Source organism: Festucalex cinctus, chromosome 8 (genome assembly GCF_051991245.1).
Source record: "Festucalex cinctus isolate MCC-2025b chromosome 8, RoL_Fcin_1.0, whole genome shotgun sequence".
NCBI lineage: Eukaryota > Metazoa > Chordata > Actinopteri > Syngnathiformes > Syngnathidae > Festucalex > Festucalex cinctus.
In genome coordinates, this window is record NC_135418.1 from 12,458,669 (window position 1) to 12,741,230 (window position 282,562).

The following is a 282,562-nucleotide window of genomic DNA, read 5'->3' on the forward strand; positions in this document are numbered from 1 at the left end:
TTGGCCACCATTCGTCCCAGACAACTCCAAAAGAGAAACCATCTGCTGAGAGTAACAGACACACGCTACCTCCTGTCAGAAAAGGTCGCAAGAATAAACAGAAAGGCCTCTACTCAGATGTCTTCACCGCTTTAAGGTTAAAGGTAAAACTATACAGAAATTGTAATTACAGTACATGTAAAAATGTGAAATTCTTTGAATATTTATGTGCTCTGTATGTTAATTCCTGAACTTTGTTTACTGAGTTAGACTTGTGTAGAGGAAGCAGACACTCAGGATCAGCTATCTACCCTTGACTTCAGTGATGATGATGATGATGGTGATGATGATTCAGATGGTGAGAAACCTTTTAGGCTTGGAATGAGGTCTAAAATATCATAATATACAACATTATTATTAAGTCCTAAATATTTTGTCATTATTCCCGTGTCCAATGATTATCTGCGCATTCTATTATTCAGTACTCATCTAACGATATCTATTGTTGATTTTTTTTGTACACATCTGAGATGGTGATTAAACATTTTTTGAATTTAGGGTAAAAACGTTAACTATGTGGTTTAATATGGGGATAATGTTGGATAAATTCAAAGCTTGTTTTCAATATCTGTGAATTTTTTTGTGTACACTAGTAAAGCTACACAAGTTAAAAGTGGAACAAGTGAAAAATGTAGAATTAAAAAAAATCATAATAATTTAATGGATCTTATAGAAAGGCTTCAAATATTATGCTTCTCTTGGCTTTCTTTCTTTTTCTTTTTCTTTTTTTTTTCTTTAGAGGCAAGCTCAAAGTCTCCATTTGCCAAATACATGTTTGATGACAAGGATTATTATGGCCCCTTTTCAAAGCAACTACTCACTACTTACTTCAACCGTGGTGGAGATACGCCGAAGGTCCAAATGCCCTACAAAACCGTTCCTGGCAGAAGCCCTCGCGACTTAACCAAAGAGAGGTATGTCCTGTTCAAATGTGCCCAAGAATTGTCCAGTACTCTTCCTTTCTTATTAGGATAATTTTGTAGCTCAGGGACGGGCACTTCAATGCTGGCGAGGTCCACAATTTTTCAGCCGTACTACACGAGATGTATGACAATAATGCCATTTTAAATATGAATAAAGTAATGCTCTTAAAGGATTTCATTTGTCATAATACATTTCTTAATGCATGTATAAAATATCAACTATCTTAACCCAACAGTGTAATAGGGCTTTCGCATGAAAATTACCATTCAAGGATGGCACAAAACTGCTGAACAGCAAGCCAACATTAAGCGAAAAAACTCACACAAAATTTTAACATCATTGGGGTATTCTTATGGAAAACATTACATTTTTGCCAGCGTTTTTTTTTTTTTTTTTTTCCTATCGTCGTTTTAGCAACTCACAGGAAAATGCTAATAGAGCCCCATAACACCTCTTAAGTGTTTTCATTGAGGATGTAGTTGGAACCTGTTGTGAAAAGACTGTATCTTCTCCAAAGGTGTCGAAGAGAATATTTGAAGATTGATTTCGAAAGGCTCCTGACAGAAAAAAAAATTAACTCTAACCTCATGATGCCACGTTGTTCGGACAGTAATGAGGAGCAGCTAACGGTGTCGCCCTATCTTCCGCTTGAGGTGAGCCTGCTACAGCACTCCACATTATGCGGTCTTGATTTGTCAATGTTATGCACATATTTTTTTTTAATCTGTTTGTTCTTTCCAATCATTTTCCTCATAGATATTTGACAATGTGGAGTTTGATTGTCGTACTGCAGAAGACTGGCTTGTCTTAGGTAAAACTGAAGAATTGCCTTGCACCAAACCAATTCCGGCAAAAGCATTACTGCCGGCAGATGACACTGTTTTGTTTGGTAAGATATGTGCAAAACTCAAAAAAGATGCATGCAAAATAATAGTCCGGACTATTTTGACAGCTTATTTCATCTCCGTCATCAGAAAATGGCCAACCTCCCCCATCATTAGAGTATTGCTGGTATTTAGTGGGCGTTCTTGACTACAACAGGGTGAAAGGCCAGTACTTGGTAGAAAAGGTTTTCCCAAACAGCAACCTAAAAGAAGGAGAAAAGAATTGCCCTGGTAATTTCATTTGCTTTCTTAATCACAGCCTTGGATTTTGCCATAAAAATCCATTTGCGTGTTTCTCTCACTGTCGTTCAGGTGTCAATTGCCTACAAACTGGCAATAGGCACTGGATTCCTAGAATCAGGTTGTTGTTCAGTGCTGAGGACCCCCGTGTGTTTGTCCAGCGGATCCAGTTTGCCATGCGCCTGAGAGCGAATTCAGAGGCCCTCATCCTCTACAACCTGACTGTGGACTGCATGCCCATCTGGGATGAAACGCCATCTATCGATCCAAATTGTCTTCATCGCATTAAAAGGCGTGCTCTCTTAGGCTCTGGCCTCAAGCTGGACATGTATGTGATCCTTCCTGTTCTCCCTCAGCCTTTACTTTATTTATTTAGGGGTGTCAGGTGATTAACTCATTTGCTCCCAAAAACGTATAAATACGTTCTATGTTTTAAGTCTCCCAAAGACGTGTTTGTATGTTTTTTTTTTAACCCTGGGGAACCCACGGGGTCAAATTTGGCCCCTATAAATTCTGCTACTCAAATAACAAAGATCTTTTTTTTTTTTTTTTACAAATTTAACTTCAAAAGTCCAGAGTGCCACTTCTGACCCCTACATGGGGCCATCTAGTGGATGAATATTGCATTTACATAAGCCAGAGTGGTGGTGACAAGATGGCTGGCAACATGCTGTTTTGTTGAGCTGGAAATCAATCCAAACAAAACCATATTCTCAGCAAACCATCACATGGTAAAATTGTTTTTTTTGTTAATCTATTTCATATAATGTTGCAGCATGCCTAGGAGTATGTTTTATATATATATTTTGATAAATTAGCAACTCTGAGCTAGTTCAAAAAACAATGGGTCAAAAATGACACTTTGGGTGAATGGGGTAAAAAATGTCAGCCATATTGCTTCTGGTGAATTTGTCACAGAGAATGGTGACAGTCTTATATTTGGCTAAAGACTTGTAATTAGTTCATTTGTGTAATATATTCTTATTGCTCCTTGACAAAAACAATCCATTGATGAGATGATGGTGCCATACAAAGGTAAATTTGCTGGTAAGCTTTGCTGGACCGCGGTTGACGGCTTCTTTCTTTGGTGGTGGTCCTTATGCATGCCAGATCCATCGCACCAGCATCTACTGAAACTCAAACAGAATTTGCCTCTATCTCCCACAGCCCCTTGAATCAGTGGGTGCTGGTGTCTGTGGATCTCACCTTGCTTTATCTATCCTTCCCTCCTTCCTCTCTTTAGTTTTTCCTCTGGTCACTTGAGATCTCAATTTATTGGAAGTTTGAGGTTTCTGGGGTTGGCATAAGACTCTGGTTTTGTAACCACGCAGGAGGGGTTTGGTCGGTGCTGGATTTCACTTTGATTTATCTTTCTTTTCTCTTTATTTTTTCTGACCTTTTCTCTGGTCTCCTGACCATTTGAACCTCACGACTCTGGCAAGACTCTGAAGTACCTGGTTAAGGTGAAGGGTAATGGGATATTTATAAGGTTTTAGGTGAATTACTGAGTATAAATGTATACGTATTTGCAAACGCACGCACGCAAACGCACGCACACATACACACAAAAAACAAAAAAAACAAAAAAAACAAAACAAAAAAAAGGGCCAAAAAAAGAATCAGTTTGGAGTTGGTGGAGACATTGTAGTGAAGTTATGCGGATTGCTTGCTTGGGTTCTCCAGGGTTTTAATGCTAGAGCATACAGAAGGCTTTGATGCAGTCTCTCAACTGCAAAGAACGGTTGAAGAAATGGTAGTTATTACACAAACCGCCAGCAGGTGGCAGCAGAGCAAAGGCTTGGGCCATGTTGGAAAAAAAAGCTCAATTACTCACAACTCTAAATAGATTCGTGAATAATGATGAAACTTAGCTATATTCTAATGCTAATTGCTGCAAAACATATAGATAGAAATATCTATATTTTTTTCCTGATGAAAGAAGAGCCATTAATCTTTCTTTTGGTAGGTTCCATGTTTTTATAGCAATAGTACACAATATCAAAATCCAGTAAAACAGCTGGAGTGAAGGGAATTGCTTCTATGAAAATGGCCGGGAGCGAATGAGTTAAAATTTTTAATCGTATTTAATCGCTTGCCTTCAATAGTTAACTCGATATTAATCATAAATTTTATACCTGTTCCTAAGTTTTCATACCCTTGTTAACAGTAGAAAAAAAAATGTTAAACTAATAGAAATATGGCTGCATCTTTTAGTCATCGAAATTAGTGTGATATTGATTTGTGTTGAGATAGTTTTTCTGCCACTAGATGGCATAATTACATTTGTAAGACGATGGTGACAGCTCAGTGCATTTTTCTTTTCATATTAAGAGCTATCTAATCTTTAACATGAAGTAACTTATGAAATTCTGCATATTTTTAAAATTATAAGATACAACTTGACCTCAGTCTCCAAATATATATGCATTATTGTTAAATGTATTAAAGCTAAACTTTGGCATGTACGTGTCCGCTGTGTTGCGACTGGAATTCCCCGTTTCAATTCCAAGTAAGGGGCTATCATTAATTGTGTTTTAAAAAATTATTGGTGTTAAAGAAACTCTAATTTAACTCAAAATTGACACACTAATTTTGACACCCCTAATTTTTAAATGTCCGTAATCTTTAAGTTGATGACTTGATATGTAGTGTTGAAGATTGTGTCGAGGGACTGGCCAAGGAAGTAAAGCTGGATTATGACCGTACTATGAATCGCTTCATCTTGGATAAAGGCGTGATAAGCCACCCACAGGAGTTTTCACACATCATGGTGCCACAGAAGGAACACGAGCGGGTGCCACTTAAAGGTACAAGTGGAGTTTGTTGAATTCAGATTTGGGCTGATACTCATCTTCTGAGTCTTCCCACTGAACACCTGTTTTTCCTTGTGCAGGGTGTGTAACAGTTCCTGCCTTTGACTACAATAAGAACCAAGCTTCATTCTTCACCAAGTCCATGCTGACAGAACCCAAAGTGATCTGCACATTATCGGAAATAAGATCTGAGTGCAACAAACTAGCAACTATGAAACTGTTCAATGTCTCCTTAACCAAACCTCTGCGACTGGAAGAGTTTGAACATAATCAAGCCCAAATGCAAACTCAGGTACTCTAACCGACAACAATGGAGATGTTCACAGTGTAAGACAAGCTATTCTTGATTATGTTCTGTCATTCAGATAAGCTTGTTTCTCCGGGAGGCTTGGATGGTCACTGTGACTTACAGCCTCCGACACAACCTTGAAACTATTGGCAAAGGCGCGTACAACATGAACGAGACTGACTGGGGGATGCACAAAGTTTCCAAGCTAAACAAACTGTTAGCTGTGGTGCACTACAACCTGCAGGACACGCTGCGCAACCTTGTGGAGGACTCTCTATTCTGCCTCAGTAAACTGATTTTGGATGCATGCTGCAGTGTGCTAACATGCCCTGATGAACTGGTGTGGGGGAATGACTACATCAATAGCCCCTACAAGTAAGGGAGTGTGCACATTCTTGAACATTTATATTGGAAACCACATGATATTTGTAAATAATTTACTCATCATAGTGATGTGCGATGCGGTAGCTACCATTGAAACCGTTGCTACAAAAAAGTAGAGATTGTTAGCTTTGTTCCTCTGACAGCATAATTTGCTGACAGCAAATAATGGGTCGTTATTTAGATTTTAATGAAACTTTGTGTGCTTGTTGGTAGTGATGGCACAACGGCAAATCTCAAATTTGATGTCAATCGGAGCAGGGCGTTGGGAGCTATGGCCCTTTGAATTCTAATGTTTTGGCAAAAAGGGGCGTGGCCTCCTTCATTGGAACCCTTATATCTCAGGAACTACTGGGTCAGTCTTCACAAAACATATTGTTGGAAAGGAAATTTGACAATAAGTCAATATGTGCGGTCATTTTTGAAGATTGGTGCATATTTTAGTAATATGACCATTTGACCTACAATTTAATCTTGAAAATTGACCTTGTGGATTGCGTGACCTTAGAGGGGAAGTCAACCTTAAATATTTCTTGACAATAATATGTTATATGTGACCTCACTAGTCTAAACATGACATTCTGATTAATATTGCATTTGAGGAATATGAGTTATGCAGCAAAATCCAGCCGTTTTTATCCATCTCAGGGGGCGGCCATTTTGCCACTTGCTGTGAAATGAAGATGACATCACAGTTGCTCAGGGCTCAGGCAACGACCAATCACAGCTCACCTGGTTTCTGAAGCTGAGCTGTGATTGGTTGTTACCTGATACCTGAGCAACTGCAATGTCATTTTCACTCGACAGCAAGTGGCAAAATGGCCGCATTCTGATATTGACAAAAATTGCTGGATTTTGCTGCTTAACTCATATTCCACGAATGCAATATTGAGCAGAATACTCTATTTAGACTAGTGCACAGTCAATTCTGTTGAGTAAATTTGACTCCATTTAGAGTGGGACCAAATAGACTCAGTTTTAAAGTCATATTTACACTTGGAAGAGAATAAAATAATGAATTGAAAAAATATATAAAAGTCACTCAAGGGTTGAGGAACGAACTCACAACCCTCAGCTTGGGAGTCAGCCGGTCTACTCCCCGAGCCACGTAGCTTCTGCTGTGTGTTAGCATATTGCTTATGTCAGATGGAATCTTCCTAACTCGGAGTCCAAAAACATTTTTGGTCTCTTGGAGTTTTTGGTCTCCTCTTGAAGATGAGCAAACAGTAGAAGGGGTGGTACTAGTGTGGCAGTCTCCCAAACTGAAAATCCGTGAGTTCGTTCCTCAATCCTTGAGTAACTTTTTTTTTTTTCAATTCTTTATTTTACTCTCTTCCAAGTGTAAATATTAGCCTACTCTAAAACGGAGGCTATTTGGTTCCACTCTAAATAGAGTCAAATTTAGTCTACAGAATTTACTGTGTGGGGTTGTATAATTATCTCTCCCAGCCATTTTCACAGAAGCAATCCCGTTCGCTCCTGGCTGTTTTACTGGATTTTGACTGATTTTGTAAGGGCCACAGAATATCGTGTTCTATTGCTGTAAAAGCATGGAACCTATCAAAAGTAAGATTAAAGTCTCTTCTTTCATCAGGAAAAATAAGTATGTGTCTATCTTTCAGCAATTAGCATTAGAATATAGCTAAGTTTCATCAGTTTTCACAAATGTATTTAAAATTGTAAGTAATTTAGCTTTTTTTTTTCCTACATGGCCCTGGTTGATCTCTTTTGCTCTGCTGCCACCTGCTGGCCGTTTGTGTAATAACTACTATTTCTGCAACCGTTCTTCGCTGTTGAGAGGCTGCACCAAAGCCTCCTGTATGCGCTAGCATAAAAAAAAATAAAAAATAAAAAAAATAAAAAAAAAATAAAAAAAGTATAAATACGTGTTTGGGACACTTAAAAACAAACAAACAAACAAACAAACAAACAAAAAATCGTTATTGGGAGCAAATGAGTTAAGAAATATTGTCATGATTTCTTTATTTTTTTTAGGGGGGGGGGGGGGGGGGTGACTTCCCCTTTAACAATTTATTTCATGAAATGTAATCTGTTCACATGCCAATACTATCAACCATCACACCAAGTTTCATTAGAATCAAACACTGCTTGGTTAAACCCACTGGGTAATTTGGCATGGAACAACCCTAATGTTAAAGCGTTAACATGTGCAGTGGAGTTCCGTAATGTTTTGGGTCACTCGCCAGAGTTCAAAATAGGTGGAGGGTATGTAGTCAATGATCTTTCTCGCATTCATTTATACTGAATAAATCTTTATATATTTGACATGATTATGTGATTAAGTTTCCATTTGATGTTTCTTTGATTTAATGCAGGCCAAAGAACAAGCCTCTGTTTTTGGTGGATTTAGTTTTGAATGAGACAGGTGTATATTACAGCACACCTCTGGAGAATTTTGAGGCCTCCATTTTAAACCTATTCGACGAGGGCATTCTGGTCACACACAATATACCAATGCTTGATAAGGTAAAGCCAAATGTTCTTAAACTGCAAATGAAACAGTCCACCATATGTACGTAAAACCTGCTAATTTAAATAAGTTGTCTTGACATGACTCTCTCCTGTGCGTCCCAGTTTTTAATGAAGAGGCTGTTATTCGGTGACGATCCTGTGCTGGAGTCAGTACACCTTTGTGAGCCAAAAGTATCACAGTTGAGAGAGATGATCTGCACGGCTCTCAGGAAAGCGGTCATACCTCTCAAGGCTTACGCTGTAGAATATACAAAATATATTGAGCTGTACAGCTTAAACATAGAAGACCACTTCATGTAATTGTGTTTTCCAAGAGACTTTTAACAACACCCCACGGTGATATGAATCCGATTCAGAAATTGACTGTCTTTGTAGACCCAGTGGCGGCGATGATGAAAAGACATCCAAGGTCATCAAGTTAGAAGTAGAACAGCATTTCAAAGACAAGGAAGTGCTCCAAAGCTCCCTGCCATCTTCCATAATTATTGGTGCATTTATTGTACATGTTGAAGGAGTACGTCAGAATCTCATCAGCAAAAAAAAGGCTTTCGCCATTGCGACATTGGAGCATTATGCCGAGAAGTTAAGAAGGCAGATAGAAGATGTAAGTAATTTGTCTCAAATGTATGACACTTCCAAATGTTTATCATTATGGATTCTAATTAACTTCTTCAAAATAGCAGTCACGCCTCAAGCTGTTATCGCTTTGTGTGCGTTCAGGAATGTGATGAGTTCAACACCATTGGTCACACGCTCGGTGAACGTCCCAACTCCATTGAGGATCTGACGGAGAAGAGGGACTGGATGAAGCAAATCCCTGACCTGCTCAAGAGTTGCAAGGTGCTAATTAACATGATAGGTTCACTATTTATCAAATTTGTGATATGAAGTTTACTTGATCAGAATTGTCTTTTCTATTTCCTCAGGAGCGTGTTGCAAAAATTTTAACAGAGTATGAACTATTTGAAGAATTTTACTATACTTTATCAAATGAGGATTTTGCTAAAAAGTAAGTGTGTTTTTTTTTTTTTAAGAGGAAGTCACGAAAAAATCTTTACAATAATATGTTGTATGTACCCCCACTAATCTAGACACTGGGTTTCCACGGGTCATTAAAAAACATTAGAAGTCATGAAATGATTCATGCTGAAATTAAGGCCTTAAATTACATTAAAAAGCATTGAATGACATTGATTTAGAGATGTTAAATATTTAAATACAATTGATGTAAAACAATTGCTGTTCATGCTTTATTTCGCAATGTCACAACGTTGGGCAAAGGAGTCACTCTGCGAGTTGCTTCATGTTCCAAATACCAAATTGCTCTGAATTTGAAAAGAACGATGTATTGTTTTTGTCGCCGTCCGGTCCAACATGAAACACAAATGCCATCTAGTGGCAGAAAATTACAGCACTCACAAATCTGACTTAATGTTTCATACTCTTTTTAACTGTTTAGTATATATTTGTTTTAACTTAACAAATAACTATGAATTGTTTAATATAAAATTACTGTGAAGTAAAAGATACAACCACATTTGTATTTGGTAACCATCTATGTATGTATGTATGACACATTTGGGGAAAAAAAGTATTTTCTTATACATTTAAAATAGATATAATTGCAAGTTCACTATGGAAATCATGCAATTGCGATTAAAAATTGACTGAGAACCCTAATATATAAACAGTATATGCATATATATGTGTATGTATTTGTGTGTATATATGCAGTATGACGTGGGCTTTAAATTAGTTTTAAGTTGCATTAAAAACAGCATTAAAACATTAAATTATCTTTGCTGATACCTGCAGAAACAATGAAACACAGCATTCTGATTCATAACGTGTTGATGGAATTTGAGTTAAGCAGCTAAATTCAGCCGTTTTTATTCATCTCAGGGGGGCGGCCATTTTGCCACTTGCTGTCAGTGTTAATTCATATTGCGCAAATGCAATATGAATCAGAATACCACGTGGGACTGCGAAACTTGTGGCCCACCCCATATGTTGAGTGATTAATGTGGTTATTTATTTCCCAAGGTGGCGAGCCATTGAGTATCCCCAAAAGATACTCAGGCAGATCGAAGATGTGAGCCTCCATCTTGTCGAAGAAGAGGAGCGCTTCCAGAAGATCCAGATAATCGACCAGGACATTTTTGAGCAGCGCATTGAAGCTGTTGAGGTCTGCTCAGCCATCTGATTGGTTTAATTATCTGGAATAGCTGCCATTGTTTTGATTTCAACTAGTAATTGCACACTAGCCTGATGTTGGTCTCGAACGTTGCCTCACGCCGAATATATAGTTAGGTTGATGTTGCCTCTTCTGTCTTTGCAGCTGATGGTTGGAAAGTTCACAGGTTTTGCTGATGTTGATCACGCGACTGAGATGGCCAACGACGTGAGGCGTGCAAGCAAGGAACTCAAAGAGTGCCAAGGTTTGGCGCAAACCTACAATACCAGAGAACGTTTGTTTGGTACTCCCGTCACGAATGTGAGTAAAGGAACGTGCATAACGCCAAACAAACTGGTGATTTGGCATTATATGAATCAGTTTTGTCTCACTTGAATTTCTATCAGTATGATCGTCTGCACAAAATGGCGAAGAAATTCCAGCCATTTTATGATCTCTGGACCACCACCTATGATTGGACCAATCGGCATGAGAGCTGGCTCAATGATCCATTGACCTCCATTGACCCTGAGCTGCTTGAGCGCACTGTTACAGGAGCCTTGGATACCATGAATAAATGTATCAAACAGTTCAAGGACAACCCTGGTGAGTAACCTCAATCACAATTCAAAGTTGATCAAGTGTGGTTGTCACTGACTTAAATTGATTTTTACTAGACTGCAAAATGGTGGCATCTGTAATCCGCGCCAGGATTGAGGAATTCCGTCCTTACGTTCCTCTGGTTCAGGGTCTGAGGAACCCAGGGATGAGAATGCACCACTGGGACGCACTTTCACAGACCATCGAGATAAAAGTGGTGCCCTCAGCCAAACTTACCTTGTCCCGCTGCTTGGAAATTGGTCTACAGAACTACATGGATGCAATAGCAAAGGTGGCTGAGACAGCTGGGAAAGAGTACACCATTGAACAGGTAACTTTGTTATCAAAGTTTACGATTTTAAGAGAGTGGGTAAACACAGCTGCTAATTCACATTTCCAATCTGTCGCCTCATCCAGGCCCTGAATAAAATGAAAGCAGAATGGTCGGAAATTGCTTTTGACCTGATGCCATACAAGGAAACTGGCACTTACATCATGAAGAGTCCTGATGAAGCGTTACAGCTGCTCGATGACCATATTGTCATGACACAAAGCATGTCCTTCTCCCCCTATAAGAAGGCATTTGAAGCCGATATCAACAAGTGGGAGAGCAAACTTCGAACAACTCAAGTAATCAAACACGGTTAAGGTTAGGTTCAGGTGCTGGGTCAATAATTTACTGCAAATGTTGTGCTACTGCCCTCTTGTGGTGCTTGCAGGATGTTTTGGAGGAGTGGCTGTTATGTCAGGGTTCCTGGCTCTACCTGGAGCCCATTTTCAGCTCCGATGATATCAATGAACAACTGCCTCTGGAGGGAATGAGATACCAACAAATGGAGGAAATATGGAAAAGAATCATGAAAGGTGCTTTCGATAACCCAAAGGTCAGTCTGAATAGAAACAAAGGCACACTCTAGAAACAATTAGGTCAAGAATAACTCAAATTGTCAAGTCAAGTCATCTTTATTTATATATCGCTTTCAAACAGCCCTAGCTGTTACAAAGCGCTTTACAGAAACACAACTAAACTAAGATAACATAAAAGATTAACAGCAATGTGTCAAAAACGGACTGGCCCAACATTTTGGTTTATTTATTTCAACCAAAACGTTTTTTGGTTCATTTATTTCAACCAAAACGTTGGTTCAAATGAACAACCCAACAAACAACACCCCTGCTCCCAACCACCACTTCTTTTTTTTTCGTTTTTTTTTTTTGTGTGTGTGGTTTTTTTTGTTTGTTTTTTTGTTTTTTTAATACAACAACTTGTTTTTTTGGGTGGACTGACACAACTTTTTGGGTTGTGCATGAATAACAAAACAAAAAAAATAGATAAAAACAAAAACAAAAAACAAAAAAACAAAAGCTAAATTAGATCAAAAAGGGACCAAGCCAACATTTTGGTTTATTTATTTAAAGTTGGGTCAAATAAATAACCCACAAAACAACCCATTTTGGGGGGATTGACCCAATGTTTTGGGATATTTATTTTGCAAACCAAAAAGTGGGTTTAATGATAACCCAACAAACAAAGCTTTTTCCCCCTCTCTCTTTTTTTTTTTTTGTCCTGATGACCCAACTTTTTGGGCTACCAAAAAGTTGTGTCAAAAGAATAATCCAAAATCCTATTTTTTTTTCTTTTGTGGGTTATTCATTTTGAAAAGCAACAATGGAAGAAAATAATAATAATAATAACAATAATAATAATAATAATAATAATAATAATAATAAGTGGTTTTGTTTTTTGTTTGATTGTTTTATTAAAAAACAAAATTTTTGGGGTGGTTGTTTTGTGTGTTATTTATTTGACCCAACTGTTTAACCCAAGCATTTGGGTTGGTTCTTTTCTGGTTCGTTTTTTTTTTTTTTTTTTTTTTTTTTTTTTTACCCAATTTGGGTTATTTTTTTGACCCAACTGTTTTTCGAGTGCACATATGATTTGCACTAGCTTAAGTTTCAGGTATAGAGCTCATTATAAAGCTAAAAAAAATAAGAATAATTGTTGTCTGTTCTTATTGATCTCCAGATAATTGAATACTGCCCTGGTCCTCACCTGCTTGACAAACTGAAAAAGTGCAATGTACTTTTAGAACAGGTGCAAAAGGGCCTCAGCGAATACTTGGAGATAAAACGAAATGCCTTCCCCAGGTAAACCCTCTCAAAATGAAGCATGTAAAACCATAACTATGACCACCTCATTAATATTGAGCGGTCTAAGAAATGGATCAATCAAAATGAATGCTATTGTGATGAATACTCAAAGTTTCTTAAAGCTGTTTGCATATTGGCTTGTATCAAAGATGATTACTGAAAACTCAAGATAACCTTCTATAAATATTTGTTTGTAGGTTCTACTTTCTGTCCGATGATGAGCTTCTGGAGATTCTGTCTCAGACCAAAGATGCCACTGCTGTACAGCCACACTTGCGCAAATGCTTTGAGAACATTGCACGGGTTGGTTTTGTTGACCATTGTTTTGTAACTCATCTAATGACTGCAAACATGTTTGACATGGTTACTGTTGCTCCTCAGCTTAAATTCCAGGCGGATCTGCTGATCACACATATGTACTCTGGAGAAGGGGAGGAGGTGAAGATGGCCTTGACTATTATGCCCACTGGGAATGTGGAGGACTGGCTGAGGGAGGTGGAAAGATCTATGACGGCTACAGTCAGGGATAACATTGATCGTTCACTCAAAGTTTACCCAGAGGTCTGTGAGTTGAACTTTGAAAGTTCTAAAAATCTGTTCTTGCTCAGCATGTTTATTGTGCACGCGTTTCAGAAACCTCGCGAGGAGTGGGTTTTATCATGGCCGGGGCAAGTGGTGATAGCTGGCTGTCAGGTTTACTGGACTGCGGAGGTGTCAGAGGCTTTGGAGCAGGGGGACTTGGCCGACCGTCTTTTTCCTCAACTGCAGAAACAGGTGCAAAATGATATTGAAACTGTGGAATACTGCATGAGATGTGGTGCGCATACATGCCAGAGGATGTGCTTACATTTGAGTCCTTTTTGTGCAGCTAGGTAACCTGGTGGCCCTGGTGAGAGGAGGTGTGTCCAAAATGCAACGAGCGGTGCTGTCTGCCCTCATTGTCATTGAGGTGCATGCTAAAGATGTAGCAGGCAAACTAGTGGAGCTGGCAGTGTCGAGCGTCAATGATTTTGAGTGGATTAGTCAGCTCAGGTTCAACTTGATATTTACTACTTTCACTCATTACATTTTAGACCAGTGAGGTGGCAAATCCAGGTCCAGAATGTAAAACCCCTGCCACAGTTTGACTTTAGCCCCTAGCTAGCTCCCTAGTAGGTAAACGATCACGATGGGAGCTAGATAGGGAGCTATCTAGCTAGCACCAGGGGTAAAGCCAAACTCCGGCAGTGTTTTTACTTTCTGGACCTGGATTTGCCGCAAGTCCACTACCTATACTGTCATGATATTCATGTATGCATACTTTGTAGATATTACTGGGCCAGAGAAGACTTGTACATCCGAGCAGTAAATGCAGAGTTTTTATATGGTTACGAGTACCTTGGAAACTCTGGACGACTGGTCATCACCCCACTCACAGACAAGTATGCTTTTCACAGACAATTGTCTTTTCTTTTTTTTTTTTTTTTATTGTGCCAAATCCCAACAACATTTATTGCTGAGCACTTCTCCCAAAGACCATGACTATCCTCCTCAGAGATGCATGGACAATCATGACAATTTTAATCATTTCAATTCATTTATCTGCCTCTCTCAGGTGCTACCTTACCCTGACAGGTGCCCTCCACCTCAAATTTGGAGGAGCTCCTGCAGGTCCAGCAGGCACAGGAAAAACAGAAACCACTAAAGATCTGGGAAAGGCTCTTGCCATCCAGACAGTCGTTTTCAACTGCTCGGACCAGCTGGATTTTATGGCAATGGGGAAGTTCCTCAAAGGCTTAGCCAGGTAAGCGTTATGCAAATGTATACGAGGTGTGTCAGAATAGTTCCAGGAGTGGTCTAAAAAACTACGGGCTACATTTTGGTGACTGCCGTATATCTGCCGTGATGCGTGGCATGTCTTTGTGGTTTATACCCATCCAGTCTTGTTAATTTTGTGGGCGGATCTGCAAGGGAGGCTGCCTTGCTGTGGGTGTGCTCAAGCCGACCTCAATCATGACCAATGAAGCGGGTCCTTTTATTCTCTTTAAATACACTGAGCAAGTTGTACACTAAAGTCTTGAAATGGCGGCAGCACATATGTGCAATGAAGTAGACACTTGGAGACAGCTCCCGACTCTGGATAGTTGTAGAGCTGCTGGTTGATCATCTGGCCCACACTGAAGGGAGGAATTCTTGGTTTTTAGGTTGGGCTTATCTTTTATATTTTTGTGGCACCAATCCTGGAATTCTTCTGATGTAGCTCATATGTAAAAAATATCTTGGCTTTGAATATGAAAAGATTGTGTTATTTGCAGCTCCGGCGCCTGGGCATGTTTTGATGAATTTAATCGTATTGATGTGGAGGTGTTGTCTGTGGTGGCTCAACAGATCACCACAATACAAAAGGCTCAACAGCAAAGGGTGAGGTGCTGCGTGATTAGAAACCAACACTGCACTGTATTTTATTACAATATTTGTAGCGTTGTAAATACGTGTATGAAATGCTGGTATGCTTTTTTAGAGTAAATGTTCAAAGGGTTTTTGCACACATGTCGTTTTCGCATGTGAATTCTAAATCGTATGTATCATCAACAAATGTTTTTGTGTTTTTAGGCAGAGAGGTTTGTTTTTGAAGGTTCTGAGATCCCGCTTGTCCCTTCTTGTGCTGTCTTCATCACCATGAATCCGGGTTATGCTGGCCGCACAGAGTTACCCGACAATCTCAAGGTTTGAAATGTGTCTCAAACAGGGATAGACCGATTATCGGTGCCGATATTTGTCAAAATGCCGAATATCGGCACCGATAATCGGCTTTTTTTTCTTTTTTTCTTTTTTTGTCTGAAGCTGACGATACAGCTGGTATTTGCTAACGTAGCGAATTTGGGGTTTTCATCAGGAATTGTAATTTGTTTACAGTCAGTTTTAACTTGAAACACATTTGGAACATATTCAGACAATTTTTCACTGCACAGATCTTTTGAAACGTTTTACGAACCCTATATGTATGTATATATATGTATATGTATGTATATATATATATATATATATATATATATGTGTATGTATATATATATATATATATCTGTATATATATATCTGTATGTATATATATGTATGTATATATATGTATGTACAGTGATACCTCGGCTGACGAACGCTTTAGCTCACGAACTTTTCGCCTCACGAACATTAAATTCGCGAGAATTTAGTCTCTGCTGACGAACTACTTTTCGGCGGACGAACCAAACCACGCGGTCGAACAGCACCATGGTGGCGGCCACGAGAAGCTGACGCACGCTCACGGCGTCCCAGTTCATCACCCCCTTTCTTTTAGTGCGGACGCGGTTTGTGTATAATAGACATTTTGAGTGTACTTTTGCTATTATGGGACCGAAAAAGACCCCACCACAGGCTAGTGTTAAGCCTAATGCTTACCAGCGAGGGACGGCGATTCAGCGGCGCGTTTGCATTGTAGTCAATGGAGTTCGGGCCACTAAAAAAAGCGAAAGTGCCATCACGTACCTCAAAAAAGGAGAAAATCGTGCCACGGCTGTTTAGTCCCAGGAAAGAGGTGAAAGTAGTTGGCGGTGCTCACTTTTTGTTGACTCGCTAAAGTGCACCACTTCCTTGTTCACCAAGGGACACACCTCCTCCGCTCCGGTGAGCACGAAAGTGCGAATGAGCGACAACCGTTCCATAAACGCTCGCGAATGAAGTAAAAGTCTACCATTGCTACTATCCTTAAGAACTACCATCACAAAGTAAAATAAAACGACTTTATTATATAGTATAATTTATTTCTTTAATTACAATACAATAGCACATTTATTATACATAAAATAAGGTATATTTTTGTGTAGTTTTAAGGCTTATTTAGTAGAAAATTATGTTTTATAGGGACCTGGGAACGGATTATTCTCATTTTAATGGTTTCTTATGGGAAATAAATGTTCGGAAACTTACACACACTCTCTGGGAACCAAATAAGTTCGTGAGCCGAGGTATCACTGTATATATATATATATATATATATATATATATATATATATATATATATATATATATATATATATATATATATATATAAGAGCTACATTCGCATGCATTTGTCACTCAATGAGATGCAGGGAACTTTTCATTTATGGGTCTATTTAAATTTCCACTTTATAAAAAAATAGGAACTACCTACTACACTTTAGTAAAAATAAATAAATAAATAAATAAATCAAGAAATTATGTTGAAATTTTAGAAAACTTTATTTACAGTAGAAATCTTGAGGGATCTATTTACTTGCTTTTTAATTTTTATTTTTATTTTTTATTTTTAATGTAGCCATGCTAATGACCCTGGAAGCTCCCAGTAAGTTTTTTGTTAGAATTTTTTAAACAAATCGGTCAATATAGTTTAAAAAAAAAGGTTTTTTGTCTATTTTACTGTCAATGAATATTTCGAACGTACCTTGCAGCAGCCAATTTGCTCCCTCAGTTATTCCAGCTGTGACAAAGAAAATATCGGCTTGAAATATCGGTTATCGGCCTCCTTGACTGCCAATAATCTGTATTGGTATCGGCCTTGAAAAAAAACATCGGTCTATCACTAGTCTCGAATTTCAAATGATTGTTATGTCTGCAAAAAGCATTCCGTAGAACAAATGTAACGATCTGTTCTTCCAGGCCCTGTTTCGTCCGGTGGCCATGATGGTCCCGAACTTTGCCATGATAGCTGAGATCTCACTGTACTCATTTGGCTTCAGTGATGCCAAAGTCCTCTCTCAGAAAATCACCAGCACTTTCACACTCTCCTCGGAACAACTTAGCTCGCAGGTAAGGATATAGGAGTGAAGGCTCTAAACATATTTAGAGAAATTACTTTAGCTGCATAGAAGGTGAATATACTTTGCCAACTTTTAACATTCTGCTTGGCTTTATGATTGGCCACTGTCAAAGAGATACTAATCTTGCTGTTAGTTCTTGTGGTTGCAGTTTGCAACTTTAGTAGAATTGCACTGCAACATACTGAATATTTGTTTTCTCTTATGTTGCTACGAGGGGTGTCAAAATTAGTGCGACTATTGAGATAATTTAAAGTTCCTTTAATGCCACTAATTTTTTTCAACACTCGATTAACGCCCGCCCCTTGCACTGTGCTGTCATCAATGTTCAACATTAAACGCTTATGCCATCTACTGGCAGATAAATGACCTCAACACAAATCAATGTCTCACATTCTTACAGTATAGTTAATCTTTTTTACCCTTTAACTTCAAATAACTTTATGAATGACTATATCAATGAAGTAAAATATAGCATCATATTTGTACTAGATTAACATAAATCTCTACTTATTTTACATTTTATTTTATTGTATATTTAGAACAGATATAAAATGTGAGATTAATTTATGATTAATGAGATAATTATTGATGTTATGTGATTAAGATTTTAAAATGTAATCAACTGACCCTAGGAAATGGATCTCATTACATTGTGTAAAGTGTAACAGTATGTGTATTTTAATAATGAACATCTTGCTTCTATGTTCAGGATCACTATGATTTTGGAATGAGATCTGTGAAGTCTGTAATCTCAGCTGCCGGAAATCTAAAGCGAGAAAATCCCAATATGAATGAGGTTTGGTGTTTTTATTTTACTGCCTGTATAAAGAAGTTACCAACTACTGGTTAACAATCCTGCCAACTCACAGGAGTTGATCTGCCTGAGAGCCATCAAAGATGTCAACGTGCCGAAATTTCTACGAGATGACCTGAAGCTCTTCAACGGCATCGTGTCTGACCTTTTCCCAAAGACAAAACAGGAGCCGATTGACTATGGCACGCTTGAGGAATCCATGCGTAATATATGCATGAAGATGACCCTCAAAGATGTCGATGGTTAGTTATCTGTCTTATTTATATGCCGGCATCTAACCTTGAGTGTGTTGACAGTTGTCATTTGTGATGACAGAATACATTGGTAAGTGTATTCAACTGTATGAGACCACTGTGGTCAGACACGGCCTCATGTTAGTGGGACCGTCGGGATCGGGTAAAACCAAGGTGAGTCTTTATGTGTACTGTGTTTTTCAGAGTCACATAGCTGAACATTATCACTTTGTCACATTTTAGTGCTACGAAGTTCTTGGTGCAGCGATAACAGCTCTGAAGGGCGAGCCCTCTGTCAGCGGTGATTTGTATGAGGCTGTTCAGATTTACGTACTCAACCCCAAGTCCATCACGATGGGTCAGCTTTACGGGGAGTATGATTTGCTCACACATGAGTGGTAAGTGACACTGTGCTTGACATAGCCTACAAATGACGAGACAGATGAGAAATGACACCTGGCGCCGACCATTTTAGGACAGATGGCATCCTCTCTTCTTTAATCCGGATGGGTACATCCGTTTTTGACAATGACAAAAAGTGGTACATGTTCGATGGTCCAGTAGATGCTGTATGGATCGAGAACATGAACACCGTTCTGGATGACAACAAAAAGCTTTGCCTTAGCTCCGGAGAAATCATCAAGCTCACTGAGGTATGGCGGAACAGTGTTTGAGATTAGACTACCGCACTTTCCGCACTATAAGGCGCACCGCATTATAAGGCGCACCTTCAATGAATGACATATTTTAAAACTTTTTCCATATATAAGGCGCTACAGTAGAGGCTGGGGTTACGTTATGCATCCATTAGATGGTGCTGCGCTAAAGGGAATGTCAACAAAACAGTCAGATAGGTCAGTCAAACTTTATTAATAGATTAAAAACCAGCTTTCTGACAACTCTTCACTCCCAAAATGAATAAACAGCTGTTTTATTATTTTCTCTGAGGTAAAGTATTAGTATTAGCTAGCGATCCAAGATGGCGGGATCTTCTGCGCATGTGCGTCACCGATCGCGCAGGGTCACCGATAGCGTCTTGACAACGAGACCTGTTGCGGCTCAATATTGATCCATATATAAGGCGCACTGGATTATAAGGCACATGGTCAGCTTTTGAAAAAAATTGAAGGCTTTTAGGTGCGCCTTATAGTGCGGAAAATACGGTAGTTTGAGTAATATTTCTTATAATCATTATTTTTCCACATCTAACTCGTTTCTCCTTTTTTCCGTTCATTCCTTCTTATCTTTCTTCCTTTATTCCTCAATATTTTCTTTTTTTTTTGCTTTCCAAACATTGGACTGTAAGGCAGACTTTTTTTCTTCCTTTCTTCCTCATTGCTTCCAAAATGCAAAGAAGTCTGTAGTTGTCCATCCTCTAAATAACTATAAATGAACATGGAAAAAAACAACAACACATTTACACATGAACACTAAGTGGAAATAATCACAAATATTTTTTCTAATTATATGTACTGTGCAGCCTCACTAGTCTAAACACGGTATTCTGATTAATATTGCATTTGTGGAATATGAATAAAGCAGCAAAATCCACCCATTTTCATCCATCTCGTTGTTGATACGTTCTGTCAACAGGAAATGACATCACAATTGCTCAGGGTTCAGGTAACCAATCAGCTCCGCTTGCGAATGTCACATAGCCAACCTCAGTAAACAGGTGAGTCGTGGTTGGTTGTTACCTGAGCCCTGAGCAACTGTGATGTCATTTTCAGTCGACAGCAAGTAGCAGTTCAAGGCAAAATGGCTGCCCCTTGAGATGGATAAAAACAGGTGGATTTTGTTACTTCTTTGTATTCAACAAACACAATCCTTTAAGTAGAATTTATCCTTTCAGTCAAAGTAAACTGAACACCTTTGAACAGAAAACCACAATTTCCAGTCAAACTAGTCTAAAAATGCACTTTAAATGAATGACACCATCGTTTGACTGTTTTCAGTGCATGACCATGATGTTTGAGGTGCAAGACTTGGCGGTGGCCTCGCCAGCTACAGTTTCTCGCTGTGGTATGATCTACCTAGAGCCCAGTATTTTGGGCCTTGTCCCCTTTACGGAGTGTTGGCTCAGGCAAGTCCCCAAAATCATGAAGCAGTTCACAGAGCAGCTCACTTCCTTGTTTGATCGCTTCCTACAGGTGAGAGTGAAAAGAACATGACAAGATGCTCCCAGGCATGTACTTTATGTGTAGTATGTGCTGTATATCTTCTTTTTGTCTGTACAGGACTCTGTCGATTTTGTTCGCTCATCAGTAAAGGAAGTCATCACATCACTGGACAGCAATCTGACCTGTAGCCTTCTAAAACTTATGGACTGCTTCTTCAGGCCATTCAACTTTAAGGAGGTTTGGATGTGGAAATAACGCTTGATATGTTTTGATTAGCTGCCAAGTTTAGCTGAGCATGATTATCAAGAGTAGTTAGTAAATATAGTAATTAAAAGAAATGGACTGTTTTGACTTGCAGTAATGCTAAAATGTTCTTGATGTCTGGCATTTGACCTTTTAGCTCTTCAAAAATCCGAGTCCTCACAATTCCTTGGTTGCTAAATTGTCTCGTAGGATGACAAGCCCCCACCCCGAAATAAACTAGACCGCTTGAAGGAGCTGATTGAACCGTGGTTTTTTTTCTCCCTGGTATGGAGTGTCGGCGCCACAGGAGATGGAAACAGTGGCCGCCTTTTTAGTAAATGGCTCAAAGACAAGATGTCAAAAGAAAAGGTGATATCACAGACACAACTCTGCTTTTGCATCAGTGAGCCAATATTTAGCAGACTGAACATTTGGAATTCATGTGACTGTTTTCCCTTCAGATTAGTTTATGTTTCCCAGAAGAAGACCTGGTTTATGACTACAGGCTTGATGATGCAGGCATAAGTCGTTTGAATGAAGAAGAGGAAAGCAAAAAGGAAAGAAAGGTAAACAGTTGATGCTGATAGAAAAGATTGTTTGTAGCCTTTCTGTCATTTCTTGCAGTTGAACCATTCATCATTTACATCCAACAGGTGCAGTGGGTCAAATGGATAAATGATGCAAAGAATGTTGTAATCACGCCAGAAACAAGTTACTCTGACATCATAGTTCCCACTGCTGACACAGTGAGAATGACTTTCCTCATGGATATGCTTTTGTGCAATATGAAGCCTGTAAGTGAATCCATGTGATCATGAATGCTTCAAAAAGATGATGGTAAAAGGCTCCGCCTTAGAGGGGAAGTCAACCTTAAACATTTCTTGACAATAATATGTTATAATTGACCTCACTAGTTTAAACATGACATTCTGATTAATTGTACATTTGTGGAAAATGAGGTAACCCTCAAAATATGAACATGAAAATATGCATGTTTTTTAAATCACCATAACTCCCGAACTGTTTGTGCTAGCAGCGTAATTCTAGCGGCTTCTGAGAGTGGAGAAACGGAGCTTTGCATCGATACCACACACGTTATTGTAGCCAGCAGATTTTCATGTGTGGAGGAGGGGGAAGTGGTGTGTCATAAGTAATGGAGAGTGACACAGGAGATGACGCATGTTTTTCAAATCACCGTAACTCCAGAACCATTTGCACTCGCAACGTATTCTGAAAGCGGAAGAGCAGAGCTTTACGTTGAGAGAAAAACAAACAAACAATAAAAACAGGTGGACTGCTGTGGTAATAGTATTGAAAGGGGGTTAAATCAGCAAAATCCAGCCGTTTTTATCCATCTCGGGGCTGCCAATTTGCCACTTGCTGTCGACGAGATGACATCACAGTTGTTCAGGGCAAAGGCAACGACCAATCAAAGTTCACCTGTTTTCTGAAGCTGAGCCGTGATAGGTTCTTACCTGAGACCTGAGCAACAGTGATGTCATTTTCACTTGACAGCAAGTGGCAAAATAGCCGCCTTCTGATACTGACAAAAACGGCTGCATTTTGCTTCTTAACTCATATTCCACTAACGCAATATTAAAATATTAACTCATTCACTCCCAGCCATTTTCAGTGAGCAGCAATTAGAATTAGAATATAGTTTTCATCATTATTCACATTCCTGTTGAAAACACTGTCAAAAGGAGCTTGTTGCAACATGGCCCTGGCTGATCTCTTATACTCTGCTGCCATCTTCTAGCTGTTTTTTTTATTATCATTGCTTTAAGCCACCTCTTCATGTCAGAAGCTGCATCAAAGCCTTCTGTATACTCTTGCAAAAACAAACAAACAAACAAACAAACAAACAAAAATGTATAAATACGTTTTTGGGAGTGAAGCTCAAAGTATAACTAAAACGTATTTACACGTCTTTGGGTTAGAATGAGTTAACCAGAATACCGTATTTAGACTAGTGGTGCTGCATAGAACATATTACTTGTGTTGGGGGGGGGGGGGGGGGGGGGGGGGTTGACTTCTCCATTAACTGTTGACATATACAGGTCTAATGTTTTTTTTTCTCTCTCTATTCCATTTGTGAACAAGTTGCTTTGTATCGGACCCACCGGGACAGGAAAGACTCTGGCCTTGTCTGACAAGCTGCTACAGAACATGCATCCACAATATGTCACACACTTCCTCATGTTCTCAGCACGCACCTCAGCCAACCAGACTCAGGATTTTATAGACAGCAAGCTGGATAAAAGGTACACTTTAGGAATAGATCATTTATTCACATTTGATCTGCTGGACCATCCATTGGAATTCACTGTTGTGTGTTAGGCGGAAAGGCGTGTTTGCTCCTCCTAAAGGCAAGTACTTCATCTTCTTTATTGATGACCTCAACATGCCATTGTTGGAGACTTATGGTGCGCAGCCTCCTATTGAGCTGCTGCGGCAGTGGATGGACCATACTGGCTGGTATGACAGGAAGCAGATTGGTAAGCAGATGCTACCGCATTGGGTCATTATGGAATGTTGACAGTCTGCTCTTTCTCAGTAAGTTTTCAATTAGTTGGAAACCGTCTTCATCCTTGTTCCATCCTATATTTTGCCGACACCATAGGGGCTTTCAAGCAAATAGTGGATATCAATTTCGCCTGTGCAATGGGGCCACCAGGTGGAGGCCGTAACCCCCTCACGCCGCGCTTCACACGCCATTTCAGTTTACTGTCCTTCACTGAACTGGAGGATGCCAGCATGGAAAAGATTTTCTCCACCATTTTAGGCAGCTGGATGAGTGAGTCAGTGGTACTTATTTGTGCTTCTGTCCTTGTCAAGATCAACCATTTTCTAATTCAATGTATTTTCTCTTTAGATGGAAACATGAGTCAAAGGAATCCAGGCAGTAAGTCAATGACGCCGAAAGTGTTTAAAACTTTATAACAGTACTGTAGCTGTCTCCAAATTTAATTGACTTCAAAAATAAAAATGTTGATAACATTTCATGAGTATTAAAAGTTTCAATCTCACTTGAAAATGATTAGACCTTGAATTTCAACTTTTTCTATCATTTTTTTCCATTGATAGGATCAGTGCCAGAAATCGTGCCACTGAACAATTTGATCGTCAAAGCCACTATCCATGTGTACTCGACTATTTGCTCTCAGCTTCTCCCAACTCCTACAAAGTCTCACTACACGTTCAACCTCCGAGACCTGTCCAAGGTTTTCCAGGGAATCCTCATGGCTGAGACTTGCATGATTGAGGTATTACGATCAAACAATGCACAGTAGCAGTGAATACGGCTATCAAATATGTGTTTATATCGGCCCCGATACCGATACCTGGTATCATCCATCCCTAATTGTATTGTCACCGAGGGGCCGGCATTATTACACTTTTAAGAACAATAAAAAAAATGTTTTCAAAAATAGCCTTCCACTTGTTGTAATGCGTGGAGGCTGATTTTGCCATGGACGGCGCAGCGGGACAGCAAAAAAAAAAAAAAAGGGAGAGCAACTTAAGTTAACATTTATTTTAAACAAACAACAAAAAAAAGGAGCGGGGTCGACGCCACCGCGCATTACAAAAGACCGTCCAGGGAAATCCGAGCAATACAAAAAAAAAAAACATTCATCGCCAAAAAGGCAAAAGGAAAACTACTAACACCCAAAGTAAAGAAGCGCCACCTTGTGGCGCGGTGCCACACTGCCGATTGTTACACTGTATATCATATTACATGAATGACACATGTTCAAAGTGCCTTTCACAGAACCTTATCAAGACACATCACCACCTGAAAATGTTTGACTGAATGGAATGGACGCGCATCAGATGTGAAACGATCAAATTCCTTTGCTTGATCTTAGACCAAAGAGATGCTGTTACAGCTGTGGTACCACGAAAACTGCCGGGTTTTCCAGGACCGCTTGGTGTGTGCGGAAGACAGGGAGTGGTTCAACTCCGTCCTGAAGGAATTTATTCAGGACTCTAAGTGTGACTATGACACGGTCGTGCCATGCCAGCCTATTTTATACGGCGATTTCATGGTTCCTGGTGCACTGCACAAAGTCTACACCTTCATCGATGACAAGGAAAAGGTGACCAGAGCCAGAGAATTGTTGCTATATTGAATGTGTGACGTTTGTTGAGTGTCCTGCTTCACTTTTCCATTTTGTAGTTAGAAGATATTATGATGGAATACATGGAAGACTACAACCAGAACTGCACACCCAAGATGAAACTTGTGCTCTTTATGGATGCCATTGAGCACGTTTGCCGGATTGCTCGTGTCCTGCGCCAGCCACTGGGAAACGCCCTGCTGCTTGGAGTCGGAGGCAGTGGACGCCAGTCCCTCACTAAGCTTGCCTCATATATGTGAGAATCACACATTTTACACACAATTCAGGAAACATGTCCGCAGATAGTTTTCCTCATAGCAATTGTTATTTTCTAGGATTCAATCATGATTTGATAGCTCTTGGTGTGCTTGATAATAAATTTGTGTTGAAAACATGTTTTTATTAGCTAGAACAGGGGTCAGCAAACTTTACGGTCAAAAAAGCCATTTTAGGCCAAATAAATAACAGGAAAAAAAATCTGTCTGGAGCCACAAATCGTTTGAACATTGTTATGGAAAAAAAAAAAAAACAGTATGGACATATGGTAAGATTTTAGACTCTCTTCTTTGTTTTTTGGACATTTTATGGCTATTTTTTGAAGTTTTTCCTGCCTTTTTGACTATCAATTTTCTGACATTGGCAATTTTGTGGACATTTTAATGTTTGGAATTTTTTATTTTTTTTGTTTGTGGACATTCCATAGTTGCTTTTTAAACCTTTTCTTTTCTGACTTTATATATATATGTATATATATATATATATATATATATATATATATATATATATATATATATATATATATATATATGTGTATATATGTGTATATATATGTATATATATATATATATATATATATATGTATATATATATATATATATATATATATATATATGTATGTATGTATGTATATATATATATATATATATATATATGTATATATATATATATATATATATATATATATATATATGTATGTATGTATGTGTATATATATATATATATATATATATATATATGTATATATATATATATATATATATATATATATATATATATTGGCTGGCAACCATTCCAGGCTGCCCAGAGCCAGCTGAGATAGGCGCCAGCACCCCCGGCGACCCCTGTGAGGAATAAGCGGTCAAGAAAATGGATGGATGGATGGATATATATATTGGCAATTTTGTGTACATTGTATGATAATTGTTTTTTTCTTTTTTTATGACACAGTTACTTTTTGAATGTTTGACTGTTTTATGATGAATTTTGAATGAGAGAGGATTATTTATTTATTTATTGTTACATTATATGGTAATTTTCCGCTCTTTTTGGTTCGTTTTTGGACAATTTATGGTCACTTTTTTGGACATTTTTCTTTTTTTTCTACTTTTCATCTCATTTTCTGACAGTTTAGAGAGTTGGACTGACATTTTTTGAAAAATTATTATTTTTTTAATCAATAATTCATTCAAATAATATTTTATTGAAAAAAGTTAATAAATATGTAAAAACAACATTAATTTCCACCATTTTTTTTAAGAGATCCACAGGGATGCAGGTTGCAGACCCCTGAGCTAGAAATTCTACATTATTGTCTTTAAATGCTTTATAGGCAAACATTTCATACATATGTTTACATTTCAGATCCGAGTACAAGTGTTTCCAGATTGAGTTGTCAAAAAACTATGGTCAGATTGAGTGGCGGGAAGACATTAAAAGCATCATGATGAAGGCTGGCATTCATAACCAGCAGATCACCTTCCTCTTCGTTGACACTCAGGTTTTCAGTTTGCCGCTTTTCAGCTCCTCTGACTGTTTATGTGTTTAAAGTTTAAACTGTGACATTACTCATACTAATTGCAGTACTGTTCTGAAAAAGGTCTGTAATACAAATAATGTTGATTCTTTCCTCACCAGATTAAAAGCGAGTCATTCCTGGAAGACATCAACAGCATTTTGAACTCTGGCGACGTTCCCAACTTGTATGCGTCAGATGAGCAGGAGCGCATCCTGGCTTCCATGAAGCCAGTGGTCCAAGAGATGGCCCTGCAGCCAACCAAGTCAAACTTAATGGCTGCTTACCTTAAAAGAGTTCGCACTAACATTCACACTGTACTCTGCATGAGGTGAGTAGTTCAAGTAGTCCTTTTCTGTTTCATTAAATTTCATTCATGCTCCTTTTGTCATTCTTCAAAGTCCTATCGGGGAAGTGTTTCGTGCTAGGCTGAGGCAGTTTCCCTCACTGGTAACTTGTTGCACCATTGACTGGTTCAGTGCTTGGCCAGATGAGGCCCTGCAAGCTGTGGCCACTTCATTTCTGAATGACTTGCACGAGCTAGAAGCTAGCCCCGAAGTCATGGATGGACTGGTGAGGATGCTATTTGCGTTTACTTTTATCCTCGGGTGGAGCTACCAATTGATAAGTTCGTATTTTTCCAGACAGACATGTGCATGACGATCCACCAGATTGTAGCCAAGAAGTGCGTACAGTTCTTGGCTGAGCTTTCTCGACAAAATTACGTGACACCTAAGAGTTACCTGGAACTGCTCAATATCTTCTCAAATCTCATTGGACGCAAGAAGCAAGAGCTGTGTCATGCTCGTGAGCGCATGAGCACTGGTCTGGACAAGGCAAGGCAGAATGGACGCCTCACACTTTTGGATTGGAAGACTAGGTTTATTTGAATATAATTATTCTCAACTAAAAACTTTTGATACTGAATTTGTGTTCTGATTAGCTCCTAAGCACAGCAGAAGATGTGAGTAAGATGCAAGAGGAGCAGGAGGTGATGAGGCCTCTTTTGGAGGAGGCCGCAAGGGAAACCGAGGTGACAATGGAAACCATCAAAGTAAGGAAGGATGTGATGTCTTTATTGCTTAACGTGGGGTGAACCAAGCCAAACTCAAACGTTTGTTTTCCAATGACAGAAAGACTCCGTGATTGCTGAGGAGACACGGAAGTCGGTGCAAGAAGAAGAAGCCAAAGCTTCGGAGAAAGCCCGCGTCGCAGGGGAAATTGCCAGCGATGCGCAGAGGGATCTCGATGAGGCCCTGCCAGCCCTCGATGCCGCAACCAACAGCCTCAAGTCACTCAACAAGAATGACGTCACGGAGGTCAGGAACTTGCTGAACTCCCCTCATGTATTGGACTGCAACTTTACATTTTTTTCAATTTCGGAATGCCTCCAAAGGTGCGAGCTATGCAGCGCCCTCCTGCAGGAGTGAAGCTGGTCATTGAGGCTGTTTGCATTATGAAGGATGCCAAACCCAAGAAGGTGCCTGGAGAAAAACCTGGAAGCAAGGTTGATGACTACTGGGAACCTGGAAAAGTATTGCTACAGGACCCTGGCAAGTTTCTGGATAGTCTTTTCAGCTATGATAAGGTAGTGTTTATGAGTATATTCTTTACAGCTAATTGTGTTGTACTGGATAGATTTCTTAACGTTGGGCAAAATATGGCTTGCAGATCTACATATACCAGGGGTGTCCAAATCCGGTCCTCGAAGGCCGCTACCCTGCATGTTTTATTGTAGATGTTTCCCTCCTCCAACACACCTGATTCACATGATCAGCTTCATTACCAGGTTCCTGCAACGCTTGCTGATGTGCTGATCATTCGAATCAGGTGTGTTGGAGGAGGGAAACATTTCAAACATGCAGGATGATGGTGGACCTCTTTTAGACACCCCTGACATATATTCTGTTCTTTAATCCAGCCCATAGATCATTTAAATGATCAACAATCTTGGAATATTTATGGGAAAATGTATAATTCCTCTCCCCCCAAATTGCTTTAAAAATTTTGTATTTTTTCATGTTTAAAAATGTGTCTCATTGAATAATTGCTTAATAATTGATTAAAAAAAAAAAAATATATATATATATATATATATATATATATATATATATATATATATATATATATATATATATATATATATATATATATATATACAGAGAGAGAGAGAGAGAGAGAGAGCGATATATAGATTTAGATATAGCTATAATAAATAAATATTTTTTCCTCATACATAAAAATACTGTGAAAAACTGAAATAATAATTATTATTTTAATTATTATAATTATTATTACTATATTTGTTTACATGTCACATTGCCCACAGAATATTGTGTTCTATTGCTATAAAAACATGGAAGAAAGAGTAGAGTCTCTTCTTTGATCAGGGAAAAAAAAAGTATATTTGTGTCTGTTTCCGTTTTGCAGCAATTAGCATTAGAATATAGCTAAGTTTCATCATTATTCACAAATCTGCTTTGTATAAGCGAAGTGCGCATCTCGAAATCAAGGTGCATTATGGGTAAATCAAGCTGCATTATGGGTAGTTTTTAGGTAGGCGAAACTACCAAACCGTCATTGAAAATGAATTGGATCGTTTCGTTTCAACCGCTGGAAAGTTACTGTTTTTATTAACATGCATAGCATGTGGTTTACTGACATCGAGTAAGTTGCCTTCCAAGCTTTAAAGTGTACAGCTACAAAAAGATTGTCACCACTCTAATCTCTGCCATTCAAATTGATAGGGTAGTTGGTAGCCTCGGTTTTTTTCCTTCGCGCATGCGCAAACTTAATGCGCACTTCGCTTATTGTGGGGAAACAGGTTGTTGTTGTCCTGGTTGATCTATTTATACTCTACTCCCACCTGCTGGCCATTTTTGTAATTAAGTATATATATATATATATATATATATATATATTTCATCCGTTCACTGCAGTTGGGAGGCTGCATCAAAGCCTTATGTATACTCTAGCCTAAAAAAATAAATAAATAAATAAATAAACGTATACATACGTCTTTGGGACACTTAATACATTTAAAATAGAACGTATTTGGGAGCAAATGAGTTAATGTAGTGTTCACATGAATATATAATGTGATATAATAATGACAGTTTGTGGTGATGAGTAGTAAGGTAACATGCCAACAGAGCAACAAATCTTCAGGATAATTCAAATGCTATTTCAGTCAAAAAAAAATGTAGCCGTGCCAGATTTTTAACTATTACTGTCAGTTATCAGCTCAAAACATTGCTACTTGTTTTTGCCATTCACTTTTTACGGTAGCTATACTGTAAAAAACGCTACGTTATTTCTTCCTTTCAATTTTTGCAGGACAACATCCCAGAAAGAGTGATTACTTTGGTGCAACCTTACATAGATAATGAAGAATTCCAGCCTGCTGCCATTGCCAAAGTTTCCAAAGCCTGTACCTCAATTTGTCAGTGGGTTCGAGCCATGCACCTTTATCACTTTGTGGCCAAGGGTGTGGAGCCTAAAAGGGTAAAACATGGAATCTGTGTTTCAGTCACTGTGCATGGATTAGCGCATACAGTATGTATAATTGAAATATCTTTGAACAGCAAGCTCTCAAGGCAGCCCAGGCGGAGTATGATGAGTCTCAGAGAAGTTTGAAAGCTGCGAAAGAAATGCAAGCAGCTGTGGAGAGCGGTATTGCGGCATTGCAGGCCAAGTATCAAGACTGCCTGGCCAAGAAAAATGAGCTGGACAACAAGTATCAACTGTGTGAGATACGTCTGGTTCGAGCAGACAAGGTTTTCTTACTATTTATACATTTCTCTTTTTGCATCTTGACCATTTTGGTTTGGCCAGTCCACATTGATGATACTCTGTTCTTTAGCTTATAGCTGGATTGGCAGATGAGAAAACACGCTGGAAAGACACGGTGCGACATCTGGAGTACATGGTCAGTAATGTGGCAGGCGATGTGCTGCTGTCTGCTGGATATGTGTCGTATCTGGGACCCTTCACCGTAAGTCTTATCACAGGGGGGGGAAAAAGGACCTTTTAAGGCTTGTGGGGTAAAATGAAATGTGTTTCGTGTTGACTTATTTTTGTGCATGAAGGGCTCTTACAGGTCTGCCATGGCAGAGGAGTGGCTGCGATGTTTCAAGGAGTTAAAAGTTCCACATACTGATGCACCCAATCTCATGAACACTCTTGGAGATCCTGTCAAGATCCGCTCCTGGCAGGTCTAAACTGACTTAAATTGTTTTTGTGTTACCATAGACAAATCTCTGGAATCACACTGTAATCTTTTTATGTAAACAGCTCTCAGGTCTGCCTAAAGACAACCTTTCGGTTGAGAATTCTGTGATTGCCCAGTATTCTCTCCGCTGGGCACTCTTTATTGATCCTCAAGGTCAAGCCAACACGTGGATCAAAACCATGGTACAGTATCGTGTGCCTTCGCACTGAACAGCCACTTTTAACTGTATGAAATGTTTTTGCCAAGGAGAATCTGCATTCCATTGTATAAATTCTATCCATAATAATCATCACTCTGTCAACCAGGAGCGGGACAGTGGATTGGAGATTATAAAACTCAGTGACCGGGATTTCCTCCGCAGTCTTGAAAATGCAATTCGCTTTGGTAAACCCTGCCTACTTGAGAATATAGAAGAAGACATGGATCCTGCTCTTGAACCTGTACTGCTTCAGCAGGTGAATACGAGACATGTTACACTCTAAAAACAGTTGGGTCAAAAGTAACCCAATTATGGATAAAAAATGGACCGATCCACTTTGTTTGACCCAACTTTCTGGGTTGTTTTATACAAAAATGAATTTTTGTTAGTTTTTTTGTATTTTTTATTTTTTAATTTTTAGACCTAAGTAAAGGATCTGACCAATATTTATGAGTTGTTTTACACTAAAAGTGTCAAGAAGTGTGAAGCGAGTGGATGAGGTGAGAATGGACCCAAAGGCGGAGAAACAAGGCAGGGAGACAGACAGGAAGGGCAACGTGAGGAACTTTATTGACAACAAAGAGGGTAACGGACAGGACGGGACGGAACGTGAGCAGACTGGTTGCCATGACTGGACTGAACGTGGACAGACTGGGCATGACGTGGACAGACTTGGCAGGACGGACTTGGTAGGACAGACTTGGCAGGACGTGGACAGACTTGGCAGGACAGACTTGGTAGGACAGACTTGGCAGGACGTGGACAGACTTGGCAGGTCAGACTTGGTAGGACAGACTTGGCAGGACGTGGACAGACTTGGCAGGTCAGACTTGGCAGGACGTGGGCAGACTTGGCAGGTCAGACTTGGCAGGACATCGACAGACGCACTTGGCTTGGCAACGTGGGGGGAGACTTGGCTTGGAGGTGAGAGAGAGAGACACTTGACCAGACGTGGAGAAACTTGACTTGACGGAAACCAGCCGCAGCACGACGGGACGGGACGGGACAGGACAGGACAGGACAAGACAAGACAAGACAAGACAAGACAATGCTACCCCAACGCATGACCAAACAGCTGACTAAATACAACACTAACAAGACAAACACAAGACACACCTGGGAAACACAATAGGCTGAGGACACTGATAGGTCACATACTGGGAAGGGAAGACACACGCACGTGGACAAGGTTAACGATAACGAGACATGGGGAGAACTCGGGACAAAACACTACAAACACCTGAAACCAACAAAACCTAACCACATGGAAACAAAACATGACAAAAGACCAATTTCTTGATTCAAAGATGGGTCAAATTGACCCAAGTAAAGGATTGGTCCATTTTTGACCAAGAGTTGGGTTATTTTTGACCCAACTGTTTTTAGAGTGTAATTTTAGCAACCCAATTAACATCACACGTTCTTCAGGGGTGCAAAAGCTGAAGCGCCACTTGTAAATGGCACCCATCGCCTATTCTTGTTTTTGTCAAATATCCTGTAATTGGTCTATGACATTAAACTGCTAAACACACCTGTTTGTCCCTCAGACATTTAAGGAGCAAGGCAGCTTAAAACTGAAACTGGGCGACTCTACCATCCCATACCATGAGAGTTTCAAATTTTACATCACCACCAAGTTACCAAATCCGCACTATTCCCCAGAGGTTTCCACTAAAGTCACCCTCATCAACTTCACACTGTCACCAAGGTAACATTCATTGTATACAGCTATTCATTTGTTTTTCATTTTTGTTTACAGCACAGATCTACACAAACAACATACACTATATAGATTATTTGTAGTAAAGGTTTACATAAAAAAAAAAATTAACAGCAGTAAGATTCTAAGGTTCTTAACTAATACCATTAATTTGATTTTCTGCGTTGAATCGTTAAAATGGATATCAATACAAATTGTGTGTTTCCAGTGGTTTAGAAGACCAGCTGCTGGCCCAGGTGGTAGCAGCAGAACGTCCAGAACTGGAAACCGCTAAGAACCAGTTGATCGTCAGCAATGCCAAAATGAAGCAGGAGCTGAAAGATATCGAGGATGAGATCCTGTTCCGTCTCAGCTCGTCTGAAGGAAACCCGGTGGACAATGAAGAGCTCATTCAAGTATTGGAAGCTTCCAAAGTCAAAGCTGGCGAGATCCAGGTCAGAAACTGAGATGAATGGTTCTTCTCTCGTAATATTGTGAAATACAAATCAAAAGGAGTGATTCTTGTAAGGTTTTCTTTCACAAGGATGTTTTTTTTTTTTTTTTTTTTTTTTTTTTTTGGTCAGGCCAAAGTGCTTATAGCAGAGGAGACAGAGAAGGACATTGATGCCACCCGTCTGACATACGTCCCGGTGGCTGTGCGCACACAGATCCTTTTCTTCTGCGTATCAGACTTGTCCAACGTTGATCCCATGTACCAATACTCGCTGGAGTGGTTCCTTGGCATCTTCATGGTTGGCATCGCCAATGCTAAAAGAGCAGGTAGAGAGAGACCTACCTCTGCAAATCTCACTAAACTCTTGAGTGTAATTTGTAATATTCGGTATCAGAGATTTTGGAATATTAGCATTTGGCTATCAATGTGATGCAGACTCTGCTGACTATATCTTTGTACTTACAGATACGGTGGAGCAGCGCATCGAGAACATTAATGAATATTTCACCTTCAGTCTATACTGCAATGTTTGTCGAAGTTTGTTTGAGAAGCACAAGCTCATGTTTGCCTTTCTTCTTTGTGCTCGCATCCTAATGAATGATGGTGAAATTAATATGGTGAGTAAATTACACGCTGCCTCTGCCATGTTGATTTCTCATGATACATAACGCTTTATTGTGTGTAACCTGAGGCCTTCATAAATTTAATGCGCACTTGTTTGCATCTTAGCATGTTAGCATATTTACATATGTAAGTGTTTGCACGTGAATCTTTGTTAGTGTGTTAGCGTGTGTCATTGTTGTCATGTTAGTGTACATTTTTGTTTAGAATAGAACCGATACCTGGCATCGGTACTCACCCATCCTTAATCATTTTAATGTGCATTTGTTAGCGTCTTAGCATGTTAGCAGATTTACATATGTCAGTGTTCGCACGTGTATCTTTGTTAGTGTGTTAGCATGTTAGCATAGTTACATACCAATACCTGGCATCGGTACTCGCCCATCTTCAATCATTTTAATGCGCATTTGTTCGTGTCTTAGCATGTTAGCATATTTACATATATCAGTGTTCTCATGTGTATCTCTGTTAGTGTGTTAGCATGTTTCATTGTTATCATGTTAGCATACATTAATTCTACTTTTTCAGTTTTATGTCCTTCAAATGCTGCTACATTTCTCAACCGATTCAACCCATTCCAACTTCAACATGTTCCAAAAATTCACGCTTTCACAGGCTACTATTTTTCTCAGTTTTCTCACAAATTAACATTTTTCAACCCAAAAATTCCCATTTATTTCCAATGAAACATTCAACAATTTACTCCCATTCAAAATGTTCCGCTCATCCACTTTGGGATCCACTTTCAACAATTCCCCCAATTCTCCATTTTCCACCTATATTGTACATTTTTCCTCAACACAATTCTCCATTCATTTTGAGGGTCTGGGTTCAGGTTAGGGATAAGGTTTTGGGTTACAGTTTGTATCATTCCTACTTAAAATTAATATTCGTTCCTATTTAAAATTCAAAACGTTCATCTCATTCAATTCACCTTGTCATTCAACCTGATCTACTTCACCCACGTAAAACCTTTCCACATTCCAGATAATTCTACATTTTTGACCCAAAATGTCCCCATTCATTTCCAATGACACATTAAAAATATGTTCCCATTCTAAATTCAAAATGGTCAACCCACTCACTTCACCTTAATTTTCAACATCCCCACAATTTCCACACACTAAAAATTACACATTTTTAACTTAAATGGCACACATTTTCACCAATTTCATACAACTCAATATCATTCTAGATTATTCAAACACATTTATTTTACCACTACCATTCAAGGTTGTCTATATCATTAATAATATAATTCCAAATTATTCAATAGCATGAGACATAATTCCATACCTTTCAACAACATTCCACATCTTTTAATGTCATTGGACGTTTATTTTATTTTTTTTCAGCATTCACCCGCATTTTATACAGAAATTGCTTAATCTAGTTAATCCAAGTGATTGTGAATGAGTGACATCAACTGGTTTTGTTTTTCTGTCAGGCCGAGTGGCGTAATTTGTTATCTGGAGGGATGCCCAACCAGGACCTTCCCAACCCCGCCGTAAGTTGGCTCTCGGACCGTGCCTGGAAGGACATCCTGGGCCTCAGCATACTGGAGACCTTCAAAGACCTTGCCTCAACTTTTGACCAGCATCTGCCAGGCTTCAAGAACATTTTTGACAGCAACGTTCCTCACAGGTAAACTGTGATGCTATGATGTCACTCACATTGAATTTACAGGAGAGGTTGTCACTAAAAGTGTGTTTTTGTGTGCATTTAGAGAGCCACTGCCTGGAGAGTGGGACACAAAACTAGACCGCTTTCAAAAATTGTTAGTTCTGCGCTGCCTGAGAGCTGATTGTCTGGTTCAAGGCATACAGGATTTTGTCTCCTTCAAGCTGGGACAGCGCTTCATAGAACCTCAGGTATTCTTCCTTTGTCCATTTGTCATGCAGTTTAATTAATATAGTTTGGATAAAGAAGTTTTCCGCAGAATTGTGTGACAGTATTTTCCACATCTCTTTTCTAGACATCAGACCTCGCGGTGGTCTTCAAAGAGTCATCGCCCTCCTCTCCTCTTATCTTTGTTTTATCTCCGGGTACTGATCCGGCTTCTGACCTCTACAAGTTTGCTGACATCATGCACTTCTCCAAGAAAATGACGGCCATCTCCCTGGGCCAAGGCCAGGTTGAACACGCTCTCGCATGCACGAAACTCACATCTCTTCAATTTAAGCTGCAATATTCTGCTGTGCTCTCTGTGGGATTCAGGGCCCCTTGGCTGAAGCTCTGATGCGCACAGCCATGGAAAGAGGGCAGTGGGTCTTCTTTCAGAATTGTCACCTGGCACCCAGCTGGATGCCATCACTGGAGAGCCTTATTGAGAGCATTGACTTAAAGGTATCTGCAGGATGAAACTGTGTTTTTTTCCTCTCTGAATTTACATGTTCAAATGATTGTTTTTGTTTACAGGTCCACAAAGATTTTCGTTTGTGGCTCACTAGTCTTCCCAGCAACAGGTTTCCAGTGTCCATTCTACAAAATGGGACAAAGATGACTATTGAGCTGCCCAAAGGAATCAAGGCCAACCTTCAGAAAACCTACCTGAAGCTCACAAATGATTTTATCAATTCCTCCAACAAGGTGCTGCTCTCCCACAATTTCCTCACGAGAATTAATCTTATTGATTTTGATTCAGAGTCACCGTGTCTCTTTTTCGTTGACGCTAGGTCTCACACTTGAAGTCGTTGCTCTTGTCTCTATGCTTGTTCCACGGAATTGCACTCGAGCGAAGGAAGTTTGGTCCGTTAGGCTTCAATATTCCCTATGAGTTTACCGATGGTGATCTGAACATCTGCATCAGCCAACTCAAAATGTTTCTGGATGAGTACGATAACATTCCTTATAAGGTGACTGAGTGCATTCTGCTTTGTTTTTTTGTGAGTTTTTTTTTCCGAAGGCATGGCTTTGTCTCTTCATTTAGTTGTGAGCAACTTCCAATCTACACTTTTGTTTATGTACAGAATGTGTATTCCAAAGGGAGTTGTATCTGGTTTAAACTAGGGATTGGGCAACTGCCAAATACCAATACCAGGTATCAATATCAGGCCAATACCTTGGCTTTATTTCAAGGCATTGGTACTTGCGATTGCGGCCATACTGATATCGGCCCCAATCTTGTAGCCGTTTTACAATCAGGAACTAGAAATTCGAAATTAGAAGAATATAAAAGTGCCATTAATAGTATGAAATTTTAAGGACAAATGTATTGGGATCTACTGTATTAGTCTTTAAAATCATCTGACACTTTTTTTTGGGGGTGGGGCGGTGGGGGTGGATTTATGCATCAAAAGACTACTCAAGTACTGAGTGCTCATACTGGTCTGAAAAAAAGTGGGATTGAACATCCCTAGTTTAAACCAGATTTTCACGGAAAATCCAGTTATATCAATTCAAACACAATTTGTTGTGCTTCTGGAGCAATTCGCATCTGCATTTTGTTCTCTTGATTCTGGAAAGAAAAAAAAACCAATACCTTTGTCTTTCCTCTATACTCCTATTATCCACTTATGCACGTTCACATTCTCATCCATTGCCCCCTTTTCCATCCAGGTGCTGAAATACACTGCAGGGGAGATCAATTATGGGGGCCGTGTGACAGATGAGTGGGACAGACGCTGCCTCCTCAGTGTACTGGAAGATTTCTACTGTCCTGCTGTTCTCAAAGAGGATCATATTTATTCTGAATCTGGAGTTTACCGGCAGATTGAAACAAATGTGGATGTCAAGGTTCCATTTGGCAGCTTTACAATTCAAACCACTTCTTAGAATACACAGACTCTGATCAGGTCAATTACCAGCAATGACCGTGTGTTTGTATCCTTTCTCACCTTAGGGTTACCTAGCATACGTCCACAGTCTGCCCATCAATGATACACCTGAGATCTTTGGTCTCCATGACAACGCTAACATCAGCTTTGCTCAGAATGAGACGTTTGCTCTGCTGGGATCTGTGCTGCGCCTCCAGCCTCGAACCGCATCCGCTGGAGGCAAGACCCTGGAGGAGGTATTCATTTCTGTCACCTTCACTGCCTTTTTTCAAATGGAGCGTGTGTAACAGTCACCGACCTCTTCCTGTATCACAGATAGTGGAGGAGATAGTAGCGGGCATCGTGCTAAAAGTTCCGAAGCCTTTTGATATTGAGGAGGTGTCAGAAAAATACCCAGTGCTCTACGAGGAGTCCATGAACACAGTGCTTGCACAGGAAGTCATAAGGTAACAGCAGTAAACCGTATTCCTCTGCTTCACCTGTTGTAGGCTACTATGTCAGAATTTTCAGCACCCACAGAGATCAGACCAATAATATCTTAGTTTACAGCCACCATTCCCATAAGATCTTTTTGAAGATGAAGCTCTTATCATCAAACTTGTTGAATGTTTAATGTCCATCCATCCATCCATTTTCTTGACTGCTTATTCCTCACAAAAGTCACGGGGGTGCTGGAGCCTATCTCAGCTGGCTTATGGGCAGTAGGCGGGGTACACCCTGGACTTGGTTGCCAGCCAATCACAGGGCACACAGAGACGAACAACCATCCACACACACAAGCACACCTAGGGACAAATCGGAGCACCCAATTAACCTGCCATGCATGTCTTTGGAATGTGGGAGGAGATCGGAGTACCCCGAGAAGTATTATTATTATTATTATTATTATTATTATTATTATTATTATTATTATTACTTTCAATAGTAATATAATAATATTTAATGCAATATTTAATTTAATAATAATAATAATAATAATAATAATTATTATTATTATTATTATTGTTATTATTATTATTATTATTATTATCATTATTATTATTTTCAAATTTAGTCTAAAAAAAATAGCAGAGGTGGAAATGTTCAGAAGATTTCCCAGCACAACACTAAACATTGATAGACATAAAATACACAGGACTGTCTCAGAAAATTAAAATATTTTGATAAAGTTCTTGATTTTCTGTAATGCAATTAAAAAAACAAAAATGATGATTATGGCTTAAAGCTTAAGATAACTCAGGTATCCTATCTCAAAATATTAGAATATTTCCTCAGACCAAGTAAAATAAAATGACATAATCAGCAATATTAAACAATAAAAGGCTTGCAATATTTCAGTTGATTTGTAATGAATCCAGAATGTATGGCATTTTTGCCTATTTAATTGCATTACAGAAAATAATGTACTTTCTCACAATATTCTAATTTTCCGAGACAGTCCTGTATATTAGGGACTTGTATTGGGATGTCTTGACATTGCACTTTACACGCACTGAAAATGGAAGAAAAAGCACTGGTGTCATCAAATTGTTTGTACACGACGGGTAAAATGTGTGTCCCAAGCCCGGATTGTTAATTAATTAGATACATATTTTACATATTGCCGGTGCCTCCAAAATCAACACTTGTCAGGAAACCCCAAAACGACTTATTCGCTCAACCATTAACATGACATAGTCAAAGAGGGTTAGCATTTTCAAAACTTAAGATTGGTCCAAATTCTTTTTTTAAATAACATCCACATGTACGGACTAACCAATACTATATAATGTATATCTGAAGAAAAAAAAAAAAAATCCAATTGTAACAGGAGGTTTTGGCTCGACCCCAGCGATATGTTTATTCCTCATTATGTTTTGTCGGACGTTAACACATTTAATTGCACCAATAATTCCAGCTGTCTGGTCACAGACAGACAAAAAGAAACGAGACCTTGTATCTTATCTGCCTTTCAGATATAACAATTTGCTGAAGGTCATCGATCAGAGTCTCAGTGATATTAAGAAGGCTCTGAAAGGTGCAGTGGTGATGTCTTCAGAACTGGAACTGATGGCCAACAGCCTGTTTAACAATGGTGTGCCTGATATGTGGAAGGCCAAGGCAAGACACACGCACGCATCTCATTTACAACCCTTCTGATCCTCTGAAAGATATGAGGCTCCAAAGGTCACAATGCACGTGTTTTTTGTATAACTTGTTTGAAACACTGTTGGTGAAATGTGTCTTCATTGGATTCATTTGTTTTGGTTTTGCGGGGGGTGTTAAAAAATACAGTACTAGAATGCGTCCAAAGTTACTTCCTCAACAACAACAACAACAACAACAAAAAACACCTAGAATAATCTTTAATTGCCCTTAAATGGGAAATTCTATCTACATTCTTTTCATTTGGTTTTGTCCGTTGCTCAAGGGCTTCTCGGTATTGCTCAGGAAATGATTCAGCGGGTGGATCTAATTTCCGCCTTCTTCTTATTTCTCTATTTGTCCTTGTTCCTGTCTGCAAGATGTTTAAGACAAATGATACCTCTTTTCATCTTTGTCATCCTTTCATGAAGTCATCGCTTAAATATGACGTTTATCACAACTGTAAATATGCAAACATAAGCGAAAACAATTGCGATTTCTATATCATTGGAGTACACTCAGTATCTGCATTAGATGGGGTTATTGACCTTTTGGAGCCTGAGAGCTACTACAAAGGGCTGATGTCACCTTCTGAATTAAAAAATATGTCTTTCATCATGTTATTATTTACAGTTAATATTTATCTATGGAAGTAATTGACTATATAATTTTTTCACACTAATTTTCAACAATGATTTAATTATAAGTATGAAACATAGACACATCATGCAATATTGTATTTCTAAAAGTCTCTGCCAGTGTTTACATTTTCAAATGATCACTTCTACAGCCTTTTTTTTGGAAATCACAATGTCCAATCATTGGTCAGCTATTTTCTGAATAGGTCCACAGGCTATTCATGTGGTTCTTGGAGACTCCTAAGTGCCCACCCACAAACCAATCCATTTTTTATTTTATTTTTTCCCCCCATAATACGCTTCAAAAACTATGTTTTAAGGATTGTAACTCTTTAAATGCCATTTTTTTTAATTTTTTTTTTTAACCGAAGAATCACAAAAAGGGAATTAATTTCCATGTAATATATACTGTAGTAAAGAGATGAGGCTTTGGTGGTAATTATCGTCTTGGATATCTCAAAGATTAGAGGCAAAATTGATTTGACTGTATTAGAATATTTTTATGCAGAACCGAATGTGCTCCTCTGACACCTTTGTGGCCAAAAATGCTTCAGATTTCCTTTAAAAGCACAGTTTTTAATCTTTCTGTCATTGCAGTATAAAACTATACATTGTTTATTGTCAGCATTTCAGTTTAAAAAGAACTAGTGGTAGTTGACATTTTAGGCTGCTTAATGAAATTACTAAAAATATGTTTCCCTGACCGGGAATCGAACCCGGGCCGCGGCGGTGAGAGCGCCGAATCCTAACCACTAGACCACCAGGGATTATGTTTTCTCTTTCCCCGCAGGCGTACCCGTCTCTGAAGCCTCTGGCCTCTTGGGTGTCCGACTTGCTGCAGAGGATCCGCTTTCTTCAGGGATGGATTTTGAACGGCATTCCACCTGTCTTCTGGATTAGCGGCTTCTACTTCCCTCAAGCGTTTCTCACCGGAACCCTGCAGAATTATGCCCGTCGCTTCGGCATCTCCATCGACACCATCGGATTTGACTTTCAGGTCAGACAGGAGCTGAATATTCACTTGTCTGTGTAATTACATTCATGTGGGGTCAGTTATTCACAATGAATAATTTAATAGGTATTTTGAAATATTTAGTTACTTCAGAATCAGATTCAGATTTCATAACCAGTCCAAGAACCACAAAAAATCTGTGCTCGTCTTTTTTTCAGTCATCCTGTAGATCAGTTGTAGGCATCTGACCTGTTGTCTTCCCCAGGTGGTGTTGAAGGCAGTGTGCGATATAGACGAGAAACCAGACATGGGCTGCTACATCAGTGGCTTATTCATCGAGGGCGCCCGTTGGGATAATAACACCGCTCAGCTCACCGAGTCCAGAGCGAAGGAGCTCTACACAGAAATGGCTGCCATCTGGCTCATCCCCACACCCAACCGCAAAGCTCCCACCTCTGGGATCTACATCTGCCCCATTTACAAGACCCTCACACGCGCTGGTCAGTATTTGAACATGAATGCCGGTGATCTTACAGTTCATCTTTAGATTCAGTATTGAATTGGGTTATTAAACAAGCGTGCGTGTTGCACAGGTTGTATCTCCTTGCGGTGTGGTTATGTTGCTCACTCCAAAATAGATTGACGTCAGACAGTATCATGTTTCATGACCTAGAAAGTGCAGCTCTGTATTTTCCACCCACACCGCACCGCCGTCACCTCGCGCTGGCAAACTGATCGGTGCGGACACTGACGTGTTTATGTGCTTTTACAGGGACACTGTCTACTACCGGGCATTCCACCAACTATGTGATTGCAGTAGAGCTGCCTACAGATCTCACTCCAGGACACTGGATCAAACGGGGAGTGGCCCTCATTTGTGCTTTGGACTATTAAAAAGACAAGATACAGTATATTACTGTGCCAAAGTCTTGGGTGGGTCACCTTTTTTTTTATTTTTTTTTTTTTTTTTTTTACCTTTTTCAAAGTAAATAAAATAAAATACACACTTAACAGGAAGCAGAAAACTATATATGAGTGAGATTCATAGATGCCGCTGCTTAAGTAACGGGAAAAAATGCTTCAGCCACAGTCGCATTTATTGAGTGGGAAAAGCACGCAGTTAAAAACACGCAAATACAAAATGAAAACAATGGCAATGAGCATGGTGAAAATGTTGAGACTGACCTACCCTATGACTAACTGTATAGTTGTTGACGTCACTCACTAGCCCCGCCCACTCACAAAAGAACATCAACACGCAAATGTATACAAATGTGTAATCTTAAAGGGACACTTTACTTATTGATCCATTTTTAGCAGCAAAAAGTTGCTACTTTTTCAATAATTAATTTGGTGACGTGATTATTTTTTTATGTACATTTAATAACTTTTAAACCATTGTTAAAATGAATCGAACGCCGGCATGTTTGTTACACGTGACTAAATAACCCGGATGTTTACGTCACTAGTGTGTAAACGCTACACTATGGAAGCACTATGCAACGCAGCCGTGCATCTAGCGTCAAACCCGGAAGGATTAAACCTTATCGCTTCGAGCCAACACGACAAAATAACTCTACCGAAGGAAAGTCTGCCTTGGATGTGAAAGTTGTGGCGCCAGATGGTCTTTTCGGGCACAAAATAAACTTTGACGAACGAGTGAATCAGGCGGGGGGTGAGTGGTGCTCGTGCGGGAGCTGCACAGGAATGGACAATCCGCTAATGAATGTGTGCTGTCTGGAAATGAAAGAACTCGAGGATCGGTTCCTTGCGGACAATCTCAACTGCATCCTGGAACATCAGACATTCAACATGGCAATACTAAATAGACATTCTCAGGATAGCTTTGGTTACGATGAAAGATGTGAAGAAGAAAAGTCTTGGAGGAGCAAATATCCAACAGGTAAAGTGACACACAGTACGAGCAATGCAAAACGTGTGGAACTGACGAAATATTTCAGGAAAAAGAAAAAATAGTAAAATTAAATGTATCGTCGTTACAGCACCCAACCTCCCCTAGCTGTTTTTTTTTTCTTTTTTGCGTAGCGTCCCGATGCGGTCAGGCCAGCCGCCACTCGAAAAGACGAAGTCAAGCCAGCCGCCCCAACGATTGTTAATACTGTGCATTACGGTAACGTGCCGACGTGCCCCTGCGTTGGCCACCTTCAAATGAATTATGAAATAAAACAGTCCGTGCAGTATAATAACCAATGCCCCCCCACCCCCGAAACATGCCTACCTTTCGCTTTAAATTTGCTTCGCTTCTCCGAGATCTTTCAGTGGCCGTAGTAAGACCTCGATTTGTGTCGGCTGTTGTGAGAGTGAAGGCTCCGTGTTGCTAGCAGTTGCGGCTCCTCCATCGGCTTGATTATTTCCCACGTCTGGTTCTTTAAAGATACTCGGTACTGCGTTGGGCTTTAGTATTAGGCGTGTGGCGTACCCCATCTCAAATTGTAACATATATTCGAAGTCCTCATGCCTGAAATGTTCGCTGCGCACACGCCTGCTTGTCCTTCGGGAGGTTGACAGCACTTAGCAAACAAACCATTGTCTACTCAAGTAGCTTTTTTTTTTTTTTTTTTTTTTTTTTTGGGGGGGGGGGGGGGGGTCTCGCGGGTTTTTCCTTGCCGACGCCTTGCAAAATTTTGCAATACAGTAAGGCATAACTGACGTTTGTGTCTTCCTCGTTGTTATGTCTGCGTGAACTACTGTTCCCCAAGCGAGTATACACACTAGTGACGTCACCATTTGGGGGCGTTGCAACACGGAAGTACTTCTATGTTGAAAAAAGTTAAATAAATCAATATAGGAGTGTATTCTTCAGCTCTTATGCATGTTTCATAGCTATACTAACTATTTACTGCCAATCAAGCCATACATGTAAAATTAAAGGAGCCTTCCTTTAATGAATTATCCCTCACAAAACCAGTTTATTAATGTATTAAAAATACGTAACGAAAACGTGATGTTTAACTCATTCACTGCCAGTCATTATAGAAAATTTTTACATTTCCAATACTCACGTGATATTACATTCAATAATTATATATAAACCGAATCTACCAAATAACAGAATAGACTCCCTACTTTTTGTCCCGTCCCGTTCTTTTATAATTGACAGCAGAAAAATGTAGGTTTGCCAAAATACAGCCATTTCTCCCATGGACTCTGAAACTGTGTTTATTTCCTATAAAATGGGGCAATGATGTCATCTACCGGTGGTTGGGCATCAGTAAAGTTGTTTCCAAGTTTGATATTTACAGTGGAGCATGCTCAGATTCGCCCCCATTTAGCACCGCTCTAAAAAATACAATTGACAAGTATACTTGTCAAAGGCAGTGAATGAGATTATTAAGGGGCTGGAACGCATAAAAGCATTATAACTAATTTCAGTGAAAAATGTGAAAATCGAGTTGTGAACTATTGCTCACTCCACGGAATAAATTAAAGTCGTAAGTCAAGGTACGACTTTATTTGCACTATACAGCCTTCTCATGCTATAATGATCAACTTGACTTGACTTGACAAGTCATTCTTTGTTCAGGCTTGAACTAAATGAGCATAGGCAGCATTTGACAAGCTCCTGCGCCTTTAAAGCAGCCGCTGGGGTCTCGTTGTGAAACGAGATCAGTCAGTGGAAGGAGGGAGCGAGGGATGGAGGGTGTTGCCTGTGGGTGCTTCCACTTCCACACGACGTGACACTGACCCATGTGAGCTCAAGCTGAGTCCTTGACAAGATTCTCTATCTGGACTCACTACTAGCACACCTGATGGAATGTTTGGAATCCTTTTGAGAGTAAACGAATGAGGAAGTCCTGAGAGAGTTTACTATTTTTGATATTTAAAAAATATATATAAAAAAGTCTTTTTCAGGGAATGAGTAGATAACGAAGTTCTTGGAGCGGTGTCCAAGACAACCGGGCGCATTTAGCGGACATCCGTGGTGTCATCGCGCGTTTTGGTGAATCACCCACGACCGAACATGCTGCAGGAAGGCAACGGGAAGAACCCGCCGCGAGCGCCGATCGCCGAAGCCGAGCTCGACTCGCCGTCGGATAACGCTAAACTACAACCGCCGCCGCCGCCGCCTCCTCCGGCAGCCGCCACCGCTGCCGCCGCCTCAGCCCCTGAGGACACGCTATTCCCCTTGCCCGGAAACACCAGACTGGACATCAAAAGACACGCAGTGACGGATGATTATAAAATCTCAAGCCAGGTTCTGGGTTTGGGTATCAATGGCAAAGTTCTGGAATGCTTCAACAAGAAGACTGGACAGAAGTGCGCCCTCAAGGTAACATTCAAGTGCGCCCTACAAAGGTCTGTGTCAGTAAATGTTACTTTTCAAAAGATTATTACGATTATTTTATTTTTTATTTTTTTACTTTGCTGCATGTGCATTTTCAACAATTCAGACGGGTTTTTTTTGTTTTGTTATTTTACCATGAAAACTCAACTATATCCTGATGTAATAATAGTGGCGTAATATTTTGACGCAAAAATCGTTGAATGTTAACTACATGAAAATTCATCATGTTTTGAAATTAATTATCTAAAAAAAATATTAGTATTCTTTAAAAGAATATGTTGTATGCACCTCCACAAGTCTATCTAAACGTGGCATTCTGATTAATGTGTTACTATAGAAATAAAGCAGAAATATCCACCCGTTTTTATCATCTCAAGGGGCGGCCATTTTCCCACTTGCTGTCGACTGAAAATGACATCACAGTTGCTTAGGTAATGACCACTCATGGTTCACCTGTTTCCTGGGTTTTGTCATGTGACGTTCGCACACTGAGCCATGATTGGTTATCCCCTGAGCCCTAAGCAACGGTGATGTCATTTTCACTCAACAGCAAGTGGCAAAATGGCCGCCCCCAAGAGATGGATAATGGATAGTTATTGCTGCTTTATATATTAGAAACACAATATTAATCACAATGCCATGTTTAGACTTAGAGGGGCACATGCAACATATTCTTGTAAAGAACATTTTTGGGTTGACTTACTGGTGAGGACAAAAAGTGTACAACATTGACCTTAAGTTGGACGTCAAGGATATCGTATAAATGCTCAAAAGGCTTCATATAGATGCATAATAAGTGTCAATCTCTTTTTTTCTCCTCTTGATACAGCTCATATCTTGCTCAGTCGTGCGTGTGCATATGAAGAGAGTGTAAACAGTCATATCTTTATATTCTTTATTATACTTTATTGACCCCACAGAGGAAATTGTGTTCACTTTCTGAGAGATGTGTCAACGTTGGGGTGGGGTGTCACACTATCAAATTTCATATGGTTTCCCACTCAGAAACAGCTATCATATGACAACTTCTGAGAACAAACACAATCGGTGTCCTGGGACGCTGGCCAACCTCTCGTGTTCAAATTTTCAATCGGTTCTCCTTGTTGGATGGAAATAATGGAAATCATTCGTTCCAGTGTCAAACTGTTGCAAGCGCAGGACGTTTATCTGTACGTGTCAGGCTTTTAATGTTTTTTTTTTTTTTTTTTTTTTTTTAAAGCAATCCAAGATGTATATATGAAAAATAACAATGGACACGTCAAAACATCTTCATTGGGTGCAAAACCATGGACCACCACAACTAGTAGTAGTGATGTATTAATTAACTGTAGTCATATTGTGTGTTAATATTACGAATATTAATTTCTGCACTGGTTTTTATACTGAGCTTTTCTTGATTTGCATTAAAATATACAACAAAAATAGTACAATTTCTATCCATAACGCCCCAGTGAATAAAGATAATTTCATTCAGTTACAAAAGCAAAAGTTACAATAGCATGAAGTGTGATTGCTTGCTCCGCTTCTGCTCTGTGCCAAGGGCAGCTTAGTACAGATTGTTTTGGTTTGGTTTGGTTTTGAATGTGATTCTGCAGCGACTCCAGGAATACAAGGCCGACGGCCACCCACATATCCTGAAAAACCTTGATTTTTGCTTTATCGTCGAGCTAATATGAAAACATACAGTGTTGTGAAAAAGTACAGTTGTGCCATAAGTTTATGTACCCTATGGTATGTAACAAAAAACTGATCTAAGTATGTAAACTTATGAGCACAACTGTATTTACCGTTACCCTCTCCTCAAATTCTTGCTTTTGTGCATAGTTCCCCCACTTGAATGTTTGACGCCACCAAACAAATGTAAATATCGGACAAAGATTTAAAAAAAAAAAAAAACCTAATGAAAGCTACTTGCACCCTAAGTTACTACTAGCTACTAGCTACTTGCTTTAATTCAACAACACAGGAGGGTTTTCAAGCATGAACATCCTTTTTAAGCTGACATCGCATTTCAGTCAGACTCAAGTCCATATATTGACAAGGCCAACTGCCTTCATGAAAAAAACAAACAAAAAACACACACACACATTTCGAACAGCGATGACAAAGAGATTACAATGTTCTACCTCAGGATTTTCGTCGCCAAAGCTAGCTAGTCATCTAGGTGCTGAAGCAGTTAAGCAGCCGCAGACCATCAAAACTACCGCCACCATGTTTAGCTGTTAGCATTAGCATGGTGTTCTTCTGAAATGCTGTGTGAAATGTAACGAGACACACCTTCTCAAAAGTTCAACTTTCGTATCATTAGTTTATACAATTCAGACCTTTTTGGCAAAAGTAAAAGTGTCGCTTTGGAACTCTGCCATGGCTGATTTTGTCACAGCTTTTTGAGATCTTTTGGCGAACTTCATTTTGCCATACTGGCTCAATTTAAGTGACTGGTTGAACAGGTTTGGATGTAATCAGGCTTAGATGTCAGTGAAAATGTGATTAGCCTAGAGTTGATTCATGATTTAGCAAAGGGGTAACTTTTTTACACAGTTAGCGTTTTTCTTCATTTAAAAAAAAGAAAGGTATTTTTTTTTGTATCCGTTGGTTATCTGTCTTGTCTGATAACTACTGTTAACTGCATTGCTTATTTTTTTCCTAAGAGTGGAATGGTTCAAATAATCCAGTTTGGTTAGGATCACTGTTTTGTGGTCATGGTGTTTGGTTTGGTTTAGTATGTGTTGACTGAAGAGAAAATAAGTTATGTATTGTATTGTCAGGCTAAAACTGAAAGAATGAAGCAATCTGACAATTGACATCATTGAATTTGAGCGTGAAAGTAGGTGAGATTTTGGCTTATTTGGCAAAGAAAGTTATCTTAAACAAATGCTGAAAACAAATCGTTATTCAAGTCACTAAAATGTAGTGGAATATTTTATGCATTCTGGGCATAATAAGTATAGTATAAAAGTAAAATGTCTCCTAAAGCTCTTTTGTTGTGTGCAGCTTTGGGGGAAAAAACACTTTGGGCACCCCTGAGTTAGACATGTCTTCATGTCCTTGCTGGGCTTTGGTTTCACATGTTCATGTATGTGTCACTGCTGCTGTGTGCTCGCTTAGAGTCACATTGCAGGAACGGGCTCATGTGCTCATGCAGCTGAGTTCCTGAAAGTTCGGCCCCTCTACATTGGAGAATGACACTTTTAGAGTGCACAACTTGGGCCTAGCATTTGAGATTCAGTATTTTACAGTAATCCGCAGAGATCCTACTTGACAGAGCAGGAATGTGGTACAAGAGGAGTTGCAGAGATAGAGTTACGTGAGAGACACTAAAATGAGAAAACATACAGCATATGATGATTATATTCTAAAGAAACAAATAGGATGTTGCTCACACAGTCACACATACCATACCATAAACTCAACTTCTAAAAAATAGAAGAATTGAATGAGTCTGCCTACAAAATGGAAAAAATCTCCACGTCTGTTCTAAATTAAATGCTACCATTACAGAATGCATAGATTTATACCATATTGGCAGAGAGATTAAAACCTGCTTCTTAATGACAGTCAATTGTGATTTTTTTTTAAAAATTATTCCATCCATCCATCCATTTTCTTGACCGCTTATTCCTCACAAGGGTCGCGGGGGCTGCTGGCGCCTATCTCAGCTGGCTCTGGGCAGTAGGCGGGGGACACCCTGGACTGGTTGCCAACCAATCTCAGGGCACACAGAGACGAACAACCATCCACACTCACACGCACACCTAGGGACAATTCGGAGCACCCAATTAACCTGCCATGCATGTCTTTGGAATGTGGGAGGAGACCGGAGTACCCGGAAAAGACCCACGCGGGCACGGGGAGAACATGCAAACTCCACCCAGGAAGGTCCGAGCCTGGACTCGAACCGGAGACCTCAGAACTGGGAAGCGGACGTGCTAACCACTCGACTACCGTGCCGCCCTTTTTTAATTATTATTTTATTTATTTATTTATTTTGTCAAAATGGTGTCCAGTAACCTTGCTCTCGCAAGATGAATTCTCGCGGTATTTGTAAGTTCACAAACTCCGGAGAATACATCCTGTACCGCTCCCGCAGATAACCGCCGTTCGTTCGGACCAATCACAGAGCAACATTGTTTTTGGGGGCGGGATATGCAACTGTGACAAAACCAGGCAGCCAGCGGCAACGCAGGGGCTAACAAACTAACCCAACATGGACGAATGGACGCTACAATTAATTCTATTCTCGCAGAATTACTCACCGTTTCTAGTTGAATGTTGAACAGTGAAGGGCGCTTCGTGCATTTCTCGCTGGTAAGATGTTCGTGCTTTTCCCATCTTCGAAAAGAATGAACTAGAAATTTTCACCCGTGGCCGTGATTGGTTAAAACAAACGTGTAGAATGTTGCATCGTCCAATCAGCTCAAATTATTGTACAGAATGTCCCGCCTTTTCCGGACCAAATTACTGTGGAGAGGTACCAGATGGATATGTAATATCCATAATAATAATAATAATAATAATAATAATAATAATAATAATATATTAGGTGGCCAGAGGGAACATTAAACAAAAATACAAATGCACCCTGATTTTCTGTGGATTTGACAATTTTAAAGTGAACACAGTCTCTCAACGATTAATCGATTATCAAACTAGTTGTCCATTAATTAATTAATTGTTGGACCTCAACAATTGAGCCAGAGGAGGGCATAAGAATGAAGACATGATTCACGAACAATCAAACTCACACAGTTGAACAAATTTGTCGTTAATTCCTACGTCTCTCCCTACCAGGGACAAACTGAGAACAAGACCATGAAATTCCCGTTGGCCATCCCTACAACCCTCCACACTGAGTTTAACATTCAATAAAAGCAAACAGTTGTCGAATCACAGTATGTCCTCTTGTCACTTGTATGTTTGTCCTGGCTGTAAAATGTCTAATTAAAATCCTCTGTTGCCCAGCACACCATAGACTTTTTATATTACCTCATTCTCAGGCTACACAATTTTGTTAATAATTGAGGTAAATAAAAAGCCAGAGGACCCGATAAGGAGTTTTTAATGTGGAAGGGGATGAGTGGAATTCACCATCGCATGAGCTTTTTAATTACATAGTCCTCTGGGTGCTAAACATAATGGATGGGTATAGCTTTAATCCACTTTGTAACATAGCTGGATGGAAGCCATTCATTCAATTTAATTCACTTACAGTCATCAGGATTCTATTTACCAGGATTTGTCTGACTGCAAGAAGTCAGGCCTGATGAGCTCCACAACTTTTAATAATATTAGAAGCAAATGTCCTTGGCTGTTAATTGGCAGTGGGTGCAATAAGCCATAACTGATCAATAAGTGTGGAGTGGTTTGAAATTTTGCCCCAGTTACTCAAAACAGTCAACAACTGGGAATGTAGGTGACGTAAGTCAGATTGAAAACCTTTAAGATAACAATCTCAGGTATTCATTCCAATATATTACACCTAAAAATAACTATGAAATGCACTCATCGCAACAAACGTGTTAAGCTAAGCTAACGCTGCTAATTGCTTCAGGTCATCACATTTATTGGCCACATGGTTAGTATAGTAGTATTAGCGTGTAGCTCGGGTATCATGCAATTACCATACGCACATGCTAGCATATTAGCATTAGCGTGTACGCAATGAATTAGTCAAACTGAATCTTACCAGTGGTAGCTGCAATTTGTTTGAAGAGTCAATTCGACTTGGGTTTTATTTTAGTTTCTTGGGTCTTATGTTGTTTATTAGCTCTTTTCCTGGTTTGCCACTTCCTCTTCATTATATCTCCTCCTGAGTGGTCTACGTCCTGTCATTTCAAAATCAGACCTCATATGTTTTAGCTGGCCACCGTTGCCAGGGCTTGACAGCGCAAGATTTCTGTCAATTGTGTGGAATTGATTAACCGTGTCTTGAAGCACCTGAGCAAAATGAAATGCACTACATGACTGTAACCAGCAGAGGCGCTCTACATAACACTGAAAAACAAAAGACAACGTTTTTAAGTATGTTCCAAACAAGAAAGAAAATGAAGTCAAAAAGTTAAGAAAACATTTAAGAGTTTATCCTAAATTTCCCCCTTTGTCAATCAAGGCAATGCAGTCAATTGCACAGGTGTTTTAGTTGTTTGTTTGTATGTTTTACTGCTGGAACGCAATTGGGAAAGCATGTGTTAAAGTTGACTTCAATATCATTTCAATCGGGGCCATGCTCATGTCCTGATGTTTAGCCTAGGCTAGGCACGTGCAATTCTAAAAACAACAATGGTGCACCACGTATACGCTAATGAAACGTATTTACATACATATACATTTGACAGTTTTTCAGTCTTTTTTTTTTTTTTTTTTTTTACGAACCACGTGAAAGGGGAACATCTTGCCCGTGTTGTCGTCATAATGGGATGATGTGAAACTGCACAGAAAATCATTTTTAATTTGGTGTTGTGTAAACATACTCTCACCTTTACATTGTGTGTTCAAAATGAGGGCCAGCATGAGAGACAGTTCCAAAATTCATCAAAGAACTCCTCACAAGAATTTATCCTCAGGCAGTTTACTCTTATAGCCGCCACTGCAGTTGAAATAGTTAATCAGTCTCCATTGACCCTCATAAAAGCTTAAATTATTGTTTAGAGACAGCTCCAGCTGGATGTCTGAGTGTCATGGGACTAGTATGGGTTTTTTGTTTGTTTTATACACTCAGCCTTCAGCAATTAAGGTTTTTGCCACATTCCTATGCTGATTATAAGTACAAACACAAGTATAGTAATATTTAAATTTTCGTGTTGATTTTAACTACACATATTTTATAATAATCACATCGACATTTGTTCTATAAACCACAATTGCGGCTCATATTCTGTAGATCAGTGGTTCTCAACCTTTCACACCTAAAAAAAACAAAAAAAAAACACTCAACATTAATGTGTTTATCAAAATGAGACAGCAATTTCATGTTTAAAAAAAACACATTTGTAATATTATTCTAAATGACATCAAGGCAGCATTACAGTTTGAACAATAATGTTTTCTTTTATTTCCTGGTATTTACAGCTAGATTTGTTAAACGACTCAGGACAGAGCACCATATCATACGATACCTTTTGTTTGATGACTTGAACACTTTCATTTTTCAAGTGAGCAGAAGTATTGGGTCATGTGACTTGATGGGTGTTTTTAGTTGCAGTGCTCGGGTGTTGCCTTTTACATTGATTGCTTAAGCATTAGATAGTGCTTGTTTTTGGCTTTGGATTTCACCTGTGAAAACTAGTTGTATCAACCCACTTTTTATAATGTTCTGGCAAGACAGACAATTCTATGCTTACAACCGGTCTGTGTGGAAAAAGTTGCACAATGCAGGACTCTGGCCTCGAACCCAATCAAATTGCTTTGGGATGAACTTGTCACCAGACTTATTACAGAACGGATATGTATAAGCAATAATAATATCTCTAGGCTTATAATAATAATGCATGGTTTTGTTTTCTATGATGAGGTGAGCGGTATAGAACCACTGTGTGAATGTGGCTTCTAGAGAGACAAAATTGATTCAGCAGAAGTGTGAGGAGGCTGTTAATTAGTTTAGAACAGAATAAGTGGAAAGTCTGTGTACGCACTATACAGTCACCGTAATGCCTCACTATCTCTCTACCATTCTTGCCATTTTTAATCCATTCTCTTTTATGACTACAATGCAGAGCAGGAAATGAGGCTTGTAAAGCAATAAATGAGCTCGCAACAGCAAAATTGCTCATTTTAGTCACGTTTAGCAGTGGAGGCTATACTAAGGAGAGTCACACACATTTGCAGAGAAGTCACCGGAAACCCCCAACTTCTACTTTCAACTGTCCGTTGTGTGCTGGGACTTCCAGCCATCACTTCCTCATTCACAGTCCACACACTCTCATTGAGGAGCTGTTACTGACATTCTTCAGTACGGCTGTAAAGTTCCCCCGAAAATGTCCTCCGTGACTTTGAAACTTGAATCAACAAGCAGGCTGTTTATCTTGATAATCAGTGTTTGTGTGTGCGTGGGTGTGTGTGTGTATGTGTGTGTCTCTCTCACATGTCCATGAGTCAGTCTTTCCCAGTCTGTGACCAGAGCAGCCTTCTTGTGAACATCAGATCAGTCCATGGCTGTCATATCCAAAAATACACACTGACTGACTGGACATGTATGCAAAGTCAGCATACACCTGCTGTGTGTGAGCATGTGTGTATGTACGCCATGCAATATTTGTGTGTGCGTGGGTGTTTGTTCATGTGTGTATATAGGCTATATACGTAATTATTCCGTTTGCTCATATTATACTGAGCAGCCAGATATCCTGTGTCACATTTGTTGTTCTACAGTTATCGTCAATTGTACTCATTTTCTCTTAATCCTTTCAGTTTAGTGTCCAGTTTGTCCAGAAAATTTCATTGAATTCTTAATTGTACCCCATTTTGAGTTGTCTTTTCCCTCTTGTGTCATCCAGATCCTCTATGACAGCCCAAAAGCGAGGCGGGAGGTGGAGCTTCATTGGAGGGTGTCTGGCGGGCCGCATATTGTGCGAATCCTCAGCCTGTATGAGAACATGCATCATGGGAAGAAGTGCCTGCTCATCATCATGGAGTGGTACTAGCTAGTTAGCTAGCTAATGCTATCAATAAGTCGAACTAAAAATGATTTCAACCTCATTAAAAATTTTATTTAGTTGCATTGTTGCAGTAGTTTGTAATGAACCAGCACAATTCTGAAATATTTTTCTTTAAATAATTATTTTAAAAATGAATAAAATGTACAATGGGTGTTTCATTAAAGAAATACTTCACTTATTTTAGCTCATTATAGCAATAAAAAGTTCATATTTTGTCTATAATTAAATTGAGACTCATTATTTTTCAGGTACAATTAATACTTTAAATACTTTGTTGTCGACCTGAAAATGACATCACGTGTTCAGTGCTCAGGTAACGACCAATCATAGCGCACCTGTTTTTTTCGGTTTGGTCATGTGACATTCACAAGCTGAGCTGTGATTGATTACCTGAGCCCTGAGAACATTTTGATGCAAAATGTGTTTTTAAAGGTACTAATTGTACATAAAAAATTATGAAAATATCAAATTTATTCTAGACAAAATATGAATGTTTGACTGCCAAAAATGACTAAATAAGTAAAGTATCCCTTTAACTTGAATATTGGAACGTACCCGCCTAATGTTTATGTAATTAGTAAAGTCTGAATCTTCGATACATATTGAAGGAATCTAAAAATGAACATGAAGATTTAGAAACCACACTAAATTTATTATTAAATATTTTCATCATCATAAATCACCAATTTATCATTCGTTGTATTTTTCTTATTCTGTAAGTATTCAGTAAAAAAACACCTTATTAAGTATGAGGGAAATTATTGATGATTATATTTTGGTAGCAATCTATGTACATTGTTAACAATCCATCCATCCATCCATTTTCTTGACCGCTTATTCCTCACAAGGGTCGCGGGGAGTGCTGGAGCCTATCTCAACTGGCTTTGGGCAGTAGGCGGGGTACACCCTGGACTGGTTGCCAGCCAATCGCAGGGCACATTTTGTTAACAACAATATTAAAATGTAACGAAACAGCTGTGTCAAAAATAACTCAAATTGGGTCAAAATGGAATGGACCCAATTTTTTGGGGGGATAACCAATTGAGTTGTGTCAAAAGTGATTTGAACCAACCTTTTGAGCTATTTAACCCAAAAAGTTGGGTCAAATTAAATTAATAACCCACAAAGCGACCCATTTTGGGTTTTTTGGGGGGGTTATTTATTTGACCCAACTTTTTGGGTTAATTGACTAAACAATTAATACAAAAAGTTGGGTGAAATGAATAACCCCCCCAAAAAAAACAAAATGGGTCGCTTTGTGGGTTATTAATTTAATTTGACCCAACTTTTTGGGTTAAATAGCTCAAAAGGTTGGTTCAAATCACTTTTGACACAACTCAATTGGTTATACAATTAATCCAAAAAGTTGGGTGAAATTAATAACCCACAAACAACCTAAGAAAAAAAAAAAAAAAAAAAAAAGGGTTTCTTTGTGTGTTATTAATATAATTTGACCCAACTTTTTAGGTTAAATAAATCAAAAAGTTGGGTCAGCTCATTTTTGATCCAATTCAATTGGATTACTCAACCTAAAAATTTAGGGTGAAATTAAAGGCCCAGTCTGCCGGTTTCACCCAGGAAAATGCACTTTTTAAATACAGGATTTAAACAAACAAACTACGTCTCAATTTACATATCTGGGCTTCTCTTAATGGCAGTTTTGTTCCATCCTTGAATGGTAATTTTCATGTGAAAGCCCCATTACACTGTTGGGTTAAGATAGTTTTTATACATGCATTACGAAATGTATTATGCCATTTTGTGTTTGTTTTGTAAATAGCGGGCCGTTTCTGTGGAAAGACAGTGTTTACACCCCTCCAGCCAATCGCAGAGCGGGGGTGGTGTGTCGCAAACGGGGCCGGGCGAATGTGTCGGCTGCATGACGTCACTCCCGCGGCAATTTGAAAGCATGCACAGATTTTTTTTTTTTTCACTTACTCATTCACACATGTAAGCTTCTGTGAATGAGTGAGTGAAAAAAAACAAAAACAATCCGTGTGTGCTTTCAAATTGCCGCGGGAGTGACGTCACGCAGCCGACACATTCGCTCGGCCCCGTTTGTGACACGCCACCCCCCGTTCTGCGATTGGCTGGAGGACTGTAAACACTGCCTTTCCACAGAAATGTCCCGCTGTTTACAAAACAAAGACAAAATGGCAAAATACAGGCTGGGGAGGTGGGGGTTTAGGACAAAATCACCACCAGACATTAAGAGAAGCCCAGATATGTAAATTGAGAAGTAGTTTGTTTGTTTAAATCCTGTATTTAAAAAGTGCATTTTCCTGAGTGAAACCAGCAGACTGGGCCTTTAATAACCCAACAAATTGATTTGGTGGTTATTAATTTAAATTGGCCCAATTTTATGTTAAATAAATTACCCATTTATAATAACCTTTTTTATTATTCATTTAAATAACTTTGAAAAGTTGGGATGGTCCTTTCTTGCCCCAATTTGGGTTATTTTTGACTCAATTTGAACAACATTCAAGAAGAAATCCTCACTTCACTTTCTTGGCATGGGGGTGTTCTGCATGCTCTTGGTTGTCATGTATTATTTTTGCATTAAGCTTTTTTAAGTGGTTTGGAAATACACACTCTGTTATGTGGTTTCCTCCAAATACTGCTGCTGTCAGCAGTTGTACTTGAGAATGATAAGATGGTAGGTAACATGTTGTGTTTGAGAATATACAGTCACTAATCGCTAATGAAAACACATAACTGATTAACTGTGTAAGGGAAATGTGTTGTGTGCTAATTGTGGTCTTTACTTGCAAATAACCTCACACAAAAAAATGTGACCGACCTGAAACAGATCGCTTCACATTATTTGATACAGGGGCAGTCATTTATTTATTGACTAAATGTACTGGCACAGCAACAGTGTTTGTGAACTACTGTTTGTAGTAACCATTTGTGTGTGTGTGCCAACATCAGTGATCTCATTCTGCTGTAATCTGTATAAGCAGAGGTCAGCGGAGGACGACATTTAGTTCTGTCAGTCGAACACAAAAGCGCATTTATTATTCTCTCTTCCTCTCTGTGTTCACTAACCACATAGGGTACACATCCTCATCGGAAAACTCATCACAAAACATCTTTTTATTTTCATTTTTCACTACCGCTCTTAATCCAGTGGAAACTAAAGGTCAGGCTTTGCAATTTGGAGTTCAACCAAATTTTTCTGACAACATATTTCAACTGTTTTTTTTGTTTTGTTTTGTTTTTGAAACATGGCACACCATGTTATGTAGTTAAAATGTTGTCTACTGTAAATGAAGGCCTTATGCCGGTGACAGTTTAAAGCTGGAACAAAATAATTGACTTTGTTAATTTTGTATGGAAAAATTTCTTCTTGACCACTTACTCCTCACAAAGGTCGCGGGGGGTGCTGGCGCCTATCTCAGCTGGCTATGGGCAGTAGGCGGGGGACACCCTGGACCGGTTGCCAACCAATCGCAGGGCACACAGAGACAAACAACCATCCACACTCACACGCACACCTCGGGACAATTCAGAGCATCCAAATAACCTGCCATGCATGTCTTTGGAATGTGGGAGGAGACCGGAGTACCCGGAGAAGACCCACGCGGGCACGGGGAGAACATGCAAACTCCACCCAGGAAGGCCGGAGCCTGGACTCGAACCGGAGTCCTCAGAACTGGGAGGCAGACGTGCTTATGGAAAAATGATTGTTGTCAAATTAGAACAACTTGAAAATGAAGCAGTGTCACAGGATAGATTGACTGTTCAAGTATGGAAGTGTTGCATAGTGACACGAGTATCCCAATGTCTGCACTTAACCACAATGACTTCAATGTCTCAAAATTCAGTTAGCATTTGTCCATTTTTGTTTTCTTGTTTGTTTGTTTTTTCATTTAGAAACACATGGTGCCAATTTAACGAAGCGCCAGGCTTCCTGTTCTGTCTCCCTTTAGTTAGTTACCGTATTATAGTTTTCATGTTTCTTAGACGGGTTGTGACTGTGAAGACAAATTCCTTTTATGTTCATACATATTTGGCCACTAAATCTGATTCTGATTTGTTTGCACCCACAGTATGGAAGGAGGAGAGCTGTTCAGCCGCATCCAGGCTCGAGGAGACCAGGCTTTCACAGAGAAAGGTGAGAACGGATCGTTTTTTATTCGATCCAGGAAAGCTGCAGTGTAGACATAAGTCACTGCACTCACACTGTCGCCACAACATCTTCTTTTCAAATGTTTAAATACTACTGTAGCCACTACATGAGTGGTTAGCAAGTGTGTATCAAAGTTCTGAGGTTAGGCGTCACTGTAAGGCATCAAACAGGATGTTTTCAGAGGGAAGTGGCCACTGAGCCTCCAGTGTCACCCGCTATCATGAGCTGCTTGCAACAGAGACTGGAGGTGTCATAGAAAACCTCAGAAGCTCCTTGGAAATGTATTATTGATTCATGGTTCAAACAGCTGTTGTAAATATTGCCAGTCAGCGCCTTTGTGAGGAAGAGCAAGTGCATTCAAAAGTTAAGAGGTCAAATTGAATTCTCCTGTAAAGGTTATAAAGCATGTTACGTTCATGCTAAAATGTTGTATTTGTGACTGGAACAATCAGTTGACGTCCACCTCAAACAGATGTCTGCAATTGAGTAACTAAACACCCATGACCATTTGAGGATATTCGGTGAAGACAGAATGGATTTTGTCCTACACTGTGACGTTTCATTGGATTGACTTCTGGTTTGAGACGATGTCTTTTAATCTCTTTCATCCCAGAGGCATCTGAGATTATGAGAGACATCGGCACAGCCATTGAGTTCCTGCATAGTCTTAACATCGCTCACAGAGATATCAAGGTGAGCTCAACAATTTCACAATCAGGTTTAGCTTTCAAAAAAACAAAACTGTAATTAATTTGGGTGAATTTATGTACTCCCCGATAGCCTGAGAATCTACTGTACACCTCAAAGCACAGGAATGGAGTCCTTAAACTAACAGACTTTGGTTTCGCGAAGGAGACCACTCAACACAATCCTCTACAGACCCCCTGCTACACGCCATACTATGTGGGTTAGTTGTACTTTATTTTATTTCATGTAGCATAAGACAGACTGACTCAGGAAGGGCACAATGGGCTAGTGCATCGGTCTGCAACCTGGGGCTCTGGAACAGCATGTGGCTCTTTAGTCTCTCTCCTGTGGCGCCCTGTGGATTACTAAAAAAGATTTAGTAGAATTTTTTTTTTTAGATATTTTTTATTTTAAATATTTTTTAAATCATTTCATAATTTGGAATAAAAAAAATTATAATTAAATATTCAAAAATGTCAGTCCACAGAAAAAGAGAAACAAAAGGTAGATTAAAGTTTTTAAAATGACCTAAAAATATCAAAGAAATGACCATAAAATGTCCAATAAAGAGGAGGAAATGCAGAAAATTACCATAAAATGTCCATACAATTGCAAAAATGTCAGAGAATTGAATCAAAAAGACAGAAAATAAAATGTTCAAAAAGTAACTATAAAATTTCCAAAAACAAAAGAAGAAATCCTGAAAATTACCACAAAATTACCCCAAAACGTAAACAATAAGTAGCCTAATACATTCAAAAAGTAACAATAAAAGGTGAAAAACAAAATAAATCCCAAAAATGTCCACAAACTATACACAAAATTGCCAAAAATGTCGGAAATTGAAAGAAAAAAAAGTCAGGGAAAAAAATGTAATAAAAAAAAAAAAGAAAAAAAAATAGCCATAAAACGCCCAACAAAGGAAGAAGAGGGGCAGAAGATATCATAATTGCCAAAAATATCAGAGAATTGAATCAAAATGACAGAAAACAAAATGTTCAAAAAAGTAACTATAAAATTTCCAAAAACAAAAGAAGAAACCCTGAAAATTACCACAAAATTAACAACCACCCCCCCAAAAAATGAGTCAGAAAATTTATTTAAGTAAAGGCAGGAAAGAAAATGTTCAAAAAGTAACCATAAAAGGTGCAAGAACAAAAGAAATCCCCAAATTTTCCATCAACTGTACACAAAATTGCTAAAAACGTCAGAAAATTGAAAGAAAAAAAAAGTCAGGAAAAAAATGTAAAAAAATAAATAAATAATAACAATAATAAATAGCCATAAAACGTCCAACAAAGGAAGAAGAGGGGCAGAAAATATCATAATTGCCAAAAATGTCAGAAATTTGATAGAAAGGAAGAAAAGGTTCAAAATTAGAAGAAGAAGTCCAAAGATGAAAGGTAGAAGAAAATGAATGTCTACGTATTGGAAAATGCTATCATATTTTTGTGTTGTAGTGCAGCTCAAATTAGCTCTTGGGCCCTCAATTAACACTAACACATTGTTTCCTTTACCACAATCTTCAAATCTTCTGCGGCTTCAGACAGATTTTTACTGATTAATTTGGCCTAAAATGGCTCTTTTGACAGGAAAGCTTGCTGACCCCGAGGCTAGTGTATGTGTGAAGACTGAAAGGCAGGATTAGAATCAATAATAGTGATATCAATTGACTTTTAAATTGACATCACACTTACATTTGTTTTTGTTTTTCAATCTGTGTGGTCGTGTGGGGCCATGGAACAGCACCAGAGGTTTTGGGTCCGGAGAAATATGACAAGTCATGTGATATGTGGTCTCTGGGCGTCATCATGTATATCCTGTGAGTATCTCGTGTTTGTCACTCAACTAACCTTGAAGAAAAAAAAAATGTGAGGATTATCCTCTCTGTCATTCTTCCCCAGATTGTGCGGCTTCCCTCCGTTTTATTCCAACACGGGTCAAGCCATTTCACCGGGGATGAAGCGGCGTATTAGGATGGGTCAATATGAATTTCCTAACCCAGAGTGGGCAGATGTTTCACATGAAGGTGAGTTCATGAACCATTCATAAATCTTCTAGTGGGCTGCACCCCTTTGCTGCATGTATTTTCATTCTTAATTTGAACGAGGGGCATTCAAACTACGGGCCGGGAGCCATTTGCAGCCTGAAACAAAAAAATAATTTTTACATTTTCTGCAACACTATAATAATAATAATAATAATAATAATAATAATAACAATAATAATAATATGGAAAGACAAATGAAAAAAAGCTTACTTCAGGTTGCCCTTGTTTTGGTTCTAAATATCATCACCCTCCAAAAATAATGGCTTAAGTCATTTTTATTTTCAGAAAATGTGAACATTTTTAACCAAATACTAATTACTCTGCATGTATTAATAATTTCCTTTCAGTTGTACAGATCTGCTCAGAACAGGGGCGCGTCCATCTGGTGGGATGCAGGGGCCATTGTTCACACCAAGTCCTCAAAACTCCTGAATAATTTGCCTTGTAAACCTTTAACAAAAATCTGTGAAATAGTAGTTCTTCCAAAATAACTATAAAATAAAATCTATACTTGCGTCATAGATTGGTTTTATTATCCATCCATCCATCCATCCATCTTCTACCGCTTATCTGAGGTCGGGTCGCCAAACCGGACCCCCTCAATGTCTCAGCTGCGCCTAGAAATTCTGTCCATAAAATTTATGAACAGAATCGGTCACAAATGGCAACCTTGGCGGAGTCCAACCCGCACTGGAATCGAATCCGACTTACTGCCGGCAATGCAGACTGGACTCTGGCAACAGTCGTACAGGGACTGAACAGCCCGTATCAGGGGGTTCGGTACCCCGTACTCCCGAAGCACCCCCCACAGGACTCCCCGAGGGACACGGTCGAACGCCTTCTCCAAATCCACAAAACACATGTGGACTGATTGAGCGAACTCCCACGCACCCTCGAGGATCCTGTTGAGGGTGTAGAACTGGTCCACTGTTCCACAGCCAGGACGAAAACCACATTGCTCCTCCTGAATCCGAGATTCGACTTCCTGACGGACCCTCCTCTCCAGCACCCCCGATAGACCTTACCAGGGAGGCTGAGGAGTGTGATCCCTTGATCCTCGATTTCCAGCTACAGAAGCTGGTTTTATTATGATTAATAAATTCAAGTTTTGCTGGAGTCATAGCACATATCTCATATTGCAATATCTGTTTACTCTGACAGGCAAAAATCTGATTCACCAGCTGTTGAAGACGGACCCCAATGAGAGAATGACCATCAGTCAGTTTATGAAACACCCCTGGATCAGCGTAGGTTTTTGACTATATAGACATGTGACGCAACTGGTACTATTTCCTGCTCACGTTACGTTTACACATGTGCATGTGTTTGTGCTCTGCAGCAAGCCATGGTGGTCCCCTCCACTCCACTCCACACCAGCCGAGTTCTGACTGAGGACAGAGAAATGTGGGAAGACGTGAAGGTCTGAAGCACAACAACACTGAACTCCTCTGGTCGTTGTGGGGCATTACAATCAAAATCGTTTGATCCACGAATCAAAATCAAAAGACTTGATGTTGTCAAAAAAGATCAAATTCTACAGTATTTACAAAAGCTTCAAGAATCAAATTCTAAAAATAAACCACAATAAATTTGAACATGATCCACATAAACATAACGAAACAAGGACTGTGTAAGCAAGATATACAGCGTATTATAATGAAACTATGTGAACCACAATTTACAGAACAATTTAACATTCTGTCTGTGCAATACATATGATCATTTTCATCCAGCATTAATTTCTCAATGTTCCGACTTGGTTCTTGTAGCATCTCTTGTGATCCCGATTGTGTACACTAGGGGGAGCAATGACTGAAGCCTTCCCGACTACAAGTACAGTAAATACTAGGGGTGTTAAAAAAAAAAAATCGATTCGGCGATATATCGCGATACTACATCGCGCGATTCTCGAATCGATTTTTTAAAAAAATCGATTTTTTTTTTTTTTTTTTTTTTTTTTTTTTTAAGAGCTCAGAATTGTTCATTCAGTAGTCTTACCGATTCAACGTCTTATCATCATTGCCTTTTTATGTGTGTGTGTGTGTGTGTGTGTGTGTGTGTGTGTGTGTGTGTGTGTGTGTGTGTGTGTGTGTGTGTGTGTGTGTGTGTGTGAATCGATTTTTAAACTTCCATTTTTAATGGAAAAATATTCAACAAAACGTCTGACTTCGGGTTAGGATTCACACCTTGAGCATGGAAGAATGTTATATGAACGGAACATTAAGCCTTAATAATTTATTTTAATGCTGTTCAAACATGAAACAGATTACAACCTCTATAAGACTGAAATTTCAGATAAATAAATAATACATTTTCATATCAATCTTACACTCTACAAGCTTACTGATTAGTATTTTCTAAATTTGAATGAAAAAAATCGCAACAATCGACTTATAAATTCGTATCGGGATTAATCGGTATCGAATCGAATCGTGACCTGTGAATCGTGATACGAATCGAATCGTCAGGTACTAGGCAATTCACACCCCTAGTAAATACACACTGATTTGTCACTTTAGCTTTACTTCTCCAGCACCATAACGTTAGGAAATTGCCTATCGGGTATTTTGAATGGGTGCAATTGTGCATGAGTAAGTCATAATCCATAAATACATAACATAGCAACAATCCTTCCCCAACAACTCGAGTCTGACGTAACAGGAGCATAAGCACAATTGTCTTCAATGATAGACACACAATAGCGTATCGTTCTGCAACGGTGCTATGCAAGTTGCATACATGTTTCCTTCCTCAAACACTTCTCCAAAAAACACTCAGGCTAAACTCTTTCTTCATCCTGCATTCAAGCATGAATGATGACAGACCAGTAGAGTTCAGACTGTATAAATGAAATAATTGAATTTAGAAGGTTGTTTTGGCACTTTTTAGTGTTTCACTTTTAAGGTCTGTGACTTAATTGTCTTTGATAATAACCTGTTATAATCTCACTGGTGTATGAATGGGTGTGTGAATGGGTGAATGTGAAGCTTTGTAAAGCTCTATATAAGTGCAGTCCATTTACTGGTACCTTTTTTTGTTTGTGTCTGCTACTTTCCCACAGTGCTGAATCTCTTATGTTCAAAGTAGTAGCTTTTATGTGTACTTCTGTTATTACTGCTGCACATACATTGACAAATTCTCAAGACTAAAACAAAACTGGAAAATGCAAGAAAAAGTGGCGCATTAACATGGAAATCTGCCAGAATTTGCTTACCATATCCTAACTTCCTATACTGTCAGTTACATTTACAACATAACAAGCCATAGTGTGTTGCCTTGTAGTGCATATACCTTCCTGTGAGGAAATAATCGGACCAAAATATGACAAGAAGTTAGTGGAAGACGTGCATTTACTCACAAGCTGTTGTCAATATGAGCCTTAAGCTGCATTTGTGATTTGTTTTGTATTCAAACTTAAGGCGAATCTAGGTCAGACGAACAGCCACCAAATGATCAACAGCAGTTGACAAACAGCTATTTTTAATATTTTTAAACTTCAGGAAAGTAAAACTAAAATAACTGTACAAGAAGCTAGGCGAAGTGTTAGCTTTTCACTTTCAAATCCCTTCTTGTCCTTTCATTTGTGAAATGAGAGTGCACCAATGAGTAAACAGAGTCTGTGTCTGATGTGTGACAGGAGGAGATGAACAGCGCCTTGGCGACCATGCGTGTCGACTACGACCAGGTGAAGATCAAGGACCTGGACACGTCCAACAACCCCCTCCTCAAGAGACGAAAAAGAGCTGCTGCAGGCGCGAAGGGCGCAGCCACAGTCTGCCAAAGTCAGTGAGGATGGCGCCTCATTCTCACAATGAAGGGCAAAGACTTCCTTGGCAATGTTTCTAATTAATAAATGAAGAGATTTGGATGAAGAGACACAGCAGGACATAAATAGGCCTGACTGTAACTTTTTCTGCCAATATATTTTTAAAAGATTTTTATGACGTTTTTAGATCCTGTCCCTTAAGCAAGAATGACTACTGTATGTTTTCAATTTGAGGTCTCATTTTCAACCATGCAATAATCAGTGAGCATTACTCACATGATTCACAGGTGAACCGTCAAAGTCTAAAGACCCTGTGGGTAGTCCTTGGCGCCATCTAGTGGTGAAAGAATAGCATTAGAAGCACGCAGGAACATGCACGCTACGGTGGCTCAGAGAAACCACATTTCGCAAGCCTACCACCAATTGTTATATTTCGCGAGCAAACGAGCATCTCGGTGAGCGTCGGCGACTTAGCAGCCAGTGTGAAGCCGGGTGAGCGACGCTGAAAAACAGAGAGAGCCAGAATTAGCCGGAGCAGCTAACAAGAGTAGCTAGCGGGAGTTAGTCGGCGCCAGGCCCTAATCGTGGGATTTAATGACGAGCACCTGCAGGCCCCAGCTGTGGAAGGTGAGCTGCGGTCGACCCATTGGGTCCGACACTCGATGCAAGCACCGTCCGGGCTAACTACACTGCGCAGTTGTCCTTTGGGCATCTGTTGCAGTAAGACGGCGGCGAAACATGGCAGCTCTAGTAAGGTGAGACTACAGCCATGTAATATAAGTGATTACCAGACCTACGATTACATATATATATATATATATATATATATATATATATATATATATATATATATATATATATATATATATATATATATATATATATATATATATATATATATATATATATATATATATATATATATGTTAGAGCTGTCAAACGATTACATTTTTTAATCAGATTAAACTCATCTTAGAATTTTGATTAATCACGATTAATCACTGACTTAAAAAGGCTTTTTTTCCCCCAACATATTTTACCCACTAAATTTGAAGCGCACCTGTTATGTGTTAATTTTTTCGACATTTAATGTTACGAGGACTTATTCAAAAATTTATATCCACTGCACACGCTCATCCTGCTTTTTCTAATCAATTAATTATTTGCATAATTTAAAATGGAAATAAATGACCTACGGCATATGTAAACATTTATTAAATGCGTGACTTTAATGCATGTAGTTATGTTTATTGCTCAAACTCCAACAGCTACCTATAACGTAACCATCCGCTGTCAGCTAAAAAGGATCATCTGCGGTTAAAATTAATAGTGTGATTAATCTGTGGTAATACAATGATTAATGAGAATTTTTTGTGATTAATTAATTAGTTAACGCTTTAACTTTGACAGCACTAATATATATATATATATATATATATATATATATATATATATATATATATATATATATATATATATATATATATATATATATATATATATATATATATATATATATATGCATACACACGATACGTTTTGGGCTTTTTTTCATACTATTGACATGAATAGTTTGTTTTTAAAATGAATGAATGAATTATTAGTTCACCACAAGATGGCGCTTGGGATCACTGAATGTCTAACAATTTGGGGTTCTACCAGCATTTTCTGGAAGTTTTTATTTTTATTTTTTTTTTTTAAGTGTGATGTCAAAACAATTAACTCCACAACTCTGCGATACTGTACGGAAGCGTAGATCTGCCAATGTGGAGTAAACATTTCTACGCTTCCGTAATACTGTACTTTTCCTTTGTATTTTTTTTTTAATGTTTTCTTTTGTGTGTGATGCTACTATAATATGTTACCAGTGATTACAAGGAGAAGTTTAAGTTGAACCATAAATGTAACACTGCTCAGTAGTCATCTACAGTGTGAGCTATAGCCTAACTTAGCTGACTTTGGGCAATAGGCAGGGTACACCTGAACCTAACATGAATGTTTGTTTGTTTTTAATTTAAAATGTGTGAGGAATATTCAGCTGCAACATACAAGAAGAGGGGGAACCTACAAACACTGCACAAGGAGGCAGGAGTCACGATTCAAACCTGGAACATGCAGAATGTAGAGACTAACCACTTTTTTTTGCCTGTTTCTTCTACCAACAACCCTTTCCACATGCGGAAGTCTTGAATCCTGATGTGATGTCTTTTTACGGTTTGGCTGTATGTGCTGATGTTTTTTTCCAGGTTCATACTGTGCCCCCGTTTAAGGAGCAGAGCTTGAGGCTTGTTTGTTTTCCCTTCCCAATTCCTTATTTTTCTTTGTCATCTAAGAAACTCGGGGCCCTAAAAGGTGACCCGTCGGGCTTCTTGTTCCGTCTCCTTCTGTTGGTCATTGTTTTCATTATTCTTGGACATGTGACTGGGGGAATTGCCCTTTTAGGGGTTAATAAAGTCCACTGAATCTAATCCACTGTACTGTGTTATGCTCAGTACACTATGCATTAAGATCTCCAGCCATTAATTACATTTTCTTTATTTTAGTATAACAGTAGTTAGTATTTGTTTATACTTGTATGTCATTTAAGAATAAATGGTAATTAATACAAAGTTACCTGTACTGTTATTGATGGCGACCGTTTTGATTCTGAAATCAAATTAATTTACTACATCTAATTGGAACTGCACACGTCAGATTATATTTGACCTTGGAAGTTCCACTGTTCTATATTATCCAACCAACTGTGAAACTCGAGCACTCGTGTTCTGTGTTGTCTTCGTTTTGTTTGCATTCAGATGTATTTGTCACAGTTTAAATTGAAGTCTGACGCATGTGCCCTTTTCTTGAACCCTGAAAGAAAAAAACAAAACAAAAAGCACGATATAATGGCCAAACTTGAGCTTTGGAAGTCTTGTGTGTTTCCTGTCAGTGTGACGCCAGTATGCTTTGCAAAAGTCAAGTGCGGTTTGGTTGTGCGACATGGGTGAGTTGTGACACTTTGTTGAGAAAGGGTTTTTGTGTGTGTTAATGAGAATAGGGCTCCAGGTAAATAGAGGGTCAGGTCGCATATCATGGCCGTCGCAAGAGCTTGTGCATGAGAGCATGCATACCCTTATCTAGTGGTGTCTAAACTATGGCCCGGGTGCCATTTGTGGCGCGCCATTCATTTTTAAGCAGCGTGCGGTGTTTACTAAAAATGGCATTTTCTCCAAATAAATTAATTGTATTTACTGTTGACTAGGGATGGGCAAGCACTATCCCAGTAACTGTGACAGAGGCCTATACAAGTATCAGCCGCCCTCTTGTGGCCAGTTTACGATCAGGAACTACAAATTAGAACAGAACATTTACATTAATTTCATGCAATACAGTATCCATCCATCCATTTTCTGAACCGCTTGCTCCTCACAAGGGTCGTGGAGGGTGCTGGAGCCTATCTCACCTGGCTTTGAGCAGTAGGCAAGGGTACACCCTGGACTGGTTGCCAGCCAATCGCAGCCAGTCACAATATTTCTCTTCATAATTCAGAATTAATTTTAACAAGCAAAACAAGTTTCCTTCTTTTTCTACTCTGTCAAGGTGCAAACTGTGAACATATTACATGAATGATTCTCAAGTTATTGCTTACAAAATATTGTTCCTGTTGGTTCTGAATGTAGAAATGGAATTGGCTGTTCAGTGCAGAGCTGGTATTTTCTGGTGGGTTCCACAAACACCACAAAATCTTGTAAAATCCCAAACTATTTGACCTATAAAAAGCTGTTCAGGTGGCACCTTTTTTCATAGAACACTGTAATATATAAACATAATCAATTGCTTGATTGACTGATTTTGGTGTGTTTGATAAATAAATTTGGAAAGAAAAAAAAACTGAAAGTGGCCCTTGCAACGTTAGATTTTTCTGTATGTGGCCCTCAGAGAAAACATTTGAACACACATGCCCTGATCCATCTGAAGGTTGTTTTCAGCCTCTACTGTAAGATTGTGAATAAAGCATACATACTGTAAAAGTAACACATTTATGGGCATAATCTTTTGATAGGTATTCTTTGCTCTGATTTATTTTTTTAAGTGTGGTTACCTCACCTGGCTTGCACACACCATGGGTTCAATTCCCATTCAGTGATAGTTTGAATGGTTATCTCTGGTTATGTCTATGTACCCTGTGATTGACTGACCAACAGTCCAGGGTCAATTCCTTGTGATGTATGTGAAACCGGTGGGTGGTGCAATTCTAGTAGAAACCATCTGCGCTACACAAAAACGAATGCCACGTACACATCAAAAATATTTTTATGTAACCAATATTAGAATTTAGGTTGTACATGCAAGTTAGTGCGCTATGATGTGTTACGGTAAAACAATGCCGTCAACATGCTAACAATAGCATAACCTTTAATAGCAGCTGCGTTGCTAATCGTTTCTCGTTTCCACCTCTTTCCCCACAGTTATTATTGCTTCCTTGACAGGTTCCTATCCTGAAAGTATGATTAATGTGGAATTATGAAGCAGAATTTATGAAGTAGCCTTCTTTAACTGATTGTGCATTACAGAATGTACTTGGAATGAAGCCATGTAAGCTGAAGCTGTTTAAGAAAAGGTCAACACAATCATGTTTACGTTGTCCTCGAAGTACCTTTCCCCCATTTTCATCACATGGTCCCCTGCAGTATTTAGGGGAAGGGTTGGAGGGTAAGCTGATCGTTAAAACTACCTTGGCATCACTGGTGTAAATACAGGATGTCGGCCATGATTCGATGCGGCCCAAATAGAGCATGACCTCTCAGCTGTTTTTTGCCGCTTTGGAGTCTTTGTCACGGAGACAACCGGGGTGCGACAGGCACTTAAGTGCAAGCCCGCTGCGTTTACGTGTGGAATTTTACAGCATGTTGCGAATGGCATATTTTGTCACCGGAATGTATCATTGTGTTTTTCCCCACGATTACTCAGACATCGTGAGGACAAGCCCGGCTAGTCATGACAACATACATTTGCAACACTAACAGGAAGAACACATCTTTCACACTTATCACTTGTAATATTCCACTGAACTCCTCTGCGCAAAAGCAGTTTGGAGTAGGGTTGTGCAGATCGATCCAAATATTGATAGAATCGATACTAAGTGAGTATTGGTATCGGATCGATAACATGCACTCGCATTGATATTTTATATTGATTTATTTATTTTGGTTTCTCGTGGGTCCCTTGCGTAATCCCTTTGTAGCACACGAGCATGTGCCGGCCTGCCAATCACAGCGATAGGCGGGACTGGCGGTAACAATTAATTATTTTTACAGTGAATGACATGATATGACAATGAGTCATACCATGCTTCCTTTGAGCTTTTGCAACTACTAGTTGAGCTAAGTATTTGTGTAGCATAACATGCAAATATCGTTTATGTAACATGACTATACTAGAGGAACTTCAGGTGGCTGACGATTCTTTGAATGCAGAAGAGTAACAGGGACTAAGAATATGAAGATGATTACTACTTTGCAAATTTAAATAACAGCACAGGCAGGGCGCTAGCTATTTTGGTGCCCTAAGCATAAATGTTTTGTGGTGCCCCCCAACACTCCGTCCCCACACCCCATCACCCCTCCCCTGGTAGAAATGAACTGATCTGAGTATTTGTCAGTTTTGCTTTATTAAACAAAATAACTTGTAAGTAGGGCTGGGTTTGAAATATCGATAAATCTCTATCATATCGATACAACTTTTCATATCCCAATATCGATACATAAAACCATGTATCAATATATCGACCCCCCCCATTTTTGTCAATTTATTTACACAGCCTGTGCTGTGGTTGTAATTTATTTAAATTATTATTTATTGTTTTTATCAGGCCATGTTAAATGAAACAGATTAATGTAACTGCAATGGACTCAATTCCTAATGTAAATATTTGTCACGCCGCCACCAGAGTGGCGGTTCATGCTCTTATTTTCACAGTCAGGTTCCCGGTTTATTTTGAAAGTACTAACTCTCATCTCACCCCAGGTCACTTACCCTTCCTGCAGCCTCACTGATTACCGGTCCACGCCCATGATCACTACCACCTGTTCCCAATCAACCCGGACATAAAAGCCACCTGAATTCTCTCCTCGTTGCCGAAGTGTCACATATCTCAGTGCATGGAAGCGGCCTCTCAGTCCTCGTACCACAGTCCTTGTTTGATGCCTAGCCTAGCCTAGCCTAGCCTAGCCTAGCCTAGCCTAGCCTAGCCTAGCCTAGCCTAGCCTAGCCTAGCCTAGCCTAGCCTAGCCTAGCCTAGCCTAGCCTAGCCTTGCCTTGTCTTGCGCCTTTAGTTTGCCCTGGTTTTCCTCCCTTGTGGAGCGCCTTTTGTTGTCCCTGTTTTTGAGTGCCCTTTTTTGTATCTCCCGTGTGGAGCTCTTTTTGTTCAGCCTTTTTTCCCTCTTTAAGAGGCGTTTTGGTTTTCGTGTTATTAAAGCTGCAGCCTTGTTGGCCAACTTTACATCTGCGTCTGAGTCCTACCTCCTCACGTCGTGTCAATATTCATATTCTTACTAATGCATTAAATTAGAGCAAAAAGTTTCTACTCTTTGCAGCATTGGTACTTTTGACTGTCTAAAATATGTGCTGCATGAATTCCTCAACTGAATCGAAAATTGTTGTGAATCATGAATTGAATCGGGCCCTTGTGAATCAAATTAAATCGATTCTGGAAATCTGAATCGATACCCGGTCCTACTTCTAACTGTCAATATTGAAGTTTTATAAATGTTCACAAAAATAAGTGATAGATAATAAGTCTTTATAAAACTAACAATGACACCAAATACTCAAATAAATAAAGCTAAATGAATTAAAATAAAACTCAATGCCACTACTATTAACAAATAAACATCTGGAAATAAACAAAGTGCAAGCAAGTTAGTAGAGGCCCTACAGAGGCACATGTCTCCATTTCTGGGCTGCAAAATCGGCTATCAGGTCATCATATGACAGCTTTTGTGCAATTTCCGCATTCATCTTAGGGTATGAAATGCTCCTTGAACATATTGAAGCATTGATCCTGTATTCAGAAATACAAGACAATATTCAGGGATTCTACAATGAAATATGGTTTTGAACCAACCATGGTACAAACATTTTCTAAATTGATTAGGATTATGGTATTGTGCAGGCCTATATTTAAAACACAGGTACATGAAAATTTTAATAATCTACCTTTTTAGAGAAGGATTGATAGGGCACTATGTAAAAATTCTGGACATAATGTTAAAACTATGAATATGAAATGAGGAAATCTACTTAGCCTTAATATGATTATTATTATTATTTTCAAATTACACTTTCACCAGTACATGCCGCTCTTGGCCGTTCCATATGAAACAATATTGTCTCGTCACATTCCATTTAACATACCGTATAATGAACGTGCTACCAACGTAGACCAGCGATACCACTCGTCCAGTAAATAATGCTACGCTATTTTTTGTATTTATTAACATGCTTTACAAGCTTTTATTTTAAATATTAGACACTGATATTATAATTACTAGTATGATTATTTTTACGGGCTTGATTTGTTTTTTGGTGCCCCCTTAGGCAGTTGGTGCGTGATCAGCGTATGCGGAGCGCCGTGTCTGAGCACAGGTATGTTTCCATCGAGGATATTATATTATGGCATGTTTAAGAACCTAACAAGCAAGTCTAATTTACAAAAAAAAAAGTTATTTAATAAGACAAATTATTAAAAAATACCATACTACATAGGTACTTGGTATCGGTATCTGCGATATTGGTACCAAAATCACAAAAAAGTATCACACAGCTCTAGTATCGTGGTTTGGGGCTAGAATTTACATGCTCTCTCGAATCTATCCTATTTTATACAAAGAGGTGATAATTGTATTTTTTTGCAGGGTTTGGGGGCATTAATTAGTGTGCCCCATCAATTCTGCCCAGCAACAAGTGGTTGGATAAACGTGATGTGAATACTTGTTTGTTCAGAAATGTCCTGCGAGTAGCTGCCGATAGTCAAGGGCAGGCACGTCAGTCAGTTAGTTAGTTAGTTAGTTAGTTAGTTAGTTAGTTGTTTTAAATACCCTCTCTGTCATCAGGCACCCCCAGGTGTGTTTTGATATCAGCAAGTTATTTATTTGAGTTTTATTGGTACAGGAGTGTTCAGACTTCTATTTTCAAGCTTCCCTTGTCCTGCTTCGCAAATAGTGAACGTGTTGGTTGTGTCAACAGAAATTAATACCTAAGTTAAACACATCTACTACCATTATTTTTATTTTTTGGGGGGGGGGAGGGGAGCGTGTTGGCTGCCTTGAGCACTTGCTCGAAATGTGTCGCCCAGGGTTTTTACAAACTCAGCTTAGATAGCCCTCCAGCTCACCTGAAATGCGCACATGGCTATAGAAAATGTATGGATGGATGGTGTCACCAACCTTCTCAAATAAATCATGTAACATTTAGAAGCAGAGGCGCCATTAAGCCACAAAGTCATCTGTTTTGAAAGTTCAAACCCAAAAATGATAAATGATCTATTGTCATGTGTCACTGCTGAGATGTTTCAGAGAATCTTGACGCTTACTGAGTCATCGGTAGTATGACAATAATGCAGTAACGGGAGACCATTCTTGAACTGGCTTTCTGATGGCGCATGTAAGACTGAGAGTGTCCAGAGAATGTTACAAGGAAAAAAAAGTGCCTTGTATTTGACTGCGATAAGGCACAGTGAGACTGGTCTGACTGGTATGTTGACATGTGTGTTTGTGTGCGAGTGTGTAGGTGTGTGTGGGGCTAGCCGCCTGAGGCGTAGCTGCGACGTGAAGGGGAGTGAAGGATGTAATGTGTGGGGGCGAGCAGGGGAGTGGGACACGCTGGCCTTTCTGGAGGAATGTGCTGAAGGTCAAGCCGAGTGCCTTTAGTCCCCTAACTGTGTCATCCCTCCTCTGGTATAGGGTTATATCCTCAGTATGCCTCGTTACGTGCACAGATGCACATTCTATTGGTTGACCATTAGGTAGAGGTCACAAATCACAAGCAAGTTGTCAGTGATGTGTGGTAAGTTCATGACTGCTGTGGCACTGACTCCTCTGGAAAAAAAAAAATACGAGTCCAAAATAGAAGATTAGTAGATTTCTATTTTGACCTTGTCACATTAAGTGAAACATTTGTTTCAAATTTTTTAAGTAGTATGCTTCAATCAATTCCACACTGTTCAACACTGTGTGAGCAAGAAAAATAAAAATAGTTCAAATGGAAAATTCCTATAACCCGTAATGCAACGCGCCTAATCGGTATTGGAGTGATTGAATGTTATGATTAACGATAAAAAAAACCAAAACGAAACAAAACAAACAGATAAAATAACACTGCAGTAAACAAGTCCTGCAGTCCCTTCCTGGAAAAAATCTCTTCCTGCATGTGAACAATGTGTGCCTTTACCCAGTTTTGACTGATACTTTCAGAGAGATATTTAAGAATCACCCGCAATAGTTTTTATAATGGTGAAAGAGACTTGGTGTTTTTCAATTTTCATATATTTAAAAAAATACTAATAATAATATTAATTTCAATAATATGCATAAACAAAAAAATAAATAATGAAAGTTCGACCACATTGTCATTTTTTTAACATATAATCTTAGGTCTAGTAACTGCTAATTATTATATATATATATATATATATATATATATATATATATATATATATATATATATATATATATATATATATATATATATATATATATATATACGCTTTGAACTTAGGATGTTGCATTCTATTAGTTCACCACCAGATGGCAATAAATTCTACACACTGTCGCTTTAATATTTGCAGTGGTAAAGATGTTCTGCATCATTCTGAGAGTTGTTTTTAGGTTTTTTTATTTTATTTTTTTATTTTTAGTTAGTTTGTTTGATGTTAGTTTTCGAGGATCTGTGTTCCATTTTGGTTTGCATGTTTTTGCCGTGCATGCGTGGGTTTAATCGGAGTACTCTCACATTCCAAAAACATGCATGTTAGATAAGTGAAGACTCTAAATTGTCCTGAATGGTGAATGTGAGCGTGAATGGTTGTTGTTTATACATGACCAAGGTGTACACCGTCTCTCCCCAAAGTCAACTCTAGCTCAGTGACCCAAATGGATGGATGGCCTATCAGTGACCAACAGTGACACCCCCAACCCCTTCAGAATGAAGCGCTACAACATTTTATTTTTATTTTTTTCTTTCTTTCTTTCTTTCTTTCTTTCTTTCTTTCTTTCTTTCTTTCTTTCTTTCTTTCTTTCTTTCTTTCTGTCTTTCTTTCTTTCTTTCTTGTGTCTTCCTGTAGTGCTTGTCCTCATTAGGTTTACGGCTAGAAGCTGGACAATGATCCAAAAGAAACAAGTCAGTCAACTTGTGAAAGAAACAAATGAAGATTTTGGAGTGTATAGTCAAGACTCGGATCTGATTAAAACAAGTTAAAAAAGGCCCTTCATGCTCCAAAACCCTCCAGTGTTGCTGAAGGAAGAGTGGGCCAAAGTATTTCCACAAGTTTTGAAAGACTCATTGTCAGTTGTAGAAAACTGTTGATTTGAATTATTGTTGCTGAAGGTGGCTCAACTACTCATTTGGTTCAGGAGGAAAGTACATTTTCCACAAAGGGTCAGGCAGCTTTTAATAAACAAATAATTAATAAACAAAATAAAATTACCATTAAAAAATTGCATTTGATGTTAACTTTGGTAATATTTGTGGGCGAATACATTTTTATGACACTGTACATGACAACAAGGGATGGTCATAATTATCAATTAATTATGGCTTTATTGCTTGAAATCAGTTGTACACGCTAAAAACCGTTGAGTCAAAAGTAACACAATTTTGGATCAAAAATGGGCTGATCCACTTTATGGGTCAATTTGACCCAACTTTCTGGGTTGTTTCATACAAAATAACCCAATTTTATTGACCCAATAAAGGATCTGAGCAATATTTACGAGTTGTTTTCCACTTAAAAAAATAAATAAATAATAATAATAATAATAATAACAATTCTTAACTCAAAGTTGGGTCAAATTGACCCAAGTAGAGTCCATTTTTTGACACATAGTTGGGTTATTTTTTTAACCCAAATGTTTTTAGAATTGAATGTTGAGACAAAACGCAGCACACAGATTGATGGCCAGCCAATCAGGTACATACAATACAGACAAAGAACCATTCACATCTGTGGAATATTTAGCAGCTTCAATTAACCTAACGTGTTTTAAGGAATGTGAAAGGAAGCCGGAGAAGATTAATAACAGAGTCAAATGGCACGCTCTGCAAGTTTAGTAGGACAACTACATGAGGACAACCTGCACTAGATGGCAACTGCATGTTCTATTAGTTTGACACTTCATTTATTATTAGTATATGGAACTTACAATTCTAATGCTCCATCAGTGCTATTTCCATATTGTAAGAGAATGTTTGTATGTGTGTACAATACACTGTTTCCTGTCGTGTACATAGCTATATTTAACTAACTGTCATGGGAACTGTCAGTCCTTAGTGGGGACACTTCCTTGGAGCCTGTGGGAGGGTGTGTGTTGTGTTTGTGGGAGGTTGCAAAGGGGGGCAGGTATTGCTACCTAATTCCGTCCAGTTTTGCAGCAAGCCTAGCTTCTCGCTTCACACACTCGTTGTGTGTGTGTGTGCGTGAGCGCGCGCGTGTGAACGTGTGTTCCCAGTAAAAAAGCAAAGCATCAGTGCAGCGCTTGGCTCAGGGCTCCATCCATACGGTCCATCATGAGAGGCTGCTGCGGCCGATCCAAGCCGGCACAGAACCAGGGCAGCGCGGGTAAGAAGGCTTCCGCCTCTCGTTGTTGTCGTGGGCTGTAAATGCTGCGGTCGAAACGTGGGAGAGAGGCGCGCGAGGGAGACGTAAACAAGAGTGGACGTGCTGTCTCTGGGCTGGCACTGTCACCGAGACCTTTACCCTACATAACAACAACAACCTCCCAACGCTGCTGTTTGAGTTGCGCACGCGCTGCTTTGTAAAACGCTTTAGATTTGAATACATACATCTGTTGATGAAATGTCACCATGTCATCAGTCGATTGCTTATTTTGACGTTCGCCATGCTGATGTAGAGCTTCTTGCTCATTTTGATGGCTCATTGAATATGTAGCTATAGCATACAGTTCGTGTAGCCGACTATGTAACATAACATGCATTTTTAAGCAGAGATGCATGTGTGGCGATCGGCTGTTTCCATGACCAGTAAGCACTGGAGGAACTGGTCCCGCTCAGTCAGTCCAGCCTGGGCTAAAAGCTGTTAGCTGCTGGAAGGAGGGGGAGCCCTATAAAGTGGACCTCGTTTTACGGCAGAGTTTACGCTCATACGGTGGCAAGATCATCTCAATTGGTATATCAACTGTGCCGATTGCAGTAATAAAGTGTAAAACAGTGCTATAGGCCACGCATATGTGATCCAATCAAATTCAAATTATGAAAACTGTACGGCGGTAACTGAGCTTTGATTTGTGTCGCGTGTGGAAGTATTCTTGCGCCGCTGCGCAAAATAGTTCATTGGGGGCTGAATACAAACCTAATCGGAACCCCAGTTAGGTGCTGTAATTAAGCGAGTTCTTTATTCTACACCTTATTATATTGAATGCCGAGCATGATCAATAGTGCTTGACTGTTGAAACATTTGTGCAAAGGTCAGTTTGAGTTTATAAGATGAATGTATAGGCTGCCTAATAATTTCTAAGTTATTCTAATTATGACTGAATACAGACCTATTTTTTCCACAATAATAAAAAAAAATAGCTAATGTGAAGTACAGTATATTTACAGTAGGCTATATTAGCCGATATGCTAAGGTGGGCAAGAGTTGGCGTGCTGACACACATTTGAGTCCACTGACAGTTTGTGGGAATTAAAGGAGCTATTTAATTGAAAGACTATGCTATCACGTCATATGTAGGTCACATATCCTGTTGCTCCCCTGTTGTAAGTTTAATATAACCAGGCAATTAAAGCATGCCAACAACCGTGCTGTTACAATTGAAAGTGGCTTTTTATCAGCAACAAAGGTGGAAATCCTCTATTGTTCCTGTAAACAAAACAGTAGTTGTAGTGCAAAAGACAGCGTAAACAATAATGAATGGGATTTGTGTCGATGGCTTGTGGACTTGCATTGTGCTACGCTGCAGGCACATCATATTCAATCAAAAATAGTGATTGGACCTTGGCCCGAGTTATTTCTGGGTTGATTTGCTGACAACGTTAATGATATACAAGTTGGCATCAACATGCAGTGTGAGGAAAAAGCGCAATGCTGCCATCTAATGGATTTTGTTTAACATGAACTACTCCACTCTACTGTGTTACTGTTAAGTACTGTATAACAAAACAAGCATTTTTAGATCATTTGATCGGTTGGTAAGAACAAGGCTTGTTACAGTCAACTTTGACTAGCTAAACACAATAATGCATTTATTTAAATATTTATATTTTTGTCATGTTTTTGAGTAATATTTTATTATTAACTGCTCCACATTATTACGTGGCACAGCTGATGGCTGTTAGATTATTATTATTTTTAAATAGTACAGTGTTGTCAATTCTGAACATCCAGACATTTCTAATATCTCTGGAATGCAACGCACTGTAAACACTTCCAATGGTGAAAACAAACGTCATAATCTATTGCCTTTGCCTGTGACTAGCATGCAAACCATGTAGATGGTTATAATATCACATTTTGAAATCAAAATATTCCTCCCAAAGCAAATTACAACGATCAAAAGCCAGCTGGAATAGGCTCCAGCGCTCCCATGACCCTTGTGAGGAGCAGGGGCACAACTTTCTGAGGGGTATGCAGACACATTAAAAAGGGAACCCCCCCCCCCCCCCCCCCTACCATTTTGCCAACCATTTACTTTATGAGGTTTTGACACGATGCCAGTATTATAGCAGCTTAAAGCTGATCATCTTAAAGGGAAATTGAGTAGACTTTTTGATTTTCCAATGTTCATTCATTGTTCTATTGCATCAACAAGCATTTTTTTTTTAAAATGTAATCGCTAGTTATATTACAGAGGTTGTCGCAAACTTTAGGTTGTTGCATTCTATTAGTACACCACTAGATGGCACTAAATTCTACACACTGTCTCTTTAATCAAAAAAACAACAACAAAGATATATACAGTAACAAATAACAGCAGCTGCACCTAGTGCACAACACATTCTCTGTAGTGGAAATATGAAATTATGAGATTTGAAGAACAGTTTGTACTCTGTTGTTGTGTCTTTGCACCAAGGTTATTAAAAAAAACTATAACAAACTATATTTTATATTTACAAAAATAACTACATCTACGGTAACTATAATTACTGTATAGCAAAAATGTCCTTGTTTTCATCTTTTATAATTTAATACATGAGCTTTTGGGATTTTTTTAATTGTGATTTTAAGTATATTTATTTCTATATTAACCTGAATAAGGACATTTTAAAGTGTTGCACACAAGTGATGTCTTGTATCAGCAGCCAATAGAAAAGCACCTTAAGATGACGTCGCTTCTAAGCGACAATTTTGCGTGCTTGACTTTTGGCTCCAATGGCTCGCCTCGCCTGCTTTTTCATTTAACTCAGCTGAAACACACAAATTAGGTAAGAAATGCAGGACATTTTTTTTTCATTTTATCATGGTGTTTAGTAAATCATTTAAATAAATCAGTTAATTAAATTATTTGATTTTTTTTTATTTTTTAATGTTTTTAAAATTAAATTAATTGATTAAATCACAATCATCAAAAACTACTCAAACTAAGCATTTTTGAAATAACTAAAACTCGTAAAAACTAACAGAGCTGCCCTGAAAACCAATGAAACTAATTCAATTAAAAAAAAAAAAAAACAGGAGAGTAGAAGAAGTGACAGTCACAGAGCAGATGAGCGCCTTATAAGTCACGTGACTTTATTTGATCATTACACGTGCTCCAAATAATTTTCCTCCCAGGCGCCCCCATGCAGTGCATATCCTGCATACCCCCTTTTTGCGCCACTGGTGAGGAGTAAGCGGTTAAGAACATGGATGGATGTACAGGCTAGGATAGGATAGGATAGGATAGGATAGGATAGGATGGCAAGTACCCATACCCGGGCCGTGCCTGTGACAAGTGACAAGTATCAGCCGCCCTCTTCTGGCCACTTTACGATCAGGAACTAGAAATTTTCTGCATCTTTAACTGTAACCTCTGATCTAACTTTCTGTATCTATGTTACTTATCAACGGATGCTACAGCTGCTTGTTTACTTTGAAACCTAGCATGTAGCAGACATATGTGACATAATGCATGCTGTGATCATGACATCTCTGATCCGCTTATCAAAGGAGACTGAATCTGTCCTCTTTCATCTATGGCTGCTTCAAACTACAAAGCATATGTAGGAATGAAAAAAGTTTTGGTTGCTTTGTTTATGATTATATTATTGCTAATGTTTTATGTCATGTTTTATGTAAAGCGTTTTGTTCCAGCTGCAGCTGTTGTGCAAGCGCTATTTTTTTTTTAAGTTAAGAAAGACTTATTAGAACATCTGGTATGTATTTGGGTTTAATCTAGTTTTTCTCAATTATTTTTTTTTCCTTATCAGCCGTCCACACCACTGCCACCTACTGTAGTGGATATGCAATTACTATTTAGTCTACTAAAGCAAAAAAAAAAAAAAAAAAAAAAAAAAAAAAAAAACATGTTCCCTGTGGTAATTTTGAACACATTCGCATCCACAATACAGAAATAGGAAGTGGCAGCCCTGTCCACAGAAATAGGAAGGTGTGCACTGTGCACGCTTGTAAAACCGGATTATATCAGTTGTTTGTTTTTACTTACTCTTTTACAAAGAGTAAAATAATAATAATAATAATAATAATAATAATAATAATAATAATAATAATAATAATAATAAATCATATATAGGTTATAGGTCAAAGTGGCGGGAAAAAAGTTTTGAAGTGATTTATCTTGGTCCTCATTTCATTATACTGAATCACAAAACATGTTTTTTTGTAAACTTTTCTGTAGGCTATCCACTGTATTTATAGAGGGAAATAAATTAAGACGAGAAAAAAACTAAAGTGATAAACCTCGACATGAAACCAAGATAAAAAAAAAAACCAAAAAAACACGAAAATTATCAAATGGGAAAAAAGCAAACATAAGAGCAAGATGGTAAAATAGTATTTTTGATTTATGAAAAAGATAATACAAGTTGTTTGGAATATAAATGTAATGACAATTTGACGGTGTCAGTTTGAGTGTAAAATAAATACATATATCAAATGAATAAAGTGGTCGTCATCGTCGGTGTCGCTGTGACGTGTTTACGGTTAAGCGTCAGAAAAGTGCCTGCGCGTGCATTACGGTCATTACGACCAATTGTCGGTCTCCTGTCAGGCGACTTTTGCACGTGACGTAACATAGCGCGATCGAGTGGGAGGCTGACGGAGACAGCGTCTGCATCCTCGTCGAGCTATCACGATGAAACCCCGGTCACCTTCGGAGCAGCATCACGGAAAGAGACCTCGCGTCCCCGCGGCGGCCTCCACGTCGCCGCAAGACGCTATGGAGGACACCACGCCGCCGAATCCGCGGGAACTCACCCAAAACCCCCTCAAGAAGATTTGGATGCCCTGTAAAAATGGCCTTCCCGAGAGGCACATTTCTCAAAGGAAGGGTGCGTATGGCGACGGCGTGGTTCTGACATGTTATTCTTCCACTCCTATGCTACTCGTTTGCATAACTTGTTTGCTTTTAACGCCCTGCGCTAAAGCATTCAAGCCTGCTACGAGTCCCGCGATGTGCTGCTAGCTTAAACATTTAGCGCGTGCGCTTGCTGCTGCTAATGCGGTCTTCTTGCGCCTCACGTCACACTTTGAAGGGGCCAAGCCGTGAGGCTGGGAACGTGTATGGCGAACCACCACCCTCTGTTGAAAAACACAATAGTACTACTCGGCGTGTGGTAGTCTTGCGTGGTGCAGGCTGCATCTGCTCGCTCAACGCTGTGCCGAGCAACCCGCGGGATGCGGCGTTAATGCGGGGGTCGGTCCTCGCTTTACGACGCGTACTCGAAATGTGACTCGTGCATTTGAATCATCACAATAAATGGGCACAAACACCTGCTGTGGCACATGTTGGAGCAGCGGCCTACTTAAGCATATGGCAAGCCATTTGTGCATTTATGCTTACTAATTACTTTTCATTCATAATTCAGCGCACTAGTGGGATAGTAAATGCTTAATCGGCTTTCCATAAAGAAGCATTACTTGACAACTGTGTGCTACTAGAACTAGGCCTACTACAATATTCTACTTGTTAACGTCTAGGCTTGACTAGTACTACTACTAGCGAGCAGATGTCAACTTGTGCAATGATTTTCCTCAGCAGGTGTCCTACAAGTAGGTCAAAGTTGTCCTACTACTAGTGTGCTGAAATGTTATTCAGTAGTGGGGGGGATTAACAAGACAGACATCCAACTAGTGCACTTGATTGTTGCACAAGGGAGTGGAGCTCAACCTTTAAATATAACTCAATAAATAAAAGAAGTCAAGGCAAAATGTATAGATATTCAACTGTCACGAATGATTGACCATTCTAAAGTGTTGAATTTGGCTTGCTGTCTTTGGTGATGCAATGTTTATGGTTGAACAAAACAAAAAAAAATGCCGTTTTTGATATCTCCTGAATAGTGACGATTTTGGAGGTACAAGGTTTTGGCCCGGCACCAGCGATATACTGTACACCAGGGGTGGCCAAATTCGGTCCCCGAGAGCCTCTATCCAGCCATGTTTCCATTTTTCTCTCCACTAACACACCTGATTCATGATCAGGATCGTTCTCAGGCTTGTGCAAAGCTTGCTGATTAGCTGATCATTAAATTCAGCTGCGCTGAAGGAGGGAGACATGGAAAACAGGCTGGATAGGGGCTCTCGAGGACCAAACTTGGCCACCACTGCTGCACACATTTTCCATGGAAGAGGGTTATCCCCACTTCTTCAAATCCAACTTGCATCATTTATTTTGCTCCATTGGAGCAGAAAGTCATTAAACGCCTTTTTCAGAAACTCAGAATTAAGTGAAATTGCTTTCTTGTTCAAAAGATAATGAATTATATAATCTGTTGGAAAATATAAAGAATGTCAAGTGTTCAATATAGGATTAAGGCGTGGTTCACACGGCAAGATTTTAAAATTGTCGGCCGATTTCCAATCTTTGACAGACACCACACGTGAAGAGAAAAAAATCACGGGAGTTACAGTTTTGAACGTACAGTGTGTGGTGTGCAGTCACACCGCACAATCACATGCCACACACGAGCCGAGTTCATTCAAGAAGGTGGATGGGAAGTCTCGCAAAACCTCTCGAGATTAAATGTGACTTCCAACATGAGTTAGTCCTGGTTTTCAGCCAAAAAGCGGCATGAAAAAGGAAGCGTGGTGTTTAAAGGAGCGTAAATGGGCACTGGCGAGACATCGCTTGCCCAGGTTCGCGTCTTACCCGGAGACCACGTTTATTTGTGGAGAATGTGTGCGCGTGTATAAAAAACAAACAAATAATTAATTTAAACAAATAAATAAATAAATAAAGAGTGTAATAGCGCGAGCACGGACTTTCTACTGCGTCATGACTCTTTTGATTTTGGATTCACCACCGGCTTCCTCAAAAAAAAAAAAAAAAACACCGGCTTCCTCGCTGCCTCGCTTTCTGATTGGCTGCCCGTCAACCGTCCTCGGGGGACACAGGACACGGAGCGAAGTCGGGCCAAAAAAATCCAACATGTTGGATATGCCCAATTTCAAGTCAGAGGTCCTTCCGAGCGCCGATATCGGGAGGCGACGTGTGTGGTGATAACAAACACGGCAGGATTATCTGTGAAGATTATCGCTTGCGTCTCGGCACTTCCTTAAGATTGTCGGGAGGGGAAATTCGGGGCTAAAATCTGGCCAATTCTCCTGCCGTGTGAACCAGGGTTAAGGTGAAGTGAAGTGGATCCAAATGGCCAGTATAACTATATTTTCAAATTACCACTCACTTTTTGAGAAAAAGTGAAACCTTATGCAATCTTTTCTGCTACTGAACTGGATGTGGGAAAGTTCATGTTTCTATAGTCAACAAATAGAACTGCCATTTCCAACAGCCTCTCAAATGTCTCCAAATGCATCCTGGAGAAATGAGCCAATGATGCGTGACCATCATTTTAAACATGGTCCTAAATTGAAAAATGCCTTCTGTCATCTATCATCTATTTTGCGCTGGAGTTGAAGCAATGAAATGATGTCTGATCGACCTCAAAACCGAGACACTATTTGGCCACTTTGCCCTCTGACACAGTCATCTGTGCAAACACTGGCCCAGTTAAGCAACACACAATGATGTGAATGTGTTGATTGTAAAAGTGCTGTTTCATAATGCCTGACACCAACACATTCTTCACAGAGATCCGCCATAATTTCATGAAGAAATTTTATGGACAATGTAGTATGGTAATCAAGCCTGCTATCTCTCTTCCTTTGCAGTATGTATGACCAACTGTCCTACCCTGATCGTGACAGTGGGTCTTCCTGCTAGGGGGAAGACCTACATCTCCAAGAAATTGACCCGCTATCTCAACTGGATAGGGGTTCCCACCAGAGGTATGCCTTTCCTAATTTTTGTTTTGCTAAATTTAGGGGTGTGAATTGCCTAGTACCTGACGATTCGATTCGTATCACGATTCACAGGTCACGATTCGATTCGATACCGATTAATCCCGATACGAATTTATAAGTCGATTCTTGCGATTTTTTTCATTCAAATTTAGAAAATACTAATCAGTAAGCTTGTAGAGTGTAAGATTTATATGAAAATGTATTATTTATTTATCTGAAATTTCAGTCTTATAGAGGTTGTAATCTGTTTCATGTTTAAACAGCATTAAAATAAAATATTAAGGCTTAATGTTCCGTTCATATAACATTCTTCCATGCCCAAGGTGTGAATCCTAAAAAAAAAAAAAAAAAAAAAAAAAATCGATTCTGCTGATTATTGAATCGATTCGAGAATCGCGCGATGTAGTATCGCGATATATCGCCGAATCGATTTTTTTTAACACCCCTAGCTAAATTTTACTGAAGACTTCCTTCAAGATTAATGGGAGCAATCCTTTTGTGTTCTCCAGAGTTCAACGTAGGACAATACAGGAGAGAGTGTGTGAAGATCTATAAGTCCTTTGAGTTCTTCCGTCCAGATAATGAGGAAGGGTTAAAAATCAGAAGGTACGATTCTGTAATCATTGTTCTCAAGCGCACGAGTCTTTGATGCTGATCGGTGGGTTTCATGTCCGATCTTTGCAGACAATGCGCGTCGGCAGCTTTAAACGATGTGCGACAGTACCTCACCGAAGAAGGAGGCCAAGTTGCGGTAGGTCCCATCTTGGCTTTGGTGTTTGATGCTGCTGAGTTGACAAGAGTGCAGTGCCTTTAGTGTTGGTTCTTTTTGTGGGGCACAGGTTTTTGATGCAACAAACACCACTCGAGAAAGGAGAGAAACCATCATCGAGTTTGCAGAACAGAATGGCTTCAAGGTAAAGAGTAAAGGTGTTTTAAAACCCCTTATCATTAGGGCAATTTTGCTGAAAATGCATAAAAAGTGCACCCAAAGTAAATTTGAAGCTGTTCTTGAAACATTTGGAGTGTCGGCATAGTTGTTTTATTTTTTTTTTATTTATTTATTTTTTTTAAGATAAGATTACAATTTTTGCCACCGGTGGGACGTCTGCATGATAGTAGAATACCAATCGGATTAGCTGGTGTTTTTCTTTTTCTTATTTTTTTCTTCTCACAATTAAACAGTTTTTCAATTTATGTAAACTATATTTGAAACATATATATATATATATATGCTATTGTGAACCTTTTTTCATAACGCTCTCACTGGCTTGGCTTCAAAGTTACTGTATAGCCTATGCAAAAGTCCATCATTAATATACTATAAGACAGAAGCAGCATTCCACTTGACATCATTCTGCCATGCAGGAGTTACGTCTTATAAATCCACGTTCCTCAAAATCAATTTCAAAGATTTGTTGGTGATCTTTTTTTTTTTTTTTTCTTCTTAATTTTTTTGAAATTCGCTGATTGTGATCGGCCCAACAAAACCTGATCTGGTAAAGCCTGCTTAAAGTGGAAGTCAACCAAAACAATTTCTTTTTTGCGATATGCTCTGTGTGCCTTCACTCGTCTAAATGCGGCGTTCTGATTCCTGTTGCGTTTGTTGAATATGAATAAAGCATAAAGCCGGGGCGGCGTGGCTCAGTGGTATGGTGATCGTCTCCCAAACCAGAGGTTGTGGGTTCGATCCCAGGCCATTGTGATCACGTCGACGTATCCTTGAGCAAGATACTGAACCCCCAATTGCTCCTGATGCTGCGTCATCAGTAGGTGAAGGGGTAGTCAAAATGTAAAGCGCTTTGAGTGCCTTAAAGGTGGAAAAGCGCTATATAAATGAAGTGCCATTTAAAGCAGCAAAATATACCCGTTTTTATCCATCTCAGGAGGCGGCCATTTTGCCACTTGCTCAGGTAACGACCAATCACAACTCACCTGTTTTCTGAGTTTGGTCATGTTAGCAAGCTGAGCTGTGATTGGTTGTTACTTGAGCCCTGAGCGACTGATGTCATTTTTGCTCGACTGCAAGCGGTAAAATGGCCGCCCCCAGGAATAGATTAAAACAGGTGGATTCATATTCGCCAAACACAATATTAATACACTACTGTGGGGACATAGAACATATTAGTGTAAAGAATTGTTTTTGTGTTGACTTAACTTTCATAACAAGTGTGTTGCATGCTTTTGTGATGCTTTTGCTAAGGACTGCTTGCGTGTCGTCTTCAGGTGTTCTTTGTGGAATCTGTGTGTGAAGACCCAGATGTAATCCAGGAGAATATTGTGGTGAGCATATCAATTTGTTATTCAGATTACATCAAGATCGAATGAGCAAGTGTAAATTGTGCTATTTGTTGTTTTGTGTTTCTGTTTAGCAAGTGAAGCTGGGCAGTCCTGATTACACTAACTGCAATACTGAGGAGGCGGTGGAAGACTTTATGAAGAGGATCAAGTGTTATGAAAACTCTTATGAGACCCTGGATGAGGTCTTGGACAGGTGAGACTGAGTGGAATGATGATGTATCGTGTATTTATCAAACCATTCCGTACCAAAACCACCAGACATTCCAACAGCTTGTTCTCTGACCAGTGACTTGGCACTCTGTTTTATTGACATTATTGCATTACTGCTTGGAAAATAAACAGCATTTTAAGTGTTGTTGCGATCAAATGACAAATCAGACTTACCATTTACAATGTACATCAATAAAAACAAATACCTGATTAAAAAGCAGAAGTAGAAGGCTGACGCTCCCCAAGTGCCGGACCAACAGACTAAAGAACTCTTTTGTCCACCGTGGCATTGTACTCTACAACTCCTCACTGGGGGGGGAGGTTGTAGCATGCACTTCACTTCACAAATAAGATACTTTACTGTACTTTCATTTATTTTATTTAATCTTCAGTGTGATAACCTTATTTATTGTATTTGTATTTGATTATTATTATTATTATTAACTAAATCTCTGGTATAATAATCTTATTTATTGATTGATTGAATTTTTATTATTATTATTAATTCAATCTCTGGTGTAATAACCTTATTTATTTATTGATTGATTGATTGAATTATTTTTTATTTTATGATCTGTTCTTATTGCTGCTGGACATGTAAATTTCCCAGAGGGAGCCATCCCAAAATGAGGCTGATCTTGAAATACTTCCTGTTTTCTTCTTTCAAATTTAGTGTTACACAATAGTGTGCCGTCATCTAGTGTCCAACAGTAGAATTACTACCAAAATATGAGTAAGAACGGGACAAAAATCTGCGAAATACACAAGAGTATTCAATGAAACATTAGAAGCTACAATATCAATATGTACAAACTATTACAAACAAGCACATTGAAGCAATCTGGAGTTAGCAAAATTCATCTATATTCCATATTCAATGCAAGCCATTTTATATCAATACAACCCATTCAATAAAATACATTAAGTTCATTTTAAAATTAATTTACATTGGTTTAACACGTAGCTGAATTATGTTTTAAACTCATTTAATTGCAAAATGTTTTTTTATCTCTATTTTCTCCCTTTTCATCCTGTAAATATACACACTTCAACCAATGCTACCAATAAGTCCTCATTCAACTCCAGCTAATTCATTATCATCTCTTTCAAGTTGGAGAAACTGCACTTAATTCAAATAACTTGACATTTACTGTACTGTAATATATAAACTAAGCGTGATGGGACACTCAGCGTGATTCTTGCTGCGCTCCGTGTAGGGATCTCTCCTACATCAAAATCATGGATGTAGGTCAGCGCTATTTGGTCAACCGGGTGTTGGACCACATCCAGAGTCGGATCGTCTACTATCTCATGAACATCCACATCACGCCTCGCTCCATCTACCTGTGTCGCCATGGAGAGAGTGAGCTGAATGTGAAGGGTTGCATCGGAGGAGACTCTGGTCTGACAGCGAGAGGCAAAGAGGTACGGAAGACGTGGCCGCTCAGGTGTGGCTTCACCATCCTCTACCCATGCTTCATTTATTTATTTATTTATTTTTTTAAATCTTGTTTTCCTGAATATAGTTTGCCAAGAAGCTCGGCCAGTTCATCCAGGCTCAAGGCATCAGTGACCTGAAAGTGTGGACCAGTCAAATGAAGAGAACCATCCAGACAGCCGAAGCTCTCAGTGTGCCCTACGAACAGTGGAAGGTCCTCAACGAGATTGACGCCGTGAGTGCTGAGCTCCAGCTCAAAATGATCGCCCGCCATCTTTTCTGCTTTCATCACGCATTCGGTGCGGAGTGTTGATCAGTGCGTGTGTTTGGTGCCACTTCAGGGTGTTTGTGAGGAGATGATGTATGAGGAGATTCAAGATAACTACCCTCTGGAGTTTGCACTGCGGGACCAGGACAAGTACCGTTACCGCTACCCGAAAGGAGAGGTCAGTCACGTAATGGAAGATGGTTGACAAACGTGCGTTATGTGTCATGGATGTAGACGTAAATAATGGGATATGAACTCAATGAACCATGAATTTATATGCTAGATATTATTTAGCTACCTGTTAGAGTTGTTAACACTTTGACTTGCGGTTTTTAACATCACAAAATTCTACCAAACAAGTGGATTTAGACACAAGTCAGAAAATTACAATGTAAATCACATAACAATATGTAATTGTAAACAAATCTGTGGCTTTATCACTTCAGCATCGTGATATCATATTAAAACTGCCACAATATCGTCATGTCACGATATTAAAAGCAGCACATCTGTTAAAAAAAAAAAAAAAAAAGTCAGGTTGATTTCCATTTGTGCAGTTCTAGCACCCACTAGTAGCTAGTTTATTAGTGCAATTTAATTTTCATTAGGGACGTTTTGGCCTAATTGACAGATGAAGGGGAACCTAATTTGCGTGTGAAGCGATCATTGTGTGCTTGCATTAGCAAGTAAGTGCCTCAATATTGTTATTATTGCATTGCTGTTATCTACAAAAGCACAATATTGTGCTTTTTTTTTGTATGAGGTCTTTTTTTTTTTTTTTTTTTTTTTTTTTTTACAATATTGTGATCTTTTTTTTAAATATCACCAACCCCCCTACAATATTGTGATAATTATGGTATCGTGACCTTCATATTGTGATAATATCGTATCGTGATGTTTGGATATAGTTACATCCCTAGAAGCAACCACCTTCGCTTCCCGGCTGTTTTACTTGATTTTGACTGATTTCGCAAGGCCCACAGAATATTGTGTTCTAGTTCTATAAAAACATGGAACCTACCAAAAGAAAGATTAGTTTCTTCTTTCATCGGGAAAAAAAAAGTATATTTGTATCTGTTTCTATTTGCAGAAATTAGCTTTAGAATAGCTAAGTTTCATCATCATTCACAAACCTGTTGAAAACACGAGAAAGAAGCTTGTTGTTACTCTTCTGCCACCTGCTGGTCGTTTTATGTAATAACTACCTCTTCAGGTCAGAGTCTGCATCAAAGCCTTCTGTATGCTCAAGCATAAAAAAGTATACTGTAATAAGTTTTTCGGACCATGGCGATATTTAAAATGGAACGATTTTGGGAGCAAATGAGTTAAGTACTGAACCTGTCTAGACACTACAGGTTATTATATAAATAAAACATTCAATACATATTAAAAATAAAGCATACAAACTGCCTGAGTATTATCTTTTTTTTTTTTACGGCCTTTTCGATATTAAAAATGGCATTCGGCAACTTTGTAATGTTGACAGTAAAGTTAAGTGAAATTCATAGAGCTTAATTAAACACATTTCTTTTCCAGACGGCTAGTTCCTACCCAATATCTGGATCAAAAATCATTTTGGCTGTTACTTGTATATATATATATATATATTTTCCCCCATTTGGGAGCTTTGGGGTTTTTCATTAAGTGTAAACTATATTCATAATCAATATAGTGTACTCCATATGAATGTTGAATGTATTGATGACTTCATTAACTAAAATAAATTAGTTTTTCCAACAAAATTTAAATTTGACACTTTACAACAGTTACAATTTCTCTCAATCAGGTGTACTTTTATCCTCAATTACTAATTAAACATAAGTGCATCTTTCAGACTTTTGCATTTCGTGTTTGTATAAATTGGTCATGGTTCAAGTGAGGAAATGCGTGCATTGTAAGGGGCTGTTTTGTCCCTCCTTTCGATCTGTAGCTAATTGAATAGAGTGTCATATCAGTTAAAAGTGAACCACATGGACTCCATCTGTATTGTCAGTGGAAGACATTTACAATTGACACTTGAGCCCAACCAATCGCATCTTGGCATACATGTAATTGTTTGTTGTTGACTCAGTCCTACGAGGACCTAGTGCAGCGGCTGGAGCCCGTCATCATGGAGCTGGAGAGGCAGGAGAACGTGCTGGTCATCTGCCACCAGGCTGTCATGCGCTGCCTACTAGCTTACTTCCTGGACAAGACGGCAGGTGAGTCTTTGAGACGGAACCACTCGAGGCCTCTTGAAAAAAGACGTGTGTCACTGCTGATAATTTCCCGCATGAACTACAGTGAGTTTGGCACCAAGTTTTTTGGGGCGAAAAGGTGTTATTGAACACCCCACTATACCTTGAGCCCAAAACATTTTAACTATGATGCTGTTTGTTGTGGTAGTCCCATGATTGTGTTTATATTTGCATTTCCACAGAGGAGCTGCCCTACCTGAAGTGCCCGCTGCACACAGTGTTGAAGCTCACTCCAGTGGCGTATGGTAGGATGCCTTATTTTTATTTATTTTTTGCTTTTTTTGCCTCAAGTGTACATCCACAATGTGTAAACCGTGACGAGCGCCCTTCTGACAAGTCTAACCTCCTTTCACCAGGCTGTAAGGTGGAGTCCATCGGCCTCAATATCGATGCTGTCAACACGCACAGAGAGAAACCAGAGGTGCGTACAATCGCTTATACGCACGCACACTCATGCCAGCTGACCCACATTAAGCGCAATGAAACTGGACAAAACCGGATAGCTTCAGTGGCTTCAGGCGCTGAACATTATGCTGCAACATGATTATTTTTCAACACTCGGCATAGTAATCAGGGTACGTAACTCTGAACTCTCCCTCGTACCCTTTACACATTTGTCGCAACACAAAGTGTCTGGATAAAACTTGACTTCAACAAATACAACCTGACCTCATGAAATTTGATAGAGATCAGGCTCTGAACATGAGATTGGAACCTCCATGCTAAATTGCACATTAAAACTAAAAATAGAATGCTTATTTTTATAGCTGATGAGCATGTAGCCGGAAAATCATTGAATAAAGAGTTGGACCCCATCCCCCGCTGATGAAAATATTGTCAAACAAGGTGGATTCACGTCTTGCTAACCTGATTGTAGCAGCTAAACGGCAAATATCATCCCAATTTTTGCCCACGTTGTTTTGATCCCTCCACATTTGTGTGTGCTTTTTCCCCCCCGTCCATGGAACAGAACGTAGAGGTGTCGCGGATGTCAGAGGAGGCTCTGCTAACAGTGCCAGCTCACCAATGAGGCAGTGCCCCTCCCCTGGCTTCCTTTTAGCCCTCATTGCGCACCTCGCCGTAACCCTTGTGATGCACACTGCACCTGCCAACCTCTTTGCCCGCCACCTTCCTCTCATCCTATTCCTCTCCAACGTCGCCTGTGCTTTCTGCACTCATGTCCTGTGTCCGCTAGTGGTCGATGTGATAGCTGACTGGAATCCAGTTCATTCTTGATTATTTGGAATAATATGACACCGACCTCGCGTCATGCACATTCTCCCTTTTTTTTGGAGAACTAATGAAAAGATTTGTGGACATGAGGCTCCCAAATGTGAAGGATCAAGACAAATACGTTGACCTATGAAGTTTTTTCCCCTCATGACTGAACTAATGTAACTGTGTTTGCCTTGTTTTTTACACATTACTTGTACTTTTGCAATATTGCACAACTTTTTGTCACCAAAATGCGTAGGATGTCTCAAATCATTTATACTCAAGTAAAAATCATGGAAGTATAGCTACAGTATGTTAACTTTTATTTGACATTGTGTGTGGTTTTTTTTCTCCTCAAATCACTGACACCAATGAAGCAGAAATTTCTGTTAACTGTTTCTAAATAAACTTCCTTCACTCAGCATTGCTCCAAACCCACTCTCGTCAGTCATTTCTCAATATTTTTATTCAACATTTGTTATTCACAGATCTGACATATTTCCACTTAACTACAGTGCAACTGGATTTATTCATGAAAGTGCTGCCACACTTCCACCTGAACTGAATACTCAAGATTTTAATATTGTCAGAAATGTTTTTGTAAAGTTTAAAAAAAAAAAAAAATGGACCAAAAAAAACTTAAACTGTATAATGCAAACAACCGCAGAATTGAAAAGATCCTTTCAATTGCAGCCGACACGCGTGCGTCCGTTTGAGGTCGATAAGAGCTCTGACACTGCTGCGTTGCTCTTTCCAGATCGTGAACGTCCATCGAACAACAGAGGACGCCCTGCAGACCGTCCCTGCTCACCTTTGACACTGCTGCGTGTGGCCACCAGTGAGACTCGCGTTTCTCTTGTGGCGCCCTGTTGTCGCGTTTCCTCTCTCTTTAGGGTGCACTTCCTGTTCACGCGGGTGACTGTCAGGCTGAAGTGCCTCTGATGCAGAAACACCTCTGTAGCTCTTAGATACGATTTGAAGGAATTCGATTGATTTTGAAGTTTTGCACGTTGTGGTCACATTTGCCCCAGCATGGTATCAGTGTGTCCATATGATTGTATTTTGGTGCAGTAGTTTAAAGAGTTATTTTTATAATTACAATGGGTCCTATCCAAAGATCATTTACTTCATATTTGAAATGCTTAAATGTGCAATCATTGTTTTTGTGATTGTGTCCTCAGTGTTTATGTGCAATTTAAAGGTTTCTAACCTACTTTTACCTGGAACAAAATACTATGAAAGATTTTATCTTTGCGAATGACGACTGGAATCATAGTAAGAAAAACAATCACTCACCTCGGTTGTTTCCACTAACTTGGCAACTTCTATGTCTCGCCTCAAGCAGATGTACTGCCATTTGTAATTTCTGATACTATATTCCATTATGATGGAAAATTGTGATGAGTGTGTGCGTGTGTCCTAGTGGGTTAATATGAAAAGAAAAAGTTAATGTAGGGTTGATTGTTATTCAATTGAAGTACAATAAAGATATTTTTACACACTGATCAACTCTGATACAGTATTGTCTATCACATTACTGTAGTGTTTAGTGACAGATAAACATTTTCATTGATCAAACCACTTCAAACCCATCCTGTCTTTACACAAAAAAATAAAAAAATAAATCAGAAATCCATCTGAGTTTTTACCCCCCCCCAAAAAATAATAATAATTCCACACCCGCGGCCATTCCACCAAAATATCTCTCAATACTTTGCAACTTATGAACTTCATCCTCATGTGTTTAAACATCTATTTACCAGAGTGACACCCTGACAATGTATTTCAACACACTTCACTTGAAATTAGAGTTGCAACCAAGAAGATGCTTTAAGCACAAGCCTATGACGTGTAAAAGCTTCGAACTTCGAAGCTTACGTGATATTTGCAGATGCGTGATTCAGGATGTTCGACGCTCACTAAGTTCGAGGTCCCGCTGGTTTCATTTGAACATCACTACTTATTTCGCCAACCTAATAATGTTGCTACACCAACTTCCACGAGAAATATGTTAGCAAATACTGGGATATCTCGACGTGGCACACAAGCACAACGTCCGGGTGACTTGCAAGTACTTCAAGGAGCTTGTTGACTGCGGATTGCTGTGGAAAGACTGGACTGCCGTTCTGTCTTTCCCTAAAGCTTCTTACACTCGTCGGTTCTGGGAGACGCTGCGCCTAAGAAACGTCAACCATGTGGTCGTGAGAAGCACCAGAGAGAAGGACTGGGAGACGTTATCTCGTGACCTCCCGTCTGTCACAAAAGTGATCTTGGATTATTCCAACTGAAAAGAATTTGCCCAATTTGAAGAGCTTTCCCCAAATAACGCATCTGGCTGTGAAATACAGTTCCGACTGTCTTTTGCTGAACATCTCCACACTCACAGTGTGTGAAGCGGAGAAGCTGATGCATCTGAGTATCTGTCTAGGGAGTTTTTCCTTGAATGCCACGAGCCACTTTATTGCTGCTCTCACAGCCCTTAGGAATCTGACATCTTTCGTGTTTCATGAATATCAGAATAGTGGCTATTGTGTAATGACGATTCCATCAATACTTTGCTGTCTTCCTTGACTGAAGCATTTGTTACTCGCTTGTGTGATAGGCCTCCCACAAAATGTCTCTTCCCCAGTGGAGCATGTCACACATCCACTATCCAGTTTGGAACTCATTGACATTGAGTACTGTACCAATTAGACTAGCGGCTCTACTGCCGAACTTGAAGACACTGGCTGTCGTCGACATGTACGCTGTTTCCAGAACTCAGTCTGGTTCGCGGCATTCTCGCAGTGAGAACCTGGCATCATGGCTGAGTCACCTTGATCAACTGTCAACCTTGGTCATCAAATTTAGTGGGCGCGTAGAGGAATACGCCAATTCTATCCCAGCTTCGATGACCAGGCTCACGCTCCGCGTTCCCGGAATGAGCAAAGAGGAGATTGCGTCCGTTGCATCGCGGGTACCCAATCTCCTCCATCTCCACCTAGCCCACCTGCCCCAAATTGGATTCTTGGCTTCTGGAATCCCTCAGCTCTTTCCAAAACTCCAGTCTCAAAATGAAAAATGGGTTTTCGTCAGAAGAGGACATTTTAGGCTTTCAGGAGATGGTGGACCTGAGGCATGTGGAGCTGATTAAGGGCGGCCACCACTTGTCTAACCCTAATGTGATCACAAGACTCCAAATGCTCATTAAGTTCCGACTTAAAATTACAACCGAATCTATAGAAGAATACGTGGACATTTTGGACTGTGGCTGCAGATATTACATAAAATTCTACTGATGTGTGTATATGACCTGACATGCATTATTGAAATATGTTTCTCAAATAAAGCAACAATGTATACTGTATCGTGTTATTTTAATTTCTATCATGTCAATTAATCGGTCAACCGATGTTGACCCTTTTCAAAATAATCAGTTTTGCCAGTTAGACTAATATTTTATTTCTTTTGTTTTAACAAAAAAAAACAGTAATGTGTGTGCAGTACAGGCGTATCATTAAAGAAAAACAATAAAATATGAACTATGAACAATTAGCTGGCAGGTTCCATCTTAAAGATGTTCTTGTTTGGACTTTTAACTGAAGATTCAGTGTCACTTGAGATGAAGCTACAATTTAAAGAGACGGCAGAACCATAGAACAGCGTCTCTCGTCAGATCTAAGAGGAAATGTATGTCTTCATCATGAAATAAATGCAGTCAATTCGTAACCCAAAGATGATATTTAACTCCGCTCGGCTCCAAGTCCAAAAAAGGAGATGATCTTGTTTGAGTTGCCGCTGACAAGAGAAGCTTTTTGGAAAGCATTTCAACTCCCTGACCCAGCGATCGGACGACTTACAATGTGGCCTCGTTTGTCTTTTCATTAGTTGACTTCGATGTGTCGGTGTTGCTCAGGCAACTTATCATAAAGCAACGACACATTCCTACTGAATAAGGCGACCCATTCAAAACATGGCATTTCCTTTTAAATCACTGACAGCTTGTTAAGGCTTACAATATTAGGCATTGTAGAAAAAAAGAAACACTGCAGTTCTGTGCTTGATTAAAGTAATGGGAGAGCTAAATATGTGCAGCTTCCAGATCCAGTGGATGTTTTATTATTGGAATGGTCGCCAGGTCTACAAATGTGAATGTATAGCAATCAAAACTGGTGCATCATGTGCAAAATTCACTCCTGGATCGTGTTCTGTAGTGCCTGCTACCGAAACATTTCACTACAACACAGTTGTGGAAATATCACCAAAAAAAAAACTAAAAAAAACGCTCTCTGTAACCGGTTGTGATGTGACAACCCACTCATAATCTGATGGCCTATTTGGTCCCATCCGTTCATCCTTAATCTTACCGAGCAATACTGAGCTTTACAGTACAGCGCTGCTTTGATTCAAAGAAGGATTTCTAACTATTTCTCCCACTTCCTGTCAATCTACTCTCACTCTCTCATTCCCTCTAATGCTTTGTGGATATTACAATGAATAAGGTATTATCTGGCCACAGAGGTAAAGAAGATTAAAATGAAATTTAAAGCCATAAAAAAAAGTTCTGCTCATTTACAGGGCCGTGCTGTGATGAGCAAATAAATCATGGGTCAGTGACTTCAACAAGTCTCACATGATTCCAATGGGGGGAGGGCCCCCTTGCATCCAATCCTGCTACAGTGCAACTACAGGCTTCAGCAATAAAAGCATTGCGTGGATTGATTTATTTATGAATGATGCAGATGCGGCTTTGCAGATGTGCGAAACGCTACATCAGCGCACAGTCACGCCACTTCGGGAGCTACAGTCGGGATTTGACACATATTGACTACATGGATGACAAGGTTCCTATTTTGATACATTCAAAAGCATTTTGTGTCTAGTCTAGATTTTAGGTGTCATAACATCTGTCCGTTTTCAATATTTCTTTTCATCATTAGATGACAGTAGTCTATCAAGGTACACGCTGAACTGGTTTAAGCACGCACAAGTTGTACGTCACTCCTAGTATGAGAACAAACTATTACATAAATATTTGATGTTTATGTAATCCAAAACTATATATAAATTTTCTTTGCATTTGACTTTGTTTTACACCTTGTGACTGTTTTGGTCCTTTATTATGTCAGTTGTTTTAGTCATCCATTTTGTGAGGCCTGGTGTCTTTGATTCCCTTGTGTAATTAAGCTTTGGATCCTCCGTTAAAGCGTAAGTCAACCCAAATAATAATTAGTTGTACAAATTAATATTGCATTTGTGGAATATGAATTAAGCAGCAAAATCCACCCTTTTTTATCCATGTTAGAGGGCGGCCATTTTGCTACTTGTTGGCGACTGAAAATCAAATCAAAGTGACTCAGGGCACAGGCATCATGGGCCGGCTCACCTGTTTTCTGAGTTTGGCCATGTGACGTTCGCAAGCTGAGCCTTGATTGGCCACCTGAGCCCTGAGCAACTCTGATGTCATTTTCAGTCAACAGCAAGTTGCAAAATGGCTGCCCCTGAGATGGATAAAAACAGGTGGATTTTGCTGCTTAACTTATATTCCACAAATGCAATATGAGTCAGAGTACTGGGTTTAGACTAGTGGGGTTGCATAGAACATATTATTGTCTAGAAAATGTTTCGATTGACTTCCTCTTTAAGTCATTTTCACACTGCACTCACTTAGTGTGAAAGAGTCACAGGGCTATGCGAAATTACCGGTGCCCATATTTGGACGGAGCAACCTACCAGGAAGTAAAAACAGATATTTTGCAGCTGTTTAGATTATTCCGAGACAAGATTTAGCTTTCATTGTTGCGAAAGAAAGCCCCGACTTTGCTCATTTTAATGGGGAGGTTGATGCAGTGAAAAACTAATGCCTCAGTGGGAACTTGGATAGTTCAATTGTGCCGTTATTTATAAATAAGTCTGCCAAAATAACACTAAATCGCTCACCTAGCGCATCTCCAATTCGATGTGCTTGTCTGATGTCACAAAGTTGAAGTCCTCTTTCCACACCGTACTAGGGATGTAACAATATCCAAACATCACGATACGATATTATCAAGATATGAAGGTCACAATACGATAATTATCGTAAAAAAAATAAAAAATAAAAAAAGAGCTCATACAAAAAAAAGCACAATATTGTGCTTTTGTACATAACAGCAATGTATACAAACAACCTACAATCTCTAATAACAATATTGAGGCACTTACTTGCTAATGCACACAAACATTGATCGCTTCACAAGCAAATTAGGTTCCCCTGCATTTGACAATTAGCATAGATTGTAAACATAGAAGGCCAAAACATCCCTAATGAAAATTAAATTGCACTAATAAACTAGCCACTAGAGGGTGGTAGAACTGCACAAATGGAAATTAACCTGACTTTTTTTTTTTAACAGATGTGTTCCTTTTAAATATTGTGAACATGACGACGAGAATATTGTGGCAGTTTTAATATCACGATATTGCCCTTATCGTTACATCCCTACACCGTACCGTCCAGTATCACTGCATTCTGTGGTCCCTGCCCCACACCACATACACAATGTGCTAAATGTGGTGTGAAAATGTCTTTACTTTTCGTTCACCTGGATGGCATTTGCCTTGTCGCTTCTGTGTCCTGTATGATTCTGGGTCCAATTTATACCCCTCGTGTCACATGCACATCTTTTTGGAAGTGTGCTTGAATCCAGTATATAATGCGGAATCTGATTTTCAGCAGGATTTAAATGAATAGTGGAAGCCTAACTACATGGGACAAAAAAGACATCCAAGTGATGAGATGTGAAAGCAGCATTAATACAATTTGCTGTTATCTTCTGATGCTACTGGCCAGAGGGAAAGGAAATAATGGATGGAAATGTTGAGACAATCATTCAAAAATTCAGCACAAGGGCTGAATATGGCAATATGAAAGCTGTTATTCAATGACAACGCACCATGGTGTGATTTATAAGCTCATTCTGCAGCGATTTCACTTATAAATCTCATATCATGTGTCATACTGAAGATGTTGACATCAAATGTAACGCATGCAATTTACTGCCGAAGCTTAATGTAATCCACGCGGAAGACATAACGCACAGATGTGCATGCACAAAGATGAAATTCATGAACGCGTGCGTGAGACTGAAAGACGGTGATGGCGTGACACTGACTTGCAGTGAGGCAGCAAATGCCAGAAAGAATATGTTGACATATCTGGACTGATGGATGAGGAAAACGAAGAATGTTGGAGCCAGTGGCTTCTTCTGTCGATCTGATTTGGGTGATATTTGTGACTGCAAGTTGGTAGAGAAGCTTTTGTTTCTTGTACCATTCTGTAGTTCTTCTGCTTGATGTATTTTTCATCATTGGAGCACAGTAAGTGCTGTTTTACTCAATAGTCTTATGCATAAGAACAAAGGTGTTCATAATTTATCATACTTGAGTCTTGGGTTATGCTCAAAGTGTCGTCCTGCATAATTACGGTATTATTTTTTATTTGTTCATCAGTTGCCCTAAAGCCGTATTTTCCACCTAAAAATGAGGTTGTAATACTTAGTATTTCCCCTCATGTGGACCCATGTTCTTCCGCCCCACGAGACCAAGAGTGCTTCGTGGTATTTTTAGATTTGGGAAAAGCTCATCTGAGGCTCCCTAGATGAGAAGCCTCGCCATTTGATTTCAATTCAACCCATCATGTCTTTCTGTTTTAACGATCCATCCATCCATTATTTTATACTGCTTGAGCGGAGGTACACCCTGGACTGGTCGCCGGCCAATCACAACCACACATGCATCAGTAATTTGGAGTCTTCAGTTAACCTAACATCTAATTTCTTTCCAAACCAGGAAGGACATCCAACAAAATGGTCGAAGGGTAGATAACTTCAGAACTGTAAACACTGGATCATCCTATACTACAATAACTTTCTTTGCGTTGTAAGAGTTATTTGTCAAGGTTTGTCTTTAACAGGCCTATCTTCAAGTATTGAATTGTATCAATGAGGACTATAGAATAGACATTTTTCCCCAATTGATTTATTAAATAATATGCTGCAAGGGAGAGCCAAAGGGCACAGTAGGCAGAGAGCAGGTTCCACTTGTAAGTAAAAATGCACTTCATCTTGTCCAACCGGAAATGCAGCAATCTTGATAAGTAGGATCACAGCAAACGTAACCATGGGCTACTGGGTCTTCAACGGTTATGAAAATATCAATAATGGATAAGTTCGCACTTTTCCCCCATGCTGTAGTTGGTTACATCAGTGTAATATCACTTCATACATAAACTATAGAATTCATAAGAATAACTTTGGAAATTACAAATACTGTAGGTTTTTAACTTCCATTGAGTTCAGTTAACTAGTCGCATGCCTGTCACGCATGCGCATTTGCATTGACGCTGCCTTCAAGCTCTCCCAATAGTGTGCGTCAAAACAAGAAAAGTTTGAATGAAAATGAATGATTAATTGCAAACTCACGTGTATACGCAAACAATCACCAGGTGTCACTGTTTATTTAATTGTCATTTATTTCAATGCTGCTTGGGGAGTTCAATTAAATGACATCTAAAATTCACGTTTCACATACTTTTTAATTATACTTTTAAGCGAGTTTTTTTTTTTTTTTGAAGCTGGCACACTTTCGGACTTACGTGGATTTAAAGTTAACATTTCCTCCACAATAAGCCAGTAATGATTGTTGTCACACTAAAGCTCAAAGTGTATTTAGTGCAAAAACAATGTAAGATTTCCCCACACACAGACATACTGCTTTTGTCACACGTGATTAATCGCGACGAGTATTTCTGACGCACATACCTTGTATCAATTATTTCCTACTGCACTTGAATGTAGCAAGAGCAGAGCACATTCTCGGCGCGCCGCTTGTGAGCAGCTTGGATCACAAGAAGATCCCGCGCCGTACCTGGTCAAACCAGCCCTGACGAGCACGGGACCGAGGAGTCGCTTCTCACTTTAAGCGAAGAAAATCGAATTTGAAGTGAGTTTACAAGACGTAAGTGGGGTAATTTCTAAGTGACACCGTAGCAGATGTAACGTTAGTATGACCTCGTTAAAAGGGGGACTAAACCTACAGACATGTTGAAGAAGATAGAAGACTATCCACGGCGTGAGAAGTGACTTCCAGGTGGACGGGAATGGCTTGATTCTGCGTGCGACACTACTGTCAGAGGCGCTCATGTTTCTGTGGAAGCAACACAAAGTTTGCTGCGCTTCACGAGGAAATAAAGCCAGTCTTTTGTGACTGTTTTAACACACCCGAGCGGCAGCGTCCGTCCGCTCGTGTGCCACTCTCCCACTCCCAAGCATGTCCAACCCCGCGTTGAGGAAGAACCACTGGACCTCCCGGCTGAACGAGTGCTCCGTGTCCAAAGATGCCCTCGGAGCCTTGAACGTACCGCTGCGCGGCGGTGCGGAGAATGGAGAGTTTGCTTTCATCGGGCAACTCAAACAGAACCAAGTGCTTTATAACAGTGGACAATTAAATGACGGAGAGATTCTTTTGGAGGTGGAGAACCTTCCCATCTCAGGATTACCCCTATACGATGTGCAGACCCTAATCAAAAGCTGCAAAGGGCCCGTCAGGTTAAAAGCCGTCAGGCCAGGTAAGCAATGAAGTGGCACCGACACATGTACATGAAAGCTGTCTTAAGTGTTTCACTGCTATTAAATGCATGAGAAAAGGAAACTTCTTTTCAGGGAGTAGTTGTTAGTTCTAGCAGAGGATAGTTGGCATTTGGCCTTAGGGGTGAGCCATACACGTTTAACTCAATGCATTTAATCAAGTACAGTAATGTGCTTTAGTTAAATCTTGACAAAACATGAGTTTATTTGGTCCACTTTTTACTGCTTCTGTAATCTGTTACAATTGTCTGACGTAAGCAAGGAAGCTTCATGTATATACAGTCTTCCACATGTCATAAATAAACAAGACAACAGTGTGCATCACGCAATGCGCTTCAAGCACAACAGAAGTATTTACAAACAAACAGCTAAAGGCATCACAAGGCAAAGAGAACAAAAGCTAGTTATGCCAGTTATGTAACAATTATTTATTGTTCAACACTGTCCAGGGAATGCCACTTATCACCAAAGGTTTTGAAAAATAATAGCAAAGGCTGTTAAATTCCCTCTCAATGATTGTCTAACAAGTGAATCCTCCCAATGCTTTTTAAGAGCAACAAGTTTCCAAAAATGACAGTCTGTCAAATTTTTAATCTGGTTAGAATGACCACTTCAATCTCAGTGCAAACACACCAAGAATTTAGAAAATTGGATGATAGGTGCCAGAGAAATTAACAATATTGAATGACTGCTTCAAATTAGAGTAAAATGGTAAGTTGATTTTTTTTTGGGGGGTCCCCTAATCTACCAAATAACACCTGGACATCATGTGTTTTGTTAGGCTTTTATGTTGGATTTGGCCTTGGCAGTATGTTGGTGGCATATTACCATAATGCAAACAGTCGTGGCTTGGTTAACTTTTGACTAGAGGCTGCTCTTGCCATCATATACTGTTGACATCAACACAATACCATACGGAAGTCATGTTAAATCGCTGAAATTCAAGACGCTTATTAATTACTCTGTCATTGTTTAAAAATTGTATAAAAGAGTGTCAGTCGCTGGTGTTAGTGGCTAGCCGTTAGCTGCTAGCGGCGAGTGTCCGATAGGATTACGACGCTGCCGTCTAACTACTTTTCAAATGTTGTTAATTAGGCAGAAATAAATCTGCTGACAGCCTGACACAGTTGCAATTCCTGTCGATGCGTTTTTGACAAACCAGGCTCACTGAAAGGTGCTGTTTTAGGAGGTAAACACATTACAGTGCGTCTGATGTCACTTCATTTTATGGTCCCAACATGCGCCCCTCAGATTGATGAATCTCACCTATTATTATGATGATTATTTCTTATTCCACAAACACAGCATCAAATCTGAGTTTTGTCTAGTGCTGGCACTTATAACCAATTATTGCAAAGAACAAATTTGGGTTGTGTTCCCCTTCAGGCGCAGCCCCTAACTACTAGGCCAAATTAGGTTGCTTTTTCAATCTTGTTCAGTTTTCTCCAGGTTGCTCTGTACCTGCACCTTTTGATAAAGGAATGAAATACATAAATGCATCCCTTTTTATATTTGAGTTAATTTAAGTGGTACTGATAATGGATAGCATGCTCAAAAAATATGTTGAGCCTGTAGATTCTTCTAGTAGCTTGCTAGACTGACAAGATTATCATTTTTTTTTAAACAAGAATAGGGAACAGCATGCTAGTGTGATTGGTCTTTCTTGTTCATGGTCATCTTGACCCGGCAGGGCCCAGTGGGTTTGACACTGAGCCACTGTGACAGCTTCCTAGCCAAGCATGGCAGACTGCTGAAGGGACGCGCGGCACTCCACTCGGAATTATGCTAACTTCATGTTGCGACAGTCACATGAGCCACAGTTCAACGGCAAGTTTTAGAATTTGTGAACAAACAAGGACCGTCCGTGAAAAACACATCGTATTCAAAATGATTTGAAAATTAACGTTCCACATTCATGTAATGCATTTCAGTCAGTGATCTACTTTTGTTAATTGTCTGTTTTATTTGGATTTTGTGCAAATGTGTGTTTGAAAACAATTTTTTCTCCTTCAATAGTTTTCATTGGTTTACTGTCTCGTAATTCCTCTTATTATTTATTTCATTTTTCGGGGATGGTTATATTACACCATGTCACGTTGGTCTAGTGTCATACTGTGCAGCTGATTTAATAACCACACCTCCTACACATGCCATAGTAGAAATACAAACTAGAGAGGGTTAGAGGGACAAATTGAACTAAACAACTCTGCTTGATGGCAGTGGTACTCATCCAAATAGCTGTACAAAAGCAATTGCAGTCATTGTGCGTTTTGACTTGTTCTAATGTCTACTTATGAATATTCCTCCTCACTCATATCTCTAATGATGTGGATAAGAGCCAGCACACTGTTCATAATGAAACATAATTGGTTTCATGCCTAAATGTCCTACTGTATTCCTCCTCCTTGACAAGTATTGCACCAATATCTGAGGCAGTTAAATTAAGACTGGGTAAAACCACCTGTGTTCATGTATCATCATTGGTTTGACATGTCACAAATTTACAAAAGAGGAATTGTCAAATTTGACCTTTTAGTTTAAGTTCAATCAGGTATTGAAGTATGTAAAATATATAGCATTTTATTAGTTTCTCTTTGATTTCATAATATATTGATGATGGCTGCACACAGCCACTTTACAACTATATGCTGGGAAGAGAAAACATAATACAACTATTGCACTTTTTGCTAATCACAAGGCTTTGGGCTGCATCGTTTCTGGGTCCCATCTGGGAATGTCGGATGTCACTGCCATACGATGTCACGTGATCTCATTCCATTTGGAAGTTTTTAATAATTCACGCTGTCTGGGAATTTCCTTCCCTAATCGCTTTTAATTGGGAAAATATGCTTGGCTATGAAGGCCATCTGTAAAATCAGGTTGACCTAATTTTACCCAGAACTTGTTCCAATTTCTCACTTTAATCAAGTGAGATGTGACGAGGGAATACGTCTGGAGCGGCTCCCTACTATTCAGGAAGCACTGCGTTTGCTGACTGCCAACTGTATTCAGAGATTTGTTAAAAGCGTGGTGTTGGTCCCACACACATGCTTCGGATACTGCTGAGCTCATGAACAAAGAGAAGTCGAGTGTATTGTGTATTGATCTGACAAGGCTATGTAATAAGATTATATAATAGGCAACTCTAACATGGAAAGACAGTAGCTGATCTCATTGTGATGGTCTAGTTTCTGTATATGTGTGATATGATTGACATGTACAATAGGCTGCATTTGCCATGATAGACTTGTCAAGCTGTTAAAGTAGCACCAAGGAACTTTGCAACTTCTGATGAAACATTGACTTAAAACTAGTTGAATGGTACCTTTGCCATGGCCTGAGGGGGTCTGTATCATTTTTACAGGCACTAAACAACTTTGAGGAGGATGGTAGGAACACTGCCACAGAAAAAACTACAAATGTCCCGACTGCTTTATGGTATACGTCACTCCCCCCTTTCCCCATTTGTTACAAAGATGGAAGGAAGTCAACTTGAATGTCAACGCACGATTACTGCTTTCCTGGCAGAAGCTGCGAAACAATTGAAAAGTTTTGTTTGAGGAGACAAAGAAGAAAAGTGGAAGCTACCCGGATAAACGGACAGTCAAGGATCAACATTGGCCCGGCTTTCACTCACTGGCGTGATCTTAAAAACGACGCAATGCACTTGTCCTCATGGGAAATGTGGTCTTCCTTCAGGCATACCATTACCACTTATGTCCATATTGCGCTGCCATAATCAACATAAACTGAAAGTTCCTTAGTGTTGCTTTAACCCTTCACACTATTTTTATAGCTTATTTTGGGCCCTACAAAGCGACTCAAATCCACTGGATTTAGCACGACATCGTTTCTAAACGTTTCTATAGCTTCAGGCACAATATCTTAAATACACTTCAGTCCACCAAGGTCTGATTTGGATCAGGTTTCAGGCTTGTTTACACTGTGTATGTAGCGTCACGAATGGCGATAACTGTCAGCTATGTTAATATCATACTGAATGAAAATGAATTTTACAGTGCAGTGTGTTAATTGGCAGTACATCTTTGTGTTGACTTCCAATTACAGTTTTTGTATTCCAATCAGTCAAAAACAATGAGTCTAGCTCCAACCTATTCAAAGTTCATGACATCTGAATGAAGGAATACTAAACAGTGAGATGGTTTGGGTCGGATATTTCGTGACGCATTAGAATGGAATAAAATACTTGGTGGAAATGAGTTTTTTCTCAAGGGAATGACCTGCTGCTTGAAAGACTTAAAAGAATCTTGAGGAAAAACACAATCACAACTGTGACTGTGTACACTGAGATCAGCTAATAGCATAAAAAATCAACATATGTTGAATTGCATGTTTGTGGGTATTCGTGTGCGTAACGCTGTTGAAGACCTCTCCAATGGGAAACGGATAAGGATGATCACTTGACTTCTTCTTACGATAGGAATTACGATGGTACAGTATGTGTGTGGTTTGTCTGGAAGGAATTTGTGTGTGTGTGGTGTGCATGTCGTCTTCAAACACATATTTGACACTTTTACACCCTAAAATACGAGGTATCTTTGTGTAACACCAACCATAGACTGGGAATCAAGAAACCACAGCCTAACGTGAGTGTTTTCCCAAGATGGTGTGATGATGTGTAATACCCCATTAGCCATAAACTGCCTGAAGACTAAATTATTTGTCTTCTTCAAATTGTGGCTTGCTAATTAGAGCCTCTGGATTATTGCATTAATGCCACTCGTGTGTGGATATGTGCCAGTGTTCTTGGCAGAGTTTGCATCTGGAAGTGCTTATTTCCTTTTCTCACAGTAGGAAGTTAGACACCCCTTCTTTCCCTAAACAATTCTTCCACCTTTGTATCCTCTGACCACAGTTCAAGGACTCCTATTTCCTTATTCAAAGCTGGCTTAAGCGAAGATCTCTGGCTTTAATTTCCATGTGTGTGATTTTATGTGAGCATGCGAACAGGAGTGAGAAACGTAAGATGTGGTAAGTATAAGCGCCTTACCTACCCCAGGATGAAATTGTCTGTAAAGTGTGTGTTGCCACTTAATTTTAAGCTCTACATTGAAATCCAGCATACCAGAGGGTTGCTGCTGCTTTTTCACTAATGCTGAACAGTTTTGTAAGTTGTAGATGTGCAAAGCCGGGGCTCCTGTATGCTGAAGAATTGACTTTCTTTCCCTAATTAGCTCAATTAGAGGCAATTGTATTGCGGGGGAAGAAGAGTTGGTCATGCTTGGCACTCTTAGTTGCACACTATGTCAGAGGAGGAGAATGCCAAACTAATTTACGACAGTGAGAATAGAGGCATTGAGTTCCCTTTCCCCTTCCTGAAAACTGCTTTTGTGTGCCGGGCTTAAATATACTTACCTTTACACAAGTTCCCAAAAGAAGACATTACGTTAGAGGCAACTATAGACAAGAAAGTTAGCAATACTTTGGCAATCATACTAGCCTCAAGCTAATGGGATACAAAAGTCAAGATGCACAATGTTCTCTCTGAACATGAAAATTAGTCATAAACTTTACTTTACATTAGTAAAGTTAGGTTGACAAATCTATTCCAGAGCTTTTTTTCCCCCGAGTTCTACTCTGACAACCTCTCTGGTTTCTATGTTGCATAATCTAACAGCTCACAGGTATGAGGATGCTAAACGTTTGAACAATTACAACCTTGCAACCTCCTTCCAAAGGTTTCGATATTTGTTTTCATGTCGATTCTTCCACTTGCATGAACAAAGGAGATGTGCCTTGTAAAGTCTCCTGTGGAAATCAGTCACACACTGTCAGTTTGGCGTTCAAGCGTAATGCTACCCAAAACACATTCATAGTAACAGTAATAGACTAAGGTTGTTATAAATCAAATATATTTATTTTTGAAATCTTTTTGTTCTTGTCATATTAACCAGTTAAAATAAGCCTTGGAATCATTAGGAAGTCCAATTTTTGTTTTGCAGGTGTTGCAACCTGCGGCCAACAAAATCTGCAGATGGCAAAAGTTAAATTGGTACCAAGACCTTCAAAAACGGATTTGCATCAAGAGTAGCTGATGCTTCACAGGGTCTTAATGTTCACTGTCACATTCTGGGCATTCCTGTTCTTTGTACCGTGGCCAGTCAGGAATGGGATCAAACGGGGGGTGTGCTCTCACAAAGCATGATTGCATGTGTGCAGTCAGCCTAATGTGACCAAGTCTTTGTTAGCTCAGCTACTGGAAAAACTCAGTTGAGAATGCGGTTATATCTCTATTGGGCATAACGAGAAAACCAAATGAAGAGCTTGATTGTAATATTGAAATGAAATTATCATTTCAGATCCATCTTGAAAAAATGTGATGTACCCTTGTGTCTGTCCTCATGATTACGAGCATCGTGCAGCTCACTTCACAATGGTTATGGTTGACAGTGAACAGCAACATGCATAATACATCTTTATGTGGGTGGCAGTGAAGGGAGACTTTGTTAGGTAACTTAGCAGTAAAATAAATAAGCCAAGGAAGATCTGAAGCAGGGAAGAAAGACAGGTCCACGTTAGTTATCAGTTACAATGTAGAATTGAATGGTGACATGAAGTCTCGTCTAAAGGTCTTTTACTCAGTATCCGATGTGTATATTGTGTAGGTATTTTTACAAGTATACATCTTTTGAATTGTGACTACATTTTGCTTTGAATCTTCCATTAACGCCACCAACACAGCTAGTGGTCCTCAAGAAGCCAGCATGGGCTGTCCCCCCCCCCCCCCCCCCCCCCTCCCTCCTATTCTCTAATGTCAATCTTCATCCAGAGAGCACCCTAGATGCAAATGTCATGGGAATTTTCACTTTTTTTCTCCCAGGATAAAATAAAATTTTTCTGACAGTTTCACACGCTATATCCTTAACCTGCTGGGTTCGTACAGAACTTTCACCGGAAAGATTGGATCTTTCCATCTTTCTGACTGTTCTCTGATGATTTCCCGATTAAGGCTGCAGAAGTTGATATTTTAGGTCCGTGCTGAGTTTCAGAACATCTTCAGTTAGAATCTGTCCAGGCATAGGTGTCCGTATAGATGTCTTGTAGCAGAAATACCTACCGGTAGTCTGAATTTTAAAGGTCAGACATCATATTTTGACTGGTCTTGCTTATTTTTGCCAGCCAATCAACCCCCGTCATGCTAAATTCTGCTCTATACTGGCTATATGCACTCTGATCTTAAATGGACTCATTTAGTCAATCAAATATAATCAAATCAAGTCTGTGCAAATAATGAATATGGAAAAAGTGACAGTCTTACTGAGAGAACATGTGTCCTCTGGGTGTTCTGTAACCCATCAGGGCACCGAATGGCTAAACTTTAGTGATGTCAAAGGGGATATGGCCACGTCATCACAGGCGGCCCTCCACTCCTAAGGAATTTTGAGGAATTGCCTGGCTCCATGCTTCTTCAAGTAATCATTATAGTTGTTCTGAGAATCTAAACAAATTATTGTCTTTTGCTTCAAAGTCAGAAGTCAAGATTTATACAAAGTACATTACAAAATAGGATCAGAAACGTGTGGTCTTGCAAATTCTGCAGAATTGAGTTTCTTTATTTATATGTGGTGGTCAAAGTGTTGTGCATGAATGTTCTTGGTAATGCCAAATGCCAATCAGCCTAACCTCAGACATTAAACTGTCAGTTGTGTAAACTGTCATTGCTACAATAGAAATACTTGTTACTTTCAGAAGACCTAAGCGCTCACTTTAGTAAACCTACACAGTCTGTGTAAAGTGTGACAGCTTAGTGATAGAATCTTAATGAGACAAGCAGTGTCTAATTAGCCAAGACAGGAAAAGGATGGAGTCTTAATTGAGTCTTGATGAAGAGGTCACTGGGAGCCATCTTTTCTCTGCACTGAAGGCATCACAATCATGTGGTGCCTTAAAGCGGCATTTGTTTATGTGACTACACAGGCTTGCAATAGTGCTCTGCATCACATGGGAATCCTGCCACTGAACCCAAACTCAAGCACGCTGTACTTTAGGAAATCATGCAATAGTGTGTATACATATTTTTAAAGCGCTAAATTACATAACAGGTGTGTCCATCTCTCCACAAAAGATAATTTTGTATGGTTTCCGTTCAATACGTGGGAGGAGAAACAATTCAATGATGGTTAAATTTGAAAGTGTAATGTTTCGATTTGGTTTGACTCAGTGGGATTACGATTGGATTCGATATGGTACGGCTCAATTCGATGGGGTATGCATTTTTGTTGTTGTGATTTTATATATATTTGAATGAACTTGACAGTACTGTGAGTGTGCCATTTTCTTATGATATATCTCCAATAAAATACAATTTGATGCATATCTCCATATGTACCGGTATGTGGACGATTCGATTGGGTTTGATTTGATGCCCTTACATCTAGGGAGGCACGATGCTATTTCCAACCAAAACGACAAACCAATAATTTAGAAAGGGCCATTGTCAATAACCAGGTGATGAGGAGTTGGCCACAACTTGAGCCACAAACACAACAGATGGACCGATGTGGCATGTCAATTATTATGGGCTGCTTACTTTGTTATCTGGTTTTATCTATATGACGTCAAATTGGATAATAATTGCCGATTATTATCGGCAGATTTCTTTATTATCTGGTTTATCTGTATGATGTGAAATTGATCTATTTGCCGATAAATATTGGCCACCAATATGATCGTGCATCCCTACTTGCATCTTTTAAATAAAATCAAACGATTATTTGGTTCAAACCGGGTTTTGTTGTCACCTATTACATAAATTGAGTCAAACCCAAAATATTTTCAAATCGCACAAATTAAGTTTAAAGGAACAGTTTGGATTTTTTGACATGAATCTCTATTTCATCCTCACCTCCAGTGTGTGCGATCAGCACTGACTTACCCCTGACAGCGTTCTGTGACACAAGTTCTGGTCCGGTGTTGGTCGAGAGGACAGTAGTCCGGCAAGTTGACTTGGGTCACGGAAATAAAGCGTTTTTTTCTTCTAAGAACAATTAGTGTTCAAAAGAGTGATACATTTGCATCACAATACTCCTTTCTGAAAAAAGTCAGACGCCATTACCACCGGTCCCTATTTTTCTGTTCAATCACATCAAATCCTTTCCAACAACCCCCCCCCCCCCCCCTTCTTTCCCCCTACTTGTGATCCACTTTCTCGCTTGCTTAATCTGTCTCCCATTTTCAAAAATGTTTTTGTTTTGTTGTAATTGTTAAAAAGACTCTTGTGTAAGCTACTTTGGTTTGGTTATTTGTTTCAGTTCAGACTTAAGATGTTGAGACAAGGCACAGTGTTACATGGGCTCTCTGCTGCCATTGTTGCTTGCTCTTGGGTTTACAGGCAATATTAAGTGACAGCTGCAACAAATGTGCTGTAGACTGAACGGGGGGTGTGTGTCACGGCTTGGAATGGCCACCATGACAAGTCCAGTCTGATACCCATATGGAAATGGTGCCAAGCAGCATTATGACTTGACACGCAGCCTCCAGTACTTGTCGTCATCCCCCAACCTTCCCTCAATCAGGAGTGCATTGACTGACTGTAACGGCCATGTAAAGCTGGTAATAAACCACACAAATGACGTCTGTACTCTCAGCAACCAGAATGCGTGCGAACTTGGCACGTAAGAGCACACAGATACGCCCACACATCAAAAAGCGTCTTCCCTGTGCTCTGTACTGTTCAGGAATGCACTGTTTACACAGCTGTCCTACGTCACTATTGGACTATTTTAGGTGTCTGCTGGGTGTCACTGACATCTATTATGCTATTGAGCAGGTTGAACTCCATTGTCATTTTGCCAGCAGATATGATGAAGTCGGTTTTGTTTTGATATTTAATATTATTAAAACAACTTTAAAAGGGAAGTTCTTGCCAATAATATGTTCTGTGCAGCCCGACTAGTCTAAATACGGTGTTCGGTTTAATTTTGTGTTAGTGGAATATGAGTTAAGCAGGAAAATCCAGCAGATTTATCGGTATAAGAAGGCAGCTATTTTGCGACAAGTGAAAATCACATAGTTGCTCAGGAGGTCTCAGGTAACAACCAAGCACAGCGCAGCTTCAGAAAACAGGTGAGCTGCGATTGTTGCCTGAAGCCTGAGCAACTGTGATGTCATCTTCAATTGACAGAAAGTGGTAAAATGGCTGCCCCCCGAGATGGATAAAAACGGCTGGAACTGATATTCCACAAATAATATATTAATCAGAATGTCATGTTTAGACTAGTGAGGTGACATATAACACATTATTGCAAAGAAATGTTTGTGGTCGACTTCCCCTTATTTGCTAGCTTTGTTGAAGTGAAGTACACACAAAAAAATCCTCAGTTTCAGGTAGCATCAGTTCATCCAATCTGCTTTCAGCGCGCCTGAAATGTCACGGGATGCATTCTGTACTTCCCTACTTGACATTATTTGAAGATAAGAGCCGTTTTCATACATCTGTTACTGGTATTCCTACAGAAAGCTTATTATATTGGGCAGTGCTTGGAATGCGGGCCACACTGCGGGTGGAGGAGGACACTCATCTCCTATCCCTCCTACTAGAATTGAATCTGTTACGATGTCAGCTAGCGCAATGTTGCTCCATCAGTACACAAAAAAATATGAGAATAAGTTATTTTGCCGCTAAATCTTTAGCACATCCTATACCAGAGATGTATTGTTTCAATCTACTTATCAGCCAATCCTCTGTTTTCTTAACACGTTGATGGATGAAGCATACATGTCTCTCCATGTCCTCAAACTCTACTGGGCTTAGAAACTCATAAATTAGACAAGAAATTGAATTACTGTTGGGCTTTCAGGCACAGAGATGTGCTGTTTCTTTTCAGGGGCAGTTGATTTGTATTCTTCCTGATGTTGATAGGTTTATAAGAGTATGGCTGGAGCTGGATTGTTGTGTAGTTGCGTGCTGAGTCACCATGTAGTAGTCCTACTCTGTCACAGCGACTGGGGATTTACCAGCCTGCATGACAGGCCTGTCTGCTGGTGTCTCCTCACAAGTGGAGAAAGCTAGCTTTTTTTTTTTTGGGAAGCGGTTTACTAGCTATTGAATGATGTTGCTCCCTCAGTGCCATGCAGGTTTGCCCCCTTACACATGAACAGTGTTATCAGACACAACAGCTGGAAAACAAGTGGTGAGGTGATAAGAAGAGTCATGCTATAAGCATTGTCATCTTACCAGGCCTCGCGTTTCTTTCTAAGGCTATTTTTAAAGTGATTTTTTTTTTTTTTTAAATAAATCCCCCACCCCTAATTCCTGCCTTGCTTCCTCAAACCATTGTGTTGCTTTTCTACACAGAGGTACTCATGGCATTTCCTGCATGGCAGGGCGGAGGTTTTCACACAGATAGGATATGGTGTATTGGTGCACATTTGGACTTATCTGGCAAGTCTGAGTACAAAGTGTGATTCATCCAATAAGATCATGTGACGTCTTACCAAATCGTGACTCTTCAGATCACAGCTGTCATTTGAAAAGTGACTTGTGCAGTTTGTATTTTGATCATTTCTAAAATGAGTGACTCAGTGACATCAACAAAATGCTTCTCATTTTCACAGCTTCAAATAACTACTGGCACAATGGCACCCCAACTAAATAAACTTTGTGAGATGATTTGTAGATAACATCTAACTGTCATTATGGTACATTTAGTCTTTGAGGTCTCTGCCTTGCCTATCTATTAGGGGTGTGCCAAAAAATCGATTCATAAAAGAATCGAGATTCTCATTTATTAATCGAATCGATATTAATATCAAAAATCGATTTTATTTAAATTAGAAATGAAGAAGAAGAAGGGGAAAAGGCAGTTGTAGCCCACATGCTGTTTTTGTGGAAAAAAAGCACTTACAATACAAAATTAATAAATGTTTAAACACAAAAAAAAGAAAAGAAGACACTTTATTGGCGCTTTTCCACCGTACCGGTTCCACACCGAAGCGGCAATTTTTGTCCCCGGATGTTAGTGTCTCCATGGGACCTTTTCGGGATTGAGCCGTTCCGTTGTAACCGCTGTTTAGAACCCTTTCGACAGCGGTTCTGCAGCGCCGGTCTTCGGGGGACGAGCGGGGCCGTGATGTCACCTGTCGTCTGATTGGCCGTGGCACACGCCCATTTCCTTGTTTTAAGCGAGAGGCAGAAGGGCCCGCCGGTCTTCGCCAAAGTCATAAAAATACATCCATCCATCCATTTTCTTGACCGCTTATTCCTCACAAGGGTCGCGGGGGCAGCTGGCGCCTATCTCAGCTGGCTCTGGGCAGTAGGCGGGGGACACCCTGGACTGGTTGCCAACCAATCGCAGGGCACACAGAGACGAACAACCATCCACACTCACACGCACACCGAGGGACAATTCGGAGCGCCCAATTAACCTGCCATGCAGGTCTTTGGAATGTGGGAGGAGACCGGAGTACCCGGAGAAGACCCACGCGGGCACGGGGAGAACATGCAAACTCCACCCAGGAAGGTCCGAGCCTGGACTCGAACCGGAGACCTCAGAACTGGGAAGTGGACGTGCTAACCACTCGACTACCGTGCCGCCCATAAAAATACATTATATACAATAAATATAATAATGTTTACAACAACGCTGAACTATATTTACAATTTAAAAGGTACTTGTGGATGGATTTGTAATGTTTGTGGTTTTAAAAAACATCGCGAGGCTGCTGGTGTGTTCGTATTCACTTGAATGAGAACTCCAGCGGCAGACCTCCATTCAGAAATAGCTGTCTTCGCGAGCCGGTCGTGAATCGCAATATTTCATCCATGGTGGTCTAATAAACTGTAAATATGGTTCAATGTTGGCACGACTTACCACTCGGGAAATGTTATTTCAGATCCGCACGCAATGCGGGAGTGCAAGCTTGGCGTGGACGGTTCAAATGTTGCCGTCCCCTTCTCGCCGTGCGCCAGTTGTAATGGAAAACCGGCGGTTGCTGTCTGGTGTGGTTGCGTGAGGTGTGGTGTGGTGTGGTGTGGTGTGGTACCCGGTCCCACTGGTAAACACTACTGTGTTTACCAGTGTAGAATTTTACACTATATGGTGTTGGAGTAACACTGGTTAAGTGTCATAAAAGTAACACTTTGAAAAGTGTTAGATTTACACTAATTGTTGTGGACACATATAAACAATTTTCTAGTCTTTAACACTACTCAGTGTTAATCTAACATCAGCGATTTTGCTGTGTCGTGTTTCCTAGTTCTCCACTCCACAGTGTATTACCTGCAATTCATTGCAGATTTGACCAAAATAGTCGGAAAATAGCAATGTTTGATGGAATTCCTGTGCCGAGGGGGGGGGATCTCTTCTACTTTAATGTTTGAAAGCACAATACATCCAGCTCCAACGATATTCTGAATTACGAAGCGTACATTTAGCGTGAACAGCAAATCGCCATCAAGCCCTATTTTGCCGTGAATTGCACGATAACTAGGCAGTTTCCAGCGATTGCCGAGTTCATGAAAGCGCGCGTCACGGCAAGATATCCACAAACAAGACCGACGCGCGCGGAAACACTCTTCACTTTAATCACATTATGTTACAAGTTACCAATGTGAAATAAATTCCGTATAATTGTGTGTTTAAGCCTTACCAGTGCACGTCTTCGTGCTTGCAGGAGTTTTCGCGCTTGCAGGAGTAAGCGTCTTCGTGTTTGCAGGTTTGACCGTCTTTCCACGAGGCGTGAGCGAATTCTGCCCATTTCTCGTCTTGCTGAGGTACGGCAGGTCCTAATGGCTGTCATCAACCTTTCCCTTGACGTTCTAATAGTTGCAACCGCAACTTTGTACAACATGACAAGGGAGAGAAAAAGATGATAATGCTCCATCATGCTGCCTTGTAGCACAACAAATGGCGATGGAGGGTCTAAGGTCGCGTTTTTCAACGTCACCCTGCTTGTTTGTCATTCAGTTTTACCGGTACCGCCACTTGCTGGACAGGCGGGGTAGTGCTGCTTTTTTCCTCCCCCTGACATACGTCATCAGTCTCATTTGAATAAGCTACCCTGCCCGCTTTCATGCTGTGTGAACGCAAACTCGTGGGCCGCTCACAAGTTCTTCGGACCCGGAACTGACTCTACCATGAACTTAAAGTTCATGGGCTTTTTGGTGTGAAAGCGCCAATGTTACAAGCTGAATGGTACAATTTGAATGTGAGTTCATAACAGTTGAACTGAAGTCCAATAAACTTGAAACTGAATTTAAAATAATAAAATATATTTTAAGACTGTTGGTGCTCACTGAAAATGCAACTATACATATTTTCACTTTCAGTTCATTCAAAGCAAATTCAGTTCTGTACATTCAGATTCCAACCAACTTTGACAGACATCCGGGTACGTTTGGGTTGGCTGGCAATCCGTTTCAGATACACAGATCTCCTCTTCGTCTAATAAGCACATTTGTTATCATTCAGAGATTCAGCACTTTGTTTAAGCAAATTTTGAGTAAAGCCATCGATTTTGGCTTTTTGTTTCCACAAAAACATTTCTAAAAGGAAAAGAAAAATGTTCCTACTTGTTGCAACTGGGTTTTACAATTACTCAGTTAAACAACATTCTTGAATTCAGTCTATTTGGAGGGTAATTTACAGTGAACAACAAATCTTTAAGATTTGGGGTAACCTGCAATTGAGATGTATTCATTCACACAAAAGAATAAGTTTAGCTTGTTCCTTTTAATAGCTATTAGCTATTGATGAGTAGCTAGCTGATTCTTCACTTCTGGAAATGATCAGTGGTGCTGTCTAGTGTCTATTTGATTGAAGTGTTTTATACCTATCCATGTAGCAAAGCCAGTCTGACAGGTTGGAGTGAAACTGCTGCATAGTTGCGCTGCACCTGTCAGCGGCTGCACTGGGCAGCATAATGCAGTAGAGGGGCGGGGGAACACAAGCTACAGTGTTATTGGGAAAACGGCGCCACACACACACCAGAGGATCGTCTGTGTTCAACAAGATGAATTGTATTATCATGGCGATCGCAGAGCTGTTCAGAATCAATCTTAGAAATATTTTGGTAACAGTACGGATTAGACTTCACTGATGTAGGATATGTACGCTCCCACCCTGGTTATATCTTAAACTTAAGAAGAACTATGTCTCACCCGGCTCATGTCCTCAATGTTTATATGGGGTGTGCAAACATGGCCTTGACTGGTGTCATGTGACCTTTGGTTTCCATGGCAGCAAGGCCTTAAATCCACAGGGGCCAGTCATCTACAAGGGCTTGGCTGATAACTAAATACTCTTTCAGGATGCGTGCACAAGTTGGGAACCAGTAGATAAACATTGGTGGCGAGAGGAGAAGCTTTCAGTCTCATGATGTTGCGGGCAGATAACTTTGTTTAGTTGAGAGTATGGACAGACCACATTCCTGTCATTTCTCCGCCAAGACAGTGCGGTACAAAAGACTTGTTACACACATCATGTGGTTAGAGTGGTTGTCACTTTGATGAAAGACTGACTGATATAAGGTAGTTTTGTTGAATTCAGGAAAGCCTAAATTCAACAAATACCTGTATGTTTCAACTTAAGTACAAAGACAGTATGGCAAGAATAATGCCTTGCCTACCTGTGATATCACCAATGTTTTGTTTATAAAAAGTTCAAATATCTGTTGCCACCAGATTCTTTAGAGAAAATACATTTTCACCAGTTTCAATACAGTCTGAGCAGGAAGGTCACTGCATTAACTGTATCTGTCTCATGATAACAACTTAACTTCAGACTACAAGCTAGCTGTACCTTGCTATTGGTGGTTATCACAACCACCAATAACTTATCACCTTTGTTGTGAATAGGAAGTATGTCTTTATCTGTAGAATCACATTAATTCAGCGGACTGTGACTACGTTTACACATGCAGTCAATATTTGCCATATTTGGGTTTCGGTCAGAATTACTCCCGTTTACATGGTCATTTGTGCTCAACTGGAATATCCCATTCGGACTGCGACACGTGGCCAACGTAATTGCGTACATAACTACATTTACGCTTTTAACTTACTTCGTTCAATAAAATACATTAGAAATTTTTTTTTTTCCCATGTCACTTTGGAGGCTCCGTACTTTAGGGGCGCCGTAGGGTGGGACAAAAAACCGATTCGACCGAACCATCGGTCGTCAAGGGGAGCTAAATGGCCGTATCGGTAGCAGACTTGTCAACCGATACAAAATCCGCCGGGAATCCTTAGATACATCGCTTGTAAAGCTGTGGACCGGATATCGCGTGGCTGTGAATCGGTTGCGAGTGAGGCTTTATGGTTTTCATAACAATAGCAAGAGTTCTGCGCCGTGCTCTACTTGTTTTGTTTACATTTCAGTAGCATCACTATTCAAGCTACTTCCCTGTTTACAGAGCGCTAGCAAAGTAGCGTTCAGAGACTCTTCATTCCCCGGATGTTGTAAACATAATGCAAAGACGTTACGCACCTTGGGGAGGAGCCTACCGTCAACGCCGTGCTCGCGACACGGCGCGCGCGCGCGCACAACGAGTGACAACATGCAACAGTTAGCAGAAGCTAACCCATTGCTATCGAGTCCTCTCGGTGCACTTGTATGTCCCGGGCCGGCGTTGGTACTGCGCGCGAGCCAAAAAGAATAACTCCCGTGACGATCCAATGCATGGATTCAAACGACACAGGTATGTCCCACAGCCAACACACCAGCTAAGCTAAAAGCACACTGCAAGTATCTCATTTCTCAGTTTGTGGCTCCCTGTCAATGTATACAACTAGCATGAGCAGCAGATAGGAGAACTGAGACGTGCCTGTGATTACGTCATCAAACGCAAAATGAACGACAGCCCAAAAAAACAAAACATAAACAGTAGTGATTCCGTGGTCATCATCTTGTCTCAGATTAAAAAAAACAAAAAGATGTCATACATTAACCAAAAATGAATATGATGGCAAAAGAAAAACAAATATTGTTAAAAACAAAAATTGTTGATAAAAAGGGAAGGGCACTTTTGGAAATATTTTTGGATATATTAAGTGGTTAAAATGTGTTTGATAGATTTATTGTTCCTTAAGGTGGCTTCATATTTCTTTTGGCTGGACGGTAGGTTTATTTCATGTCTTAAATTTATGTTTCTGAAATACTTCACAATGTGCACATATTCTGTTTAATTGTGTTGGTGTCTTTTTAAAGGTTAAATATTTATATTTCAAATTGAATTATCAGCCTTTTTTTCCTGATCCTTATTTTGAATTTAAAAAAAACTAAAAAATAAAAAACAATTATAACTCTCAATAACGACTAATAAATATTTAACCTGATACATTTTTCAGTCATATCGCCCAGCCCTTTGTTGCGGTCCATTTAAATAATTGATTCAATATATAAAAATATAGAAGACATTTTTGTTGTTATTTTTTTAAACACATTTGTAGATACTGTAAAAATTTGTGGTGTTTTAAGATTAATGTTTACAAGCAACAAATGTCACTATAAGTTTTGAATATTGAAATGAATCGTATCGAATCGAAAATCGTATCGTTCCCAAACTTAATCGAACCGCATCGAACCGTTCTGTTCTGAAAGATAATCGTTTTTCAATCGAATCGCAACCTGTGTATCGAGATACATATCGAATCGGCCTCATGTCAGAGATTCCCACCCCTACGTACAGCACACACCTTCAGTGTTGTCAATTCTGTTTTATTAGAAAACATTGAAAAATATCTGGAAGGAATAAAAACAGGTTGTTTTAACTGCACATGAAATAGTTCTCTCAAATCAAAATGAAAAGCCTATTAGTCATCTTAGCAGAAGAAGACAGCGGCTGACTTTTTTTCAGACCTCTGAGGGAGATGAGATCGGTGGAATAGATCAGTTTATTTTTAAGGGATCAGCCAATCGCCAATCCCCCCAAAATTAAGGAAATCAGGGCCGATGAATTGGCCGATGAATTGGCCGACCGATCGATCGGTGCATCCCTATTGAAAACGGCTTGCTCTCTTTGATAATGCGATGTGAATGATTGGGAAAAAAAACATGCTGCTTTTTTTTTTTTTTTTTTTTTGGGACCCCCTGAAAAGTGATAATTTTGGAGGTACAAGGTTTTGGCCCAACGCCTCCGATATACAAATAAATTGTCTACCATTTTAGCAATGTCAGCAACATACTGTAAATGCTGAAGTAATAGTGGCACCATTACTGGTTATTTGTGTGAGACTTTGTTTACACAATGTTCACAGTGGTTATGAACAAAATGGGATTGTTTTGAGACACAGTGAGGGATAAGGTGAGCAACGTGGGAACATACTGGCACCTCTGGTATACTGCTGGTCGAAACGAATGTGCGTTTGAGCAGATAATATTTTAAAAACTTAGTCTTTCTTGAATATTGTAGATTTTAGATGTTAGTGTCTGTTTTTGTGTAACATGATTATTATTATTTTTAACTTTTTGTTTAACCCATCTTTCTGATCCATTCATCTATTCATTCACCATTTTTTTCATCATTTTTTTTCGTCATTTAGAAAAAGCACAAGTAGTAGTATTACTGTTTTGTCTCGTGAGTATAATAGAAGTATCAAAATAGAGAAATATTGGAAAATAGTCTTAATGTTTCCACTCTGAGACACACTGGCGCAGGAAAGTTAAATAATTCAATACAGTTTTAAACAAATGATGTCAGAGCTTTGGTCTCCATTGTAAAAGAAAGCTTTGTTCAACTCTGTTAATGTTCACTCCACTGCTGGCCCAGTGTGTACATATGAGTTAATGAAATGGCTCCTGTACACCTCTGCTGCAATTGCTCTGTGCTACACTTGGGTTTGCTTTGCACCCCACATTTAGGGTAATTCAGGTACACTGTATTATGCCTTGATACACACATACATACACAGGCCATCACATTTCCCGTCTGACAAGGACGTGAAATAGAGCAGTAAAAGATGAGATAGCAAAAGTTTAATAATGAGTGGGTCTGCTTATCCATCCATTCCTTCTGCTTGTTTTCGCCCAGCTGAGTGCCAGCTGCACATCTAGGTATTTCAGTCTACCTGAACGTGGAGCCCCGGTCAACCACCACAGTCCCATCACTCTATTTTTAGTTGAACAACTGACAGATTCAGAATGATGTATAGGCATTATGCATTTAAAGGGACATCCTATGAAAAACTTTTGTTTTTATATGAATAGGTACGGCTCTGCAGGGCCTGCCCACCCATCATGTGTGAAATTAGACAAATACGTCTTGTGTTGTGTATTTCTGAAAAAGCCTGCTTCATGCCTCCCTAACTATGCGCCAGGCTTCTTAGAAGCCACTTGCGTCATTCAACCTGCTAGCTCTGCCTCTGGCCGTAATGAAAGATACACTCAGCATTGTCAACCTAAATACGGCAACAGACTAGGAATCAAATTGCATAAACATTTCACATCACAAATGTAGTGACCAAAGTTATTAATGATCAATAAACCATGGTTTTGCTAAAAATATAATACAAAAAATAGCAGATGTACTTACCAAATTATTATTATTTTTTTCATTAAAAATAAAATAAAAACAATCCTATTGCCAATTACAAATTGGGAGGAGTTCACAGAGATGAGTCAAAAGACTTGATGGCTAATTATGTTGAATTATTCTTCATCTGCCTCTCCCTCAGTTTCTTGGTGAAACAATTTTGAAGTTTTCACCAATATGTCATAATCGTCATATGTGCCTGCTTTCTGTTTTTCACTTAGCGACTTCTTTGACTAACGTCTCCTTTGTTTGCTGTTGTGGCATGTACCGGAAGGGAGAAGCTGAAAAATGACTATACTATCTCCAACAAATTACAACATATGTATACACAACAAATTATGTGAAGTTCTTAGCTTTGAGTCACGGGGAATGGCAAAAGGAGATTAACTGCCGTAATTGTGCTACCATTTGTACTCATGTTCACATCACACCCTTTTCCCTTGTCGGCCACTGTCTTCTTCACTGGCTGTAGATCAAGTCTAGTTTATTTATATAGCCGTTAATCACGAAAGTTTCAACGAGCTTCACACGCCGATAGCTCACAAATATTAACAACATCCCCTGATCGAACCACAAGAGGGCCAGGAAAAACTTGAGAAGGGACCGCTCATAAAATCTCTGCTACTGCAAGCGATGACGAGGGTTTAATATTGCTTCATAGTGTATGTAGTAATAGAGTAAAGGCGAAACAAAGCAAGCAGAAGACTGTGATGGGGTTTTTCCACCTATGAAACCAATACCGCACCTCTTCCCCTGAGACTCATTCCACCATTCAAAACTGAAATCAATCCCGTTCGCCCTGTGTGCCTCCTCTTCCATCTCTGATTCCCTCAGCTTTCATTCCTGACTTATCATCCCATGTTCACCAGCGGCTACAATCTAATGAGGGCAAAGTTGGTCTGTGAAGAATGTTTGCTTCAAAGTTGTTGCTTCTAGTTTGAAAGTGAAGGAAGACCCCGGTCATTATCCGATACGCCATTTGGCCTTCATCTCCAGACACGTCTTGGGTCAGCGTCACCTCATGGCCCCGCCTCTCTGCCATGGGTGTTCATCTCTCCTTGTGTTCCCACACCAAACAGTGGCAATGTTGACATTTTTCTTGCGGACCTGTCACTTTTTTTCTCACACAGCAGGCAAACCTTGATTGTGGAGAGGTCAAAGAAGGGTGACAGTGGGGGAGAAGCTTGAGCTGGACAGAGGGATTGTTTTAATGACTGGTTGATGGTGGTTTGAATTTTTATTTCGCATTTACAGAAAGATGTGTATAGGCCTTTAAAATATAGCATGTCACAACAGTATGGGAATTGAAGTACACCAGACTTGTTTCTTTGGATCTAGAGACGTAAAACAAAATGTCAAGAATTTTCAGAATCCCCAATGAAAAGAAAATAAAGCTGCGCACTTTCCCAGTCATTGCACATTTTTATTAGTATTTTTTTTTTGGTAGTACATGTTTACAAATGCAGTGTAAATGAGAATTTCACCCACAGTTTAGTTTTCAATTCACTGTCTCCATTTAAAATTATACCACAGTCTGCACTTGTAATCTTAAGGTAAACTGTAGGTTTAAAAAAAAAAAAAGAAATAGTTTCAATTGTTATTCTGTGTAATACCCCTGCCAGGCTTTTAACTCCATATGCATGAGTCTGAAAGAATATTACAATATATTTTGCTGCCGTTGTGTGGAAACCATTACTTTTCAGGAAACCCAAAAAATAGCAAGTTTGAGACATTAGCATAACATTGTCAAAGAAAGAAAGACATTTTGAACACTTTCGACTCATCAGTAATTTGTAAAAATAACACACGCAAACACATGTGGGGACTGACCGTTAGTATAGATTTGTTAAAAAACAACAGAAAAGATCCCAGAGAAATGCAAAGTATAGGAATCATTCAATGTTTGTTTTTGTTTGTTTGTTTGTTTGTTTGTTTGTTTGTTTGTTTGTTTGTTTGTTTGTTTGTTTGTTTGTTTGTTTGTTTGTTTGTTTGTTTGTTTGTTTCTTTCTTTCTTTCTTTCTTTCTTTCTTTCTTTCTTTCTTTCTTTCTTTCTTTCTTTCTTTCTTTCTTTCTTTCTTTCTTTCTTTCTTTCTTTCTTTCTTTCTTTCTTTCTTTCTTTCTTTCTTTCTTTCTTTCTTTCTTTCTTTCTTTCTTTCTTTCTTTCTTTCTTTCTTTCTTTCCCTCACAGTTTTGTAATCCATGAGCCATCGTGGAATGTGCTCAGAACATTAAATTCTCAAACTTTAATATCAATATGTAGATGTAGCTGTCTTGTAATAACTTGCGGCCGGGAATCCCCGATGATGAAAGTAAAATGTTAAAATTTTGCACATATATACATCACGCTGCAACATCGAAAATGTTATGAAATAGCTCTTGGAACAAAGTTTAAGGCGCAAAACACATTTTTAACTACAAGGACAAAGGGTTCACATAGGTACATGGTGAATGAGTGAGAAGCACGTCTTTGTTACCATTTTCTGAAGCGCTGATTCTCATGTAATGCACTTGTTGTTTTTACAGTAAATATTTATATGAAAAATACTTAACGCCTGAGTGGCGGTGCAGGCCTGTGAGGTTGCGCACATGTAGCGAGTGTTGGCATTTCATCAGGTTTTGTTCAGGACTGCAAAACGTTGGAAATACGTTTGACAGACCGTCACAAACCATTTTTATGCTTGCACAGTTTATATGCTCACAGATTTGATGGTGACAAGAAAAAAAGCTGTTTGTGAACATAAAGATGGAGGATCTTGACCAAGATGTAATGAAGTAGCAAGCCTGCACCAGTCAGTGAGATATGGGTTTTACATATAAAACAATCAAATGAAAATTGGCAAGAATGGCAGTAACTGTGTATGCCTTTTTATGATGCACACTACGTTATTGAATTCCTTTCTATCGGTACTGTTGTAAACTCATGACCTCCTATAGGGGAAACATTTTATCTTACTCATTTTATGAAGGTGCAGTTATCTCAGGAACCAGAATTGATCCTACAACACATCTTCTGTGCGACTTTTTAATTAGGGAAGTTCTGCCTTGCATTGTTGCGTCGCTTCACCACAAGGTCTCCTCTCACTGCTTAATTAGAGAGGAAGGTTATTTGAGGACAGCACAGCAGACCACTGCAGCCAGCAGATGGTAACCGTGTGTGTTTGTCTCATTTGATGCCACCTGTGTCTCTCAATTCTCGAACACCCTTTCTTCTTTGCGACAATTCCCTTTTTTGAAGTATGCTGGGAGGTTGTGGTCTTCCTCTGCCATCCCTCTACTCTCTCCTAATCGCTCATGTCTGTCTGATACGTCAGGCCTCCCCCCTGCTGTGTCCTCACTGGTTTTGATTGATTGCTTTTAGTAAGCTAATAGCGTCACATTTATCACCCCCTGCGGATGGATTTGAAAAACGAGGACCTCCCCATCAATAAACTTGACTGGGCCTTTCAAAATAAAACGTATTTGAAGATTTAATGTACCTGGGGTACTGTATTGTATTTCTTTTTAAAAATGACTGAGCTGCCATCTAGACAGTTTTTAACTGAAAATGCAAATGTGAAAAGTGGGCATTTTGAAAACGCACTGTTAAAATACTAGTCGTAAAATACTAGACTAGTTTTCTTATGTTGAATTATTATTTTTTTTTTAAAGGAATCCTTTTAATCATGACAGTCTATGTGAGTATGCAACCACAATTAAGTTATTTTATAGACATAATATTTTTGCTCATCATGTGGAGTTATGTCCACCATGATGACAGCTTGGTTTAAAGTATGGTATGCATTTTTTCCTGTGGCTTCAGCCACAGTGATGTGGCTCTAGTGGTGAAATGATGGGCACACCTTCATCTGTTCATTGGTTGAGACGAGCGAATCATCACTTATGTGAGGCATGAAAGGAACACAAAGGCTGTATTTATACTGCATGGCTCATATGACACAATTCTGATGTACTGTATATTTATTTTCTGCTGTCAAGTGTTTTGGATATGCGTCATGGCAGAGTAAAGAGAGAGAGAGAGAGAGAGAGAGAGAGAGAAAAGCATGTGGCATTTGATATCCTCAAATCAGAATCAGACCGCCTCCAAATGTTAATGAAAATCTGATTCCTATTGGATAACTGCCAATGTAACTGCAGCGTGAAAAAGGCGGATGGGATATGCTCTGTGAGTTGCAGTTTGACATCGTCCATATATGTTCTAATTGGTGATGTAGGGGAACACAAAAACACACAGCTGTAAAGCTAGATTGCAGCCAATAAAAAGAAACAAGGAAAATACAATAATAGACGACGGCAGCCAATTTTAAGTTTGCCCAGGCCGATGAAATGCCATACTTGCTTGTAAACACTTGTGTAGTTATTACGTGCGGTTTGTGCATCTGCACCTGCAGATTGTTTCATTTCTACCATGCAACTAACATAATCTTATTAGGTATATTATAGAAAAGTCTGAAATCTGCAATAAGTTAGAATGACATCAGTGGACCTGCAGTGTAAATCCAGCATAAGTGACCTGTTTACACTTAGTGGAAACATGGCTGATTAAAAAAAAAAAAAAAAAGAAAAACGTGCTGACTTTATACTACTGTATGTTGTTAGACCTGTTCATCTGGATTACGAGTAGTCTGATGTCACACACAGTTTCTGTGTTCACGCGGCACATCCCAGCTTCAGTTTCAGTGCACATCCATCCATACATGTGCTCAATTCTCTGCCTGCACAGTCTTTGATCTTCCATCATATCAAGTGTTCAGGCATTTAGAGGCTGCTTTCAAGGCCTTTTTCTCTTCTGCTCTTATGAACTTTAGGGGGAAAATAGCTGCACAAACAACAGATGTGCACTCTGTTCCCAGACCACCACTTTATATTTCAAAGAATGCGATGTTCTCAACCCCTTGACATTACTTAACAAGAGACATATCCTTGAGAGAACAGTGTTTCTTTTAAATTAAAAAACAAAACTCCACCAACTTAATCGCAATCTCCGATTGCAACTGACATGTTTATGTCTTTAGTCTTTTAACTGCGGGTGATGTTTTCATACCTAAACGGCCCTGCATGCTAGGAAAGAGGAGTGAGTATGTTTATGCATTTCTGTGCTTGTAAACACTACCAGCCACCTTTACACCTCTCGCACATGTTCACTTGCGGAGTTGCTGAGGATGCAGGAAAGTCATCTGATCTCTTCCCGAATTCCCACACTACAGAGACACAAATACTCCTTTTTGGCTGACTGAGGGTGAGGTCACTCTTTTGACATTTTCCCGGGGCATGAGCTGGGCAAGGTAAATAAAAACTTTCATTAGTTGTGTTTATCATCTGTGAATGATCAGTGCTTCAAAAAGTATGTTTTAGGTATAGCATAAGGACTCCCCCCCCCCCCACCCACCCCCCCCCCCCCCCCCGCTCTCCTTATGATAGTGATTCACTGCTGTTTGTTCTGGTCATTTATCAGCAGCGTAACAGAAACATGCCTTACTTTAATTTACTATAGGCCTAACAAGATTAATGATACTGAAAATTCTATTAAGATGAATTGTGTGATGAACAGAGGTTTATTCGATTTCATCTAGATGTAAAAAACCACTAATTTCAAGGCAAGTTTTGTACACTGATACTCATAACACTCCTTTGCTTGCATTTTTACTTGTACTTCTGCAGCTTTTTGATTGCAAGTGCTGTATGAATTTAAAATGTGAAGTGTGAACAGCACAAAACGTCCAGTTTTCACAATAATATTGTATTTTCTTCTCTTGTACCATCTTCCGTAATCATCGTTCTCACTAAGACTTCAATGGAAATTACAATTACATCGTCTTAAATTTACAGTATGCAGTGAACAAAACAACTTTTTGGGATATGTTAAAACTGTCTGTTTGACCTGATCTGACCTGACCTGACCTGTCTTGGCTGGTTATTATTTAATTGGGGTTAATAGCAAAAGTTAACAAGAAGGAATTGGAGCACTCCCTACTTTGTTGTTATATTATGTTGATGTTTGAGAACTTGTTGATCACCTCTTTAATTGGTTGTGCATTCAAAAAATATACAACATCAAACCGGTAACATGGCAGTTAGTTTTTGGAAAAAAGCAGCTTCCCTTGTTAGCCCTATTTTCTGTCTGCAAACCCAATTCCCCCCAAAACCAGTTACTCTGAGTATCTTGCTCCCTGGTCCATTCCTCAGTTCGACTCCACAGCACTTAGTTTGAAGTGAGCTGCCAGCAAATTAACCTGTATGGTCCAGGCTGGGAGCAAAAGAAGTTCACTTGAAACCAAATGCGAGCAATGATGTAGCACTCTTCTCTCTAAGGGCTTTTACTTTTTTTGTGGTCATCAAGCTAATGTGCCCACAGTAATTTAACAATTCCGTTTTGCATTACCCAGAAGTAGGTGAGTGTTGAATGTGTTCGTATTTGTGGGGGACAGAGCCCTTCCTGACCTGGTGGCTGTAACAACATGGTGTCAGTTTTTATGGAGTCATTGGTAGTATAAGGGATGAAGATTGAGACAGGAACAGAATATTTCATGAGAGGTTTGGCAGGTGTATCTGTGTAAATTGTCTTTCAATTCAAATTCGGAAACTGAAAGATCATCAGATTGAAATGCAGCAAAAAGAAACATCTGCTCTTCAGGCCTGTCCCTTATTTTTGTTGCCAACTATTGATTTCTTATCTTTCTGTTATTGTTCTTTTCATTGCTGGGTTATTGCAGTGCCTGCCTTACGATCAGTTTATTTCAGCAGTGCTTTCAGTAGAGTTGAGGTCGCGTGTAGGTGACTACAACCGTGTGTTAATACCCAGAGGTGGTACTGCAACATGATACAGTAATTGATCCCACTGCTTGCTTTTTAAAGACGTGGTCAATTAAAAAGTGAAGTGCTGTAATACAATCATTGAAAACTGATTATGGTCGCTTTGTGAGGGTTTGGTCAGCTTTGCAGGGCGACTTTATGTAGGAACATGACTAATTGGAATATTTCCAATATTGTGCTAGCATGAAAGTCAGGGGTGAGTTGCAGCGGCACATTTTGTGGACATCAGATGGACATGAGTCTTTGGGATAGTGAAGGTTGAAAACGATCACTTTTATACTGTCATGCACGTCATTTTTATTTTTTAAACCTTACACTCTAACTCAATTCGAAGATGAGCAATCATATGTACTTTACCGGCTAAATTATTGTTCATCACTGCATAAGAGCTCAAGGAAATAAAATGAATTACAATACAGTAGTATTCTTTGCTTTTGCTTTGCTAAGTAGAAGAATAGCAAATCAATTAAATTGATTTAATCGTTTGATTTTACTGTGAATGTTGGACTGCCGGAATGTGACTCAGCAGTAACCTCACAAGACAGATTGATAATTGTGATTCACTCAAGGGAGTTTTTCACATTATCAATCTGGGACGTCACTCGGAAGATCTGTTCGGGAAAGGAGGGACTTGCTGTACAATACTTCGAGCTGATTGGACGATGCGGCATCTTTGCACGTTTTGTTTTGGACCAATCAAGGCAACGAATGAAAATGTTGTCTTCCGTCTCGTCTTAAGCAGTATCTTATTTTGAAATGACTTGGTCAGAAACATCAAAAAGCCCAAAACAGGTCACAATACTGCCAACGTGTTAAAGGTGGATTCAATGATGTTCTTGAAAAGTGGAAGCCAAACATCTGTTTGTCACGTTTAAAAAAAACTGCGCACGCGGATGACCATCCTACCAGCTCTCCTGCTCCTCTGGGGGAAACGGCTCTCAAATGTCGCTAACATCCGAGCTCATCTTCATCAGTCTCTGCAGCCGGCCTTGCTTCATACGGATGTCCTCTTGCGGCTCTCAGCTATTTTCAAAGTACGTGGTCAGCTCGGTGGAGCTACAACGATGCATGGCCAAATCCGAAGCGCACTACACGAAGCTAGCTACATGTTTCTTACAAACACTCGAAGTGCGCATGCGCAGCTAGGAACGAGCATGCATGACGTTGTTACTCGGATTGATTGACAGGATCGAGAAACAATCGTTAAGATGATCCATCCGGAAGACGTAGCGACAAAAATATCCTTGAGCCCACCTTTAAGGAGAGGGAGGGGGGAAAGCGCGGACATCTTTACCAGATTTAAATGCACGAAGCATCTCTCCCTGTTTAAATTCAACAAGGAAACGGTGAGTAATTCTGCGAGAACAGAATTAATTGCAGCGTCCATTCTTCAGTAAAGTTTGTTTTTTTGTTTCCTCCTCGCCATTGGCGCTTATTGGTTTCATCCCGCCCTAAACTACACTTGATTGGTCCGACCTAAAAAAGTTCGACTGCAAATGTATCAGTGGGCGCGGTACAAAAGATGTATTCTCCGGAGTTTTTGAATACACAAATCCCGCGAGAAATCAGCTCGCTGGTAAGGTTAATGGAGCTGTAGCTGTGCCTCCCATAGCTCCATTTGGAGCTTAGGAGTACAGTGGACATTGTTTGGAGTCATCTTTGTGCTTAATTGATCACATGGGGAAGTCTGCAGCCGCAAGCCATTTAATACTGTCAACAAACTTGTACACTTGGTGAGAGGAGAATCTATAGGAACACGTCACACTATAGTTAGAACAATCAATCGCTGGCTGTCCTCCCTTTATTAGTTACGTTGTCTTGGCTTTTGAACTTGTTAGTATACCGTATGTGTGCATACAGTACATTAAGTGACAGAGAAAAATAAACTGCTCATTAAAATAAACTTAGTGCTTAGCTTTCTCAACCTGGGGCAGAGTCGCCATAAATAAATCTGCCAGAACTGTACTTGGTCTCCCCACTAGCCATGATTAGACAAGTTAAAAACAGAACTAGCCTCACTATTGATCGGACAGAGCAGAGGCTAAACATCACTGGCTAATAGGCATGTTTATGACTAATTAAAGGGCTTCATTAGGAGGGCACAGGGCTGATTGTCTACAAGTCAATCCAGAGTCATGCAGCCCATTTTGGAGCTCTGTAATCTACTGGTGCTGAGAAGACCAAAACACTTTTTTTTTTTTTTTTTTTTTTTTTGCTTTAACTTGCTAAGTTACGTTGGTTGTTCAAAGTGACAAAGCAAAGATTGCAGTTAGGAATTTGCAAAAATAATGTTTAGAGTAGATGTATTATACTGAGAAGTGATGGAGATGCATGCTGAATTGTGTTGTACTAGTGGACCTTTGTGTTGTCCTGAGGCGATGAAGTATGATTGGGCAGTTGCCAGCCTCCCCGACCAATTGCGGCTGGCGAGTGTATTTTTACACACTGTCCTCTGTTTTTTATTTATAACACAAATGCAGCATCAGCAGCAAAGGGTATAATCTGCTAATTAGTTATTTTAGAATGCAGAGGGTTGTGCAGAATAGCAAACAGCTGTCAATGGTTTCCATTTCAGTAAAGATACGTTCTATTATATTTTTTAAGATGCAGATGGGGCCAGACCCATTGTTCTTCCAGCATTGTCTGGTGCTCGTGGCCATTGACAGTTTTAGATCACATTGACTCTTTGCCATTTGGCCTCTTGAAACAGTGGACAGAAGAGAAATCAAGACTAAGATGACAGCATTATTTATTACTTCACTGTCAAACTTTGACTGTTTCCCCCCATCCTCAACTGTCAGTTTGATATGCATTTCCCCTGAATGATCCAGACATCTTGAAGTGCTTTACGATAACCCCAGGACCAACATGCTCAACATCATGGCTTATGTTTCTGTAAGCTGATTCACTGCTGTTTCTGAAGAGTTGCATCGACTTCAAACCAGATGACATTGTCATCATGCGGGAACATCATTTAGACATGATGCAGGGAGAGAGAAAAATGATTGAGATTTAGGACATTTGACCCACGATAATGTTTCACCAATTGGAGACAGGATGTGTTTGCATAAGGACAAGGAAGGTGGCTTCGGGCTGACTTTATAGCAAATTCCATTGCGTTTTCTTAGCTGTGTGGTGCACAACGAGATTAAACAGTAATTTAGTCCATTCTATAATTTCCATTTCATTTTTACATCACATGAAGTTCTGATCTTATCTTATCTGATAGACTTTTATATTCAATAGAACACAATGACTGTTTGTATTGGCCCAGCAAGACACTTCCTATTATTTCCACAGGCCACTTGCAGTGTTTACCCAAATTAAAACTTTCTGTTCTTTAAATTATGTGCAGTGCACAGATGTAAAAAAATAAATAAAATAAAATACCCAAGTGGATATTGATCTAATTTCTAACTTATAATACCTGATTTCAATTTTTTTCCCTGAACCATAAGTACAGTTTTGGCACATAGAGGGTCAGCTGAAAATAAAGTTAGCATAGCCCTATTGGTATATGGGACGTGCTGTTCTTGTGAAGCACACGCACAAACCATGCCCGTGCTTGGAATATTTTCTTGTACATGTTGTTATGGCTTTACATTGAGCTATTTTTATTGAAAACAATTGTTGGGAGGGGGCTCAGGTTGAGGAGTTGAGCCACAATCCCAATAGATGGACCAACAGGGCATGTCAATTATTGGCGGATTTCTTTATCTGATTTATGTATATGATGTCAAATTGGTTGATAATCGCCAATAAATATCGGCCACTGATATTGTCATTCATCCCTAGATGACAAGTGTCAAAATGTGTTTTTAAAGGTATTACTGAAAATGGCAACATGAGTCAAGTATCCAGGGAAAAGGGATCTACCCTATTTGAAAAGTAAGCCGTGTTGATTTATGAACGTAAAACCTTCCTTCATATATTGTGAAGTTTTTCTGCAGTGTTCCTTAGCAATCTGATGACTTTGAGTGGTCTTTAAAATGAACAACTAAGATTATGCTAAAGACAGAGAGACAAATTGGGTACAACAGATGACTTTAACAAAGTTAGAAATGACTGTTTACCGATAATTAAACTACAAAAAAATAACTATTACAATTGCATATACTGTAAATAGAATTATCTTAAGGTGGTGATGAGTGTGTTGCTTTAGATTCTTGCTCACCCCATCATTTTTTTTTTTTTTTGAAAAACAATGTAATTTTAATTTCAATGTTTACATATAGCTGCAGAAGTCAAATATGAAAATTACAGCACCACTCCATACCTGGAGGTGGCGGTAATTCAAGATTACAAGAGTTCGTGAAGTGGAAACTTATTTTGCCCCAGCTCCATCTGCCAGATCTGATGAGTCATTACCCTCACTTGGCCCGTATGCAAGTGAGCTTTAACAGCAACAAGTGAAAATAAATTTCTTGGTCTGCACAACCTCAATGAGCTCTTCTTGGGCCCTTGTGCCTCATCTCTCCTACAGTGAGCATTTTTTTTTGCGTTATCATACTAACTAAATAATTCACTAACCTACTAGCCTAAGCCTACCAACATGAATTCAGGCCCATGTACTAACTCATGTACACACTCATGTTGAGTTTTGGCACAAGATTGGCTACATTCTTGTCTGTATTTGTATGTAATGCAGAAATCCATCCATCATCAACGCTTCAGTTTCTACACTGCTTTGTTATGACTGTATGCAGTATGCACACACACTTTATAAATATTATAGCCAACATTAGCTGGCGTGTGTTGTTCAGGGAGGGGTTCAGTTGTTTGTATAACAGATTCTAGTTCAGCAGCCTTGTGTTTGCTGCAGGGTGGAGTGAGAATGAGGAAGGGTGGGGGTCTTATGGGAGATGGGGGGTGCAGCTAACTAATTGTTGTAATGTGGTCTAACTGTGCACGACTGTTACTCTTTACGTCTCTGTCATTCCGAATCAACTTGCCTTTGAGTGCTTCTGTCCTCAGTTGTCTGGAATGCACACTTGATCATGCATGCATGCACAAATGAAATCTGCAGAGAGACACCATCCAAGCACATCTGCACCTTTTTGCACTACTTCCAACCCTGAAATGAAAGGTTTATTCACTCCTATAGTGTCTATATATGTATTTCTACATTTCTCATTGGAATTCTCTGAATTCTTAAACTCTTGCTGCCTATGATTTCAGCTTGGGGCGGTGTAAAAAGAGGTCCATGCTTGTGGTTCACTAAAACATTAAGATTGGGGGGGGGGGATTAACTTACAGTTGTCTTATGTGTAAATGTGCTCAAAAAGGAAAAAAAAAAGTTTTGTCACGACTGCTAAGCTAAGCTTGGGGTGCTTGAAAAAGGGAACACAAAAACGTACGCGCGTGACTACGAGCCGGTCGGCCATGCTATCATGGGTAAAGGGTAGTTTTTTATGTATTTTATTTTTTAAACTTATTAGCTAATGCAATAAAATAATTAATGCATGCATCCTAACTCCTGATCCTTCAGAGCTGGAGTGGAGTCCTGCAGGTGTTAGATGTTTCCGTCCTCCAACACAGCTGATTCATATCATCAGCTCATCAGCAAGCTCTGCAGAAGCTTGATAACGATCCTGATCTTTAGAATCAGCTGTGCTGGAGGACGGAAACATCTAATACCTGCAGGACTTCGGCCCTCGAGGATCAGGAGTGAGGAAGCCCGAGCTAATGTGATAGCCACCCATCCATCCCTTGCGAGTTAAAAAAAAAGCTATACTCACTGCCGTATTCATTATGCAAATCATGCTTGTGTAGGAGCCTATTTAATGCCTCTTACAAAGTGCAGCTCACGTTGATGCTTTGGGTAAACTTGCTGTGAGTAGACTAAAGCCTCGTCACAGTACAGCCCATCACTACTTTCCGCTAAATTCATTGTGCAATGTGCATGATTAAGTTAAGCATGGCTCATGTGAGTTAAAGTTTCTCTAGCTAACTTAGTTTAGCGTAGCTTGCTACAAAATGTGCCCTTTATTAAAACCTCGCTAATAGGGCTGGTTATTACCAACAACCTCACGATTTGATACGTATCACAATACAGGGGATATGATGCGTATCGCGATACATATGTGTCCCAATACGTGGTCTTCAAGGTGATGCGTATCCCAATATTTTACATTAATTTATTGCATTTTCATTGTAACAGTCATATGAAGCCTTTTTTAAATTTTTAAAAAGGACTTCACATGTACACTTTTTTTCTTTTTTGAAAACTAAGTATAATGGAAACTAAGGCACTCATGTCTCGCTCCTGCTCGACTCCCCACGCTCCTCCTGCATGTGCACTAATTGAAGGCAATTAACTTCAAAGACGCTGCTTTATTTATTTATTTATTTTTTAAATTTTTTTACATACAGTGCCATCTGCAAAGGCACCCGCATCTCCTCGGCTCCCCCCCGCGACGTCTTCCCCACACGTGCATGAGCGCAACTTTAATGAGGCTGCTGTTCCTGCGCAAGCAACGCATTAACTGCCAATTTAAACTTATTGAGCAATATTGATTATGACGCAAACGTGTTAAGTGTGTTCTTTTGGGATTTCAAGTGGTTTGTGACTGTTTGAACTACAAAAAAGCCATCGAGCTTCAATCAGGCTGGGCTAAATTTTTTTACTTTTGGCTGGCAGTCTGAACGCAGCCTGAGTTTAGTGTAATGTGATTATTGTTTTGGGGGGAAAAAATAAGAGAATATTCACATTTTGGAGGCCAAATAAAAGGATTTTCATTTAATAATGAGTTATGTTCTACTTTTGGAGATTCATCAACACGTATTAGTGAGGGGTATATGGTATGACAAAAAAAAGTTCAGTGATAGACAAGACACAAAAGTTTGGGAACCGTTGGAGTAGACAACTGCTAGACTAGACGTAATCCTGCCCGTCTCCTATATATAAAAGTCCTCTGGTGGATTGGGGGGTTAGACACACCTCACTGCACTCAAGCGGCAAATACTGATTGAAAGTCATTTGCATATAAATTGACATTGAATTTTGTTTTAAAAGAGCCTCCCTGATTTTGACAGCAATCTGTCGAGGTGTATCATCTCTTTGACCTAACTTTAAAATGAGAATATTATAAGATTCAGATATTTTCCAGTCATCATCTAAAATCTGTCAATATGGGTGGGTACACCGGATGGAGGCTAGTATGAAATATTGGAAACACAAACTCCCCTCTCATCCCTGTTCCACCCACTTCCTTTTTTCCTAACATCCTTTCCTCACACCCTCTGTGACTCAGATCGTCCCGGTGTTCTCTCAGCTCGTTCCTCCCCTTGTCCCTTAATATTCCTATATGATATGATACAGTAATGATAATGACCCTCATGAGGAAAAGCGGTTTGGATAGTGCATGGATGGATAATATAGTACTATATATATAATGTTTGTCTTTATAGTGACTGTGGCTGTATTTTACTTGTCACATTTCCTCACTCTCTGCATGACATCATTTATCATCGCTTCCAGACAGCAGCTTTCCAACGGTGGCTGCGTGTTTGCATCAAGGCCTTACATGTGGCGGCTGTGTTGGTGAGGCTTGATGTTTATCTTCCTCTTTTAGAAGCTGAGAGTGTGGCTTTGTTACACCTCTCTTTCTACCGCGCCAGCTTCCAAGGTAAACACCCCGTAAGCCACAGCAACCTCTCCATGTAGTGTTAGCTTTAGGTCTTTGGGCTGAATGTTGCTGAAGTTAATGCTATGGCTTCTGACTGGTCCCAGGACTTTGCCAGAGTGCGCTAACATTAACACCATAAGCTCTCACTAAAGAATTAAAACAAGTCCGTTTCCACTCTGACCCACATTTTCATCTGTGACATTTTCCAACTTACCATTGCATGTTGCAATGACATTTGACTGTTTTACTGTATGTAGTGCAGAACCCATTATTTTAATTTACCAATGACTTCTTCGAATATATCTAGTGGACTGTAATGACATTTTTGCCTCTCCAACAGTAAATATGACCAGTTATGATGGACAGATTTTTTACCTAATGCTTTGTCTTGTGAGTGTCGTGGGTATGTCTTCTCCATTTGTGACTTGCCCTATCACTTTTTGTGCGCCTTGGCTTTTTTTTTTTTTGCTGAATGTGTTCTTTTCTTTGGTGTCTACTAAAGCTGAAAGAGACCCAAGCAGTTTGAGTCAATATATGTGAATGTGATTAGATCCAGTCAGCACATCAGTCAGAGTGGTGGACACAGAATGTCTGGTGTATTGATCCTGGATTGGCTACTGAGCATCTGTCTTTCATTACAATTATTTTGATCGTTTCTTGGGAAGGTTTCTGTCAATATAACTTTGAACTTACCATGCGAGCAGTAACATAGTAGGAGAGTTTCACATTCACTTTCTGTGTTCCACTGCTAAAGTATCGTCAAACCAACCTGCTGTGCAGTCTTGGGCCCAAGCTGTCGAACCGGCCTAATACGAGTGCCACTTATACGCACACGGCCAAAGTTTACAAAAAAAACAAAAATCCCTATTATAGTAATGTCTGTGATCTGACTCCTTGGACCACATTATTAGGTAAAATAAAAGTCAAAACATTTTAATGACTTGCCATTAACTTTATCTGTTAATGTACTGTACACTCTAATCAGTCCCAGATGCACTTTGCAATTTGTGCAAATACGCTATTGTGAGTAGGCTGTGATCTTAACTTCACCAAGATGGTGAATGTGGTTAACATTTAACTGGGTGATTCTTTGCATAATGTTAGCAATTTGCAAATTAGCAATTTGTCTTTAGATAGCACATAACTATATACCACTGTGGTCAAATTCAAACCTCACAACCCGAGTTGTGAAATACTCACTCAAAACATGGGCTAATTATGATTTCCTTTTTTTTTTTTTTTTTTTTTAAATGATTTTAGTTATTGGTGATGTTGTCCTGTCCCAACCCCCCAGTTGATTACATGACAACTGTTTTTGTAGTCCAAAACACACATTTGAAACCAATTTAATATTTAACTATCCATCCATCCATTTTCTTGACCGCTTATTCCTCACAAGGGTCGCGGGGGTTGCTGGCGCCTATCTCAGCTGGCTCTGGGCAGTAGGCAGGGGACACCCTGGACTGGTTGCCAGCCAATCGCAGGGCACACAGAGACAAAACAACCATCCACGCTCACAAGCACACCTAGGGACAATTCGGAGCGCCCAATTAACCTGCCATGCGTGTCTTTGGAATGTGGGAGGAGACCGGAGTACCCGGAGAAGACCCACGCGAGCACAGGGAGAACATGCAAACTCCACCCAGGAAGGCCGGAGCCTGAACTCGAACCGGAGTCCTCAGAACTGGGAGGTGGACGTGCTAACCACTCGTGCCGCCTAATATTTAACAAATTTTTGCAATTACACATTTAAAAATGAAAACCCTTATCCTGTAAGTGCATGTTGCCTACACAGTATTCTACAATGTGCCTTTTTCTGATAAACTCAACCAATACTGGTCAGTTATTCTAACAGTATGTTTCTTTTCCCACTTTCATGGTCCTGATTCTTGGAATGACTTATCATGCTGCCAGGTAAGACAAAGAGTTCCTCCTCTGATTTTATAAGATGTCTCGTATGATAAATATGTACAGTATTCATTTCCACACTACAAGAGATTATTGCTTTACAGCAAATTGAATTCTTGTTATTCTACAAATTATTGACAGAAGAGACGAGGGAATCAGTCAGCAAGCGAGATTGTTTGGCGCTGCTGTCCATTTAGCTTGGTGTGTCGTAATATTTGTAAAATGGGAGGCTTTTTGTCTTTTTGGTGCCTGATAATAGTAGAATACAATTTTCAGCAGACGTACACACTGTACAAAGATATTAAGGTGAAGGTAAATCAGTTTTTTTGGTTTTGTTTTGCCAATTTTAAACCCGGTTTAACCACACACAATCCCTTGAACCACAAGCACTTCCCCAACTAAGCTAACGGTGTCATTGCAAGTGACATTTATGTTTCCCATTCCTCTGATCTCCCAAATATCCAAGTTAGGATGAAGATTCAGCCTTCACAGCTCACAAAAGGCCCGTAAATGTAGCTAACTTGAAATGGCAGCATGATAAATCTCACAGAGGGAAGCCATCTAAAGAATGAGACAGTTTTCATCTTATTCAACTCATGGATATGTCTCTTTACTACCTTCTCATCTGAAAGTAATGCATAAGGCTCCTAAAAGTGCCTGTAGATAGTGTTGTATTAACTCTAATTTTTATATGTCCCCACTTTTCTTGGGGTAAGATCTTTTTTTTTTTTTTTTTTTTTTTAAATCCATAAATAAATAAACATAGAATGCTAGCACCTACGAATGTAGTTCTACATTTATACTTCATTTACCTTGTTGTGGTAAGTGTTGTCAGTGCATTTGTTTTGGTAGTGATCCTTCCACAGCACATTTCAGATATTTTGAATTTTGCTACCATAAGTGCAGTGCAAGACACCATGCGGTCACTTTGACTTGGAACTTTTCCGAGTTAGTGCTCTCTCACAAGATTGCTGTTGATCGTACATACCCCTGCTACATACTTAGCGGATTTTGAAGCAATTTTTTAGTTTTTATTTTATTTTATTTTATTTTTTATTTACTGTATACAATACAAATCTGAATTTAAAGGCGCAATAATGTACAGCATGCCAATGAGTGGTGTTGTATGCTGTGTGGTAGTCGTTTAGGTTTATAATTACTGTACCATCTATACTATTTTCCGTTAGGTCCTCTGTGGCGTTTCACATTAACTTTTGAACTTTTTGTTACATAAAATGACAAGATAAAGTGGAATATTCTGGTGTACAATGTCAAATTTGTATTTTTAGAGTGAATTTCAACCGGGAGTTACAAATATACAGCTTGAAACACGCATGCTGTACCACTTATTCCGAGGTTTGTGCAAGTAACAGTAAGGCGCTATAAGGCAGAGGTGGGAGTAGGTCATTGTTTTGCAAGTCACAAGTAAGTCTCAAGTCTTTGTCCTCAAGTCCCGAGTCAAGACTGTCAAGACTGACAATTCTCAAGCAAGTCACAAGTCCTACACTTTGAGTTTCAAGTCCTTTCAAGTCTTTTTAACAACATCGTAGATTATATTACTTCGGGTGACCATCAAGGTAGGAGTCAGGGAGTGAACCCAGAGTGGTGCATAAGATTGCTGTGTTTGCAATGTATTACCAGTGAGATTACAGTCTCATTAACTACACAGCAAGCAACGATATTCAGACGATAAACAACTGACATTAGCTTACTTACCGTTCTTTCAGCAACTTCAGATGTTGAACGAAGTCTGAAGTTGTTGCCTCACCGTCAGTGATCCAGTCTTGGACAGACTGCAATTCATTTTTTTGTTGACCACCACATAGTTTTTTGTACCCAAACAACTAGTGGTGCAACGGGTCACATGGATCGGATTGTTTAAAAAAAATACAAAATAAAAAAAATGGGTAAATAGAACTTTGTTTTAATTTATTGTTATAAACCGTTTTTGCCCATTTTATTATTATTATCATTATTATTATTATTATTTATTTATTTTTTATTTTTTTAATATATAAACTCAAAATGTCTAACATGACCGTTAGGATTTAGGAATACAACTTTAAGTGCAAGATAAGGTAAGATACATAGTTATTTTATACACGTCCATGTATAAAATAACAAGGTATCTTACGTTCTATTGTACTTGTAATGCACTTGAAGTTTTGGTTTCTAGTTTTGGTTTTGTTTTTTTGTTTTTTTAAAGCTATTGTTTCATAAATGAATTATAAATGAAGGCAAACTTCTATTTATTTATTTTTAATAATGAAAAATAAATCTAAGCGCAATTTAAGGCACATTCCCTTCGTTTAAATAGGGAAAGTGGATTACAAAGTAGCCTAAATCCACAATAGTGAAAACAATACGAAAAACAAGCGAGCCAAGGAACAGCTGTCACTATGCCAGCCAGGCACCCGATGCTAACGCTAACAGCTAGCTACTAGCCACGAACACTGGAGACTTGTACCGTATCATACAATGACGGCGTAATTAACTAGCGGTTTCTTCGCGTCCTAAATTAGATATTTAATATACTTTCGGGGTGGCATTATGATAATGGTGGTCGAAAATATGTAATTTCAATAAAAACTTTGATAATGCAAGCCAAAATGTCAAAAGGAAGTAGTCAAGCTTGCATTCACGCCACCATGGAGACAGACTTCAAAGTAAAATTCATCAAAGCTGTTGCGTTGGTGTCAATGTATTATTTGGTCAGCTTTATTTTGAAGTTTGCCTTAGCGTAGGCGCCGTGTTTGCGGCTTCCCTGACATGTCTGAATAGATGCGCTGTGTTGTCAGGTCAGCACAGCTCGCACACGTACACACACACGCGCACACCGACAGAACTTAATCGTTTACATACATTTTAATCTTTTTGTTTAGGTAGAAGCAGCAAATCTTTTCAAGTGCTCAAGTCCACAAAAGTCTCAAGTCATAGTTGTTCAAGTCCAAGTCAAGTTGCAAGTCTTTTAACGTTATGTCGAGTCTAAAGTCGTCAAATTCATGACTCGAGTCATGTGACTTGACTCGAGTCCACACCTCTGCTATAGGGACTACTTAAAAACTGTGGCTTAGTAAGTTTAGTGGTGTGTTTTCAGTTTAAGGCACATGAGAGGGAACTATTGCAGATGGAATTGGAACGTCTCCACCGTGATAAATGAGGTTCACTGCTGTATGCTTTCAGCCACATGCAAAGAAAGCTTGAATACCCTCCATTGTTGACTTGTTTTTCCAGTCACATTGGTGCTTCTTACCATATGGAGCTGACGTAACTATTGCCATCAGGTTTACAGACTTATAGAGGAAACAGGGTTCACATGCTCACACAAACCAGACCATGACAAGCTGAATTAAAGTGTGTTGCATGATGGAAAACTTTTTTTTGTGTGTCATTTTTCATGTGTATAGTTTCTGTCCACTAAGCACATTCCCCCTCAGGTACAGCAGTTGTGGCACATCTGCGCTACACCCCCTATCCTGGCATCAGCCCAAGCCCACTCTACCTTGCTCCCTCTTTTACAATTCTTCCTTTTTTTTTTTAATCCATTGCCCACATTATTCAACTCCAAACATTTTTCTCTTGTCATTGTCACCATTCATTTACTTTCTATTTCAATTTCCCTCCTTCAAATCTGATTAGGCAATAGGTGTCACTGTGGTTTGAAATGTTGATTTATTTCTAGCTCAGTGTGCTCATCATGATCGCTGTGTAATTGAGTGGCAACTGTAGTCTGCTAGGAATATGCTCCGCCACTTGTCACAATCCCTATAGTGGATAATCGTTTAAAAAAACATAGGATGCACATTGCATTCTACTACAAAAATCTTAAAACGTTGTCATCCTTGAACTACCATTATTTTTTTTCTCTCATTACATTTCTCTTCTTGGGAGTGCATGGTCATGTTTGCTCAATTGAATAACAGGCTTGTTTGTCCTTTTTTAGATTGGACACAAGACTTTTCGTGATTTGTCAGGCTCCCAAACACTGTGGTTGTGGCAGGCTCACAAGTGGAAGTGTTGTGGTTTGTGATTAAGTGACTAAAGTTTGGGAGCATGACAAGGAACTCGAGACTCATTTCAGACTAAAATGCCATAAGACCACGTGAAACCACCGCGCAAAATCTTGCACACAAAGGATGTGACTGGATGATGCAGCAGTGGTTCAGTCAGTTATGTAAAGCCCTTTTTAATCTGCATGTTTGTCTGTCCAGCTAATAATTAGGTCTTAATAATTTTGTTTTTAAGATCAATGAAAGAATTTTGGAACTAAAAGTGACTACTGCCTCTGTATATGTCCCGTTTTCAAACTAGTATTGACCTTTTACTACTCGAGATAGACCAGTATGTTTTGTTTTGTTTTGTTTTGTTTCCCACAGGGCCGATACCAATACTGATTATTTGGAGCCATTAAAAGGGAAAATATTGGCATCAAAATTTTAGAAAACATAAACCAAAACTCTAACTTTGTTGAAATATCATGAACTATGATTATTGAACAACTTTTCAGATTCGCAAAACATTGAATTATTTATTATTATTATTATTTTATTATTATTATTATTGTTATTAACAATACTATTACTATCTTAGACAATAAAAATTTCTAATAAAATATGCAGTTCCCAGAATCAAATAATCTCTTTGAAAGTTGATGGAAAATTTAAATTGTTTAAGTTAAGTTTTAAATGGATTTATTTATCAGCCATAAGATTTTTGTAAATTTTATTTATTATTTTATTTATTATTATTATTATTATTATTATTATTATTATTATTATTATTGTTATTATTAGAAAGGCTTCTATACATCAAAATGCTTAATATTGATAATCGTTCTTTTCCTATTTACTAGGCCTAAAAAGGATACATTTATCTAAACGGACTTTAACAATGACTATTTAATACAGTTGTGTTATTAGTAATGTGTGAGTACAAATGCCAGGTGTCATTATTGGGCGGATACCAGGCCTTATTTCAAAGTATCTGTAGTTGCGACGGCGGCCAATACCAATATCGGCCACCCTATTGTTGTTATTTTAAAATCATGAACTAGAAATTTGAAGAATAGAACCTTGCCGTTAATTTCATGCAACATTAAGGGAAAATGTTACATTTGAATATATAGGTCTTTTTTTTTTTTTTTTTAAATATGTCATTTTTACTAGTGGTATCAAGATGTGGTATTGGTGTTGTTGACTACTCGAGTTCAGTACTACTACTCATACTGGTATCGGTCTGGGAAAAAAAAGTGGTATCGTCCTTATCATTAATTTCCTCTTCTGATTGGCAGGAATAGATTAGATTTTTCTGATTTTTTTTTTTTTTTTAATCTATGTAATCTCTACAATAACATAATTTAATTATTTCACTAATTTAGAAAAAAAGGTCATCATAACTAATAGTATACATTCCATGTTGTGAAACCTGATAATGCTGGACCAGTTTTGTCTTATCTAAATCATATTCTCACGAGATGGTGAGGAAATTTTTATTTAAAATGTGACAAAAAAGGGGTATGTCTCTCTGTCACTGTGTCGTCAGCATGTGGTGGAGTGAGGCCTCTCTGAGGGATTAAGACTCAGTAAGGACTGGCGGCATCTGCCTGGGTGAGCTCCAACAGGTTTTTTTTTTTTTTTTTTAAAGAAACTATCAAGCTTCTTCGACAGTGTTTCATCTGCGTCAGCCCAACAGCTCATTTTAGTACACACTTGCTGAGCTTTACAGACCCCACAAGTTCTTCCTATGTTTTGCTGAGCTTTACCTTTTTGTTCCCCATACAAATAAGTGCATGTCAGTTGGATTTTTGTTACTGTAGTAGTCTCTTAACACACAACTTTGTGTGTAGTGTAATTTTCTGTGAAATTATATGCATTTTCATTATCACATTTTGTACAATTTTTATTGTAATGCCTAAGAGCATAGAATGGACCTTTTCTGAGGGCACTTTGCATGAATGCACCAACATTATTGAAACGAGAGAGCTTGGGTACTGATTAATGCGAAGGGCTACCCATTTGATACACACTTTTGAAATAACAAATGTGCAAATTGCAAGTAAATTTGCTCAAGTATGCTTATGTGGTCCTTGGGGGCAACCTGGTGCAACAGAATCCATGTTGGCAGTAGGGATGGAACCATATCCAGACATCACAATACGATATCACGATATGAATGTCACGATTAGTGGTGGGAACTTGTGGGTACCTCACATGCGATACAAGGCTCACGATAACGGCGATACCGCGATTATCGATATATTGGTCAGGTAAAACTACGATAAAACTACTCAAGACATAAAGTGATGTTTTTTCAATGAGAAAATCGTTTTTATGGACCATCAATGAAACGCAATATTAAAACCGGTATTTCATGCAACATGTCAGTCAGTTGCATAGTCAATTGTTCATTATGACAATTTTTTTTGTCACATTGCAAAAGTAAATAAATAAAATTACTTGCATATTAAATCCAATTAAATCAATGTTAATATTCCTCAGAAATTGTCATGCTTCAAAAAGTCGAAACATGTTTTAAAATGTTAAAATTGAAGATATAATACACTTTTTATTGAAACGTATGCAAAACTGAGTCAGTTGCTGGACCGATAAACACAAGTAAAAGTAAGCTAATGAGTCTTCTTCTCCTGAAGACCTCCATCCATTTCACCACCACTCTTATGAGGCGATCCCCCTAGTGGCCCGCCAAGTCATTGCTCAATAAGCAATGGACAATGGAGCCATTATAGTGGCTGTATATTAACAACAAATATTGCGATAGTTGCGTAGGCGTGTATATTAACTACAAATATCGTGATAGATACAGGCGTATCGATAATATATCGGGAGACAAGGGGGGAGACAATGTTATATTAGAGAGTAGAGACTGAATGTTTTAGTCAGGATGTATTTTGATACTACCATCACTAGCTGCCGGCCCCTCTTGGTCATAAGTTAATAATTGTTGTGTGTGCATGTGTGCGTGCGCGTGTGCCTCCATGTCTGGCCTGGAGTCGGCTGTGAAGGGATGCAGCACTGGATGAGTGTTGCCTGATGCTGACCCAGAAAGGACTGTGGATGTAATCAGCAGTGACTGCTTCCACATTAGCCCACAACACTAACATACAGCTTTGTGTGGAAATTAATGGCTGCTTTTATGTTCATGTTCCTAGTTTTTTCTTATTCTCTCAGGTGAAAGACGGGAGTGTTAATAGCTGCAAATACGATATAAAGGTAAAGGCACAATTGAGGGGTCCAGCTTTTGATGCAGTGTACAAGGAAATGGTGCACTTTTTTTTTATTTATTTAATGTTTTCCTTCCTTTAATCCCCATTTATGCTTATTCATGTGTGTATGCGTTTGTGTTCCCATCCTCTTTCTAAAATTAGATCAGCGAACAGATGTGGAGAGTTGAGTCCCTTTTGTATGCATGTGTTGCCAAATGTACTCAAGCGCATGAACAAGGCTCTGTGTGTGTATTTGTGCTTCACACAACAGCTTGAGCCAGTCTTGAGTCAGCAGTGTGACGGCGACGGACGATTGAAAAGTGGGTCAGTTGTGCCCTTTGATGGCATGAGAGGTGGATATGTGCAGCATGATGACGAGAGGTGGATAGTTGCGGTTCAAAGGGTGCTGCTGAGAAAAAGAAATGAGTTTTGGGGTCATTAGCAGGGGATTACATAAACATAGAAGAGGCAAGAAGTGGAGGATGAGAAGCTTGGACTCAGCAGTACGATTTGGCTGCCTAGAACTCAATTTTAAACAAGAAAAAATAGTGGTGCAACATTTTAAACCATGGGATCTCATCATCAACATCCTAGCTAATTTCCCATTTCAAATATTATTGAGAATGTACCTGCATGACCATAACATGTTCCATGTTTTGAATTATTTTAAGTATTTTTTTTTTTGTTTCTACCTACTACTTGTGACAGTTGGTCAATGAAGTCATAAGATAACTTAGACCTTGTACGCACGTAGCACAGTATTTTTAAAATGGAATATTTCTTCCCTCCACATCTAGAAAAAATGTCCATAATGCCTCATTTTTAAAAAAAGGCACATTCACATCAACACACACAAAAACTGTGTGCATTTTTAAGATCGAAGTTTGTTTTTAAGCTCGTTTAGATGCATACCAAGCCTCTAGGTGGCAGTAGTTAGCCAAATGCTAATTGACTTTAAAAAAAAAAAAATAAAAAAATAAAAAAAATGCATGTAAACAGTCAGTGAAGTGAGCACAACAAATGGAGCATGGAGGAAAACAAAGGTAAATACAAAATTACAAAAAAAAGCGTCACTTATCTTTTTTTTTTTTCTTTTTTTTTTTTTCTTTTTTTTTTTTCTTTTTTTTTTTTTCTTTTTTTTTTTTCTTTTTTTTTTTTTTTAACACAATTTGAGGTATGTGTGAGTGTTGGGTGTAGGGCAATGACGTCAAACTCCGTTTACGTCACACGCAAACTTAGATCCAGAGAAATACGCAAAACTCCACTTTGGCCAGAGATTTTGGAAACCTTTGTTTCTAATTTAAAAAAATAGATAAATAAATAAAAAAATCCCACATACAGCAAACCATAGAAAAATACCTCCAGCAAAACTACATGTAAACAGGGCCATAGAGTATGAGATGAAAAAATTAGGTAGTAAATAACTAAAAATCTGCAGTGAAGATATTAGAGAGAGCGAAAAATCTGCCCCCTGGCTCCCTGGGGGGAAAAAAAAAAAAAAAAAAAAAATATATATATATATATATCCATCCATCCATTTTCTTGACCGCTTATTCCTCACAAGGGTCGCGGGGGCTGCTGGCGCCTATCTCAGCTGGCTCTGGGCAGTAGGCAGGGGACACCCTGGACTGGTTGCCAGCCAATCGCAGGGCAATATATATATATATATATATATATATATATATATATATATATATATATATATGACTGGTTGGGAAGATGCCTTCCTCCTATTTGGTGCAAGATCACCCAAATGATGACCTATGGAGTAGTGCAGGTGTGTGAAGGGGGTTCATCTTTTACAGGCTGAGGACTAAAACGCCCCTTTACAAGATTTTGCGCTTTGTTTTGAAACAGCAACGTTGTCGTCTAGCGCGATTTAATTGCCCTCCAGATGTGTTTCCTTGGACATACATCTTGTGTACATATGTTGCTGTTCAAATTATTTCCATTTTTAAAGAAAATTGACATTTTTTTTCTGAAGGGTGCTCTTACTCCACTCTCCTCGAATGTAATCGACTGCACAAGCAATGGTATGAGCAAATTCACCAGTAAACCGTTAAAGCAGGGCCACACTGTCCACTGCTCTACATGCTGTGTGATATGACACCTCCTGGTGGCAGTGTTAATGAACCACTTCCACAGCTTGCATCCACCCATTTATCCTCACGAGGGCCCCCCGATGAGCTGGAGCAGGGTGGGGAGGGTGCTGGGGTGCACCCATGACTTGTCGCCAGCCAATCACAAATATTTCAATGGGTGCCCAGATATCATGACACTTTTCTCCAATGTATTTCTTTTCATAATCACATTTTCCCTGCCTACCAAACCGTTTCCTTTTGTCACATAAACCATTAACAGTCCCTCCCACATAATTTGATGTATAATTTGTGATTGCACATTTGTGACACGTTTGGTATTGATCCATCTTCTCGCATGACATGTGGTTATTAAGTCTTTCTCTGTGTAAAAGTGCTAAATTAGGTTATTGGCTGCAGGCCTGCATTAAATCTAGCAGCCAATCAGATGGCTTGTCACATGAGACTAATATGTTGGCGTTGAAATACTGTCTGTCAATGAGGAGAGCCCCCAATGGAGCCACAATTAACCTTCGAAGTACTGGCTTCCAACGTCAGTCCCACAATCACATCATTAGCCGGTGCTCACAGCAAGTTTGCATCAAGGAGGTTAATCATAGTTGACTTTGGCTTTTAGTGCTTTGTGGGATTTTTTTAATTTTTTTTTGGTGCTAAATGTAAAATGTTGCGGCTTCCCTTACCTCTTTGGCCTTTCTGAACTTCTCCAGAACTACCATACGAATGGTTACATAGAGCTGTCAAAATTAAAATATACTTGACTCATTGAACCATTTTCAGCAGTGAAAAGTTCACATTTTAAGATTAAAATGAATTTGATAACTTCATTATTTTTCATGAACAATTAACACCTTTAAAAATTTTTTTTTTCCTGTTACTGTCGACTGATGATGACATCACCTGTGCTAAGGAAGTAGGTAACGACCAATCATGGTCACCTTTTTTGGGGGGTTGTTCAGCCAACTGAGCCATGATTGGTCATTACCGACTTCCTCAGCACAGGTGATGTCATCAGTCGACAGTATGTAGAAAAATTATTTTTTAATGGTATTAATTGTATATGAAAAATAATAGTTACCACATAAGTTGTAGACAAAATATATATATATATATATATATATATATATATATATATATATATATATATATATTTTACTGCTGAAAATGGCTCAATGAGTCAAGTATCGCTTTTAATGGACTATTTTAATAATCGAGTAATCGTTTTGAGCCATTTTTAATTAAAAATTGTCAAAATCCTCTGATTTCAGAATTTCAACAGTAAGAGTTCACATATTTCTGTAGAAAAAAAAGCAGGTTGTAATACACTCTAATGCAAAATTAAAATTAATCCAATTGATTGAATAATCGCTAGTAAATCTATTGGAGGTAATCATCGGGAAGAATATTAAAAAATTGATGATTATGTTCAAGATTCTCAAAGGTACAATATAGATGTGCGAGTTAGTGTTTATGAATTGGCCATCATTGACAGCCATTTGTGTGGTATACGAGGTGTGTCAGTTCTAGGACTGGTGTCACAAAAAAATATTTATTGCAAACCCAACCTACAATTTTTTTTCCCCTTCCATTCAGGCCTGACAATCACCCAGCATGTCTACAAAGATATCCTGCGGCATTTGATTCGTTCGGTTGGGGAGAAAAGGCGAGAGTTGTGGCATGACAACTTGTGGCTGCTTCAGCATGACAAAGCACTTCCTAACGTCGCCCGAAGCATCTGACAGTAGTATAGCTTAAAAAATACACTTCCTCCAGTCAGATATTGATGAAAGTCTTTGAACCTACTCTAAAGAACAACACCAGTTTAGTCCTGGGAGTTTTGGGCAGGGCACTCATTTATTGATAACACAAAACGATCGCATATTAATGCCAAGACAGGATGTATTGGGTGCTTGCTCTGCGCATTGCTGATTAAAATTCTACAATTCCAGAATTGTTGGGAATTCTTTGATACTGATTAAGGTTTATTCACAATGATGACATCATCTTCCGAAAATCTGTTCAGTCATGTGCCTTCTTTGTCTTTTGTTTTTGTAATGCTTTGTTAGTCCAGCGGGTGGCGGCAGACTATGATGGTCTGTGACGGCTGAAAACTCCGCCAGTGTTTTTACTCATCTGGCAGCTGTTGCCATGGATACAGTTCGCAGCCATTCCTGCACTATAAGCTACACATCTGAGGGACTTATATGGTAGTGTTGAGATCAGATACAGGCATGCTTGCCTACCTGTCGTGTTTGTGGAGCTGCTTAGTCAGAATAGCAAATTGGGTTTAGGAGGTGCATGTGCCTGGTGTAGGAGATCTGGAAGGGCACAGCCAACTGCCCTTTCTTCAGAAACCCCTACAGGGTGTGGTTTTATGCATCATCATGCTTTGTGCATCTGTTATCCATTACTGGTACCTGAGCCTGAACAGTTTAATAGATGATGTTGATACATTATGAACAAATGAATAATTGTAATATCTTTGCCAAGTTTTTAAAATGTCTATGTAGTCCAGTTGGTCAAAATAAAATACTGGTGTTTGTGTGGCTATGACCCAAGATTTCCCCTGTAAAGGGTCACATGACGTCTTTCCGCCTGTTCTCTGACAAGGAGAGCATATGGTTAAGCCCTGATCAGAATCGTGCAGAATGTTAACTGTACATAGCCACCACTGGTTGACTCAATTAAGTGGCGATTAGCCCTGATTATCTGATTAACTGCAGCCAAGGCTGAAGTCTTCACTTAAGTGATTGATTGGTCTTGACATACTGTAACTTGATATAACTCATAGCTAAACCTAACTCAAATTAGAGAGGGATTGAAATCCAATTATCATTGAAATTTGTTTTCTTGCCATGACTTACCTTTAAGAGACGTTATTAGATATGGTCACATCAAGTTTGATCTGACAATTCTGACAAGAATGTCAACATTTATTTATTGATAAACTTAACATGGCACGTGTCTCAGTGTACCAATTTTCTTATATTTTGTTTAAAAAAAAAATTAAAAAAAGTGTCTTATTTGAGATACATATGTATCGCGATACGTATCGTATCGTGAGGTTGGCGGCAATACCCAGCCCTAGTTCCTTCTTAGTGACATCTTTATCAATTTTAAAGAGACTCATGACCTGCAACTGCGACCTAGCTTTCCGACTCTGGACAGCACATATTGCTTCAAAATGTCTTGAGATTGTCTTGTGATTCCCAACACAAGTTAAAGACGGGACTTCAGACTTCCAGGTTTCCACACATCAGCGCCATTTCCGGCCACTGCTGGCCGTGTTCCGACACTCGCACCCCCACCCCTGGCGCAGGTCGTCTCAGCTCTCTGAACTGCTTCGGACAACCGAGACAGACGCACTCGCACCAGTCGACGACCGCGCAACCGAGGGCCACAAAGTCTGAAGAGCAAGTATTGGGACACGGCTCACAGGTCGCAAACCGGAACCGGAATCAAAGCTGATGTGCAAAAACCCGGAAGTCAGAAGTCCCGCCTCCTCCGTGACATATAACCCGTAGACCTTTTTTAGGTCGGACCAATCAGACGTTGTCTAGAGTGGGACATGAAGCTGTTACGAAACCAGAAAGCACCGAGCCCCGGGGAAACAAATTTAATTGCAATTAATTCTGTTGTCGCAGCATTACTCGGTTTCCTTTTTGAAGAACAGCGAGAGGCACTTTGTGCATTTTTAGCTGGTAAAGACGTTCATTCAAATCCGTTGACGTCATTGGTCAAAATAAGAGTTTGGGAGGCGTGCACAAGTTAACGCATTGTCCAATCACCTTGAAATATTGTACAGAATTTCCCGCCTTTCCTGAGCAAATCACAGTGGAGCAGTCCCAGATAAGGTTGATGTTGTGAAGAACTCCCTTGAGTGAATCATAATTAGCAATCTGGCTATTGTCAGGTTAATAGAAGATCTTTTCACCAACATTAGGGGCATTCATACAAAAAACCTCAAGATGTAGCTATACTAAAACAAATTTGACTCGTCCAAAACCCACAGAAATCAAACAAACTCTTGGTTTCCACCATCCCCACAATCGACGGATAGGCAAGGCAAGGCAAGGCAAGGCAAGTTTATTTGTATAGCACATTTCATACACAAGGCAACTCAATGTGCTTTACACAAGGAAAGAACACATAAGCATCAAAAAACAGTAGTTAACATTCAGAGGAAAAAAAAAAATAAAAAAAATAAAATAAAAACCCACTTAATTAAAGCTGTTTAAAATACGATAGAGTTTCAGTTAAGACTTTTTTTTTTCTTTTTTCTTTTTTTTTTTCTTCTTCTTCTTCTTCTATGGCGTGAATACATATGTCAACTTCCAGTGGATGGTTTGGCCGGTGCCTTCATTTCCTTAAGTCTGGCCAATTACAATGATGGACTGGCTGGTGCCATGTCTGGCCTTGGCTTGGTGAGTGTGGGAGCATAGAAAGAGGGGGTCTTGGCAGTTGCAATAGGACATTCCTGTGAAGTAGAAAACTTTTCACATTTAATCTGTGTCAAAAAATGTACTCATGTTTTGCCTGACTGGCTGTTTTGTTCTCTGTGGCGAACTCCACTCCTCTTTTACTTTTAGTTCTCTCATGGCTTATAGGGCCCCTGCCCAAACCTTATGGAAAATGTATAACAGGTGTGCAACTTTTGAAAGACGTCTTATTTAATTATCATCAAACAAAAGCAAATTGGGGGTGGGTGGGTTTTTAAGGCATGCCAAAGGTTCTGGGTCCAGGTCCTACTGCCTTCTTACTTCAATCTATACTTCAAGCGTTTTACAGTTACTGTGCATGCTGCACCCATCATGGATATTAATGTGAATAAGTGTAACCTCTACATTACCAAATGTGGGCCCCATGTTTGATGGTGTATATGGTATATAAAAGGTGGCAAATAAAAAGGGGGCCAAATGAGTGTTGTTTTATATTGCGTACGTATATATTTGTGTACTTTACCTTTTTTGTAGTAACAGGTTCTTGCTGTACCAAAACAGACAAAGGTAGTTGTTGTCGTAGTTAATGGGTTTACGGCCTTAACATATTTGACAGTCATTTGAATGAAGTGACTAGTTGCCTTAAAGGCTTAGGAGGACATGAGGCACCCAGCAAATCTTTGGTTTGTTTCAACGCAAACACAGTTTGATGTGCGTGTTGCGCCGTGCGCTTTGCCCACATAATGAAATGAGCATAAGTACAAGGTTGATGTGGGCTTTTCAAATGAAGATTCTCAGACTAATTCCTCTTTGATCCTCATTCTAGATAGGTGCTGGAAACTGTATTTCCATAACATTTTCTCCTCCTCGTCCAGCATGCAAGTTCAAAAGAGTGCCTTGTAGTCACAGATTCAACTTCTTCTACTTGTTTGTACAATTGCCAGCAGTGCAACAAGTTCTCAGGTTGAGTGAGAAAGGGGGCAAATAAAAGAGAAATCTGCTGTAACAAAGAGCAAAATTCATACCGGAAGTTTCTTACTGGTAGTCACCCGCATAATCGCTTCTCCATGAGCCCTCAGGAATGAGGTGAATAACAAGAAATGTGTACTCAGATTGTAACTTTATTTTTTCATTTATTTTTTTATTTAATTAAAGAGGTATGAATGTGGAGCAAGTTAGGATGCAGCTGTCAGAGGACGTAATGCTGCTGCTCTTTGGAGTATTTTGATACACTTCCATATTATACTGAGCAGCCTGGACAGTATTGCACATACCCAATGGCTGACCGGGTGGCTTATTTACATATGAACATTTGGTGAGAGGTGTGCAAGGTTTCACTTCACTTCACTTGTCAAAAATGGTTTCCATGATATTTTTCCACTGGTACCAATTTATGGTGGCATCACAAAGGGGGGAAAAAATATGTGGGGATAATTCTTTACTCACTGAGCTCACAACAAACTATATACCTGTACAAGTATATGACCAGTATCACATGAATCAATGTCACGAACAGTATGATTGTGTTGTCTCTACAAGGTATTACATGTACCAATTCAGTAGGCGTAAAGTAGTTAAAAAGAATAAGGCACCAACGTACTGTACTCATAAGACCAATGTTCTTTTGTGCTCTGTGCCTTTCTCAGTTCAGAGATCTAGCATTTTGTCATGTTACAGATTACTCATGTTGAGTCTGGGCCATACACACGCATTTTATTGGTAGTTTAATAGCCATCGCTCTCCAGTAACTGGTGTCTACAAGAGCATGCTGCCGTGTGTGCTACGCACTCTGTTGGCCCGAGCGCTTGCCTGTGACCTGTGGTGAGGATTACAACACTGCGATTTGTCTGGATGGGACGGCGCCAGGAGCAGGGATTCCTCTCAGGAGTCGCTGAGGCAGTGGGGCTGAGAGTCCATCTCTCCAAATGGCAAAATTTGGAAATGAAAGAATGAATGAATGAGATGGAATTGGTTGTGAAGGCTTATTTGTATGAGTCAGTTTTACATATAATATACATAATACATGAAGCTGGTCAGTCAAATCATGCCTGTAGGCTGTACATGCAGATTCAACTGTATTATGTTGCATTAACCCACAGCTACTCTTCCAACCAGTGCATAACACTTCCCTGTACTATGCTTACAATATCAATCATGTTATTAAACACACAAGCACATACACAGTTTCCATGGAAACAGAATCCAGGGCCTTTATGACTAGCTGTTTGCCCAGGAAAACCAAAGATGGCCTCAACAGCAATGCAATTTCCTTGAAGCCACTGACAGTATATGCCTTTCGGAGACGATGCATTACAATTAGCTAAATTATATAAATGTGTGTCATCTCCATGTTCATTCCATTATGCATGTCATCATTCTGTTTGTATTGCCATTCACACGTTTGAAATGGTTAGTAATGTGGACATTCACGGTAATGCGTACACAAAAACACTTGGAAGCAAACAGGCTTGCGCGTATGCACATTCTCACCATTCAGTAGGCTAATGTGTTTCTGTGGTCCAGATGGTCAATCGGTAGGATGACTGATTCGCGTACTAGCTGTAATGCTAGCAGTAAGAATTCTGGCTAGCTGGCAAGCTGCGGAGGGTGATACTGCAACCAGCTGCCTCCGTTTAAGTGGCAATGGCAAGTGTACAATGCATGTTTAGTACTCCAAAACACAACCTGTTTATTTTATTCAGCAGCCAAAATCAAACCCAAACTTTAACAGTGATTTGTTTTGATGCCGTTACCACATGTTTTCCTGTTTGTGCCCACAATGACAGGAAATAAGCTGAACAAGGATCTGAAACACTATCTTAGCCAGCGATTCCAGAAATCTTCGCCGGACCACGAACTGCAGCAAATTATCCGAGACAACCTCTACCGTCACGCCGTGCCTTGTAAGTCTGTGAACACGTCACATCATGCTCTTTTGCTTTTTTTCCCATCTTATTCTCCACACTGACTGCAAACTCCTGAATTCACAGTGAACAACTTCAAGATACAGTCTTCCCTCACTATATCACGGTTCACTTTTCGCGGTCTCGCTGTATCGCGGATTTTTTTTTAAGTGCAATTTTGCATATTTTATAAAATTTATGAAGTTTTGAACATTATCAATGTTTGAACAAGAGAGAAATGTGAGAACATGTAAATGTGTCAATGAGAAAAGTGTCTAAATTGTGTGGTAGGGGATTTTAGAGCCTTAAAACATTTATAAGAATTGTAAAACATAAAGCTAACTACTTCGCGGATTTCATTTATTGCGGGTATTTTTTGGAACCGAACCCCAGCGGAAAACGAGGGAACACAGTAAATGAAATGACTTGTCCTAGCTGCGATTCAAATGGGAAATTATTACATGGGGAATAGAAAACTGGTGGTACCGAAATAAAATTTATTATACAAACATGATTGGTTTAAAAGTTAAACTTATAGTAAAAGAGTAGCATTGATTTTTCACTATTTGCTCTGCTCGCATTCTGATTAGTTTATTCACAGGCCGACACATAAATGACTAAATGTTTTTTGGTGGCTTGTTTAGGAGACTTTATCTGCATTACCTCCTCTGCCATATGTCAGGCAGACACTGCTGGTGGCGGGTGGGGGTCTTGCTGTAATGGCCAGTTTAATTACTGAGTGTTCTACGGTCCTCTCGTAAAACGCCCGCTGTTGGTTCCAACCAAAGCATAAAGATGTTCCTTGGGCCATATTGCTTTGTTGGCATGCAATTGTCTTGTTGAAAATCATTTGCATGTTTCCAGCCTTTTGCACTATTAAATGCATTACTGCAAGTTGTAGTGGAATCAGATATTCATTATATACTTGATACAAGGCCAAACTAAATAAGAATGAAAGCATCTATTCATTTATGCTCTTAAATGTGATGGCGTTGCTGTCAATAGATGTGAGAGGTCAATGTGGACGTATGTCAGATGGGCATCTGTTGGTGATTAGTGCACAATGAACAGGTGGACAAACCCCATTATGAATCTGTGGAGGTTTCCCGCCTCAAAAAAGCAGCAAATCTGTTTTTGGGGGTGCAATAAAAGTGGTCTGTGTTTGCACCAGTCATATTTACAAACCTACTTAACTAGAACAGAAATTGTTTTGATTTGTTGATTGTGTTCCCTTAACTTTTTATCTGTTTAATTTGCTAAACAAAATGTGTGTTGGGTCTATGCGTGAATTGGCTCCTTGTGTTGTTGTTGATGTGCAAAAATATGCTGCAACATTCATTATTTACACCGTGCTTTTTTTTTTTTTTTCGTGACTTAATTTGTTACTTTTGTGTCACATCAGAGGATGCCTTCAGCTTCACTTAAAGGGATACTTTACTTACTTAGCCATTTTTGGCAGTCAAACATTAATATTTTGCCTATAATAAATTTTATATTTTCATTATTTTTCATGTACAATTACTACCTTTTAAAAACACATTTTGCAACTTGCTGTCGACTGAAAATGACATCACAAGGGCTCAGGTAACCAATCACAGCTCATCTTGTGAATGTCACATGACCATACCTAGAAAACAGCTGAGCTGTGATTGGTTACCTGAGCCCTTGTGATGTCATTTTCACTCGACAGCAAGTTGCAAAATGTGTTTTTAAAGGTACTAATTGTACGTGAAAAATAATGAAAGTATCAAATTAATTATAGAAAAATATTAACTTTTTATTGCTATAATGGACTAAATAAGTCACTTTAACATGGCTGCACCCAACTTCGTATTTTCAATATCTCAATATGACATTTTGTATCATGTCAAAAACAAAAAAAACAAACACGATAAAAAATTAACAACAAAAGCTATATAACACGATAGATGATATGGCACAGCCCAAGTACATTGTTCATTTTCTAGGAATACTAGTCTGGATGCACCACGTTTTGGCGAAAACATAATTTGGTGAAACATAACTCACATGGCTGCACTAGGTGTGCACCTCTTTTTCGCACATAACGTCCGTGCAATAAAGGAAAGACTACAATCAAATGATGTAATCTCCATGGAACTTGAGAAAACTGAGCAATACTTAAATATGGAGGGAAAAAAATAGCCAAAATCGCACTTTAGTACAATTATTACAAGTCGTTGGACTGTTTAACTCTTTGAGCACCAAATACTTTTAATGACGTATGCTGAAATCACGATGAATGCCTCCAGAAACGTTAATTGACGTTGACTACGTTTTTTTTCCTCAATGGGCCGTGCTACGTCTTGTGCAGAGATCCTTCTGTGAATGGCGTGAGAAAATTAAGAAAACGCTCACTAACCTGGCCAGAAGACGCCAGCAAATGTATCTCTTTTTTAATGGGCTCATAATATGTATCAAATTACAAGAAACATGGTGGATCTTAAGAAATCGAACGTTTTCAAGGATGAATGATCAAAGCCTTTGTCACATTAAATCTAATTCACAGAGTTTCACTAAACAAAAAATATTTGTGTAAAAGTCACTGTTGTGCAGACAGTGTATCTTCACATAAAGCTTGGTTTCTCCGATTCCTTTCATTTTTCGCTCAATATGATATCACTCAAAAGACCTATTTTCAAATAGGGATTACTAACTCATCCTCTCCCGGTGACAAGTATACTTGTCAATTGTAATTTTTCAGAGTGGGGATAGATGGGAAGAATCTGATTATGCTTCATTGTAAATGTCAAACTTGGAAACAACTTTATTGATGCCTAACCACTGGTAGATGACATCATTGCCCCATTTTAGAGGAAAGAAACACAGTTTCAGAGTCCATGGGAGAAATGGCTGTATTTTGGCAAACCTACATTTTTCTACTGTCAATTAGAAAAGAACGGGACGGGGCAAAAAGTATTCTATTCCGTCATTTGGTAGATTCAGCTTATATATAATTATTGAACGTAATATCACGTGGGTATTGAAAATTTTGAAATTTTCTAAAATGGCTGGTAAGAGCTAAAGAAGGGAATAAGGTGGATACTTTTTTTTTTTCGAATGAAAGAATGAATTGCGATCCTTTATGTGGTACCCACCATGTTTACATAGTCATGGCACACAATATTGTGTTTGCCTTGAAAGGTGAGTTAAAATGCTTGAAATCGGCTGGCACTGTCGAGGGTGTTTTTTGGATAACGTTTGGCAGTCAAAGAGTTAAAATTAAACACAAATCAATTTAACAACTATGGGTGATAGTTTAAAACAGAAAAAAATATATTTAAAGAAAAGCGTAGTGACAACTTACATGCTATGAAGTTTAAAAGGAGGCAAAGTAGGTAACTGATAGCTGCTACAAGTTATTCTGCACAATTGTTTCCATAACATAAAAGCCACTGCTCTCCCACCCTCCCCCATTATCCATGGCTAACCATCCCTTGTGGTCACCCCAAACGCACATTCAGCATACCCATTATCTTTGCCGACCCTTCACTCCCTCTCGCTCTCATTGTTGACCCCGACCCAAACTCATGACACCAGTGCTTCTTGTCATCCCACTCTCCCTTGGGCTGGTTGCATTCTTTAAACTAGTTTTCGTTTGCCAGATGTCAACTTGTAGCTGCACCAGAAAAATGAGTAGGTAGAGTCTATGGTTGAAGAGATTCGGGTAGCTTGATCTTATTAAATGAGGAATGTTTGCGGACACTGGGCTGCTTGTGCTTTTCTGAGCGAGGAATCACGGCGCTAGCAGCACAGACGATTGGGCGGCCCGTATATAGGCTAAGAGGACAGAACGGAGGGAGGGGGTGTTGTGGTGGGCTGGGGGGGAGACTGAAGCCACAAGGATGGAGATGGGGGTTGGGTGGAGTTTGGGTGTGCGAAGGAAGGGGGGCAGTAAACGGAAGATGAAGGAGAGACAGATGGAGAGATGCAACAACACTCTCACACACTCCGATGCATGCTGGCTTCAGGGAGCTAGTGAAGCTAAGGTAAACACTTTAACTTGGCTGTGTGAGCATCAGTAAGCTGGTGGTGTGCCTACTGAGAGTTACACCCACTGACGCAATCCCATTGTGTCACCTGAACAAAAGATCTTCCACTTAGAAATGATTGTGGAGTTTCAAAAGACTTTGGTGCAAAGCTCAAGATAAGAGACTTGATAGAGACTTGATATATATATTTAGCTTCACCTTTTGGTCTGAATATTAAAGTTATGTCCTATTAAACCGTTTTTGTTTTTTTTCTGTCCATTTGTGAAACAAACTGTTAGCTGGATGTGCTGCACCACTCATGACTATAAGAGCTGTATGCTGGCCAAGGGAATTGTATCAAGCCTACTCGTAGGTGTGGTTTTCATATATCCAGGCACTCTCATTGTCGTGAATGTAATGAAAGCTGAACTAAGGACTCAAAAGGTCAGTGTAGTTAAAAGGTCACTTTGACCCATGGATATTTTAGACACAATGGTGGGCTCATTGTGATATTTTGCAATCTAAGTAAAAATATTGCATTTGACTGCTATTTAATCTTGTTTGGTTATGTGGGATGCTAATATTTATGTCTACAAACTGTCAGCTAAATAGGAATTAAACAGTATGTGTTGTTAATAGGGATGTCGCGATACCAGAAATGTAGTAGTCGATGCTGATACCATTGAAATTCCACAATTCTCGATGGCATTTCGATACCGGGGGACAGACGAGACTGAACAAAACGCTAACGTTACTTCGCCAAGCAGCTCATTTAGTGTGGGGTCATCATACTAACGTTATTAGTTTAGATATGGGCACAAATGATTGAAATGCACTTGCCTTGAATTCTTTGTACAAGTCTGGTTGTCCATGTTTCGCTAAGTTGGACGTGTCCCCCTTTCGTCTGAAAACTGTTTTGGCATCCATTGCATACAGGTACTTGAGGATCAATTATTAATCCCTGCTCATCAACCTCAAATCCAAAGTACTTCCATACGCGACTTTTGGTGTTTTTCTTCTCAACTAATTGAGGGGCAGCTGCAGTTGAAGCAGACGCAGATGTGCGGGCTACTGCCATGTTGCACGCATTGTCTGTTGATCTCCTTCCTTATTGTCGCAGCGGCAGGGTAGTCGCGTGACATCATTAGACGTTGCCTGGGTTGCCAGATAAGCGCTCATTTACACCCCCAAAACAACACAAAAGATGCGGCCAGATATGCTGCCTCGATACCAACGGTACTCCGGGTATTGGAGAAAAGGCAGAAAAGGCAGTACCGTCACATTTTCAGAATCTTGGCATCGACTTGGTACCGAAGTATCGGTTCTTGTGACAATCCTAGTTGTTAGGTGCTATCATATAATACTGGCTAATTTTTTATCAACATTGTCAAGGGCAGGATGGTTGAAACACTTCTTGTCATGATGTAGTGCAGTTCTACAATATTGCACTGCTAATTAAAACCAGTCAAGATTAAATAATAACACCCCATAGACAATGTTATTCATTTGATACATTTCTTTGATCCTATAAGATTGTTAGGGATGTGTGATACCACTTTTTTCAGACAGATACCAGTACAAGTAGTCTTGAGTAGTCCGATAACTCTAGTAGTATTGATAGAAAACAATAACAGATACTTCTAGAGAAAAAAAACTACCGTTTTCTATTCCTCTAACTCCTCATATCTAGTTTGATATCTTAATGGACACAAGGGTGTATCGACTGCTGTCGTGAGTACCACTACCAATACCTTGAAATAAGGCTGCCTTCATGTGGTAGCGATATTATGGTAAATACCATATCAAGTAGAAAATTGCACGTGAACGCCCCCTCATGTCGTATTTTCCACTGGACAAAAAGTTTCCGAGTTGAGAGAACTATTCAAATTTCAACACGGCGGAGAGTGCAGAAGGATTCGTGAATGGCAAGAAATATTTACACTTATAAGGGCGTTATCATTCGCTAGCAGGTTGTTTTAGAATCTACACAACTAAGTAGCATGCACAAGTCAAAGTTCTGTCCTTTACAACTCATAATTTGCCGTAATTGTTCAGTTTTACGAGCAAAGAGTATGTCAGCTTCCGTGTGGAGTTTTTTTTTGCTACAATAACAAAAGCACATGCCCAAGTGGTAACATCCACCTTTCCCAAAGCACGTGAAGGCCAGTTATTGGCCCGATACCGATACCTGGTATCGATGCTCACCTATCCCTCAAGATTGTGTAAATGTAGTTAATCTGTCCTTTGAGTTTACCTGTTGGTTACGTATCGCTTGAATGCCATGTACCTGTATCTAACTGATTAATTTCAGTCTACAAAAGATTATTATGGACGCTCAGTATACCTGTAAACTGGCCCGCTGTAGTACAGTTGCAGTTTTTCATGGCATATTCTTTGTGAGCTGCCCAGTTGGTCAGTGATGTTTGTATGGAAAAGAGAGGGGTGAGAACCAAAAAGAGGAAATAATGGGGGTGAATAACCAGGAAAAGGGGGAGGGTGGGACAGAAAGAGGGAGAAAAAGAGGGGAGGTGGGCGGGTGTATGTGGGTGCCTGTGAGACGGGAGACAGTGGGGCTCAGTCACTGAGCGAGAGAGAGAGAGACAGAAGCCTAGCATTGGCGTTTGTGTGTGTTTGGGAATGAGACGGCGCACATTCTAAGCCAATGTGTGGACACTGCTTAGCTTAGCTCACGTTAGCTTAGCATCACAAAGCTGGACAGAGGACAGACGCTGGAGAGGAGGACGGGGAGGGTGACGCGTCGAATCTGCACTGCTTTTTCTTCCACACCTGAATGGATTTTCTTTCCTTCTGTCTCCTGTCGACGCTCTGTGGACGATATCGGAAAGAGAAAAGGATCACCGACTGAGGTATGTTGCTTTGTGCTTCATTTGAATAGGGGATGCTGCCATTTAATGGTTGGGGGTTGGGATGGAGAGCTGGGGAGTGAGGCAGTGAGGATGGCTGTGCATCAGGCGGACGGCATCAGGAGTGAACAGGGGGAGACGGCGGTGGCGGCGGCGGCAGCACATTGCTGGCAATAATGGAGGCTGATGTTTTGTGGTCAAACTGAATCTTGTGTGTGTGCGCGCGCGCTCCCTCAGGTATTGTCCATCTTTGCACGTCTCACAGGTAGATGCCTGAGAATAAAGTGTCACTTCCCACATGTATATGTACATTAGATATGTTTGTGTTGAAACACTTCATCTCTGATGGCTGTGTTAAATGTGTTGTGTTGACATGGTTTGTGTTATTGGAGGCGGTTATAGCATCTGCATGTTTGTCTGTCTGGAGTGTTTCCTCTCCCTCATCCTCCGCTTTTCTTTTTAGTCTTTCTTTCTTAGTCTTTTTATTTTTTTTTTCCCCCTCAATCTGTCTTTTGCCTGCATGACCTCCCCCTCCCTGTCTCTATCCATCCATCCCCACTCCCTCCCCGCCCCTCTAAATGGATCATTTTAGAGCCTTTCTTTTCCATTTCCATGTTGCTGTAGGTATTCGCTAGCCCACGGTGCTTTTTACCGGGTGCAATCAAAAGACAAAAGGCCATGTGTGCATGTTGTTGGTGGGGGGCTTTTCAGGCAGCTTTCTGGCTGATTTAGCTTTACTCTGCACTACTGGCCCTTCAGGTTTTTATTTCTCTAATTTCGTAACCTTTTCTCTTTCCCTGGTCTCAGACTAGGCCTGTATTCACCTTGTATAGGAATCATTTTTGAACTGGAAAACAAAGCATTGTCCGGGAAGAGGAAAATGGGGGAAAATAGTCCAGAGTAAGGCCTGTTTTGATTCCCAATTGGTGGTCGTGTGGGACTGCATGGTCTCACCATTGCAAGCCTCTTTCAGTCAGCAGGAGCAGTGAAAACAACCTCCCCCGACTCAAAACACTGTCCTAAATGAAAGGTGTCTGCGCCAATGTCCAAAAATCCAGGCTTTGATATTTAATTCTCCACAACCACAATGAAGGGAGTTCTCTTGAGAGCTTTGTGATATCAGGTGTGGGGGTGAAGGCAGCTGTAAGATTTGATGACGATGGTTTGTACCCCCCACTCGCCGACCCCAAGTAAAACAAGCAAGACCATGTGGAGACTGGAAAATGTTAGATTCTGTGGCCTGTAATTTTGCTTGGATTAACCCTTTATTGGGACAGATGGCTCCATCCCCCTGCCGAGCAAACAAACCCCAGTCAGCTCGTCACCCTGGGTATGTGCGTGCATGTGTAACACAAGGAAGAAAGAAAGAAAAAAAAAAAAAAAAAAAACGGCAACCAAAAGAACTGCCAGACTAGCTGTGGCCAAGATGGTGGATAGATCTGTTTTGGCTTTAGAAAATGACGACAGTCTGCTGGCCTTCCCCTTGTATATACTGTTTGTGTGTTTGTGTCTACGTTTGTATGTCGTGCCCAAATAGTCTCCTGGAAAAAACAAACAAACTGGCTATCTTATCAGTAGAGCATATTTATTATGGTTATTTAGAGAATTGCTTCTGTAAAAGCTCATGCACAACAGTTGGCAGTCTTTCTGAATTTTCTCATCTCATATGAATGAATACATCTTTATAACTGTCTTTCATAACCGCCCAGCCATACATGTATAGTTTAAAATCACGTTATTGGCACAAAATGGAAATTACACACATTTCTAATTTTTTTATTTTTTTTGTAGAATTATGATTGCTCTTTTGAAGTATTTTCCTTTACAGTGTCAGATACTCTGTAGAAGGATTTGACTCAAGGATGTGACACAAATTCGCTCACCTACTTATGGTGGAATATAGTGAAGGATCACTTCTGAATGTTGGATCCAAAAAAAAAAAAAAAAATCTCTGCAGACTGATGCCACCTTAATCCAAAATTATGATAAACTGCACCTGGGTTGAGTTAGAGAATACTTTTAGAGGTTCATTTTTGCATTTTCCACTTTTCCACATATCTGAACAGTAATAAAATGTTTTTATTAATGGTACATTACTATTAGAAACATTTACCTTTCTTCCCTGTGGATGTATTTGAGAGATCTCAAATCAGTTTTCATCCGTTCATTTAATGACTACACTGAGATGAAATTACATATCAGTTTAAGTAAGTTGGTGGCTTGAGGAAAAACCTGCTCATCCATCAGTAAAAGATGAAAGCGCGAGCACTTTTGCCCAGGCAAGTATCACGGTGAGAAAATCTTATTGCAGCTGATTTTCCTACCATCCGAGAGTATGCGCAAATGTTTAAGTGTACCCCGGCGGCCTGTTTTGAGGTATTGATGGGGTCAGTGGAGCAGTATTGTATAGTTTAATGTTTGGTGTTCCAATCTTTTTGTCTAGTCTTGCATTTGCCCAAAAGTCGCGCCCGCAACCCCCGGATGTGACATCACTTCATTAACTGGGCTTTCAGTTTATCCGCCAGTTGCTATTGAGTGATGCGCCAGATCGTAGATGTCATATTTGTCATTTATATTGTCTTATAAAGCACTTAGGGGCTGGACTCGTGTACCTCAAATCCTCAATCACTGTTTTTTGAAAATATATCAAGTACACATAGCAACCTTCAAGCAACCTTCCAACCATCCATCCAACAAATCTATCCAGTATTCATTCAAGCTGCTAGCTTGCGCTAAACTAGCTATCCTGATTTGCCTATCAACGACTCTATATCACGGCTGTGCCACCTGCAGTCCAAGAAGAAGCAAATATGTCTGTGCGCATTAGTTGTCATGGCGTCTCGGAATGATGGATCCCATGAGCTATTATAAGCTTGCTTAAATACAACCAGTTGTAACCAAAATGTGTTTGGAAGGATCTAATTTTTCTTGCTAAAGCATATATATTTTTCCTTTCGACTACCACAGGTACACTTAGTGGCCCAATTCACAAGAGGGTATATCTAGTTATTTGGATGAAATAAATTAATTTAATGTATGTAAATTCAAGAGTCAAATAGCCTGGGAGTACAACAGTTCTGTAGTACCGCTATGTGTTGTTCCTTAAAATGTTTACTCAAGCCAGTTATAGATAACAGCTCCTTTTATAACTTCCCGCATAACTTTTATTTATGTACACATGATCAATTATGTTAGGTATTCCATGCACATTTATGAGCGAGCACTGCCATCCACATCACAAACTGCTTAAATTGCACTTTCAAATAAGTCATGTCCTGAATGACCTGTAAGCCTACACACAAGCAGAATAAGAATAGATGCTTCTATTTATAGAACAGTTATGATAATGAATCATTGCCAAACACATTTATGATGTCCTACTTTTTTAATCATTGTGATTGTGTTTTTTTTTTTTTTCCCTTCTTCTTTCTTCTTATTTAGGTTGGGTTGTACAGTCCGGTGCAAAAATCTTAGACCTGTATTAGTTTTATTTTTAGAATGAACCCTTTAAAGCCACAAAATTCTAGGACACATACAGTTAGCAGCTTCCAAAAGAAATACTAAAACAATTTTCAAACAAAAAAAAGGTGTAATGGTGTATGAGTCCCTGAAAAACTAAAATGTTCAGAATCTGGATAAATGTGCTGACAAAGAAATTCATAATAGTTTTAATAAGTTAAAAAATAAGTCTGTGTTTTTATATACATTGTTATGGATAAATCATTTAGTGGTACCTAAACTGGTTTGGTTTTAAGAATCTAGAGAATTTTACACCAAAACTGGCGAACATGTTGGTTTGCTTTAGAAGTATAAATGAAAATGTAAAGCACTAAGGCCCCTCCTACATTACTCATTGTTTGGTATGGTGTGTGTTTATTAGAGCTAGACAGACTCGTTAGGCTTCCTTGTGTTAAAATATTTTAGTACCTAATGTTAATTGGATCACCCAAATCAGGTTTGTGCAGTTTTTCCATAACAGATGTCATTGAGTTACAAATCAACTAACCCGAGTCACTGAGCAAAAGCATTCCAACATTCTAATGTATGCTGGATACAGTATCTATCCATTTTCTTAACTTTAGCCTACTCCTCACAAGGGTCACGGGGGGTGCTGCAGCCTATCCCAGCTGGCTTCGGGCAGTAGGCAGGGTACACTCTGAATTGGTTGCCAGCCAATCGCAGGGCAGCTGGATACAGTATGTGCTTGCTAAATGTAGGAAACATAAGTTTGTTGGCATGTTTACATATCTGCTCAATTTTGCGCAACCAAAATATTAGAAACATCTCGCACAACATCAGGATAAGCAGTGCCCATTATTTGAAAAGGGAGATATCATTCAAGCTTTGATATTCATCTTGTTTGTGCTGCTCTTATGTCAATGACTGTCCTGCTGTTAGATATCGTAACTTCCAAAAGTGGAAAATTCATTGAATTCCTCTACTGTATATTATATTTTGTGACGCACGCACGCAAACGTGGAAGGAGAGATGTACGAGTGAAAGGGGGTATTGCATGCAAACCATGCTGCACCTCTTGAGATGGAGGTGGGAGGGGTGATGGTGCCTTGCTCATGGACACTTGAACAGTTGTCAGGTAACAGGCTAACATCTCTCCCCAAAACTAGTTGCTATATTTCACATTTTTTTTGGTCTGCAGTTGGAATTAAATTGTGATGTTCCTGCCCCAAAGCCCCCACATCCTTACAGATGAGCTACTTAACTTTTTGCAAATAAATAACCCTCACATTTTCTGTTGAAATGTGTCCCTACATCAAGAGGATTTAGTGCATGGCGATTGCCTTTTTTGCCAACTCAAATGGTATCACACTATTTTAGGATGATCTGGATTAAGTGGAATTTAACAGTGTATTTGTGTGTAGTCACAAGACTGAAGCATATGCTGAAGAGTCCATATAGTTTTGTTTTAGTGTATTTATTTTATTTTTTTTAATCGTTTATTTTTACCCATATATGCACAGTTATCTGTGTCATGAAATCGTAAATAAACATTAACTACTTTTCATTTTCGGGACTTCTACTATAGGATTCTATACAGGGGTGCACATAACAATTTTGGTGTGATTCTCAAATGAGCACACACAGTTGTTTGGTGTTCATTTCCCGCCGTAGACGCACAGACCTAATGTACAGTTTGTACACTCTTTTTAAAAAAAAAAAAAAAAAAAAAAATACTCAATTTTATTTTAAAGATGATTAAAATCATCTGGCTCCAGATGTATTTTTTTTAAAGTAACCTATACATACATAAAATATGTTTTTGTACCCAGGTGATTTTATTGTGTGTTTGGTGAAATAAAAATGACTAAATGCAACACACTTCGATCCATCCATCCATTTTCTTGACCGCTTATTCCTCACAAGGGTCGCGGGGGCTGCTGGCACCTATCTCAGCTGGCTCTGGGCAGTAGGCGGGGGACACCCTGGACTGGTTGCCAACCAATCGCAGGGCACGCAGAGACGAACAACCATCCACACTCACACGCACACCTAGGGACAATTCGGAGCGCCCAATTAACCTGCCATGCATGTCTTTGGAATGTGGGAGGAGACCGGATGCAACACACATTTATTTATTTATTTATTTATTTATTTTTAAGTGTACACTGAAAAAAAAAAAAACATTTCATCAAGTATCCGGAGCCCGATGATTTTATTTCGTGCAACCACTGGGCGAAATATCATTGAGTAGGGCACCCATTTTTGTGTGTGTATGTACTTAGACTTTAAGTCCACCTGGTTAAAGTCTCTGACCAATCCTTAACAACCAAACTATCACCACACTTTCTTCCCTGTAAATCTTAATTCTTCAGTTTACCAAGACCATCTCCCAACTTTGTGGTAACAGTTTGGGCAAGGTCCCTTCAAAACTTGCCAACTTACCTGATTCACGTGGGAGTCCACTGATCTGTATTTAATACTGGATAGCCTATAGGCCAAGACTTTTGAAGCCGTGAGGCCACCATATTACTACTCCCAAGAAACGTTTCTCAGCACACAATCCTGTACATTTCTAATATTGAAAATGACTGATTGGTATGGGGGGTGCTCAAAAAATCGATACGGCAATATACCGTTGCGGGCCTCATTACAATACACGTATCGATACGCAGGCATCAGAATCAATATTGCTCATTAACTTTAAATAGGCAGTTTTATTTATTTTTTATTTATTTATTTCCTTATTTATTTACTTCTAAACTTAACATGGCACATGTCTTAATGTACCAGTTTTCGTATATTTTGTTTAAAAACTAAGAATGTGTTACATGAAAAAAATGCTGTTTTTATTTCCCCAAATACGTAAAATAAGCACATTTTAGAGCTGTAATTTTAATACTTTGATATTTTTGCCCCTATCGGCTCATGCATATGAATACATTTTCCTGGTGTGTCTGTGAAAGCTGCTTCTTGTTCTGCAGTGTGTGCACATTTAAACCAGGCCTGCCGCTTCGTGGTAAACCAGAAGAGCTGCTAACAAAAGATATTTTTGTCAGTCAGCATAGCAAACATATCCTTTAGGTATACATATAACTGTTATTATAAAATGCAAGAAAATTAATGTAATATATCGGTATACGTATCGCCTTGAAGATCAAGTATTGGGATACATATGTATTGCGATACGTATCATATCGTGACCCCTGTATCGTGATACGTATCGTATCATGAGGTTGGCGGCAATACCCAGCCCTATTGATTGGAGAACATTTGAGACAGTATTAGGTAGAAACGGCATGATTTATGATGGAAATTTTTTCACCCCCAATTTGTTAAATGTGCCTTTTCCTGAAAGGTATAATTATTAAATATCCTTCTAAGGATGCGTTTGCTGTAGTCAGTTTTTCAAGGTAACTATAGTGTTACCACTTTCAATGTGTTTGTATGCTGAACTGACAGCCTACTTTGGGTGGAGGCATCATTCAGCCATTAATACTCAATTGTCTTGGTAGCCTTCGGGTTATAGTGAGGTCCTCCTCCAAGTTTGTTCAGTAAACAGACCAAAGTTTTACCCAAGTTTCCTCCTGAGTATGACAGTCGATTCACACCAAGATGTCGCAACATGTTTTTTCATCTGATTAGTTGGATGTAAAAGGAAATCTACTTAAGTGTGGGCTTTCTTTTTTCCTGCTCCACATCCTCATCAAATTCAAGAATGTTTGCACACACTGACCTGGATCTCTATTATCTTTTGGATAGCCGACATATGGACATGTTTAGCCTTTCTTCTCTGTGGCCTTGTGGCTGTTTTGGAGTTCGCAAAAGGAAAAAGAGGCCTGGAACTAATTTTCGGAAGGTGTACGAATCAGGTTCCCTCGCATGTTTTGAAATTAAAGAAGACCACAATGTTGGGAGAGAGGCTGGCTTACATTTTCAAGCAGGATCTAATAAGATTACCAGGCAAAACTTCTCAGCACCCAGCCATGAATCCAACATCCAAGGAGTCATGCCCAACATCGTACTTCAGGATAAGATTAAATGTAGGTCAGTGCTAAATTGCAATGCCATTTCTGTGGGCACAGGGGTGTCTTTTTGCTTTGGGGAGTTTTAATTAACGGAAAATCTCTTCTTTTTTTAAAAACATTGTTTCCAGAATTTCGGTTCTGTTCATGTTTGAACTACCGTACTATATTCTCCCATGTTTTTGTATATAATTTACCTAAAACAAATATCAAGAAGTTTGTCTTGCTCAATACAACAATGTAGTAGTTGAGGCACTCTGATAATTCCAAGACTGTCAAGTCATTCTGTGCCTTTACAAGTGGAACGAATTTTACTTCTGTCACACATCTACAGTAGAAGGCCATACGCGCCCCTAAAATAGTCCACCATCCGTTAAATATAGATGAGATGCTTGAATTTGTTTGCCAACACACGCAGTGCTTGAAGAAGGAAGCACTGATGGTCTTTGTTTACGACTAGTAGTTTGGTTTTTTTTTTGTGGATTTTTTGACAATTTTAATAAACACGACTTGTTTGAATCAAGTAAACAGTGACAGTCTAGTCCCACAGGCCATAAGCATCATAATGCAACATATAGGCAAACCATAAATACAATTCACTGCTTGGAACTATTTGTTTCTGTGTTTTAGTGTATTTTGCTCTACTATCTTTCAGTCAATTGATCTAACGTTATGAGAAAACTTTTACTGCATAGAGCCATGACAATGAACAAGGTCAAAGAATCGGACAAATGTTGCCTTATTACCACATATACAGTATTCTTATCTTCAAGATTTTAACAAAGATACAGTGTTGTGTGTATTGAATAGTACAGGACAGTCAACATCCATTAAGTCAGAGGAGTTTAATTGTACTCATGTCAGAGGTAGGTGAGTTCACGAGCTTAACAACATGTAGCTACAGTAGATGCTTCCAACCTACCAGATTGAAGAGTTATGAAAGAACGAGAGGAGTAATGTAAGTGGTATTTCATTCAATGTCACATCAGGTCTACGTGACCTCAAAGACCTAAATGTTGGAGTATGTGCAAAAAAAAAAAAAAAGTCAATTCCTGCATACTTATGAGGCTTTGATCATCCTAAGAGGCTGCCAGAGTTCTACCGTGAGACTCTTCTTACTTTACCGCACTAATTTACTTAATATTTATCACATAGAAAGCATTGTATTGTAGTTTTTTTTTCTTTCCGGTCCAACTTGTACTGGAAAGACAAATATTGGGACCTGCAGCTTGATTCTATTTTTGACTTACTTGCATTAAAATGTTGGTTTAAATGGGATACAATGATTCGATAGGTCTGCTATAATGTGGTTAGAATTTGGACAGCAATGCCTAACTAAAAACTATTCCCCACATGAACATGTAAGTTTAGCAAATTTTTATGAGTGTATGTTTGTAACAGCTGCTAGATAAAATACACAATCAAGTTTGCATGCATTTAGATCCACGTGTTTTTCTAAAAATGATAGACTGCATCCTAAAAGCTTTCTTTATGTAGTGTATCTCACGGTGCATGAGGACAGAGGGAGATTTTGTTCACTGGGTTTTTATGGCATTCTGGTTTTATATGTACTACAGCAACTCGTTTTTGTGTTCAGCCTCTCACAGCTCTCTGTCTCAATCTCTTTTCATGTATTCATCGTGTATGGATTTGCCCATGGAACAATTGGTTTATGTGACATTATGATTGACTGGGGGAAAGATCCATGGTATACTTGCCTATTATATTAGGGGTGGACAATTCAGTCAAAATTCAGTCATGATTTTTATTTTGGCTCTAGATTATCGAATAACAACAATTATAATTATTGTGCCGAATGGTGTGGTATGTACACTTCAGTTAGAGTTTCGGGCTAACTAACGTAGCTAAACACAACGCTGAGTCGTGGAGGCGAAAGTTCGCTTGGTGTCCGAAACGGGAAAAAAACGGAGAAGCCGTGGTAATTGCTAAGCTATCACATATGTTGACATGAAACACGGAAATAAGTGCTTGGGTAATACAATACACTTGTCACGTAGGTCTGGCTGGAACTGCATTATAAGGTGAGACTAACCAACTAAATAGTCAAACTAAATAAATACAAAAAAACGGGGACGTTGATGTTGTGCTGTGTTACCGATTTGGTCATTGTTTATTCAAATTTAAAGATGTTTGCATTTGTTTATTTTGATTAAACCCAGAAGATAATCAGTCTTCTTTCATGAGGACTACAAATATCACCGTGCATAAACTATCCAATCTATCAGCATTATTGTTTCTCCCAAATAAGAGTGCTGATGTTTTAAATGTAACTTTTGAGAACTGATTTTGATTTAGTAGCATTGCTTTCTTTATTACGGTTCAAACTGGAAACACTACAGGTCAATTAATCCAATGACACAGAAATCAATTAATAATCATGTTTGTTAATCACGGTTTAAATCATCAAAATGGTCATGATTATTATTTTTGACATTATCACCCAGCCTTGACTAGTTGTTGTTTGCAGTGGTCTAAAAGTGTACTGCATCATACAGATAAATGGTAAAATATTGGGTGTATTTTGTTGAAGCATCGGTGGTTCAGAACTCCATGTGGCACAGCATGACCTCTAATATCTCACCACTGGATTCTCTGATCCACTTTTTGAAATGCAAATGCTTTTCAACGCCACCCACTAGGGGTGTCACGATTCGCCAACTCCACGATTCGATTTAAATTTCGATTTTGGGGTCACGATTCGATTTTTTTTTCGATTTTTTTTTTTTTTTTTTTTTTTTTTTCTCCGCTCCCCCACTTTATAACACAGAGGCATATGCTTCTGTAGACTAAGGCTAGTCTATGATCATTGGTTCTATTCATTGTACAGTAAATCTTATTTCAAAAGATCGGCTACATATAGGTGATGCAATTTCCATATTATTTTTGTGTAAATTTATGTAATATATGATAATTGACATTAGGCAGGAATGATCAAATTCAAAGAATTTATTTACAATATAAAGTTAACCGTCTTGTTCTTACTGAAGTGTAAAATAAAAAATAAAAAAACAAAAACAAAAAGTCACAGTGGGTGCCTGCCATCTATTGACTGTTTTTGGTTACAACAGTGTGCTGTGCGTTCCTCTTAAAATAATGTGCAATGTGCAACAACAACAAAAAATATATTGTATCCAAAGTCATGGAACAAATACAGCCTGAACAAACTATATCCCAACATTTACAGTTGCTGGGCATACTGTAGCGTGGTTCAAGTACACTAATTAAATGTTTGAATCCAGCGTTTTCCAAGGCTGCAGGTCTGCTGCTATAAATAGACCTATGGATCTGGCGTTTCGCGCGAGCTGAAGTGTGTGGAAGTTTCACTGTAAATGAGGATGAAATAGTTGGTTGGACCGTTGTTTTCCCACTTCTAGTTGAATTTGATAAATCTAAATCTTTGTGATGCCTGCGTAAATGTCCCGTCATGTTTGTCGTGTTTCCCGTTGTTACGGCTGGCGGCTCGGGCCATTCAGTTTGAATGCGCCAGCGCGACACTCTGATTGGAGGACTGTGCCAGCGCGACACTCCGATTGGACGACTGTGCCAGCGCGACACTCCGATTGGACGACTGTGCCAGCGCGACACTCCGATTGGACGACTGTGCCAGCGCGACGCTATTGTGTATCCGTGTATTATACCCCTATTAGTTATTGTTTCTCCTCCGTTCTGTCAGTTCTGTCAAATGCGGTTATTATTTGTTCACCTTCCACTTTCACTCCCTTGTCAAACCCCTGCCTGAAATTTCAATTAAAACTACTCAGATGTTAAAGTCGACCCGTGTTTATCTACTCTATATTTTCTGTTATTGTGTTACTTCCCTTCCCCTTGACGAGCCGGGCGTAACACCGTGGCCGAGTACAGTACGCGCACATAGCATATCTTGCAACTGTGGTCTTTTTATCGACAACGTGAACGTTGTCGACATAACTCACCGGGAACGCAAAATGTTTCCAAACTGGTGACGAGAGAAGCGGGAGCGGCTTGAAGCACCATTGCTGTGTCTGTCCGCGCTTGCCATCATGACTGCAGGAGAAGTCAGCTAACAAGTGCCGTTAGCTAGTAGCTGAATGGCTGCGTCTCATTTGCTTTCCTGGGAGGTGGCGGTGGCGGCGGTGGCGGCGGGCGCGGGGGGGGGCATCGAATCGTGTGTCCTCTCTTCTATTTCGATGCTCGAAATCGTGACGTAATTTCGATCGATTTCGATAAAAAATCGAAATCGTGACACCCTTACCACCCACCCATATTGGTGATGATGTTATAGTTGCAAAGCCACGAGCAAGTCTGTTGTAAAGGAACACTCTTCCACCTTATTTAACAATCATGTGAAGAAGAGCTACACTGTTTTATTTGTTGGGAATTGCGGCAGCAAAATCGAAATGTATGTATGAAAGCTACCATTTCAGATTTGTTTGCCACATACATATGTTTAAAGGCAGTTGGTTGGAAACACACTTAGATAGTATCTTGTCATCTGCTGACAAAAGTGGACTTGAGGAAGGACACTGTTTTATACCGATATTTTACAACATCACCATTAACAAGGGCTGCACGTCATGCTGTTTTGTGCCTTTTTACAAAGAAGCATCTTTACCAGCAAAAGGCTATATAACATTGCTTCTGCTACAGACTACTGTACTTCATTTGTTAGTTTGTCCCACATACACAGACTGTCATGAACTCTCTGCCGCGTCTTTCCATTGTTACTGGGTTTACGTTGTGTTGTTCATTTTAAATCGAGCCTAAAATTTCTACAGAAAGGCTTTTTTGCCTTTCAAATTCTCTTTACAGAATTTACCTTTTCATGAAAACTTTTTTTTTTTTTTTTACATATCAGGGCGCATCTCAGCAGGAGTCTCACTCTATGCATCGCTCTCATGACCCCCAACCTGTCTTTCCGCTACACTCTATTTAACGGCTTGGTCAAAGGAGCCTTTGTGGGGGGCATTGAATTCATTAAGTCTATAGAGATGACAGTGTCTAACCTCCTGTGTTTAAGCCAAGCTGCCACTTTTTTTTTAAAATCCCATTTGAAATACTGGTCACATTTCCACTTCCTGTTTAGTTTTCTTTGAGTTGTAGTTTTGTAGATCTTCCTACACCCTATGAACATCTAAACTGTGCTGAACTATGACATCTATTGATGGTCCTTTTCTTTCCACCTCTGCCATGTATGAACCATATAACATTGTGGCAGTTCCTCCCTACAGCATTTAACTACTTTTCCGATAGAATCTTGGATGGGTTATGGGTAGAATCAAGACTTCTTGACTATCACTGCCTGAAGTGAAAAAAGTTGGAAAGTGTGGGTTTATGCAAAAGTATGGGTTAATGCAAATTGCAATATTTGGCAGAAAAAACATTCCGTTAACAGATTAAATTGGTTATTTTTTTAGAAATATGCAATGAATGAAATCTTTTTGGTTCCTTAACGCATACAACAACAAATATATGAATTACAGGCAGAACATTTGACTCTTTTTACAGTACCTTGTCTCTTAAGTATTTCTTTAACTTTATAACCGAGAAGAATGGGTATGCTGTGCAATCCCAAGGGAGGCATGTGACTTCAGGGAACATTACCACCCCCCCACCCCCCCACCCCCATTTTTCGTATTTCTTTAACTGCTTTATTTTTTTTTTTGCCATGAAGTGATTTAACCAGAGATGCCTTTATCTCACTTGTCAAAACACGTCATCTTTGACAAAAGTTGGGTTTCCATCCACTCATTTTGATCCGAATTTTCAAGACATGAAAATTAATCTGAATGGAAATGCCAGAAACTTGAAAAAGGGCCCAAAATTCGCAAAAAAAAAAAAAAAAAAGCTTTTACGCTTTGAGGGGGTGGATTTTGAAGTGTATCGAAAAAAGGAAAATGCGAATTTTGGCTCTGGAAACACTTCTGTTACAGGTTTTGCTAATAACAAGCTGGCAAGACCGGATACACGTCACACGTTTTGACCGGTTAAATCGTCAAACGTACGTTTTGTAGTCCCAAAGCAATGGCGGATGATAAAGTATGTTTCGGGGGACGACAAAACAAATTATTTTTGGAATTAAATAAAGAAGCAAATATTAATGCTATTTAGATGGGAAACAGCAAAGAAATGCTACGGTTAATCAAGAATTACAAAAACAATCTCACACGACCTCACACGACGCAGTCGCTTCCTGGTCTTCTTCTTTACTGGTGGATCACATCTCTTAATGGTGTATACCGCCACCTACAGCAGCGGAGTCCCCTCTCAATATTCGCAAAAGAACAACAGATGGAAACTGGCATAAGTCGCATGTCCGTTTTGCGCATTTTCACTAAATTCACGTAAATAATTTTGAACCAATTGGATGGAAACCTGACTATAGTTGCATTAGAAACAGGAGCAAATTTTAACACTGATAATGCACATTATGCAATACATTATGTATATTGGGTATTTTTTTATTTATTTTAATTTTTGGAAGCTTGGTCTGTCATTTGTACGCACACATGGTCTGAGGATGGTCTAAATTTCTCCGCGAAACATGCACAATTTCAAGTATGAAGATATTGATGAATCACACATTTTGTGCACAAATTAGTGCGTACACACGCTAGTAAATGAGGCCCATTGTGTTTAATAAAGGATGTAATTCACACAGAATAATGTCCTTTATGTCCTATTGAACAGCATTTACTGTTTCATAAGAAAGTAAGATTATCACAGCATTTAACAGGCCAAACTCCTGCCCATTATTGTTATTCTGAAAAGGCCTAATATCGGCGTTAATTTAGAGCTTGCAGCAAATATATAAAAGGGGATCTGTAATTGTGACAAAGGGGTGAGGGGAACTGCTTCATGTGAAAGATTCAGCAAGCCTTCACATGTGCTGCATGTAATGTAGAGTTCGCATTCACACATCTGTGATTAATCACTTGTGTCACTGAACATGGCTGCAGTGGGAGGCTGTCCCAAAGTCCCCACACATCTATTTTTACCATTTTTTTACCAACATACTTGTAACTGAGTGATTGTGAGATTAGACTGCTTAATCAGAGTTTGGGGCATTACTAATTCTATTTATTAACAGTTGATAGAAATAGAACTAACAGGACAAACAAATTTGTGAAACCAATATGGAAAAGAGCTGTGTGGCATTTTAAAGAGGGCAATGGGAAGATGGGTGTCGTGATCAACGCTAGTGTGGTTTGCTTTGTATTCTGAAGGGTATAACTGTAAACACCTTTACCATTGTCACCACTCACTGGCCAGTTATCAACAGTTGTTAAAAGCAAGTACCGGTCTCACTATTTACATGCCAAATGTCCTCACACATATGACAAATGTAGCACCTTCATGGGAGTGCGACATTGATACTTCCCTTTCTGAGCCAGCGTAAAAGAATAACGTAAACAGACATTGTGCAACATTCCTTAATTGTACTCCAATACAGTAATTCTCACCCAGGGTGTGATGACACCCGAGTGTTCCGTGAATGAGGGAAATATCCAATCACATATTTTGTCCCAAAATGATTTTTTTTTTTAAATTTAAAAAAAACAACAAACAGCGTTACTCCCTTATTTATGTCAGCAAAGTATAATGATGGCTAGAAAAATGAAATGCTCTTCCAGTAGGTAGCCAAACGTTAAAAAATGTGTCCACCTGTTGCCATTCATACAGCAAAATGTCATGGCTTCCTGTTACTTTATCAGCTTTGTATTCAATGAATTAAATACCCCAGATTTTGAGACGATCTCTTTATTATTTCAGTGCTCATACCTATGTTAATCTTTTTATTTGGTGGTGTGCCATGAGATTATTGTCATGAAAAATGTATGCCATAGCTCAATAGGTTGGGAAACACTGCTGTAGGACACATTCCAACAACAAAAGTGTCATAGTGAAAACAGTGATTTGTCTTCCTTTTCATCATCTTTGGAAAAACTTTGTGGCAATAGCAAGAGTTTAGTTTAATTTCCAAGAGTTTTTTATTTTGTATTTTTTTTGTGTGTGCTTACTTCCTCCTCTCTTTGAATGCTAGGTACAACACGACCCCCTCGTGAAGGAGAAGTCCCTGGTGTGGACTACAACTTCCTTTCAGTTCCGGACTTTCTGGAGTTAGAGAAGAGTGGAACCCTGTTGGAAATTGGAACATATGAAGGTAAATTTAAAATCAATCATTTGAATTGGTGTTTTTTTCCCTTTATACTGGATAGTAGGGGTGTAACGGTTTATGTATTCATCCCGAACCGTCTTGGTTTAGACGTCACGGTTCGTTGGATGCATTGAGACGAAAAATACACAATACAAAATACACTTCGTTGCAATGTCTGCATTCCAAACCAGGTGGCCGTAATGCGCCTAAATCAGTTTGCCTAAAAAAAAGAAAAAAAAAAAAAGAGAAAAAATCACGAAGAAAAAAAAATATTGACGTCTTAGCGTTCGATGAGATGAAATGGACACGATAGTTTTTTTTTTGTTTTTTTTTCTCCCAAACCTGATAAATGGTCATTTACTTACTCACTTACTTATTTTACGCGTTTAAACATTCAACTCAATAGAGCAGCTTTTTAAAAACTGCTCGGTTCCACGGTTCCAGTTCAGTTCACGTCTCAGGGATTCATAGGTGCAACTCTATCTCATTTTTAGTGAGCCACAGCAGTGTTCAGTGGTGATGAGGATAGTAGCGAAAGAGTACTAATATTAACCATAGTTGGGCTAACGGTATCTGTACGGTGCTTTTTTTTTTTTTTTTTTCGTACTATTTCATTGCTTATTGCTTTTGGAAGAATGGATATATCGGTATCACCAGGAAGTTGACTGGTGACCGTCAGTTTTGAGCGAGACAAACGTCTCAAGGTCTCCCGCGCAGTGTGAGCCGTTACACCTCTACTGTATACCTTTTCTAGAGATAGCAGTCCTATCAAGCAGTTCATTCCAATTTGATGGCGAGGTTTGCAGCAATAACGATGACCTGGCTAACATTTTTACATCAGAGAGCGGAGGTGGAGTTATGATCACTACCTTATTTTCATCAATGGTGTTGCATCATATGAGCTTGACAACGAAAAGAAACATAATCCATAGCTGGCCACTATTTATTTATTTCATTAAAGTGCATCATAATAGCAACATTAAAATTATGTTGATGATTGAAACCGATATCTTCAAAAAAGGATTTTTGCCCAATACCAGTACCTGGTATTGGTACTCGTCTATCCTTAATTCAGTTGGGTGTGGCTTAAAAAGTTTGGGAGCAGCTGAGTTCAAAGAATTATAGAAAGTATTCTCATGAAATTGATGGCCATTTCTTCTACATAATCCTCTAAAAGAAATCAAGTCACATTCCATCAGACAAACTCAAAACTCTATTTGCATACAAAGGCTTTGGCAAATCCCCCAACACTCGCAACACACACACATGGGCAAACAAAAATGTTGACCCCTCCCCTTTTGTCCTCTTACAAAAAAAAATACCCTTTTTTTTCTCTCTCTCTCTCTCTCTCTCTCTCTCTCTCTCTTTTTTTTTTTTAAATCCCCGGTCTGTGCCTCCCCCTCCTTGGTTGCCTAGGAAACTATTATGGGACACCCAAGCCTCCAGTGCAGCCCCCCGGTGGGAAAGTGATTACCAATAGCAGCGGCGGTGATGCCCCACTGCCAGACGGGCTCAGCGGTAGCCTGCCAGGCTCGCAAGACTCCACGCCCCGACGCACCAAGTCCTACAATGACATGCACAATGCTGGAATAGTGCCTGGAGAACTGCCGCAGGAGGACGACGAGGACCTCCCTGACATGAACAGTAGCTATACAGGTATGTCTGCAAGCATTGTCAAATCGGAATTATCTATAGATGCTAGATCAAGCAAGTTTTGCACCTTTTTAAAGGGACATTCAGTGATCTGTAGCACCATCTAGTGGTGAAAGAATAGCATTAGAAGCATGCAAGAGAACGCACACTACGGTGGCTCAGTGAGACCACATTTCGCAAGCCTACGACCAATTCTTATTTTGCATGAGCAAACGAACCTCTTGGCAAGCAACGCCGACTTTGCAGCCTTTGTGAAGCCCGGAATTCGCCGGAGCAGCTAACAAGAGCGGCTAGCGGTAGTTAGTCAGAGCCAATGTTCCCTCTTAAGAAATAAAATAAAATAAAAGTAGTAGTATCACGGGATATAGTGATACCCACCTGCTGTTGAAGGTAAGCTGCATTGGGCTGGTTGACCAATTAGGTCCAACACTCGATGCAAGCACCACCCGGGCTAACTACATTCACGAAGTTGTCCTTGGGACATCCGTAGCAGGAAGATGGCGGCGAAACATGGCAGTTCTAGTAAGGTGAGACTACACCATGTAATATAATTAGTGATTACTAGATCTACGGCATATTGTTGTGCATACTATTGACAAAACAGTTGGTTTTTAAAAACATTATTAGTTCACCACAACTAGATGGTGCTAGGGATTACTGAATGTCCCTTTTAAAGTGTTTGCTGGACAAAGCAAGGCACAAACAAACACTTTCTGACATTCATGTTCTGATTATGAATTTGTATTTGGGCAATCAACCCACATTTGCATACCACTGCAATTCACTTCAACACTTACACAACTGGGTTTTTACTACTTAAACTACTTAGAATTTCAAATTCCCTCTCATCTAAACAGCTTTCATGTTCACTAGTATGTAGGGGTGTGAATTACCTAGTACCTGGCGATTCGATTCGTATCACGATTCACAGGTCACGATTCGATTCGATACCGATTAATCCCGATAAGAATTTATAAGTCGATTGTTGCGATTTTTTTCCATTCAAATTTAGAAAATAATCAGTAAGCTTGTAGAGTGTAAGATTTATATGAAAATGTATTATTTATTTATCTGAAATTTCAGTCTTATAGAGGTTGTAAAATATTAAGGCTTAATGTTCCGTTCATATAACATTCTTCCATGCTCAAGATGTGAATCCTAACCCGAAGTCAGACGTTTTGTTGAATATATTTCCATTAAAAATGGAAGTTTAAAAATCGATTCACACACACACACAAAAAAAAAAAAAAAAAAAAAAAGGCAATGATGATAAGACGTTGAATCGGTAAGACTACCGAATGAACAATTCTGAGCTCTTAAAAAAAAAAAAAAAAAAAAAAAAAAAAAAAAATCGTTTTTTTTTTTTTTATTGAATCGATTCGAGAATCGCGCGATGTAGTATCGCGATATATTGCCGAATCGATTTTTTTTTCACACCCCTACTAGTATGTATACATTGATCTTCTACATGTCTAAGATGGCACTGGTGGCTTTATATTAAAAAAACAATTCTTTAATCTTGTGAACACACAAACTTAGGGGGGGAAAAACTTCAGCAGCAACCTGACAAAAAGTTGTGTATTTAATGTCAACTGTAACACTAGAATAGGATTTATCTTCATGCTGCTCCGTTTGGAATGGATAATCAGCAGGAGGTTTTGAGTGGTGATGGGTAAAGTGGGAGGCGATCATGAAAAGTGGCAGGAAATGAAAGCGAAAGAGGGAGTGGTTGGGAAGGCGTAGAGGGGGCACATGTGAAAAGAATGTGACTACAGAGACAGCAAGGGAGGATAACCTAAAAAAAGGAACTGTGGCACAGCACTTTAAGATAGAAGAGCTTCTTTGATTGGTGAGTAAGAAAGATTTCTTTGGGTTTGGCTATGTCTGTCTTTATCCAGCCACCCAAAAATATGAAATGCTGCCACCTGGCTGCAAGCAGCAGAGAGTGAATGACTGACCAGCTTCAGCTTTTCAAGTTCATCATTACTTGCTGTTTCACTTCAAATGACCATGTGCACATTGCTGACATCATTTCTGTTTTGTTGAAATAGCTCGTTGTGAATATTTCTGCTACTTCAACTAGTGCTGTCAAAGTTAAAGCGTTAACTAATTAACCACAAAAAAATTATTGCATTAATCATTGTATTACCACAGATTAATCACACTATTAATTTTGTCCGCAGATGCTCCTTTTAGCCGACAGCGGATGGTTATGTTAAAGGTAGCTGTTGGAGTTTGAGCAATAAAAATAATTACATGCATTAAAGTAAAGCATTTAATAAATGTTTACATATGCCGTAGGTCATTTTTTTTTCCCATTTTAAATTATGCAAATAATTGATTAGAAAAAGCAGGATGAGTGTGTGCAGTGGATATAAATTTTTGAAGATGTCCTCATAACATTAAATGTCAACATTTTTTTTTACACATAACAGGTGCGCTTCATATTTAGCGGGCAAAATATGTTGTGAAAAAAAGCCTTTTTAAGTCAGTGATTAATCATGATTAATAAAAATTCTAAGATGTAATTAATCTGATTAAAAAATTTAATCGTTTGACAGCTCTAATTTAAACTAATGTGTTAGTAGGTCAAATGGGCTCCGTCAGAAAGTTTCCCCAGCCTTAAGCTGTTTTTACAATGTGCTCTCTGGAGGTGGCACCAAAAGTTGTTTATTTGCCGTCTGTGCCTGTGCGAGCTGCGAAGGTGCCAGTCAAGTGTGAGAACGAGATAACAGGAAGCAAGGTGATAGCGCTCCACGGGCCCTGCTACAATGTGTGAACTGCCCACTCAGCCGTCTTAATTTAAGTGAATGGCCGTAGCAAGCTGTTAGGAGCACAAACTTGAGTCAGCGAGTTGTTTTGATTTGCAACATTACGAATTCTAAAAACAGAGGACATTTATATGGCTGTGGAAATGGAGTGTCATGTTTTGTCACACGACCAGGAGAATCAAGTGAATTTGACGAGATTCATCGCTCGGTGAGACCCTTCACCCCTCGTCAGAGTGACCCATCCTACCTTGGGACGACCCCCTTACCACCGGCCACCACGGAGAGCACTCAGCAGACTCACCCTAACCTGAGCCATCCTCCTCCGGAGGACCCTCAGGGACCTCTGCCTGACAACTGGGAGATGGCCTACACGGAGAACGGAGAGGTCTATTTTATAGAGTAAGGACACTTTTATGTGCACGAGCAAAACTTGGCTACAGTTGACATAAACTGCACACAACAAAGTATAAAGATGTATTAATTATACAGTATATATCCTCGGGATGTAACGATATCCAAATGTGACAATACGATAGATATTATCACGATATGAAGCTCACGATCGAATAATTATCACGATATTGTGCGGAGGTTGGCGATATTTAAAAAAGGTCACAATATGGGGTATATGCCATGGAAGAGGCGGGACGTGATTTTGCACAACAGTTTGTTTCCGGTCTGGGTTGCTAACACGCAGGGGCACAAAGTTGGAAGCATAAGTATTTTGACGCAGCCCACACGTCGCAAAACGAACCGGAAACAAACTGATGTGCAAAAACAGTCCCGCCTCTTCCGTGGCATATACCTCATTGTAATAATAAAAAATAAAAAAAAGCTTGTACTAAAAAAAATAAAAGACATTATCGTGCTTTTGTACACAATATCAATGTTGTTATTCTTCTTTCTATTATTATTATAATAATAATAATAATTATTATTATTATTATTATTATTTATTATTATGTAATGCTGTTAATATACGCAGACATTGAGTTCCTCCGCATATTTATTTTAGTTTAGTTTATTCATTTTTTCCTTTCGGACACATTACAGCTTACATCAATCACATCACATCATTTGCAACATTGACATCCGAAAGAAGGGCTGACGGGTAGAAGCCGAAGCTTATTCGAGACCCGTCCCCATCGACCCATTACTATAACGCATCAATCATATACATTATTTAGAATAGTCATTAATTTTTATCGTTATCCATCCCATACTATCCCAGACACTGCTCGCTCAGTTCATCTTGAATGTCCGTGTGTAGATTGTGGCTAGTCCCAGTCATTTGGAACTGGTGAGTCGGTCCCCAGACGCTCGGTTCACACGCATATTACGTTCCCCTTCATTTTAAACATATAAGGGCCAAAACATCCCTAATGAAAATTAAATTGCACCAAAAAACTAGCCACAAGAGGGTACTAGAACTGCAAAAATGGAAATCAACCTGACTTTTTTATTTTTTTATTTTTTTTTTTTTATAACAGATGTGTTGCATTTAAATATCGTGAACATGACGGCGATATTGTGGCAGTTTTAATATCACAATACCGCGCTTATCGTTACATCCCTAATATATCCACAAATGAATCATTCAATAATGATAAATATTGATTTAAATCCATATAACCTTAACATAGCTAAAAAGAACATCCTCAAGCTAATGTTATGCTCTTTTCAGCCACAATACAAAGACCACCTCTTGGATAGACCCTCGGTGCCTGGACAAACCTCAGAAACCCCTGGAAGAATGTGAAGATGACGGTATAAATCTGGGTGTCTGTGCATGTACTTGTGTGTTTTCGTCATCAGTTATGTTTTGGTTATGGGACTCAAGTCGGTGTAAGGCTCCAAATATAGAGCAGGGCTTCATTCCAGTAACACAGCAGCAGTTGCCAATGACACATTTTCAATTTTAATGTGTTTCTGTCAAGGAAAAAAGAAAAAAGAAAAAAAAGAACAGGCATTTCTCTTCATTTGGGAAAAATGTCCCACAGGTTTAGGAAGGAAAACAAATGATGCCTTTCTTAAAAAAAACAGCTCACAGTGCATATTTGTACACCAAATATGCATCACACACACGCCTTGCATGAGACTGTGTAATGTATGCAGGAATTTGGCTTCCTCCGGCAACAATTTGTATAATGCATATTTTTCCTTTTACTAGAAGTGATTGTATCACAACTCAAACCACATGTGCATTGTGTGGTGCATGCATTGTTTTGCACAAAAGCAATGTACAGTGGTGGATTTGATTAACTCTTGCCACCTAGTGGCAAGATGTCGGCATTACAGTTGACTAACGCACTTGTACATTTTTGCCTTGTTATCTTCTTCACTCGGACCTGTGATGCTGCGGTGTCCACCTGCTGAGTAGAAGGGGTTCATACGGAGGAGCTGGACAATGATCTTGGTGGGTTCATTTTGGTTACTATTTGCATGCAGTTCTGAATCATTGAATATGAAGTCACATTTCAGTGCCTCACAGATGCACATCCATATTTACCTATGTCATTGTTAGTCATCATTTAGCATTTTTAAACAGTCTCCAACTATAATTTAGGAAAACATCATCACCTGCAGTGGCTCATCCAGATTCAGTAAAAGATGATAATGACATCGACACTCGCATTTTGCCACACAGACTTGACCTTAAACAGCCCGCTCTTTGATTTTCACAAACGCTGTTTGCGATTACAAATATGGCCTTTAAGAGTGTGCCATATCCAAGTCATGTTCACACACACCAACGCGCAGACATTAACACGCCATCTTTTCATTCAGCAACTTATCTGAGAAAGACGTCTATAATTAGCATTTCTTAATGGGTGTTTGTTTGAGGCAAATGGGAACATGTTTTCCTCTTCACACCTACTAGCACATTATAGCCTGTCATCCACTTGTGATAGGAAGTGTCTGAAGACACTCGACATGAGACTACCCTATTTGGTGAGGTATGATTAATTATAATAGTAGCACTTAGTGTGTTTGTCATGATTTGACTCTACCTGGGACTACAACAACGATACAAAAAAAAAAAGAGGTCCACAGTAAATTCTGTCATGTAAAATTGACTCAAATGGAGTTAATGTTGACTCTATTTAGATAGGGACCAAATAGACTCAGTTTTAGCGTAAACTAAGATCAACACTAGGAAGAGAGTAAAATAAAAAAATGAATAAAATAAAATAAAACTCACTCAAGGGTTAAGGTTTGAACTCATGACCTTCAGGTTGGGAGACTGCCACACTACCACCTAAGCTATGCCCCGACTGTTTGCTTTTGCTTGTTAGGGAGATTCCATGCAATCATGGCCTGTGTCCAAATTCACAAGGCTGGATCCTCCTAAAAGCTTGAATTTGTCGGCTGCATGACGTCACTCCCGGCGCGACTTGACAACACGCACAGACTTACACATGAATGGAGTGTCAGCCAATACCGACAAGCAACATTGACAATCCATTCATATATAAGTCTGTGCGTTTTGTCGAGTCGCGCCGGGAGTGACGTCATGCACCCGACAAATTCGGCCTTCGAAGGAACCAGCCTTGTGAATTTGGACACAAGCACGGAATCAGCTGCAGCTGACATGAGCGACATACTATAACTATAGTAGAAAGCATGAGCTGCGTGGCTCAGGGAGTCGATCGGCTGTCTCCCAAACTAAAGGTCGTGAGTTTGCTCCTACCTTGAGTCACGTTTACTTTTTTTTATTTTTTATTTTTTTCCAATTCTTTATTCTACTCTCCAAGTGTAAATATTACTCTAAAACTGAGTCAATTTGGTCCCTATCTAAATAGAGTCAAATTGACTACAGAATTTACTGTGTAAGCTTTAAAAACAGTCATCTGTGAAGTTAAGAATAATGCTCACGAACTCGCCCTTTAAAAAACATTTGGACGTGGACAATGGAATTTGTTGTATTGTCATCATCCTTTGAAGCTGCATCAACAATATAACAAAGAGCATGAAATCCATTATGATTTGACATTTAATTATTAGTGACATGTCGAAGCATTCAGCACCTGCAAGCTCATTAATAACAACAGCAAAAGCGGAGACACCAGCATCAGAATCTGACAATTAACTTTAGCCTTGTTAGCAGCTCCTTCTGTTAAGCATCTTAAACAGCAGCCGTATTAACATCATCAGATCAGATGAACCGCCTTCCTGTAAGACAGCGCCCCACTGGACGAGCATACTCAATAATTATCGATTAGCGCAATCCGATGCAGGTGGGCGAAGAAATGCAATTAAGTGCAGCTCTCTGAAGATGAGCAGTCTGGCACGTTATGAATGTCAGCAGCTCATGCATGCACAAATTCTTTTCTCTGAGGAGCTTGTTTTCTCAAGAGAAATCAATCACGGCACTGTATCAAGAGAATGAGATGCAACCAAAACGTGTCATTCATCACTCCTGACTCCCCCTTGACTTTGGAATATGTTTTGGCGAGTAGATGGTTTGCAGTGCACTGACGGACAAAGGCAAGGGGTGAGCAAATTTTGAATGAAGCAACGCAGACACATACTCATTCTGGAGTGGAGCTCGCCCAGTGTGAAATCACGTGTGATTACAATTTTGCACAGGGTGATGCGCAACAGCATTCTGTTTAATGTTCCACCTGAATACACTTGGATTATGATTCGCCATGCTCGCCTCCTGCGCAACACTGTAACCTTGCATTTCTGACCTTATTTGTGGGCTTTGTATTGCAAGCAATTTGCAGAGATAAAACGGATGGATGGATGTGAAGAATTTTTGTCAAAAACATATAAACCAGACTCTATACATATGCAAAATATTTTTCAAAAAAGTGGCGATGGTTAGGATATTTTTATTTCCCAAAACGTAATAACAATCGCCATTTTTCAAGTAATCCAGAGAAATTAAAGTCACTTTTATGCGACTGTAATTCCATTCCATTATTTTTCTGAAATATTGAGAAGTCCAGCATGGTAATGGTAAGCGTCACAAAATAAAATAATCAGGTCTCAGAGATTGTTGTTTTTGCAGATTGATGTGATGTTCCTCATAATCAGTCATGACATATGACCTTTTATCAGCATCTGCAGTTGACTCGTCCTTAATAATCCTCATTGGAAAGAACAGCACGCCTTTTCCAATTATTTCATATTAGACTATTGGAATGAGCAACTACTTACATGCGGAGTAATGTATCTGATGGAAAAGGAAATAATATGCAGAACTGTCAGGAAAAATTCTTCTGGGAAAATCTGTGGCTGCAGATTGGGATGTGTGTTGTGTGTCTGCCAATGTGGAGGCTATCCAATAATCACTGTCGGCGGAGCACTCTTAAAACAGCGCTGGGGAGGAAAAAAACATGATTTACGCACTTGAATGTGTGGAAGTGTTCATTATAGTGGATATTTTTGCCATAACCCACTGCATGCCACATCACCTTTCATACATCCACCCTCCCGAGTCCTGCGCCATTTGTCCGTCTGCCCAAGGGTGCCTTGTTCAGTTGTTATCTGATGTGTGGAAATGTCAGCAGTGTGCAGGGACTTGGGGACAACCAGACAGCATGAGATGCTGAGGGGTCAGTATGGCCCTGGAGACTGACGGACTGACAGACAGACGGATAGATACAATTCAGAGGCAAAAGGTTCCCTACAGGCCTGGCCTCTAATAGTTCCATACATGTCATCAAACTACTTGATGCCGTTTTCCCGTTCTCACCAGGATCGTCTTTTTTTATTCTCTTTCAGAACTTCCACCCGGATGGGAGAAAATAGATGATCCAGTGTATGGGGTCTACTATGTTGAGTAAGTTGATGTACTGTATATGTTAGTAAGTCAACAAAAACACAATTAGTGAATGTAATGGTGCAGACTCGTTATTGTGGAATTGGTAATGGGTTCAGATATTACATGCACAGCCACACTTCGCTCCAGCTATTTTGGTCTTTTTCTGTAATGTAGGCCATTTACTTTGTGTCGCTGTCATTACACACTGTTGATGTGCATGTGTGCACGCATGCCTTCTTCCCTTGTGTGAGACCTTTGAGAACAAGCATGAATTCAAAATATGTTTCATTCGTTTTTGATGTTCCTCAGATAGCTCTCGGTGCATCACAACTGCTTTTCATTTTCCTCCCTGTGGCTGTCATTTTTGTCTGATGCACTTATTTCAAATCTCACTTTTTTCCATATTGGGGTGTTTAAAAAATAAATAAATAAATAATAGTATGACATCATAGTACCTTGACAACAAAAAGAAACATAATATACATAATATACATGAGAAACTATGGCTTAACTCTTTGACTGCCACACATTATCTAAACAACAACCCGGGCAGTGGGAGCCGATTTTGAGCATTTTAACTCATATTTCAAACCAAACAGAATATTGTGCGCCATAACTACATAAACCTGGTGGATACCACATGAAAGATGGTGTTCCATTCTTTCATTAGGAAAAAAAAGTATGTTTCTACCTTATTCCGTTCTTTAGGAATCACCATTTGAAAAGAGGTCTTTTGAGTGACAATCAAGGGAAAATAGAAAAACAAGAAAACAAGCTTTTTGTGAAAAGATAATTTGTGCACAACAGTGACTTTGACACTTATATTTTTTGTTTATTGACACTGAATAAGATTTAATGTGACAAAGGCTTTGATCAGTCACACCATCGTTGTAAACGTTCCATTTCACACAGATTTCGTCATGTTTCATAATAAATTCATACACTGGCAGCCCATTGAAAAGAGATACAATACTGCCATCTACTGGCCATAGTTGGTGGGTGTTTCTGATTTCACAACTCATTGACCAGGCAGCGCTCCACTAGACCTTGCACTGCCCATTAATCTTAAAAAAACGTTGTTGACGGCAAGTAACTTTATGGTGGCATACATTGTGATTTTAGTAATAGTTATTAAACATTTTTGGCAGTATTAATCGTGACAAAAAATGGAAAAAAAACAACTCAACTAAGAACTAAGAAATTATATATACCGCAGTACATACAGGGTTTGAGAGTCTGCATGTTCCAGAAGCATACTGCATTGTTTTACCATATCACTCTCTCCCATCATAATTTTTTGTCTTACTTCTTCTATTACATACTTCCCATCTTTAACATCACACTTAATTCTTGTTCATTTGTTCTCCGTTTAATCATTTCTCCCATCTCACCTTTGCCCTCTTCTCCAAAATTCCACCTCCATGTATTCTCTCTTTCTGTTTGAAGTCATATCAACAGGAAGACCCAGTATGAGAATCCTGTTTTGGAAGCTAAGCGGCGTAGGCAAGTGGAGCAGCAACAGCCTCAACTGCAAAGCCAGCAGCCACCTGAAGGTGAGCACAACATCAGAGGTTTGTTTTCAAGCACAATAAAGGGTGTCATCATTTCCTTTCTTACTATTCATGTGGGTATTGATACCGTATGCTTATGTGAGAGATTCTGCCTGCCTTCACACTCATTTTGCTCTACATACAATTTTATGTTGCCAGCTACTTCTTTATGATTTCCTAAAGTGTCTTCCCATAGAGCCGTGCCTTTGTTTTCAGTTGTCATGCAGCCATTTTGGACTTACCTCTAATTTATGTTTCCTGGATTCTTTGGCATTCCAGTTTGTAGCAGAATGAAGTCTTATAGAGCGAGTAATTGTATATGTATATATATCGAAACTGTCCTATCAAGCTCCGACTTTTGTCCATTCTGCAGAAATTGTTCGATTCCACTCGATTACCAGCTGGCTTTTCTCCCGTCTGAAACTTCAGTCCTCCCACCAGCTCTCAATACCTTCAAGCAGCACTTTCAACCACTTTTTCACCCTGGCATTGATTATACAGTCCCTTGCTTTTGGAATATTAATGAAGGTAGTAGTCTGGCCTGTGCCGTGATACAGTAACAAGGTCATTAATCAAAGATGGTATGAAGAAATGGGGCACTCCATTTTTATGCACTTGCATTGTTATTCAGCAGAGAGACTGTAAGTGTTAAAAGTTTCATGACGTTTGCACAGCCTATTTTAATCTCAGCATACAACGCTTAAACGTTGCACAGTGGGGAGGTGTAAAATCAAAGTGTAGATTTTAGGTCTGCATAATTAATTCTATTCTATTTAAACCACTTTTTTTTTTCTTTGCATCTCACTCTTTGTCCCTCTCCTATAACTTTATTACATAATCTTTTTGTTTTGCTCAGCGTTATGAAGGCACTAGACTAGAGAGCATACAGTGTGCCTCTTTGTATTACAGAATGGATCGAAGACTCAACATTTGCCGGGGCCCCTCTAACGAGTTATACTGCCAACCACCAAGAGACCTACAGGGACCCTCCAACTGGGCCCACAATGCCAATGGGACAAAAACGTAAGCTTTTCATTTAATCTACATCTGTTTTCAATGGTGGTAGTGCACACATTCCATTGTACAGTTTACTTTTTCAATGTCATAGATATAGATGAATAGACAGCTTGATCAGGTAGATGATGGATACAGTATAGATTAGGGATGTAATGATACCGGCAATATCGTGATATCGCAATATTAAAACTGCCACAATATAGTCGTTATACAATATTAAAAGCAATACATCTCTTCAAAAAGTCAGGTTGATTTCCATTTGTGCAGTTCTAGCACCCTCTGGTGGCTAGTTTTTTTTTATTTATTTTTTTAGTGCAGTTATTTTTTACGAGGGATGTTTTGGCCCTTCTATGTTAAAAATCTATGCTAATCATCAGATGATTGTCGTAATATGCTTGTGAATTGAGTCAGTGCGTGCATTAGAAAGTAAGTGCCTCAATATTATTAAGTGTTATCAGAGATTGTAGGTGGTTTATATATGCATTATGTACAAAAGCACAATATTCAGCTTTTTTTTTTTAATTTTTTTTTTTTTTTTTTTTTTTTTACAATATTGTGACTTTTTTTTTTTTAATATCTCAAACCTCCCCACGATATCGTGATAAAGTATCGTGAGCTTCATATCATGATATCATATCGTGATGTTTGGATATCGTTGCATCCCTAGTATGGATGGATGGATGGATCGATGGATGGATGGATAAGAGATTATAGAAGACACACAGACTGGGTAGATATAGATACAGTTGTGCTCATAAATTTACATAAGCTACGGGTATGTAACCTTATGATCACAATTGTGTGGCAAGAAAAAGGCTACCTGTCCATAAAATTCAAAATATTGTGGCAATTGTTTTGATATCAGAGGTTGAAGTGAACGTTTAGAGATACTCATACCTTTGGGATATGTAAACGTATTAGTGCAACTGTAGAGATACTGTACTGTAGTCAAGTGTGTCTACAATAACAGACAATTCCACACATCTCGATACATGGGATGGTTAATTTGAAAGTGGAACAATTTGATTCAGTTTGATTGAAATTCGCTTTGATATGGCTCAGTTTGAGAGTTCTTGTCATATTGTTTGTGCATATGTCACAACATTCTTGAAAAGCAAACCGATAAAGGCACAGCACGACTGCATTTTTTCCCCTTCTTGTCAGTGTTTAATTATTTGGTCACAATGCTGCACTGCCTTGGCTGTTTTCTCCTCTTTGTTGCTGCATCTTTCAAACGAACCTCCCGCAAACAACTAGTTCATTCAGCGCAACCTTAGTACGAATGAACCTTGTTCTGCCTCCCTTATGTTTGAGTTAGTTTTCCCATTTCTCCTTTGTCATTTGTTGTGGTTGACTGGAGCTTATTCATTTGTTTTTTTTTTTGTCTATCGCTCTATCAGTGTCTGTTGCTCTTTCGTCCTCTTGACCTGCATTTTACCTTGAGCTGCATTCACATTGCCTTCCTTCCTGACAAGTTGGTGCACCAGACGCTAATGATGCAGCCAGCATTTATTAGCCTCTCCCTTTCATACAACTCGGGTGCATTAGTACAGCAACTAATGAGATGTGTTATAAAGTTGGCACAAGACGTCTGAGACAATGGCAAAGTCACACAGTAGTCGTGGGCGTAGACACGTTAGGACACTCTCTGTTTAACCTCTAATATGGCATCAAAACCCCACAAAGTTGACTTCAACCTTCCCATCCTGCGTTGGTGTTTTAAGAGGAGCACAGTGAGCTAGGGAAAAGCTGGTAGAGAGTGAAAGGGGATTTTGACAGCTTGCTAGTTTGTCAACCCTAACAGATAGGTGGGTTAATTTTTGTTTTCATACGTCTCTTGTATGCTACGCCGGTCAAACGTTTGGATACACTTGCATGTACTGAATTTCAAATCTTTATCAATCATTTAAGCTACCAACCAACATGCCCTGTACAAAGTACCATTTTGTATTGCTTGGATGACACAAATAGAATCCAAAGCTGAGTAATTGATTTTTAGCTTTTTCAGTGGTACATCTGTTCCATTGAAATGTGATTGCCGGTAACTCTGTTTTATTTTCAGGAGGAAAGCCTTTCTTTACCCGGAACCGATCTGAACTAAAGGGGACTTTCATCAATACCAAGCTGAAAAAGAGTCGCAGAGGTTTCGGGTTCACTGTAGTGGGAGGCGACGAGCCAGATGAATTCCTGCAAATCAAGAGCCTCGTCCTTGATGGGCCCGCCGCCCTCGACGGCAAGATGGAGACAGGTTGGGGCACTATTGATCAAAGATCACAAAGATGGAGCAATGCCTTAATTAGATTTTCTGGGTGCTGATTACATACAAATGCAAAGTTCCAACTTGATCAAAGAGTCACGCTAACGTCTCCCTTGTTTTCCCTCCCAAGGTGACGTAATAGTGAGTGTCAATGACACCTGTGTGCTCGGCTACACCCATGCACAAGTTGTGAAGATCTTCCAGTCAATCCCAATTGGCTCTATGGTTAACTTGGAGCTGTGCCGGGGTTATCCACTGCCCTTTGACCCCGATGACCCCAACACAAGCCTGGTTACCTCAGTCGCCATTCTTGACAACAAAGATCCCATCATTGTGAATGGTCAAGAAGCCTCCAACAATACCTACGATTTGCCGCCCAGTCACACTAGTCAGAACAACAACAACGGCTCAACCAACGGCGGGGCAGCCCTCAATGGCCTCCCGCGACCTCACAGCCCCTCGACAGAGGTGGCCTCTGACACCGCATCCCAACATGGCTACCCCAGCGATGTGGTCACGCTGGCCTCATCCATCGCAACACAACCGGAGCTCATAACTGTACACATGGAAAAAGGAGACAAAGGCTTCGGCTTCACCATCGCCGATAGCCTCGGAGGCGGGGGGCAGAGAGTCAAACAGATTGTGGACTACCCGCGCTGCCGCGGCCTCAGAGAGGGTGACATCATTGTGGAGGTGAACAAGAGGAACGTGCAGAGTATGTCTCACAACCAGGTGGTTGACTTGCTCAGCAAGTGTCCAAAAGGCAGCGAGGTCACCATGTTGGTGCAGAGAGGTGAGTGAACGCTTCTTCCTGCTTTTTTGTCAATACAGGAAACTGGATTAGAGTGGGATGTCAAAGGAAGAAATGGGGGGAAGAAAACGTGTTAACACTCATAACAGTTTTTGTTTATAAGGCAAGATACAAAGATATGTTGGATTCAAAGTTAGTTGTCCAACAGACAAAGAAATTGTAAACATTTTATATGTAGTTATTCACCAGTAAATAATATATATTTTATTTTATCAACTGGAAAGGAGAGCCAGTTCATTTGACTTTAACATTATAAGTGAACTTTCTGTTATTTATTAAGAACTAAGAACTCATTATATTCATACTAGTTTGCTGCTAGTTTGCAGCATGTTTTGGTCATCTATACTTCCCATATCCCATTGCTGCTTTTCCCTTAACTCGTCCTGGAATGTGTGACCTTTTTCCTTCTAGTAAATGCAGCAATTCAATACCCACAGCTGGCTTTTTTTTTGTTTTTTTTGTTTTTTTTGGCGCTTTTGACGGGAAATGATTGGGGGAAAAGTGGCCTGGAAGGGGTGTGGGGGTGTGTGTGTGTTGGGTTAAAAGTAAAATTCAATAAATTTTACCTTCATTCTGTCTGAGACTCTCAAACCTCCAGAGCCCTTAAATCGCTGTGATAAAGTAATTGGACCATTTTCTCTGTCAAACTGTCCATAATTTGTTTTGGGGCTAGTTAAGCCAACTAGACCGTTTTGTCTGTATGTGTGTCCTTAGTGTGGGTGTGGGTGTGAATGTGCTCAGTTTATTTCTTTGTTAATGCCCCTAACTGTCAAAGGACGCTGGTCAGATGAAAGGCAGCCAAATGACACTGCCGCTTGGCATGTTGTGGCATTTTCTTCTTTTCTTTTCCCCTCCCTGACATCTCCTCGTTGAGTGCTATTTACTTTAACATGCAGGAGTACAAAATTCTGTCACGTGAAAGAGTCTCAATACGGAAGGCATGTAGGCATTTGTAAGCACTGGATTTGTCTCTTTTTATGTCCAGCAATTGGGATTGAAATGGTGTCAGAATGTAGGAAATAGATGGAATATTTAAATGGAACTAGCATTTAGTGAGAGGACAAATTTGAAATGTGATTGGTTCAAGAATGTCTAGTTGCTAATCTACTTTAAAATACAACTATTTAATGTGCTGAATGCATACATTTTGACAAAAATAAATAAATAAATAAAACCATTAGCAATAAAACTATTTCCAGATGCTCTAATTGCACAATTCTTGAGAATATGCGAGGGTATTATAATACGTCGTTAATATTTTCAAAGCTAAAAGAATTTCTTAATGTTTTTTTTTTTCAATCACATTTTGGCTGCGGCATGAATTACTGGCTTTAACTGTATATTTCACATTTTGCACATACACAGAGCAGTATTTATGTAAAAATATCACAGTGCCTTAATTACACTCCTGCTTTCCACTGTCTGCTTTTTTAGTTTAGCTCTCTCCACCAGCAGCAAGGCACACTGGCCTCTAATTGGGGTCCTGATGTCAGATTTGCTTATTAAATACATACATCATCATCTCTCACTCTGTTTTTGTACACCCTGCTTCCATCCATCAAAGATTTTTTTCTCCATTAAGCAACACTTGCAGCACGTGTGTGTGCATATACTCCGCAAACAACACACAAAACAGACTGCAAATGTGGGGAGTCACACATTCTATGATAAATCGCGATAACCGGCAGTCTTAATTGGTGAAGAACTATCACTTTTCCATCCCTTCCTGCTTTTCTGTCCCCCTCTCCCCCCCAGCCCCTGCTGTTATGTACATCCCACCCATTCGCCCACGTTTAGAAGCCGGTGTTTGTGTGCCGGCATCTGTGCACACGCTCGTTATGGTAGCTCTGCACAACAGTTAGCCTACTTTGACTTTCTTGCTGGCATCTCGCAGTCCACACAGCAGCCCATGTCACTGATTTTCCTCCTCCGCTGGCTTCAATGTCGCAGTAATCATTCTGAGGACTGCTCACGGTCACAACTTTTTTTGAATTGCTTGAAAATGTGTTGTTACTTAAACTGAGCAATGACTAACCCCGGGTTTTCACTGGATGCGGTTGCGGTGCAGTTGCGGTGCGGTGCGTCTTGACTGCGTGCTCCGGACGGGTCAATTTTTTTGTCAATCCACACCGGCTCCGCACAGCTGCGGTCCGGCAGCTCCGTCGCCGCCCACTTCCCAACGTGTCTCGCGGGACCGCGCGCGCGCGATCATGTAGCATTTCACAACGACAAACATACAGAATGTCTGTGCTCTTCTGCTATGAGATTCCATGCAGCATCCTTTTTTTGGTTGTCCTTGTAAAGTATATTAATAACGAGAGTCGGGTCAGTGCGGGTCCACTCTTTATTTCTGTCTTCCCCGTCCGGCTGCCGCTCAGTATGGCAAGCGAGACGGGCACAACAAGCAATCGCGAACATCAAACTCACAATACATTACAGTCCTTATAAAAAGGATGTGCCGTGTCATATATTATTTTGTGGTTTTCCACCTCCAATATAAACCTCTCCTCGTCCATGTTCGCTGGTGTCTAAACCGTGAATGTGCACATGGCCCGGCGACGCCCACGTCACGTTTTGCTGAAAGCTTGCGAAATAGGAGCTGGCGAGTGTTTTATTCTGAAAGGTAACCGGAAATTTATTTTGAAACTGCCTCGGTCTTCCTGTCCCGCTCGATGTGTTTTGTGCTAGCTTGCCATTTGCCGGAGGCCTACCGCTGCGGCGTCCGGCAAAAATAGAAAATAGGTCTATCCTTGCGGAAGGCTTGCGGCACGCCGCAGGCCTTCCGCAGTCGACACGCAACGCACCCGCAAGCGGTGTAAACTGCACCATTCGAATGAATGGAATCTAATTGCTTGCGTCGCCGGACCGCACCGCAACCGCACCGCAACCGCAACCGGTGAAAACCCGGGGTAAGGTGTAGTTTTAGCCATTTGGTCCAGTTAACATTCAATGGATGTTTGGGCTTTTAGAAGCGGCAATATACAGATTTGTATTTTTATTTTTTTGTACTGTAATGCCTACAATTGGAATACTGGTATGCATTTGATGATGCATACACTGCAGAGATTTTCGACCTGGTTTTCCATCCATTGATGCTGTGATGTAATTTAGCCTTGCCTTGTCCCTATTGTGCAAAATGCTTATTTTCTTGCCACCCCTGTTCGACCATAGGTGTAAAACTTAGCGGGGCCATTACGGATGCATACATCTGCTGAATAGCCCTTTGTCAGCAAAACCTAGTTTGGGTGTTCTTGAAATATAGCCCCTCACTATCCCACTAGGTTGTCATTAGTCATTAACATAAAGCCGGGTTGTTTCTGCTTTTGGCTTTTCTTTGTTGGGTTATGGTCCTCCAATGAATGTAAGGTAATTTTGCTTAGCTTGAGCATCTGCCTGTGGCCATGCACTGTAATGGAAAAATGCAGGGTGAAACAAATGAAAGTAAGGAGATGAATAAGAACCAAAGGTATTCAAACAGGTCTTCTGTCTTGAGTTAAATGAAGAGTCAATTACTGGAAAACAAGTCAAAGACCTGCAGATTATCTGTATCATACTCTCGGGCATGCTCATCTGCAAAGCACCCTTTACAATATAACACCAGAGGGTGCATTTCCTGTTGCTTACTGTGATTATTTCCCCCCTTTGCCCTAAAGTGCAGTTTAAAAGAGATTGATTGCACCCCTGAAGAAAGCAATGTGTATTTTCTTTGTCTGTCCTGAAGGTGTGCCTCGAAAAACACAGGTGGATCTCTACCTGTGTATTTCTTATTTGGCATAATGAAGGGCTTGTTCACAACTAGCGTTGGCGTGTTTACTAATGTGAACTTTATGTAACCTACATAAAAAAGCCTACAGTTCCCGGCATGCCCATTCACAAGAGCTTTGTAATGCAGACAGTGGAGTGCACTCAGAAGAGATAAACGTGGATGATGAGTCCCTGTGCAGACCAAAGCAGGAAATCAATTCACTGTGCGGGCAGGAAGCATCGTTCTTGCCCACTTTGCATTAAAAATTCTGCTGACTGCACCTTCCAATGGCACCATAACCCACAGCATTGCGGTTCTGAAAAGCAGCGGTAGGGGAGCCGCCTGGCCACTCGATGCTCACAATTCACCTCTGCTCATTTCGGATGCTGGAGGCTTGAGCTGGTGAATCATTGCTTATTGCGCAGGGCAAGGTGAGTCTTCCTCGGCCCAGCCAATCTCTCCGCGTCTTCACACCTCCACAGCTACTGGTTGGATCGTAAATCTTTTGTTTCCATGACAATGCTCTACTGCTAATCTCTAGCGGGGTCTCCCGGGTGGACAGACATGTGCGTATATAGGAGGAGGGGATTTCACCCCTTAAAAAGAAAGCCACGCAAGAAGCAATCAATCACACTTCAGAACTAAATTCAGTGTTTTGACTCTCAGCATTAGGTTATAGATTCCCAAAGAAAATGAAAGACAGTTCCATAATGTATTTTGGGTATGTTTAGCTATTCATTTTTAGCATTTACAAGTGCTGTCAAAGTTAAAGCGTTAACTCATTGATACATCACAAAAGAAATATTGCATTAATTAATTCACTCCCAGCCATTTTTACTGAAGCAACCCCCTTCGCTCCCGGCTTTTTTACTGGATTTTGACTGATTTTGCAAGGCCTACCGAATATTGTGTTCTATTGCTAAAAAAAAAAATAATAATAAAAAAAAAAAAAAAAAAAAAAGGGAACCTATCAAAAGAAAGATTAGTCTCTTCTTTCATCAGGAAAAAAAAAAGTATATTTCTATCTGATTCTGTTTTACAGCAATTAGTTTTAGAATATAGCAAAGTTTCATCATTATTCACAAATCTGTTTTGAACTGTGGGGAAATAGGCTTGTTTGCAACATGGCCCTGGTTGATCTTATATTCTGCTGCCACCTGATGGCCGTTTTTGTAATAACTACCATTTCTTCAAGCATTCTCTTCAGTTGAGAGGCTGCACCAAAGTGTTCTGTATGCGCTAGCATTAAAAAAATAAAATAAAATACAAATACGTCTTTGTGAGCATCGTAATATTTAAAATAGAAGTATTTATACATTTTTGGGAGCAAATAAGTTCTTAATCATGTATTAACGCAATGAATCACACTAATTTTGACCGCAGATGATCTTTTAGCGGATACGTCAAAGATAGCACAACTTGTTTGACCAATAAACATTACTTCATCCATTAAAGTAAAACATTTAACAAATGTTTGCGTATGACATTCAGAATATTTGTTCATGACAAACTATTGCGGTATTTTTATATATATATATTTTTTATTTTAACCTGTGCAAGTAATTACCGTATTTTTCAAATTATACGTCGCTCCGGATTATAAGTCGAACAAGCCAAAAAATGCATAATTAAGAAGGAAAAAACATGTATAAGTCGCACTGGAGTATAAGTCGCATTTTTGGGGGAAGTGGAGTGTTGAAGGATGGAGCCAAAGGCTGGCGTTTTATTGACATCAGCTTCTGAGGTTTTAACAGCAACTCCCCACTCAGCTAGAAGCTAACAGGCTAACTCCCCTTTTCCACATAACAAAACCTTCCCACCCGGAACTCTCCCTTCGTCCCAACGTTCTGTGGGTGAATTATGTTCCCATCACTACAAGTTATTCATATAACTCTAAAGAACATGCTAACAAGTTTACCAAACTATCAGTTTCACTCCAAATCACTAAATCCAATGAAATCTTCATCCTCGGTGTCACTTTTAAACAACTCCCCCAACTCCGGAGGTAGACGATGCTCTTTTACCGGCAATGTTGAAATTATCAACACAGGCCTAGAGCGCCCTCTTGCGGTTTAGTGTGAAAATAACATGTGAAATGATATAATAATGTGTTAATTTCACACATAAGTCGCACCAGAGTATAAGTCGCACCCCCGGCGAAACTATGAAAAAAACTGCAACTTATAATCCCAAAAATACGGTAACTGATTAGAAAAAGAGAAGGATGAGCGTGCAGTGGATCATAAAATGTTGAAGATGTCCTCATAACATTAAATGTTGAAAGAGTTAACACAACAGGTGTTCTTCAAATTTGGTGGGTAAAAAAATGTTAATTAAAAAGATTAATTGTGATTAATCAGAATTCTAAGATGTGATGAATCTGATTAAAAATGCAATTGTTTGACAGCTCTTGCGTTTCTGCATGTGAAAACATAGCTGTCACATCTAGACATCAAAGATGTTGATCAGAGCCTTACACTCTTTTACTGTACAGTGGTGAGCAACTCGCCACGACAACTGTTGCTGGGAGACCTTCTGTCAGTCCTGCACATTAACCAGGCCCTCATTGCTATGGTGACAGATGGAACTGGCTGTTGGAGACCGCTGCAAATTTTGCCAGTATGTGCACATAGACTCTGTGGACTGACATCATAATCTGCTTATTAGTGGCTGCTGCTGTGCCAGTTCGGCTTAAACAAAACTGTGTAATACTTTATTGCATGGTTGGTTATTCACATTTACTCAGATAGGCGATTACTACTTTGAGCGGTTCAGCATAATTGAAGTCTGTTTGTTTTCACATGTTCTTCTTTCTCATGGTTATATCCCAAGTTTGTAAATGGACCCAAATGCTACTTGTAACCACCAGTGGGAATATCACACTGCATGTGACATGTTTTCCCTGTTCATGCACTTACAGTATTCCCCTCCCCTGCCTATGGAACAAGTTTATTCCCCAGGCTGTATAAGAAGCTATCAAGCTGTTAATATACTGCATACTTTATGATTCGGCTTCCGTGAAATTCATTATGATCTGATACCTGATAGGCCATTAATCCCAAAAATGAGATATGTTAAATGTGATGCCTAAAGGGTCCACGTTTTGAGTAGTCCATTATTCACTGGAAGTATTGCATTAAAATTTGGCTGGCAAAATAAGGTTTGAAATTTCAGGGCAGAGCCGTTAAAAGATACAAACGCAGGATGGAGAATTTACTTGTTAATGTTTGTATACAAATATGTGGGTCTCCGGAGTGCCTGCGCACCCATCAAGTGTGAAATTAAACAACCAAGTAAATCTTTTCTTTCTACCCATTTCGAAAAAGGTGTCTGGGCGAGCTGCTCTGCACTTCTGCCCCACGGAAAGAATGGGCATAATTAACAATAGTACACGCAAGTTTCTCAACCAATCACTTTGCGGGCGTGCTGGAGTGTTATCACATAGTTGTCTGATGATGACGCTATACAGTCACCTATTCACAGTTAGACATTTTTCATCATTCAGACAAAGCTATATCTATTATAAAAATAGCACTTCACCACCATTTTTGGCACTGTAAGGACAATAAATTATTTTGAGATGCTTCATGTATTGAATTTGAGGCCAGAGCCTTTTCTGTCACCCTCTTGTGGAATTTGTGGGCTGTTGCAAGCCTTTTTGAGTGGGCGTCAATTACTCATATTTTCACTACACAGGGTAGAATCTCGGTCACTATCCTCCATGAATAGCAGGGGAACACAGTAATATTTGGCTAAGTAGTCTGTGTGAGTGGCGGGTGTATTTGTTTAGAGATGTGATAGGCTACACCACTACATTAAATGACAAGTGCATTTTGGTGGCTTTGTAATTCAATTCCAATCCAATGGAGCCTCTGTGTGCGCTTGCTTTAAGGTTGTGTGTGCATTCAGGAGCGTGGGGGGATATGGGTTAATTATTATCGGTATTGCAATTAATAAATGACACTTTGCGAAGTTATTGGTGAGAGCGGGTGGCAGGAGTGAAGATGAGCTGGGACTGATACTCAGCCTGCACGTTTTCAGCCCACTGTTTGTCATTCTATTGTGAAAGAATGCACGATACTTTAAATCACATTCCTACCTCGACAGATGTCCAGCATTTTGTGTTATTAGTTCTTCCACCAAGCGATAAATGATGATGATAGCTGCATCACTAATAGCATTACATCATCCACTGAGACGGTGTAATCTGCCAATGAATTCAACAAAGATTTGAAACAATACACAATTAACAAGGGGAAACAATGGAGGATATCCAGCATTTTTTGTTTCCTCCACCCCCCCCTTTATCTTGATCCAACCAATCAACAGACAACATTGTGGCTAGCACCACCTATTAGATTGATGTTATGTCAAACAACAACCTCTGAGGACTTTTACTCTGGTTTTCGAGCTGATATTCATTGCAATAAGATGGCAACTAACGAATGACCTGCTTATAACAGCAGATATAGAGAGGAGGACTCAATCCTTATTGTGATGGATTTTCAGTGCAGTTCATAACAGCATTTACTGTGCTATTTTAATCAACTAGTTTCGACTGAGTAGTGATCTGGGACGCTTGGTTTGCTTACTTTCGTAGTTTTTATTGGTATCTTTTAGAGCTAAACTTTTGCGCTCAAATAGCGAACCACTGCTCATCCGCCGTCTCTCTTGCCTTTAGTGCGCCACAAGGTTCAACTCGAGGTCCAATTTTATTTCACAGTTAGATGCAGCCCTTTGGCCACATACTCAAATGTCACAAAGTCTTCTGTCACTGCTATGCTGATCACACGCAGACCTTCCATTGACACCAGAAGACCCTATAAATCTCGCTGTAAAAGAACAACTTTTTCATACCAGTTCCTGGATAGTAAAAGAAACTTTCTCTAGCATACCGAAGTCTGAAATATTTCTTTACATGGATGCAAAATTCTGTCGTAAGGCAGCAATGACATTTGAATAACTCCAATAATTTGGTTACCAAAAAAGTTGAAGACGAACTTCTGTCTCAAAGCTTCTCAGTGATAATTTGTTCCAACTCAAAAACAGCACATTTCAAATTGACAATGCCTAAATGTGCACAATCCAGTTGTAACATTAACATCCCACAGCTATTAAAGTAGTAAATAAATAATAAATAAATACAGTGTCAAGTAGCTTTACAAGAGACCTTGGACCAACACAACAAAATCATGCAAATGTATGCTATACAATACCTGTCAAATATAAATTTAAATTATAGGACACTAAATGGGTATTTTGCTTGGTTTATATTAGTGTTGTTCCGATGCCATTTTTTGGCTTCCGATACCGATTACGATACCCAGCTTTGCAGTATCGGCCGATACCGATACCATACTGATACCTAAGTTTTTTTTTTCCTCAACATGAAAATGCTGTCCTGCCATTGGTTCAGAGCATTCAAGGGCCAATAGGATATCCTAGAATGGCATGCAGTGAGCATGTCGCATATCAGTGAATGTCGTGCACGAGCAAGACACAAGATGCTGCATCCAAAATCCTATATTAGCTTTGGTATCGGCATGTTACTTGTGAGTAGTCACCGATACCGATACCACTGTTTTAATGCAGTATCGGCGCTTCTGTATCGGTATTGGAACAACACTAGATTATGTGAAAAGACTTGTGTGGCTTTCATATTAATACACGGCATACGGCCAAATCCAGAAAACTTCTCACCCACAAAACAAAACAAAAAAAATCCAAATGCTTGAATCTGTGCGTAAGCATTAATTCAAGCACATTCTTTTCATATACAGTATCTCAATCATTGCGAAAATGTTGGCGTACCAAAGCACCCCGTTCATGCATGAGGTCTATGAGCTATAAGAACGAACGAAAATGCACAATATTTATTTGGTTGTACTGCTTGTCGAAAACGTGCTTTTCATCAAGCCCTGTTTCAACGGTTATTTTCCATCTGCTCTTTCCCCATGTTGTACGTCTTTAGAGCTTGGACTTGGCTTGACCATCATTAGTACTGTTTGGTATGGATGCTTCAAACGTGCCTTATTTGTAATTCATTGAATGAATTAATCAAAATCAGTTCTGGCTTATGTTTGTCAAAAGAAAATGAACAAAATAAATGTAAAGTGTTTTATAGCAGATTTCAATAAGCTCAAAACACCTTTGTGAACTGAATCACATTGAATGTTGCTTGATGAGGCATCAAATCTCTTATGTATGTAATGTGGAGTGTGGAGAGAGCACTAACTGAGTAATATTGATGGACAGCTGCTGCTGCCGATTATGGTACAGTGATGCATAATCCAAGGCCAGCATGGTGCTTTGACGCCATGCTTCAGCCCAGCAAGAAAGCCTTTGGAATATGTGACACCACAGATCTTACACATCTGATTAAGAGGATTGCTGTGGACACTGACTCCTAAATGAAGGATTGTTATTGATTGCGCAAATGTGAACAGTGGGGCAGCGGGAAATGATGGGAAGCTAGGAGGTGGGTGGGGGTGGGGGTGGGGGTGGGGGATTCTAGACGTTTGTGGTGATGAATGGGTTTAGATGTCGGAGAGAGCCTGTGTGTGTCTGTATGCGTATGTGCGTGAATCCTTAAGATCTTATCTAAAGAGCTGAACCGCAATATTGACCCATTTTGTACTGTAGATCTGTCAGGCTTTAGAATTGGGCTGGGTTTAAAAAATCGAATAGTCGATATTGAATAGGTTTTGCTTTTAAAGCCCGATATCGATTCACAAAACCATGATTCGATTATTTTATATATCTATTTTTCCCATAAATTCATAAGAAAATAGATTTTTAAAGGCCACTTTTTTTAGTTTCTTCCTGTTTTCTTGAAATTTACTGTTCACATGAATTTAAAAGTATTTTTTTTATATATTCTTACATTTTATATTCTTACATTTATGAATGACCTGACATATTGCACTTAAGGATATTTGCATTATTGATTTAGAATTATGAAAATATTTCATCTCATCCTTGCTGATGTCAATGTTAGTGTAACACTTAAGTGATTATAACACGCGTTACTTTAATAAACTTACTCATTTGAGTTTCAGTTAATGCCTTTGTAAAATTTACTTTGCAATTGAATATTTGCAGACTTTTTATCATGTCCTTGATATTTTGAGAAGAAATGGTGTGCCATAATTAATCAATAGGGGGATGAATTGAATGGACTCAAATTGGAAAAAAAATCTAAATCAAATCAAACTGAACTCCTGTGAATCAAAAATGAATCAATTGAGGAAATTAGAATCAAATACCCAGCTCTACTTGAAACGTGGGGTGGGTCATTTTATACCACTCATTGTATGAAGACATTTTATTGTGTTTTTGACATTGTGATGTTTCCTTTTCCTTTTCCACAACTTCTTGATTTTTTTTTTTCTGCAAGACTGATCCAGGCACGCATTGATACGCTCGACTTGGACTGTGGTTCTACTCTTGTGTCATTCATGTCTTTGTGGGCTCGTCTGTGATAATGATATTTCTGGTCACTGATCATTAACGAAAGGCCGCTTTGTTGTATTTTAAGCGCACTTTTGATTTGTGCAGTGAGCGGTGTATGAAACTGTCTGTGGGGTGTGTGCAGCTGCATGGATGTTAACCAGAACGTCGGGGAGGGAGGGAGACTCAGATAGAGGGGCGTGAGAGAGGGAGGCTGATGATGCTGAGGGTGGAGGAGGGAGGGGGCACTGTGTGCAAGGAAGCGAGCGAGCGAGAGAGAGAAAGTGGGTGAAAAAAGGAAAAGGCAGCTGGAAGGGGAGAGACGAGGAAGACGCGCCAACTGCCTATAGATGCTGGAGCCTTCGACAGTGGAGCGTGGCGCTCAGCGGACACGGGAAGATGGTCTCAGTAAGAGGGGAACTGACGGTTGCCTATAATTTAATGTTCAGTATCTTGGATTCCTTCTCCATGGGTAATGCTACGGCCAGGAAATCCAGAGCACAGCGTGCTTTGCTCTTCTCTGCTCCTCGCCTGCACTTGCTCTCTTTCTTTTTTTTTTCCCTACAGCTTAGTTGCTCTCCAGGATTCTGTCCTCTCCTCTTAACTCACCATTCGCTTTCTCACTCAAAACACACACACATGCATGCGTCTCTGTCGAATAGTCGGTGTTTAAGAGAGCAGGGTTAGCCCCCGGGCTGGCCCCACTCTTGCGCTGCACCAGTCAAGACGAGCGCTGCCGCGGCAGTGATGCAGATAGATTGTGCTGCCCTCCCACTACACACAAACCCACTAAATGCCAGTCAGGCAAGGGATCAGGCAACGAGAGGCAAGGGGAGAGGAGATTTGCAAAAGCTATACCAACGTTCTTCTGACATGTTTTGGAGTTCTTTGATGGCAATTTAAATTTCAAAGAGCCTGGATTGCGTCTAACTGCATCGGTAATTATCTCCTCTTTCTGGTCTTCACAGGGGTGGCACCTGCAAAGAAGAGCCCAAAACTGGTAAGTTTTGTTCTTTCTCTATTTGAATCCTCTGTTTCCTTATTTGTCTTTTGTTCTCCATCCTGTGTGTACATGTCTGGCAGAGGGATATTTTTCCTCACTTTCATCACTTTTCATTCCTCCTCTTAACTGTTGTGTGTAGGTACAAGTTAGTGCTGGTGTCAGGTGTCTGTTTATAGACATGCTATGTTGTGCGGGGGTGGAATCCCTGTAGCTTCGCAGCCGCCGCCACCCCTCCTCCTCTCCATTGGGGGGCTTGGATGAGGGGCTTTGATGCACCGTGAGCTGGGTTGCTAACACTCTGTGGCGGAGACGCGACCTCATCCTGTGATGTGCGCTCCGTTAACGAAGGGAGCCTGTTTGTATTGACTGGCCGTGTTTGTCAATTTTGTTTTGCAGGATGATTTTGAGTTGGCTCCTCCGTACAGAGATTACACTAGGAGGGTATGTCATGTCATTTGGGTGGAGTGGATATTGAGTTAGTAATGGTGTTGGGTAGAGGGAATGGTGATGGGTTTGTATGCTTTTACATTGTGTTCCAAATAATTGTGCAAATTATATTTGTGTCTGTGGTTCCTAAATAATCAAAAGTAAGGATGTTTGATTCCGATTTTCTCAGACCATCATGAATAATAAAAGTACTCTTTGAGTACTCAACGATACTGAGTACCAACACCGCCAGTACTTTTGATATGTAAAATTTAATTTAACACAATGAAAATAATTGTGACAGTGAAGCAGATGATGATTCATCAATGTGTTAAACTGTATAGCGCCAGCTAATGCTAAGGAGGACTTACTAGGTTAGATTTTCTTTGCCTTAAGTATCCATGGCTGGTATCAACAGTCTCCACAAGTACCAATACCTTAAAATAAAATAGGGCTGGTATCGGTACCATCCCAGCCCTAATTGCTTTGGTATCATTAAAGAAAGTGTTCAGTCAGAAAGTCTACATATATTTTATTTATTTATTTATTTATTTATTTTTTATTATTATTATTTTTTAACACAGTCAGGGCAGGCACCCTTAAAGTGGAAGTCAAACTTAAACATTTCTTGACAATAATGTTATATTTGACATCACTAGTCTAAACGTGACATTCTTATTAATATTACATTTGTGGTATATGAGTTATGAAGCAAAATCCAGACGTGGGGCGGCCATTTTTGCCACTTGGTGTCGATTGAAGATGACAGCTGCTTAGGGCTCAGGCAACAACCAATCACAGCTCATCTATTTTCTGAAGCTGAGCTGTGATTGGTTGTTACCTGAGACCTGAGCAACGTGAATGTCATTTTCACTCGACAGCAAGTGGCAAAATGGCTGCCTTCTGATAAAAACTGCAGCATTTTGCTGCTTGACTCGTATTCCACTTAATTAACACAACATTAACCATAATGCCGTATTTAAACTAATGGGGCTGCATAGAACATATTGTCAAGAATTTTTGGGAGGTGTTGATTTCCACTTTAAAGAGACGATCATCTCTCTTCGCAGGATTCTTCCCCCCATAAAAGAAGAAACAGCCTTGTTGAGGAGATGAGGGTGCCACCAGGCTGCTATAAATATAAAAAGCAGAGTAACTTGCTGTGTGGGCACCATCCTCTCCTGACCTTAACCCTATAGAAACCCTATCCTCAAGCAACTTGAGTGTGGGAGGCGGTTCACATCCAAATAGCAGCTATGAGAGGTTAATCAGATGTCCTACAAAAATTAAAAAAAAATAAAAATCAAGCGGGTAGTCAGCAAAAACCCACAAGTTAATTAGATTGAAGAATTTGAAGTTCCTGTTAAGTGAGGTGTCCAAAATTATGGGGACTTCCATTTGCATAGACCATTTTGGAAAATCTGAGAAAAATATTATTAGCATAATAATTTGAAATGCAGTGTAGAAGGTTTTTGCTGCCTAATGTCTCGATAGGCTGCATTGAAATGCAAGCCAAGTAAAATGGGCCTTGATCCATTATCTTGATGATGGAAAGTAGGACTAAGGCTGAGTTCAGCCATCAGAACTTGTTTTCATCTAGCGAGTCCTCCTCCTCTCAATCATCCCTCTCCCTAATTACTGGGTTATCGAAGATGAACCACTGTTTTGTTTTTTATTCGAAGTGGAATTAAGATTTGAATTAGGAGTGCATCAAACTGAGACGTACTCGACAACATGGAGCCACAGAAGTACTTGTATGTGTGATGGACTGTAGATGACCTCTTTCCCCTTTGATGCTCACTGAACTGTGCTCTTGCACAATATGATGACATCTTCACCTGACATCATAACATTTGCTCTTAATATTTGTAATTTTCACCAGTTTGAAGGTTCCCCTGTATAAACGTCTCTATCATTGAGTATAGAGGTGTAGACTGCTTAATCAGAAGGTAAGGTTCTTAAAAATATTATTAGGGGCAAACAAAACAAGTTTGACTTCTTTCTGTCCCCTTTCATTTCTTTTATTTTAAAGAGTGAAATAAATTGATTTGATATTGTGTATTTAGTGTGTTCTTAACACTACAGTGTATTTAAAAAGAGAGACTGGCTGCGTGTATGCCGCTCTGGTATGTTTTTGTCCTCCACGGTCAAAGAACTGCGAGGTCATACTAAGTGAGATGCAATTGCTGTCACTTGCTATGTCTGTCTGATTTGCCTTTTGCTCTCATGCAATGTCTTGGTTTCTGTGTTGACAATTTATTTTTTATTTTTTATTTTTTTTTTTTTGGGGGGGGGGGGGGTGAAAAACGCAGGCCCATCATGTGAGATGAGAAATAAGGAGAATAACAAATGATTGTTTTGTTTTGTTTTTTTCCCCCCCACTTTAAATCGATGAGCAGGTGGCCAGATGTTATTGAGAGGACAGTGGCAATTTAATGAGTTTTTCCCCATTTGTTGCTGTGCCACTAAAATCCTTTTTTAACCCCACTTTGCTTTTTTTGTGAATATTTCTGCATAAGCCGCAGGGAAAGCAGCTCATATTGCATTGCAGTTAAAGCGATACAAGACTTATAACTCATATTCCAGTATTGGATTAGGCATTGTGTATAAAGAATAAAAGTGCAACTATCTCTGACGTCTTATTTCCTGAATTTTCTTATACACAGATTAAGTATCAAAATAAGAACATATCGTAGTGAACGCCATCATCCTGGTCACGTGATCGTGATGACGTAGCCCGTGCATAAACAAAAACCGCCTTTGTTTATTTCAATGGGAGTTTGCTGACCTAATGGGCCCGAAACCACCACCCCAGCATTTTTTCTGTCATTTAGTTGGCTGCTTTTTTTTTTTTCTCCCTCTCACCTGTCTGTCAGTTGTTGGCATTGCTGGCATGCTTCTTTTTGGTCCACAATGTACTGACAGCATGACTCCTAGTCAACCAATTATATCGATCTGCTTCCCCAACAGCAATTGTCAAGGAAGGACAGTCAGAACAGCTCACAGCTCAGTGTTTCCAGCCACCGGAGTACCCACACGGACTCGCCCCTCCACTCATCGCTGGCACCGCCACTCAGCGAGAGCGCCGCTCCACCGGTACCATCTCAGCCCCTACCAGGGCTTCCACCCCAGGACTCCACGACCGACGGGACCATCCAGAGAAAACCAGATCCCTTTAAGATTTGGGCCCAGTCCAGGAGCATGTATGAAAGTAGGCGTAAGTATAATATTTTTGGTGGCGGTTGGATGAGTGCTGCGTGCAGGGGCTGTGGGCTTGGTGGCCTTGGGGTGAGGATTAATTCTTATGCATGTAAGTACCTTTCTCGTATTTGTAGAGGGGAACTATTGGTCTTTATGGCTTTCGGGAAACTTCAACTCATCAAGAAAGTATTGTACTGATGTCTTTCACTAATTTTCTCCCAAAAACGTATAAATACGTTTTATTTTAAATATTACTATACTCCCAAAGATGTTTTTATATTTTTTTTAATGTATTTTTTATGGTAGAGCATACAGAAGGCTTTGATGGAGCCTCTGAACTGAAGAGAATGCTTGAAGCAGTGGTAGTTATTACAAAAACGGCCAGCAGGTGGCATCAGAGTATAAGAGATCAACCAGGGCCGTGATGCAAAAGGCTCTTTTCCCCACTGTTTTAAACAGATTTGTGAATAATGATGAACCTTAGCTGTATTCTAATGCTAATTGCTGCAAAACGGAAACGGATAGAAATATATATATTTTTTTGTCTTGATAAAAGAAGAGACTCTAATCTTTCTTTTGGTAGGTTCCATGTTTTTATAGCAATAGAGGACAATATTCTGTGGGCTTTACAAAATCAGTCAAAATCCAGTAAGGCAGCCGGGAGCAAAGGGGGTTGCTTCAATGAAAATGGCTGGGAGTGAATGAGTTAATTATCTCCTTCTGGCACTCAATTAGTTAGTCCTCATGCTGGCCGATGCACATATAGAGACAGTTAACAACGCAATTCCTTATTCTCTTTTTTTATGTTAGCAAAAAAAAAAAAAAAAAAAACTGGCACCAGAGACACAGTTCCCAGGTTTATTAATAACATGTCTGTGTATGCTATTGTCAAAATACCTCAAGGATAAAAAAAATATATAACAGAAAACTTTTCACCACCTATTTTTGCTTCACTGAAATGAGGCTGCTTTGAGTGTGCAGTCATGTCTCATGTAAATGAGCCACTGCTCACACCACAATGAGGCACAGCTTTCTTTACAATATCGACCAGGGGCGGAGCAACAGGGCAACGGGACAAGTCTAAAGAAAACTGTGAGCCACCATGAAGACAAACCATTATTCCGTCTTATGAACCACTTATACTCATCCAAAAACATTGTGATAGTATTTCCACTCATGGAGGCAGAATTTAGCCAATCTGTCCGACAAGTGCTCTTCTGTTTCCCTTTCGACTTTGACACAATTGTGGTTTCATGGAGTCGGACGTATTCAGACTGTTGCTTGAAAACAGCAAATTTATGGAAATTAAGTAAAATTCAGAATTATAGACATCATAAAGGTACAGACACTTGATGGGGTCAGACACAACAGAAACCCTAATATTTGTAAGCAAACAACTAAAAAGTGATTTTTATGTGTCCTCTTTCACATAGTATATTTTACTATATAGTATATTTTACTTTATTTTTTGACTGTAGTATAATTGCTAACGATCTTGGACCAGCCTGTTAGAACGTATGTTTGACTGTGCCTTCAGTGACTCTGATGCACCAGACGTCTCTCTATAGATATATAATTAGTTTCAATAGTGGAGTGGATGTCAGCTGATTGCATGCCTCCCTCTCCCTTGTCTTACCAAAGCATGGAGAAAGTTCTAATTAAAATGCTCTCAGATCAAGTGTCCCAAAAAATGGGGGAGGAGAAAAAGCAACATTCTTCAAGGGCTGAGCAACGTTAACGTCTAATCATTTTGGAAAGCATCACTTGTCAAAGCTTTCCATTATTTAGATGAAGCAGAATAGGAAAAGAGGGGCAGACTATGGGCTAGTTTGCAGATGATGGTGATGACCTGTTTGCAAGTCGCTATGATATCTGCTTGTAATCATATCTGAGTTTACTAAAGGTGGGATGAAGGAAACAAAAACAAGGATGCAATTATAGCTCCAATAAACGAAGAAACTCTTGAGACATAAAAGGAATAGGAATGTGGTGATAGCAGAGACTCCAGAGAAAGACGAAGTTGACCTGGCTGCAACAGAAGGATAAAATCCTCACTTTCCTCTCGCTGCATTGAGCTTTTGTGCCGGAAAATCCTGCAATATGCACCCTGACAGGCTCAGACATGCGCCCAAGCGAATATATTTCCCCGCGCAAGGTTACCTGCAATGAAAACCTTTTTAAAATGGAAGAATTCAACACATACAAAACACTTTTTAGTATCTATTTTTTGGGTGCGTTCAATAAATGCTTGAATTTTGGATAAAAATCTTTACTTGGTCTTAAATAAGAATGTTCCTTAGTTACTATAAAATATAATATGATCCAAGCTGTCCGTATTATGGATCTATATTTCTAGGGCTACTAATGGACAAGGGCAGAGTGTAACTCTAAAGTTGCCCTTTACCAATTACAGGTGCAGATTGTGACTGTTTGCCCTTTGAGTCTGCCTCTCCTCCACTGTTCAGTCGTGATAGATTGAAAGAGATAGCCGGACTCCGCTGGGATTTTGGCTGTCGTCGAAAGGATTGGAAGCAGAGTGCTTGCTTACGCCTTCTGTCGCCCTAATGTCTCTTCGTGGCTTTGGTGACCTTGACAAGGAAAATCTCCTTGCCGCTTTGCTCAGAGGTCTGCACAGCTGCAGTCATACAAATTCCTGCATAAATAAGTGCAATCGCGTTAACAATTTAGAATCGGATGACCATTTATGCAGAGGACAGCGCGCAAAGACGTACGCACCCTCAGGCTCTCACTTTTTTTCTCTAAATTAACAATGAGCTGTCAGTTGCTGCATCGCAAGTCATTCTATTGTTGCACAGGGTCTTTGTAGTAGACACAAACACACACAGCACTGCCAGCTTCTTTTCTTATTGATGGGCGTGGCCTATGACCCTTGCCAAACCCTGTGCGGAATTATAAATATTCCATTGCTGCATGTTTCAGTATATTGCCCGTTAGAAATGTTGGTGTTGAGATGGTTCGTAAAGAATAATGAAAGTTTGGTAGTCGGGATTGTATTTGAGACAAAAGAATCACACTTAATCCAAGATAGATCCGTCTGTTCTTTGATAGCCTGCGTTTTTTGTTTTGTTTTGTTTTGTTTTGTTTTTTTGTCAAAGCATCCAGACAGTTTGCTTGTGAAGTTATTTCTTTTCACAAAGCTCAGCTGCGATGTTGATTATATGCACAATTGGTTTTCCTCACTGTAAACATTGCCTACCTTATGGCCATATCAATATCAGCATTCATTATGATTATTATTATGACAAACCTTCCCTCCTGAGATTCATGCTGGAGTTGCATTCAATGGGCATGCATGCGAGTGTGAATTCCATCTCTTGGCTGACTTTTCGAATAATGTGCTGCTCTAGATTACTGATGTTGTGTTGATCTTTCCAGTTCCAGACTTCCAGGAGCAGGATATTTTCCTGTGGAGGAAGGACACAGGGTTTGGCTTCAGAATTCTTGGAGGGAACGAGGAAGGAGAGCCAGTAAGTATCACACTTTTTTATGATAGATGAATTTTGTTTTTGTGTTTCATTTGATCTTGTATTGTTTAGAAAGGAATTTGAAGATGTTTTTTTCTAAATAAGGAAATTCTGAGTAGCACATTCATTAATCTTTACGCTTATGTATGCTTGTCTTTTAGATCTACATTGGCCACATCGTGAAGTACGGAGCAGCAGACGAGGATGGACGCCTGAGGTCAGGCGATGAGCTCATATGCGTGGACGGCACAGCCGTGGTGGGCAAGTCGCACCAACTGGTGGTGCAACTGATGCAGCAAGCGGCCAAGCAGGGTCACGTTAACCTCACCGTGCGACGCAAAACAAATTACGCTGGTACGCATCCAGAGCAAATCTGTAATATTTAGACCATCTTCTACAATTGGGAATGGTAGGAAAACGTTAGCGTCGCTTAGCTGTATTTAGCTGGAAAAAGCCTCGCTGAGGCCCAAGGTTAGCATTAGCACATGTCTCTCTTCTTTGCTATTGGCCAGATAAGTGTCAGGCTCCACTCCTCAACATATTGATAAAGAAAGGCCGATAAAATTGATGGAGTGGCCGGTAAACCTTCGGCCTGCTTCGAGCATCAAGAATATGAAATGCCCTCGTTGCTGTACAGGAAATGAAATGTGGAATGAAATGTCCGGATAGATCAAGCGGGCACTCTTCTTTATCTGGTAGTTGAGAGATTGTTAGAGAGATCAACTTTCTGCAAAAATGAGTTGTGTTAGGGTGGTAATGGCTTCATGTCATCTGTGTCCACAGTTTATCACTTCTTACTTCGTATCACTTCTTATATTTAATATATGGATACACTGATTATCGGCCAGGCTGATTATCGGTGCCGATATTTGGCATTTTGACAAATACCAGCGTCGGCCTTTTTACGAATCTGAAGGCTGATAAAGCTGGTTGGTATCTGACAGAGAGGTGAATGCTTGCGAACGTAGTGGTTAGTGTTTTCATCATGATTTGTAAGATGTTCACAGAGAGCTTTTACTTGTCGCAAACATATTCAGACAATTTTTCACTGTCTGCATAGATCTTTTGAAACCTTTTACGAACCCTGACGAAAATCCAAAATTGGCTACTTTCACATGTATTTGTCGTACATTGAGAAACGGGGAACTTTTAAAATGTTGAGTAAAAGTTAAAATGTTGACATTTTGGAAACTTGATTTATGGTAGAAAACTTTAGGGAACTATTTACTTGTTTAGTATTTAATTTAGCTCAACACATGCTAATAATCCTGGGCGCATCCTGCAATTTTTGTTATAATTTTTAATTAAACAAAGCTGTCAATATCCTGGGTGATTAAAAAAGAATGACCCCATTTCATGGTCAAAAATATTCTATGAAGGAAAAATAGCAAAAAATAACAATAAGTTATTAAGTATTCTACTAACAGTCAAGTTTTATTTCACATGTTACAAGTGCTCAATATGGTCTCCCCTTGCAGCATGAACAACATCAATACGATATGAGAATTCTTCCCAAACATGTTGAAGCACATCGGGATCAATTGAATTGATTGCTGTTGTTATTCGATGTTTTCAGTTTTCCAGGTCAGTTGGTAATGGCGGAACAAAGACTTTATCTTTTGCAAACCCCCAGAGAGAAAAAATCACAAACTGTGAGGTCAGGAGATCTTAGGAGGTCAAGCACAAAGACCTTTTTTTTTTTTTTTTTTTTTTGCTGTCGCAGCCAGACGCATGAGTCTGTCAGTGTCATGTGACAATTATAGGAAAATGGTAAATCTGATCTTTCAAACACTCTCATTCTAATTCATAATTTTACTCACAAAATATTTGATCATGAAATTGGGTCATTCGTTTTGAATCGACCTGTAGTTTAAAATTAGGTTTCTACACTAATATATTCCGTTTTACTACAAACGAATATCAGTTTGAAATATCGGTTATCATCCTCCTTGACGACCAATAATTGATATCGGCCTTCAAAAAGCCATATCAGTCTATCACTAATTATAACATACAACTTTTTTTTATATCCACATCTTTCCTTTTCTGCCATCTGAAGTAAAAGCTGAAGGAGACGTGCCTCCGTCGCCCGCCTCATCCCACCACAGCAGCACCCAGGCACCCAGCCTGACGGAGGAGATCGGAAAGCGAACCCCGCAGGGCAGTCAGAATTCCCTCAACACCGTCAGCTCCGGCAGCGGCTCCACCTCTGGCATCGGCAGCGGGGGAGGTGGCGGCGGGGCCGGGGGAAGTGCTAACAATGCCGGTGTGGCCGCCGCGGCAGCTGCCACCACCTCGTCACAGCCCGCCAACGTGAACTCCGGCGCCCCCGTCACCACCTTGCAGCCTTACGACGTGGAGATCCGCCGCGGTGAGAACGAGGGCTTTGGATTCGTCATCGTGTCGTCCGTTTCGCGCCCCGAGGCTGGCACCACGTTTGGTACGTTGAGCCTCACTTTGCACTTTTATCTTTTTTTACATGGAATATGAAGCACACTTTTCTTTATCACCGGGGTCTTTTATGCTCCTATTATCTTTATGGGCAGTTGTCATCCACAAATCACCACAGCAACGGTGTGCTTGCAATTGAAATCCAAACATTTCATCTTTCAGTCTTGTATGAGTCAAACTTGTAAACCTTTTCTTTGCTCGCAGCTGCTGCTTTATCCACACACGGCCTTCATAATTGATCACAAGTGAAGTGGGCCTTACATAAGGCACTTGTATTATTCAGCCCAACTTAAATAGCTCCACAGCTAAGTGACAATGACAACATAATGAGAAGTACTGTCCATCCATCTATTTTCTTCCACTTATCTGAATTTGAGATACTTCTTTAAAGGCCCGGTCTGCCGTTTTCACTCAGGAAAAGGTGCTTTTTTAAAATACAGGATTTAAACAAACTACTTCTCAATTTGCAGCTATGGGCTTCTCTTAATGTCTGGTGGTGATTTTGTCCTGTTTGTCATGTTGCCATTTTGTGTTTGTTTTGTAAACAGCGGGACGTTTCTGTGGAAAAAGAAGGAAAAAATCACCACCAGACATTAAGAGAAGCCCATAGCTGTAAAGTAGTTTTGTTTGTTTAAATCCTGTATTTAAAAAGCGCCTTTTCCTGAATGAAAACGGCAGACCAGGCCTTTAAGCAAAATAAATTACCTCGACAAGCTTTTAGTTGTTACTAGCTACAGTGCAGAGTGCAGACAGGTAGCATTTTGGGCCACACTTCACTTTTTTTTTTTTAAGCTAGTTGTGTATTTTTTTTATTTTTTATTTATGCAATACGCTCTTGGCCCTATTGTCATGATTTCCTGTCTACGCCACTTAGGTATTTTACTGCTCTCTATGCGTGCATTCTCTCTGTGTGGGTGGACTGAAAAACTGCACAGCTCTCCACATTTGGCTCACAAAGAAGCAAAGCTTCCTTTCACTGGCCAGTAGAAAAGCTTTTTCTCATAGTAAAAGACATGTATGCAAAGTCTGATGGAAACATGTGGGAGCAAATTTTGCTAACGCTGGTGTCAGGGACCAACGTAAATTGTTCCCGCAGGTATAAACAAACTTCTCTGAATCTTAATTTACATAGAGTTTCGTTCAAGTGACTTGACGTTTTGCAGCCGAAGTTGTTTTTTTTCAAGCTAAAAATGTAGATGGTGGTTGAGGAGGCATTGATGAAAAGCAAGACGATGATAGAGTTAGCGCACTATGCAGTGACAGCTGTCAGACTTCGGTGAGAAAAGGGAGACAGGGGACCCTTGAGGCAGTTGGGAAGATTTCAGCTCAGATGCGTGTTTGTCATCTCCTGCGTCGTGCAGGTGAGACGCTCCGTGTTGCAGACGACATCAGTTTGTTTTTTTCATGATCAGATTTTCACCGCAGGGAGAGACTCGTGAAAAAAAAAAATCCATTTTAGAATTTGGGTGCAAGGACACATTAAAGAAACATGATTTTTGAAAGGCAATAGGCAAAACTAATATGAAAGGTTTATTTGCAGAGCATATTTCCTGTCTTGGCCAATTGCATTCTGCTTTGCTAGTTTTCTGATCAACTCCTCTGTGTCTTTGGCTTTACTTTTGGCTGCCGGTGAATTAACGCTTAACCTTCTTTTTCTGTCTTCTTCCTTCCCTGTTTCCCACCTATCTTCTTTTTCCCCTCCACCACAATAATTCACACATACACTATGATATATGCATCACATCATATCTATCGGTGACCATAGCTGGCAATGCATGTGTGGCCATGCCTCACAAAATAGGGCGGATCATTGAGGGAAGCCCCGCAGACCGCTGTGGGAAGTTGAAGGTCGGCGATCGCATCCTGGCAGTGAACTCGTGCTCCATCACCAACAAGTCCCACTCGGACATCGTCAACCTCATCAAGGAGGCCGGGAATACTGTTACGCTACGCATCATTCCTGGAGACGGTGAGTCGAAACAGCTGCTCAGCATTTTCAGGCAGCCCGACATCTTAAATCAATATTTAACCAGGGCTGTGTTCAGAATCACTCTCTCGCTACTATATAGTGCCCTATAGTGAGTTCACCATTTTGCACCGCCGTTTGAATGTGTGGTGAAGTGAGTGCAGATTATTGTGCCCTCGGTGTGTCCCACAATACATCTTGAAAAGCAGTGATTGCAATATATTTCATAAACTGTATTTGTTTGGGTTGGCAGCAGGCGGCTGAACATTTGGTTGAGTCTCGTTTGCTCGCTGCCAAATCCGGAAATGTATAGTCTGTGTGAAAGCCTGCATGAGTGGGTGACATTACGCTAGTATTGGTTAAGATGGGATCTTAGTTAGTTTTCACCATCTTCCTGGGGTCCCTCAGAAATTACAGACAAATAATTACTAAATCAACATAAGGTCCATCTTTCACCTAAATATTCCAAAGTGTATAAATAAAAAATGCACATTTTAGACACTAATGTGAGAAGACCATATAATGTTTCATCACCAGTAACTCCCAACAGTTTGGCTTTTCTAACCTGTTCTATGGCAACCCCATTGACAGATAGGGATGTAACGATCAGGGCAATATCGTGATATCGTGATATGAAAACTGCCACAATATCGTCGTCGTCGTCATGCTCACAATATTTAAAAGGAACACATCTGTTAAAAAAGTCAGGTTGATTTCCATTTGTGCAGTTCTAGCACCGTCTAGTGGCTATTTTATTAGTGCAATTAAATTTTCATTAGGGATGTTTTGGCCTTCTATGTTTAAAATCTATGCTAATTGTCAGATGAAGGGGAACCTAATTTTCTTGTGAAGCGATCAATGTGTGCTTGCATTAGCAAGTAAGTGCCTCAATATTGTTATTAGAGATTGCAGGCGGTTTATATGCATTGCTGTTATGAACAAAAGCACAATATTGTGCTTTATTTAGTATGAGCTCTTTTTTTTGTTGTTCTTTTTTTTGTTTTTTTACAATATTGTGATGTTATTTAAATATCACCAACCCCCCCACAATATTGTGATAATTATCGTGTTGTGACCTTCATATCGTGATATTGTATCGTGATGTTTGGATATCGTTACATCCCTATTAACAGAATGACATAGTTTAGGATCCAACCTTATGGCATGTTTGGAACCAAAAACAATACACATTGTCTTCAAAACATTAAGTTTTAGTTTGTTCTCATTGACCCAGCTAGCCTGTTCATCTTGAAGCAAGCCCTCAATACATTCTGCAGAGCAATACATAGTGATAACATCTGCATACATTGTTATACTTGCATTTTTGTAAATACATATTTTACATTGTTAATGAAATGGAATAAAAGGGAGGTCCAATACACCTACCTTTATGGAATACCAGTTTCAAGTATAAGGATGTTCGACAGTGTGCCAGTAAAAAAAAAAAATGCTGTGTTTTTCTTTTATGACAAATAGCTTCCCATAAAATGTACTGCTGTGTATTTAAACCTTTAGACTCGACGCATCCTCAGTAATAACTCATGGTTAATAATATCAAAAGCTTCACTTCAATTTAACAGTACAGTGCCTACTATTAAATTCCTAGCAATATAGTTTAACCAGTCATTAGTGAGAGCTGTACATTTACAAAATCCTACTTTATTAGCATACTGTAAATCAGAATGAATGCATTTGTCTTTGAAATACTGCTGAATTTGTTTAAATATTATTCTATACTAATTTAAATACATCTCACCCAAGACGGATAGAATACTTACTGGTCTACTCTCTGGTCCTGAAAACTGCTCTATATTGTTTTTAAGTAGTGGAATTACCTTTGCTGTCTACCACAACTGTGAAACAACATTAATGAAAACATCATTTGAATATATGAAAACTTAGCTTTCAACAATTCTGGCTGCGAGCTGTAATAATTCATCAAAGTTGTCGAAAGCACAGGGTTTATCACATTTCACTTTACTCTGATGCATTCAAGTGCACTATGGAAACTCTTGTGCCAGCTTCTTGCCGTCTCGCACAGTCACAACTTAGAGAAATATGCTTCAGAACCAACACATGTAGGAATGGGCGAGTACTGATACCAGGCATCCGTATTGGGCTGCTAAGCAGCCTTATTTCAAGGTATTGGTATTCATGACAGTGGCCAATACATTGGCAGCCATTTTGTGGCCATCTTAAAATCAGTAAGTAGACATTAGAAAGGAAAAATGCTATATTGGGTCTTCTTTAAAATCCTCTGTCCTCATTTTTGGGAGAACTTATATGTATCATAAGTGCTAAGTGGTATCAATACAGTACTTGGTATCGTTGACTACTAGAGTTGAGTACTTGTACTGGTATCCGTCTGAAATTTTGAACATTATACTAATATATTGAGCAAGTATTGCACCTGAGCTCTTGTGTTTTAATTTCAGATATGGGCCGGTGAATTTATCAAAATACTGATATTAGCGTCTGTACCACGGAAGCTAGAGTGAACTTCATGATGCTGCCATAGTAACAGTTTTTTTTTCTTTTCTATCAAAACTTAACTCAAAGTGAAGCAAAGATCAACAGTCAGAGAAAAAAATATTTCTCTCATTCGACACTAATCTGCGTAGTTTGCTCTTGGCCATATGTGTTGATCTGATTGGCTCATCATGGATGTGATGGACATGCCCTTCATCCAAACACCTTACTTATTTATTTTTTAATGGTGCCTGCATTTCTTTTTTTATGGAAAGTTGATGGATTGTGTGTGTTGTTCTCCTCACTTTGCGCTGACGGATGAATCTGGCATGCTATACAAATATTGTTTGAGTATTTGTGCGCGCAACGAAGCCAACAATTCCTGTCAATCTGTGCACTGGTAGAAATTGGACCTATTTGTCTTCTCGCCACTCACTTCCAGCTCATTTCTAATGGTTGAAGTATTTTTTTTATTTATTTTTATTTTTTTTGGCCCGCTGATGGGCTGTTAAGAACAGTGATCCAAAATTGCTCTGCCAAGGAGACGAGCAAGTGGGAGCCAAGCGTGAGGGGGAAATAGCTGCACGCTTTGTCGAAAAGTTGTCGTTTATGTGGAGTGTGACTGACACCAGAGACATAAAGAGGGCCGGGAGAAGATTGTGGTTTGTGTGTCTAAATTCTCTGTCAGTGTTTCCACATGGCTGGACTGGCCTTTTGTTGTTGTTCAGTTCGCTTAACTTTCTGACGTGAATAAATAGCAGAGCAAAGCGACTCCACTGAGATAAGCGAGTTTGGGATCGTTTTCACTGACACTGACTTATGAGTCGACGGCTTGGACTCTCTTCTGGGGCACAGTGACCACCGGCCGTAGTACCGCCATTAAAGCCTCTGCAGCTAAGATGTACGATGTAGACCAAGCGCAGTTTAGCTTTCCAGCATGCATCTAAAGATTTAATCATGTTGTTTCTTTCTATAAACAATAAGATGCTTGTAAGAACAACAGGTTACGTTGTGTTACATACCTTCTCCACTCCCGTTTCCTCATATTCCTCGTTTTTCCTATTTTGTCTTAGTCAATCCACGCTGCCGAGTACATCTGAAAGAGGCAGCGTAAAACAAACGTGCCGTGGAGTATGAAATGTAGTCAGACACGAGTGGAAAAAAGATGGCGGCGAGAGCTTATTCAATTAATTTCCGGACAGAAAGCAGCTGGGGGAGAGCTAAATGGAGGGAGGGCAGCAGAACAGAAGGTCGGGGGCGAATTGATGCCACTGAACAGATGGAAAAGGCTTTACACAGACAAACGGCCATTTTATGAGAGAGTAGCCGATTTTGCTGTACGTGCCAGAAAATGGTGTCCACGCTTTTGTGCTGAGTACCAAACAAGAACTATTCATCCTCTCCTCTTATACATTTTGAATGTGGGGACAAGTTCAAGCAACAAGTGGACATGAATACTGAAGCCAAAGAAAGAAATGAGAGTATCGGGGAGCTGCGGAGAGAGCAGGAAAGAATTCCAATCACAGGGTACCTGTCGACACCTGATTAAGATTGCATTGTTCTTGTAGCAAGAGTAATGATGTGGTCCCCTGTTTTCGGAGTTGAAACTCATTCTGATTCACCGATAACATTCTGTGATTGAAGCTGTGGCACGATAACAGGCAAAATATGCAAAAGCTTTAAGGCTACAAGCGCATGTTTGTTGTTTGATCAATCACAGCTTGGGCACAAAGTGTTTGGGTGCGAGACATATGCCTCTTGCAGATAAAATGCTGTTTGACAGACAGCTTGACAGAATAAATGAACACGTTATATTGCTCTGCTTGCTCGAAACAAGCAACTTTCTTCCGTGCCGGGGGTCATTGCTGTTGGGCTCTCAGTGTAGCTTTAAAAAAAAAGAAAACAAAATAACTTTAATCAACAACTGTTGACAACTGCTGTTCATTTAACACATTGCAGCTTCCTCTGACAAATTGCCTTTTTCTGTCGCCTTCAGAATCATCAAATGCATCTTTATTGACCAATGCGGAGAAGATTGCCACTATAACCACCACTCACACAGCCCAGCAACAGGCAGCACCAGAGGCCAGGTAAATTCCAACTTTGTTTATCGGAATCAAGATGTGAAAAATAGTGGATTTTATTTCATAAAAGTAAATGTGTTTTACCGGATGAATATAAAATGTCATTTTCGACATTTATTTTGTGAATGGGTAACTTTTAGTTGTAAATTACATTTTTATTTTTTATTTATTAATTTATTTATTTATTATTATTTTATTTTAATAAAATTGGCTATTTCCACTCCTGTTTTAATACCATGTGCAAAATAAGTCATACGTTTTTTATTACGTGCATAGCCAATCGATCAAGTTTACAGGGGTATGAATTAATAATTGTCCATCCATCCATTATTTTTATTGTTCATCCTGTTAAGGGAATGAATGAAGGGATGAATAGTGTACAAAATGTAACACTGGCTAAATGGCAAATATTCAGAATATCTGTTAACTGTCTGCTTATAAAAATTAAACCCAAAAACTAAACTGACTAGGGAATGAATAAATAATTGTATTTCCTTAATGGTATACAATGCCATTAAGAAAATATCAACTACCGGCCACAACATTAGCTCCACCTTCACAATCTAGCCAAGACCTCTATCTGGAAAAAATGGACACACTAAAAAAGATTGTATAAACATGTGGGTTTTGCTGCTGTTCTTGTTTGTTTGGGCTTTTTTTTTTTTTTTTTTAAATACAGAAGTTTGTGCTATGCATTCGTACCAGTGTTGGTTTTGGCTGCCATTCTGGTTTTTATTTTTTATTTTTTGGATGAAAATGCTTATTGTTTTAGTTACATTTTAGTAATTCCTATATGTAATGGTGTTTAGTTGAGGCTTCAGGAAGGGGGGGGGGGGGGGGGGGGACTCAAAACAAATACTCATAATGTGTTTACAATGAGACACATAATTTTGACCTTATCAAACAAGCAAACCTATTTGATATTTATGTTAGTATTATCTACATGGCTGGAACCCACCCTGTAGTAAATCTTTCTGATCTTTGTTTTGGTCATCGAAGAGCCATGTAATTCATCATGTCACGTTATCGTTATGAAAAAGAGGCATCAAAGACATGATTTCGGCACTGATGGCAAAAACAACACTGATATGAACCTAATGAAGTGATTGGTTTAGCATATCAAAACAATTTGAATAGTTTATCATGTCTGCAATATTTGTTTCAGAACCAATACCAAACCAAAACAGGAGTCATTTGACTTCAAAGCCCCTCAAGCGCCTCCCCCACAGCTCCCAACACAAGTCTCTGCCCAGGTAAGAAATGAGACCTGTCTGTCCGTCCGTCTGTCTGTCCAATACCCTGGAACGTACTAGCATCACCGCGCATGTCCATGAAGCTCTTACTTGCCACATAACTCATTTGTCCTCTAAGCATCAGTGCAGTGACTAATCCCTCTACTTCCCAACACAAGGACAAACAAGGTGTATTTTTATTTACTTGGGTATTTCTCCTGCTGGCATTATCAGATGTATTTATTTTTTTGCATTAAGAAAATCCTGCATGCTTTCCAAGTAACCCCTCCGTCTGCCATGCGCCCTGCTGAATTAATGTGGCGCTACGTGGAGATGGCTCCTCCAGATAGCATTGATCGCTCAGCAGAGAAGATTAGGAAGGTGCGAGGACGAGAGGAGCTGTCTGCCTGTCCTTGCAATGCACTGAGACACCACTCTGGTTCTCCGCCTGGAGCTCAGCCCATCAATTATTCACAATTCTTACACCTGATGTACACCCAAATACACACGTATATAGTATACATACAGGTGTGACTTGACTGAGGGTGGTCTTTGTTCCATGCCGCTGAAATTGGAGCCCACCTGAAAGAAAAAGCACATACCTTTATATCTGATTCACAAAAGTGACCTTGATGCAACTTTGTTTTCCCCCTTTCTTTGTTGGTCTGCCTCTATTAGGATTCAGAGTTTTACTCAGCCGACCTGGAGAGAGACAGCAAAGGCTTTGGCTTCAGTCTGCGGGGAGGCAGGGAATATAACATGGACCTTTACGTACTGAGACTAGCGGAAGATGGAGCAGCTGTCCGCAACGGGAAAATGAGGGTAAGGATTTCATACGAAGCACAAATAATCACCACAAAGATAATATGTCACACTAAATTCATTTATTAGCACCTTACAGGTGGAATATTGTGTTGGTATTATCAAGAGTATATGAATGTCTCTGTTTTGGAGATGGGCAGTGAAGGAAAAACTCAACTAAACCATGGCACTCAGTCATGCCTCAAACTACAAACTTACATAGATTTAATGAATTACTGGTCTTTATGAACTCGTACGACCTGGAGAACACTTTGTGCAAGCTTTTTATTTGATTGGCTATACTAGTTGCTATTCCCTACTTGCTTGTTGGATTTTGACATGCAGTTTAGTATAATGGTGAGCAGTGAGGTGAGGCACAGAAATATCATCAGGATCCATATTGTCCCTCTGAGGAATTCCCTTTAGCTTTCTGAGATAACGATATGGGAAGGAAGTTGGCAGGAAGAAAGTGTTACCTTCTGTTTTTATTCCCCTTATTTCTCTCTGCATCACATTTGTGACAAACTGTTGAAACTGCAGGTTTCGTGAGAGAAAATCAAAGCAAGTTTAGAGGATTGGATGTGTAACCTTCGGTGTTTTTCCGCCATTCTCTCCTTCCCTCTGTCACCACATCTCTTTTGAGCTTGGTATCTGTCGGCCTTACTCTTGTGTACTTTCGTCCCCTTTCTGCTGCTTTGCACGTTATTGTGTTGCTGCCTCCTCTTACTCTGATTCACACCTCGTCTGCTTGTCACACTACATCACCTATCCTCCCTGCCTCCCACTCACTTGTATTCTCATTAGCGGTGTGCCAAAAAAAAAAAAAAAAAAAAAAAAATCCCATATAGTGCGATTAAGAATCGATTTTAAATAAATTATTTTATACTGTCTTGCACTTGTGTGTGCCTCATTCCCACATATGTTATTGTAATTTATTTTCTCCACACTTTTTGCCGTGTAACAACTCCCATATAATACTTCCAATTTACACTGTTCAAATTTCAACTAGCTTCAAAAATTCACGCCTACCAGGTTATATATCGTCTGAATCCACATTACTTGCAGTATTTGCACAATTTAACTTGTAATATCAACTTTTTCCCATTCATTTCCAATAGGACTGACACTGAACTTTTTCTCAGTATCACTTTCCACGCCCACTTCCATACATATAACTTATGATCATTACCAGGTGTCTTACACTGCTTGGTGGCACAGTTGGTAAAGTGCATTGTCCAGTAACCAGGAGGTGATAATTTGGTCATTTATCTCTCAATTTTCCTCATAAGCATTCCGCATGCATTCAAATCTTAGCATTCAGCTTTCAGCAGTCCCACGCAATTTCTCCAGAAATTGCACTTAGTCTAGTTGGGAATGCTGTTCATGTTGTACCAGATTTGGCCACTTAGGGGCAGTGTGGTTTCGCGCGTTCTGATACACTGTTAAGTTGTTGCTACATTAGAGAGTAGAAGGAAAAAGTCCTAATCAGGTTATGCCAATAAAAGTTGTTTTATGCAGCGTAGAAAGAGCATATGCTAGTGAGTAATGTTAACATGTTTTTATGCATTCCTGAAGCGTGTTGTACGAACTGCCGTTCTTTGAGTGATAAAAGTGCCGCGAGTAGCGCGTTAATTAACGTTAACGTGGCACGATCCATTGTGCATTAGCCTTGAGCTAGCTACGTTCGGGGAAACAAGCTAAACAGTGTGTTTACATTTAAGTGTGCACTGCGTGTAATTTTCTTCATTTTTTGCGTTATATTTACAGTTAACCTCAACTGGAGTGTAATAAATGGGTTGATACTGTAAAAATAGAATTGTTAGTTTGAATTCATGTTGCTTGGGGGACTGATTAGAGTGAGGGAACACATTACAGGAAGTGAGGTAGACCAAGCATGTGCTATGAGCCAGGAATAGTCAGTCTGCTCAGGGAGGACAGAATATACCGTAAAGACGATAAATTTATAGCTAGCTAAGAATACCAGTTGTGGTCCACACACTGTTTTTGTGGAAAAAGAATTTCCTTACAATTCAAAACTTAATAAATAAATAAATAAATGTCTCCAATTGTCATTCTGTATTGCAAACCAGACTGGAGTAGATCATGACGATTCTTTGCACTTTTTTAAATTGAGGCAGAAATCGTTATCAATCAAAACATTTTGTATCAAAATTGTTCTGAACTCTTTTACTGCCACACGTTATCAAAATCCACAGTGCCAGCTGATTTCAAGCATTTTAACTAATTTTCAAGGCAAACAGAATATTGTGTTCTTTTGATGCATATACAACGTGGGGACCACATGAAAGATTGCATTCCATTCTTTCATTCGAAGAAATAGTACGTTTTGACCTTATTCCATTCTTTAGTAATCACCATTTGAAAATAGGTCATTTAAGTGACATTGAGTGAAAACTGAAAAGATAGGAAATAACAAGCTTTTTGTGAAAAGATAAATTTTCTCCACAATAGTGACTTTGACACTAATATTTTCTGTTTAGTGACGCTCTGTGAATTAGGTTTAATTAATGTGACAGAGGCTTTGATCATTCACGTCATCCTTGAAAACGTTCTATTTCATCAGATTCCGTCATGTTTCATTGTAATTCCATACACCGGCAGCCCATTGAAAAGTGATACGATATTGCCATCTGCTGGCCATAGTTAGTGGGTGTTTTTGATTCCACAACCCATTGACTCGGCAGCGCTGCACTTTAGACGTTGCACTGGCCATTGAGTTAAAAAAAAAAAAATGTGATTGACGTCATTTAACGTTTATGGCGGCATACATCGTGATTTTACTAAATGTTATTCAGCGTTTTTGGCGGTCAAAGAGTTCATTGAAAATCAATTTGGAATCGAATCGCAGAACAGTCAACACGTGAGTCAGTCAAAGATTCCCACACCTAATTCTCATTGTGTCCTCTTTCCACCTCCCCAGGTTGGTGACGAAATTTTGGAGATCAACGGCGAGAGCACTAAGGGCATGAAGCACTCCCGAGCCATCGAGCTCATTAAGAGCGGAGGCCGACGTGTCCACCTGGTGCTCAAGAGGGGTGATGGCTCGGTGCCCGAATATGGTGGGTCAATCTATGAAAACATTCCATTTTCCCCCATCTTCACACCCTGAGCCGGCGGACGGTGGCGGGTCTCCATCCACGTCGCCCACCCATGGGACAAACCCCCCAGGGAGGGGCAGGGTTGGTGTTGTCTGGTGTCTTTCTGGTGGAGGTCACGCTTGCGCTTTGGGATTTTTGGGGTGCTGTCGCCCGTCCTGCTGTCACCAAACTTTCCATGTCATCCCACTGTCACTTTTCACCTTCAAGCAGAAACTCTTTGCCGGGACTTTCCAGAACGGTGGCGGGTCTGTGACCAGACAAACTGTTTACAAGGTTTGACAACCTTCTACTGAAAATGTTTGTTGTGATGGCTCCTCATCAAACCCTAACTCAACTTGAAGAGAAGAGAAAAAAAAAAACGTGACCAATGCATCCCCATAATAAAATGGGAGTTACTCTTGAACACAGCTTTTGTCAGGACGTGTCACAAAATATTTATGATATTTATTGAAGGTGAATGTAAGCTACTGAACTAAGGAATGAAAGTGGGAACCAATATGTAAGGCTAAAGAGAGAACCTCACTTACATGCTTGACATGACTCACCAATTCCATCGTTTTTGCACCCACTGTTAATATCATTGAAAGCTGTGACAATAGGAACTCCACCCATCCACATCCACATTCAAAGAGTAAGTTGCTCCCACTATATAGAGTTTTGTACAGAGATGAACAAATAGAGGCATTTTTACAAGTATTTTTGTTCTGTGTACAGAGCCATTGAAGCAAAGCCACATATAAATGGTTAAAAGTCTATTTCTGCATGAACATGTTAACAGTGTAAATTGGATCTTTTTCCTTTGTCTATTTTCCATAATATTTATGGGAAGTTTTTTTTTTTTTTTTATTGTTTGAGCAGTCTTGATTGATAGTCATGTTCAATGTAAAGTTATTTTTATTTTATTTTTTTGGCTTTTGCTATGTTTGCCTGTCTTGACAAGTGATTTTATTTGCGCTACAAATGTGCTCGTCTTTCCGTGCACAACTTTGGCATCATGTGACCTTGCATTTTTTTTCTTTTGTTTGTTTATTTTTTATTTTGTAATTATTCATTGGCACAATCTTTTGACAGCCTTGCTTACGTTTGTTTCTGTTGATTCCTGTGAGTGATGTAAAACTGCTTCATATGCTGTTGTTGTGGGGGTGCGCGAGTGTCACATTTTTGCAGAAGGGTGACGTCTTTGCTGCTTGTGTGTCCAAATGTTTGCTCGTGGCTTTGTGTGTGCGTGTGCGCGCGTGTGGGCTTCTGTGTGAACCTGTTTGCGGGTCTTTTCTCTGTACACGCTGGTTTCCACTGAAGGGTTTGGGCAACTTCCTGGACTGTCTCTTTATTCTGAATGACTCGCTGGTCAAATAAACATTTTTTTCCATTGAAAATCAATATAGACAATCTTTCTTGAAGTTTCTTCTGAGTGATCTAAAACCACTTCTCTTTCTCTTTTATCTGTTTCTATCCTCCTCGGTGTGGTATTGCGCTGGGCTGTTGTCTTCCTTCAGGGGTGGTGGCTCCCCATCTCACTGCATGTTTGAGAAATGACAAGATGGGGGAGGCCTCTGTCCTCCAAAATCAAACCACGGTTTGTAACTGTCCTCCGCTCCCCCATCCTGATGTCTGTGTGCTGTGGCATCACTTGCCTGTGCTCGCGAGCCCCATCCTCCATCCGCACACTATGTATTGCCGGCACTGCCGCCACGTTATTCGCTGTAGCCTTTCACGTCTGTGTAACAATGCCAAATACAAAAGTTCTCAGTACTGTAGAAGCTAAAGCAAAAGTAATAGGTTTTGCACAAGTGAAACCTGTTCTCACAAGAATTGTGTAAGATTTTTGGTGAAAACCAAGCAACTGCAATGATTAGAGTATTTTTTTTGGACTACGCTCCATAGTATTATTTGCTCCAGTCAAAAAAAATAAATAAATAAATATGAAGAAGACTGCGTTGTAAAGGGGAAGTCAACCTTAAATATTTCTTCATATTATGTTATGTGACTTCATTAGTCTAAACATGACATTATGATTAAAATAACATTTGTGGAATATGATTTATGTAGCAAAATTCAGCCATTTTTATCTATCTTATGGGTTTTAACTGACAGCCCTATATAAATAAACGAGTTGAGAAGATGACATCACAGTTGCTCAGGCAACGACCAATCACAGCTCACCTGTTTTCACTCAGGAAAATGCACTATATAAATACGGGATTTATTCCCCTGAACTTTTTCACAATCTACACTTCTGGGCTTCCGGGGCCAGGCGAATTTGTCGGCTGTGACATCACTCCCGCGGCAATTTGACAGCACGCACGGATTATTTATTTTTTTTTTCACTCACTCACTCACTCACAGAAGCTTACATGTGTGAATGAGTGAGTGAAAAAAAATGCGTACTGTCAAATTGCCACGGGAGTGACGTCACGCAACCGACACGTTCGCCCGGCCCCGTTTGCGAATCACCACCACACATTAAAGAAGCCCAGAAGTGTAAACACTGTCTTTCCACAGAAACGTCCTGATGTTTACAAAACAAACACAAAATGGCAAAATACAGGCTGGGAGGGTGGGGGTTTAGGACAAAATCACCACCAGACATTAAGAGAAGGCCAGATATGTAAATTGAGAAGTAGTTTGTTTGTTTAAATCCTGTGTTTAAAAAGTGCCTTTTCCTGAGTGAAACCGGCAGACCGGGCCTTTAATGTATATTACTTGTGCGCAATATTTAAAAAAAAAAAAAAAAACACCATGGGAGTGACATCATCTGAAGGTGCTTTTCTATTGGCTACTGCTCGATGATGTCACTTCCGTGTGACACACTTCAGATGTCCTTATTCTGATTAATATCAAAATAAATCACATTTAAAATCATCCCCAAAGGGTCATGCATTAAATTAATTACCAAAGACTGAAACAAAGTTAGTTTTAGTGTTGTAAACATAAAATATAGTTTCAGTTAATTTTCACTTTTTAAAAGCATTTTCGTTTTTATTTCATTTACGAATTTTTTTAAATTTTAGTTAGTTTTTGTCATTAGTTTTACTTAGCTAAAATAACCTTGATTTGGACCAAGTACAGTTTTATTCTTATCCATATTTTTTATTTTATTCCCTGTTGAGTAAATCTATTCTGCTAGCCATTATATGAGGAAGCTAAAGATGGGTGGGTTGCACAGTGCCCACGAGGGAGCAAGAACATAATACAGTGACGCCATCGTATAGGACTTCTTACTCATTCTGGTGAGAACATATTTTTACACGCACATGCAGTGGTAACAGGTTCACAGTCCAACAATCTTAAGTCATTACATCCCTGGCCTGCGTGAAATCGCGTTTTCAGATCCAAACTTGCTTTGAATCGCGTCTTCAGCATCATGATAGTGCATGACAGAGCATGGCTAATGGTCGAAGTCAAGCTGTGTCCTCAGCAAGCAACAAAGTCGCATTGATGTCCACCAGTCAGCCATGCACGCTTCCAGACGCGAACCCAAGTAGACCTGGGAGCAGGTTTGTTCTCATTAACGTCGGCTTCACAGATGTGCCACTGTCGTCTGACTTTTAACGTTTCTTTCTTTCAATCTGCCGCTGTGCCATCTAACAACTCGCCATCCTTGCTGGTAACTGCATCCGAATGGCTTTCATTCCGCATGGTCGTTGTTTCACAAGTCATGAGCTGTTGGTTGAAAGCATGTTTGACCACCCCGGCCCGGTCTGAATGTCGCACTGTGTTGCAGACGGCACCCATAACGACAGCAGCACAGCCTCAGGGTTACAAAACGCTGCGGAAGTGAGCTCCGTGCCCTTCAATGAGCCGTCGGAACAAAGCTACAACCCAGAACCCCAAATCTCATCCCGGACCAGGAAGGAGGCGACGACGCATCACTCCTCGGGCACTGGCAAGCACCACTCACGTCACCGCCATCGCTCTCCTCATAAGAAAACCGGCACAGGAAAACACAAAAGGACAAAATCTCCCAGAAAGATCAATCTGTTCAAGAAGAAGAAGGATGAAAAGGAAAAATACAACCAGCGCCACCATTCCAGCGGGCACCACCACGGCCGCCACCGCTCTCCTGACAGGGTTTACAAACGCTCACGCAGTGCAGAGAACGCCCTGGAAGGCCGTCACGGGGGACGGCGCCACGGTCGCTCCCCCGAAAGGCACCACCACGGTCACCACACCCGCCACCGTTCGCGCCACCGTTCACCTCATCGCTCACCTCGTCGCTCACCTTACCGCTCACCTCCCCGCTACAGGTCACCCCATCGCTCTCGCCACCGCTCCCCCAACCGACGCTCCCCTACCCGTCGCTCCCCCGATCCCTACCGCAGATACGGCTCCCCGCCGGGAGCGAGGCAGCGCGGCAACGAGAAGCCCTCCGCCCCTGTCGCGGTGGTATTGAAGGAGCCGTCAAGGTCTCCTGAACCTAGCCTCGATTTTGAGGGTAGCGTCCTGCGCGAAGCCCCCGCCCTGGTCCGCCTCAACAGGGAGGCCGGGGAGGATCGTCCCATCCTGAACGACAGCCTCCTGACGAGAGCCTCCACCATGGAGAGAGCCTTCGGCGGGGACAGCCTGCTGAGGGACATTTCCCGCAACCCTAGAGACACCTACAAGAACGCCTCCCTGCCCCGAGTGCGCACCCCCGACTCCGACTCCGACTTGCCGTACCTGCGGTACAGTTCGCTCCTGAGGGGGCGATCGCCCGAGAGGGCGGACAGGGACAGGAATTATTACCCCAGCAGAGGATCAACCCCAGAACCATACAGAACCCGCAGCCTGGGACGAGACATCTCCCCGATCCGAAGCCCCAGAAGGGAAGATTCGGAGGACGAAGAGGATGACGACAACTTTGTGGCGGCTAAGGTGAGAGAATACTACAGCACACTGAAGAGCGACAACAGTCGCTCCACCAGGCCGGTGCTGCCAGAGCCCAAGAAGACCTACAAGGACAACCCCAGAGACCTGAGCATCTGATTGGGCGGCAGCCTTCCAATCACAGCCACTACGTATAATTCATACCCATGAAGCTATTTGAAAGTAAAGCGCAGTTGTGTACACACGGCAGACCAAACTTGCACGCAGATTTTGATCAATTGATGTAACAAATGTTGAGTTACAAGCAAGACGGTGTGGTTCACTTGTTTTTTTATCATATGATTCCCCCCTTTTCCCCTTGATTTGGATTGATATTCTACGTTTAGAATAATCCACTTTTCCATAAAATATAAAACCATAAAAACAATGATGTGCCTAACAGTTACATTAACAACCATTTGTTTGTTTTATTTGATACTTAGCAGGCATTTTGTGCTGCACATGAAGAAATGGAGAAAAAAGAAATGTCTGTAATTTTCCACAAGAATCCTACCTATGGTGTGCATGTCTTTACTGGTCTCTTTCTGTCTCACTCTCTATCTTGCACTTTCTTTCAGTCTCTCTCTGACCCCCCAAACCCCCCATGCCACTGTTTTATAGACATTTGGCCAGACTATAGCACAAGCCTGCATTTGTTTGTATATTTTTTGACAGTTTGCAGTATGTGTACATTCAGAGCTGATCATTTTAAATGAATGGAGGGGAAATTAAAAGTTAAAACTATAATGATGGTGATGTTAAAATAAAATAATATATTCAACAAATGGTGAAAATGTGTTTTGTTTTGTTTTTTGTTTGGGTTTTTTTTTTGTCACAATTCTATTCACATTTTAAGTAACGTCATTATACAGCTAAGGTGAAGCTGCTGTAGCCTACTGACTACTCTTCAAAACAAGCTAAGAAAAAAAATGATGAGAAGCAAGTGGCTGTTTGTGAAACAACTTCTATTTTTACTTCATAAGGAATCTATTTTTGCCGTGTGCCTGTAAACACGACCTCAAAATCACATTTCATATCAAATACACAGCTGAGAAGCAATCATCTAATAACTAGCTTTTTATCTTTAATGTATTTCGTACGACGAATATAGCTAGCTTTCTGCCAGATGTATGAGACAGTACTTTAAGTCAAGATTACATATGGACTTTGTGAACTTTGAGGTCTGTATTTGAGCACCCAAGACAAAGGAAGGAGGATGATGACATTGTTAGCCCAACGTGTTTGTTGAGATAAAGCCTTTGAAGCAAAGAGCTTCCATCTTGATTTAACATCAAAGCTCACGTGTGTGCAGTCGGCCTCACTTCCTCTTGCTGCTCACTTTGGCTTGCACGTCTAAGCCCCTTTCACACTCTTCCTCCTTTGTCACCAAAGCTATATTGGAGGGCGATGGTAAAGACCTCCACAAAGGTTGACCTATTCACAAAAGGAAAAAAAATGGAAATGGTTGTGGAATTTGATTGTTGTTTTGAGTTTTTGTAATCCGCAGCGTGGGCTCTCCCAAGCGTGAGGCGGTAAATGGCCTTTATTGAGAGGCAGAACTTGGTCTTGCTAATAACATGCTAACTAAACTCATGGTGCAACATAAACGTATTATTAGATCACAGCATTCAGACTGTCAATCACACACTTTTTTTCTTTTTTTCTTTAAAAAAAAAAAAAGGAGGGCAGAAGATGGGACAATACCAATTTGAGTTTGGAACAGGGAGATTGCTTCCATTCTGACATAAATGCAGAAGAGAAAATCCTCTAACTTTCTGTAGCTATGTTAGCGGGTCTACTTTATGTATGTGAAATGAATATAGTAATACAATACGTACAGGTATGTATACTTTATATAATGTGTGTATTGCTGTGTCGTCATATGTAATATTACCTAACGAATGGTGATCAAAACTACTTCTAACCCTCTGGCTAGGTCTTAGTACCGATTCTGCCCCACCACCCTTATAGATTATTTTACTGTACACTAATTACTAAAATTGTCATCTAGCGCACACATAAGGTGTAACTATTGTATGTCTCAAAATTCTCGTCAGACCTGTCATATTTTCTATAAAGGGGTCAATGGATGAGACATATTTCACTGCTATGAAAATACCATGAACAAGACTGCACTGTAACAAGGTAAAGCTTGTCAGTAAATTAGCTACACCATTAGCTCCACAGACTGTAGCTTAACTTTCTGAATTATAACAGCCTGCCAGACCGAGTGTTGTCCGATTGAGTTTGTCGCTTCCTTAAATTTAACGTTTAAATTTGACTTTCCGTGCCACAAAACCAAGCAAGCCTGAAACAGTGGCCTATGGAGTATATGCCACGGAAGAGGCGGGACGTGATTTTGCACATCAGTTTGTTTCCGAACGCGCAACCAGGGGCAGAAAGTCGGAAGCACAAGTATTTTAGACGCAGCCCACACGTCGCACACCGAACCGGAAACAAACTGATGTACAAAAACAGTCCCGCCTCTTCCGTGGCATATACGCCATAGAGACCCGGACGTTGACCTTACACGTCCCAAAATGGCCGTTAGCGCAGCCATTTTGGCAACATAGAAAACGCGTCTGCCACTTAAACGTAAACGGCAAACGCCACACTTTAACAATGATTGACAGCTGTTGTGGACCAGCTGCCACAACGAGAAGAGGAAAATTAAAGGATTGAGCGTTCTCCAGGCTACCAAAAGAAGAACCAATGCACAGCCATAAAAAGAGTCAGCAACAAGACGGAAGATTTGGGATCCTCATTGCTTGTGTAGCAATCAATTCATATCAGGTGAGTCAATTACTCAATCCGTTGTGTAGATGTAGCTCGATATAGAAGGATTTGCCCTTTTCTGCATATCCCACAATGCATTGCCGGCAGACATTTTCAAAGGCTCGTGTTGCTACGCGTTAGCTCCGCGGTATACTCTCACTTGTTGACAATTCGAGTGATAATGCCTACGACGTGTGCTATTATTAACTGCTACAGCGGTGGAAGAGATAAAAAGTGTTTATCACATTTCTAAGGTAATTTGTTGACAGGAGAACAGAAAATTAAGTGAACGACGAAGGCGAGCATGGATTGCTGCGATCAACTGATCGTGTTTGTTTGGATCATTTTATTTCAGGTGAGTTTTTATAGTTTTGTGTTTTGTTTTGTTTTGTATTTTGTTTTGTTTTGTTTTGTTGAAAGCTGATAACTAAAGACACGACTTCCATGAAATGAATGTGTGTGTGCGTGTTACGGAAAGTGGATCAAGTGATCACTGCCGTCTTGTAGAATGAAGCCATGTACGTAAACTGAGAACCTCATATTGATAATTGTTCTTAAATTATGGAGTCAATATCTTACTTAATGTGTCAGTATAATAAATTATCAGTATAATTGTCAAAATTATTATAATTATCATTATAATTGTGTCCAGAATGTTTGAGGATGAGGCATTTATTTAACAGTACTATTTTGTTGTCTATTGGTCTAACAGAAAAGTGTAAGAAAATAATCAATTAAAAAAATGTCAGCTTCCCCTTAATTTGTTACAGTAATGTTTAGAAAAGAGAAATATTACATGTGATTTGTGATTACGTGTTTATTTTGATGGGAAAACATTTGAATTCCTTCATAATACAGCACTTGACAACTGGAGAATGTTCAACGGCACCACCTGACCAGTCATAGCTTTCTAGACTCTGAAAGTCCTTCAAAGTGTAAAATGGGCTGGGGTGAAAAAAAAGAGATAATGTACCAAGTCTTTGTATGCATCGAGGCTCATCTGCTGGGAAGATGTCATGCTCATTGCTCCCCTCAGACTTGTCGATCTGATATGGATCTTGACCCCCGATCACAGCGATTTTTCTCCTTGTACCTTTAAAAAAAAAAAAAATAAGAAAAAAAAAGCCTTGTCGAGTAAGTCGGAATATTTCTCCATCGTACTAAATTCGATGACGTTACATTCATCTTGCGAGAGCAAGGTTAGCGTGGACGCGTACCTCTCGGAAAACAAGAGCCTTTGAAAATGGCCCACCGCACGGGATTGTGGGATATGTTACTATTTTTAGCACAAAGGGCAAACCCCTCAATAGATATTACACAGTTGAATTTAATGAAAAACCTTAAAGACTTTATACGGCATAAATGATGGAAACGGCGGCTAAATTAGCAGATGCTGAGTTGCTAACGTACCTAAATAACACTGCCAAGACTTGCATGAAAGTACCAACTTTGATGGCATTTTGACCACACATAAAGGGAAAATACATCAATCCGGATTGTACAAACTTGTAAAGCCTTTGTATGATTACATTTGTAAGCACTTAAGTGGAAAAATCCACTGCAGTCTGACAGTCTTTTTTTGAAGCTTTGAGCCAGAACAGCACCGTAGCGTTTTTCTTTTGCATTTTCTTAACTCGAGAATGGTTGTACACACGCGTTGGGGTCAGCTAGCATCGGGCTAGGCTAGCATCATGTTGAATGACGCAAGCACGCTTCTCTCGTGAAGCACAGATTTATATTACAACTGGAGTAATTATGCGCTTGGTGATGTGATGAGCACACGGACTTCCATGTTATATATGAGCCCGTGGACTAACGGTGCTCGGCGGAACAGCATTTTGAGATCAAAATATGCATTTTCAAGTGTGCCAGGACGCTGACAGACTGTGACAGTACGTTCTTTGCACGGTGAAAAGTACTTGAACGCTCAAGGAAGATTTTTAGAAGTGTTCTGTGTACTGGTGCGTTCTGGCCCACTTAAAACACTCCAGTGGAAGAGAGGGGGAAATGGGGTATATGCCACGGAAGAGGCGGGACGTGATTTTGCACATCAAGTTTATTTCCGGTCCGGGTTGCGAACGCGTAACCGAGGGGCACAAAGTCGGAAACAAGTAAAATTATTTTTGACGCAGCCCACACGTCGCAAACCGAACCGGAAACAAACTGATGTGCAAAAAACAGTCCCGCCTCTTCCGTGGCATATACTCCATTACACGTACCAGTGTTGCTGAGTTAAGGGGGAGAAAAAAAAAAAGGCACTCTTGACACATCATCAGCAATGGTAATATCATCCAACCTCATGCATATATATATCATGTCCTTTTCATTAAAATGAATGCCAATACTCTTGGGCGGAAAGTTGACGGACAAACGCTAGTTTTATCCCTCCTTGTCATTGTAGCCCATTAATGCGGCACCGTGACTTCCCTGCCACAGGGGGGCGTGTTCAGAGAAATAGTACAATAAAGCAGTGCTTCTCAATTATTTTCTGTCATGTCCCCCCAGGAAGAAGAAAACATCCACCCCCCCACCCCTCGTCTTAGCTTTCGGGCGACTTTCGTTTGTCTCTTTATCTCCGTCTCTCTCCGCCTGTCTTCTCATCCCTGTTAAACAATTTTTTCATGGTGTCACTCTGTGCTGTGTGCAAAGCGCGCATGCTCAGTGCAAACAAAACCCCTACACCACTGAGCGAATGCTCCCTGCGCACACTCTGCCAATGAGAGTGCCACTGCCCCCTAATGTAGTGGAGGTGCAATTGCACTTTATTCTAAGACAGATAAATAAATAAATAAATAAATAAACTCAACTTTTTATTATTTAGAGATACAAGTAAACTTCTAGTTTTTTTTTTTTTTATGTTCCCTGGGGGTGTCCCGCCCAACTATTTGAGAAGCACGGCAATAAAGAGACATTTTTTTGTAACTATGTCTCTTTTCACTCTCTCTGAAAAGCGGTGTCATCAGGTCATCTGGCACGTTGTCTGTTGCACTCTCAATTTATCTTCAGCTCTCATCATCATCATCATATTCAACTTTATGCTACAGAAATGGGGCAATGTCCATTTTTCCTTTTCATTTTGAACCATAGACTAAAGGGAATAAAGAGGGATACACAGCCTGTCAGAAATAGTGTGTAGAGGGAGACTACTGAAATGTTTTTGTTTTGTGGAAGGGTTGGCTAATGTTTGCTGGAAGTGGGTGGAATTAACAAATAAAACCCATAGCAAAAATGGTCTACAGCTGTCACTATTAGTAGCCTACACTGACTTTGCAGTGGTCCTAGGAGGTGTTTCTGATCCTTACATGTAACAAAATAAACATTTTACCATTATTATCTTATGGAGACTTTTTGAAAGCTAATATTGCTGTAGTGTTGTGGAGCGGCGATGCGAATGCCGTTTCTTCTAGCATGCGCTCACAGATTTCCCTATGGGCACAATGTGTGCAGGTCTTATGAGAGGAAATGACAGCCAAGATGAAAACTCATGTTCAATCGCAAACATTTCAGAGCTTTTTTTGGCCTCGTTTGAATGCACGCCTATTGATGCTAACGTCATTTTTGAACGATTTGATTATTTTCATATTATTGTAATGAATTCAATATCTGCCTTCACATAGTGATAAGGATTGTGGTCCACAGTAAGGTAGTGAAGGACATTCACATCCCTTTCACACACCCACAAACACACATAAGAGGAAGCAGGTCCTAAATAATGGATGTAATTCGCTCTCCGGCGCACTCTCCTTCCCCTCTTTAAATCTCTCCCTCCCTCCCTCTTCATCAGAACACACTCCGCTCCTCCTCGTCATCAAACGCAGAGACCTATTTTTTATTACATGTTCGACCCTAAGGATGATTAACAACCAGAATGTGGTGAAAATTTATCACGTGGGCTTCTGGCAGGAGGCCGAGACTCTAATGAAAAGTCGACTAGCAGATTCCGGCCCCGAAGAGGCGACGGCCGACCAGGTTAAGCTTCCATTTTCCTCTCGGCTCGGCTCCAGGTGCTCTCGCGCCAACCTTGGAGACCCTCGCCTCCCGTGTTGCCGTGGCAACGCCGATGCGACTGGTTCATACTTCAGAGGGGCAGATGTGTAAACGGGGCTGAAAAGCAGAAAAGGGAGTGTGCGCTGCGGATGTTAACATGGCTTCACGTCATGTTTGAGGACTAGCGTGATGCTGTCGGGTTGTACATGCTGATTTTGCACATGTCGAACTGCGTACAAATGTCTTCTTTTTACCCTGTCACCCTGAGAGAGCAAATTCAATGGTCAAATGTCTACAATACTTTTTTTGTGCACATTTAAGATATTCGGTCAATTACACTGGTCAACAATTGTTTTTACTCAATTTTTTATTATTTAGAGATACAAGTAAACTTCTAAGTAAATTTTTTATGCTGATCAAAATCAACAGTTTTTCTCTCCAGCACATATTTTCATACTAGTAATGTCTGTAATAATATAGTTTAGTAATATTTTGGAAATAAGGTTGAAACATTATCAGTATAAATTACATTGCATGGTAAAATCTGTATTGTGCAAGCTTTTATAGGTCAAACTTAAAAGGGGAATTGAGTCCAAAAAAAAAAAATGTCTACATTCTATGCGCCCCCCACTAGTCTAAACCCAGTATTATGATTAATATTGCATTTGCGGAATATGAATTAGGCAACTTAATCCACCTGTTTTTAACCATCTCAGGAGGCAGCCATTTGCCACTTAGTGTCAACTGAAAATGACATCAATTCAGGTAATGACCAATCATGTCTCACTTATTATGTTGTGACATTTGCAAGCTGAGCTGTGATTGGTCGTTACCTGAGCACCTGTGATGTCATTTCCCCTGTTGTAGTAAATGCAAATTTCAATGGATGTTATTGTAAATGAGATCCAGTTCACAATGCCTGTCTGTGGCAGAAAGTGTTTTTAAGTCTTGTCGTTTCTTAAGTTATCCTTGTCGTGGCTTTCACACTTCGGTAGCATCTGCTCGACAGCACAAGTGTGAACAGTGTGGATGTTGTCCCCAAATTGTGCCGCGTGCCCTCCTCGTGACCCTTTGAAATATTGCCGCGATGGGACTGGGAAGCTGCTGCACAGATGTATTGTGTCGTTTTAATAACACGTTGGTTGTGCCTCATCCAAGAACTGCTGACACACGAAACTGGCACTTGTCATGCACCAACCAAATGGGTCTGAGGGGTTTCGGATTTTCCACTGCATAGATTAGCAACTAAGTAGGTATGTATGACTTCCAAATTTACAAATTCCAGAAGGAATTAATCACTTTTCACAGGCCCACCTGGAAGCATCCTGCTTCCTATTGTTTCCTATACGTCGTGTGACAAAATGGAGAAGAAGCACCGGAGGTGAATATTAATGGAAGTGAAGCTGATCGAAATTCGTTTGTTTGTTTAGCCAATGGAGGTTTGTGCTCACAGTGAAATGCTGGCAGACAGCTGACAAAACGCAGAGGGGTGGTGAGCACTTTGAGAGATTGAAAAGAAATGGCCCCGAGGAGTTTGTGCCTTTTAAAATTGAACAAAAATTACCGACAACCATCAGGTGGCCGGAAACACAAGATTGTGTTAACCTTAGTTAAGAGCTTGTTGTTTTGCAGGGATCAATAGTACTTTCTCTTGGATAACGTGTGATAATTCTTAGCAAGTGCTAAAGTAAAAAAAACACACACAAAAAAACACGAGTAGCAAGCCAGCTCAGCTTGCGTTCATTTTGCCATCAGAAAGCTTTAGCTATTAGCATTATCAGTTTTACCCTAAAATGCTAAGGAGGGAAGACAAGTCCGTCACGTCGTGACACATTTCCCACAGTACCTGCAAAATAAAAGTCACTACACAGTTCAGCTGTCATGACATTTTTATTGTGACGAGGTTCGACAACAACAGCCTTGAGCCTTGAAACTAATAAATTAATTGTAACGCAATGTATTTTGCATACAATAACGGTGTTTTGAATATGGGGAGAACAATTAGTTTGATTAGTCCATTTATGGAAAAATGAAACGCTGTTATTCCCAACACTGGTTGTTACCGGCTAGGTGGATTTAAACAATTTCCAGGAAGTATCTCACGGAACACTAGTGGGCCGCGGCACATGGTTGAGAAACACTGGTCTAGATTGTTTTACGTATGTAGGTCAATTGTGAACTTGTCTTAAAAACTCATCTCAGTCATATTTCACTCGCCTGACTGTAGGATTGATAAGACATTGATTTTAAAGGTTTGCGATGATGCTTTAACCAAAGCTTCTGCTCTATTTTGCTAAGAGCAAATGAAATCTGTCCTACTGGTTGTGATTATGTGTAGGAAGTAGGAACATGGAATATGCAGATGAAAGGCAGCAGATTTGAGGCCATAATTAATTTGACTTGAAATGTCCTATTCACTTGGACCCTTAATAGGACACCAATTTACACAGCAGCCTAGAAAATTACATTTGTGCTATTCTTCTGGGAAAAAATGGGACAAAAAAAACTATATTATTCAAAATAATGATTTCCCAGCATGTCATTTCCTTTCATTCTATTCAACTATATTGGTTTTTCGTTAAGTAGAAGGGTTATATTGCAGGGTCCCTAACCCTAAAGAATAAAAGTGCACAAGGTAAAGGTAATGGGACTGTTTCAAAGGCCATGAGGAAACGGGTCAGTTTCTGTGCAGCAGAATGGAAAGCATTTAGGCATAACACACAGTAAGCAATGACGCCAATATGGTTGTGTGGGGCGGATCACATGCACAACATTTAGGTGTGTGCGTGTCAAATTCTGGGAGGACATCAATCGGATGTGAGCTCAGGAAAACTGTCTTCCTTGTCAGCAGCATTTCTTTTTTTAGATGTGCCAATGTCAGGTTAAATATTGATGCTCTGAAGTTGCTCAAAGGAGGCGAGCAAAGCAGCCTGCTGGAGTCTTATTTTGGCAACATAAGGGACAAAAGAGGGTGTTGATAATAAAGTATATTATTTTCAAATTTACCAAAACAATGTATTATTATTACGTACTTTAAAATGCAAGAGCTACATTTTTAAGTTAAACAATCTGCAATAAATTATTTTGGCAATAGTTTCCATATATAGAATGCATCACTGTGAAATGTTTGTAAAATGTTGGCTCCCTCCCCTTGCAAAGTACAAAAATGCCACTGATGATTCCTGCTTATCCAAAATGGTTTTCACAATGTGCTATCGACGTATATGAATAAGCCACCTTGAGTAGCCATGCCTGTCATCCTTGTTACAAGTAGTGAACGGCACCTTTTAATGAATTTGGCAACACATGAAGACTGCATTAATGAAGTTTTGCTGCATTCCATCACCTACCTGACATTGTAAAAATCAGTATCGCATCCACTTGAAGGCTTTATGCATGAAGAAATCTGCCTGGAATCTTACTGCATTCCCAAACCTATTCATTGATATTAAATCCTTTTTTATTTGAAAGCTGAGATACACACAATACTGTATATTTGACGCCATCTTCCAGCTTTAGAAAATGGATACATAGCAAATCACTGAACTTAATTTTGAGCTAATTGCTTGATGCCGAATGGGTGACTGTGTCAAAGCACAAAGGTTATTATTGATTGGGTAGTCATTGTTTTACATTGAATAAGTGCAAATTTCCCCACTGTGTGATCAGAACGAATTTCAAATTTTGTTGGATGTTATTAGCTGAATGGGAAGCTCAATTTGTGTGGCGTATGGATGGCGTGTGTACCTGGAAGTGGTTACACATTTATGGCAATAGTTAGCGAGCTAATGAGCGTTAAATAATAATTATTAAGCTGTACAATCAGTGAAACCCATCTCTGCAGTGTATCACTTGTCTGCTCCCTCACTCTGCCACACATGGCAGTACGCGAAGGGTGTTAGCCAACTTCAGCCCATGAGAGAGCCAAGCTAGCTAGCTAGCTTCGCTATAGGATGCAGCTGGCCTGCCACAATAAGGATTTGTTATTTATTTAATTTGTACATTTACAATACCAATAGGCACAAAACCAGACCAGGATTCTATACCTTTAGCTACAATGTGGCGTGGGATGCTGGTTCAAGTAAACCATTTTAACAAAAAACTTTTCCGCCATCTGTAGCGACTGATGGTGGCTGACTGGTCTAAAACTGTACGGTTTAAACAGATGTTTGTTTTTTTTCAAATAATGTCACACTTCGTATCGTGTAAAATGCAATAGAAGTGCACTCCGTTTATGATTGTTATCAAATTGGACTGACTGATTTTTTGGGGGTTTGTTTGAAAAATATATAATGCCTTTGAAGCAAATTAAATGTTCAGACACAAAAACTGGCCGGTAAGCAGAAATTTCTTACCATGCAAAGAACAAGCATACTTTTTTTTTTTTTTTTTCCTTCCAGTTTTTGCAGCATAGAATCCAAGCAGTGACAAGATTTATAATTCGCTTCAAATAAAACCAAATTAGGAATGATTGTTTTCAGCCTGGTGGCAGCCTTCTGAAAAGTGTCCAAAAATAAATGGTCCACTTCATATGATCGATGGTAGAACACCAACCACTGTGTGTCCTGGTGACGTGAGGCTGTTATTTCCAAGAAGCTGTCGGCTTGATTTACAAACAGCTCACACCTACTAAAGACCAACTCTGATGTCTGATTGTGACATCATCGATATGCACTCATGTGCAGAGGTTCATCATCATCATCATCATCATCATGGGGATGATGCTGATGATTTGAAATCTTTTCTTCTATTCTAACTTTAAACAAACAGCAGCACTGCTAGGATATAAATGAGCTTGTCAGAATCCTTTCCTCTATAATTGGTCATAATTATGTATGTTTATTGGACCCCTGAATGGGGCAAACATACTGTAGTCTAATGGCTTAGTAAGCATTGTGCAACTGCGGATAAAAAAAAATTGCATGGACGTTTTTTGGGGTTGGTTTTTGAATTTTAGCCTAGGAGCCCTTGCCAAATGATGTCACATGCCACATCTAATTACAAGACTATCAAAATCTATGAAATTAATAAAATATGTGAAAATCCATCGTCAAGCTTCTGGCCAACAGTTCCGACTGGATTTGGGTTCAAATTTCCGGCCTCTATCTGCTAATGTGACGTCATCTGTGCATTGTGTTAGTGAAGAGGGTGTATGCAGTTTCATTTTTCGTCAACAGGTGGCAGAAGCAATCAAAATTGAATTTTCTGGGCTCAGTACCTTTTAAGATAAGGAATTTTGTATACTGTATTCCAAACTAGAAACTTTCTGTGGGAATTTGTAGGAATTAACTGGAAATTCTGGGTAATTTAAACACTGTATCATATACAAACATAAATGTAAATATTATTTTGTCAATAAGCAAATAACCATGTAAAACTACCAGCTAGCTAACTAGCTACTGTATGAATTCATTTTTATGTATTTTTTGTAAGTTAAAAAGTAATACATTAGCATATAGTTCCAATATATTTACCCCATAAAATAATTTAAAACTTTGGTGATGATATATATAAACCTGGAACTGTGTGGCTTCAGTCGTCTTGTACTTTGGACTCAAAAGTGTGACCTCCAGAATTTAAGCAATCATCTGTGCATTTGATGGAGAAGTGCACAGTGTTGTTGTTTTTTTCATCAGTGTTTGTTCAAGGCTGCAAAAACATTCGCAAGACACTCACAAACACTTTTAGAGGTCCCAAACGTTCATAATTTCTTGGTGACAAGAAAAACAGTTTGCAACTGTTGGCAACCTATTAGGAACCCTGATCAAAAATCAACAATCGTTATCTTCGCAAACACTTGCAAATGTACGGGCTAAGCAGTGCTCTGTGCATGCGATTGAGGAGTGAATGAGCATTAAATCTCGTTGTTTTAACACAAGCTATTTAACCCAAATAAATATAAGTTACCTGTTGAGGGCCAACTTTCAGTTGTGTTCATTTCTTTTTTTTTATTCCCATAAATTCCTGTTAATTCCCATGGAACGTTTCCAACTTTGAAAATCCCAGGGATTTTGCAACCCAAGAATGGGCTCACTTCTGACCTGATACTTGTCGCAATCCTGGTGAAAGTAGAAGTCCAGTACAGCTTAATAAACACCGTTACACAAGTAGGGGAGACTGGGGCTAGTTGTATCACAGGTAAGTTGTCACATTGCAATTTTCTTCTCCACCAGAGAGTGCAACGAAAAAGTAGAAAACTAGTATTCTTCGTGTAAATGGTCAGAGGTTGTGTACTGTCTGAGAAGAGAATAGCACATTGTGATCTGTCAGCTTCATATTTTTTTTAAACAGGTGTCATACATAGACAAATTCTAGCAGCAAATAATTAGACTCATTAGAGGAGGAATTCAGGCATCTTGTCATGCCTCAGTCACTGCTCTGTTTTCAGCAATCAATCCGACCCGCCACACCTTCGAGCCAGCAAAAAAAATAAAATAAAAATAAAACGTGTGCCTTTTGTGTGCGCGAGTTCTGAAGTGAAGACGTTATCCTTCCAGTCAAGAATCGGGTCAAATTTTCCATCCATCAATCCATCCATTTTCTTGACCGCTTATTCCTCACAAGGGTCGCGGGGGCTGCTGGCGCCTATCTCAGCTGGCTCTGGGCAGTAGGCGGGGGACACCCTGGACTGGTTGCCAACCAATCCGGGTCAAATTTTGACATTGTTGAATAAAGTAGAACTGAAGTCACTGCTTTGCTCCTGCAACCCAAACGTAATTGTATTATGTATGTATTATGTATTATATATGGAAAACACAAAGTTAGTGTAACATCCCCCACTCAAATCTCAGTGCGCATGTCCCAAGCTGCTCTCAAAAGACGGTCACGGGGCCACATTAACTGGGCCCGTCATCCAAATAAAATATAGGACTGATGTCACATGACGTCAAAACCCAATCAACACACATCTCACTTTTGGTGGACAGCAGCCACAGTTTAAAAAGACTACGTAATAGCAAACCAAAAATATGAATGAAGTAGATTTGTTGATGATGTCATCACTCAAGAGAGAGAGGCAGTGCTGAATAAACGCAGGGGGCAAAACACTGCAGCAGTTATGAAGGAAGCTTGTGATAACGTGGTGGATCAAGTGCAGTCGAGGAGAGATTTTGCACAAGTGATCACCTTATAGCAGTGTTTCTCCATTCTGGTCCTCAGGCCCGCCTAGCCAGCCTGTTTTCCACGTCTCACAATTGCAACGCAGGTGAGGATCGTTATCAGGCTTCTCCAGAGCTGGCTGATTAGCTTTCATTGGAATCAGCTGCATTGGGAATTGGGAGACATGGAAAACAGGCTGGCTCGGGGGACCTGAGGACCGGAATTGAGAAACACTGACTTATAGCAACACATCTTGTGGACAGCACACTTTTCAGTAATTTCAGCAAAAACATTTCCATTTGCTGAATTTGAAGCAGCAAATAAAATCTGCTCAATTGGAAATAAAGTTAATTAATCTAGAAACTGAACTGAATGAACAGCATTAGTGAGTAGCATTTTTATTTTGAAGGTGAACCATTTGAAGGTTTTATTTATACTCTTAATTTGTCAGGCTGAGGCTATGATTAAATGGTAGGCTACTTCATTTATGCAGTGCTTTTCCACCAGATTATGATCTTGAATTAGAATTTATTGTGTAGACTTTGCTGCTTGTGGATGTAAAGTGCCCACTGTTGTGCCCCACTCAACTTGTCATGTAGCGTCACGTCCCACAGTGCCGTCTAGTGGTGATTAGTAGTCATAAGCCCTTCCCTCCCAACCCTCATAAAGGCTGAGAGTCATTTCACTCTTCCTGTGTCACCCATTCTGTCACGTCCCAGCGATAAGTCACGGTCAGGTAGTGAGTGATGCTACAAAATGAGAAGCGGGGCTGTTAAATAAAGCCAAGGACTCAGGATCAATATTCTAAACTATGGGAATTTGTGTGCGTGTGTGCATTAGTGGAGGGTGAAGGGTGCATTGGGTTGGGGGTGGTTCAGGGTCACAGTGGAATGATAGCCAGTGGTTCCTTTGTTTAACTTATTGATTGAGTCTAGCCTTGTGATTATTCATCCAGGTCATTTCTTTCATTAGATTACAACTGGACTGCTCTGTTTGTCTAAGACATTTTGTCTCTCATCTGAGAATGCTTCATAAGTACATAAAGAGTTGATTCAGTTGTAAAAAGGTAGGGAGCAACATCTGCAGTCATGTGGGGCTTAACAGAAAAAAACAGTCCAAGGTGTATCCCGCCTCTCACATGATACTAACCAGCATGCCAGTGCAATGGAAGCAATTTCCTATACGACCATGTTCTTCAGGAAAAAAAAAGAAAATAGCATATGGGTAAATAAAAATAAGACGTCTTAGTTGTACTTATGAATAAATGACGCAGAAAAGGATAAGACACTTTTAGGATCACTTCAACGTTTACCGAATGAAAAATGATGACCCACATTCTTCCGTGCGTACTATACAGTATGTCCGTGCAGCGTACACAAACAACACATGGCCTTGCTGCTTTCAAGTTGAATTATGGGCTGGCCACTGCATGGTGCACATTACCGAGGCCTTCATGCATCACGACATCAAAGTGTTACGTTTTCATCTTCCGCACGGAAGAGTCACTAAAGTCACAGAAATCTGCCAAGCCAACACATGAAGAGCAGCCCGTCAGCGATCATGATAAAGATAATAAAGGACAAGTTAGAGTTGACAACAAAGATGTGTTTGGTTAAAATTTAGAGGAACTACACATTTGAGTTTGTGTTGCTTGTTGGAAGTAGTTGGTTGAATTCTCAACTAAAATAACCATCAGGGCAGCAGCTAATGTTTACAAACTGAGCCCACACACAAACACACTGTTTATCTTCCACACAGCAAGGAGGCTGGAGTGAGCCAAAGAAAACAGAAATTACTTTTATTTATTTATTTATTTATGTATTTATTTATTTATTTATTTTTAAATCTTGCCACCGTGAAGAAAAATCCATTTGTAATCTGTATTTGTTTTACAGTTAACACTCACATTGCTTGGGTTTTCTGTGTGTACCAGTACTCCGTAAACTGTTTGTTTTTCCCCTCCACATTCTTGACTGTGGTTGTAAATATTCTGCTGTCATTTTGTGATGACGTCAACTTTTGTGTTGTGACCTCTTTGCTGAGTGTTCCGTCTTTTGCCTTCTGGTTTGAAACTCGGGAATGCTAATTTATTTTGTTGACCACTACGAAAAACGTTCGGTGCTGTTTTTAGGTGAATATTGAATTTTAACTGTTCCAGATGGTGTTTCACCATTAGGTGCTATTACATTGCCTTTTTGGTTGCTATTGATGCCTTTTCTAATGGAGTAATAATGATATTAAGAGGTGGATTAAGTTTGGGAAGATCATTACTGAAAGCCCAGGTTACCGAAAGCACAGTGCTCTACTAATATACATTTAAATCATTACATTTCCCAATAAATTACTGTCCCTTCATTTCGCAGTTGGGAAATCTGCACGCACGTTAGACATTTTCCGCAAACATCACAGAATTACTTAAATGTACTCTTCTTGCTGTTCATCTTTCCAACTGACAGCCAGAGATGAATAAAGCCTACAATTTTTAAAAAAAATCTTTTAATCTGTTCCCCGTTTTCATCTCTTTTTTTTTTAGATTTATAGTAGCCATTAAACAGGTTGCTGTATGTGGAGGCCAACATTTACCGCCTCACTCCAAACAAAAGTCGCCATAGTTTGTGGAAAGCGGACGTATCAACTTGAAGGCCCAATGGAAGGCAATTCATGGATTGGTTTCTAAACAAATTAAACATATTGGAATGTAAATGTTGAAAATGTGAAGACTTAGAACTATTTATGCAACTATATTTCTGTGTTGTTGTTGTTTTTCTGTGTTGTATATGGATAAAATGGCAGCCCAGAGTTGGGGAAATGGCATGAATTCACCCCCACACTATCAATATTAGATTTATTGTCCAAGAATGTAAAAACACACAAGGAATTTGTCTTCAGTCACAACCCATCCAGGAAACAGGAAAAATAAAAATGATTGACAGAGTGAGATGGAACTGGAAGCCTGGTGGTTCGCTAGTTCACGTGCAGAGTTTTTGGATGGAAAAATATACATGAAGAAGGAGGGAGAGAAAGAAAACGTGGATCAATCTGTGTAACAATCTGATAAAGTGACAAAATATGTTTGCAATGTTCGTTGATAGCCCAGCTTTGCGTTATGCTAGACTCGTTCACATTTCTTAATTATTAATAGTGTGTGTGGAGGGGGGGATTGATGAGCATTCTGCAGCAGACTGAGAGGAATGAGGTTGATTTTAAGGTAGGTTGTCTGGTCATTGGCACTGGTATTTAACTTGGATGTGGATTCAATAAGAGGAGCTATCTCGAGGCCAACCAATCAAAAACCTCCCACAGCTTTTTTCAAATTATTATTATTATTATTATTATTATTATTATTGTTATTCTTATTCTTATTATTATTATTATTATTTTGCACATTACACATTAGAACATAAAACAAAGATGACATACAACCCCTCAAACACACACCCAAAAAAATAATAATAATAAATTGGCAAATACATCTAATTTTGCCAATTTTTCTAGCTGCTGTAAAGTTAAATTCTAAAGGGAAAAAATTTTTTTTTTTAAACAAAAAAAAAAACAGTCAATTGTTCTGCCTGTTGTAATTGTAATGGGAACAAAGATTTTTTTTATTTTTTTTTAATTAATGATTAGTCAGAATTTTATTCTGACAAATATCAAAATCAACCCCCCAAAAATTGATAATACTGGGGCCTAGTGCTATCTTTAGAAGTCAAATTGTTGCTGTCCGGTTTGGGCTGTTCCAGCGCAGATCACCCAGAAAAATGGCAATTTGAAACCACATCACTGCTGATTTTTTTGTGAAATTTGATGTAGGGGTAATTCATAGTATGGGAAGCCAGCAGTTAACAGTTGCTGAGATTTGAATATTCCCCTTTTTCGCAAAAATTGGTATTGCCACCAAATTTCAAATTGCCTTTTCTCAGCAACTGCTGGTCCGATTTAAGAAAAAAAGAAAGAAAAAAGGGGTAAATCATAAGGAATCACAATCTGGCATTTGTTTATGCATCAGAGTAGTGTTTTTACAATTTACTGAAATCAGACCAGTGGTTGCTGAGAAAAGTTTGAAATTTGGTGGTCACTGCCATTTTCATGAAAAAGTTAAAAAAATCAAAGTGCAATATCTCAGAAACTGTTTACCTGCTTCAGCTAAAATTTGGAAATTTGACATTCGATTTAATGATATAAATCTGAAAAAGTCACTCATTGGTTGAACTGAGGTAGAATGACCCATTTCATAGTTATCTTTTCATGTTAAATGAAACAAATGTTTTCATTCAAAGTGAATTGTCTTCACTGTAATTTTTGGAGGCAGAAAATATATAATTTAAGGGGAGGCCGGAATGTCATAATTTCCTTGATAAAGTGTAATCGAGGGGTTAGTTAGTCATTTTAACATTTAAGTCTGTTTCAATTCAAAGCCATGTAGTCTGTTGAGTGTTTGAATATTTTATAGCTGTGTTGTATATTGACATCAAAATGCCACTCCAGCTGACCTCTGCACAGGAAGACCTGCTTGTGTGAAAGGGCTGGAATAGAAGTGGAGCAGGGTGGGATTGACCGTAAATTGTGACGATCTTACTCAGTTGGGAACATCAGAAACGACATGTACAAGAACAGGACGAACAAACAGTAGCATTTCCTGCTTGAGTTTGTGCCAAAACACTTGACGTGTAACTTGTCTTGAGCAATAACGCTAACCAGGCGCTGACGTCCACGTGGAATGAGTTTTGGGCGTGTGTGTGTGTTCCTTCCATGAATTCTTCACTGCATCCTTTGCGCAGCACAGTGACTCAGCATTTGTATTTGAGAAAATGCTGAATGAAGGGTGTGAGTGTGCGGGTGTGTCAAAGTTGCTTCAGAAGAGGAAAGGTGACCCCCATCCTGTCAGGACAATGCACAGCTCGTATGCGGGTGGAGATGATGGGCTGGGCTCAGATCTTACCTGGGTGGCTTGAGTAAAATCTCTCACATATTGCACTTCCATGGGAATATTTGGGACCGTTGGTATTGTATACACACATACTAGCAACTTGACAAGATTTCCCTAAAATGACAGGCAGTGAAAATGAAAAATTATTATGTTATGGAGGATTTTAGAGGTGTTTGAAATGCTCATTTGATGTGTTTTATATACATATATTTTTATACAGTATGTGTTTATGCACATATTTCTACAATATATTAACTATGTATTCTGTATTTTAGGGTTGTGCATCTCCACAAAAGACAATTTGATAGAAATCTCGATACATGGGGTACGATAGTATTCAAGGATATGATTTTAAGTTAAAAATGTAATGATTTATTTTTTTCGATACGATACATATGGCTGCTATAGCTTATGTTTATTAATATCCAACAACATGTGAAAGCTCTCCAAAGCCCAATTTTTGCAAGTTAAAGGGATACTTAACTCATTGAGCCATTTTCAGCAGTAAAAATTATTTTTTTCTATAATTAATGTGGTAACTTCATTATTTTCATGTAAAATTAGAACTTGCTGTTGACTAATGATGACATCACCTGTGCTGAGGAAGTAGGTAACGACCAATCATAGCTCAGTTTACTGTCCAAACCCAGTAAACAGGCATTACCTACTTCCTCAGCACAGGTGATGTCATCTTCAGTTGACTGCAAGTGGGAAAAATTACTTTTTAAAGTTATGAACTGTACAAGAATAATGAAGTTATCAAATTCACTTGGGACAAAATACTAACTTTATACTGCTGAAAATTGTTCAATGAGTCAAGCATCCCTTTCAATTCAAAGAAACATGAAATCATCAGCAACGCCAAACCGATTTATATCTGCTGAGCATCCCTCATAAAAGACGATTCGATTCAAGGATGCAATGATTTTAAAATGTAATGGACCGACTTGATTTGTTAAAGCAAAACTGATTTTCCGATTCAAATTGGGTTTTTTGTTACACCCCTTACATATGTGCATATATATGGTCAATAAATGATACCATAATTGCCAACAGCCTCTCAAAATGTCTCTCCTTTCTTCTCAAAAGTTTCCTCTTTAGTATTCTCCGCTGACGATAAAACATGGCTGGAGTTGACCAGGGCAATCTATTTCTTCCTTGAGACAATTGCACCATGTTGCACCAGCAGTCACTTTTTTTTTTTTTTTTTTTTTTTAAAGCAGCACTGAGTTGGTAGATCTGCAAGGGTCAGTTGCCAACGTTAATTTGTAAGCATTTCTCCCGTTCAGTCTCATTGACCTGTGCTGTGTAAGTCTGGCTTTACCTTGCAACACCTGCATAGAAACATTACACATTATTTAGCAAATAAATAACTATATTTTCAGACCAATTAGTTGACGTTGGATGTTTTTCCGCCACACGCCTGATGATCTCATGGTACACTAATGTGCCACGGTACGGTGGTTGGGAATCACTGGTCTAGGGTCGGGCCTAAGGGATCATAAAAGAGGGGCAGGACAAACCAGTTTGCAGGTCAATGGGACGACAGTTTGGGTCACACAGCATGAACACGAAGTTGACCACGCCAGTTCTGTGGGAAAACGGCACTGAGCATGCTCTGTGACCCCTGCGGCCTGCTCCAGAGAGGGACCCCAGAGGACACGTTGCAAAAAATAGAGTCCTTGAATTTTGGCCGTGATTTAGTAGCAGCTCACTGAGAGGGGTATGCTGAGTGGCGGGTGCCCTTTTTCAGTAGATTACGCAAGTAAGTCTTGTTCGTGTGACAGCATTTACTGTTCATGAAGAGTCATAAAGTCCCACAGAAACTTCCCAAACATACAAGATTCCCAAAGTGAGTCGTGTGTTGACAAAATGTGCACATGAGATTACGTCTGTGCAGGCTTTCCCGCTCGAGCTCCAATCTGCTGACGTGACCGACTTGCGCTGGAGCGTGATGACGTCAGGAGAAGTGCGCTCCGCTCGTTGCTGCTGACTAAACGAGTCAAAACATGACCATGACAAGCTAGTATGTTTTTCGGTCAGCAAATTCATTTATCGCAACTTTGTGAAGTGGAATTTAACACTTTCCTCCTACTACCTCCTTTCCTTAAAGGCCCAGTATGCCGGTTTCACTCAGGAAAACGCACTTTTTAAATACAGGATGAACACACTTTAACTTTCTCTCAGTGTCTACATCTGTGTTTATGTTAATCTTTGGTGGTGATTTCATCCTAAACCCCCACACCCTCAGCCTGCATTTTGCCATTTTGTGTTTGTTTTGTAAACAGCGGGCTGTTTCTGTGGAAAGACAGTGTTTACACCCCTCCAGCCAATCGCAGAGCGGGGGGGGAGGCGTGTCGCAAACGGAGCCGGACGAACGTTTCGGTTGCATGACGTCACTCCTGTGGCAAACCACAAACACAAACAAACATAAAATGGCAAAATACAGGCTGGGGGGTGTGGGGGGTTTAGGACGAAATCACCACCAAAGATGAACATAAACACAGCTGTGTAGACTGAGAGAAAGTGTGTACATCCTGTATTTAAAAAGTGCATTTTCCTGAGTGAATCCGGCAGACTGTGCCTTTAAAATGAACTAACATACATGAATGCAACAACATGCACCTCCTGCCCCCCCTCCCTTTGTACTTGGTCCATATAACATGCATTAACGTCCATACAGTCGTCTCCCCAGGGCTGACCCTGGGTCTGACCTTTGGATAATAATGTGGGTCAGAGGTTATCACAACTTGCTATCAGCGCAGCTTAAGCCTTGACCAAATGGGCGCCCCCATCAGACTGAGAGTAGTCAAATAAGCCGTCCCACGCTGACTCAGCATCCCCCCACGCCTACACGACTTGGACCAAGTTCCCCTTGAGTACGAACAGATCCCCTACCTCCACACTTCACTGTAATGTGATGTGTGTGCTTTTTTTTCCCCCCCCTTGTGGTTTTGCTCGACAAGGCTTTTTCAGATCACCTTTGACCTTGATGTCAGTCACTCCAGTCCAAAGCGCTTTTAGATGTAAACCCCCTACACAGTTTTTGATGCTTACCAGGAGCTCTCAGATGTTTTGGTAAACAAGTAGTGACAAAAAAAAGTAGCTTACAGTATAGCAGCATCAGTAAAAGGTTTAGGTGGAAATATCTTTGTTGCTAAATATTGTTGAATAACATTTGAAAATGCAATACAGTTGTGATCAAAAGTTTACATACACTTGTATGGCTGTCCGGAGTTACCAGGTTTTTTTTTTCTACAACTCTAGTTTTTCTTTGATAGAGTGATTGGGACAGATACTTTGTTACAAAAAAACATCCATAAAGTTTGGTTCTTTTTTGACATTATTGATTAACAGAAAAAGCGACCGAATCTGCTCGGTCAAAATACAGCAACATGAAGTTGAGAGGGAGTGAAAGACACTGTGCAAAACACGAGTGGTGCAACGGATCACAAAAGTCATGGTTCGGATCGGATCGTTTTTCGGATCCACAAAAAAACAAAGAAAAACTTTGTTTCATTTATTTTTTTAAAGTACTGGTACTTTTCCTATTAAACTAAAAAATAACAATTAAAAAATGTCTAATATATAGCCGTGGAGGATTTAGTCTCTTCATTTATTTTGTAAAACACCTTTTCCCATCTAAAATAAATAAATAACTAAATAATACAAAAAAAAAATTCAAAATGTCTAACATAGCCGTTTAATATTTAGGAACACAACTTTTAAGTGCAATATGAGGCAGAAACATTCCTATTAAAAAAAAAACAAAAAACAAAATATATTGTCTTTTTATTATTAATTAATGGTTTAAAATTGTGTTCTTATAATCTAAACAGCTAAGTTTGACATTTTGAGTTGAATGCTTATCTTTTTAATGGGCAAAAGTGTTTTATAAAATAAATCAAAACAATTTTTTTTTTTTTTTTTAATAATGATCTCAACGTGCAATGTAAGGCACACTCCCTTCCTTTAAACATGGAAAGTGAATTATAAAGTAGCCTTGGTCCAGAATATTGAAAAAGAATTAAAGTAAGTCAGGCAGCAGTCCAGCTGTCAAACTTACTTACCAGCTGGTGTTCCTCGAGACACCGGCAGCCAGGCACTCGTTGGTCATGCTAACAGGTAGCCACTAGTCACTTACCTTGGAGACTTCTGCCATATCATACAATGACGGCGCTATTAATTAGCGGTTTCTTATCGTCCTAAATTAGCGATTGAACATGAATTTGGGATAGCGTTATGTTGATGTTGGTCGCAACTACAATGTCAATCAAAGAAACGTCTAAAAGAGAAGTCAACTTTCCATCATGCCACCACATGGGTGAACTTCAAAGTAACAAGTATACTAAGGCTCTTTTCTATGCCGACATTGTATTACTGTATTTGTTGCACTTTACTTTGAAGTTAGGCTAAGCGTATTACGTTGAGAATGTTTCAGCTTCTTTGACGTGTCAGAATGTATCGATTGTGAATGCGCACTTTGTTTTTGTGTTCCAATGATCCGTGGATCGGGCCTAATCACGGATCAATGATGATCCGTTGCACTACTAGCAGACACTGATGTGTTTTTGCTCTGTTGATTAATGTGCTTTTAAAAAAAAAAAGAAAAAAAAAAGGTGCCAACGAGTACTAGTTAGCCCTAAGGACAACATGAGTAGCCCTCATTCTAAAACTAACAGAAAATAATCAAAACAGAGGAAGAATGTTAACATTTATTTAAGCTAAAATTGTACATGTTCTGTACTAAATATTCCGTACAATATTTTGTTTAAAAATAAAATTGTGTGTTTCATTTTTTTTTACATGCTGTTTTTATTTACCAAATATTAAAAAAGAAAAAAGTAATTTTAGAACTGTAATTTTAATACGACAATTGCACTTTTTTTTTTCTCTCTCTCTGAAATTGGTCCATACCTAATTGCAGTATATTTCAGTGTTAGTATCTTTATAGAGCACAAACAATTCTTTTCAATATCAGTTAGCAGTCTTGGTTGAATTCTAAAAAATTACTGAAAAAAATATGCTGAGTCTGCTTGGTTAAAAACAACAACAACAACAACGTTCACAACCTCAAACTACCATGTACATGGTTGTTCGCAGGCTATCAGAACAAAGTAAACGGAAGAAGTTAGTTTGTTGTGACAATGAATTACTGACTTGCACAGGGGCAGGTGTTTGAGTTCAAATGCAGGCAAATAATTAAGTTGGGATGTCGGATCGCTCCAAACAGACTGCAGCTGCAGAAGGGCTTTTGTGATGTCAAGTCACAAATACGTTGCCTGAAGCTGCAGATATCAGCATGCGGTGATGGCAATCAGACATCCTCTTGACATCTCCCTCATTAGGACCGAGCCTCCGCAACACATGATCACCACCTGCTGTAGCAGCAAAAGGAAGGCACAGATAAGAGAAAGATGAAAAGTATGTTTCATCATTTTTATTTTCATCCAGCAGTCAGAGTCCTAATTGTAACGCTCGCTGGATGTTCCAGTTCGTACTGAACGCTGAGGACAGAGATGTGTGTGCACAGCATTTTTTTGGATTGAAGAAAAGGCCTGTTGAATGGAATCATTCTCATCTGTGTTTTTGTTGTTTAGACGATGAGACAGTTGGCTTTGTTTTGTCTTATTTTCCCAGCGTCTCATCTTCATGTCTTGTCTTGCTTGTTAGGTTTTCAATACCACCTGTTCTCGTCAGCCTTGTTCCTTGTGTCTACCAATCAGCTCCCTTCCCTTATTAATGCTGCATTTGAGGGAGTTGGGAAGTCAGACTTTTCCGTGGACGTCGACCAGCAGTACCTGCTGATGGGATCCTGCGGGTCGGAGGTGCGAGTGGGCCACGCCCCCAGGTTCCGCCTCCCCCTGGACGCCGACGCCATCTTGGAGCCTTGGCCCGCCCTCTGCGGAGGAGATCCCACCTGCTCGGCGCAAACCAGTAGCTTGGAGGAGTACGCCGTCGACCTGCAGCTCTTCGGCTCCCCCCAGGACTGACGTGATGTCGTTGTCGGGTCAGGTCACCACAGCAACGGGACGAGCCGTTTCCTCACGTCACGTCAGGGATGCTCCTTTGAATTCGGAAAACTGAGTTGCGAAGTTGGGGGGGGAGTGGACCCCAACTTCACCGCCTGGTTTACATATGACGTCACTCGAAAATGGCAAGCCCACAAGTGAATGGCAAAACATAATTTACATGATTATTAACATATTTATCTATTAATTTATTATAGCATTAATTTATTTATTTCCCGAAAAAAGTAACTTTTGGTAACCCAACGTGATTTCGACTGACTGTGTTAACCAGAACAGTCAGTCAAACAGATCATTTTATTGAAATCAGCCATCTTTGTTTTTTTTACATTCGCTTCGAACACTTCGGAACTGGGAGATTCCAAGTAAAATATATCCGATTTCCCACCTTCCTCGAATGCAGCAATAGTTCCTTGGTTTCTTTCAGTCTGTGCCTGTTCGGTTGTTGTCACAAGTGTAACTGATTTCCATTGTTCCATCGTCAGTGACAACAAAGTTCGAATCTACTCTAAACATGCACACAATCACACAGAAATAATCTTGTAATGTTATTTCGGGTTTTGTGTGACTTTCAAAGGCTACCAAAATTTTGAGTTGTCCAAACTTCTGGAAAGTTAAACAGGCGCTTCCACAAGTGGAAAATGGCCATTTTGCTGAATTGGAGAAGAATAGCAACAAGCTTTTATTTTACTTCTGACATTTCTTCAGATATGAGATTATCCTCATTCTATACCATATCTTGTCAAACAGTCAACCACAAGTAGTAGCACATCATTAGATTCAAAATCGCTATTTCCCCATTGGCGACCAGCTGGCTAGTTTCTCATCATTCACTCTGCTCAAATTCCTTATCAGCCTACAAAGCTTTTTATCTGCCTGTCTGGTCCTCAACTACACCACCAGTTTATTTTCTACCTCCCAGGCCAGAAAAGATGTTTAGAAGATTTAATCTAGGTGGAAGCGATATCTGATGGTGAGTAAGTGTCAGGTCAGTTTCTTTTTTATTTTATCCTGGGTGACTGGTTTGATGTATTGCCTGCTTTCCAGTGTTATTTTTCATTACGATTGGAATGACCTAACAAAATGCTTTAGTGTTTGTGTAAAGCGTTGAGATTTGCATAACGGTTTTGCACACCCTCCTTTCAGAGGAAAGTGTTGAGTGATGAGATGCAGACTCAAGACAAGGCTAAAAGATTTGTGAAGCGCTTATATAGGAAGGGATTCTTGTACTGACACTGCAGGCACGTCGTACAGAAGTCTGAGACTCACTTCAGAACTTGGGCCTGCTGGTGGAGACAAAAGCGTTGGCCTTCATTGGCTCTCGGTTGAGGCACCACAGGCAGTAATTCTCCCTTCAACCCCAGCTCATTACACCACTTACTGGGAAATCTCTGGTGTATACCTCAGCAAAAAAAATAAGACAATACCTTTGTGGAATGCAAAAAAAACAAAAACAACGCACTATGGGAATATTGCTTGGGGGCTGAGGGGGAAAAAAAGGAGGACTGTTTGATGGAAAAACAAAAAAAAAGTGCTTCCTGCACATTTTGAATCCAAGTGTAACTCTTGCTTCAGAAAGCAGTACAGCCTCATCTGTTTTTGTTGTTTTTCTGCAGGACTGATCAAGTGAGTGACCTGAATGACTAAGTGAATGGAAGGTTGCGTGTTAACATGCACAGTGGATATAAAAACTGTTAAAACGACACTGTACAAATGAAAAAAAAAAAAAAAAAAGATTAGGGTAAATCAACAATTTCAGAACTTTTTCCAACCATTTCGTTGGCGTTGGGCCAAAACGTTGTACCTCCGATATTGTCACTTTTCAGGAGACCCCAAAAACAGGAGTGTTTGTTCAACCAACCAACATTGCATCATCAAAGACACCACGCCATTTTGAACACTTTAGATCGATAAGTCGATAATTAGTAAAAATCACATCTATTGACTGACTAAAAGTATAGCTTATTGAACAAAACAGAAAATTTGCCAAATTGTGACCTATTAGGTTTCGGTCCGACATCCGCGATTTGATACCTATAACCTCTACATCGTAATTAAAAATAAATAAATAGGTGAATTAAAGGGACAGAATATTTTTGGAGCTTTTAGCCGTGTCATGCTAATTCCTCACCAAAAACATGACGGAAGTGGTGTTTTCCTGCATTTGGCCCCTATGAGAAATTCAAGGTTATTCTGCTCTCCAAGCACCACCCGCTCCCAATCTGAGAAAATGAGCGCGTGCACACTTTATGACATCATAAGGTGCGGACCCACCCGCACCGCCTCTGCAGACTAAACGCACGCCCACTTTCTCTGAGACCGACCATGGGATAGTGGCAAAAGTAGCCTTTATCAGTAAACATTCAGTCCAAATGAATTCAAAGTAAACAATTGTCCTTCACATTTGCAATGCCAAATTGCAATGACAAATGGCTGTCCTTAAAATCTGGTCTGGCTGACACTAGAGATGTAACGATATCCAAACGTCACGATACGATATTATCACGATATGAAGTTCACGATACTATAATTATCACAATATTGTGGGGGCGTTGGCGATATTTAAAAAAGATCACAATATTATAAAAAAAAGAGCTCATACAAAAAAAAAACCCCAAAAAAAACACACACAATATTGTTCTTTTGTACATAACAGCAATGCATATAAACCACCTACAATCTCTAATAACAATATTGAGGCACTTACTTGCTAATGCAAGCACACATTGATCGCTTCACAAGCAAATTAGGTTCCCCTTCATCTGACAATTAGCATAGATTTTAAACATAGAAGGCCAAAACATCCCTAATGAAAATTAAATTGCACTAATAAACTAGCCACTAGAGGGTGCTAGAACTGCACAAATGGAAATCAACCTGACTTTTTTTTTAGCAGGTGTTCCTTTTAAATATTGTGAACATGACAACGACGATATTGTGGCAGTTTTAATATCACGATATCACGATTTTGCCCTTATCGTAACATCCCTAGCTGACACTTGTGTAAACTACAAGTAAAACTTTTGTAGTGTTGAACTTAACGAATAGTAGGCCTACAGTGGTTAGCGTGCCTGCTCTGTAAGCAGCAAGTCACTGGTTTGAAACCAGTCCAGATTTATTTTTTTCTTCTTCTCTCTCCTCCACTCCTCCTCCATGATTTCTTGTGGCAAGGAGCCGCTTTGTTTCAAATGTTTATTCAGTCGACAACAAATAGCAAAATGGCCGCCCTCTGAGATGGATAAAAATGGATGGATTTTGATTCTTCTGTAACTATGTAAAACAAATGTAATATTAATCAGAATGTTGTGTTTATATTAATGGGGATACATAGAACACATTAAGAAAAGTTTGGGGTTGACTTCCACTTTAATTGCCTTTACAATGACTTTGAAACAGATTTAAGTACCAGCGCAATGCTAATAACACGTGAAGTATAGCTGAGACTAACGATTCCAAATTCGAGATTCATTGGCAACCGTTTCATCAACGTTAAAATGTACTCTTGGCAGACAGAAGTGCAATCAGTAAGAAAGAAGATCTTCCAAGTGCAGTTAATGTTGAGACAATTTTATTTTCCTGAAATGTTCCACGATCCCCACTGCGACTAATAAACGTTTATACAGATGTAATCTAACAAACAGGCAAGTAGATAGTTATTCCTCAACATGAACAAGTGACTCTTGCTGATCTCATTTGAGGCTACGTTGATGCGATGCAGATTTGTTTGGCGCAACATGAGACACGCACCTGAAAGCCGTCCTGCTTTATAAATGAGGCCTCATTTGATGAGGAGGTGACTTGGAGGTCAAGTAAAATGTTAAGAAATCACTTCCCACCACAACAGTTCTAGTGGTTGGCTCAGAATACTCCATTGAGAATCAAGAGAACAGTCAACTTCCATGACCCTAAGCTAACTGGTCTTCTATTTCTTGTAGGTTTGTAGAATGTGTTTGTTGTGTTTTGGCTCAAGTCGCAAATGCAAAAACCTATTGTGTATCGTCATGATTGTGTTTGCATTTCTGACTTTATCTCCTTGCTTTATTTGCGGGACTTTGAAGCAAAATTCTGTGGGACAAGAGATGATCTCTGATCAAACTCCGCTGTGTTCCCTTCGTCCTCCTCCAGCTGTATTTCTCCACACAAGGCACAGCTGCTCAGTGTGCTCGCTCCTCATGTAAATACAGCTCCTGTCTCTCCTCACACTTCGCAGGTTTATCATGCCCCCTTCCCGCCTTTTATCAGCTCATTACTCTTTCTCAAGGAACCATGTCTTCCTCACGTTGTGTCTGACAAGTTGTCAGCAGATGCGGAGGATAAAGTTAGGCTTATTTAAGCGTGAGTTCAGATGATAGTAAAATTATATCATAGTGAGATCAAAGTATTAGCGTCCAGGAGAGTAAAAGTCTACAAAACATTTTAACTGTTCAGAACTGCAAGCCTGTCCGGATCTGAATGCCTTTTTATGCTGGAACAGTTATTGGTGCAGCCAAGGGTGTTTGACGTACTCTCTCAACCAGCATCACCAACCAGGCGGTTTGGTGGTCGCAGCATACACGCTGCCGTTGGATGGCGGCCATAGCACATTCGCCGCCGGAACCCAATGTGGTTTCAGAAATTGTCCACCCATGTCACCAGGATGAAGCACGTTTTCAAATAACACCCTTTGTCTTTTCTAGAGACTGATTATGCTGGCCAAGCAGTTGACCGTGGTCGGAAACGGCACAGCATAACATCTGTTTCTGCAAGCTCCATTTCTTTTGGCCAGATCGTTCCGTTATGGTTTGCAACTGGTTGGACCCCAAAGTAGAAACAGAGTGTGGTAGTGATTTAACAGTCTTTATTGGGGGGGGGGGGGGGGAGAAGTTACAAGTAAAACTGCTAAATACAACAGGCAGTGTTCATTTTCTGCATGAGCTAGTTTAACGTCCAGCTCAAATTTTGAAATGAAGTAGTTCAGTTCATAGTTCATAATTTAAAATTTTCTTAGTTCATTGGTCCAAAAGTTAACTAGTTCATAGTTCTTTTTTTTTATTTTTATTTTTTTTTACTTATACTTTAAATATAACTTAAAAAGACAATGAGGAATGAAATGAGTAGGAAAGTAATATAAGAATACTGTACACTATACATAATGTATGACTTGACAATTTTAAAATAAAAAAACAAAACAAAACAAAAACAGACACACAGTTCCTGCGCATGTTGGCCTCTAGAGGCACTGTGGTGCCATGCATGCATGGAGTACAATGGAAAACGTCAGATTGAGCTCTGTTAATACAAATTGTTTTTCAGAGCTTTGGGGGAAAAAATGTGTCTTTGAGAACTGTTATCTTACCTGTGTGTATGTATTTCCAAACCGTTTGTGTGTGAATTATTTTAAGGAATTGCACTCCCGAAGTTGATGTTAATTTCCTGTTAGCATTTGAATGGGTCCGCCATCGACTTCAGCATTAGCGCTAGCGATGTTTTAGAAACAAAGCATGTTTTACATTTAGATATATAATGAGTGTATTTCTTCCTCTATTGTATTACTGTTAGGGACACTTCGTGTTTGCTATGCAAGCAACACACAGCGACACAAGCAAGCGTCACATTTTGATTACGTATGTGCCTTGCGACCGATTTCCATTTCCCGCCGTATGGGGAATATGCCACGGAAGAGGCGGGACAGTTTTTGCACATCAGTTTGGTTTCAATTTGGTTTGTGACGTGTGGGCTAGGTCAAAATACTTGTGCTTCCGACTTTGTGCCCCTCGGTTGCACGTTCGCAACCCGGACTGGAACCAAACTGATGTACAAAATCACGTCCTGCCTCTTCCGTGGCATATACCCCATTAAGGCCCATTTATGGTTTCTTTACTCTGGGTTTTCTAACAAGAAAAAACCTGACAACCTAGAGAAAGAGAGAGAGAGAAAAAAAACCCCATTAAAAACCATTCATTTACCCCAGAATGAGCTTGGTCACAGAAACGATCTCAAAGCAAAAATGCTCTACGTTCAGTTCACGTTCGCCCAAATATTAATGAGTTCATGAGCTTTTGTTCTGTTACATCATTGACCACAGGCCAAAAAAACTGGGGAACAAAAAGTGCTAAATGCTACAAGGTGAAAAGCTAAGACTAGAAAAATGTAGCTTAGGATAATGGGAAGAGAGAGCAAATTAAAGGCTCTCCAAAACTCACATGAACCAGTGCAAAAAAAACAAACAAGCAAGTATGACATCCTACAGGGAGCTGTACAAAGTAAGACTGGAACAAGACAAATGGTTTCAAGCAAACTAATAAGAAGAGTGATCCGGCATTTTCCTGGCAACCATGCTGCGCTTAAGACTGGGATCATCTGATTACCAATCACTTCCAGGTGCGCACATCTAAGACTCCGAGCTGATTGGCAATCGCTCCGAGGTGCGCGCCTTCTTGCTCACTCCACACAACTTGCTACGCCCTGTAAGGAAACCACGAAAATCAATAGTAAACGCTAGCTGACAGGAAAAAAACAAAACAAAAAGCAGAACTTTTCGCCCTCTGTGTTTATTTACTGCTTATGTGTAGTGTGTCAACAGAGAGTACAGTTGTATGATTAATAATAAAAAGCGGGATGTCTGAATTCAGCGCACCGCTTACAAGCCTCCCTCTCCACTTCCTTCAACTTTACACCTGCATCATGAAAGCACGAATCATGTTATTTTCACCTACTTTACTCATGAAAGAGGTTATCTTCTATACTGTATATGCTTCTGCATTTTTCGCCACTGCTTTATGACACAAATACACGGAGGGAGAAGGACCGTCTGTACTAACCCCAGTTGACGGACATAAACCTGCATCAGTTGATTCCTAGCCTGTGTGTGTTTTTACGAGGCTTTGTCATATAAAAGCACTCGTTGAATGAAGGGCCGTTGTATTGACGGATTTGCCCACCTTCTGTTAACAATAAAGCCCCCAAAACAAAAATGGCACTTAACCAGTAAAATATGAGGTTTCTCAGTACAATATGAACAAAATCAGCCCATCCATTTTCTTTACAGCTTATTGTCATAATACGAGCTGACTTTGGGTGAGACTAGACCTTTAGACAATAATAACATGCCAAGGACTTATTGACTTTGACACAGAGCTGCTAGGGAAACCACATAATTACTGGTGACACGGATCCAAATTATAAAAATTGTATGTGTGCATGTTTGCTGATCAACTGTCAGTACCCATTTGTTTTCATATATTTCATGGGATGTGTGTTTACCAAATGTTCTTTTGACATCATTCAAATGTCTCTATTCACTTGTGTTCAATGAGAATTTCCCTCTAAAAGCTTATGAAATCAAATAAACACATCCATCCGTCCATCTATTTCCATATTGCTTGGTTAGGTTAACACCTTTCTGTTTTTGGAGATTTAAACCCAAACACTCTTGACTGTGAGGCACAATTGCTTACCTCTTCTTCAGTGTGCTGCCTTTTGAAAATACTCTACAAACTATGCAGAGAAATTTGGTTAAATTGACCCAAGAAGTCAAAGCTGACGAATATGCCCAAAACATATTTCCTTCGTTTCCACACAAAGTTTCCACCTCATTGTTGTAAGAAGTCCAGGACATCAGAATCCTGACAGAATAGTGTCACTTGTTACCAACGTCTTCCGTATGGCCATCAGTCCTACAACATCATGAAAAATTGTGTGACACGTGGTCCCAGCTGCCTCCCGTCATAAACAGTGAAAATGTCACACATCTATCAAGCGTTTTCTCTCCGGATACACAAACAAGGTGGAATTGAGCTCGCCTACTTTTAATTCAAATTTGTAAATAATGCTCAGTACAGTTTAAAACGGAGAGGTTCATAAAGTTAGTATGAAGTCTCCAGCTAGTTCAATTTAGAGTGGCAAGGTATGGATGAGTGTGCTCCTGTTAGAGAACACAGATGTGTATTCCAGTTGACTGGTTTATTTATTGCGCTCTGCAACAACACAGACAAAGAAAGAATAATAAATGTCAACAATATACAAATCAGGGCGGCACGGTAGTCGAGTGGTTAGCACGTCCGCTTCCCAGTTCTGAGGTCTCCGGTTCGAGTCCAGGCTCGGACCCTCCTGGGTGGAGTTTGCATGTTCTCCCCGTGCCCGCGTGGGTCTTCTCCGGGTACTCCGGTCTCCTCCCACATTCCAAAGACATGCATGGCAGGTTAATTGGGCGCTCCGAATTGTCCCTAGGTGTGCGTGTGAGTGTGTATGGTTGTTCGTCTCTGTGTGCCCTGCGATTGGTTGGCAACCAGTCCAGGGTGTCCCCCGCCTACTGCCCAGAGCCAGCTGAGATAGGCGCCAGCAGCCCCCGCGACCCTTGTGAGGAATAAGCGGTCAAGAAAATGGATGGATGGATGGAATATACAAATCATAAACTTAAATCTAGCGTACAGCATGCACAAGCTTCACAGTCGCTGTTTTCACTACTCAGCAATTAAATCAGCAAGCACATCATTCTACTGTCATCACATTCAGTAATCAAACAACCAAACACAAATTAAACAGTCCACATTCATGTGAAGAGCATCATTAGCCTCGTTAGCATGCTAGCTGAAACTACGTCACTCGCATTCTGCGCTGCACTAGTGGTGCGTTCAATGACCACTAACAGAGTAGGAAATTTTAAACGTGCACAAAAACTTAACTAATGCACAAACACTAACCATTACTAATAGTTATTGAGCAATGTGGGCTTTCTGACACAGTGTATCTAAAATGAAACTTTCAATGTGAAATTAACACATTCAACTGTTCTGACCCAAGAATCAACGGAACTTCGAGAGATGTTTTATTTATCAAACTTGGCTAAGTTAATGCTTTAACTTTGACAGTAATCAATTTGCAGACAAGAGAATTTATATTTTATAACGTATATTTGCAATTGATTCATTTATGATTTTGCTATCATTATATTTTTGTGTTGTGTACTGTGCTTTCCTTGCAGCCTTTTCTTTTGCCATCACAATTGTTTTCTCCCTCCCAGCTATTGTCTCACAAGCAAGCACAAGTTTAGGGCACGCACACAAAAATGTACAAAATGGAGGCGAGCTGCATATAAACTCAAGAGTTTCTCTCAATACACAAAATGCACTGTATAAGGCCACAGTAATTGGACAGTGACTTAATGAATCAGGATCAGAAAAGCCTTTCAGGTTTTCTTGCGCATTGTGTGTCGACAGGACACAAAGCAGAAGAATGACAGGAAAACATCTCTCAGGAAATGATGGTCTGAAGAGCCTTTCTGTTTTATGACTTGAACTCGAATCATGCATGCTGAGTTCAGACCAATACAGCTTCTATGTTTGTATATTTTAGACAATTTCTATTCTATTCAATGATCACCTTTTTTTTTGTCAGAGGAAAAAAAACATCTCAACTGTTTTCTTTTCACAAAAACAATAACTAGACTTGAATGTGTGTGCGCGCGTTTGCATGTTTGTGTGTGAGTATACATACCAAGAGGGAATGTGTGCAGCAGATTCACGTTTCTGCTGGGGCACAAGTTGTGCTGCATGGAGGACACACTGCTGCTCCCACAACAACTGTCCACAAACTTGCGGACACATATGGCTCAGCTCTGTGCTGCATTTGAGCTCATTAGCGCCATTAGGCAAGGCAAGGCAAGTTTATTTGTATAGCACATTTCATACACAATGTGCTTTACACAAGGAAAGACAACACATAAGCATCAAGAAACAGTAGTTAACATTGAGAGGAAGAAAAATAAATGAAAATAGGTTACAAAATTTACTAAAAAGAACATACAATAACAATCTTAAAACATTATTCAACAAACTTTAAAACATTTAACATAAGGAAGTTTAAAATAATAATAATAATAATAATAATAATAATAATAATAATTAATAATAATAATAAAACACTTAATTAAAGCTGTTTAAAAGTCCCTAACCAAAGGTATAAGAAAAAAGCAAAGTTTTTAACCGGGATTTAAAAGCATTTACACTCAGGGCTGACTTCACTTCTGTTGGCAGCCTATTCCATCTGTGTGCAGCATAATAGCTAAACGCAGCTTCACCATGTTTGCTTCAAACTCTGGGTTCCACCAGTTGGCCCAAGTCTGTAGATCTCAGAGCCTGCTGGGTTTGTACTCAATCAGCATTTCTTGGATATATTCAGGACCCAAACCATTTAGTGATTTATAGACAAGTAACATTAACCCCTTCCAAGAAACACTTCCACTGGAATATATTCTTTGATCTGACTATATGGTCATTTGTAGTTTTGTGGCCCACATCACTATTTTTATTGAAGCTAGCATGGGTATGTGTCTGAGTCAATACCGCCATACATTCGTCCTGTGATTGTCTATTTCCAGGTTCGTGACTGTCAGTCCCCCACAATCAGGATAAGATGTACAGGAGATTGCTAGATTGATGGATTGAATATAAACCCTAAATGACTCAAGGACATGCACATTTAAATGGAAATTTACAATATTTTATAATAATAATAATACATTTTAGGCCCATTTCTAAGCTGCCTTTATTTAAAAAAAAAAAAATTCTGAACAACGTTGTACACGCAGTTAAATTCTAGTGATGTGACATTCACGAATGAATCAAGTCTTTTCACTCCCAAGCCACAGACCGTAGCAAGACATGACGATAGCATATTCGGAAGTGATTTACAGCTCATACTGTTGCCAGTCTTCAGGTATGAAGGACAAACTCTTTGAAAATGTGTTTGTAGAGTAGGTCCCTCAGGTCTTTTCCCACAATATAAATGACAAGGAGAAGAACTGACAAGAAACTCTAGTAGTTCTTAGTTAGGCTAAGTGCTAGCGCTTCTTCTTCTACGAACCTTTCTTACTTGAATTGTGTGGCATTCAGAAATCTGACATGTTTGACTTAAGATACTCAAGCCATATTAAAGTAGATAATAAGAGCTGAAAATGCTTTTAGAATGCAACGATTTTTTTTCTTTGAGACTATTCTCTGGTCTGTACATACTAGCTAGCATTTTCAATTGGGTGAATCTGTCTGTTGCTGAAGCGAAAAGCCAAATGGATAATACAAAAAAAGAGAAACAAAGAAAAGCTATCAGCATCTCATGACAACATAGAGAGATAATGTAACTATGGTCCCAACCTAATATAGTACAGTAAAGAGATGAATTTCGACTGTAAATGTCATGGCGTCATTGCCACATGGTCAGCGAGTTTCCTACATAACAAGTAGCAATGTTTTTCTCATTGAGGAAGTTAAAGTCGTTGGTGTGTCTGTTGTTTCTTTCTAGGTTGTGCTTGATGTATTTATTGTTCATGTGTGCTCAAAAGCAACAGAACACACCAATAATGAAAACAAATAGCCCATTTAGTGTTGTTGCTATCTGTGACTTTCACAGGGAAAATGATACCTGTTGTTAAAGAATAGAAATGCAATTTGCTTGTGTACATCTTCACAGAGCACATCTGGTTTTCCCCGGATTAAACATCCCGAATATGACCTGAGCTTGAAGCGATTTGTTCACCAGCAGTTCTGTCACTGCTGCCAAAGGGAACGGGGGTGGGACCATGGCGAGGGAGGTGATGATTCCTGTGGAAGGGTAGGCTGAGTGCACGGAGTTCATTTGGCTTTCAAGATTGGTTGGTCAGCAGTGTGACACTTTTTGTCTTTTCTGATCACTTACTGCAATGTTATTCACGTCAAAAAACAAAGTTGTTATTCTTTATCATACAGGTATACAACATGATAAAAAGGTGTGACAGCATTTGAGGACATATTGGACGGTTCCACTGCTCAGACATCTGAAGCGATGCAGACTGGGCATTGTTAAGGTCAGTTTCTTTACAGCCAGACTGTCATTAAAGAGTTTCATGTCAGTACATGCAGTGCAAGTTCAGATCGTTTCAAAGTCACATGATAATCAAAACACGAGATGTGTGGTTGGTTACATCTGGCATCGTTCGTATTTTCCTGTTGATGGACGTAACACTTTCAAAGTTGTGTTCCTTAAAAAGAAAGCCACAATAAATACATTCTTGCAAGCTATAATGCCAGAATGAACACATAAAAGAATTGTGAGGGATTTTAAAATACATTTGACAATGTTTATGATAGGTTGGCCCAGTGGTTTGCACTGTCGCCTCACAACAACGTTTTTTTTTTTTTTTTTTTTTTTTTTTAATTTATTCTAATCATAGCTTAAAGCCTTTCTTTGTAGCGTTTGTATGTTCTCTGTGTGCTTGTACAGGTTTTCTCTGGGAGCTGCGGCTTCTTATATAGTTAAAAAACATGTGGTTTGTATGTAGTGCTTAAATGTATTTAACCACCAGCTAATGTAAGCTTTACATAGACGACAGCTGCCCTAAATTAATCAGTTTCTGAAACACCAAATTTATAAGCCATTTAACTGAAATGACACTTTGAGTGCTAAAATATCAATGTTATAGTTATCTATTAATTTTTTTAATATGCTTGCCTGAATTGAAGTCTCTGCATGGTCTTCACGTCTAGATTCATGACTACTTGTCTCACGCATTTGGTGATCGTATTTGAAGACACATAATTACCGGTACCGATAGATCTGTTGTGATTGCGCTAAGGCTGCAATGGAAGCTCAGCTCCCCCTAAACAGCCCTCCACCTGGAAAAAATAGTGAAGAAATATGCACTGCTCTGTGTACAATTTATGCGCTATAATGCCTTCATCTTTTGTTCAGAATCAGCAATTTAACACAAATAACTGACATGACTTCCTTCTAATTCATCCCTGCAGTTCCGCAGCACTTTTATTTATTTATTCGCACAGTTGGACACTGCTTCGTACAGTGGGTTGTTCCACTGCACAAAACTGGACGGTCATTGGATACATGTTGGGCTTTTCCTCACCCATCACGCTCAGCGTCTCTGGGGGTTTGTGGAACAGTTTACCAGCTCAGACATTTGGCTACTGCCTGATGATTGGATGATCTGTCTGAGGCGTAAAAAAAAAAAAAAAAAAAAAAAGAAAAAAAAAAAAAGAGCTTCCCTTCATTTGAATGACCATAAGCCGCCACTGCTATAGATGTACATCTGACTGTCTGGGTTAGGGTTAGGGGGGTAGCGTTGCCATAGGGAAGGAATGTAAATTGGATGCGCACCATGATTTGCCAGAAATGTCTAAAAGTTACCAATTTTGCTGGAACCGGCCCCAGAAATTGGAATTGTGGATTCCCAATTCCATGGGTTTTAAATTTCAAAGTATGCAGGTTTGGCGGGGGGGACTTCCAGCTCCCATGCCTGGCCATAAACCACTATTCTCGGGTACGGACTTTGTCTTCCGCCCCCTTGCCAGGGACCTGGAGCTTCGGGGTGAGATTTGTGATGCTTAACAGGGGTGTGCATCTCTGCACAAAAGATGATTTGATGTGTTTTTTTGGGTTTTTTTTTTATATGTAGGGTGCGAAACAATTCAAGAATGTTCAATTTGAAAGTGTAACAATTCGATTCGGTTTGAATCAGTGGGATTCCTACCTGAATCCCACCAGATTCTGATGCACATTCACCAAACCCTTCTTTATTGAAAAATAAAATGTGATTTTTCTTTTTCTTTTTTTAATTCAAGACAGGTACAGTATAGGGTTTACTGCTGAACAAAAGGAACAGGGACCCGGCATAAGGCAAGCGATAGATAATGGATGGAATGGAACCCAGATACGATAAAAACAGCAGAGGCCCCACAATTGAACCCTGTGGAACACCACTTACAACAGCCAAAAGTCGACTACTGCAGCACGGATTAGCCAAGCAATGCAGTGACCACCTGCTGCCAATCATGGCCAAGTGGGGCATAACATCGTGAATCGTTTGAGTCAGGTGTGTGTGTGTTGACCTCTGCCGAACCGCTGAGACTGAGTCACTGAATCTGGGGTTTGATCAAACCCAGGTTAAGAACCACTCTTCTTAGCGGTATCTCGTGCCTACATATTGTACAAGTATATTATATATGTTTTTTGTTACACCCCTGACTTTTGGGCTGGTGGGTTGGATTTGAATTTTTGCAACAGGGTTAAGGTCAGGGTTAGGGTTGGTTCTATACAAATGGAATAGATATTTTCTAATGATCATGGCTCAAAGAGTCATGTGAATGGACATTCAGACGCACTCAGTGTCACATAAATGGAATGGTTCTGCTGACTTGACTTCTTTATCTCTCAAAGGAAAACACTAAAACCTTCTTTACTTATGCTTCAGGACATTGATAAATATTTCTCTTGCCCTGGCAATATGTGATTAAAAAAAAAAAACAACAAAAACAATTGGCATTCACGAGAGAACATACAGTCTGTCCCTTCAAAAAAGAATTCATTGCCTTGTTTCAAGCTTCCCAAAAGATTTTTATCTTTTTTTTTGTCACTCGATAAAGTATCATGTTTTTGTTTTTTTTGTTTTTTTCAACTAGCATTACTCAATAGTGTAAACTTAGGTCAACATCAGAAAGATGGACTAAACTTTCGATTCATTCACGTCAGAAAGAAATGTGAAGGCTAATCTTGGGTGGTAAGGCAGCGCTTAATGCCCTTGAGTCGACAGGGCACTTAGTTTGCTCTCTGACCAGATAAAAAGCAGAAACTGAAGGTTTAAAAGCCCTCAACTGATGAGTAGGAAATGATGTAATTAGGTTCATCTGTGTTCTATCAGAAAGCCAAAATGTCTTTCACCCATTGGGGCCATGTGGTGTGTAATGCGTGTAGCGTTCAAACAGTGATGCGTGTGACCTCAAATCATCCCAACTTACATTTTTTTGTGTGTGTGAGTGTGTGTCTGCATGTGTTCGGCTTTGCAAGCCTTACTACATATGTGGACAGTATATATTTTTTGGCACTGACATTGAAATTGTCCCAATAAAGCACATGCAAGCTATCTCTTATGTAGCAATTTGTGGTGGTTTTATGCTTCTGCCATTTTAATAATGTGATAGAGGTCAATGTTAGCTTAGTGGAATACTCTCAGATTTTTGTTTACTGCACGCGTCTTATTGTGTTTTCTGCCGGTTGCAACTAAATCTCAATTTGAGCTGAACAAAATGACAGGATTTGCTTGACAATTTAAGGAATTCTCTTTAATGAATAACCGTGGAATTCGACAGGCTCAAAGGAATAAGAGAGGAATAGATCGGAAAGATATTTTGAACCCGATCACACGAGCACGAAGACCCACGCTGAGCAGGTTTCTGGCATCCATTATTTGACTGGAAATGCGTGATGAGAGAGGATGTTTTGTCACGTGTTTCGTGGATGTAATTTAAAAAAAAAAAACGTTTTATAGTTTTGACCTTGGTCAGAATCGCCACATTGATTTCATGAGTTGAGCCCATAAAAAAAAAGATGAAGAAAAAGTATTTTTTTTTTTCTTTGTTGAGGCCCATTGAGTTCATGAATACAATTTATTTGGGTCCGTCCTCCTTTCCCCAGGCCATGTTGCGAGTGGAGCAGTTGCAGATGGCTTGTTTCATGAAACCACGGGCCCAAAAGGGATCCCTCTCTGCTGTGCATTTAGTATACAAACTACAAAGGCGGCCTGCGGTCAGCACACCCTTGTGAAAGGGGCTAAAATAGTGTCAGCAGGATGTCCAACAGACTGAAAGCAGGCAATGGAGAGAGCAGACCTGCACGGCCAGGAGAGGAAAACAAGCCAACAAGGGGAAAATTGAATCAAGAATACGTTTTTCTTTGCTAAACATTATAACATGACTTAATGTCCAAATGTCCTCACACAGGAGTAAGAAATATTAATAATAATTTTTGATACTTCTCCAGTCAGATGTGTGAGCAATCTAGAGAATTGCAATACTGTAATGCAAATGTCATGGATTCAGAAAATGAAATTATTAGCTAAAACTTGTAGGACAAATAATGACTGGATTAGAGGTGTACTTCCTCATCTTTCAAGACAGAATGTGTCTCCTCAAATTTTACAACTAAAGGTAGTATTTTTTTTTATAGTCGATGTCTATGAATGTAATTTGTTGATATCCACATGTTAAATAGAAAGAACTACTATTATTTAGGGCTGCAACAAACGATTTATCAGTTAGTCTAGCATTTTTTTTTTTTGATTGATTAATCTGATTTTTTTTACTTTTTTTTTTTTCAACATTTAAATTTACACCCTTTTTTCTCCCTAAAACAGGAAATTCTTTCAAATAGACAGTGCACAAAAATAAATGAATTATGATTTAGTAACTGGTTTGTTCTGTAACGTGAGGAAAATAGACAAAATGTTAACCATAATATATTTTTTTCAAAATAAAAGCAATTACTTTAGTTTAAAACAAAGATAGTCAGTCCACTTTCATGAAGTACTACAGAAATCGGAGAATAATTACTGTTGAGGAGGTGAAATTCTGAGCATTTGGACAATAAAAGAAAATCTAAACGATTCATCGATTATCAAAAATAATTCTAGATTAATTTGATAATTGATCAATCTATTATTTTTTTCTCCAAATGTAGTATTCTTGTCTGAACAACTTTTTTTTTTTTTAAATAATAGTAATAATAATAATAATAATAATTAATAAAAACACGTTAGCTTAGCACTAGGGGGTTGGGGTGACATAATTGGATGATTGGAAGTCACCAACTCTTTTGGAAGTGAGCGCTACTTCTTAGGAACTAAGGTGAAGGGCTAGACAAGTTAGATACACACTTCTGAAATAAGAATTATGCAAAAATCACCTTTAACTCATTTGCTCCCAAAAACATATAAATATGTTCTATTTTAAATGTATTCAGTGTCCCAAAGACGTATTTATACGTTTTTTGTTTGTTTTTTCCTTAAAATATGCTGGAGCATACAGAAGGCTTTGATGCAGCCTCCCAACTGCAGAGTGGGTGAAAAAAAAAGGTAGTAATTACAGAAATGGCCGGCAGGTGGCAGCACAGTATAATAGATCAACCAGGGCCATGATGAAAACAAGATTTTTCCCCACAATGCTAAGTAGATTTGTGAATAATGATGAAACTTAGCTATATTCTACTATATTCTTTCTTTTGGTAGGTTCCATGTTTTTATAGCAATAAAACAATATTTTGTGGGCCTTGAAAAAGCAGTCAAAACAAAGTAAAACAGCTGGGAGCGAATTTACTTCAGTGAAAATGTCTGGGAGTGAATGAGTTAATTATGTTACTATTAATGTGAACACACCGACCATGTTAATGATTTAATAACGTAAAAGACAGATATATTTCAATATTCACACTTTATTTGTAGAACGCCCTGTAAATGTTTACATTTTCAAAGGAGTGTAGGATGGCTTATGGCTCGGTTTGAGGGGGTTGTCTTAGTTGATGTCTCTTTGTGTAGCAAAATGTGAAAAATGTCTCTGGTTTTGGTCGATGTATCAATTTGCTTCCCGTGCAACTGACAGGTGCCCTGTGGCACGGGGAATGCCAACTAATTGGGGTTTTCATACAGTATGTTTGATGTTTGCAGCATGTTCAGATTTGCTTTCCCAGGCCTTTTTTTTCCCCCCCACAAAGCATAATTCATTTAGTTTAAAGAGACAGCCGTTTAAGTTTATAGCTCTTAAGTGGGGTGTTTTTCCCTCATTCAAGTATTTCTGCTTTGTATTATTGTTTGTGCGAACTTCAATTCACTGTCCATGAGCTGCCAAGGACTCAATCCAGTTGTTTGGTTGATCTCAACACAGATGTGCTCTTCGCAAAGTGTTGTTCTTCGCTGATTAGAAACAAGTCAGCCAGCTGCAATATTTTTCAGCATACCATAGTGACATATTAGGGTGAGATACCTGATGAAACTGGTTACTTTTTTGTACTGACTAATGTCAAAAGCAGAGCCTCCCACACACGCCCAAAAGAATGCAGCTTTGTGCTGCTTCGGACTCCGTCAAATCACATGCTGCTTCTCACGTTTAGCACTGTGTTGTGTCAAAGTTTGCATTCCTGTAATATTAAAACATTCTTGTACAGATGTGTTTCCAGCGCAGTGCTGAAAGGGTGTGATTAACAATGAGGTACCACACATGGTTGTGATGAATGTTCATGCTGGTTAGGCACGGTTGCTTTGAAAGCGTGACTCCGCTCTGTCGGCACAAAACAAACAAACAAAAACAGATTTCTTGCTTTCCAGGCTTTTTTTTGGTCTGTCTGTTTTTATTTACTTATTTTTTTATTATTATGAACTCCATACTCCGGTCTTAGTAGATATCGCCTCAATAAACTTGAAACAATGACTTAAAATATCAAAAATATTTCATTTTAGCTAGTGTCAGTTAGGAACACAACACAACTCAGGTCGCATTTCTATCAAAACAGGTGTGACAGCTCATTCAAGTCCGAGGAGTAATTCAAACGAGAAAAAGCTTAAGACCATTCAAATGTCTGACCTCATCTGTGGGGAGCCAACATTTAAAAGGATTGAAATGGATCCTGAGGATAAACCAAGATGGAGGTGATGTGACATCATGATGTCAAGAGCAGAACCACTTTGTAGATGCAGACTGGTAGGAACTGTTGAGATGTATAAAATTCCAACAAGATGTTTGTGACATTTACTCAGATGATTTATGCCAGTATCTATGAAATTTGATAACTTATCATTATTATTATTAAATTGATACATAATTAGTTAGAAATTCAAAAGTCAAGGTCAACAATAGTTCAATATATTTTAAAAAGGTGCTTGGTAAGAATAAACTATAAATCTCTATTCTCTATGTTATTAATAATGACATTTGACAATTTGGTACAAATGTAGCAAGAAAAAAGTAAACAAATTTACAAAAGCAAATTTTCTTTGCCATAAAATAATGCGGGCGGCCAATTCTAGCGCAGGCCATGAGTTTGACCCCTGTGACCTATAGCTACTGTGCATCACCGCTTGCGTGCGTGTGTGCCTGTCAGCTCTAGTGAATTTGTTGGCTGTTCTTACTGTAGCCGGTTGATGACCCATTTACACAGTGACCCTTCCAGCACGACCCAGGCCAGCATATTCCACTTGCCACTAAATGGAGCTCTTGACCCAGAATACCAGCAACGTAAAGATAAAGAAGGAGAAATCCTAATGACTTCAAAGTACATTGGAAGAAGGATGGAATGCTATCCAAATGTCACAATATGATATTATCACAATATAAACCTCATGATATGATAATTATCACAATATTCTGGAGGAGGCGACATTAGAAAAACAAATGAAAAAAAGGTTACGATGCTGTATAAAAACACCATATTGTAAAACAAAAAAAAAGAAGCTCATATTGTAAAATAAATAAATAAAAAACACAATATTGTGTTTTTGTACATAGTACCAGCAGTAAATGTGTCCTCTATACAATGCTAACAGAGGTCATAATTATGCATGTACAGTACTTCAAATAGTACAGGTAACATTAAACTCAATGTACATAAATGACCCAATCACTTAATATTGAAGCACTTGCATACTAATGCGCACATGCATTGTGAATAGAGTCCATTTGTGGATATGGTGGCCAGACGTCCGGATTTAGAGCTGATAGTCCTAATTTTCAGTGAGGTGTCAGGCGTCATGCGCAACCCTGCTTTGCCCGCCTTTTCAGCCGCGTTGAGTTCATTAGTCAGCGTCTTTTGAACGGCTCTTCAATATGAACGATGGGAACCGAGTCTTCATAGAGAGCTGTTCAACCCCCTACAACAAACTCTTATTCTTTACTGCATGATCAGTTCCTGTTCCATGTACAGCACTTTATGCAATAAGTTACACAAACATGATCTATAAACCATGCAAAACTTTATTGTTGATAAAATACACCGCGGGTCTGATGTACAGTGTCACCTCGTTTTCCCCTAGAGTTAGGTTCCAAAAAATACCCACAATAAATGAAATCTGTGAAGTAGTTAGCTTTATGTTTTAAATTTATTATACGTGTTTTAAGGCAGTGGTTGTTCTGTGTGCCTTGCGATTGGCTGGCAACCAGTTCTGCGTGTACCCCACCTACTGCCCAAAGCCAGCTGAGATAGGCTCCAGAACCCCCCATGACCCTTGTGAGGAATAAGCGGTCAAGAAGATGGATGGATGGATGGATGGATGGATGTTTTAAGGCTCTAAAACCCCTCACCACACAGTTTCTATACTTTTCTCATCGAGTCATTTGCATTTTCTCACATTTCTCTCGTTTAAACATTCTCAATGTTCAAACTTTCATAAATTTTATAAAGTAGGTTTTTTGTTGTAAAAAAAAAATGCATGCAATATTGCACTAAAAAATCCGTGAAAGAGCAAAGCTGTGAAAAGTGAACCATGTTACATCAAGGGAACGCCTAACTTTTGTCCTCCTTTATGACCTTTTGGAAGTGGCCACCCTATCTGTGGAGGCACTCAAAAATGTTACGTTCCGCTTCATTTGGCTACTAGCATAGGTCTTAAATGTAGGCGCTAAAACATGCCTAATTAAAATTAAACTGCGCTAATGGACTATTCACTAAAGGGAGTTGTAACTGCACGAAGTGAATACAAACTGGCCTTTTTAACAGATGTTCTGGTTTATTATCGTAACATGACGGCAACGTTATAGTGGCAATTTTAATATTGCCGTTATCATTACATCCTTAGTGGTGTATGGGTTGACAATGTCGGGATTGGCAAAGAATACCTGCATACCTGCGGTTGCTTAGCTAGATGAAAGCAGCATCAAGAAAGAAAGAATCTGCCCTCCATCATATCACTGAAGCAAACGGGTACTTTCACTTCTTAATGTGCTCTGTAACCTAATCAGCTCCCCATCATCTTGCACTCACCATGTATGTGTTATGAAGAAGAAACACATACCCTTTTACAAGTGATGGCAATGACTCACTGAGTCTTACAGCTGTAAACAAAGGAGTTCTCAGAAGTACTGGAGGGCTGCTGGAACTCCAGCATGCACACAGCTCGCATGAGCGTCATTGCCAAGCCGTGCCACGCTGCACCGCTGCTGACTTCTTCTCTTCAACTGATTAATTTGATCTCCGTCACTTCTGCGTGCTGCTGATCCACAAAGAATGTGGAAAGCGTTCCGACATGGGTGGGAGCCGCTGACAGCTGTTGTACCACTTGAGCAGTGTCCAGGACCCTCTCTTGCGGTGTGTGAGCTTTTCAAATACACTAATTGCTCTTCAGAAGTTGAGCTGTCCAAGGCTATCTTGAAAGCACATTCACAGAAGCTTCCATTTTCTCGGCTAAAGCTCCTAAGTGCCCGTGCAGGCTCGTTAAACAGTGCGAACATGTGTCAAAGCTTGATGGTGGAACATGTCGGTACCCATCTGTATGTGTTTGATTGCGGTTGTACGTCTATGCCTGCAAGGTTTTTGGGAAACCATGTGTGTCAGTGTCATTGGGATTGAGACCAATTACTGCCAAGTTGAGATGATGTATTTATTAAGTGAGCGGCCACATTGCTAATGTGTGAACTCACACGGACAAACTGCATTAATGAAATACAGAATTACATAAACGCACATGCTAGAACTGGCTTTTGCAGAATACTTTTTTGCTGCAAATTACTGAGAGTATTATCAGATGTGGTGATTCGCTGTTGTCGTTTACCAGTGACTAGTCTTTTTTTCAATACTTTGTTAACTTAAATTCCTGTATTTGTAATTTTTGCACTTCAGACTGGGGTTCGTTTTTTTCTATTTTTTATTTATTTATTTAATTGTATTTTATTATTTTTAATGTAGTTGGGGGAGGCACGGTAGTCAAGTGGTTAGCACGTCCGCTTCCCAGTTCTGAGGTCTCCGGTTCGAGTCCAGGCTCGGACCTTCCTGGTTGGAGTTTGCATGTTCTACCCGTGCCCGCGTGGGTCTTCTCCGGGTACTCCGGTCTCCTCCCACATTCCAAAGACATGCATGGCAGGTTAATTGGGCGCTCCGAATTGTCCCTAGGTGTGCATGTGCTTGTGAGTGTGGATGGTTGTTCGTCTCCCTGTGCCCTGCGATTGGTTGGCAACCAGTCCAGAGTGTCCCCGCCTACTGCCCAGAGCCAGCTGAGATAGGCGCCAGCAGCCCCCGCGACCCTTGTGAGGAATAAGGGGTCAAGAAAATGGATGGATGGATGGATTAATGTAGTTGGGTTTAATTAGTTTACACTGTGGGTTTGTTAATTTTTGTCATATTTTTATAAGTGCTTTGTTTTAATTTTGATTTAGTTTTTATTAGTTTAGTATTAGTTTACCTTTTTTATTGTATTATTTCTTGTGTGCAATATTAAAAAAAAAACAATATTACAACTAGTATTGTGCAGTAAAAATTCATTAATTGCCTTAAAGGGACAGCAACATTAAAAATCAACTTATTGGAGCTTTTAGTCAAGTCAAGTCATCTTTATTTATATACCGCCGTGTTAAAATGCTAATTCCTCACCAAAAACATGATGGAAGTGGTGTTTTCCTCCATTTGCCCCTCTATGAGAAATTCGAGGTTATTCTGCTCTCCAAGCACCAGCACCTCTCAAACTGAGAAAATGAGTAAATGCTCATTTAATTACATCATAAGGTGCAGACCCACCACAGCACCACCTCTGTGGATCTAAACGCACGCCCACTTTCTCTGAGACCTCCATGGGATAGTGACAAAAATAGCCTTTATCAGTAAACATTCTGTCCAAATAAATTAAAAGTAATCAATTATCCTTACAATGCCAAAGTGCAATAACAATTGGCTGTCTTAAATTCTGGCTAACACTTGTGTAAACTACAAGTAAAACTTTTGCACTGTTGAACCTAACTAAATGAATAGTAGAGTGGTTAGTGTGCTTGCTCTGTAAGCAGGAAGTCCCTGGTTTGAAACCAACCCAGGTTTGTTTGTTTTTCCCTCCTCCTTTCCTCTCTCTTCTTCTTTCTCCTCCCCTCCTCCTCCACAATTTCTTGCGGCAAGGAGCCGTTTTGTTTCAAATGTTTATTGAAGAATTGGCTTGCGTCAAGTTGCGTGGCATACTCAGAGGAGCGCTCAAACGCAGAGCTCCAGTTGGCTTGCCGGGGGCGCGGCAATCACACAGGGAGAGGCGGGGTTTTGCTGAACTGGGCAATTTACTTACGCATTACAAAAATAACCAGCAAAACACCTAATATTTCTTTTAAAAAAATTGCATCGCCATGGTGTCAAAGGTAAGATTTAATCATTATACGCCTATACTATAGTTAACCTTTGAAAGGGAATAAAATACCGTGGTGTACAGCTTATTCCTCACAAGGGAACAAGTCAACAAAAATATTATTTTTGTTGAGCAAAACAGGGTCACAAGTGGCGGGAGCCCAAATCACAGGACTCAGCGATGACCACTTGCAGGCCCCAGCAGTTGTCAATCATTGGGTCCGACACAAGCTGCAAGCCAGAGGCTAACTACGTTCGCAAAGTTTTTCTCCTACAATTTCGCTACAATTTTAATTAGTTTTAGTTTTGTACACGTAAACTGATTTGCCTAAATGTAAAGTGTGGTTTCAGTTAGTTATGAAATGTACGCTTTTATTTTATTACGTTAATGTAAATAATAAATGGTTTTTGTAACGTTGTTAGTTTTCGTGAACTATGAAAACCCTGCTTCAGTCACATCCACAACAATGTTTTAGACAATTTGGTCTCCGATTCGTACAGAGAGGTTGCCTTTGTCATGAGGACAAGTTCACTGGGCCAGGAGCGTCATCTTGGGTGGGGCTGAGAGTGTAAAAAGAGATTTTGAACGCTCCACAATTAAAGTGTATCTCTTTGAAATCCCGGTCCGGGCTTGGCCACTTCATTCAAGCTTTTTGCTCCCTGCGGACCGATTATCTGATCTGGAGGGGAAGTGAAGTTTACACTGCTGATAACTGCCCTGAATGATGTAGCTTGCACACAAGTGAGGGGGGTGACTCTGATGACCTCGGTGACCACTGAGAACACACACACAACTGTAATGACTTCCCCATTGAGAAACATGGAAGGCAGCCAGCTGAGTGGAGATCGTGACATTTAAAGTTCCCTCATTCTACTCACCGTTTTGCTTCTGGAAAAAATGGAAAACCAGGAATAAATGTGAAAGATTCACATTATTTATATTTCTGTCGGTAGCAGTCATGCATGCACTTGAAATTGTGGCAATTGTTTTTGTTTGTATTTTTTTTAAGCTAAAAAGTATCAAGTTGAAGGCGCTTGATATGTATATCTGCATGGCAATGTTTGAGCTTCCAGCCAAAGGAAATGAGCCAGCTCCTGTACAAAGGTGTGCGGATTTGGGAGTTAGTAAAGCTGATTAGGAAGGCAATTTTGAGGACCTCAATCGACCTAATATTCAGTGATTCCAAATGCTGGAATTCCACTGCGCCCCAATATTGTTAAATTTTCTTCCTTCATACCAGAAAAGGTGACAAGTCCTGATGCATTTTCAAATCAGGAAAAACTTTGAAAGTTTTCCTAAAGCTCCAAAGGTTTGTGGTGTACTCAAGATTTCCATCACAGCACAACACTAACATTGAGAAATCTCCACCAACAATCGAGTCTCTGTTCCAAAACGTCTGTTGTAGTACCAAGAGTGACCTGCTGGAGTTAGTATAGTGCCACAAGACAGCCAGACTGTCAGGAAATGCAAAGAAGAAGAAAGAGCAGGTAAGAAGAAACAAGTGAATCTAGGCTAACTGACTCGATTGTGGTTACAAACTCTTCTCCTTGTCATTTTTATTGTGGTGTATGACTTGGGTGCAAAATTTACAGTAGCAGTTAACTATCAATATTTATATATATATATATATATAAAACATATGACCAGAGATGCAGATTTCGCATACCTGGCTGTCTGTGTAAGCTAACTGTTGCGCTCATACATACTGCTCTGATGCAGGATGCCTCAAAACACAATTCCATGTTGAAACCCATCTTTTCACTGTTTTAGATGGAGGTCAAATGAAAACTGTAACTGAGGTCACCTTGTGGCATCTCAGGATCAAGGAACTATGTTGTGGTGAATTATTTTAAAGACACAAATAGTGCTGTACCACCATCCTTGGGCATCTTGATGTCGAGGATATGTTCACGTGAGTTGAGGACTTTCATGTCTTGCCTTGTCGTTCCTCAACTTAAAAGTTTTTGGAGTCAAATTTGGTGTATTTTTTGGTGTATTTTTTTGCCTTTGTACTGTGAACCTCAATTTGAATTATGAGTGAGCTTCATTTTTTTTGCCACAGCTCGATTGAAATCCACAGTCGCCTCTGCACTTTCAGCTGTTTATCGAACAGGACAGAGAGTCAGACACGCAAATAAAAACTGAAAACACAAGTAGTATCTGTAGCGGCAATCCACTGCAAAGGTGCCACTTGAGGGTCATTTCCAACGCATTAGGACCGCCATGAAAGTACGTTTTGAACAGTTATTTTGTCGTCACTTGAAGGGGCTTAAATAAAAAAACACCAACAGAAAAAGGCGGGTGTCAAATGACTTAGAGCAGGGGTGTCAAACTCATGTTAGCTCAGTGGGCCGCACTGGTAAAACAACGGTATATAACTTAAAAACCATTACGCTCATTTATACGCAGATTTGTGGACGAGCCCTAAATTACGGAGCTCAACTGTAATCATGTTGTTCTGAAAAATAACACAAATGCAAATGGAACGTGACGACACTTTGCCGGTATACGTTCTGGACGTGTTCAATCGACCTGTTTTGCATATATATTGTTCCCAGAATGCATTGCGTGGTGAAGTTAATGACGTTAGAAGGACGCTAAATCCTTGTCATTTCTATTTTTGTTACCAGTAATTGAATTCGTGTCGTATTTAACACGTTTATGTCGGTCTATGATTTAAAAAAAAATATATATATATATATATATATAATTGAACAAACCATAACTTTAAGTTGTGTGTAAAATAATGACATCCATGACGATTACCCTGTACAAGTTGCATTGCTCATCTGAGGACTGCTTGTAAAATTACAAATTTTATATATTTTGATTGTGGCCGGCTGATTAATTAGTCCGACAATACAATTTTTTTTTTTTTTACTTTACAAAATCATCTCGCGGGCCGGATTAAACCCCTTTGCGGGCCTGATACGGCCCGCGGGCTGTATGTTTGACACCCCTGACTTAGAGGTTCATACAAAAAAAAAAAAAAAAATGCTTTCTAATGGTCATATTTAGACACACTGATGGTTGAAAAACTGTTTGGATTACTGTGGTCAAATACCCTAATATGCACACCTGTGTCTTCCTTTCATACACTGACTGGCTAATAGCTTCACAAGCCACAAGTGTGCAGGTACCCATAGCAACCAATTAGTGCCTTACCAAACACTCACTCATATATACAACACACAACAC

At 39.6% G+C, this 282,562-nt stretch overlaps 4 protein-coding genes, 1 long non-coding RNA gene and 1 other non-coding gene across 17 annotated transcripts; 4 read left to right on the top strand and 2 right to left on the bottom strand.

The window, feature by feature from the left end:
- The first annotated feature begins 287 nt into the window (after positions 1–287).
- Positions 288–42,942, top strand: dnah1 (dynein, axonemal, heavy chain 1). The gene is made up of 79 exons (XM_077530313.1): positions 288–337; positions 779–953; positions 1,481–1,616; positions 1,720–1,852; positions 1,938–2,078; positions 2,160–2,399; positions 3,877–3,894; positions 4,536–4,555; positions 4,756–4,894; positions 4,981–5,192; positions 5,266–5,564; positions 7,907–8,057; positions 8,166–8,329; positions 8,445–8,667; positions 8,784–8,903; positions 8,990–9,072; positions 10,107–10,248; positions 10,402–10,557; positions 10,644–10,842; positions 10,914–11,167; positions 11,254–11,466; positions 11,556–11,720; positions 12,863–12,984; positions 13,185–13,290; positions 13,369–13,548; positions 13,621–13,761; positions 13,856–14,019; positions 14,295–14,408; positions 14,582–14,770; positions 15,282–15,387; positions 15,580–15,693; positions 17,641–17,790; positions 18,511–18,597; positions 18,671–18,857; positions 18,931–19,022; positions 19,092–19,246; positions 19,324–19,501; positions 20,804–20,998; positions 21,086–21,205; positions 21,422–21,580; positions 21,673–21,777; positions 21,865–22,005; positions 23,315–23,475; positions 23,552–23,709; positions 23,835–24,008; positions 24,087–24,116; positions 24,299–24,477; positions 25,081–25,311; positions 25,392–25,588; positions 26,974–27,109; positions 27,247–27,455; positions 27,526–27,697; positions 27,769–27,960; positions 28,068–28,178; positions 28,258–28,443; positions 28,521–28,712; positions 30,461–30,628; positions 30,709–30,900; positions 30,987–31,118; positions 31,213–31,338; positions 31,418–31,537; positions 31,661–31,810; positions 33,102–33,262; positions 33,483–33,708; positions 33,838–34,033; positions 34,173–34,324; positions 35,776–35,972; positions 36,055–36,199; positions 36,304–36,462; positions 36,546–36,674; positions 36,747–36,917; positions 37,004–37,183; positions 37,887–38,063; positions 38,170–38,340; positions 38,420–38,550; positions 40,060–40,204; positions 41,657–41,863; positions 42,084–42,318; positions 42,591–42,942. The coding sequence occupies exons 2-79, from the start codon at positions 811–813 to the stop codon at positions 42,710–42,712; spliced, it is 12,276 nt and encodes a 4,091-aa protein (XP_077386439.1). The 5' UTR covers positions 288–337; positions 779–810; the 3' UTR covers positions 42,713–42,942.
- On the bottom strand, positions 41,562–41,633 carry trnae-cuc (transfer RNA glutamic acid (anticodon CUC)). Its single transcript has one exon. It is a non-coding gene; the product is annotated as a tRNA-Glu (tRNA).
- Positions 42,943–45,470: 2,528 nt separating the features above from the next.
- On the top strand, positions 45,471–65,522 carry mapkapk3 (MAPK activated protein kinase 3). Of its 3 annotated transcripts, none has more exons than XM_077530239.1 (10): positions 45,471–46,135; positions 54,617–54,756; positions 58,834–58,898; positions 59,529–59,606; positions 59,694–59,820; positions 61,347–61,422; positions 61,505–61,629; positions 62,812–62,897; positions 62,990–63,070; positions 65,288–65,522. In XM_077530239.1, exons 1-10 carry the CDS (start codon positions 45,801–45,803, stop codon positions 65,438–65,440), a joined length of 1,266 nt encoding a protein of 421 aa, XP_077386365.1. In that variant the 5' UTR covers positions 45,471–45,800; the 3' UTR covers positions 65,441–65,522. The 3 variants fall into 3 exon arrangements, 2 of the variants coding, with proteins under 2 accessions (XP_077386365.1, XP_077386366.1); XM_077530240.1 differs by having other exon boundaries at positions 45,471–46,109; positions 59,527–59,606; XR_013284688.1 differs by lacking the exon at positions 65,288–65,522 and having other exon boundaries at positions 61,998–62,897; positions 62,990–63,061.
- Positions 65,523–77,026: 11,504 nt separating this feature from the next.
- Positions 77,027–94,259, top strand: pfkfb4a (6-phosphofructo-2-kinase/fructose-2,6-biphosphatase 4a). Of its 3 annotated transcripts, none has more exons than XM_077529861.1 (14): positions 77,027–77,231; positions 84,957–85,073; positions 85,598–85,694; positions 85,773–85,839; positions 85,928–86,002; positions 87,312–87,368; positions 87,458–87,579; positions 88,814–89,021; positions 89,123–89,269; positions 89,376–89,480; positions 91,374–91,503; positions 91,722–91,784; positions 91,896–91,960; positions 92,510–93,188. In XM_077529861.1, exons 1-14 carry the CDS (start codon positions 77,180–77,182, stop codon positions 92,567–92,569), a joined length of 1,365 nt encoding a protein of 454 aa, XP_077385987.1. In that variant the 5' UTR covers positions 77,027–77,179; the 3' UTR covers positions 92,570–93,188. The 3 variants fall into 3 exon arrangements, with proteins under 3 accessions (XP_077385987.1, XP_077385986.1, XP_077385985.1); XM_077529860.1 differs by lacking the exons at positions 77,027–77,231; positions 92,510–93,188 and adding exons at positions 81,817–82,117; positions 93,512–94,259; XM_077529859.1 differs by lacking the exon at positions 77,027–77,231 and adding an exon at positions 81,817–82,117.
- A 7,277-nt stretch (positions 94,260–101,536) lies between these two features.
- Positions 101,537–232,238, top strand: magi1b (membrane associated guanylate kinase, WW and PDZ domain containing 1b). 8 transcript variants are annotated; one of them, XM_077530949.1, is made up of 25 exons: positions 101,538–101,730; positions 101,812–102,340; positions 154,740–154,856; positions 177,232–177,351; positions 178,762–179,001; positions 181,943–182,168; positions 183,454–183,536; positions 184,150–184,185; positions 187,503–187,560; positions 188,989–189,095; positions 190,002–190,115; positions 192,172–192,357; positions 192,497–193,159; positions 205,340–205,371; positions 205,771–205,815; positions 208,771–209,017; positions 212,398–212,489; positions 212,648–212,840; positions 214,546–214,926; positions 216,703–216,906; positions 221,369–221,462; positions 222,622–222,709; positions 223,367–223,510; positions 226,431–226,569; positions 230,333–232,238. In XM_077530949.1, the coding sequence occupies exons 2-25, from the start codon at positions 102,043–102,045 to the stop codon at positions 231,571–231,573; spliced, it is 5,148 nt and encodes a 1,715-aa protein (XP_077387075.1). In that variant the 5' UTR covers positions 101,538–101,730; positions 101,812–102,042; the 3' UTR covers positions 231,574–232,238. The 8 variants fall into 8 exon arrangements, with proteins under 8 accessions (XP_077387080.1, XP_077387081.1, XP_077387075.1 ...); XM_077530950.1 differs by having other exon boundaries at positions 101,538–101,715; positions 101,795–102,340; XM_077530952.1 differs by having other exon boundaries at positions 101,538–102,340; positions 216,739–216,906.
- On the bottom strand, positions 223,078–235,421 carry LOC144024558 (uncharacterized). The gene is made up of 3 exons (XR_013284804.1): positions 235,202–235,421; positions 232,756–232,887; positions 223,078–223,270 (listed from the first exon to the last, which is right to left on the bottom strand). It is a non-coding gene; the product is annotated as an uncharacterized LOC144024558 (long non-coding RNA).
- Between the last annotated feature and the right edge of the window lie 47,141 nt (positions 235,422–282,562).

What these genes read in the sequence shown, in the direction of transcription:
- dnah1 (XM_077530313.1), top strand. Translation starts at nt 811, where the DNA reads ATGTTTGATGACAAGGATTATTATGGCCCCTTTTCAAAGCAACTACTC. An exon ending in CGGGATCGGGTAAAACCAAG is followed by an intron (nt 19,023 to 19,091) that starts GTGAGTCTTTAT and finishes GTCACATTTTAG; the next exon opens with TGCTACGAAGTTCTTGGTGC. An exon ending in GGCCATTCAACTTTAAGGAG is followed by an intron (nt 21,206 to 21,421) that starts GTTTGGATGTGG and finishes ATTGTCTCGTAG; the next exon opens with GATGACAAGCCCCCACCCCG.
- mapkapk3 (XM_077530239.1), top strand. Translation starts at nt 45,801, where the DNA reads ATGCTGCAGGAAGGCAACGGGAAGAACCCGCCGCGAGCGCCGATCGCC. An exon ending in CTGCTCATCATCATGGAGTG is followed by an intron (nt 54,757 to 58,833) that starts GTACTAGCTAGT and finishes TTGCACCCACAG; the next exon opens with TATGGAAGGAGGAGAGCTGT. An exon ending in TGAAACACCCCTGGATCAGC is followed by an intron (nt 62,898 to 62,989) that starts GTAGGTTTTTGA and finishes TGTGCTCTGCAG; the next exon opens with CAAGCCATGGTGGTCCCCTC.
- pfkfb4a (XM_077529860.1), top strand. Translation starts at nt 81,922, where the DNA reads ATGAAACCCCGGTCACCTTCGGAGCAGCATCACGGAAAGAGACCTCGC. An exon ending in ACCGCTACCCGAAAGGAGAG is followed by an intron (nt 89,481 to 91,373) that starts GTCAGTCACGTA and finishes TTGTTGACTCAG; the next exon opens with TCCTACGAGGACCTAGTGCA. An exon ending in GCTCACTCCAGTGGCGTATG is followed by an intron (nt 91,785 to 91,895) that starts GTAGGATGCCTT and finishes TCCTTTCACCAG; the next exon opens with GCTGTAAGGTGGAGTCCATC.
- magi1b (XM_077530949.1), top strand. Translation starts at nt 102,043, where the DNA reads ATGTCCAACCCCGCGTTGAGGAAGAACCACTGGACCTCCCGGCTGAAC. An exon ending in ACAGAGATTACACTAGGAGG is followed by an intron (nt 205,816 to 208,770) that starts GTATGTCATGTC and finishes CTTCCCCAACAG; the next exon opens with CAATTGTCAAGGAAGGACAG. An exon ending in CAGGCAGCACCAGAGGCCAG is followed by an intron (nt 221,463 to 222,621) that starts GTAAATTCCAAC and finishes TATTTGTTTCAG; the next exon opens with AACCAATACCAAACCAAAAC.